The 288,358-nt window shown below is 40.0% G+C and overlaps 4 protein-coding genes, 2 non-coding genes and 1 pseudogene across 21 annotated transcripts in view; 5 read left to right on the top strand and 2 right to left on the bottom strand.

The window, feature by feature from the left end:
- The first annotated feature begins 98,324 nt into the window (after positions 1-98,324).
- LOC110289358 (synaptojanin-2-binding protein pseudogene) lies at positions 98,325-98,610 on the top strand (annotated as a pseudogene).
- A 788-nt stretch (positions 98,611-99,398) lies between these two features.
- LOC115032515 (small nucleolar RNA SNORA40) lies at positions 99,399-99,520 on the bottom strand. Its single transcript, XR_003838170.1, has one exon. It is a non-coding gene; the product is annotated as a small nucleolar RNA SNORA40 (small nucleolar RNA).
- A 36,327-nt stretch (positions 99,521-135,847) lies between these two features.
- On the top strand, positions 135,848-187,730 carry Mroh9 (maestro heat like repeat family member 9). The gene is made up of 21 exons (XM_021172577.3): positions 135,848-135,898; positions 137,033-137,079; positions 140,830-140,909; positions 141,519-141,654; positions 142,396-142,482; positions 145,088-145,192; positions 149,799-149,934; positions 153,560-153,681; positions 155,812-155,961; positions 158,415-158,569; positions 159,676-159,841; positions 160,905-161,050; positions 164,580-164,717; positions 166,209-166,329; positions 166,513-166,650; positions 167,953-168,129; positions 172,935-173,087; positions 173,181-173,297; positions 174,090-174,192; positions 185,789-185,851; positions 187,417-187,730. The coding sequence occupies exons 1-21, from the start codon at positions 135,874-135,876 to the stop codon at positions 187,728-187,730; spliced, it is 2,679 nt and encodes an 892-aa protein (XP_021028236.1). The 5' UTR covers positions 135,848-135,873.
- On the top strand, positions 161,662-161,795 carry LOC115032479 (small nucleolar RNA SNORA17). Its single transcript, XR_003838151.1, has one exon. It is a non-coding gene; the product is annotated as a small nucleolar RNA SNORA17 (small nucleolar RNA).
- LOC110301903 (uncharacterized) lies at positions 177,414-235,218 on the bottom strand. 15 transcript variants are annotated; one of them, XR_015048082.1, is made up of 8 exons: positions 235,056-235,154; positions 230,739-232,080; positions 224,719-224,883; positions 222,160-222,244; positions 217,848-217,935; positions 215,728-217,276; positions 179,732-179,838; positions 177,414-177,962 (listed from the first exon to the last, which is right to left on the bottom strand). XR_015048082.1 is itself a non-coding variant. In XM_085842535.1 (8 exons), exons 4-7 carry the CDS (start codon positions 223,071-223,073, stop codon positions 179,810-179,812), a joined length of 309 nt encoding a protein of 102 aa, XP_085698661.1. In that variant the 5' UTR covers positions 223,074-223,232; positions 224,719-224,883; positions 230,739-232,080; positions 235,056-235,154; the 3' UTR covers positions 177,414-177,962; positions 179,732-179,809. The 15 variants fall into 15 exon arrangements, 1 of the variants encoding a protein (XP_085698661.1); XR_015048079.1 differs by lacking the exon at positions 215,728-217,276 and adding an exon at positions 187,365-187,604; XR_015048080.1 differs by lacking the exon at positions 215,728-217,276 and adding an exon at positions 187,532-187,604.
- Positions 235,099-257,805, top strand: Fmo3 (flavin containing dimethylaniline monoxygenase 3). Its single transcript, XM_021172606.3, has 8 exons — positions 235,099-235,230; positions 242,520-242,708; positions 243,446-243,608; positions 244,349-244,491; positions 247,352-247,551; positions 253,017-253,372; positions 256,338-256,410; positions 257,077-257,805. The coding sequence occupies exons 1-8, from the start codon at positions 235,099-235,101 to the stop codon at positions 257,423-257,425; spliced, it is 1,605 nt and encodes a 534-aa protein (XP_021028265.1). The 3' UTR covers positions 257,426-257,805.
- Positions 257,806-271,964: 14,159 nt separating this feature from the next.
- The window catches only part of LOC110299846 (putative dimethylaniline monooxygenase [N-oxide-forming] 6), a 23,890-nt gene continuing 7,496 nt past the window's right edge, over positions 271,965-288,358 (top strand). The window contains exons 1-5 of one of the 2 annotated variants that reach the window (XM_021169747.2): positions 271,965-272,214; positions 272,487-272,717; positions 279,623-279,811; positions 285,556-285,718; positions 287,286-287,428. In XM_021169747.2, coding sequence (XP_021025406.1) covers positions 272,586-272,717; positions 279,623-279,811; positions 285,556-285,718; positions 287,286-287,428 — 627 coding nt within the window. In that variant the 5' untranslated portion in view covers positions 271,965-272,214; positions 272,487-272,585. Of the gene's footprint in view, positions 272,215-272,235; positions 272,404-272,486; positions 272,718-279,622; positions 279,812-285,555; positions 285,719-287,285; positions 287,429-288,358 lie in introns of those variants that run through there. The other variant, XM_085842531.1, reaches the window with a different exon arrangement.

The raw sequence follows: 288,358 nt of genomic DNA, 5'->3' as shown, positions 1-288,358 counted from the left end.
GTCTCCTGTTGGGTCTCATCTTTGTGGTGTCTTACTCCATCTGAAACTGGTTTCCATTCCTACAGGTTTTATTATTGTCTATATTTTCCCTATATTTCTGGTGAGCAGGCTTTTCTTGCCCTTTGTTAATAATTTTAGGATGTGCCCCTTCAGTTGGTAGAGGTTTTCTTTTTAAAAGTCATCTATTTTTCATCTTTTGTGTATGTGGTCATTTCTTTAATTATTATAGTCTACCCTGTTGGGAGCTAGACATTTTTACTTTCTATAAACAGTCTTGGAGTTTATTCTGAAATACAGTTGATTTGTAGACAATAATTTAAGCCTGTGGAGTGTAGTTTCTCAGATGACTTAGATGGGATGGGAGAAGCGCCATGTCCTAGGGCTGAGGAGAGACAAATCTTTTCTGTGTACTTTATTCAGTGACCAACAAATTAGAATGCTTCCCAGTCTGCTTAGTGAGAATAGGCTCTATTCACGACCTTTTATGTGTATCACAGACTGTCAGTTCTTTGGATAGGTCTTTCCTAGCACTGGGTAATTTACATATATGGCTCCAAATATGAGGGGGAAAGGTATGCTTACTCCTGTGCAGCTTAAGCAATTGACCTGAACACTCTGCCTTTCTCCCTCTCTCTGCAGTTTCATCTTCTCTCTTACTTGAAGGAAGGACTGGAATGGTGCCCAGGCTGCTACTTCTGAAACAGGGTCTGGAAAGATCTCTTAAGAGAACAAATTTTGTGCATGCAAAATTCAGCCTGTTTGTTTCCCGTGTTGTGAGAAATACTATCCCTTGTTGTCTTATATCCAAAGCCTTGAAAACTGTTCCATGTAGATTGTCCAATGTGTTTTTGATTGTTTCCAGCAAGATGGTAAATCTGGTCCCTGTTAGTTGACTTTGGCAAAAAACTGAAGCTCATCCCTTTAGAGAACACTTCCTAGTTCCGCTCCTTCTGCTGACTTGAGGAACGCCCCCAAAAGAAAAGCAAAGGACTTCTTACCCAGGCTTTGGTTGCAGCTAGAATTCCTCACTAACACAGAAACAATAGTTTGCAAAAGTGGGGTCTTCGTTTGGAAAAAACGTTTTGTTATCTTGGGTTACATTTTTTGTTGTTTTTGCTTTTGTTTGTTTGTTTGTTTGTTTTTATGGCAGGAAGCAAGAATTCAAAGTTTAAGAGAGGTATGCCAGAATGAAGGGATTTTGTGGGCCAAATCACCATTAGAAATGATTGCTCTATGAAAGTGTATTGTGAAACAGGTAAACAAATGTAAAGGGTGAATACATACTCATTATAGAAGAGGAATAATGGTTTCTTTCTCATTGACTAAATAGTATTTTCTTCACACACTAATAAACACAACAATTATAACTGAAAATATGTACCATTTTCCAATTGGTGATAAAAAATTGAGTATGTTAAAGATTACCAAATCTACAAAAAATGAAATAATAATTAAAATTTGTATACTCATATGGATCCACAGTTTACTTTCTAATAAATGTCTTTAAAAAAAAGAGAACGCATTACAATGGAAATATCTGATTTTTACCATCTTAATAAGTGCTCAGACTGCATTATCTAAAGCAGGACAGTCTGGGTTTTTTGTTTTGTTTTGTTTTTTTGTTTTGTTTTGTTTTGTTTGCCACACAATGAGACATAAACCGAAATGCATTTCATCCTCTATAAAGTCTCCATATTCAACATATTTAACCTGAAGCTAATTATTTCTTTATACCAAACTCCCAGTTTATAGGAATAGAAAATAAAAGAAACGGGGAGAATGGTACCCAGATGGAAGCAATAAGTCGAGTGAATTCAGGTTGCAGGAGCACTGCAAGTCTGGCCTGGGCGCTCCACAATGTCGGTGTTATTAAAAAGTAAAGAGATACTGAAACTGTTCTCAATTATGAGGGACTAAGAAGATTTAACAACCAACACAGTAGAGGCACTTTAATTGGAGTTTTGTTTGGGAAAATAATAAACGAAGAGATAGTTGTTGGACAAGTGGGAGGTCTTTAAATATGGGTTGATCATAGCATGAGGGTATAGATTTCATTTCTCTACAGCAATGATAATACTGTGGCTATATATTGTTAAAATCAGGTGAAATGCAGGGCTATTTTTATTTTCAGTGGTGGTTATACAGTCTGCCCCCTCCCTTGAGAACAAGGGACAGTTGTTCCAACTAAAGCTTCATTCAGCACCTGAGATGCATCCTGTTAATCTTTCTAATTTTTGTGCCAGAGTTAGGTTTTTCTCATGATACAATGTTTGGTAGAGGAGAGAACATGTTAATAAAATAGTTTAATATGTAGAACATTACCTAAGTAGTTAATCATGAATGGTGGCAGAATTTTAATCATCAGATTGCTCCCAACGAAATAGCTTAGACCTTCAATTTTGTAATAATTATATATACTAAATGCACAGCTTTATATGTAAATAATGTACTTGATATGTTTAAATTTTATACATACAAACTATATGTATAGATAAACTACACTGATATTATCAAGAGCCAAAGATTGACATGCTTTTTTGAAAATTGATTAAAAATGCATGTAGACCATTCGAAAGTAAAGGTAAAAGAACAATCAGTTCATGTCTGGAAAGCTGGAAGGTAAAAGAAAGGTTTACGTTCAAGACATGAAGGTTATAAAGCTATTCCAGAGTTAGCAAGTGTGGTGTAGGGATGAACTGTTGACATAACACAATAGAACACTTAGGTCACCATGGCATTGCGATGCACACTATAGGAAGCACTGGAGAAACTAGTGCAGAAACACATTAATACTGCAACATGAGCAACTGTAATGGGGAAAATAAAATTGGAACTCGATCTCAAGCCAGCTAGAAGAAACAATTCCAGGCACAACAATAGCTGGAGGACAGCAGCAGGTTGGGAGATGTCTCCCTTGTTTTGAACAATGGGAGAAAAACAAGCTTCAAGAAAGGATCTCCCAGAGATGGAGATTGAGCAGAGTTGAAGGGGTACCCCGGGCAAGCAATGGCAGTGGGCTAAGAGCATGAGCTAGGCACCGTTCAAGTGTAGGGAGTAAGCAGCTTAGGGAGAAGGCACAGAAAATGCTTCTGAGAAGAGAGGTTCTTTTTTAAAAAATATTTTGTATTCTTTGAATTTTTGTCCTGTTTACAATGTATTTTTGTTGGATTACCCCCACCCCCACCCCATTCCCCACTGTCCCTTCCTAAGCTTCACCTAGGCTCCTTCTCTCACTTCCTCTTAAATTCATGTCCTCCGTTTAAAACCATTTATGTACGTATGTATGTATGCATGCATGCATGTCTGTGTGTGTATATATTTGAACTTCCTGAGTCTACTTAGTACTACCCACATACACATGATGATGGGACACCCACTGGTGCATGAATAATCTACCAGTGCCCACAGCCCCCAAATAAAATTGACTCTCCCTTCCCCAGTAGCTAACATTCGTCAATAGCTTCTCATCTAGGAATGAATCCTAGGGGTCCTTTTTCTAACCATGCTGGAATTTTGAGTGGCTTGAACTGGTGTAAGTCCAGGTATACAACCACCACACCATGTCCAGAGGATAGCATTTCATAGCCTCCCTTCCCATCCCCTGACTCATGCATCCCTTCTGCCTCCTCTACCCAGATATTCCTTAACTTTGGTAGAGGAGGGCTGATAGAGATGTGCCATGTATAACCGAACACTCACATGTTCTTATTCATGGTACTTTGAGTGGTTTTGAGGCCCTGCATTAACCACTGTGTGCTGCAATATGAAGCTCCTCTTACCAAGGCTGGGGCCGGCACAAAACCATGTATATAAACATATTTAGAAGGCAGATTAAAAGAAGTAGCCACTTAACTCATTTGGTGAGAACATGGTGCTAATAAAAGGCAGTTTGATAACAGGACCATTTAAAAATAATTAATACATCCTCCCCCACAAGGACCCAGGACTTCTGTAGCCATGGACTTTGATAGACAGGTGTGAAACTGAAGGCGACCTTTCCTTACTTGTCTCTGTGACCTTTACTTTCAGGCTTCAGAAACATGCCTTGAATTAGAAGAAAACTTGGTATGTCGATAAGTCAAACGCAAACTCCTCAAACCTAAAGGGTATAGAAATCATACGTGGATAAAAGATAACATGGCCTGCATGCAGACAGGAAGGTTATTTCAGAGAGAATGCATTAATGAATACCATTTGCTTCCCATGAACTGCTGACATCATTGTTTCTCTCCACCAAAACCTTGACACCAATACTTTACTTTGAAAGATGGGTACCTCACATGGCAAAAGGCAGCATGTACCAGATATGGAAGGATGCTAGTCCTCAAACCACATCATCTGGGTTCACATTCTGCTCACACTGCTTTAAAGCCTAGCTCAAGTTACTTAATGTCTGGAACCTTAGCTGCTTCATTCAGGTACGGGTTCTATCCGTTTACATTCTTCTGGTTGCACGTCCTGAAGAATGACTGCAGCAAATGAGAACAGACCCTCACAGAGAGAACATCGTGCAGCCCACGAATTAGGGAAAAGCTGAAGGACTGGGCTTAGGTGAGCAGAAATCGATGCAGCTCTAGACATGCAAGGTGGGAAAGATAGGTAGTTTCCCAGGATTTTGACCTCTAAGTGGTTAATATTCAGAAGTTTGTGTCTCTTGTTGACATGCTCAAGATTCAAGTTCTATAAAGTTTATTTCCAAGCAGCCTTTGGTTTCCTTGCTTAGTTTCCATCCAGAGGAGTGCAGGTCATCATGATTCATCACGTCATTAGACAGGAAGAGGAAGTGAGGTAATTACTCACAAAATACTAACATGTGTACGCTCCGTGCTCTTAATGATCCAAGTGTGCATGCACTTATTCCTATACTTCAATCTTTAGCAAATGTTTTCTCCTTTCCAGGTCTCCCCTTCCGAAACCCCCTATCTCCTCTCCCCTCCCCTGCCTCTATGAGGGTGCTCCCTCACCCACCTACTCTTGCCTTCCTGCCCTGACATCCTACACAGAGCCTGACAAACAGAGGTGGATGCTCACAGCCAACCATTGGACTGAGTGTGGTGTCCCCGGTTGGAGGAGATGGAGAAGGGACTGAAGAAGCTGAGGGGGTTTGCAGCCCCATGGTGAGGGGGCAATAGTGTCAACTGGCCAGAGCCCCTGGAGCTGCCAGGAACTGGACCACCAACCAGAGTACAGATGGAAGGACCTATGGCTCCATCTGCATATGTGGCAGAGGGCTTTCCTATCTTTAAGGACATTTCCCTGCAAGATAACAATTACCGATGACTTTTCATTCCACTATCTTTATACCAATATAGTTGCTTAGTTTCATTAGGAAAGGTATCGATTGACATAGTTAGCAGATCACACTGATGTCCCAGGATCTCACTACTGCTTTTCTTTACCTTTATATGCATATAAACAAAGTATCATTCACTAGAGATAGGACTATGGTTAAATTTAGTATTTCGGGAAAACATTTAGATTCTTGTCTAATGACGAAAGTCAAAATCAAACTGGAGAGAAAGCTCAGCAGGTAAGAGTGTGTGCTGCTCTTGCACAGGACATGAGTTCAGATCCCAGCACCTACACTGGGCAGTTTACAATTGCCTGTCCCTGCAGTGCCAGAGAATCTGTCCCCAACAGCCTCTGAGGGTACCTGCATTCATGTGTACATAAACACACATAGACACACACACACGCACATGCACACACACCACCAATAATAATAATTTTAAAAAAGTAAATCTTTTTTCAAAGAGGAAAATTCTAAATATGTTAAAAATTGTTTTAAGAAAGTAGGAATCATAAGTTAAAAATGTAGGAGAAGACATTGAAAATTAGAGACTAGAAAAGACTTTAGGAGGTTAAAGACGATGAAATGTCCCTACTGTCCGAAGCACAGGCATGCTTGGGTGTTGCACATGCTTTTGTGACCCAGGATGAATGGTAATAAGACATGTTCAGAAGGCAGTGCCATAGCTTGTGTGCAAAAAGGCTGCGTTCTCTTTAAAACTTTCAAAGTCTCCTGCCCCCGTTTCTTTATACCCGGCAAAGCACAGTGCCAGATTTTTTTTTTATCCTGCTAAGATTTATTCCCAATTTAAATCTTGGAAACCGCACACAGGCATAATTATTTTGGTCAATCAAGGAGAAAGCTTATTCTGTTTCAAAACAAGTCATGCAAGGGAAGATTTAAGGAATTTCATTTTAGCCTGAAGAAGTGAAATTCAAACTTCCTCTAAAGGACACTTGGGGAAAATGTTTAGAGAAAGTCATGGTGTTGGCTACACTCTTTCTGAGTGACTTATTCTGATGTCAGGTATGTGGTGAGGCCTAGTAAGAGCCCTGTCTTTGGTCCAGTCTAGGTTCTCACAGTGTCAAATAACAAGCTGGCCATACTTGAATTTTATTTTCTTTGAAGTGTTTACATTGTATCGCACTGTTGGCTTGGTTACCATTATTCAATGTACACTTTAAAGATTTATCTGTGGGTAGGCACAGAAGTCAACAGAGAATATTTTTTCTTTGTTTTTCAGTTTTTTGGTCAGAAGATTTAGTACATGTTAGGTTCCAAGAGAAACAAAAGGAGATCTAAGCTCATGGCTAGAGTCACTGCTACAGAATTCAATCCCCGTGTGTCATCTCTGACTGTAATTTTTAAATTAGCGCTCATGTGATGTCACACAACGTGAGTGCTTCTGCCAAGCAAAGCAAAAGAGAGATAATGTCACAGTGGGCCAGTCTGCCAATCATCCAAATGAGCCTTGAGCAGGAAAAAAAAAAAAAAAAAAAAAAAAAAAGCTCTGGGTGGGAAAAGCCACTATTAGATCCCAAGATATTGATCAATTCTGTCACATCAGTCTCATTTCTTGTATCTTCATCTTATTTGAAGATGACAACTTGGCTATGTTTGTCAACACAATCTGAAATTAGGTTATAGAATAAAACCAGAGCCTACAGCAATGCCTCAGTAGACAAAGAATTTGCCTTGGAAGCATGAAGACTGGATCCCCCTGACCCCACAGGCATGGTGGTTCTCCGTACAGGGGAAGTAGAGACAGGATCCTTGGGCAAGCTGTACTACTCAGAACTGGTAACTCCTGGGTTTAGTGTGAGATCCCAATTCAGTAAATAAAGTGGATAGCAATTCAGATTTTTAACAGTAACTTTGAACTTTTTCATATGTCCTACCTTCATTCTCATGGGCAGGGTGGGAGAACCAAACCAAACCACACCAAGTTACATTGGCCAAGAAAAAGCCTTAGCAATATCTCAGAATTACATAGAGAAGCAGACACAAATATCACAGGAGGGTGAATATGGCAGAGGTGTCAAGGAAAGTAAATGGGTAAATTACAAATTTGATTTGGAGAGCCAAATAGTTTAACAGGTCTCCATTCCATGACATTATCAGCCAGAGAATCTGGGTAATAGAAACCACTCCAAAATTACATTAGATGGAAAATTATAGCAACATCTGATACAGCATAGGAGTTTCAGTGAAAACCGTGGGGGCCTTAATTAGGTGCTGTTATCAGTGGTTCAAACATTGGTGTTGGGAGCTCCTCGATACAACAGAGATGGGAGTCGGTGATAGAGAATATGTACAAACCCAGGAACAATTTAATAATGAGAAAGGCAAGTTCCTGCCCCCTTCCACCACAATTCGGGAAAGATGTGGGTAAGGACATACAGGCTTTGAAAATGTCCATTGTCTCTGAAGAAGAAAGATGAAGTGCTTCAGAGCAATAAATTCCAGCTAAGTTTTAGGATAAAGCTTCTGACAGTTCTGCTTTATGTGAGAGAAACTGTTCCTGGTGTGTAGACATGGAGAACTTTAAAGCAAACTCCTGCTGACTGAAGCATGAGCTATAACAGGGCAGGCAGATGCTGTCTAACAAACTATCTCATGTTGGACTTGTGACTATCAAACTGAGTTTTCAGTTTCTATTCTGGTAGCCACTTGCATTCAGTATTCATATTTCTGAATTTCATGGGGTTAGTAGGTATCATGTCTTACCCCCTTCACTTCTATTTGTCACGTAGCACTCCCGAGTAGTGACAGACCTCTTTTCTGGTCATTCCCTGGACTTATTTGTTCTCAGTAACAGTCATAGAGGATAGATGGACTGAACTCAGACTTCTACAGCAACTCTTACTTTGCCTCCTTCGTAATTTTAGCGTGTGACTTTTGAATGTTCAACTATTTCTGGATTAATGATGTGACAAATCTTACGTTTCCTGGATAAATGAGATAGATGACTTATTTTTTATAGGGTCTTTAGGAGAATGTATCTGCCCACCATCTATAATCCATATAACACCATATTCCTTTTTAATGTTTTTAATGAAACATCTTTGGCCATGTAATTAGATTAAATGCAGTCTATGTCTGCAACAATACTCAACTACCTACACACAGAGTGACTGGAGCTATAGGTACATAGGGAAATTGGAGACACAATCTTGTACTTTACTGGGGAAAAGAGATACAATGACAATGTAAAGATGAGGAGATGATTTATAGATCATTTGTGTCTCTTAAATCAACAAATATTTATCACTTGCACATATAATAGTGGCTATGTGGCTAGAAAATTTAGAGCATACAAAATGAAACACCAATCTAGACATTAGAGAATTAACGTTTCATGAAATAGAATGTGCACACACGACAACATTGCTGTAAAGTGACATGTAATATGACGACATGGTAAAGACTATTTATAGTAAAGGAAAGTCAAGACAACAAATGACATCATATTTCCAAGGTCACCCTGATATCCCCGGCTTATATGCCTGTGGTCTCCACCTGCTGAAGAAATGAGGTTTGTATTTAAATGAAAATTATCTATGGAGTGGTCTGAATGTATTTAAGGCGATCTTCCCATTCCTTTTGCTCCCTTATGCACTTTTAAAACTTTTTAAAAAATATTTATTTATTTTATGTCTATGAGTACACTGTAGCTGTCTTCAGATACACCAGAAGAGTGCATCAGATCCTTAGAGATGGTTGTGAGCCACCAAGTAGTTGCTGGGAATTGAACTCAGGACCTCTGGAAGAGCAATCAGTTTTCTTAACTGCTGAGCTATCTCTCTACCACCCCCACCACCCTATTCATTTTATTCTTCTGATTTGCCATCTATTTATTGGAATGATCAATTTCCATTTTTCTTAGATTTTAGGATTCTAGGTTTGTCTCTTCCACTGACTCCCACCCAGTATTATGTACATTTTGTGGCTTCTGTCTTAGTGGGTCTAGAGTAGTGTCTATCTCCATCCATTTCAGATGTCATGACCCTAACCTTTGAAGTCTCTCTCAAGTGCCTGCCACCAGGTTTCTTCCATTCCTTTTGAATATGTTCTCCTTTGTTTTTACTGATCTAACAATCAGTAAGTGTTAATTCTTCCTCCAACCCAATAGACTATTATACTTGTTCCAGTTGCCAACAACTCTCCTTACTCTTACACTATGTTCCGTCTTGCACATTTATAATTCATTCTCCATAGATAGAATCCTTAAAGCATTAAGAATGTCAGACCTCTATCCGATGCCAGCCCTGGGCATTCCCATCATGTTTAAAATAATTTGCTTCATTTTCAAGGAGGCTTGAGGTGTAATCACTGGGTTATTGTTTCAATACTTGTCTTCTCCAAACTCAACAATCGTTTTAATGATATGAAGATGGTCCTGTAAGATTCACTAAGCCAATGAGGATGAAGCCCTCATCACCCCACTTTGGCCTCCGTTATTGTAGAGGTTAGTAGTTATAAATGGATGGATTTGGCCTTTGGTTCTTTCCTCACTTGCATTTACCTTCTGTTTTCACCACTCTCATGGGCGAAACTTCAAGACGGCCTTTTCGAGTGATGGTCCATTCATCTTGGACTTCTTCACCTCCAAAAGTACGAATAGTCTATTTCTTCTTATTATAAACTATCCAGTCTGTGGTATTCAGTTACAGGAACACAAAATGGAGTAAAATGCTATGGTGTGCCTTTAAAAATAATTTCTAGCTAACATGTTTAGGTTAGCATACAATTCAAAGTGTTTCGGTATTAGGCTTCACACATGCATGCCATCACGCCCTGGTATGATCTCAATTCCAGCTCACACTGCTCCTGCTCACTGGACTCAGTCCACGTGACTCTGTTTTGCTCCTACTGCCATAGAAAAATGTTATCTGTTTGCGTCTTTGCATTTGCTTTTCATTCTGGTTGAAGTGTTTGTCTAGTTATTTTCTTAGACGGCTTTCTTTTGTCGTTCAGGTGTCAGATAAACTGTCCTTCAGCCACTCAGAGTAGAAAGGGGAAAGAAACCATACCTTGGTAAAAGCCTTCAATTGTAGCTTCGTGCAAAACACAATAACTAATCATGAGGAGAAGAGCTTGTGGTATCCTTTTTACTTCTTATCGTATGGAGAGCAAGGGTGCTAATTCCAGAATTTGAAAGAAATCTTCTGAAAACTGTGCCTCCAATTATCTTTTGGTTGTATGCTTGGAAGAGAGTAATGTAACCCTCTACCATTTTCGGTATTCTCTAAAGAGCACACATCCTACTGAGATTCTAATGCATATTTGAGAAAGCATACCTGTGCCTTATTTCCAGAACCCTGCTGCCCTGCAGCCCAGTGTGGTACCACATATGTGCTTTTCTAAAAGCCATCTAGCTGCAAACACAGGTGACCTCTTGAACTAGGGAAGCGTGACATATGTTTGTGTCGGTGAAAAAGAAGATAGATCGAAGGTGATTTGCCTAATATGCTGAAATAACCACCATGCATTATTAACATTCTCCTAACATAGGAGATCAGTAGTCAATCAGTGAAAAGGGGGCTGCTTAAGAGGAAGCATGTTACATTTTAGGAAAAATTATGTTCTGTTACATTGTAGAAATGCGTTTGCTGTTGTGTCACATGTGACCTGGCCTCTTCTTCACACTCTCATCTTCCCATGCCTGTCCCTTTTCTGACTTACCCATCTATAGCCACACTCCTAACTATATACACACACTCATAGCTAGCCTATAGCTAAGATCTACATATAAAAGAAAAATAAAACCTGAAAATCTAAACTGCCAACCAACAAATAGGCTAATGCAGTAAAGAGACAATTCTCAAAAGAAAAAAAAAACCTAAATGGCCAGTATTTTCAAAAGCTTTGGACACCCTTGGCCACCAAGAAAATGCAAATAAAGCTGTTTTGAGATTCCATTTTACTCTAGTCTACTCTAGTGGCTATTATCAAGAGAAACCACAGCAAATGCCTGTAAGCAGGTGGGGAAAGAGGAGCCCTTATTCACTGCTAGTCAAAGTGTGAACAGTAACAACTATTGTGGAAATCAGTCTGGAGATTTCTCAAAAAAATAAAAATGCAACTACCATAGATCCCAGCTAAACCACTAAAAGGATTGTGCATCTAGGGAAATACTTGTACATAGGTGTTTCTTTCTATATTATCCACAGGGCAAGAAAATAGAACAATCCTAAAGGCCTATCAACACAACACAAGGCATTAAATAATGGATATTTGTGTGTGTGTGTGTACTTTAATTGTTAAGAAAAATAGAATGTGAAGGAAAACATAAACATCTGGAACGTGTTATATTAAACCAGGTGATCCAGCCTCAGGGGCTTGGGGAATCTAAGAGACATATTTTAGTGGCAAAGGTGGGTTTCCAACAGGGTTTTCTGTGAGGACTATGTCTTTGGGGCTGAGTTTTTCCAGTGTTGAGTTTCACTGACAATGTAACACTTTACTCAGCGCCTGCTTTGTCTTTATCAAAGCCAGCACACAGTGCGAGAGGTTGCTAGCACAGGGGGCGGGCAGCTGGGAGACCAGGAGACTGCATACTGCAGCACTGATCATCAGACAGGCATCAGATGATCACTTGGGGGTGATGGCCAAGCCTTTGTTAATAGTTTGGTAAAAAGGAGAAATAGTATTTGGAATTACAAGCTTTCCATTTAAATTGTGGGACCAGGGATTCCTTGGGTAAATGGCTTTGAGTTTAGTCTTCTTGCTGAAGATTTGATGGAGCTGATGTTGTCTTCTCTAAGATGCATAGAGAAACTATTGGGGTAGGAGGTTAAGGAGGGGCCCAAATGATTGAGAAACTGATACAAGAGTTCTGCAAGAAATTTATTTGTGTGGGTGCCTTAGAATCTTCTGTTCTGAAGTAAAATGATAAGATGACACACATACAATCTTTGTGTATAGAAATGAAGAGCCAAGCCTTCTGGAAGAAAATCCATATTTTATAAGCATGATGAAATGACACAAATTTAGTGATTGAAAGGTAAAAAAATTACATAGAGTTGTGCATTAACTGAAATTATTTTCCAAGAGATGTTTACTAAGCTGTTTGTAGAGTTTTGTAAGGCAGGAGTGTGATGTGTTAATTTTCATCCCCTCAAAAGTTACATATTGAAGTTATAACCCAATGCCTCCTAACATAACTATCTGCAATGATAAGGTTTTTAAAAAACTATTAAGATGAGATTTTCATCCAAAGTCTTAACTCAATATTAATGGTGTCCCTATTATTTAAAAAAAACAACATACAGAAAGACCAGGACAGTGCAAATAGAAGAGAAACCATGTCAAGATGTAGCAAGATAGCAGCCATCCACATGTCAAGGTGACAAGCTTCAGGAGAAACCGACCCTGCTGAGACTTTGCTATTGAACTCCACCTCTTTGAACTAACTATGAAAGTAAATTTCCATCATTTAAGAAACCCATTGTGAGATATGCTATTGCAGTATTACAGTAGCCTTAGCAATGTAATGTATAATTTTAGATAAATAAACAATATGACTTTTCACCCTATCAAACATTCTTGGTGTTGTTTGCCCCTCCTCCCTCTCTCCCTCTTCTGTATTCATCTCTCTTTCCACTTCCCGTTACAGACACCTCCTTATCCCAATTTCCCCTTCATATCATCTGTTTATACAGTTATGCTTTTATACATACATGTAAAAATAATCAAAGAAAATAGCATCAATTTGAAAGGAAGGCGCATGGGAAGGGTTGGAGGGAGTACAGAGAAGAGGAAAGTGATGTAATTATATTTTAATTTCAAAAAATTTAACAAAAATATCATCTGTTGACATTAACAAATGCTATTTAACTCTCCCACTTGATCAAGAATTTAATGCAACTTCAATCAAATTTCTAGCATGTTGTTGAATAAAAACCAATAATCTAATTCTAAAATTTATGTGTAAATAAAAAAGGCTTTAGAAGAGCCAGTGCAATTGTGCAAACAAGAAAAGTTAGGGGAATTGCACCACACTAAATTGAAGACTTAATGTGTGACAACCATCATCTTTTCAGAGTGATCACCATGTAGGATACTGGAAGAACATGGGGAGTGTGGAAAAGGACCAGCCTCATTCCTGACAATTAGGGCAAATAGAGCCATGAAAAGTGCTCATCATCCCCAGTCACTCCACAGAAAGATGCTTGTATGCAGCTGACAAGGATGCAGGGCAACTGAAACCATGTGTGTATGTTTGTACACATATAAGTACATGTACATACACACACACACACACACACACACACACACACACACACACAAAACTAAGGCCCATAAAGGAATGAACTTAAGAGTCAACATTGAATGAGAACCTCTATGAAGAGAACTCATTTGGCAAAATGCTTGCCATGGAAGTGTGAGACCTGAATTTGATGCCAGTCATGGCAGTACATGCTTCTAACCCTGTAGCTGGGATGGAGGAAATAGGCAGGTCCTTGAGGCTTGCTAGCCAGCTAGCCTCACCCACTTGCTAAGCTCTCTCTACTGAAGGACCCTGTCTCACAAAGCAAAGAAGATACATAGAGCCTTAGAGGTGATACCCGAGGGTGTCCTCTGGCCTTCATATGCGCCTGCACACATTGCAACATTCACGTACACATGCACAAATCATTAAAGGAATCTCAAAGGCATTATGATAATTGAAAAGAATCAGCCAGAGTAAAACTTTTACACGCTGTATTATTATACTGTGATGTTCTTGAAAACAGAACCACAAGGATATCACATTAGTGGTGGCCAGTGAGGGAGTGAGTGTCACAGGAAGGATTTGGGAGCATGGGACAATCCTATGTCCCGATCAAGACAGTGTTCACACAGCTCTGTGTATGTATTGATTCACAGAACTGCACACGAAAAAGACCAATTATACCATGTGTTAATGAAGATAAACCATGAGGTGGGCACCCTGTTAGAGACACTGGGTCACAAAAAAATACAAACCCTATCCTTACATCCTATTGGCTCATCACCATCCTTTTCAAAGGCTAGCCTCATCCCCTTCTCCCTCCTCCACAGCCTCTCTGATTGCTCTTTGTTTCCCTGAAAAGCAGTCATGATTTCTATTCTCCTACCCAAGGCCTTGCCTCACTCAACCCAGCCTCACTCTGCCATGTCTCGACTCCTATAATTCTTCCTATATCCTTCTTGGCACATATCCTAACACTTAGATTATTCAAACAATTTTTCAGGTGCATATATTGGTCTGTCATGACCACAATGTCTTTTCCTCCAAAAGCGTGCAGATAGAGAACAAACCCAGACTCGCTGGAGCCAGTGTAATCAAAATGTTATGTCGAAAAAAGCCAATCTTATTTCTGTGAGTGTGAGACTGTAGAGAGGAAGTCACAAGATGAACCAGCAGTGCACATGGAATTCCAAGAGTCTACGGGCACAAAACTTCATTAAGGGATATACTTAAACATAACCTCACAGGCACACATACATACAAGCACGCCCACGGAAGCCCCTTGCTCTGCTCGACTTATAATTATTGTTCAAAGCAGTTAGCTATGGTAATATCAAAGTGGTTTTCATTTCATATTATAAATGCTCACAAAAACTCATTTTTATGTTGTTCATGTGACCGTCTTCTAATTGAATTGTCATGATAACCTTTGATCACTTATGTGTTTTGTTGTTTTGTTTTGGTTTGGTTTGGTTTTAATGAAGAACTGCAAAGGGCAAGAATATTTTGACACTGGTCAAGTTTTGAAACTGGCAAATGTTCTCCTCCAAACATTCCATGTTCATCCTGAGTTGCCTGTGGTTTTCTCTTTTTTCTTTCTTTTTTTTTGGTGGGGGGGGGGTCAGGGGAGGGTCCTCATTCCACATTCCTCCAGAAACACTGACTGGACTTGAGCACTTAACATGTGCCAAGCATCCTGAGCAAATACAGCAGTCATTGCCTTTGTGTTTAGAATCTACACATTAGTAATTTCATGCAACAAAGGAGCCAACGTTTGCAGGACCTGATACGATGTGTAGGTTTGGGGTACAAAGGAGGGTTTCTCTGACTCACACAAGGAAAGGCAGAGATGCCTCCTGAGAAGTAATGATGCTTGGCCTAGCTTTCAGAGTAAATAAGACTTGGCTAGGCTGGGGAAGGGGGAAAGGAATTGACAGAAGGCAAATCTGGGACTCTGTTATGTTAAACAGGATTTCTGGGACAGTTCTAACCAGGCAGCACCTCCTTCTCCTCCAGAGCTTCCCCCTTGCTTCTCAGAGACAGTGCTCCAATCCTGTAATCTCAGCCAATGCTGGTACCCAATCCTCCATACTTTGTTCAAAGCATGGCTTTTCATATGGGTGAGTTGGTCATGATCAGAGACTGTGGAGAAACATCCTAGGTATGGGATCTACTGTGCAATTTTTTCACTATTGATCACTCTGGACCAATAGTTAGCCAATTCCAGTATAGACTATGAAGAGCAACATCTGGTTCTGGGGGGGGGGGGGGCGCTGCAGAGGTCACATGAGCTGATCAGCACACAGTTGCTGGGTTTAAATGCTCTTAAGCACAGGGAGGGGCTTCTGCTAAGGAGCAGCCACACACCTCCTAGTCAGCTTGTCAGAACTGCTTTATTGGATTTCTTTCCTTTCTCTTTCACTTTTCTTGTGAGTCAAGTCAATGAATACACTGTTTTAAGTGGAAGAAAATGGAGATGTTAGCTTCCCCTCTTCTACCTGGCTAATTTGAAGAAAGGAGGGGAAAGAAAATCAGGTTTCAAGTTTGGGATGCTTCTATACAGATTGGCAGCTAACTGAGATGTAAGGAAATAAGCACAGAGAGGAGGGGGTCCCGGTACTCCAGCCACCAGAGAAGGACCAAGGAGAAGTCCAAGGGTGAGTAAAGAGGGGGAGGGAAGAAAACAGATCTGAATGCTAAAATAGGAATTGGTCCTGAGGAGGGCTGAGAAAACATGATCAGCTTCACAAAATACTTGGAGATAAAAAAAGAATCAAGACCTAACAATGCTGTAGACACTAATCCAAGGTCACAATAGAAATAATTAGACTAATCACAGGAACAGTCTAGAGGGAGCCAAAGGAGGACACTTCTGGTATCCTGTCAAAAAGAGTTATTCCAGAGGAAATTAAGAGTTCCAGTCCCTTTACCCCTCCCCCAAATTAAAAGGCCTGTTCAGGCTTCACATTTTCAAGCCAAACCACAAATTCCTGAATGGGTCATATGAGCACTGAGGCCCTTTCATATTTCCTTTGATGTATGAGCATGTGTAATGGAGTGACTATCCTCCTGTGGACTTGTGTCTTCAGGGCACACACACACACACACACACACACACACACAAATAACGGAGAGAATAGAACAACCATCTAGCTGTCCAGAGTAGCCAGACTTAGTATTAGGGACCAGTAATGTTTTTAATTCAAATTATTCAGAGAAAGCCATGTCTTCACTAAAGGGGATGGATTAGGGTTTTTTCAGCACAAAGATCAAAGAAATGTTTAAAATTCATTTAAATTACCATCTTTTGTAGACTTACTATCAAACATTATTCAATGTGAATTTATTCAGCCCTCACCTAATGTGAGAGGTAAACCAAATGATAGTCTCCACAGTTCAAGGAAGGAAACTGAGTCTTGTGGGTTCAACTTGTCTTACCTGAAACACACACATACACACACTTTGTCTTTGTGAATGCTTGTTCAGTACCTCTTTCCATCGCCAACCCTTTCACGCACATACACACACTTACACACCAACACATAAACAAAAAAATAATATAAATATCTAAAACAGCATCTCCCACATATTCCCTGGTACCCTAGCCAATTTCTCTTCATATGTTTATGGTTAGTTTTAAGCCAGATTTTTTTTTTTTTGCCTAAATGGAAATCACTTTTTCATTGTTTTAGAATTTCTATGATTAGCTTGGATCAAGAACGACCTACTTTCCAAGGCTGTTGAAATGGATAGCTTTCTTAGAGAAAGGTAAGAGAGGGGTCCCATGGGAGAGGGACAGCAGTGATGACTCCTGGGAAGGCAGGAAGCTTCACCATCCACAGATGCTTTGAGCAGCTTCTTGTTAGCCACATTAGCCACCAGCTTAGTGTGGGGCCAAAGCAGACAGAAGGAATATTATAAGGTTGCTGATGATGGAAGTGATGGAGATGGAGGTTAGGAGAGAAGCAGAGATGAGAGGGAGGGGGAGAAGGAGTGTCCTGAGCATTTAAAATACAAATGATGCCACCCACTGCTACTATAATGTCTTCACAGGACACTTGCTTTTATCATACCCATTTTCTAGACACCCGTAAGAACTTTAAAACAAAATACTCAAGCAGGATAGCGATTGTTTCAATGCACATTAATGACTCAGAAAGTATTTGCTCTCTAGCTCCTTGGAGAATGGTAGGTGCTTATCAATGGAAGGAAGGTTGCTGTTGCCTTTGGGAATGCTTGTTCAGTGCCTCTTTGCATCTCCTACCCTTTCAGCATCCCCAATTAAGCAAAGCCTCTTGTGCATCAGTAGTGTGCACAGGTTGTTCACATACATCTATTTCTATTTCTCAGCGTCGTGTGATGAGGCAGAAGGAAACATTTTGTGATTCTTCTATTTCCTTACTCCCATATATCTGAGGCTGTGGAGATCGTAGGTATGACGGTGGAAACCAGGAAGAGGGAAAAAGACTGAAAGACATGGAGGTCGGGGTTGGAGGCTGGGAGAAAGAAGAGAGGAGGAATGAGAGGAGGAAAGGAGAAACCACAGGCAGAAATGGAACAAGAAACTCCAAGAGAGGATTCTAATATTACATTGTTATTGAAAATTACACTTCATAAAAAGTCTTGTTCATTTAAAGCTCAAAGACTGACAGAAAAATGGCTTTCATACTTAGGTCTGCTAAATATATGATAAATCACAAAAGATGGAACAAGGAGAAACTTCAAGAAAAACAAAGCGTAAAATCAGCGTGTAGTTTAAATAACACTTCATTAGGGCTGCAGTGCCTCACAAAACGCTCTAGAAAATTCCACAGAGTAATCGCAGACTACAGCACAGAAGAGAATAATTTACTATCACTGGGCAGTTGTAATCCCTACCATAGAAAGGGGAATGTATCCACACAGCTTTTTAATGATACTAGACCTTGCAGGCATAAATCCCTATATGATGAGATGTGAATATATTTTATAAATCTGAGTTTCTGTAGGGTAAGAAAAAAATGAGGCTGTCTGGTTCGATTGGAGCTCTGACCTAGGTCTATCACCACCAACCCACAGAGACTTGCAGCCTTCAGGGTGCACCGAGTCCATTCTGTCTCAGAGGGGCCTAGCTATGGGGAGGGGAAGGCAGAACACTGCAGTTTAGTTTCTTGCTCATCAGATACACATCGACCCTGTAAACATACAGCTCTTAGCCAGTGAGCGACGCCAAACCCAAGGCACCAGGCCACACTGCCTCCCAAACACTCAGCAACACTGCAAGTGTTTTCTGTCAGAAAAGCTGCTGCAGTGCTACACGTTAGACACCAGCTTAGTGTGGGGCCAAAGCAGAAGGAAGGAACAGGAAGAGCGAATAATTTTACTCTCTACCCTGCAAAGTGTCCTTTCCTCCCTTAGCAAAGAATGCCTCCTCAGTCTACACAGTTCTCAGTTTCCTCAGTGTCTTCTCCAAAGCAAGATCTGAATCTAACACGGACATGTAAATGAAATGCGGGAATGGAAGTGTGGTCTCTCACACTGACCATTCATTTTTAAATGAAGCTCAGTAAAATTTAGGAAAGGTCTTGAAGGGCTGTTCTTGTTCTATTAACAAGGAAGCATAGACACTGCATGGGAAGCAGATGAAATCCAGAGGTGGGACTGGAGATGGAGGAGGAACCAGAATGCAGGGATTATCATCAAAGGGGGAAAATAGCAACAGATCGACAGCATAAAGATGAAGACATGATTTCTGGCCAGACACTAGTGAGAAGGGCCCCTACTGGGGAGTAGTAGATTTAGGAGAGCACAGCCAGGGCCTTAGGAGGAGCCCGTGCACTGTATAGCGAGGCCAGGCATCCATCATGGGTAAATAGTGCCATCTGGGTGGGACGGGGTGGGTTAAGCCAGAGAGTTCTTTAACTGTTGGGACAAATGGCATGGGAGGGAAAACAGGGGTGTATAAGCAGCCTTCAGGGGATCTGGAAACTCTCTGAACACATATTAAAATGTTGTCTGAGGAGAAGAATCAAAGCTTTGATTAAATTCTTCGAGCAGAATGTCATCCTAAAATCACCAAGTTCAGTAGTAACCCAAGGATATGAGCTTCTGTAGATTCCCGATGTCCCCCTTAAATGGTTTCCACCCTCTGATTCTTTCACCACATACAACAGGACCATAGCCCATCTTCCTTCTCTTCTTCCATCATGCGCCAAATGGTTACATTTGTACATTACTGTTACAAAATGACCCCCCCACACACACACACACACCATCCAGTGGCCAATGGGAGCCAGGCACCCTCATTCATGCTGGACACTTACACCAATCATTCCCACATCTCTGTGGCTCTGCTGTGGATCTGCCAGCTGGCTCCAGTATCTTGTCATCTAACTCTCTTATGTGTAAGTTAGGTTCTGAACCACCAGAGGTCCTGAACTGAAAGGGTAACAGCAAACTTTCCAAAGATGTCAGTTGGGAAAGGCTCAGAGTCAGATGCAGAGTAAACAAGCAACTCTTACTCAAAGGGTGTTATTTTACATTCTCATAGTCCTTCAACCCAGCTAATTTATGCTCTCACCTGGGTGCAAGCCTGAAGTCTCAAGGCCTATGATTCACTATCTTGTTTTGAAAGTCCTGCATACAAAACTGTTTTTCAGGATGCGGGATGTGCTGAAGTCCATTTTCTTGAGGCTGTGAGGAAAATCAAGACTGACTATTTTGATTCTAACCAGCTGTCATTTTTGGGTAGATGAAGAAATGGGAAGATATTCCATATAGGAATTCCACCAGAAACAAGCACCAGCCTACTCCAATATAGTGTTTTTGGAGAACATCAGTCTTGGAAGAACAGTGGTCTGTCTCTTCAAGGTCTTTGAAAAGTAATTGGACATTTACCTGACCCTTGAACAGGAGGCTGGTCTGATCTGGGTTTTTCTATTTTGAGTTGGTAAAGCTGTTTTGTATGCATATGTTGCTTTCTTTATTGGGTGCCTAAAATGACACATCCCTGTTGATGGGGTGTACAAGGCAAGAAGAAAAGAGAGGGAAGGAGAGAGGGGCTTCCAAGTGGCTTAATACAGAAAACAGGAAGCAAAGTACCATTTGGAAAGATTACAGGTTCAACAGCAGCAGCAATAGCAATGAACTGTCATGCAAGGCAGACCAGAGACTTTATCGTTAAGAAGCCTTTAGTACCCTGTCTGCAGATCAAGAACCTGTGAATAGGCTCAGCATCACCAGAGAAACCTGGAGGGTTTTCTCAAGAGCCTTGAATAATTTTCTATGAAAAACAGACTCAAATGCAGTGATATCCCACATATCCAGTTCGATGAACAATATGTTCCTGCTGTGGAAATGCATTTTTCAGATGATGTTTAGGGCTGTGTTGTGAGATAGTCTGCGAAGGGTTTCTTTAGCATTTTCTTTTAAATACCTCCTGTTTCATTCTGATTCTTACAGTGACCCATAGACTACGCATGGAGGCTGTACTAACTCCACTTGGAAGGTAACCCAACCGGTAGTAGCCCTGCCCTCTTGTCTTCAGCCTTTCTTACCTCTGTCTAATCCAGAATCTTTTGAAATACACCAGAGAGAGGACATTGTTGATTCTGTTTTTATTTGTTGTTACAAAAGAGCCTGCTCACAATTGAATTAAAATTATTTAGGGTTTTTAGCACCCTTAAAGTACCAACCATTGTTTAGTCCCGTGAAAGGCCAGAGACAGAGAGAGACAGAGAGAGAGAGAGAGAGAGAGAGAGAGAGAGAGAGAGACAGAGACAGAGACAGAGACAGAGACAGAGACAGAGACAGAGGCAGAGACAGAGAGACAGAGAGACAGAGATAGAGAAACAGAGAGATATTTTGTTGTTTATTCTGGATTCAATGAAACTCTAGGATGGGATCAGTCCTGAGCAGTCGGTGGCTAGGGTGTTGCTGAGCTGTGACTAGAAGGTAGAAGGCAGATCATAAATACGAAGGCCATGTAGGAAGTAAAGCGAGAAGGCTGTGTACACAGACTGTGAACCTGAGAGCCCTGGAGAGTAGAATGTGGCCTCGAGAGTTGGGCAGGCTAGCTGTGTGCACTGTCATTTGCCACCAACGCCTGGGCAGTCTCTTTGTGTATAGGGTCACCCTACTTTTCCCAGCTGTGTAAAATAATTTTGAGGTGTCAAGAGGGCCCTCACCTCAATGTTTCCAAATCTCCTACATTAGTTTTGTATAACTATATTATTAAGCTTCATCAGTCTGGTCAAAAATAAAATTTTTATTCTAATTATGATTTTTCAGTGTTTCCCACTTTAAAATATTTGTATCCCCCTTTTAGGGAATGGGCAAATGCTATTCTATTAAGCTTTTAAAGTGGAAGCTTGGAGCATCCGTTGTCCTTGCAGAAGCTGGAAACCAGGAACCTTTGCTGTAAGGAGGAAAGAAAGCCTGTGCTGACCTTCTAAGTGAGGAGCACCCTTTGAGCTGAGTGTCTTCTGGATAGATGGCCTCTAGCTAGCAGGCACAGCCACCCTTGGTAAGCATCTACCACCATTACAGAGATTAATTTCTACCAGCATCTCTCTTCTCCACTGCCTCTGCCTCCCCTTCAGCCTTCTCCTGGCTGCAGCTTCTATTCTAGAGCTAATTCAGGACTTAACTGGTTTTCTTCCAGATTCTGATGGAAAACAAGCTTTCTGGGTTTTCTTTAAAACTTTTTACAAGTAACTTTTTTTTAACCAGGAGTAAGAGCTCAGTGTGGTAAGTCTTACAAATGATCTCATCCCATAGGATGTGAAGACAGGAAGAGTGAGCACTCAAGGTCAACTGGGGTGAGAGAGAAAGACCATGTCCCATCAAAACAAAACAAACAAACAAGGACAGAAAGATGATCCAGTGAGACAGCTCAGTGGGAAAAGACACTTGTGGTCAAGACATGGCCTGATGTGAGTTTTAGAACCCACAAGGTAGATGGAAAAAAAACAAGATGTTACCCTCTGACCTCCACATGAATCAGGCATCATGCACACATGTGTGAGCACAAAAAGTGCGCGCACACACACACACACACACACACACACGAACACACTGTTTTAAAAAAAGACAAGAACTCCAGATGATCTAAAAGAATGTCATTGTAGTGTCAATGTCATATCAGATCTGCCCTCTCCTGTGTAGACAAACATACAAGAAGGGCAGTAAGAAAGTTAGGTCTGTGGACTTGGGTTGCTTGGGTATAAAAGGAGACTGTCAATAAAACACAACCTCTTCAAATTTGATCATTGTTATATGACATATTTAGTACAAGGTTCATATATATGTGTGTGTGTATAATATATATGTGTATATATACATTCTAATATGCATTTACTGTAATTTCTTGGGAATTCTGGAGAACAAGGCAGTTTCCATGGTGATGGCAAGTCATCTTCTGGTGTATTTTACCCTATTATTTGGTTCTCCTTTCACCTCTCCAGAATTGATCACCTAGTTCCTTTTGAAGTCCTCTTACAGCAAGCTGATATATGATTTGAGTAGGGCAGGTGCTGAACAGTGTTTGTTAAATTGAATTGAAGTCAACATCTCCACATAAGAGCTCATTTTACCCACAATCCTAGGGCAAGATCAACTCTGTTTTTCTGTCATGTGATGAAAGGCCATTGGCAGAAGCCAGCTGCTTCTCATTCCATGGGCTTGCTTTATTATTTATTTACTATTTGTAGTGTGGACATGTTTCCAAGAACCTAAGAAATCAGAATGTAGTTCCCTATGTTAAACCAATGAATTGTACTGTTTAAAAACCACCTAGCAAGGATAAGCCAGAAAAGGGGGGATTATTGGACCTATTTTGAGGGTAGAAGGGGCCAGGTAGGGGAAATACCGACTGATGCTCTTGATGCCTACCAGATTCACAACAGCCTCCACAACCAACTCTGTCTCTGTGTCTTATATTGTTGTGTTTTAGGCTTAATGAAGTCCCATACCACAGAAAAGGGAACTGGTTTGGCAAGAACATCTCAAACTATTCTTTTTTTTTTTTTTTTTTTAAGTGGCTTGGGTCTTGGCAAAACCAAAAAGTGTTTTTCTCTACTGCTCTTTTACTTTTTTATTTTTGTCTTTAATTTTAACTAAGTGTGCATGCATTTCAAAGGAAATGTAACCCATCTGTTTCTTATTCTTTTGCACTCAACAAAAATGGTACTTTGTAAAAGTCATTTGGTGTCCAAGAAGCCTTGAGCACGCCTCCCAACCCCCCAACCCCTCCAAAAAAAAGGAAAGAAATAGGGGAAAGAAACCCTCTCTTTTCTTTGAACGGAGAATAAGCTTTGCCAAAAGGGAAGATTTGGAACCAAGAAAGCCTGGGATTTGGTTTAATTTAAACTTAGATTTATAAATGAGAGAATGATTGCAGCCTTGGCAGAGTTCAGGTATTTCCAGGTAACTGCAGTTTAACTCTTATTTATGAGCCTTGGCCACATGTACTAGAGGCCATTGTATAGTCTCTTCCTTAAGAAGTTGATTGAAGGGGAAAACAATGTCTATGCATTGAGAAAACCAAGGCACTGGACGGGAAGACACAGCAGGAGAAACAAATCTTACACAAACAGCTCCAATGAACTATGATCCAGTGAATGTAATAGAAGAGGTATCAGATACAAGAAAGAGGCTAGAAGAAGTTAATGTTAAATTTACTCTCATGTTGCTTATGGACAGTTCACTAAATGCTTCTAACTTTCCAATAAAACATAAAGATGTTTATTTAGAAGACATTTCCAAAATTCAGGAAGACCTATTCACAATGTAGTGATTCACACTTTGACTGTAAAATTTTAAATATTCAGCAAGACAGTTTACCAATATTCCTTCTCGTGATGAAACTTTGTTGTCCTCATTAGAAGTTGATGAAAAACAGGAAGTAAGAAAATGTTATTTCTCTATGGGTCTTTTATAATTTATAATTGTCACTAATAAAGAACAAACTTTTTCCATGTCTCAATTGCTCCTAATTGAACTTTATTGACAATTATAGAGATGTCAAAACAAATATTTTCCTATAAAGAATAAGTTGCTCACATGATAAAAGAGACTTTAGTGGAAATTATGTTAATGTTCTAGCACATTTTGCCAGCACTCATCATTCCTTATTGACATAACGTAAGGGCACTTGGAAGTTACCCACTTCCTGTGGGAAAGCTATTTGTCTTTGGTTATGTCTGATGATATTTTGATATTTATCCGGGGGTATTGTATACCTGTTTCTTATTTAGAGAGATTTTATTCTGAGTGTGCCCACTATGTAACAGATGCTGGTAAGGGTAAAGAATCAATTAAACAGGTAACATCCGTGCTATAGTGGTAAGTGAAGCTTTCTCCCCTCACTGGGATGACACTGTATCTAGGCATAGTGACTCAGGAGCTGGACACTGTGAGAGGCAAAGGTAGCTTTGGAAGAAATGCAGAGGGAAATGAGCTGGTAAGATGGTTCAGATGTAAGGATCCTGCCCTTCTAGAGGACCCAAGTTCAATTCCCAGATTGGGTAGTTCACAACTGACTGTTACAATTCCAGGTTTAGGAGAGATACCTCTGACTTTCATGGGCACCTGCACTCACACTCACACTCACACTCACACTCACACACACACATACATACACACACACACACACACACCCCATACAATTTAAATATAAATAAATCTTTAATAATAATAAAAAGAAAAGAAAACAAAGAACCAGAAAGAAAAGGTCAGCATATCCCTGTGAGTTTAAGGCCAGCCTGGTTTACTTTGTGATTTCCAGGCTAACCAGGAACAGAGTGAGACTTTGTTGAATGAATGAAGTAGAACCTATTGCTAACTCCCGAGAGCTATTTTGAGAAATGGGAAGAAAACCTTCCTAGGCGAGAAATGCCTTCTAGAGCACTTGCTTTGCAAGGTGCACAGTGCCGAGGGACAGGGAAGGGGTGTGTTCCCAAGAAGCTTAAGTCTACACAGAGGCTTAGAGTTCGAGACGGTGGCAAGCACTGGACTCCTGGCTCCATTGATACCATGTGTTGTACTGTTATCACTGTCCAGAACTACACCAGTAGTGCTGGCACACAAAGGAACTTGGAGAAAATCCTTGTCTGATAGGGAACCTTTTAAGGCTTGGTGTGGAGTTTATGATTTACACACCCAGTTTAGGCATCTATGAAATCACCAAGAGGGCTGGGAGACAGCACAGCCAGTGAAGGGCTGACATCACAACATGATGAGCAAGCTGAATCCCGAGATGCTAGTCCAAACAAAAAACAAAACAAACAAACAAACAAACAAAAATCTAGGCTTGGTGGCATGGGCTTGAAATTCCTGAAGTAAAGATGTGAAGACAGATAGATCACTGGGGCTTCCTAGACAGCTACCCTTGGTGAAGTCTAGGCCAGTGAGAGACCCTGTCTCAAATGAAAAGGTGGATGGTATCCTGAGTAATGACCCCTGAGGTTGTCTCGTAGCCTACATGTGAATAGACACACTCTACAGGCACACAAATACTGTGCAAACACACACACCATATACACAGACACATATCACACCTACACACAAACTCTATACACACATATGCAAACACTGCACATACATACACACATATACACATACCACATAACATACAAACATACTCTGCACACACACATTGTTATACACACACATACACAACATACTCTAAACAAATACACAAACACTGTACATATACACACACCCCACAATCCCACACACCCCACACACACACCAAACACACACACATTCACAGATACACACATCTCACACACACACACCACACTCTGTATACACATACACAAATACTGTTTATATGCACATATCATACACTTCCACATACACACACCACATACCTCACACACACCCCCAAACACACGCCCACACCCACACCCACACATACACACACATCAGGAAATTCTTCATTCTTTGTTGATTAACAATGCTTTGGGTGCTGGGAATTGAGATCTTTGAACTTGCTGACTTGAAGTGCCAAGAGAAGACTGTGAATATGTGAAGTCCAGGGATAAAGTCATATTCCTGCCTTGAAATTGCTCAGTGTCTAATGAACAGAGATGGAGACCTACCCTCCCCCTACCCCAACATCTTGGATGTGTGCTAAGAAACCAGTTACAGAATGAACTAAAGAAACATTGCAAAAAAAAAAAAAAAAAAAGCAAAAAACAAAAAAAAAAACAAAAAAACCCAAAAAACAAACAAAAAAAAAAAAAGAAAGAAACATTGTAACTCTGGGTCTACTTAGTAATTAATTTCTCTCACCTTCAAAATTTTGCTTAAAGTAAGTCAAATCTAATCTGATTTCCTTTCCCTCAGATCCAAAGGATATGAAATATTTTGGAAAATAAAATGCTCGATCAACTTTAAGGCATTTTTCAAAAACTGTGGTTTTCACTTTCTATTTCCTTATGGCTTTGAAAACAAATACTTGAGTGGAAAATTAAGGCCAGAAACTTGTACAGATCTCTGTGAACTATAACTAGAAACTAATGAGAATTTTGAAGCATTGCATTCTGGGTAACTAGAGCCTAATGGGTGTGTGGCAGAAGAGAAGGAAAAAGAAGTTCTGACAATAAGACTCACTGCCCTGCCTGCCCAGGGCACAAGCTCCTTAGAATCTATGAAGAAGGAATAGGCTGTTGTGGTCACAGGAGAGAAGATCATGTTGGCGAGAACTGGCTTGGGACAAAAAACAAACAAAAAAAAACCTGAAAGAAAGGAAAATTCTGGAGAGCAGTTTAGCCTGTAGGGTATCTGGCCACATTTTATGTGGGAAGCAATGAGAGCTAAGGAAGCTCTTTCTAAAATTGCATCATAGAACTATAGTACCCGAGAGTCCTTAAGGCTATTTTTGCCCTCTTCTACCAAAATTCTAGTGCTCTTGGCTTTCCTAACCTTATTGATGTTTATGGTCAAATATTAAGCAGTTTCTTTCTTGTGGTAACAACTTATTAGACAGAGCTACGTAGAGGTAGGTAGTAGATGCTCATGGCTGGAAGAAGGGATTCTAAGCGCTAAAGGAGCCTTGGACCTGTGAAACAAACACCACCCTCACAACATAACACCTTACTAATTAAGAGTTCAGTTCATCTACCCTTAACCAAGAAGCTATTTGCAATCGATACCCATCGGCAATGGGAAAATCAGCTTTCATCAATAGAGCAATACTGGGCGTATCCAACCATGCTTGGAACAGACATTGTGTCCAAGAGGAGTTAGCCAACACAAAAAGAACTCTGTGCTGTTTTCTATTTTTGTTTTGTTTGTGGCCTTTATGTTTCGTGTTTTAGTGTTACTGGTTTTTGCTTATTTTGACTTTTCTTTTTTATTTCATTTTTTATTTATTTTTAATTAAAAAAAATTTAGAGGGAGGGAAGGAAGAAATTGGGCGGATAGGGAAGTGGGAGGGTTCAGGAGGAGCTGGGAAAGGAGAAAACAGGATCAGAATATATTATTTAAAAATTTTAAATAGAGAGATTTTTCTCAAGTATTTCATCTTTTTATCTGCTTACTGTCAAGAAGGAAAAATATGCATATGTATTTCTTTGTGCCAGTAATAAATACTCGATAAATGATGTCTCACTACAATATTAATACAGCACGTCTACCATTGTTGCTATAGTCAGCTCTCTCTCTCTCTCTCTCTCTCTCTCTCTCTCTCTCTCTCTCTCTCTCTCTCTCTCTCTCTCCACACACACACATACACACACACACACACACACACTATCTTTTACTCTTTTAACTATACATTATTAGTATTTTGGATATTCTTTGAGTCAAATTTTCACAGAATAAACCCGTAAGAGGCATGTTAATCGCCACATTTTCAGATGAGACATGAAGGCACAAACGGATCAGGGAATAGGCCAGGGTTCTGAATCAAGATAATAGCAGAGCCAGGATGCTGATTCAGGCAAGCCTGCTCCATAGCTCATTCTCTGTGAGACTCCAGGGGACTGGGCTGCCTCTGTATCTCCCTTACTGCTGACTGTAACTGCTCTGGAGCCACTGCTCCCTGACTTGTTGTGGGTCTCAGAACAAGCCTAAAAACACATTCTGTAACCGTGGTGTTGGAGGCCGCTAGAAGTCAGTCACTGGGAAAAGCTTGGCCATTGTGCTGCCCTCTCAATGAGACCAGGTCAGTGTTGGGAACACTGTACATCATGTCTGGTGCTGAGTTCCTGGGACTGTTTTCATCTTTGACTGTCACAAACTGATGTGGAGTCTATAGCTGACTAATAAGAACAAGAGTGATTGGAAACATTCTTGCTGGTTCAGACTTCTGATTCTTTGTAGTGAACAGACAGACATTCAAGAAGATGTACCTGAACACAGACTTTGCCAGCCCTCGTTCCAGTGGCCGTGGCGTACCTTAGCAGAGTGTCTCAGAACTCTGCCCCTCCCTGGGTGTAAATCATTCTCCAATCTCCGATCTAGCACAAATCATTCTTCAAGCTCGGTGCTGGCTAAATGTTACTGTGTTATTGAGACATAAATCGAGTGTCAGCTCCGTGAAGTGTCTGTGGCCTTGGCATTAAGCAAGCCAAAGCAGCTACTTAATGACTTCCAAACATTTGATTATTAAAGTTCAAACGAGAGGCCTGAGAACAGAGCCTTGTTCAAATAGACTTTGAAAAGTCAGGCCTCACATTCATCCAGCTAGCAGTAGCCATAATGACTGTACCAGCTCCATCTCCAGGGAAGATACTGGAATAAGTGGCCTCGCTCAACCAGAAAAAGCCTTCCAGAACTTTGGGAGCCCCTCCCCCTACACAGTCTTTCATTCTAAGAGGCACAGACTAGTACCCAGTCTGTCATCTCTATGCTAACCGGTCTCGAGAGCTACCTCTACCACAGGGAGGATTCAGTCTAACTCAAGAAAAGCAGCTCCAGTCAGCAGTTTCCAGCTCAACACCTGTAAATTGAGCAAGCATCTGATAGCAAGATGCTGCCTTAGTTTTTTTTTTTTTTTTTTTTTTTTGAGAAAAATCTACTAGACATTTGATTGTTCTTGTCTCGTCTCTCTTAGCATTGTCGTAGGAAAACAGGAACAATGGAAGAACTGTCCTAATGTCTTGCCTTTATTTCCAGAACTGTTCACATCTTCTCTGTCCTTCTGTGAGGACAATGTGAGCTACTTCTCTTTCTGTTCAAGATGAATCATACCATCCTTCGTGGAACTCAACCTTTTATCTCTCCTTTCCTCTTCTGGAACTTTAGTCTATAGAAAATGCCCCTCTTGTTGTATTTTCTTTCATAGCGTTCCCTCCACACTAGCATTTAAACAACTTTTCCTACTTAATTTGGTTTGTGGTTTTGTATCCGAGTCTGACTCTGTGGCCCAAACTGCTCTAGAACTCAATAGGTATCCCAAGTTAGCTTTGAACTTTCAGCAATCCTCCTGCTTCAGCTTCTCAAAGGCTGACAACATTCTCAGCTTCACTAATTTGAATTCTAATCATTTCTCTAGCTTATTGATTTCATGTTTTTAATGTTTTTTTTGTTTTTTTAATGTATTTTATTTTAATTTTCATCTATACCACAGTAACTTAAACTCCATATGTTAAGGATGACCTTTAACTTCTGACCCCTTGCCTCCACTTCCTGAGTGCTGGTGTTACAAGTGTTCACTGAAATACCAAGCTTACAGGGCTGGGGATTAAACCCAGGACTTCATGAACACCAGGCAAATGTTCTATCACCTGAGCTATTTCTCCGTACCTTCTCTACCACCTTTAAAAGGACAAATAAGCCTTTGTCAAAACTCCACCCTCACCAGCTTCTGTACTTACGTTCTTGGACTGCTGGACTTTTTGAGTCTTCCTCACTCCGTGCCATCTTCTTCATCCCTGGGCTGTTTTTCAAGCTGCAGCTGCCTTGGTTCGGTTTCCAACCTGTCCTCTAGAATAGTCTTGCCCGACACTGAGTGGGTCAAAAGTTTCTGGCTCTACAGAACAGACACACAATTCAAACCAGGTTAATTGGTAAGACATGGGGCTTACTGAATTGGAAAAGCAAGCCGACAACAGCAGCCTGTCAGTTCAGCTTCATGGCTCCTGGTCTATGCTTTCCCCATAGTCCTTTGGGTGCAGCATGCTGCCCTCCGTCCAAGTTTCGTCTTGACAACTGTGTTCATAAAACGAAGCATCATTCTTTTGGAAACATATTTTTTTTTCTACAACACGTTGACATTCTTGGTGTCGACTGTACCCCACCTGTGCCCTTCCGAAGCAATCCTAACGCTTCCATTACCCTTGGTTGTTTTCCCTCTCCGTGGGCTCTGCAGCTAACCTGGCAGCTTCCTCCTTCTCACGGCCCCTTACCCAGGGTAGCCCTCCTTCCTTTGCTTCCATTTATCTTCGTTAACGTGAATCATTTTTCTGACTGGGGTGTCTAATGTTGTCACCATCTGATCCATTTAGCACCATGCATCTTGTATTTGTTAAAATCAGATTACGTGAGAGAAGAGACCAAAATAAACAACTTAGGAAATCCTCTTTCCCGTGAAAGAAGCCCACAGTTAAGAGGTCCAGAGAAGCAGAGTGCCTTGGCAAGGGCCAGGTTTCTTCTATTTCGTTGCTTTACTGTCCTTAGCATCAGACTTTTTCTGCATGGTCCCAAACATTTGTTTTGAGTCTTGGCAATCTCAACCGTCTTCACTTCGAGGGATGGGGAAAAGGACAAAGAAATGAAGCCAGTTTCCACAAGCTAAGGATGTTCTTCCTGAATCCAGCTTGGTGGGCTGTATTCGCTTCGCTGTCACCCATCTGAGAAGCTGGTAAGTGTAGACATTCTGTGAAGCAGCTGTGACTGGAGCTATAAATGAGACCTTTGACTGAGGTAGCCAGTGAAAGGATGCTATGGAACTAACTGGTGGTTCTTGCCTCGAAGCCAGGTTCCTAAAGGGAAAGAATGATTGATGTTCTGCTCGAACCCTCCAATGGCTGAGTATGATATTCAGGGGTTGTTTTGAACTCTGTAATGTAGATTTAAAAACGGAACAAAACAAAATAAAACAACACCCTCTTTTCACTGTTTAACTCCTGTGTCTTGTCTCTGCAGATTCCCTCACACCATACACACAATGCTACGTTCTAGGATGTAGTTATCCTGGATGGATGGATGGATGGATGGATGGATGGATGGATGGATGTGTGTGTGGGGGTGGGTCTATCTATCTATCTATCTATCTATCTATCTATCTATCTATCCATCTATCTGTCCTGTCTCTCATCTGTCTCTCTCTGTCTCCTGTTTCTTCTCTCTCTCACTCTCTGTCTCTTGTCTCTTTCTCTCTCTCTGTCTTTCCTCTGTGTCTCTTTATGTCCATCCCTCTTTCTCTGTCTCTCTCCCTATTCCATCTCCTCTTTTTTTCTCTTCTCTCTCTTCCCTTTCTTCCTTTCTGTATCTAAATTGCTCTCTTCTCCTATCATCTATCCTGTAATCCCTTCTGCAAATCTAACCATTGCTTGGTGGTGGCTGTTGTTGTTGTTGTTGTTGTTGTTGTTTCAGTGCTGGGGCTTGAACCCAGGGCTTCACACACTATCACTGAGTTACATGCCCAGTTCCGGGTGCTGTTTTCTCTGAGACCACTGTCTGAACTCACCAGACTGAATAAGAAGGTCCTCCCCTGTCCATCCACAGCTCCAAATCCTCAGATATATATTTAATACTATGCTGTCAATGTTGTTTTCTTTCCTACATCCTGCTTCTGGGCTGTTGTTCTTATGCAATAAATGTGAATAGATGCATTATCCTATTTGACTCTTAGAATCCAACCAGGAAGCAATATTGTTTAGCTCTACAGACAAAGGTTAAGGAAACTTGTGTATGACAAGGCCATGGTACTAGTGAGGACCTGAGGTAGGACTGGGATTTCCAGTGCTATAGTCTCTTCCTCCTCCTGTGCTCTGTGCTGTGCTCTGGACTTAGGCTTCTGCAACACTTTTCAACAAACTACAAATAATTGCTCCTAAAACTTTCAACTCTCTCCTTGTTGATGTGGGTTTTTAAACAGTTACTCTCCAGTTTCTTAGAGATACAGCAAATTCTCAGGCATGCCTCAGGGCTGTGACAGAAACCACATGAGACCATGGATTTCCTAGCTAACAGCCAGTCTTTCTTTTTCAGGTATTTGCTGACCTTGTATTTTCAAGGAGGCTGAGTCCCCTGTGCCCAGAAAGAATGTCATTAGGGTCAGCAGACACTGCGGGCCACTTTCTGTTTCTGAGGGCTCATTTTAAAATGCCCATGTCAAGCAATTTGAGCAAAAAAAAATGTGAGAAATATTCCCTAGGGCATCTTTTCTTTTATAAAGGGATACAATAGAAGTTGCACTATTTCTGTCTCAAAATGTTCACATCAGCATATGTTCTTGAATTTGCTGTGCCCATCTGGGGTCCAAAAGGAGTCACCGTGCTGAGGCCAGATGAGCTTGGTTCTCAGTGACATCCCAGAGTGCTGAGTCACTACCTCAGAATTACCTGAGGGTCACCAGTAATACACTCATTGCTAATGTTCACACCATCCATAGCATCACTGTACTTGCCTCTGTGCTGGAAAGCATCCTGAATGAATACCAACTAAAATGTAGGAGGACCAAGATCTCTGAGTAAGATAATACCATGGCTCAATGGTTTCCTTTAAGTTTGTTCTTACATGACATATTCAATACATACCAGTGTATTAAATAGATTACATGAATCTGCATCTGGATCTAGGGGTAGCTGGCCCAAGTACTAACTTCTCCCCATGTATTCCTTTTTCTTGAAAATATTTAAGACCTTGCAAGATGGTCCTCAGGTCTCTGTCTCTTCTAAAACACATACACAGCTTTAAAATAAAAAGCTGCTGTGTGACAACCTTTCATACCCCATTTCCCATCAGAACTCTAACTCATGTGGAGTCTGTCTCACATCTTCGTCTGGAGAATAGGAAATATGTCATCTTCAAAGGCAGCCTTGGCTTGTGGAAGGGAAACCCAATGGTCGTGTTTTCAGGTGTAAGCCCTAAATTACACATTTAAAATGAAAAATAGTCTCTTGTCTTGGGGAGTATGTGCAGCTTGACATGTGACCTTTGGATGGACTGTAGGTTTTACTTATTTTGCATCTCTCTGCCTATAACAACAAGAAATTGCTTGCATGGATGAAAATATCTCCGGTTTGGAGCCTAAATGCATCCCGAGTCTGTTCAGTCTAACACCTCCATCTGGAGCAATAGTTAATGAAGTCTATGGAGAAAGAACCATGAAGCACCCTTTAGAGTTACTGATGTATGGGATGGATCACTTTGTGCAGGAAGAGAAGAGAAAAGAGGAAAGGGGAGGGAATGGAGGGGAGAGGAGGAGAGAGGGAGAGGAAGGAAGAGAGGAGCAGTCTGAATTTGTGGTCTGTTTAACTCAGTACAAATGGGTTTCAGTGGGAGACATAAGAAGTGGGAAAGATGAGGAGAGACTTAGAAAATGGGTTCTTCATAGTTAAATGGCATTCCTTTAACTCAAGGCTTTAGTTTTCTTGATTGTAGAATGAAAATGTCAGTATTACTGAAGTATATCATAAAGGGCATTGCCACAGAGAATCTGAAAGCCAGAGTTCTCAGCTTTAATTCTACTGACATTTCGAACAAGATAATTCTTTGTTGTGGGGCTGCCCTTTGCACTGTAGTACGATTAGGGATAGTTCTGGCTTCTACCTAGGCAAAACTATCTCAGAATGTTCAGTATTCCTTATAGGGACATAGTCCCTGGTTGAGAGGACTGCTGTACAAGAAGAGCTTTCCTTAGTGAGATTTTGTATTGTTGTTCTTCCATTTACATAACAAACAGCTTAAGAAAGGGATCCAGGACAGTGTGGTCACGCAAGGACGACTTTATGGAAGCAAGACGTCATGTTCTTTGTCTACCATTCCAGACCTATGGTTTTGTGTCGATGAAATTGTTACTTACTGAGATTATGAGCTCATCTGATTGCCTATGCAAGAGAATCTGCTCAACTGCTCATGAGGGCAGAAATACTATCACCTCTGTACTCTATGACGTGGTTCAGTACCTGGCGTTAATATATGCTTATGACGATGTACAAACCAATGATGACCCACAAGAGACATTAATTCAGGGAATTAGCAGAGAAGTACAAAACTTCTCTAATTAGTAAAGGATTTTGCTAACATAGAAGAGGAAACAAACCACTGTCATGGTACCAGAGCCAACCTGAGCAAGATACAAAAATAACCTTAAAATCTAATACACTGTTAACAACCTGAGAATAAACGCTGGCTAAAACAACAGTGTCTCGTGTAGTTAACAAGTTCTTTAGGGAACATGACAAGCTAGGAAGGGGATCTGCACCATCAGCTCATTCGAGAGAGCATTTGCCTTGCATGCACAAGGATCTGTGTTCCATGACAAGAATGTATTATTTGGTTGTCGCGGTGCTGTGACAAATTACCTGGAAAAAAATTAACCACAAAAAAAGAAGGAAGAACTTGGCTCTCAGTTTTCCAGTCGTCCATCACGGGTAGGAAAGGCACCTGGTAGGAGCATGGAGACACTGATTGTATTGCATCCTCAGTCACAGCAAAGAGAGACAAGTAGCACTCAGTTTAGTCTCTCTTTAAGTGCCTCCTTAACCAGTGAAATGGTGCCACCAACCATTATAGTGGGTCTCACCACCACCTCAACTAATCTAATCTACATAACCCCTCACAGGCGTGCCCAGAAGCTAAGCTAATCTAGTCTCCCATAGTCCTGCAAGCTTGTCTCAAAGGTGAGTCTAGATTCTGGTTCCTGTGGAGTTAACCATCAATCTTTTTGTTTTTGGTTTTTGGTTTTGTTTTGTTTTTTCAAGTAAATCTTGCCTCTTCTGTTCTTTTTCATTACTTTGTCATAGTGGTAGAAAAACCTTAGTATAATGCAGAAGGAAAGAATCTCATTAGTTTTAACTATGCTGTTACTTCTACTTTGTTGCTAATCATCCTTTAGTTTAGCCAATCCTTTTCCCACAGAAAGTTTTTCCTCAATGAACAAATCATTGTGCTAGTTACATTTCAGAGCAAACTCTTCATCATCACATGTAAAACCAGGTGACAAGCACATTTTGGGCATAGTGATTCCTGATAGGTTTCTGTAGTTGTGAGTTGGCTGCGACTGTCAGAAATGAGCCCCAAAGCAAAATCTTTCCTCCAGAGAAGCCAGCTCCCTTTGTATTTGATCTCCAAACAGAAGTGTCCAGACGTCTGCCACAGTCTGTATTTGCTAGTGTGTGTGTGTGTGTGTGTGTGTTAGTAGTCAGTTTATAAACATACTGACCTACGAAATAATTGGAAAGGTATTGTTACTTCCCTTCTTAGTTATAGAGTCATCTCAAATTTTCAAACTCCATCTTTAATATTTTCACACACTACCTTAGTGGTTATGCTAACTGCCAACAGTGTATCTCAACCTGTGGGTCGTGACCCCTTTTGGGGGTCATATGTCAGATATCCTATATATCATATATTTACATTATGATTCATAGCAGCAGCAAAATTACAGTTATGAAGTAGCAGCGAAATAATGTTATGGCTGGGGGTCACCAGCACATGAGGAACTGTGTTAAAGGTCCGCAGCATTAGGAAGGTTGGGGACCTCTGTTAATGCGTTAAGAAGATTGAAGTGTGTGAATGCAGAGGTGAGTTGGGTGGTTAGTATTCAGACCATTAAGTCTGTACATGTGTTTGGTTTTGTTTCTCTTGCCAACATGAAGTGTCGCTTTATAAGAAACAAAGGCACAGTACTTAGACATTTGTGTTTATAAGTAATATTTAAGCATATGCCTAGTTAGTGATATATACATATGAACATAATGCACTTTCTTCAAAATGTTTTTTTTAATTTAATAAATATCTTTAACTTAGTTTCTAAAGTTTAGTGGTACTTATGCTGTAAACGCTTATCATTTTACAAGCCAATGGATCTCCATAATGACATATCTTAGCCCCAGCTATGGCCACAAGATGGGATCTGATCTACTTCTAAGTGGAGCTAACATGAATTTACCCTGGCCTTCAACTGTTAAAGCATCTGCCATTGTCCCCATTCATTTTACAGCCACTGCTACATCCAGAAGAGAAGCTACTTCATGAAGCACACGGTGAAACCTGACCAGTCTGCACTGCACCCTCTTAACTACTGCTGCTAAACCTGAACTGAAACTAAGGCTTCGCTGAAGTTTGAACTGGAGATAAAAACAAAAACTTATAAAAGGAAACCCCATGGTTACTTTAAAAAGATCATTATATATTATGTAGATCATGAACTATTAAATTCAAAATACCGTGTGCTATTACATAGTCCTGGGTTGCAGGCAGGCCCAGTTTCATAAGTGTCTGGCCTGTGCACATAAGCCATGTCCATATGAAAGGTCTTTAGAAGAATGTCCTTTTTTTGGTGCATGGGTATAATATTTTTCTGCTACCATCTTAAAATTCTAAATAATTGTGAGCAAGGGACCCACAGTCTCATTTTGTATTGCACCTCCCAAATCATATGCCTATTCTTCCCAGCATGAGAAACACAATTCAGGCCACAGGAAGTCACCTTATAAGTTTAATTGTACCCAAAGTAGTCTGTCTCTTCTCCATGATGTTGATCTATTTATATGAGGATGTATAGCATGCCAATGTCAAACTCCCATCCAAGTTATTAGGTCTCTATTATTAGGTCTGATCACAAACTCTTAGCAACTAGTCACAGCATGGCCAGCAGACTCTTAAACAGTAAGTCAGTGATCAAATAAATGAAGAAATGAATAAACCCATTTGGATGTTGGAGCAGAAGCTCTCTGAACTGATGGACAGAGGGTCTTTCATTCATGGATTCTCCTACTTTGATTGTCACCAACTATGCAAGAAGCAGAGAAAAATCCCAACAATAATTATTTGGTCAAGGAGAAGGAATTGTAATGCTCTCAGTGGGAAATGGGATGAGCCACAGATGGGATACCTTGGACACCACCTTGCCCTGTGTATCAGGGCTCAGACACTCTCTATTCTCCACAGAAGCGGAGCTAATGACAAATAAAAAGCAGTCTCCACTTGTGCTCTGGAGCTCTGGCGAAAGATTTGCTATTTAACCAAATGACCACGATGTGGAGGAAATTGTCACAGTCTCTAGACATGAATGGCTTTACTTAAATTTAGACGAGTAATAGTAGCCGCTTCAGAGCCATGACAGAGCACTTCCCATTGATGACATCTCACAGGAGGGAAAACAGAACCTTTCCTCTTAAACTTCAGCTAATGAGGAGACACAGAGAGCACTTTTGTTCCTCAATGATGTGGTATTTACATGGCCCAGAGGAGCCCTGGAGAGGTTAAGTGGCTTGTCTGAGGTCATCAACTAATGAGATGCAGATCTAGGGCAGATCTGAGGTTAAGTTGAGCCTCCAGCCCTAGCTCCAGGCCCATCCTTTTTCCAAGCATTTAAGAGGAGAGAGAGAGAGAGAGAGAGAGAGAGAGAGAGAGAGAGAGAGAGAGAGAGAGAGAGTGAGTTCATCTTTCTCAAAGAACTGTCACCCTAAAGTCCCAACGTAAATCTCAAAATCTGTAGTATTTGGACTAAAAACACATCAGAAACCTGGAAAATGAGATAAATCTTGGGTCTAGTTTTGGAAGAAAGATTCATACAAAATGATGATTTTATACTCTAGGATTTCAACATTACCAGAAGTCCCCATGAGGCTCAGGCTGCAGGCTTCCACTAGAGTTTCTCCTGCAGCAGTTGTTTGCCCATTGCTGCTTCGAACAAGTTTACAGGCACTGCTGCTATCACTTGTTAGGGACATTTGGGCAAACTAAAACCCTATATGGCCTCTAATTAGTGCATGGAGCTCTGGTGGGGAGGAGGGGGAAGGCGTGGTTAGTCCTGGCCTTGGAAAGTGAAAACTGACATTTCAAATGGAAAAACCAAACCAAACCAAATCAACCAAACAAACAAATAACAACAACAACAAACTGTGGGCTCCTGTTTATAACCCAGACTCCTGCCCACCCCCTCTCTCCCATTCCCTCTCCTTCTCTCTCTCCCTCTTCCTCTTGTGTCTCTCTCCCCACTCTCCTCTCTCCTCTCCTCTTCTTTCTTGCTCTCTCTTCCTCTCCCTTCTTTCTTTCTTTTCTTTCTTTCTTTCTTTCTTTCTTTCTTTCTTTCTTTCTTTCTCTCTCTCTCTCTCTCTCTCTTTCTTCCTTCCTTCCTTTCTTTCTCTTTCTTTCCTCCCCTCTCTTCCCTTCCCTTCCCCTCCCCTCCCCTCCCCTCCCCCTCCCCTCCCCTCCCCTCCCTCCCCTCCCCTCCCCTCCCCTCCCTCCTCTCCTCTCCTGCCTCCTCTCCCTCTCCTCTCCTCTTCTCTTCTCTTCTCTTCCTCTTCTCTATTTAGAGGAAGAAGAAACCCTGTTCCTCACACCACAAATTATACAGTTGAGTTTCCCATATTTGGAGAAATTGCAAAGGTCAGTATACCTGGGGTACCATGCTACCTCCCCAGCCAGGTAAGTATCAGTTAATTTTTTAAGTGAATGTCAGGTGGAGAATTAGAAAATATAGGTGCACCACATATAGCAATTCGCTAAACATTGTTGGGGGTTCATATATATGGCCCATCTGAATATTGAAAATCTGTACTAAGATGCCCTTCCAAAGAAAGACATACTGTGAAATCTAAAACAGACTGGATTCTTCATTTTCTCCAACTTCCTCCATGTTTGGTATTGCTGAAGAACATTCAGCATCAAGCCGTTGCTAGGGTAACATGAAGGAAAAGCAACACAAAACAAAATGGCAGAAACATAAGGCAGGTGGGGAACACACTCTATACCATTCTCAAAAATGAAAAATTTGGGGGATGGAGAGATGGCTCAGTAGTTAAGAGCACTGGCAGCTCTTCCAGAGATCCAGAGTTCAATTGCCAGCAACCACATGGTAGCTCACAACCTTCTGCAATGGGATCTGATTCCCTCTTCTGATGTGCATGAAAACAGAGCACTCATATACAAGAAAGAAAGAAAGGAAGAAGAAAGAAAGAAAGAAAGAAAGAAAGAAAGAAAGAAAGAAAGAAAGAAAGAAAGAAAGAAAGAAAGGAGAAAGGAGAAAGAAAGAGAGAGGGAGGGAGGGAGGGAGGTGGAGGTGGGAGGAAGGGGGAGAGAGAGAGAGGAAGGAAGGAAAGAAAGAAAGAAAGAAAGAAAGAAAGAAAGAAAGAAAGAAAGAGAAAGAAAGAAAGAAAGAGGAAGGAAGGAAGGAAGGAAGGGAGGGAGAGAAGGAAAGAAAGAAAGAAAGAAAGAAAGAAAGAAAGAAAGAAAGAAAGAAAGAAAGAAAGAAAGAAAGAAAGAGAGAGAGAGAGAGAGAGAGAGAGAGAGAAAGAAAGAAAGAAAGAAAGAAAGAAAGAAAGAAAGAAAGAAAGAAAGAAAGAAAGAAAGATCTTTTCTTTAAAAAAAATTAAGGAATTAAGAGAAACAGGGTATCAAAGTAAAAATCATCTATGAAAAATTACAGGATGGCACAGCTCCAGAATCCAAAGAAGAGAAAAGGAAACCATGAAATCATCAAGGCGACATCAATCCTGTTGCACTGACAACATCTCCTTGAAAACCTAGGAATGGGCATAGCAAATCTTCAGTGAATAAAATGGGCGGAAGGTGTAAATAAGATTTTTTATTTGCAGATGAGAAAATGGCAGGAGGCTGAGACAGGGAATAAAGCTGAAGAATTATGACATTCTTCAGAGGAAATTTGCCTTTAGGAGGCAGAAAGTGAGACAAAGTGCTATGTTCAAGTTATTTATTGACCTCAGGCAATTGGGAAGGGAACAACAATATGGAGGCTTCCCAAGCCATAAACACTGCAGTGAGGACCCTCTGGCCACAGAATGGTGAGAGAGAAAACGAGAGGGGGAGAGGGAGAGGAAGAAAAGGGAGACAGAGAGAACGAGAGAGAGAGAGAGAGAGAGAGAAAGAGAGAGAGAGGAAGACAGAGTCAGGGAGAGAGGAGAGAGAGACAGAGAGGCAGACAGAGACAGAGACAGACAGAGGCAGAGAGACAGACAGAGGCAGAGAGGCAGACAAAGGTAGAGAGACAGAGAGAATGAGTTTAAGGAGGGAGTGAGAAGCATTTCTACACTGCCTCTTCCTATGTCTCTGATCACATGAACTCCCCTGCAGAAGGTTCACCCCCATTCATTTCTGTGTTGCCAGATCTCATAGGATATGATGGTTCTTGCAGAAAGGCCAGCATGAGAGACTATGAGGTAAGGAGTAAGATAGGCTAGATTTAAAGACAGACCAATTCCTAAGAGAAACAGGGCGGGATGAGAAAATGGAAGAATATCTCAGGAAAACTAGTGAGTGTGAAGGAGAAAGAAGGCATGTCAAACCATTCAGCCCAAAACAAAGTGACATGCTGGTCATGTGCAAAGGAACAAGGTTGTGCCAGAATCTGATTTGACCATTGCTGCTGGGCAGTGGTAGAAAAGAGTGGAGCAGTATCTACAAAACCCTCAGGTAGCAAAGAAGAAGCAAAAACAGTTCACTGGTACACGGTGTTGTTCAGGTTAGATATCTGCTTTCAGCTTTACAAGAATTCCGAAAACAGAGCCTTCACTGACACTCCCTGGAATCAACCCATGGGGTGTCAGGGTGAGAAAACCCACCACACATAGACTGTCATGACTGAGTAACTTGATTTACAAACAGACCTGGAATTTAACAACTATGAAATTGACACCAAGGAATAGGATGCAGATGACATATTTTGACATTGTGAAAATAATATAATTGGCAAAAACAAACCTGGGTGAATTATATCTTGCACAAATTATAATTGAAAACCATGGTCTACTATTAAGTATCACCATTTTACAATGTTCAGACTTAACAAAATACTGAATATTGATTTTAGAGATCTGTTGACTCTTTTCACAAGACGGAGAATCCAAAGTTCATAATTCTTTGTTTTACTTTGTTTATTTCTCTTCTGTTATATGTACACACAGGCTCTAAAGTACCAATATCTTGGCAGCTCAACTCTATAGGCAGAATGGGCTGCTGATCCCCACCCCCACAGATTGTCCCTCTTGTGTGGCTTCCACTCCTTCAGTGTCCTTTACTGCCACTGTCTGTGGTAGAGGTAGCTAATATAGCAGCTCTCTGACTATTGTAAAGCTTGCTCTGACCCACGTATTCTAGCTGCTTTGAAGCAATGGGTTGGGGTGGAGGTGGACTTTGAGGAATAGTTTTCCGCAGTTTTCAGTGGCTGAGGTGTTCTGGCTATAGACAGACCTTAGGGTGTTTCCTCAGTCAAGGGAGCCATGGGAACATGGTTTTGGAGCAGAGATAGTTGAGTCACAAATTTAGTATGCTTGTGTGAAAATTTTCATCCTTAGCTTTACATCCCTATATTTAACTTCATCTTACATTCGATAAGCTGAGATGAAGACTAAAATGTGCACATGTAAAACATCACCATTTGGGGCTGAAGTAATATCTACAGATGGAGACAAGCAAATCCTGAGTGTAAATCTTCTGTCTGATTTTGTTGAACATATATTTTTGTTCAGTTTGAACAAGGGTGAAGGTTTGCTTAGTTCCTGGCATAGTTTAGATCTTGATTGTCCTCCAAAGGACGTGGGTTAAAGGCAGGGACTAATGGGAAGCAGTGAACCAAGAGTAAGCGTGGCCTAGGAGAAGGAAGTAAGATCTTTATGGGATTCTCCATGAGGGTATCTGGGCTCTGATCTCTTTTCTGTCTTTATTGTATGGCCTTTGTGAGAGAAGTTCACTCCTGAAGATCCTGGACTATTATTCTCTGGTTCCAAGAAGTATGGAAGTAACAAAAATAATAAAAATGTGTAAAAAGTAAATAGGACCCGACTCAAAGGAACTTCCAATACCTAATTTGGGACAATTTGAACAGGATGGAAGTAAGGGAAGGAGGAAGGGAAGAAGGAAGAGAGAGAGGGAGGGAGGGACAGAGGAAGGAGAGGATGAAAGGGGAAAGAAGGAAAGGAGGAAGAATAAATAGAGGAAGGAAGAAAAGGGAGAAAAGATGATAATGGGAGGGGGGAGAAAAAGGCAGGAGAGGGAAAGAGAGAGAATTCTATAAGAATCAAGGATACAGAAAGTCATCATCGGTCAAACACCACAGTGGTCATTGTCGCAGGAAAGAATCATAGGTATAAACTGTGGATTAAAATACAAGAAATAGGATATTTTCATTTTCTTTGAAGTATCTTCCCATAAAATGCTTATTCACTACAAAGAGAAAAATAGTAATTTTGGAGTTTATGAACTTGGAGTACCAGGGTAATAACAGATATCGTCTCCTGCTCTGAGCTGAGAAGGGATCCAGTCATTCCTGAGGCATCCTTGCATAAACCCAGTGCCTCCAATTAAGTAAGAGAAAGCATTAGTTGCACAAAGCAAGGAACACTCTGGCTAGGAAGACCATACTGAGATCTAGTCCCAGATTAGATGACCTTAAGGAAATATGGCAAAACAGTATGTCCCGGAGCAACAATAATTCAGCATTTAGGAGAAAAATAGTGAGCCTTTATATTGAGTGAGTCTGAGATTAGTTCATGGTGCTGTATCCATGTTCTTCTTGTGGTTACATAAATGTTCAATGGTTTTATAATATGTAGCATTTGGAAACACTAAATAAAAGGAGTACTGAAATATTTTGTTATTTTTTACAGACTTCTATGAAACAAAAAATTATTTCAAAATGAAATAAATATTTAAAAACTCCACCAATCTTAAAAATTAAATAAGTACAAACAGGATCTTAGAATACAAAGCAATGAACAAGGGGCCCTAGGTACAAAACTGGACTCCCTCCCATTGTCTGAACTCTAGCCAAACCCTCTTTGGAGAGTGACTTGTCCAAATGAGGAGACAGAAATGTCCAAGAAACACCTGAAGGCAGAGCTTTAAAGTGCAGTGTTTATTTTCTCCAGAGATCAGTCATGGCTTCTTCGATGTATAGCATTGCCTTGCATTCTTCTCACAATTCATTTCATTTTGGTTCATTTACTCTGTCTATTCTCCTTGGCCACAGTCTGACATTCTGACATTGCTTAGTTGTTGCCTACAATTGGAGCTTCATTTCTTTGGCTTAGACAATTTAGTCCTTTTTAAAAAATGTAAATGCATGGTTAGATTTTATTCCTTGATGGCAATTTGTATCTCAATCCAAAGAAATGTGTTTGAGGAAGTGTTGATGATCAGAAGATGGCAGATGACAGAAAGGTACATCAAGAATTCCCAGGGAACAAAATAGGAACTGTTGGGGAGTTTTCAGAAGAGGTGGGGTGACTGTCCCAAATCTATTTCCAATAGTAAAAAAAAAAAGGAAACTTTAGAAAGTAGAATAAAAGCTCAGAGTCCATCTCAGAAAGATTGGTGGGTCTGAGGAAAAGCTCTTCCCTCTCAGGAGAGGAAGAGACTCTCATCACAACTTAAGATAGCCTCAGAATAGCTGTTCTGTACTTTCAATGGCAGATATTTTAAGGAACAAAAGATGATAGAGTATTGAGACAAAAGTTGCATGGGGCAGAATCATCGAAGGGGGCATGTAAAGGGAAAACTGGCTTTATCTGTGGACAGTCACCCTAGGCTCTTCATGAATCACATACTGGGGAAACCTTGAAAAAAGTATCATAGATTATATGATGAACCCAGGCCAGCAGAATATCCAGTATTGCACAATATTTAGCAATATGGAAACCTGGCTGGACCCTGAGTCTGCAGGGAAACACAGACACAGGTTCCAAACACAAACTGGATATGGGGAAAGACCACCCAGAGCATTGGCAGACAGACTCTGGAGGGACTACCCAGAGTTGTGACCAACACTGGCAACCTGACCCATCCATGAGACCAGCATCTGTGATATAACCTTGCAAAGAAACACCCAAGGATCTTTGCCACACTCACTCCAGTGAAGTCTGCATGGCAAGCCCAAAAACTTGGATGCAGTCCTGAGGCAAAAAGTTTCATGGAAACTTAATCTCCTGGAGCCTTGGCATCCGTATCACGAATGCTCCAAACTTGTCCCTACATCAGTTGGTGAACAGATCTGTGTGCTTTCTTTCAATATTGTTTTATTACAAGTGTCTCCAAGGAATGATTTGACATATAGCTGAGTTAGATTAGGCTCCACCAGTGTTCCAATATCCTAGGAAATTGTTGATCCAACCTTGGGCTTTGAATTTTGTAAGAATGCTACTCATTCAGACAAAAAAAAAACCCTCCAGTGTTGACAGAGATAGTGAGAGAAATGAGGCATTACAATTTACTGAAAAAGAGCTAGAAATCTCAGGGCTAGTTCTACAAAGTAAAGGTAGAATAACAGCTGAGTTACTCCCATATACAAGAAGTTACAATGGCCTAGGAAGAAGGAAAGTTTTGTCTAAGGAACTAGAGTAAATCCTTAGAATAACAGCTGAGTCACTCCCATACACAGGACTTTATAATGGCCTAGGGAGAAGGTGGATAAGACAATAGACTAGAATTGGAACTATGGCACTGGCATAAAGCCCTTGACGATGGCTTCTAAGAATAAGCTGACCTTAGGTGGGGCTGCTTTTTATCCCAGTTGTAAACACTGCCTGGTTCTTGTTAGCTTTTGAGTATGCATTTCTCTGTCTTGTGTAAAGAGTCATTTGGCATCAGGTAACCACAGTGTATCATAGATGACCTTAATGTATCACTTAAATTCCTTGTTTTCTTCTGTAATATAAATCTGATGCTCACTTTGAGACATTACACTCAGATTCAACACTCTCTGGTGTTCATGTCTGTTTGTCACCCTGCCAACTCCTTACCCACCTGAGTACCAGAACCCTGATTCTCCGAGGGTTGAGGGACTGACTGAGTCCAGTCCATGAGTCCAGTCCATGGCAGATCTTGTTTCTAGGAGCCTAGGGGTGGGGAACACTAAGAGTCAAACACTGAGAACCAGCAAGCAAACAAGAGACCTCATCAGACTCTCCCAACTTTACATTCATTACTCCTTCATTAATTAACCAGTGTAAATCTATCAGGACAGTTCTGTACTGTTGTGTTCTCATCCTCTCTGTTTGCTTTATTTTTTTCTTCTCCCTTCTTTTTTTCTATACTCTTTATTTTTAACATTTTTCTTTTAATAGTCTTTCCCAAAAAAATATAGGCTGGCTTGGTTTGGGGGTTATATGGCATATACTTTTCAAAACTTACTTCAACCTCCCTTCTAGCCCACCACCGGCCAGAGGTAGCAGAAAGGAAAGGTCAATAGGACAAAGAAGTGTGTGGACCTGTTTAGAAACAGTTCTTTGGAACTAATCCAATCTGTATTGTCAGGATATCAGCAGTTCAGTTCACATGAGTCAGCAGTGGCAGCTCAATCACTTGCAAACACTATTCACAAATCAGCAATGGCAGTTGATCCAGAAGAAATCGAGAGGCTCTGCCAATCATCCAAAGTCCAAAGAAGTGGCAAGAAGCTGCTGGAACACTGCCTGAAGTTCTTTGGCGTGTTTCTCTCTATGAATTCTTGACAATGACCAGTAAAGAATGGCAAGGTGAACCAATACCATATAGCATCATCGGGAAAGACCAGCATCAGTAAAGCCCAATGATGACCAGCAAAGAATGGTAAGGCATACCAATGCCACACAGCATTTTCCACTGTCTGTTGGGTTGTATTTATACCCTTTCCAAATATCACATCTTCTCTCAAACATCTGTTCTTAGCAAAACATCACATGCCCTTTTTTCAGGCTACTTCCAGAAAAACACCACATCCCTATTCTCAACAGAACATCCTATCACATATCTGCTTCAACAAAAACATCCTCTCATAGGACAGTTTCCAGAAAAACATCACATGACACAACTGAGTCTCCAAAGAAACCAGGAATTTCCACTTCAAATGTCTTTGTGTTTCAGCTTCTGAGAGCTGGCATTATTGTGAGTTGTCTAAAACACTCCTTTACCTCTCCTTTCCCATTCTGTCTTTATCGAGATCTTCCTCCTCACCCCTTTGACTATATTTTACCCTCTCTATTTGCTTTTGCCACCTCCATTTTTCTCTCTCTGATCCAGTTTCTAATGACCACTCTTACGTTGTATCTGTCCTTTCAACTTATTCACTTGTAACAAATACCTTAGTGCACACAGTACAATCAATGATCCTTTACTTCCAAAAATGATTCCAGCTAATTTTTACTTGGAAGTCAATGCAGTGTATGAAAGTAGAATTCAGTAAAGGGAAATACTGTAAAACTTCAATGTGAAATACTGAAAAGTTTCTTGAAGGAATTCTTTAAACTCAAGAGAAACATGAGCACATTTGTGAGGCCCATGGAAAAGAATAATCCATACTAAAGCAATAATTAGGCAAATGAGAAAAAGGAGACTACCAAACACTTAAAAAGCCAGCAAAACAATGGTAATTTATGCACTTTTCAACAGTGGCTCAGAATACTCATCCAAAGAAGAGACTAGCAGATTGGATTTAAAAACAAGACCTAGGAGTTAGAGAAATAGCTCAGTGAGCAACCCCAGCAGTGAGAAATTATCTTGCTGTTCTGGCTGGAAGGATGAAAATGTGAGATCTCTGCTTCAAGCAAAGGATTGGTGGAAAGTCCAATTCTTTTTGCAATTATTGAAAGTCCTATGATGGTCTCAAAGGCTGGTCTACAGTTTGTTTTGACATTTACGGTGCCTGGAGGTTGCAGTCCATCTGACTATTTTTCTGGTTTGTTTGTTGAATTCTTTTGATTTTATGATGAAGGAATATAGGACTTGGAATGACATCCTCAGAAGGCTCAGAGAAACTCTGCCAATCCACTCAACTACAGCTCCGAGTCAGTGTGTTTCCAACATGTAGGCACTGGGATTCCAAAATTAATATTTTGAATATTCAACATGTCCCTGAGGGATAGTAAAGGCCCTTCCCACTTTTGTTTCTCCTGAAAAACAAGTCAGGATGAGGTCTTTGCTGATGAGACTCTTGGCTTCCTCCTGTCCAGCTGTGCTCCATCCCTGTGGCTTTTCTCTTAGAAATCCCAAAATAGTCAAGAAGGCTTGTTTCCAAGCTAGACTTGACCTGGCCTGGCTGGCTGGCTTCCAAAGGGGATTTTTATGAAAATATTAGTTTTTCTCTACAGAGATTTTTTTATTAGAACCCTCAGAAAGCTGTGCCTCTCTTCTTTGTCAGTCTTTCTAGCATCTTCCTTTGCTTACTTCATCAAGGATATGAGCTTTCTCCTTTGGGTCTAATATTAGTTTCTGAGATGGACAGAGGGAAATAGACAGGCTTGGTGTCTTTGCCACAAAAATGGAAAAGACATTTGAGGAAACTATGGGAAAATGCTTAAAACCTTGAACTGTCCATACAGTAGTCATTCTTTTTTGGCTTCAGAAAGAACTTGATTGTACATACATATTTTTAATGTTTATTTATATCATGTTTCTGTCTCTCTGTACACATACATGTGTTTAGGGGTCTGTGGAGGGCAGACATATTGGACCCCCTTATAGTTAAAGTTACAGATAGTTGTAAGCCACATGATATGAGTTCTGGGACTCTGATCCTCTGCAATAGCATCACATGCTCTTAAATGCTGAGCCATCATCTCTCCAGCCCTGGTTATATTTACTTTTCATAGACACCACACACACACACACACACACACACACACACACACACACACACACTTACTATTGATAAAAGCTGGGGTTAGTAAAGAGTCAAGCTTACTATTACTGTCTTAATTATTTTATTAAGCAGGACATCTTTTATAAGTTCTCTATTGGAGCAGCAGTTGGGTGCATTTACAATGGGCTAGAGGCCCCTTGAAGCTAGCATTGTTCCTGCTGTGTGCTCTCAATCTCTATCACAATGCTTAACATATAAGAGATAAAATCTGGAGAGATGGGTGGGCTAGAGATATATTTCAAATATCAAAACTATGCCCTTCTTTGAAACTTAGTTATTGTTGTAGAGGGACTGAATTAGCTTTTCTGAGTCTCCTTTTCACAAAAAAAAAAAAATGGAAATAGCATTACTAGGTATCTTTGGAAGTTACTTGAGACTTAAATGAGATAACTATGTCCAAAAAATTATTCAGTAACTACAAAGAACTATAGGAATGCTTGTGCTGTTGTACAGTCAGGAGGATAGCTATGGGTAACTAATGCTCATTCTGCTTGGCTACACTCTCTACAATAAAAGCAGGTGTTCTAGGAACAATTCTAGAGGCTACAGGTTTGGAAAGTGGGCATGTCATCTTGTTGAACCCATAATCCCTTCTCTGTGAACTACAGGATAAACTAATTGCTGTATTTTCCATTGTAAGCACAAGGCAGTCAAAGGAAGAAGTCGGAACAGTGTTGTGAAAGAGATAAACTTTGAAACTTGACAGGCATGAGTTGAAAGCTCTGATCTGTCATGAAATAGCAGGACAATTTTGGGCAATTTATGTTTATTTTTAAACCCTGTTTTCTCAAAAATAGGGCTAACTTAATAACACTAATCAGAGATGATTGGAATGACAATATGAAATAATGCACACACCACACTGAGCACATGTGGAGCACATGGTACAAAAGGTTTTGTTTTCCAGTCTCTGACTGGTTGTAATCCTAGACTGGGAGACCAGTATTCCCACCAAAATACTCCAGATAATTAAAAAGAAAAACGGATTCTGCCTACTTTAAAATGGGAATTCTCAAGCCTAAGCTTAGATATTCAGCAGCAGCTTATGTACCAATCCATAGACCTTATCTACAATTTATTTATTATCAACCATGCTGCTCTCTTTTGGACTAAATTGAAGAATATGGCTTTAGCACCATCCATCCAAGTAAATTTCCCCCTGTAGAGACCAAGTCTCTCACAACCATGAAAGATCCTGGTCAGACATTTCAGGTTGATGGTCATGTACATGACAAGAATAATCAGCACTGCTAGTAACAATTGGCCAGGATGACTCTGTAAGATATATGAGATGATGTTATTCTTCTGTGCAAAAACTTCCATTCTTTTCCACATCACTCAATATAAGACTCCACTTATTCATCCCAGCTACATGCCCAGTCCTTTCTGCCTCCACACTATCTTTGCATTAATTTTCCATGTTCAACTTTACTTAGAAGATTTTATCTGTTTGAGTCATTCTTGCATCCTTGAGACACATAGTTGGTATTTGATGAATACAATGAATAATACCAAATCCTAGCAGGCTGGTGAAGCATGCCTTTTTGCGGGCATAGCCAGGGAGATGAGAACATGGCAATGAGTAAACAAAAGGGAGTGTGTTTTCTCCCTCCCTTCATTTATATTTTCCCATGTTCAAACAAGAAACTTAAGAAATCTGTGTGTATGTGCTTTTAATTTTCCTTTTTTGTTTGTTGGTTGGTGGTTGGTTTGGTTTGGTTTGGTTTGGTTTGGTTTGGTTTGGTTTGGTTTGGTTTGGTTTGGTTTTTTTAAACAGAATTTCTTTGGTTTCCTTCTCAGTGATTCTGGCCATTTCACTGACACTGGAAAGAGTCGCAGATACTGTGACTATTGCTGGAGTACAAAGAACTACCACAGCTTGGGTTGATTTCTTATTGTCTAATACCATCCTAAAGGCTTCATTAGCAAATATTTGAGGTCTTAGTTAGAAACAAAGAAGAAAATGTAAGGATTTAGTGACAATTCCTCCCCAGAGACTATAAAATCACCTAAGACCAACTTACCTTGGAAGCCAAGAGCAAGAGCCCTAGGTTTGGCAGTGCTACTAAATGACATGCACATCTATTTCCATTGGGCAATAATGTACTTGTCCAGCAAATAGAACACATATTTTTTTCTAGTATGCCTACTGCTAGAACAATTGTAATATAAAAGCTGCATTTTCCTCAAGGTTATTTGCCCTCCCCATTGAGGAGCATACTATCTCTTTCCAACTCATTGGGTGGAGATAAAGAGAGGTGCTTTGCTTTGACTGGCCAGTAGCAATGCCTGCAAAGAATAGTCACAGGGAGTGAGTGAAGGGATCCACTTAACCCTTCTGCCTGTCTCTCTGTATCCTAGTCCTCATTAGCCCTTATGTAAAGAGGCTGATGGAAAGATTACTGTATCCCCTTTATCCACATTTTATGTTTTATGAGTCTGTTGTATTTCCATACATACATTTTAGAGGCTTTAGGTCAACCTCCATGTTAGCTGTCCAGTAGCCAGGGATGAACTGGGTCTACCTGAAAGGGAGGCTGGAAATGAAAAAGGAAGGGTGGGCCAGAAAAGGATGAAGGCAAGACAAAGGTTTCTGATCAAGGCTCAAAGTTTAATTTTCAGCTCTGCATTTATATAGGCAAACCCCACAGACTCATCCTTTTGTTTCCGCTGGATTGAGTTGCAAAGCAAACTCAGCATGTGGTCAACTCCTCAGAGCTCTGGTAGGGAATTGCAAATGCAGCAAGGCCAGGCACAGATTCCAGCCAGGTTGGAAACCATGGGGTTGGGGGGTTGGGTTGTTTAACTTACTCTAAGCTGGGAAAAGGGCACAATTCCTCCTTTTTTTGTTTTTTAAAGATGAGCTGAACAGGGGAACAAGATTTACTTGTTTTCCATGATCCTGTCTAGGGAATAGAGTGGCCAGGCAGCCATGTCTGTCTTAGACCCATGTCTATATTGCTCCTTCTTACCCATTCTGAAGAACAAACACAACTTTTTGGTGTTTGTCTGGAGGACAAACACACCTTCACTGTAGTTCCCCATGAAAGCAATCCATGTTGTTGTTGTTGTTAAACAAAGACTGCTGCTAGAACCTGAAGCTCAATGTGTGTTAAGCAATGTGTCCAGGAGTTCCAAGGACTTACCTGTTTCTCTGTCCTTAGTGCTAAGATCAGAAGCATACACCATCACACCTGCCTTTTCCCACAGGTCCAGGGAACTGAATTCAAGTCCCCATGCTAGCAGCTTTTGATTGAGCAACTTCCTTAGCTCCCTTAGCCCAATGTAATGCATATGTATTGATTGTAAATTGTAAGTAACTGAAGCTTTGTCTATAAATCCAAGATCTGTAGGCAAGAAATATGGCAAGAAGTTATTTCCCCCACTGTAGTCATGCTGTTACCCTTGGCTTGCTCTGCTTCCTATCTTTATTCTGTCTGGAACCTCAGTTGTCTGTTGGGTGAGGAAACCATGATATGATAATAATTGCTAGTACTAAACACCAACTGTATGACATGTACTTCCTTTAGCACCATATTATCCAATTTAATCATCACAAACCCACTATTATGCTTATTTAGTCCAGGAGAAACGGGGATTTTTGAGAAATCAAGTAAAGTATCCAGCTCATAAATAAGTCATTAAGACAGTGACCAGAGCCACAGCTATTAAGGCCTCTTCAAAACCATGTCATAATGCTACAAGTGAATAATGAGCCTGGGAGGCAAGGCAGATGGAAGGCCAGGAGTGGTGTTGGAAGCACAGTCTTGCTTTGAATGACTACAAAGTCATAGCTCAGATTTTATGATATATAGCATCATTCATGACAGCAACATCTTACACCAAATAGAAGAGCACAACCATTCAAACCGATGCCATTTTGCATGCTGCAGGAATGAGTTCAGTTAAGCAACCTAGATTCCTCTGACAATAATGTCATGATCACTTCAGCACCAAAGAGGGGGAAAGCCTGAATATATGAGGCCATAAAATGAATCCCAGTGTGGGAGTTGGGATCAGGAATCAATCACAAGCCACCAGAGACATCCTGACCAGGAATCCTCCAAGTCTCTTCTGAAAGAGAGCTACCACTCTCCCTGAATTAGTTATGGCTCTGGTGATAAGTGTGTTTGCTAAGTTGTGACAGGTTACAGTGTTTACACTAGATGATATGAAGGTGATAAAAGAAAGAATCAGCAATTCTGCCTCAGGTATCCCTAGGAGATAGGGTAGTTATACAACAGAATACACAGGACTCCTAAAATATGCCAAAAAAAAAAAAAAAAAAGAATGAGGAGAAGCCTGGGAGCTGTAAGGAAGAATACTAATTTTTCTTGACCTCTCTTACATTAGCCTACAGAAATCAGAATTTGATAGGCTAGAGTCAGCTTAGTAAAGTGTGAAGGGAGGAGCAGCTACCATACGATGCACTAAATTGTGAATTCCTCCAAGGGGAAGCTGTTGGTTATATAATTCGAACAGCCTAGTTGCATTGGCTATGATGTGGCATTAATACTATTTCATGAGGTAGTTACAGGACAATGTAAACACATAAGTTACATATTTCAGAGCCTGGCACATGTGAGTAATGGTTTAATTGTGATTTAAAATAAGTTAAATTATATTTTATTTGTCCTCTTCCTCCACTATGTGTGTGTGTGTGCGGGGGGGGGGGGGTGAGGGGTGCCCATTAGCCTGCCACTGCACAGGTATGGAGGGCAGAAGACAGTTATTCCTCTCATTAAGGGGAGAACGAGAGAATATGTGCTGTGGCTACCACCTTATACAGACTCTTTCCCAGGATAGCAAGCTCTGTATGGGGGAGAAAGAGGACTGGTTCCCCTCTCAGTTATTTTAATTAGCTAAGTTCCCTTAACCAATGACTTGCATTCTGACATCTTGCGAACCCAAGATCAATGCTATCTCTGTATTTGTCCAATATTTTCTCCCACCTTATCCTAAAACAGCTGGACTCTACTACAGACGGCCTGCTGTCCTATGAAACTGTTTATGAATTTAAGTTAAAAGAGCACTCAATAAGAGAATATAGCCCAATGCTGATTTCCCGATATGATTTAAATTCAGAAGCGGTATTCTGAGGCAAGCCCGCCTTGGGACAGACAGCTTCCCAACTGGGTGAAGGAGTTTACAGAAGCCACTGGGGGTACATACACCCTTGTTCACCAATATCACCATATTGGTGCTATTTCTAAAGCTGATCTTTATCTGGCCACCAAGCATTATCTCTGTGCTCTACAACCCATACATTAAAAGAACCCTTTGCTGGTGTTTGAGAACATGACTCGTATAAAGAGAACTGTAGCAGAAGGGGAAATTAGGAGCTCAGCAATAGCACACATGAAAAACATTAACCATGCAGTAATAGAAGTGCTAAAGAATGACCTAGGTCTAAATATCTGTATTTCTATTTAACTTACATTTCTCTCCCATGTGGCTTTCATTAGTTAAGTAAACAAATGTTCATTTAGTTTCAGCTCTGTTCAAGGCTCTCCATGAGGCACTATGAGGGACTGACACAAAGATAAATCAAATAGAGACTGCCTTCTCCGTAAGGAGCAAGCAGCTGATGAGGGGGCAGAGGGTAAATGCAGGAGTAATTAAAACAGAAGAGAAACACTCTGTTCCCTCAGGGAGCATCAAGAAAAGCTCTGGGTATGTCTGTAGATGGAGAGAATCATTCCGTTTGGAAAGTTAGGGAGCAAATTGTGAGCGGTTTCAGTAGGGTTGAAATGGATGAGAAGAAGAAAAAAAAGGCAGCTGGTTTCATTTGTTTGGAATGTAGGATTAAGAGATAGCAAAGTACTAGGAAATAGGGTTAAAATGTCAAGTGGACGCCACATCGTGACCTTGAAGGGCTAGTTCAGGAGCTTGAACTCATTCACTATGCAAGAAGAGCCTTCTGAAAACATTTGGACCTGAGGATTGCCAACTTTGTAGTTAGGCATTAGAAAGATGGCAACAGAAAAGCAGGAGAGACAAGAAGCCAGTGGCTGGTCAGAGGCATTTGAACAATCTGCAGAACGCTAGCAAGCAGCTGAGTTACAGCAAAGCCAAGGTATCCAGTGATGAAATCAGTACTTAGAGACATAGGAGCTCTACCTGGAATTATAATTACTCTATTTTTATCATTGATGGTCTGAATTAATCACTTACTATGCCTAATCTAACTGTTAAACTTCATCACAGGTGAATATTAGGACAGATTGCCAGTCTATATTGTCATTGGAATCTTCTGGAGAGTTATCTGCTACCCGTGGATGGAGAAGTGTATAGACCTGTGTTTAAGGAGAAGAAGTCAAAAGAACATCCTAAGAGAGAAAGAGGAATGATGTGGAGACGTTACAATGAGATTTGGGGTGCAAAGAACCCTAGGAAGAGCAGGACTAATGTGCAAAGAAAGGCCAGGAATAAAAAAACAGTAGCACGGATGCTTCAAAATTGATTCTGATCAAACCAGATTCCAACACGACTTCAGGGAGGACTGTGATAAATGTAATTATTGAAAGTCATTATTAAAATAACACTGCAAGCAGCTCCTCTGGTCTGTCCATTTTTCTGTTTTTAACACTTTTGTGATACATATGTATATGTATGTATATACACATAGAGAGAGAACAAGAGAAAGAGAGTATATATATATATATATATATATATATATATATATATATATACATATATGTGTGTGTGTATGCATATATTTATCTTATGCATTTCTCTGGGGTCAGTATGTTGTAATGGAATTCTGGGGTCACACTGCCATGCAAATTTAGCCATTAGAAGAACCTAATGAAAGACGTGCATCAGATTGTTCTCATTTGTCTTCAGTGTGTTTTTTTTTTTTACCTCCTGGGAGCACTAGCAGAAAATGCTCAGACCTTTCTCACCTCGTGGTACTTCATCAAAACTGTTTCCCAATCTCTCTCCAGCTGTCATGCTGCCGAGTGACAAGAGAATCAGATAAAGAGTTCTGTGCAAATGTCAGCCAGTGGGCATTGCCAAGCACGATGTGTGCTCAGCACTGGGAATAAAGTATAGGACAAATGCAGTTTTTACTTTTAACTACCTGTCTCCACGTGTATTGTGTGATGCAGCAGTTAACACAGTACTCTGCTAAGGTCATTTATTTAGCAAATGACAGTTAACGAGTCTCATATGCCAAGTACTGGGGCTGCAAGAACAAACAAAACAAGCATATTTATGATTCTCAGTGTAGACACGGGGAGATGGTAACCAAAGAACCACACTAACAAATGTGAACTAAGTGCTGCAGAGTGACGAAATGCTGTCTTAGGAAAGCATGGGATAAATCCAACCAAACTGTGGGATCAAGATGGGCTTTGCCAATGTATAATGATGAGCTACAATATGAAGGTCATGCAGAGAATACATAGGCAAGTTTGCAGAGAGGTTTTATTGAAGAGATGGAACAATGAAGGTCTGTGCCTGGAGGGCAGCCACGGCAAAGGAAAGCTGACAAACCCAGACCGTGGAGTTGAAAGGATGGGATTAAAGTCCAAAAGCAGACATGAAACTATGTAGGTAACATCTATGATTTCCTCTCTATGGGAACACGCCTGGGAAATCACTGTAGGGCTTTTAAGTATTGGTGAAGCATAACAGGGCTGGTGTTTTGAAGCATTTGCTCTAGACAAAAATTAAAATATAACCACTCTTCAAAAAGATTAAAAATAACCATTTTTTTCCCAACCAGACTCCCTACCTCAGAGCTCCCAGGGACTAAATTACCAATCAAAGAGTACACACAGAGGGACCCATGGCTCCAGCCCCATATCAATGGAAGGAGATGCCCTTGGTCCTGTGAAGGCTCGATTCTCCAGTGTAGGGGAATGCCAGGGTGGGGAAGCGGGAGTGGGTAGGTGGGTGGGAGAACACCCTCATAGAAGCAGGGAAACAGGGACGGGATGAGGGTTCCATAGGAGAAACCGGGAAAGGGGATAACATTTGAAATGTAAATAAAGAAAATATCCAATAAAAAAATAACCATTTTTCTAAGGTTACCATGAGGTAACTCCCTAAGATGCAATTTCATTCTTCAGCTGATGGCACTCAACTAACACCAAGGTGAGAAAGAAATTGGCTTAAGAGCTATTAAAGAGCAAACCAAAAAGACTATGAAGACAGATCATGCAGTTCCTGGTTTCTATTTTATGCAACGCCTGTGATACAACTGATCTCAACAACCCATTAGCAACAGTAGCTGTCACCAAGCTGGCTGTACTATGGTTGACCTCACTATTAATAATGACCACTGGCTAGTCCGAGTGAGTAGGCTGTGAGGTAGCCTAGTATTAAAAACAGAGAAAGGGTTTTACAATTAGAAACCTCAGATTTGAGTCCTGGTTTTGCTGGCTGTAAGCGAGAAGTTAAGGAAATAATTGGAATCAGTTACCCTGAATAGCCCTAGTTCCCAGAACAGCGACATGAAATTTCAGTGTCCAAAGAGCATTTAGACATTTAGAGCACAGCTCTGTATTCAGTAACTCGGCTGTAACAGCTGTGGTACTTGGAGAGTTTCACTGTAGGTGGGAGCCAGGGACTCCCATAAAGCAGGTCTTCCCTTTTCCCCCTGAGGACTCAGCTTCTCAGCTTCTCGTTTTCTACTGGGTCCAGTATTCATCCTAATTTCTCCAAGATGCTTCATCTCAGTCTCCTTGAAAGCTTTTAAATTGGTCTTATTCCTTTCCGTTAGCCCAAACCTCTTTGGCTTTGGGCATTAGGGACAGTGAACACTGATGAGTTAATTTGTGTGGAAGTCTAAGTTGCTCACAGTGTTGCAACATTCAGTTTGGAGTTCTTTCTGGGACTCAAAATAAATATATAGATATGTATGTGTGTGTATACATATATGGTGTGTGTGAAAAATCTTTAATGTACTCATTATAATGAAATGATTGGATGTGACACACCCTGACATGATCATCAACTAATACATATATGAATCAAAACATCACATAGTGCATTCTGAGCAGAGTGTGACTATCAAGTGCTGTATATGGTCAATTGCAGAGAGTTCTGGAAAGGGTTAGTGTCCTTGTTCCAAGAGTAGAGGGCACCCGCTGCAATGGCATTCTCGGGAGGTGGACAGCTACATGATACACTATGTGGCCCAAGTCCTTGTGGAAGAATGGAAACAAGTCTCATTTTAGATGAGGCCTGCAGAGAAAGACGTGCTAATGTTCAGCCTTTCAAGTCATTTCAGATGCAAATGGAAAATCAAGGCAGAAAATATTGAAATTAGATTTTATTTAAAAACACAAAGAAGCAACACCCTGGAGAGTGAACACAGAATATTCTCGCATTAGAAAAAAACCTGAGTGGGCTTTATCCAGTGTAAGGTGCATATAGGATCTGAGCATGAAGTTCAGTTTTGATTTTGCCTTTTGGTACAATGGATCAAGCCAGTGCTCTTGATGACTGAGCTGCATCCCAACCCTCAATGGGTTTTGACAAATATGTACAAAAATTGTCCTCACCATCATTGAGATGCTGGGGAAACCTTTCCCTGCCTCTTTGTAGCATGGGTTGGCTTTGAATGAATCATAGTTCAGATGTTGTTAAAGAAAAAAAAAATCAGGCTTGATGATGGATTGGATTTTAAAAAAAAAATGTAGGAGAGAAAGATAAACATTCACTCCAAGATTTTGTCCTGAGAAACTTGGTTTGTACAACAGTTAGGTAGAGATGGCCAGAGTACTGTGATCAATATTGATGGTGTATTTCTGGATACTAAGGAGGCATTTATTTTGCAAGATAAAGTTTAACGCATAGATAATCACTTAGAATACCGATCATAAAAGGACAAATATATGCTTACTGAAATAAACACAAGACCAATTTTATGGCTGAGGTCTTCAATCATGGAAGCACGTGACTCTACCCAATAGAGTGTTGGAAGGATCTGCATATGCCCAGCTGCGGATGCTCATTCAGCTCTGAGTTGCCATGTAAGAAACAATCTTCGTAGGCATGAATTCTCTCATTGCTTTAACTCTCAAATCCCGATTTTGAGAATTTATACTTAGTGGATTACATGTAAAAGTTAAACCCAGCAATCTAAACCACAAAACTTTTCATTTGTACCAAATGTTTGTGACCAATTTCTCTATAGTAATAAAGGAAGGCATAATTTATGTCTAGAAAAGGTGACTATATAAGAACAGGAAGGTAATCTGGATAGAATATAACAACTGAAATGCTATTGGATGTCTGCTATATGCTTGTGACTATCCTAAGGTTTATCTTTCATTACCTCTGTCATATTTCTGTAGTTTTAGTTAGCACAAAGAATAATAGGGTAGTTATGAAATTCTAAGTACATATATATCATTGTATTCTCCCCAACTTCACCCCAGTACTGTCCTCCAGCCATTTTGTCTCATTGTGCTGGTGCCTCTCCTTCCCCAAGAATCCTTCAGCTTTTTTATCATATATATGTAACTTGTTAAATTTAGTCTCCACAGATAAGAGAAAATTGGCAATATTTTGTCTTCTCCCTATTATTTCTTATTTCCCCACATAGTCACTCTTCTGTTTTCAACATGTTCACATCAAATATGCAGTGTTTGAAATTCAATATATACATAAGTAAAGCCTGACTTACTTTACTTACAATATGAATTTTCATATAGTTCTGTCTACTTCATTCAGGTGAAATATTTCATTCTTATTTATGGCTGAGTCAGGCTCCGTTGTATGCTTGCTCATGTCTGTGTGCATACCACAACTCTTAGCCATTTGTCTGCATATGGGTTTTTAGGCTTTAATGTATATTTGGAAAGAGACAAGAAGAAATAATATAAAAACATAAGCTTCCGTACTTTTTAGTTACCAGTTCATTAGCCATTTTGTTTGTTTGTTTTTTCCCCAGAAAAATTAAAAAAAAAATCTGTGATTGTGAGGAACAAAAGCATATTGGGTAAAATGCTCCTACACACATTGATGATGCATGGAAATGTGTGTGCTTTTGTTTTTAAGGAGGAAGAGCAACCTGAAGTAAGCTAGGAGACCTTAGTAGAAAACCAAGAAAAGGGTGAGTTAGAAAGGAGCTACATGGGAGGAGAAAAAGAAGGATGAGATGAAGTGCAGAAGATGGGAAGAGAAGAGTAGAGTAGATAGGGAGAGTAAAAATGCCAAAACAAAAAGCAAATCAAACAGCACAGAGTACTGTAGCTCCCGTGACTCAGTCATTACAAACATTAAAACTAGAAGCTAAATGGATTGTTGGAAAGCTTGGGTGACCAGAGTATAGTTGTTATTTAAGGGGCTCTTTCTATTTTCTTTCTTTTTGTATGTGTAAAATAAAGCCTGATTTTCTAAGTGTGTATGTGTGTGTGTGTGTGCGCACATGTATGTATGTATATACATATATATATGCTCAAAACGTTTAATAATCAATAATGAATAAATTAAAGTAATCTGTAGCATGCTCTGTGAAACTATGGTTAACTTCAAGTTAGGCAGAGCAGCCCTCATATCTAGTCCTGTATGTATGCATACCTAAATTCACATTTCTTTCTACAAGGCATCAACATTTGCAATTCTCTTCCTGTCACTTAACAATACGTCATGGTCATTCTCTAAGTTAATAAATATCTTCTTTTGAATGATTGCATAGTATCCTGTTGTCCAGACGGATAACCATTTATTTAATCAATCCTTGATTGATGGGCACTGGGTTATTTTGAATTCTGTTTCATTACTATAAACAACAAGGTGATGGATATCCATATATCCTTGTAAAAATATCCATTGGTTTCCTTCATATAAACGCAGGGCTGAAATTGTAGAGTCAAAAAGAATACATACTTTAAAAATGTTTTTGCTTTCTTTTGCCTCATACAAGTTACTCAGTGCCTTCTAGAAAATGTGCAAACCATGTCTCCTCCCACTAAGAGTGTTCAAGTCTCAAACTGAGCTAACTTGGGGTCCTGGCATTCTTTCTAATACTTCAGATGACCATGTTTAAAATATACACTCTAAATACAATCTGTTTTAGAAAGTATCTAGAAACTTTTGTAGGATATCTGCAATGGTCCCAATTAAGCTAGATTTGTTCTTAGGGTATCTCCAGAGAGCGGAGGAAGGTGAACACCATCAAGACAAACTTCTGCTTGTACACCCTGAAGTCTGTGTTTTACTCCCTCGTATGAGAAAACTAGTAAGCAAACCCGATTAATAATACATAACAAATGCATGAAAAACTACTTTAAACACTCTAAAGAGCCACATATTTTCCCTTTTGTAAGTCAAAAATTATTTTAAAAGATTTATTTTTTTTTCAATTTTACTTTAAAAAAATAAATGAGGAATTGCCTCTCAGCCCTTTGAAAATAAGCATGGGAGCACAAGAATATTTTCCATAATTTGAATGCTGCTTTGAGAATTGAATAAACACTTAGCTATTAGTTCAATCCCAGATAAATAAACTTCAGAACTCTAGCAACTTATCATTGGTTCAATTTGTGGAAAAAAAAAGGAGAAATAATATTTTTCCAGCATTTTAGCAGAAATTTAAATACATATTTACAACCTTTAGTCACTTCCTTTTTTAAAAAAAAATCCTTCAGCCTTCATGTGAAGGTCCAGATGCCTAATTAGGGACGCTGGGGCTCAGCTGGGTGGAGTTTACAAGCACCCATGGAAAGTATCAGCTGCAACATCCCAGTCCTCAACAATGAAGGAAATACTCGGGTGTTTATGGAATGAGCTGTCAAGGGGGAGGGGGGTCAAATTTCTAAAGTAGATCACTCAATTTTCTTGCCCTTGCTAGCTTACCCCATGGTTAAAAAAATCAACAATCCATATTCCAATCTTTTTTTAAAATTAATTTATTTATTTTGGTCAATCTCATCTCTCTACAGATTTTTTTTTCTTCATTAAAATTGTCTACAGTTTTTTTATAGCCATGGAAAACTATAGATGGCTGGAGTTTATGATTTTTCTGTTTCATTTTATTACAGATATACAAAGACTGCCTTTTAAAAGTTTGTGATGGAAGGTGTATGTGTGTGTTTCCCTCTTTTTACTAAGTGTGTTTCCCCACTTAAATAAAGTCTTGGTATATTAACAAATCAAGATGAACAAAAATTCATAAATTCTAGTTAGTCACTAGACCCCTCATTCTATGCTGAAGTATTTTTCTGAAGAGAAAGTAATAAAGATTTTGAAAACACATGTTTCTGACATTTCCAACAATGCTGGATGAAATGTAACTGGAAAAGTCACCCTATACTTTCATGAAAGCAAATTATCAGCGCTCTAGAACTTACTTGGCATTAAATTAATAAATTTGTGTTTGCACAAATCTGCATGCTTATATTCAAGGAGTGGAGAGGTGAATGGATTTATATTTTTCCAAGAAAGGCAGTTAAGCTCCTATGGGAAACACAAGTAAGGTAAAGAGAATAGTTAATGCCTTGTCCAAAGTGTCGGCAGGAAAATTAATTGCTACAGTGTATACAAAGGGCATAAACACGTACTTTGTGAGTTCCCCGTCAGTTTCAGCTGTTACTGTACGCACAGATGCACTGCCACGACTCAGATCCCCAGGGAGCTACGACATGGCTGCTTGAAGTGCCCCATTTCCTCAATGATAAAATGGACAGAGTAAGTGTGCTTACTCTGTAGGACTGCTACAAGAATCCAGTCTGATCCGAAGAGAGTCTAGCACATGCTAAATTCTCACAGACATAACATAATTAACGGTATTTTAGGAAGCCTTCGTCATTATGCAGTTGTTAACGTTTATGAGTTTGGGCATGATACATAATTCATTTATACATTATATAATAATCATAGTCCAATTAGTTTGTAGAATCTATCGAGAATTTCTTTGTAGAGAGAAGATCCTAAGTCTCCTTTGCTATTTTGAAGTTCATCATACCTCACTGCTAATTTACAGTTACCAAGTCTTGTGGTAAAACACCAGAATTTAAGCTGTCTCACTAACTTTGTACTCATTGACTGAGCTGGTCCCTCTTCGCTCCCGTTCCCATCCTTCTCAGCCTCTGCCAACCAACTTTCAGTCTCTTACTTTAATAAAATCACCTTTAATTTATATTCCAAATGTGAGATCACGTCCTGTTTGTCCTTCTGCTTCTGGTCTATCTCATTTAACAATACTGAGTAAGTTTATCCATGTTTTACCAACAAAAGAATTCTACTCCTTTGTGGCTGGATAGTGTTCCATTGTGTATGTATACCATGTTTTAAAATTTATTCATCTATTGATAGACACTTAAGTTGAGTTCACATCTTGCCCATTGAATGTACCTTTGGTTACACAGTTCAGTAATGAAATTGCTGAATTGTAGACTTCCTTTTTAACTATTGTGAAAATAGCAGCACAGATTTAGATTATTAATACCGGGACACATACATACATACACATATATGATTAGATATTTTAAGTAAGGGAAAAGATAGGATCTCATTTTTTCTATCTCTGCCTCCCTTCTTCTCTCCCTCTCTCCCCCTCTCTCTAGCTTCATATAAAAAGCATGAAATGCAGATTCAAGAACTGCCACCGCCTCAATGCATGTAAATTAATTAATTGGTTCATGAATTCAGGTGATATGGATTACAGTTCAATGCTAACTAACAAAAATGAGGCTGAAATAAAGAACTTTTCCCTAGACTGACTGAGACAAAGTTTATTATTTTTTATCAGTTACCTACTATGGAATTGCTCAACCACTGTATACCCTTCTCAGAAACAATGTTCCCTGAAAAGAGATGTCTAAACTGCTAGAGCATGTCCCATTATGGGAAAAATAGGTGTGGACTAAAGGTGAAGGCACCTGAAACTAAATTCAGACCAAGAGCTGTGTAGCTAAGGTAGCGCAGCTGTGCAACTTCCAAAAGGATTTGTGGGATAACACTGCCACCCCTTGGACAGAAAAAAACCTAGGGAGTCTGTAGCTTCACTTATTATGGTACTCGTATGCCCCCTCTGGTAGATGCAGTGTTTGAGAGCATATAAAGAATAAAAACCGGAAAATATCTCTGCTATTTAGCGAGCAGATAAAATGCCACCCTACTTCCCAGCTCTTTGAAAGTCTGTGTTTGAAAACCCTTTTCTTCCCTGACCTTAAAGGATCTTTGTTCTATTGCGCCCTCTGCGCCTTCAAGCTCCCGTGGAAGAATGAATAGTCGCCATCATTTTACTATGTTTGATTTAATTCTCAACTGGATTGTTATCACAGCATGACAGTAATTATTTACAATACAATTTTATAAATGTATATACATCGTTATGAGGTCTAATATGATTCTTTGACTCATATATACATCATTTTAATGATTAAACCAGGATAATTTGCACACATAGCTAACATTATCATCTCTTTGTGATGAGAATGTTAAAATCCTCTATCTATCTACTTTGGAACATGCAGTACCTTGCTATTAGCTATGATCACTATATTGTACAGGAGAACCGGATTGAGGGGAATTAGTATTGTAATGTTGTCTTTTATGAGATCAACTTTTTCTACCCCACATGTGTGGTGCCTCCGGAGAATGGTACTTAATAGGGAAGATGCCTTAAGAACTGGAAATAGTTCACTGTTTCACGAGATGGCACTTGGCTGCTAACTGATGAATTACACTAAAGGTGAGGGACCTGGTGCTATCACCCATTGCTAGCAAACAAGTGACAGTTAATTTTGGCTGGGCTTCAGGCTGGAGAGACAGTCTAGAATTGCCTGCCAGCATTATTGAAACCCCAGACATGCCTACTGTGAGGTTGTGAGTCAGACAATCAAAAAACCAGTAAAGGGTTGAAAGAAATAGGTATACAAACTGTTTTCTAAACATGCACGTCTCTACCCAGAGATAGAAGAAGAGATTAAAAAAATGGCCCAAGTGCTGAGCTTGTGTGCATTCAGTCCTAGAGGAGACACATCTATATCACTGCCCCCTAACACACACACACACACACACACACACACACACACACACACACACACACACACACATGGCTCAGGGATGAGATACATCTATATCAACATCCCCCCTCCCATACACCCACATATCCAAGGCACAGGGATCGTTGTAGAAAACAAAGTAGCAAGAGTCAGAGGATGGAGAGGAGAGCTATGCAATGCTGTCTGCCAGACTCTGCATGGCTGGCTCACTCATAAACTCACAACAGCTAATGCACGAGACCTGCACAAGATCAAGCCAGTCACAACTCCAGCAAAGAAGAGGGAGGGGCACACATGGGTAAGAGTTTCTTGCGAATGCACTCCTACCTTTGGAGTGATTGGCTGACAGCTGCTGAAGCAGGAAGCTTTAAATTTCTTTGGGAGAAAGGCTGCTGCTAGGTTGTCCCTGCCTCTGTGGACAGTCTCACACCCATGCCCATATGGGCAGCAATAACTGGGTTATAATAATAAGTGGGTTGCTAAAGAACAAAGACATGAGGTTGGGAGGGAGATGTGTTGTGGGGTACTGAGGGAGGTAGTAGGGGTGGACATGGTCAACTTGCATTGTATACATGTATGGAATCTTCAAAGAATATTTATCTAATAAGAGAAGAATACTTATTGTAAAAGAGGCTGGTTAAAACACAATGGGAGGGAAAGTGGATGGGGGAGGGGAAGAGAGGGAAAGAGGGGAACCCAATCTGGTATTGGGTGAGGGAAAAGGACTGAAGCCCCGAGGGCCAGCAGAAAGAGTGGAAACAGGCAGCCTCAGAAAATAAGAGGTTGGGGGGGGGGGGCACGGACGTCTCCAGAATCCACCAGAGACCTGGGAGGTGAGAGACTCCCAGGATTCACAGGGAGAGATCTGAGATCTTAGATGAAATGCTTGGCAGTAGGAAAAGGGAACTTTTAGAGCCCACCTCCAGCAGGAAGACAGGGCATCAAGTGAGGGATGGGGTTGTCACCCCACAGCCACATCTCTGACCCATAATTGTTCCTGTCTGAAAGAATTGCAGGGATAGAAATGGAGAGGAGCCTGAGGAAAAGGCCCAGCAAAAGGCTCAAAGTGGGATCCAGTTCAAGGGGAGGTCCCAAGGCCTGACACTATTACTGAGACTATGGGGAGCTCACAAAAAAAGGATCTATCAAGACTACCCTCTGAAAGACCCAACAAGCAGCTGAATGGACAGATATTTTCACCCAACCAATGGACAGAAACAGCCGACCCCTGTTATTGAATTAGGGAAGACTGATAGAAGCTGAGGAGAAGGGTGATCCTATAGGAGACCAGCAGTCTCAATTAATCTGGACTCCCGAGATCTTTCAAACACTGGATCACCAAACAGACAGCATACACCAGCTGATATGAGGCCCCCACCACACATACAGCAGAGGACTTCTGGGTCTGTGTTCATTCAGAGATGATGCACCTAGCCCTCAAGAAACTGGAGGCACCAGGGAGTTTAGAGGTCAGGTGGGATGGGGGGTAGGGAGGAGGTGTGGTATGTGGAGCAGTCAGAGGGTGGATGGGGGGTGGGGAATGGAATATGGAGTATAAAAATAAGTTAAAAATAAAATAAAATTTAAAAAACACAATGAAAACAAAATTACAACACTAACAAAAAGGACAAATAAAGAAAGATATGTCAAAACAGAATAGGCCTCCAGGAATTTTTACCTTTTTATGTTTTGTTATTAATTAATTATTTTATTTATTCAAAGAAAGAGGTAACTGTGTATTCAGCAAATGCCAAGGCAATATTTAATATTATATGAGTGCCTTGAGTTATTCAGAAATTTAATTTATAAAACAATCCCTTACTTGAGATAAGCAGGGGAAACCAAGTTAAACAAGCTAACATTAGAAAAGATTAAAGCAAGGAAAAACACCAAAGCCAGACAATAGGAGCTATTAGAAGTACTTAATTTTTTCCCAACTGTTATTCTTCAGGTAGATAACACGATTGTATGAGTCTACCTTATTTGAGGTTAGGTATGGCCATATGACCTACACCAATGAAGTGTGAAGACAAAAGGAGAATATTGCAATGCTTGCTTTTCTGGCCTCAGCCATTTTGGATCCAAATGTTATGATCGAGTGAACATCTCTCAACCGGTATCCAAGATGACCAAAGTTTCTCTGCTGATTCACACTGCATCTGTGCATGACCTGCACTAAACCATAAAGACTGAGAGTTATGTTTATTATAAAAGCATAACTTAGCACATAATAATATAACATTTCCATGGGTTATATAAAGCAATCTTAACAGCAAATTTATAAAGGAAAGTTTTAAGGGAACATAAAATATAAAACATTGGTTTGGAGAGAACTAGGGGGTGAGGGTTTAAGTAACGAGTAAAAATCAAGAGTATTTCATGCGTGTAATAAAAATGTGTATATTTTGGAAAGATATTTCCAAGTTTATCCATTTTCCCATTGGATCATGTTACTTGTTTTCTTGTATCCTAAACCTCCCAAAAATGACAAGGAGTGTATTTCCAGGCATCTCCTTTCTTATACTGCAATTATTCTTTATCATCTGTCCAACTGGAATTATAGTAAGAACTCCATTGTTTCTCCTTAACCCACAGAGTCAGTCTGTAAAGGAGCCAGAAGAATCCTATACAAACCTCAGCCAGATGCTCTGCTCCTCTGGACAATGTCCTGTCATGGTTTACCATCCACTAGGGAAAGTCAGCCATACATGGAGCTCATAAGACTCCGTGTGAGCCTACCAACTATCTCTGATGTTCTCGTGCTCTGGGTGTCACTCTTGCTATATACAGCTGTTCCCCAACTGTATCCATTACACCCTGGCATCTGAAGTTACTCTCTGTGCCAACAATGTTCTTTGCCTCATATGCCAATATCATGTCTTTCTCCTATTCCTTCTGCACTCTGCTCAGAAAGACACCACCCCACCCCCACACCCCAGCCACTTTCCATAGTTGAATAACTCCCTCTATCATAGGCACTGTGTTTTATATTTGTCTACAACATCTGCACCAATGTGACATGTCATATATTTGCTCGTGTATCTATTAATAATCCAGGTCCCTTTGCTAGAACATAAGTCTTGTATCTGTTGTGTTCTCCATAGGATTTCATCACTCAGGAAAGGATGGGGCATATTAGAGCTGCTCACTCCTGGATGTGCAGCCTTCTGTCAATGCTGAATTTCTTTGCTCTGATGTGGATTATAGTTGCCCGTCTGCACCCTTACTTTGTCATGCACATCAATGCCCAGCAAGCTAAAGTCAATCTGAGGCCCGCAGTACACTTGCAGGGTGGGACAGGAGAGTAATGTAAGCAAGCCGACTTCTTGAGTGTCCAAATGAAGTTCATGTCAAAATTTACACTTGCCCATACAGGAAAGAGACAAAGGTAATGATTTTGAGCTACGGATAAATTTTATATTTATGAGATAATCACAGGATCTTTGTAGTGTTAAAATGTCCTTTATTCTGTTTATGATTGACAATGGGTTTGATGAGAGTTTTGTGTTTCTGTTGACCTGTTTTTCTTTGTTTGTTTGTTTGCTTGCTTGCTTGCTTTTTTTCTGTTTTATTCTCTTTCCTCCTCAAGGTAAAGTGTTGAGAATCCTTAATAAGCCTCAGTTTTTACATAATCCAGAATGATTTTCATGAGGAAGGAAATTGAACTCAGAGGAGGTTCTGTACCTCTGCAGGTCCATAGATCTACACCTAGCAGAATGGGAGCTAACACTCCCAGCCCACTGTGCCCTCTCCACACAGAGTGCCCTTTTTCTGAGGATTCCTTGGCTTTCAGGCCATTGCCCTGCATGGAGGTGGTTGGGTATTTTTTTGTTTGTTTTTTTGTTTTCAATTTTTAATTAGATATTTTCTTCATTTACATTTAAAATGCTATCCCAAAAGTCCCCTATACTGTCCCCCACCCCCACCCTGCTCCACTACCCACCCACTCCCACTTCTTGGCCCTGGCGTTCCCCTGTACTGGGGCATATAAAGTTTGCAAGACCAAGGGGCCTTTCTTCCCAATGATGGCTGGCTAGGCCATCTTCTGCTACATTTGCACCTAGAGACACGAGCTCTGGGGTTAATGGTTCGTTCATATTGTTGTTCTACCTATAGGGTTGCAGATCCCTTCAGCTCCTTGGGTACTTTCTCTATCCCTGTGTTCCATCCAATAGATGACTGTGAGCATCCAATTCTGTATTTGCCAGGCACTGGCATAGCCTCACACGAGACAGCTATATCAGGGTCCTTTCAGCAAAACCTTGCTGGCATGGGCCTGCGTTTAGTGGCTGTTTATGGGATGGATCCCTGGGTGGAGTAGCCTCTGGATGGTCCATCCTTTCGTCTTAGCTCCAAACTTTGTCTCTGTAACTCCTTCCATGGGTATTTTGTTCCGTATTCTAAGGAGGAATGAAGAATCCACACTTTGGTCTTCCTTCTACTTGATTTTCTTGTGTTTTGTAAATTGTATCTTGGGTATTCTAAGTTTCTGGGCTAATATCCACTTATCAGTGAGTGCATATCAAGTGACTTCTTTTGTGATTGGGTTACCTCACTCAGGATGATGCCCTCCAGGTCCATCCATTTGCCTAGGAATTTCATAAATTCTTTCTTTTTAATAGCTGAATAGTACTCCATTGTGTAAATGTACCACATTTTCTAAATCCATTCCGCTGTTGAAGGACATCTGTGTTCTTTCCAGCTTCTGGCTATTATAAATAAGGCTGCTATGAACATAGTGGAGCATATGTCCTTATTACCAGTTGGAGCATCTTCTGGGTAGATGCCCAGGAAAGGAATTGGTGGATCTTCCAGTAGTACTATGGAGGTGGTTGTTAAACCCCAACATCAAATATTTTCATATGTGCCATGCCTCTAAGGGTGGGGTGAATGTCTTGAGTCAGACTCAGAAAGTATTATAGTTTGTATCTTAAATGTCCTCCAAAGACCATATGCTGAAGACTTCATCACCGGCCTATACAGTCAAAAGGAGTGGTGGGCTAAACATTGACAGAATAGGAAGTAAGGCATTGTTTCTCAACCTTTGGATCACCACCCCTTTGGGGATCAAATGACCCTTTCACAGAGGTCACCCTAAGACTCCGGAAAATACACATGTTTACATTATGATTCATAGCAGTAACACGATTATATTTATGAAACAGAAACAAAAATAATTTTATGTATGGAGATCACCACAACATGAAGAACTGTATAAAAGGATTGCCACAGCATTAGGAAGGTTGAGAACTACTGAAGTAGGACTTCAAAGAAGGGAAGCTGTATGATTGGGAGTGTACCAGTGAAATGGATCCTGGAATATGGACCCTTGTCTGTTTGCTTTCCAGCTGCCCTGAGGTGAGCATATTCTTTCCATGTCTCACTAGATACCCAAACTGCACAGCCTACTGATCACAAACTAAAGCCAGGAAGGCAGAAAGGAACTATTTGAGAGAAGGAAAACCATCTTAAATGAAGGATATGGTATAATACACTTGATAGGGAGAGGGAGAGAATAATGGGGAGGGGTTCAAATGGGAAAGAGGGAGAGTTAGCTATTAGCTAACACTAAGAATACCTTTGAAGGCCATGTTGAAACCTACTATTTGATAAACTTCCTAACAGATAAATCAACAGGTACATTAAAATATTTTAAAGTTATTTCTATATGACGGATAGTGCTTTTCCCAGAAGCTACACATTGCCGAATAGAAAGCTCCCTACCAGATACTAAATGTAAGACTCTGACGAGCCTTAGCTACCAGGAAACACCCCCGCCCCTCCACCCCGCAAGTGAAGCCAGGGATTGATGCAAAATCAAAAGGAATTTATTGTTCCAGTGCACTGGGGTTGTCCTGCACCCAAAGGAGAGGCAGTGACTTAGGGCAGCTTTTATACAGTTTTCAGGGGGTAGAATAGAGCAACAGTCACTAGGCTCAATGTGATTGGCAGAATAGTGTGACTTTTAAACTGATTGGTCCTTAGGGGATAAGGTGGCAAGGACTTCCCTTCTCTGCCCTGCGGTTTTCCTGAGGAATGTAATCCAGGAAGGGAGGGGTGTCTACGTGCTCCATTGACCTCTCCCTTCCAGGAAGGGAGGGATCATTATGCTCTGGGGTCTGGTAGACTTTTCCAAATGTTCTGAGTTCTTCATTAAATGTCCCCCTTTGAGTTGTTGATCAGATAGGGTTCTAGAGATTATCAAAACAGTGCAGGCTATTGTCATTGCTCTTGAATGGTAAGACACATGTGGTTCATATATATGAATGCTTAGTCATCAAGAAGTGACTCTATTTGAAAGGATTAGAATGATTAAGAGGTGTGTCACTGGGCGGGGGGGGGGGGGTGGGCTTTGAGGTTTCAAAGGATGGTGCCACGCCCAGAGTCTCTCTCTGCCTACAAATCAAGGTGTAGATCTCAGCTACTGCTCCAGCACCAGGGGTGCTGCCATGCTCCCCATCATAATAACAACAGACTAAACCTCTGAAACTGTAAGCAAGCCACCAATTAAAAGCTTTCTTTCATAATAGTTGCCTTGGTCATGATGTCTCTTCATGAAAACAGGATAGTGACCAAGGCAGATGCTATTGCTGAAAACTTTATACTTGGTCACAGGACTTGGAGAAATCAAACTATTATAGAACTAGAAGCCTTCTCCCTGCTGGCCAGCTTTCATAGTAATAAAAGGTATTGTGCAGGCTGCTGAGAGAGAAGTTACCAGCACTCTCACCCAACCAAGAACACAAGAGCATCAACCTCGCTGGATATTCCATGAGTAATGTAGTAGATATATGGAGCAGGTAACATGGAAGAGGGAATCTCAATGGCTTCATCCTAGACAAAGAACTACAGGTAACTAATGATTTCTTAGAGAAGGACGATTAGTTTTCCCAGAGATGAGATCCCTAATTGGCTACCCAATGCAAAGTGGTTGGCCTGAAATCATAAATATTCAAGCAACACTGAACAGATTCAGCGTGTTATATTTACATATTAATGTGTGTGTCTGTGTGCAGGTGTGCATGTGTGTTGTCTGTGAATAATAATCAAAGAAAAAGTGATCGTGAATTTGAGAGGAAGTAAGGAGTACAGCATCAATATCAGGAGCTCGAGGGGAGGAACATAATGGGATTAAAGAGAAGAAAAAGAAGAAAGTGATGCAACTGTATTTTAATCAAAAATAGTTATTTCTATACTCATAGATTAGTACATCTGTGTCTTAGCCAGAATTTCTATTGTTGCAATGAAATTCTATGACCAAAACAAGCTGTGGAGAAAAGGGCTTATGTTCAAAATTCTATATCACTGCTAATCATCAAAGGAAGTCAGGACAAGAACTTGAACAAAGCAGAAGCCTGGTGGCTAGATATATGAAAATATCTAACTTAGGTCCCAACCAATAGTAACACTTTGTGAATATATGTTATAATATATTAATATATAGTATATGTGAATTTTTTAATATAATCCCTTCAAGGTTCAGTAAATGGGCAGAAAAATGTTAAGAGCCAGAGGTCAGAGACATCTAGGGCAAATATGATCAGTGTCTTCTGAACATAATTCATGGACTCATAGTAGCCATGGTTGCCTGCAGAAGACCTGATCAAGATCAAGCCAGTCAAGATTCCAGCATGGATGGGGGAACATGGTCTGTTGGTAGGCTGGGGGCCACCTATTGCTGTGCATTTGACCAACACTAATTAGATTCAGTGAGTCATAAAAAGATATAAAGATTATATGAAACTGGAAGAAAGTATAAGGGAGGGTGATCCAGAAAGAGTGTACATGTGATAAGGGGGAAGGGCTATGATCCAAATGCATTGTATACATGCACAAAATTCTCAAAGAAAAATAAAGGACCTTTTTTAAACAAACCTTGGAAACTGTGACCCAAAATAAAATTTTCTTCCTTTCAAGTTGTTTGTCTTAGACATTTTTCATAGCAACAGAAATTTGGCTGTCACAAAAGCCTTTCATTAGTAATTGCAGAGTGTTACTGTTGCCTGGGATCTAAGCCAGGTGTTTCCACATTCTTGGCTTTCTTATCCAAAGAACTGAAAAAGAAGTGTTCGCACACATTTGGGAAGGGGAAGCTTTATTTAGAGAGAAGCAGTAGTACAGATTAGAAAGGAATACACCGTTAGGACTGACATCAAGCTTCTTGAGTAAGCACTCAAGGACTATGACCAGACAATTGTTTGAGGATTCTTTCTATGGGTTCAAGAGAAGGAATTTGATTCCTAGAAGAAGTAATGAGAGTGGTTCTCTGTTTGTTTATTTTTAAATTATTACTTATTTAGTGTCTGGGAGATGTGTGCATGCAGTGGCTTGGATTTGGAGATGGGGAGAACTCCTTGGGAGACTCAGATCTATGGAGATTAGGCTCAAGTCATCATGTTTGGTGTCAGGCACTCTTACCTGGTGAACCACCGTTCTGGCCCTGATTCTTTTGTTGGGTCTTATTTTTGTTTCTACTGTACATTCTTCCCATAATGTATCATACTTCAATTATATACATGTCTAATCATGAACATGTGTAAGATAGTAAAAGGGGAATTCTCCACACAAATATACTTGAGGACAACAGCTTTGTATTACTGTGCATTTACCTCAGTGCGATTCAGGCTGGAGCTTTTTGTCTATTTTTCATACTTGGAGACATTGGGGCTATATTTGAATAGAAACAGTCAAGTTTGCTTGTCACTAGAGGAAGAGAAACTTGTCTTCCTCTTCAGGTGTCTGTGCACCCTGATACATGGTCTACAATTGATAGAGCTTTGCTCAGAGAGGGATGTGTGTAGAATAGAGCATGCAGAGAAAGGGGTTAGGCTGCCAAGCATGTATCAGAATCCAAACAGAGTTCCAGGCACCTGAGCCTGTGTTCTTTGTGTCTGTCTCAAAAGAGAACATATTACTTTCTCTTTTTAGAGATTATACAAATTTACCTAAGTATATTTTTGTTGTTTAAAACAATAGTACGGAAAAGTATGGAATGAAATATAAAGGTCTTAATATCTTACCTTCCAGAATGAATGTGTTTGCATCTGATTCTAGATCTTTTCTATATATTTACATATATGCCTCAGTAATCTTCTAGAAATATATGGAAAACCTTGGCAGTTAGTGGAAAAGATAAAAGAAAAAAGCATATATATCATGTTCCAGTGGTGCTCATGCCTGTGTGGTCAGAGAAGGAGCAATGCATGAAAGAATGAGATGAAAGCAGCTTGCAAAATATTAGAGACAGGAAGGTTCAAAACAGGATGGGTGGCAAGGGATAGAGAAAGCTACAAGTCATGGGAAAGGTCAACCAAGATTGAGGATGTATAGAAGAACCATATTGAAACCTACTACTATAGAAACTAAATAAAATACATAATTTCTTCTAAAGGTTTATGAATAGAGGTTCCTTGCATGGGTTGGCAGTTCTGTTCCAAGAATTCAACAGTATTAACAGAAAACCCCAATGCCAAGAGTAGAATGCTTTTTCATGAATTGTCGGCCAGCAAGCTCCCCAAAGGCTCCTAGAATGATGCAGGTATTGATAGTGCTCTTGGTTGGCCACCAGAACTATATGGAAAGGCCTTATTGCTGAACACACCATATACTTTAGATACAAGACACAGAGGAAATCAAGCAGGTACTAAATTGGAAGCATCTTTCCCGCCTGCAAGCTTGCATAGTGACAGAAGATACTAGGAAAGCCACTGAGGCAGAAACTATCAACGGTCATTCTCAACTGTTGACCATATGTTCTACAACACAGAGTGCTGGTGTGCTTCCTGTGTGCTTGTGACCTGGAGAGAGTTTTCCACTGCTGTAATAATGGCAAAACTGTTTGGGGGTCAACCAAATGCTCTCTGACTGGAATGGAGGCATACTCCATGGGAAAGAATATATATCTGGTCCTGAGCCTATTCCTGGACAGATCACAGGCACTAGAGGAGAGTGTACTATTGATATTTTACTAAATGGGAATGTGGTTAAAATGCCTCTAAATATTCACATGTTTTATTAAAAACAGATTTTCTTCATACAATATATTCTGATTGTGGATTCCTCTCCCCCTACTCCTCCCAGTTCCTCCTCACCTCAACTCCCATCTGATCCACGCCCTTACTCTTTCTTGTTAGAAAAATAAACAACAACAGGCATCTAAGGAATACTTATAAAATAGAATAAGGGAAAATAAAACAAAAAATGAACAAATTGGAACAGAAATATGCCCATGGAAGAGTGGTGCTTGTCTGCCTGGTCCCAGGAAGCTTCCTTCAGCAGAGAACAGTTAGTAGACTCACAAGTCATCAGAATGTTAAGAGGCTGTTGACTCTTAAGTCTATATCAACCCCTTCGAGGTCCAGGAAACATCAAAGGGAGGAAGTAAAGATTGTTAAGAGCCTGAAGTTGGAGAGAAGCCCCATGAATCAACCTTATGGGTATAGCATAGTCCTCCCAACTACCAATCACAGCATTGATGGATAACTTCAAATAAAAAGAAGACAAGATGTGGGGGTTGGAAGGGAATTAGCTGAGAAGAAGAGAGTAAACAGTAAAGAGGAAAGGATGTGAGAGAGAAAAAGATAATTAGGCATGGATATGATCACAATATGCTCTATGTAAGTACACAACTATCAAAAATAAATTTAAAAACTAAAGCCTATTATATAATGTACAGAAACAAATGCAAATGACCACAAAAAGAGAGGTGTATGACGCTTATAGCTATGAATTTGATGTTAAAACATGACTCTGAGAGTCAGCACTGAGGTTGCATGGGATAATTAGGGAGGCCACAGACTCAAGAATAGAATGAATGGAGCATCATTACCAGAAGCAGAGCAGATTGAACAAGTTATCATGGGTTAGGCAGATGAGCGGAAGGGAGTCCTGCATATGGTGTATTCTGGATATTTGGTTTTCTAATTCCTCTCTTACTTTTTGGAATACTGCTTTGTGGTGTCTCTCTGTGTGTATATGAATGCATATGTGTTCAACAAATACATAACCTAACTCTAAACTTTAATGTAGGCAGGAACCTTACATTATACAAGTATACATTACCCCTTAGCCAGAGGGCCTGCCCGGTGCTCAACAGTAGGTAAACATTGAGCAGCCTCCATACTGACTTCTCCTTTTATTTATTCTCCTTGAAGATTGCTAAAGCTGATAAGAAGTCTCCCTCACCTTCATGTTTACAATATTGGCTCATGAAACTTCTTTCTGTTTCTTGTTGTCTAGGCATCTACCCCATAAGCAGACAGAAAATGCCGAGTTCATGCCAGATCACAATCAGCAAGAACCAGTCATCATGGCTGGCGAGAGGAACAGACTATGCTTCCTTTGCAGAGCCCAAGCTTCTGCAAAAGGAGGCTCAAATTCTCATGAACCAAACAAGGGCCTTCTTGGACCCCAGCATGTCTTAACTGGTACAGGAGAGACATCTGGGCCACATCATAGAGTATACAACAGAATCAGCAATAGTAAACCCAGAAAAATCACTGGATACCAGGATGAGGAAGAATCTTAACTAGACTTTAATCCAGTGTGCATTTTTTTTTTTTTTTGGTTATGTGATGAACACTGCGAGCCAGTTTCACATACACTTAGGAAGTTTCTCTTTCACAAATTAAGATCTAAAATCTTCCATCTTAAAGCCTACTCCACAGTTTGTTCACTAACTAAATATTTTGAAAGTTGAACTCTAAGCTTATAATAATGCCCAGTTCTGGGCCATGTTTGGGGAGGGTGGTAGATGAATGAGTAACAACATCTCCTGATTTCAAAAGCTTTATAAGTTGATGGGAAAATGGTCACATGAATTGTGTAATTCATGTGCTGATGTATGTGAAATGACATGTATCTGTGCAGAAAAGTAGTATGTAGCTTCACCTAAGCTAATTCAGGACGATGGAATAGAAGAGATTAAGATTACTGAATTATACTTACATACATACATAAATAGATACATACATACATACATACATAAATAGATACATACATACATACATACATACATACATACATACATAAATAGATACATACATACATATATTGTGAATATATATTCCTCTAATTTGCTAGTCATTAAACTATTTTTATCAACTATTTTTATTTGATCCAACTGTAACATAAGGTCAAAAATATCTACATTGCAAGGGACATGTGGCTTTGTCCTGTCACACTCTCTCCACTATACTCTGTCACCACTATGTGGAAAGAATGAAATGTGAAGAATTGGTCCCCAGATGTAGACATAGTACCTGTCCCTTGCCAGGACCCCTTGTCTTGTCCTAACCATGCATAGCATCTCACTGATAACAAACCCTGGGGAAGGAATGGGCACATTATGTTGGCAAAAATTACGCTCAGTACATGGAATGACAGGTTCTCTTACATATTCTTTTTCTAGATAGGACTGAAAACCACAGAGCCCGCTTTTCACCAGAGTAACTGATGTGCAAGATAAAGCTGACACTGTTGTCAGATCACAAAACAGAACCAGGATTTTGGTCACATGATTAAACTGCTGGGTAAATCATTCCTGACATATGCTTCAAAATATGTAGGTCCAAGAGCAAACCTACTCATGGAGCCAGTTTGATTTGGTTTGAGCTTTTCATAACTTGCCTTAAACCCAGGCCACATGGTTCAATTTGCTGACAGCCTTATTAAAATGAAGAGACATGGATATAATTCTTTCTTTTTTTTCTTTTCTTCTTTCCTTCCTTTCTCCCTCCTTCCTTCCTTTCTTCCTTCCCTTCTTCCTCTTTCTTCCTCTTTCTTTCTCTTCCTTCCTTTCTTCCTTCCTTCCTTCCTTCCTTCCTTCCTTCCTTTCTTTCTTTGTTTCTTTCTTTCTTCCTTTCTTTCCTTCTTTCCAATTGCTCAAATTCTAAGTGGGGGCATTTCTTTGGCTTGCCTTATTTTTATTAATTAATTGTAGTTCCTAGTACCTAAAGTCACATTTTCCTGGAGAAGTATTCTTGATTCACTCAGCACATGAATAACAGTTGGAAGCAATTCAGTGACACACGTATTGATTACACAGTTCCACTTTGACCTGCCTTATGCTAGGTACCACGTTATATGCAAAGTAGTTCTGAATAAGATATGCCTCCTTTCTTCAATGAGCTTAAAATCCTTTTTGAAATGTGATATCAGCAGTTTGAGCTCTGGCTCCATGCACTCAGTTTCAAAATCTGCCTTGCCTGCTCCACATCGAGCACTAGACAAATGCTGTCTTGTCTAATCTTCACATTGATGATGCAGGTGCTTATTTATGGGTGAGGAAATTAAGTTCAAAGACATAACTAACTTTCTCAATGTGACTTGTCAGACTAAACAGTGCTGGGAAATGAGGGGATTTCTGAGTTCCAAACCAAAAGTATGTCCCATGTTTAAGTGTCATCAAAATATGTCATTAACAGCTATGCACCCATGACAGCCAATTTATGTCTATTGTGGATTTTGTGTCTTGGAGATATGCTCTGAAGTCAAAGGTGGTACTCAGTTGGTCCTTTAGAGGAAAAAAATCTCTTAAATCAAACAAAAGCTCATATGATGGCAATTAGAGCCAAAGGCAAGAACATTAAACACAACGTTTTAGCTATTCATCTATTGAATGAAGATTTATTATATCTAATATAGGACATGCATTGTGCTAAACACAATGAAGATGACAAAGATTCACGAGGTTTGTTTCTACTCTAAAAGAGCTGTGACCTTTTAAGTAACAATAGCTGTCGTGTGTTATATGACTATAAACCACTGAGCATTTTCCATAAGTCATCTGTTGTCCATAAAAAGGATTTCAGGATGTTTTTTTATTCCCATTCTAAGGACGGAGATCTGAGTTTGAAAGAGTATCAGCCCATAGGAATCACTGTCAGTTATAGCTCAAAGGGCTGTGAGATGGCTCAGATAAGCCCAAGAACCTGAGTTCAGTCCTTGAAACTCATCCAGTAGGAGGAAAGAGCTGACTCCTACAAGCTGTTCTCAGAACTCTACCCCTATGCCCTAACATGTATGTTCACACACGATAAATAAATGTAATGAAAATACTGTAAAAGATTTTAAATCTTCCCAATAACTATACTTGTAGCCTAAACTTGATTGGGATATAAAAGTAATTCCCTAAAGGTGTTTCTCTTTTTTAATATTTTGAGAGACAGACAGATAGATACACACACAGAGAGAGAGAGAGAGGGAGAGGGAGAGAGAGAGAGAGAGAGAGAGAGAGAGAGAGAGAGAGAGAGAGAGAGAGAGAGAGAGAAGCTGTAACCAGAGGAGAGGAAGAAAAAGAGGAGGAGGGATAGGAGAGGAAGGGGAGGAGAAGGAGAAGAAGAAGGTGGGGGAAGTGTGTGTGTGTGTGTGTGTGTGCGCACATGCAAAAGCCAGTTCAAGTCAGTGTTTTCCTCTTCCACTCTCCACCTTATTTTATGAAATAGAGTCTCTCTCTCACTGAACCTGGAGCTCATGAATTCAGCACAATCAGCTGGTTATCCAGCCCATGGAATCTTCCTGTCTTTATATTCCCAGTACTGGAATTACATGTACATGTGCAAGAGCATGTATATATGCATGCATGCATGTACACACACATTTATTTATGTGATGCTAGGAATTCCAAACTCAGGTTCTCATGCCTGCCATCTAGTGCTTTACCCACTAAGCCATCTCCCAAGTTCAATCAAGGCCTGCCTCTCTTATTACCCACCTCTCCTGTGGAGTTGCTATTCTCCTCAGTACCACACTCACGCCAAAATGTTGTGCTCTCTATGGGTACACCATGATTGCACAAGATGCATTTTTAAATCTGTGATAGAAATTATCATCAACCTCTTCGTGATGCTATTCCAGTGACTGAGTTCTTGAAATCTGTGGCATGAACACTACATTTAAAGTTCTATTGGTCGTAATCGGCTTCTTGCCCCCACCATACATGCTATGCTTTCCTCTAGCAGATTCATGCCTTCCACTTGGAAAATAATGAGTCATGTGTAGAAAGTGGTTCCAAGGTCACTCACATCACAAGCAAAGGGCCAAGACTCAAAAGCCAGCACTCTCTAGTTTTATATGGCTTTTAGTAATATGTCCAAATTTTCAATATATTTTCAAGGATAGCTAAGATTGGGACGTTTTCTGCTAAACCAGATGTGAACGCATTCTATAGCTTTTTATGGTGAGAACTACTCTCTTCAAAGCATTTGTTCTGGGGTCCTCTCATTCCACTTCCATTATTGCTTTCAGAATAGTTCGCATGTATGCAATGTCTGCTCCCTCTGCACTGGCATCTCATAATTACTGGTCCTGGTCCCACACTCTCCCTCATAACTACTCCCAGAGGCCATCCGTCGCCAGGCCATAGTCCTCTCTTAACTGAGTTAAGTTTAATAAGAATGAGAATATCTCTGCTGTGGCATTTGCCAAGAGGGAATGTTTCCCAAATGCCTGTGAATAGACTAGAGCAACACTTTTCTCAATCTCATTTTAAATAGCCTAAAAAGCAAAACAAAGGAGAGAGAGAGAGAGAGAGAGAGAGAGAGAGAGAGAGAGAGAGAGAGAGAGAGAACAATTTGTGACTCATCAGAACTATAAGACCCAGGCAGTTTGACATGTGAAAGCTATTGAGGCAGACTCTTTATAACTCTTGACCTGACCAAGACAATGATTTACAATTCTCAGGATCAGGTAGTCTCTGAAGAATGCCTTCTTATTTTCAGAAAGAAGAAATCATTGAAATTCAACATGTGAGATTTAATTTTTTTTAATCAGAATTTAGGATAAAACCTAGTAGAGTGAAGTGCTCATTTGGGTGAAGGCACACAATAGCTTTTGTGCCTCTTTCTAAGTACCTTTCCATCTACTTCTAGTGTGAACTCCAATCAGTAGGGTGTTTCAAGGGTTGACCCTTGAGAGAGATGCCCAATAGAGAGGGTAAATGAGAAAAGAGAGGGGATGGCCCTTAGTACATTTAAACCATTGAAAGAGGTTTTGGAGTTCCATCAAAAGAAGCATGGAGTGAAGTAAGATTAAAACTACTCTCTACTTGTAGTTTTTAGTCACAAGAGCAGAGAAAGGATATTCCCAGGCTTTGAGAGAATATCCAAAAATCATGCCTTCAACTAACACCCCTAGCAAAGTAATAAAATGCAAAGACCAAAGGGCAGTGTTCTGATGTCCAAATCCCACTGGAGTGACTTTTAACTGACCTGGTGCACTCCTCTAGATTCCTCAGAGTTAGCACCCCAGAGGATGGTGGTGAGGCTGATATGTAAGCAGTACAGCAGTACAGAGGCCATGTGGACCAATAGCAGGTGCTGAGATAATGTTCTAGTTGTTGTTGTTTTCATCAGTTCCCCAGTGTAAGTCTTCAGTGCAGTCCAAGTGACATGACAGGACATTGCCATTTGGCTGTCTAGCAGCCACCCTGAGTTTATAACTCTGCTTAACACAAATGTATTATTTTGAGATCCAGGTCAGAGGACAGATCAACGATCTAAGAAACAAATAAATCACTTACTCTCCATCAATCCCAACCCACTACATGCACATTTGCTGACACAATTAACCTCCAGATCCAGTAAATGGCTACATTTCCCAAGGCATTGATGCAGAGGGAGGAGATATGTCATTCAAAGTCTTAGCATCAATAATCTCACCAAATAGCTCTAGAACATGTGTGATCTAAATCCAGTATTTTGAGGGAATGAACTCTTGGCAAGAAAGACTTGGAAGGCTAACAGGACATATGAGGGAATTTGAGAAAAGAACCACAAATGTGTCAATCATTTGATTGTTCTGATTGTTAAAATCCCTTTATTAGAATTCCTAGTCAAAAAAGACAAGTGGAATTAAGCTTTACAATCGAGGAGTCAGCATGTCCCATAGACCATTTTAATGTTACTTTAAAAATCAAATTTAGGATGTCCATAGTATTTGTGAATCAAAAACAATGGTCTGTTGCCTCCAACAGTGTGTGTTAGTTCTGATATTTGAAAACCACCAAGCTCAGGTCAAACAAGCAGTAATTAAATTTCTTAAAGCCATGGTATTCCATCACTGGGGTATCAAGCCTTTTGCCCACATAGCTGTCTCTGTTTAAAGATTGTCAAAAGCAACCAGAAAGAGGCCCGACTCTAGCTCTACCTTCTTCTTCCCCTTGTCTATCCATATTTCTTTACCAAATAATTATTAACTATTGCTACAATATGTCTGAATGAAAAAAAGCACCAAAATTCAATAGCTTAGAGGAGTTATCCTTCATTTTCACAGGGGTATGAGTTGGCTGGGTTGGATTGAGACTGAGCCCAGCTATTGGTCTGCTACAAACTCCAAACTGCATTACTTCACATTGCAGGTTGGTGAGCCAGCTGGGGTCACTTAGTGCTACATTTCCCATAGTCTTGGGGCTCAGGAGCTCACCACCTACCTTAGATCACACCTTATGGAGGAGAAAGGGACACTATAAACTGCATGTGTAACCAGACTGTCAGCCCTATGGGACCAAAGCAAGTTACATGATCCAATGCAAAGTTGTAGAAGACATTATGAAGAAGAGGAGCTGCACATCTGCCACCCTGAACTAATGTCTAGCCTAAGACAAAAATGGTCCCCTCTGAATAACTTTTTTATTTCCTTTGAAAAGGTTTTTTTTCTTCTGTCACTCTTTCACCATTATGTGAAGCTTTACACTATTATTCCCTGACCTAGAGAATAAAATGCCTTCTTTCCATTTCCTGCCTCTCAACAGAAGCGTTCCCTACTGGTTATTTATCAAACATGATGACTATTTGTGTTATATTTTCCTTTCAAGTCTTTGGGAACAAATCTCTCTTTGAATGGATGGTTTAAGCATTTGTGGCATCATCCCAGTGAGAGCCATAAATTTGAAAATGATATAAGGTTTACACATACATCCTAACTCTAAACTAAATGGATTACTAAAATGAGGAGAAGCTAACTAATGGATGAGAGTAAGCTGAACATATATATATCATGGGGGTGTTTGAACATAAGGCATAAACTTGAAGAAATGACTACACTGTTCCTTGGGATAAATAATCTAAATAAAAGTACAACTGTGGTACTCGATGGTTATATGATAAGGGATGGAGGTGTGAGCCGGCAGGTGTTCTGAGCCTTTGATTATTAATTATTGACCACCACTCTACCTTTTGTCCTCGAGGTATGGTAACTGTCAGTGGAAGGGGGAAATGCAAGATCACACTGAACAGACATCACTATGACTAAAGCAGAAGGCCCTCTGCAGTGCTGACTTGTGGTTCAGAAGTAGTATGGCTGATATGTTGTCTTAGTTTCTGTTGCTCTGCCTGCGTGTATGTGTGTGTGTGTGTGTGTGCGCATGTGTGTGTGTTGATAAAGAAGAGCATATAATCAAAAGTAAATTTATTTTTTTAATTAATTCGTGTTCACAAGTAATTAGTAAGTAATATATCAAATCTGTGTTGGAAGCCGTTGGTCCATCATGAAGTATATATGTTTTACTTTTTTTTCTTTTTCTTTTTTTTATTCTTTTTTTTATTAGACATTTTCTTGATTTACATTTCAAATGCTATCCTGAAAGTTCCCTATACCCTCCCCCCAGCCCTGCTTCCCTACCCACCCACACCCACTTCTTGGCCCTGGCATTTCCCTGTACTGGGGCATGTAAAGTTTGCAATACCAAGGGGCCTCTCTTTCCAGTGATGGTCGACTAGGCCATCTTCTGCTACATATGCAGCTAGAGACACGAGCTCCGGGGGTACTGGTTAGTTCATATTGTTGTTCCTCCTATAGGGTTGCAGATCCCTTTAGCTCCTTGATGCTTTACTTACTAAGGCAATATTCTATTCTGATGCTTTAATCTCTAATTTCTATAACTAAATCATTGGAGGAAAGCTACCTCTTGAGTCTGGTCCCTCTCCTTGGTGCTCTAGTGCCCCCTGAGTGCTTTTCCCCCATCATACTCAGAATCTGGTCCTGTAACTCTCTATTCTCTTGTTTGTCTCCTTCATTCAACCACAAACTCCGGGAAGGAAGTGAACACTTGTCTAGCTCATTGTTTCATGCTTCCACGAAGTGCCTGGCAGGAGTTAGGTGCATTAATTGAGAGAGGTAAATACCATTCTAAATATTACACAACACAAGAAAGCTGAAGCATTTTGCAACTTGTGAATGTGATGTGGATATAATTAGTATTATCTTAATCGATCAGATCTAATGAGAAAAATTACAGTAAAAAAAAAAGAAATTTAAACAAAATGTTATCATCTCAGGAAGTCTGCAAGCTTTACACATTGCCACGTACATCCAGGTGTCTGCTTATTCACTGCATTCTTAACATGACGGACTGCAGGGCACATGATCATGCTTGATGGTGGGGAATAGGCTTGTATGTACTGGCTATACACAGACTCTCACATTAGTGACAGACAAAAAACCTCTACTAAGAACCGAAATGGTTTCACTAAAGTCGTTCTTCAAGGTTGTGAAATATAACCAAAATTCAAGTGCAAATTAAAATATGAGTCTTACCAGAAGGAAAATGAATTTTTCTTCTGCATTAAAAAAAAACCCTTCCCCTGAATGATATGACCATAATGATTCAATTTCTCCTTCGCCAATCAGCATCAGCCCATGAGATTCAGACCTGGCCCATGGAAATTTCAGCCTTAAGTCAAATATTATTTCAAAGTTAATGACAAAATCTATTTTTGCAGTGGTCTTGTTTAAAATATTTCCCCTTAATACTCTTGAAATGCTGTAATTGAAAGCAGTTATTTGAGATGCCAGGGCATGCTTCTTTAATTATGTCCCATGCCATCTGTTTCCAATGGAAGAAGAGTATCTGTTTGCAGTTACCAATCTTATGAAAAACAGGCTTGTCCCGAAATAGATTGGAACTAAAACCAGAACGCATTTCTTTCAGAGGCATCCTTTCAAGCCAATTAACTTTAATCATTATAGAAATGTTTATTTCCCATCTTAGTCTCTCTTCACATGTAAATTCCTTCAGGGGAAAAGATCTCTTTTTGTGACTGTTTGAATAGTTCCAATTTGGATTAATCAGAACCTGCTGGCCTGTTTATGTCCCAATTGTGAATGCTGGCAGCTTTCTTGATGAGGGAGGCACACACTTTCCGCAGAGACAGACCCTGAGGTGCAGTAGATACACACCTACTAGTCAGAGTGAGTTGGCAAACCTCCTAGCCCCCATACAAGTCTCAGCACTGTCTTCCAGGGTGAAGGCCCATGAAGCCATTTGTTGGACAGGAGATCAACAATCCTAAACCTCATCACTGAAAAACCCATTTCCCCAAAGAATTTGCTATCTTCTCAGACCAAACATTACATGCTACTCTCAGGAAATATGCAAGAAACCTTGGTAGACCTGCAAGACACAGTACCATGGTGTGGGTTATAGGTAACATCAGTCTACTGAAGAGGGTATTATTTAAGGGAAATTTCTACCTGTAGGTAAAATGTTTTATAGCAGTATTTTGAATGACTGTAAATTCATCCATTCCTTCATTCAGTGGAGCAGAATGTAAGATCCTGGCTATTTTCTTTTTACTGTTTTAGATATTCATGTATCTAAAACTCCAAGAACAATGTCTTAGACATTGTCTCAACCAATATTTGCTGAAATTTTCACTCCTCTATACCCTGGAGAAACATGAATATAAGATATATAAACTCTCTACTCCTACAGACTTTTATTTAACATTATCAATCTTAAAATGGTTTTTAAAATGCTATCTAAAAAGCCACGAGGAATCACACTACTATTTACCTAAAAACACAAAAACCCTACAATACTACAATACACATAATGATGGTTCTGCCACCAAGAGCCAAAACTTACCTAGCAAAGAAACTCCAATACTAGGCATTAGAAACCATCTTTTGAGATGTTGGTCAGATCTGTCCAAGGGACTCACAAAACATGCAGCCTATTGCTGTTGTCCTTGGTTACCCCCAGAGGTAGAAGATAAGTCCCTATTGTTGAAAAATGTATTGAACTTCCAAAACAGGACCTAGAGACCCCTAAGCTGAACTGACCTCAATGCTTCATCCTTGGAGTCTAGCTTTCATGGTACCAGAAGGCACCATACAAGCTTCCAAAGGAGGAAGGCAACCAACAGCCCTATCCAGCAATGACAGCTTTTATACCACACCAATGACCAGGATGGTGTGATAACCCCAAGGGTGCAGTAGTGACACACATGCCCTTTCAGTAATCAACAGCTCTCTAATTGGATTTAAGACTCGCTCAATAAGAGAGAATACGCCTGGTTCTGGAAACCTAGCTAACTGCTCGATGAAGTTGTGGCTATGGAGGAGAATCTACAACCACTAATTTACTAAACCAACATAACTCCTAATACCAATCTATAAACATTTATTTTTATATCCACGGATAAGTGTAATTTTCACCCCTCACCAATAAAATGTCTCTTTGTAAAAGATAGAGACTAGGGGTTGGAGAGATGGCTCAGCAGTTAAGAGCATTGACTGCTCTTCCAGAGATCCTGAGTTCAATTCCCAGTAACCACATGGTTATCTGTAATGGGATCTGATGCCTTCTTCTGGTGTGTCTGAAGACAGCTGCAGATTACTCTCTCTCTCTCTCTCTCTCTCTCTCTCTATATATATATATATATATATATATATATATATATATATATATGTATATAACACATATATATGTGTGTGTATGTATATATATATTTTTTATTATATATATATATAATAAAAAAGATAGAGACTACTACAGAAAACCAAAACCAATCAAAATGCTAAGTTGTGGTGCCCAGTTCCAGTGGATGCTTTGACAAAACAACTCCAGAATCTAAAGCTCAGGGAACACTGTGGAAGATGGCCAGAAAGACTATAAGAGCCAGAGGATTGGGGAGTTTGCTCTGAGATAGTGACTTCTTGTAATGTCAGAACCTATACCCATAAAGTCTCACCAACATCACTGGCCAAATATGATCAGATAAAGAACGATAAAGACATGCTAAGTGAATGGAGGAAAGCCCATATAGCCTCAACCCTACAGGAAGAACGACAGGCAACCAAGGAAAGCTGGGGGCAGAAGAGGCGGTCTTCCCCCGTGAAGAGCACATGCCAATTGTTTGTCCAGTCCCAAATGGTCAGCCCATAAAACATTCATACAAGTAATTTTATATGGACTGAGCAAATTATAAACATCTTTCTATATGTGTGTGCATATGCATGGAATAAAAATTAGTGAAAAAAGAGGTCATGAATTTGAAAAAGAGAGGGCAGGGCATATGGGAGAATTTAGAAGGAAGAAAGGTAAAGGAGAAATGTAATTATATTGTAATCTCAAAAATTAAAAAAAAAATCTTCAGGCTCCACATAGCATGGAAAAAATTCTCAAAGCTTTATGCGAACAAAAGTCAGATTCCAAAAGACTAATAATAAAAAGAAGAAGGAAAGGTACCCTGGCTGTAAACAACGGAAAGGTAGACCAGGTGCTTAGACTGTTATTGTCCTCTCTGGGCCTACATGCAGAGTCTGCTGCAGACTTGCTGTTTAATAAATACTTGATTAATTTAACTCAGCAAGCATATGTGTGTTGGCCACCATCTAAGGAGCCTGCCATTTGCTGGGCTTCTATTAAATCCCACTGGCTCTGATGAATGTTTTACACATTAGTTCTCTAATCTTCAAAACAAACAAATAAGCAAAACCCAGGGAAGGAGATATTTAATGTCACCAGTGTTCGGAGGAGGAGGAGCGGGAACTTGTGCATGGGAAAATCCCTTGCTAGGGCTCATCAGCTAGTAAATCCCCCCGGATGGGATTAAGAACCCAGGTCTGACTTAAAGTCAGTATTCACATCTGCTTCCTGTTATCGTCCATGACTGCTCCAAGTGTCATTTAGAAAGGCTTGCCTCTGACAGGCCAAACTCATGGTCACATATTTAAAAACCTGAAACCACCTCATCATGTAGGGAATGACTGCGCTCATCTCCACCTCTGCCTTGAAGTTCCTGAAGTTTTATACTGACTGACTGGGATGCTCATAGCAACCATATCTTTTCAGTCGAGTTTCCCGAGGTTTTGCATATCTGTGGTTTTCAGATCTCATGGGCTCCATCCAAGAAGCATATATTCTAATCATTTCCCAGGAATCATGAGAGTCAGTACTGCAGTTTTGTTTTGTTGTTTTCTTTTGGAGTTGAAAGTTATCCTATCAAGGTACTGCAGTTTTGTTTTGTTTTGTTTTTTCTTTTTGGAGTTGAAAGTTATCCTATCAGGTTGGATGAACTTGGCAGTAGAGAGAAACCACACATCTATCCCAGGCTTTCCTCATCTGATGATTCAAATAGAAGTGTAATAAAATCCCCCCAAGCTTGCCTAATTTATTCCCATTTCAAAATTTCCAGAAATCAGTTGAAAATTCCTGTGGGAAAATCATAGGCGATATGGTACAGGGTGACACAACAAAAGCCGGAGTGGAGGGAGGTAATGTAAGGTTGGGAAGGAGTGCCAACACATGCTTAGTTGCACAGTGAGCAGTGACTGAGCATCTAAGCACACTAGCACCGAGTCCCTGCTAAAAGGATGTGCTCCAAGATGGAGCTGAATGCTATGCTCTGGAGGCTGGCAGCAGTGGCTATGACACAGCTCAGTCTTGGCAGACTAATGATTCATGAGCAAACTACAAATATTAACTCTGCCTTCAAATAGCTCTAATTGATCAGCCTCTCATTTACTGCTTGATAATATCAATACTTTCTCCATCCATAGCCACAGTACACTATCATGAGAAGTCAGACATATCTCTGCCCAGACAACATTACATATTTGAATTTAGTACACACACACACACACTATGTGGGAATGGAGAGGAGGCGGGAAAGGGAAGGGGGATTGGGAGGGAGGGAGAGATGTGCATGCATGGAACAAGTGTTCTTGCAATGAACGTGAATAGAAGGGTAAGTGGAGAAGACATGAATGTGAATTTATGAGTTGAAAGGACAAATAACAACAGCAAAAGTCTTAGCCTGTAGTGGTTAGTGTCTACTATATTCCAAGAATTATACTAAGGAGCTTTAGACTTACCTCATAAAGACCCTTTGAAAGGAATATATTTCATTTATTTTACAAATGAAAAATGTGAGTCTCAGAGAATTCATGTTCTTGGGTTACAGAGCTGAAAAATGATAGAAAGAATTCCTTCTGACTCCAAAATGTCTGCTTTCTGTCTTAATGCAGTTTGTCTTAAAAATCACATTAGAGAATTTGGACCTGAAAAAGTGCATTCTTTTTTTTTTTTTTTTTTTTTTTTTTTGAGTCAGGGTTTCTCTGTATAGCCCTGGCTGTCCTGGAACTCACTTTGTAGACCAGGCTGGCCTCGAACTCAGAAATCCGCCTGCTCGTGCGCCACCACACCCGGCTGAAAAAGTGCATTCTTTAAAGGCAACAGATCAAGGTGTACACACAAGAAGCTGGAAACTTAACAGGACCTGGGCATATACCTGGATGAGATATGCTAGCTATTCCATTTCCTGGCATTTCACTAAATAAGTTTATATCCAGTGGCATGTCACCTGGCCCCAAAAGACCTTAGTTACAACATCTATACTATTTTCAGAGGGTGAATTTAAAACTGTTAAGGATCACAGGATATTTGCATGTCTAAATTTTACCTAATCCCCATCTCAGGGATCTCTGAATAAAGAAATAACTGAGCAAGCCTAAGCAAGAACCATATACTAGCTCTTCAGTCCTTCTTGGCTAAGTCATATGAGAACATTTTGATCTTGACCACTGCTTTGGGAAACGGTTTTCACACTTTGTCTTCCATGATTGGCTCTTCAGAGCATAGTGCAAGGTAACATAAATACGCAGCTGTATGGAGAATAATCAATCTATTCAACCACACAGGGGCAAGACACTACATAGTCCAGCATGTGGGCTACATTTCTTTCTAAATGGAACAACACAGGAGTGAGGGGAAGGGAGGAGAAAGGATGCAAAAGAGAACAGTAACAAATCATCTCTACAAATGAATAAAGGCACTCATTGTATTAAGAGTCTATAGAACCACAAATCTGGCTGTGCACAAACAACCAGCTCCAGCATATGCCTAAAAAGCATTTCTATCTGAAACTGGGAATCCAACTATTGCAAAAATAACGGTAAGATTAAAAGCAGCTTTTAGGCAAGAGCAATAGCTATCAAAGAAGACAAGGGCAAAGATATTGAAAGTGTTGGAAACTATTGTTGAACTAGGCTATTTTTGTTCTTGTTCTATTTAAGAAGAAGGAGAAAAAATGTTTACCATGCAGAATTTCTCACTGAATTCATTAGAAAATTATAGACTTAATGACTTCATCGTTTTTCAGCCAGGCAGCTGAAACTGAAAAGATTTTGCAAGGCTAAGTACACTATCAATAGGATAAAACATCAGCCTAAAGAATGGGAAAAGATGACAAGCCTCTTCCGGTCAGAAAAGCACCTGGGAAGCTAGGGCGCAGGGTCGGCAGACACTCGCCAGCTACCCACGACCCCCGCCACAGGATTTTGAGACTGCTGGTGAGTGGAACACAGCTTCTGCTCCAGTCCAATCACGCGGGACCCGAGACTGCTCTGGTTGGGGAGGCAGAAATCCGGCCTACATAGGGCCACAAGCCTCTTCCGGTCAGAAAAGCACCTGGGAAGCTAGGGCGCAGGGTCGGCAGACACTCGCCAGCTACCCACAACACCCGCCACAGGATCTTAAGACTTCTGGTGAGTGGAACACAGCTTCTGCTCCAATCCAATTTCGCGGGACCTGAGACTGCATTAGTTAGGGAAGCAGAAACCGGCCTGAGTAGGGCCACAGGCCTCATCCGGCCGGATCAGCACCAGGGGAGCTAGAGCGCAAGGTCGGCTGACACCCGCCAGCTACCCACGACCCCCGCCACAGGATTTTGAGACTGCTGGTGAGTGGAACACAGCTTCTGCTCCAGTCCAATCACGCGGGACCTGAGACTGCTCTGGTTGGGGAGAGAGAAATCCGGCCTACATAGGGCCACAAGCCTCTTCCGGTCAGAAAAGCACCTGGGTAGCTAGGGCGCAGGGTCGGCTGACACTCGCCAGCTACCCACAACACCCGCCACAGGATCTTAAGACTTCTGGTGAGTGGAACACAGCTTCTGCTCCAATCCAATTGCACGCGGGACCTGAGACTGCATTAGTTAGGGAAGCAGAAAACCGGCCTGAGTAGGACCACAGGCCTCTTCCGGCTGGACCAGCACCGGGGTACCGCCAGCTACCCACGACCCCAGCCACAGGATTTTGAGACTGCTGGTGAGTGGAACACAGCTTCTGCTCCAATCTTTAAACAGTGACAACGACAACAACTAACCCCAGAGATTACCAGATGGCGAAAGGTAAACGTAATAATCTTACTAACAGAAACCAAGACCACTCACCATCATCAGAACCCAGCACTCCCACTTCGCCCAGTCCAGGGCACCCCAACACACCGGAAAAGCTAGACACGGATCTAAAAGCATATCTCCTGATGATGATAGAGGACTTCAAGAAGGACTTTAATAACACACTTAAAGAAATACAAAGGAACGCTGGTAAACAGGTAGAAGACAATAAAGAGGAAGCACAAAAATCCCTTAAAGAATTGCAGGAGAACACTGCTAAAGAGTTACAAATCCTTAAAGAAAAACAGGATAACCTAATCAAACAGGTAGAAGTCCTTAATGAAAAACAGGAAAACACATCCAAACAGATGATGGAAATGAACAAAACCATACTAGACCTAAAAAGGGAAGTAGACACAATAAAGAAAACCCAAAATGAGGCAACACTGGAGATAGAAACCCTAGGAAAGAAATCTGGAACCATAGATACCAGCATCAGCAACAGAATACAAGAGATGGAAGAGAGAATCTCAGGTGCAGAAGATTCCATAGAGAACATCGGCACAACAATCAAGGAAAATGTAAAATGCAAAAAGATCCTGACTCAAAACATCCAAGAAATACAGGACACAATGAGAAGACCAAACCTACGGATAATAGGAGTGGATGAGAATGAAGATTTTCAACTCAAAGGACCAGCAAACATCTTCAACAAAATTATAGAAGAAAACTTCCCAAATCTAAAGAAAGAGATGCTCATGAACATACAAGAAGCCTACAGAACTCCAAATAGACTGGACCAGAAAAGAAATACCTCCCGACACATAATAATCAGAACAACAAATGCTCTAAATAAAGATAGAATACTAAAAGCAGTAAGAGAAAAAGGCCAAGTAACATATAAAGGCAAGCCTATCAGAATTACACCAGATTTTTCACCAGAGACTATGAGAGCCAGAAGATCCTGGACAGATGTTATACAGACACTAAAAGAACACAAATTCCAGCCCAGGCTACTATACCCAGCCAAACTCTCAATTAACATAGATGGAGAAACCAAAGTATTCCATGACAAAACCAAATTCACGAATTATCTCTCCACGAATCCAGCCCTTCAAAGGATAATAACAGAAAAAAACCAATACAAGGACAGGAACCACGCCCTAGAAACAACAAGAAGGTAATCCCTCAACAAACCTAAAAGAAGACAGCCACAAGAACAGAATGCCAACTTTAACAACAAAAATAACAGGAAACAACAATTACTTTTCCTTAATATCTCTTAATATCAATGGACTCAACTCCCCGATAAAAAGACATAGACTAACAAACTGGCTACACAAACAAGACCCAACATTTTGCTGCTTACAGGAAACACATCTCAGAGAAAAAGATAGACACTACCTCAGAATGAAAGGCTGGAAAACAATTTTCCAAGCAAATGGTATGAAGAAACAAGCTGGAGTAGCCATTCTAATATCTGATAAGATTGACTTCCAACCCAAAGTCATTAAAAAAGACAGGGAGGGACACTTCATACTCATCAAAGGTAAAATCCTCCAAGAGGAACTATCAATCCTGAATATCTATGCTCCAAATACAAAGGCAGCCTCATTCATTAAAGAAACTTTAGTAAATCTCAAAGCACACATTGCACCTCATACAATAATAGTGGGAGACTTCAACACACCACTTTCACCAATGGACAGATCATGGAAACAGAAACTAAACAGGGACACAGAGAAACTAAGAGAAATTATGAATCAAATGGATCTGGCAGATATCTACAGAACATTCTATCCTAAAACAAAAGGATATACCTTCTTCTCAGCACCTCATGGTACCTTCTCCAAAATTGACCACATAATTGGTCACAAAACAGGCCTCAACAGATACAAAAATATTGAAATTGTCCCATGCATCCTATCAGATCACCATGGACTAAGGCTGATCTTCAATAACAAAATAAATAATAGGAAGCCAACCTTCACGTGGAAACTGAACAACACTCTTCTCAATGATACCTTGGTCAAGGAAGGAATAAAGAAAGAAATTAAGGACTTTTTAGAGTTCAATGAAAATAAAGCCACAACATACCCAAACTTATGGGACGCAATGAAAGCATTTCTAAGAGGAAAACTCATAGCTCTGAGTGCCTCCAAAAGGAAACTAGAGAGAGCACACATTAGCAGCTTGACAACATACCTAAAAGCACTAGAACAAAAGGAAGCAAATTCGCCCAAGAGGAGTAGACGGCAGGAAATAATCAAACTCAGGGGCGAAATCAACCAAGTGGAAACAAGAAAAACTATTCAAAGTATCAACCAATCAAGGAGCTGGTTCTTTGAGAAAATCAACAAGATAGATAAACCCTTAGCCAGACTCACTAGAGGGCACAGGGAAAGCATCCTAATTAACAAAATCAGAAATGAAAAAGGAGACATAACAACAGATCCTGAAGACATCCAAAACACCATCAGATCCTTCTACCAAAGGCTATACTCAACAAAACTGGAGAACCTGGATGAAATGGAGAAGTTCCTAGACAGATACCAGGTACCAAAGTTGAATCAAGATCAGGTTAATGATCTAAACAGCCCTATATCCCCCAAAGAAATAGAAGCAGTCATTAATAGTCTCCCAACTAAAAAAAGCCCAGGACCAGATGGGTTTAGTGCAGAGTTCTATCAGACCTTCAAAGAAGATCTAATCCCAGTTCTTCACAAACTATTCCACAAAATAGAAACAGAAGGTACTTTACCCAACTCATTCTATGAAGCCACAATTACTCTGATACCTAAACCTCAAAAAGACCCAACAAAGATAGAAAACTTCAGACCAATATCCCTTATGAATATTGATGCAAAAATCCTCAATAAAGTTCTTGCTAACCGAATCCAAGAACACATCAAAACAATCATCCATCCTGACCAAGTAGGTTTCATCCCAGGGATGCAGGGATGGTTCAATATATGGAAATCCATCAACGTAATCCAGTATATAAACAAACTCAAAGACAAAAACCACATGGTCATCTCCTTAGATGCGGAAAAAGCATTTGACAAGATCCAACACCCATTCATGATAAAAGTCTTGGAAAGATCAGGAATTCAAGGCCCATACCTAAACATGATAAAAGCAATCTACAGCAAACCAGTAGCCAACATCAAAGTAAATGGTGAGAAGCTTGGAGCAATCCCTCTAAAATCAGGGACTAGACAAGGCTGTCCACTTTCTCCATACCTATTCAACATTGTACTTGAAGTCCTAGCCAGAGCAATTCGACAACAAAAGGAGATCAAAGGGATACAAATTGGAAAAGATGAAGTCAAAATATCACTCTTTGCAGATGATATGATAGTATATATAAGTGACCCTAAAAATTCCACCAGAGAACTCCTAAGCCTGATAAACAGCTTCGGTGAAGTAGCTGGATATAAAATTAACTCAAACAGATCAATGGCCTTTCTCTACACAAAGAATAAACAGGCTGAGAAAGAAATTAGGGAAACAACACCCTTCTCAATAGTCACAAATAATATAAAATATCTTGGCGTGACTCTAACTAAGGAAGTGAAAGATCTGTATAATAAAAACTTCAAGTCTCTGAAGAAAGAAATTATAGAAGATCTCAGAAGATGGAAAGATCTCCCATGCTCATGGATTGGCAGGATCAACATTGTAAAAATGGCTATCTTGCCAAAAGCAATCTACAGATTCAATGCAATCCCCATCAAAATTCCAACTCAATTCTTCAACGAATTAGAAAGTGCAATCTGCAAATTCATCTGGAATAACAAAAAACCTAGGATAGCAAAAACTCTTCTCAAGGATAAAAGAACCTCTGGTGGAATCACCATGCCAGACCTAAAGCTCTACTACAGAGCAATTGTGATAAAAACTGCATGGTACTGGTATAGTGACAGACAAATAGACCAATGGAATAGAATTGAAGACCCAGAAATGAACCCACACACCTACGGTCACTTGATCTTCGACAAGGGAGCTAAAAATATCCAGTGGAAGAAAGACAGCATTTTCAACAAATGGTGCTGGCACAACTGGTTGTTAACATGTAGAAGAATGCGAATCGATCCATTCCTATCTCCTTGTACTAAGGTCAAGTCTAAGTGGATCAAGGAACTTCACATAAAACCAGAGACACTGAAACTTATAGAGGAGAAAGTGGGGAAAAGCCTTGAAGATATGGGCACAGGGGAAAAATTCCTGAATAGAACAGTAATGGCTTGTGCTGTAAGATCGAGAATTGACAAGTGGGACCTCATGAAACTACAAAGCTTCTGCAAGGCTAAAGACACCATCAATAAGACAAAAAAACCACCAACAGATTGGGAAAGGATCTTCACCTATCCTAAATCAGACAAGGGACTAATATCCAATATATATAAAGAACTCAAGAAGGTGGACTCCAGAAAGTCAAATAACCCCATTTAAAATGGGGCTCAGAACTGAACAAAGAATTCTCACCTGAGGAATACCGAATGGCAGAGAAGCACCTGAAAAAATGTTCAACATCCTTAATCATCAGGGAAATGCAAATCAAAACAACCCTGAGATTCCACCTCACACCAGTCAGAATGGCTAAGATCAAAAATTCAGGTGACAGCAGATGCTGGCGAGGATGTGGAGAAAGAGGAACACTTCTCCATTGTTGGTGGGATTGCAAGCTTGTACAACCACTCTGGAAATCAGTCTGGAGGTTCCTCAGAAAATTGGACATAGTACTACCGGAGGATCCAGCAATACCTCTCCTGGGCATATATCCAGAAGATGTCCCAACCGGTAAGGACGACACATGCTCCACTATGTTCATAGCAGCCCTATTTATAATAGCCAGAAGCTGGAAAGAACCCAGATGTCCCTCAACAGAGGAATGGATACAGAAATTATGGTACATTTACACAATGGAGTACTACTCAGCTATTAAAAAGAATGAATTTATGAAATTCCTAGCCAAATGGATGGACCTGGAGGGCATCATCTTGAGTGAAGTAACACAATCACAAAAGAACTCACACAATATGTATTCACTGATAAGTGGATATTAGCCCAAAACTTAGGATACCCAAGATATAAGATACAATTTGCTAAACGCATGAAACTCAAGAAGAATGAAGACCAAAGTGTGGACACTGTGCACCTTCTTAGAATTGGGAACAAAATACCCAGGGAAGGAGTTACAGAGACAAAGTTCGTAGCTGTGATGAAAGGATGGACCATTTAGAGACTGCTGTATCCAGGGATCCATCCCATAATCAGCTTCTAAACGCTGACACCATTGCATACACTAGCAAGATTTTGCTGAAAGGACCCAAATTTAGCTGTCTCTTGTGAGACGATGCCGGGGCCTAGCAAACACAGGAGTGGATGTTCACAGTCAGCTATTGGATGTATCACAGGGCTCCCAATGGAGAAGCTAGAGAAAGTAACCAAGGAGCTAAAGGGATCTGCAACCCTATTGTTGGAACAACATGATGTACTAACCAGAACCCTGGAGCTCTTGTCTCTAGCTGCATATGTATCGAAAGATGGCCTAGTCGGCCATCAATGGAAAGAGAGGCCCATTGGACTTGCAAACTTTATATGCCCCAATATAGGGGAATGCCAGGGCCAAAAGAATGGGAATGGGTGGGTAGGGATGTGGGGGGCGCTACGGGGGACTTTTGGGATAGCATTGGAAATGTAATTGAGGAAAATATGTTATAAAAATATCAAAAATTTAAAAAAAAAAAGAATGGGAAAAGATCTTCACCTACCCTACATGTGACAGAGGACAAATATCCAAAATATATAAACTACTCAAAAAAAATTAGACAACAACAAATCAAATAATGCATTCGAAAATGAGGTACAGAGGTTAACAGAGAATTCTCAACAGAGGAATCTCGATTGGTGGAGAAGTACTTAAAGAAGTGTTCAACTTCTTTAGTCATCAGGAAAATGCAAATCAAAACAATTCTGAGATTCCATCTTATACCCACCAGAAATCACTAAGATCCAAAACTCAAGTGATAGCACATGCTGGCAAGGATGTGGAGCAAGGAGAACACTGTTGGTGGGAGAACAAATGTTACAACATTGGAAATCAATCTGGCTATTTCTCAGAAGATTGGGAATAGTTCTACCTCAAGACCCAGCTATACCACCCCTGGGAATACACCCAAAAGATGACACATTATACCACAAAACACTTGCTTAACTATGTTCATAGCCGCTTTATTCGTAATAGCCAGAAATTGGAAACAACCTAAATGTCCCTCAATTGATAGATAAGAAAATGTGGTACATCTACACAAATGAATACTATTCAACTATTAAAAACAAAGATGCCATGAAATTTGCAGGCAAATGGATGGAACTTGAGAATATGATTCTGAGTGAGGTAACAAAGCCAGAAAGACACATATGATATGTACTCACTTATAAGTGGACATTATCCATAAAGTACAGGATAACCATGCTACAATTCACAGACCCAAAGAAACTGGGTGATAAGGAGAACCCAAGTGAGGGTATGTGAATCTCACTCAGAAGGGGAAACTAAATTGTCATCAGAGGTAGATGGAGAGAGAACTGGGTGGAAGAGGGTAAAGAGGGATACAGAGACAGTAATCAGATGTGGGGGGGAAAGGGGATGGGAAAGGGCTGGGAATGAGAATGGAAATCAGTGGGGTGTGCCATCTTTGGGACTAGCTGGAGACCTGGGATAGGGAAGGCTATGAGGAGTCTATGGGATGAACCTAGCTGAGATTCCTATCAGTGGAGATACAGACTTAAGTGGCCACCTCCTGTAGCCAGGCAGGACTTCTAGTGAAAGGAGGGGGAAATCAACACACCCACAAAATCACCAACCCAAAATTTGTCCTTCCTACAGGATGTGCAGGGATAAAGGTAGAAGAGAGACTGAGGAACATCCAACCAATGACTGGCCCAATTTAAGACCCACACCATAGGATATAGGCAACCCTGACACTATTAATGATATTCTTCTATGCTTGCAGACAGGAACCTAGCATAACTCTCTCTTGAGAGCCTTCAGCAGCAAAGACCCATAGCCAAACATAAGGTACAGTTCAGAGTTTCTTGTGGAAGAGTGGGGGATAGAATTGAGTAAGCCAGAGGAGGGGATCAAGGACACCACAAGGAGACCACAGAGTCAACTAACCTGAGCCCATGGTGGGTGTTCACAGAGGCCAAACTACCAATCAGAGAACATTCAAGGGCTTGATCTAGGCCCCTCACACATTTGTAGCAGATATGCTACATGCCATCTTCATGTGGGTTCCCTAAAAATTGGAACAAGGGCTATCTCTGACTCTGTTTCCTGCCATTGAATCCCCTTATGCTACCTGACTGTCTTGTTGGGTCTCAGTGGGAGAGGAGGTTCTTAGCCCTGCTGGGATTAAATGTCCCAGGGTACTGTGATACTCAAGGGGGAGTTCCTGTCTCTGAAGAGAAGGGGAGGGGTAATAAAGAAAGACTAAGGGAGAGACTGAGAGGAGAGGAGAAAGGGGGGTTGTGGTTGAGAAGTATGTGAATTTAAAAGGTAAATTATAAAGAAAAAAACTACACTTAGAAAAGACGAAAAGAGCTTTTCCAATCTGGCACCCGCTGGGGAGATGCTGGGGAGATGGTGCACCTTCACCTGCTCTGGGCACCCGCTGACTCCTGGTTTCTGCCTGGAGAGCAGTCATATATGAACGGACGGGTGGATTTTTTAGTGACAAAGGAAGAGATCAACCTGACGAGAGGACCCTCGGGTAAATGGCCAAGACCTGAAGAACCTGCTGCACCAAGATGCTGTAGACCTCTTTGGTAATGCGGGGTGTGCCGTGTCCCTGAGAGTACAGCACAGGTGCAGAACGGACTTACCGAGGCGAAGGAGAACCAAGTGGAGTTACTGTAGCTATGGTGCTGCTACCAGTGTTGCCCTCATCATGGTAGCAGTTTGGGCCTTCGTGAGATCCTGAAAGCAGCTTTGAAATGCTTGCTGTCTTCCAGTGTGTCCAAGAACTCTCGCTCTTTCACTCACCGTCTCTGACATCCTCCCATGTTCTTTCTTCTCCACTTAGCCAACACATGATTTAAAGTGACTACTTATCACTCCAAACCCTGCTATTCAAAATCTCCAAGACTTCAAATTCTAATGGAAGAGTAAAGGGATGATTTGGGGGGTGGGGAGGAAGCTGTGGGAGGGGGTTAAAGCCTTGCTTAGAAATGAATGGGAAGTTACATATTTTACTAGAACTGCCAATGAGAACTCAGCTATTGCCCGACTCGCCGGACGAGGAAAAGGTCAGTCTTCCTATGTCTGTGGACGACACCTTTCTCTTAGCTGGAGTGCTGTGATGGCGTGCTGTGCTATCTGAAAGGAGGAGCTGAGGTTTTTAATGCCTTTTCTTGGGAAGTATTTGTGGTCGTTAATTTGTAACTATATACCTAGATGCCTATGTTGGACATAGGCGAATGCAGTTTTTTCTTTCTTTCTTTTCTTTTTCTTTCTTTCTTTCTTTCTTTCTTTCTTTCTTTCTTTCTTTCTTTCTTTCTTTCTTTCTTTTTTCCTTCCTTCCTTCCTTCCTTCCTTCCTTCCTCTCTCTCTCTCTCTCTCTCTCTCTCTCTCTCTCTCTCTCTCTCTTTCTTTTTACTTAGAAAATGCATATATACAGTAACACACACAGTAGCATAAAATTGATGCCTTATGGAGAGTTAAAGAGGTAAGAAAATACTGGTTCCTGGGTTCCTAGTGGACAAGTTTTTGAGACTAAGGGATCATATTCTTTCTTATATAATTAAGACTCATGTTGAAGAATGAGTTCTGGATTGTAAAGAGAACTTACCTTTTTCCACGTGTCTGTAAGTCTTTGTCCACAAGTTAAAAATATACACAGTGCTAAGGGATGGTCTTAACTAAAACACTGCAAGGACTATTAGCAGAGCATGTATAATGGGGATGGGGAAGTTAGCTTTAAAAGAGAATGCCCAGTCAGTGGCATTAGGAAAATAACGACTGAAGCAATTAGTTAAAAACTGTAGAGCAACTAGTGTTACTCAGTAGCTACAGTGATGTGGGAAATTGTAGTAAAGGCAGCTCTACTCAAGTCAATTTGTTCAAAAGACTGGGGTGCGAAGATGAGTCCTACCAGTCTCTGAACTATTGCTACTTAGTTGCTACTTAATCTCTGAACCTTGGTTGCTACTTTACAGTACTGTTAATGGATCCATCGGCATTGGATGGGAAGCAGGAGGGCCAAATAAACCATCAAGACAATGGAAAAAAGATTGTGTCTCAGGGTGGCACATGGACCCTCAAAGCTGCTCAACAATTTTCAGTTTCTCGTGTCAGGCAAAGCCTAAGGGAAGGATCTGCATTCCTGGCAGGATGGACCTAAAATCAGCCTGCAGTTATGTATTTTCCACCAAGCTATAAACACCAGTTTTGGTTTTAATAAGGTTAATGGACCTTTTTTTTTTTTTCGGGAAAAAGGGAAAGAATACGTTTTGTTCATTTGTAGAGGGTGCAAGGAAATTTGGTGAGCGTTTCTGAGGAAAGCCTGAGTCCACAGTGTAGATGAAGAGAAGCTAGAAGTGCAGGGATATTGGCGAGGCGGGAGCTGTGCTGTTCACGTAGCATCTAAGTTGGTTTTAGAATACTGAGGATAGTTGAGCCAAGCCTAAGATTTTTCACTTTAACAAAATAATGTTCATCTTTTCAATACACTGGCCAGACTATTATTTTGGCATAAGATTATGAAGAGTTCTCCTGACCGTCTAGCAGTCACTTAACAGATGTTGATTGCACATTAGTGTTGTCAGCACACCTTTATAAAAAAGGGAAATGCACATACGTCATCCAAAAGGACATTGTGGTTACAGTTAGGAAGGAAACCTAAAAATGGAATTACTTATCTAGGTTCAAGTTGTTTATATTACAGACAGTAAAAAAAATAGCTCCTTAGATCTGGGATTTTATAGGGGAGGGAATCTTTAGGTGTTAATTATCTAGTAAGAGCATGCATAAATAGAGGAAAAGTTAAGAGTTTTATCAGGTTGAGTAACAAATGCAACCAGTAAGAAAAATACTATCACGCAAAACGAAGCACAATGCAGCAACATAGAAGATAGGCAGATAACCAGCAAGTATTGTAAGGAACTCAGAAAAGGAAAGCCATCCTGTAGTGGCAGCAGGGAAAATGGAAAGGAAAGTCTAGAACAGTCCGGTAAGACTTTGCCTATGAGTAAAGTCTTGATACAGGGAGACAACCTTCACATAACTAAGCCATTCAGTACGTTCTGAAACTGACTTAGTAACAGGAGCCATTGTAAGCTCCATAGAAGGCAAGGTGTATTCCAGAGCTTGTCTTGACCAGCAGCACTCTGGAGGCCCAGTGTCTGCTACCCTCCTTGTATCTGATGCTATGGGTAACAGCTCCCCCGTGGGCCTGCTTACCTGCATTCACCTCAGGGCTGGGAAATTGATTTTGAAAGACCTTCAGACATAGAAAGTAAAACTAATGGCAAGGAGGATAAAACACTGTGTGCTGTATTGTGGATGTAAATAAAACATACCATTGGTAGAAATTTTACTTTGGTTGAAAAGGATTCTGGTAATAGTTGGGTGTCCTTAGGAAAGAAACAACAGTTGACCAAAACATTTAAGTTGAAAATAAATACTTTAATATTTCATTCTTAGTTAGTTGTCTGAAAACTAAAATTATCATAGATGAGATGTTGAGAATCTATATAGATTATTCAAGTTTTATGTTCCTTATAGATTGACTCAAATATTCCTACCACCTTAAGGATTATATATGATGCTCCTACCACATAAATTATAATGTCTAATGTTTTGAAAACTGATTATATGTATTTTAAGTCCCCATAAAGTATTTCTGTGTTTGTCATTGTGAATTATATGTAATTCTAATAGAAAAAATGGAAAGAAAAGGAAAAACAAGTATAGATTGGGAGAAAATAATATATATATAAATATACAATATATACATATTTATTATGTATGTTATATGTATTGTATATTTATAATATTTTACATATTATATATGCAGGTAGTATATTTTATATTAACAAATACAGAAACAAATTGAAAAATTTTTATAACGAAGGCAATACTAATGGCCATTTTGCATATGAGAAAGTATATTATATCATTGTTGCTAAATAAAAGCACATTCGAAGCACTGTGAGAAACTAATTTACATACAATAGAATGGTTGAAACCTAGAAACTGACAACATCAGTCGTCCACGAGAATACACAACAGTATAATTTCTCATAAATTTCCAGCAGGAATATTGTATGGTAAAATCACTTTGGAAACTGTCTTTCTCAAAGTCAAACATTCAGCCATTTTTGGTCTAGCAATTCAGTACTTAGGTGATTACTGGAGATATAAAGAAAGATCAAGACAGCTTTGCTTGTAACAGTTAAAAACCTAAATATTGGCCCCAAATGCACATCAACAGAGGAGTGAGCACCCTGGGGAACATCTATCTATACAATGAAACACTGTAAGCAACAGCATCTGAAACATTCAAGGCATTCAAGAAGTGAGATAGAAAAAGTTCACAGCATGTAATTCCATTTCCTGGGGTTCGGTTTTCATCCCAATACTGTAACAGTTAAAACTAATCATATGCCAGCAAGATTTTGCTGAAAGAACCCTGGTATAGCTGTCTCTTGGGAGGCTATGCCAGTGCCTGGCAAATGCAGAAGTGGATGCTCACAGTCAGTTATTGGATGGATCACAGGGCCCCCAGTGGAGGAGCTAGAGAAAGTACCCAAGGAGCTGAAGGGGTCTGCAACCTTATAGGTGGAACAACATTATGAACTAACCAGTACCCCCAGAGCTCCTGTCTCTAGCTGCATATGTAGCAGAAGATGGTCTAGCCGGCCATCATTGGGAAGAAAGGCTCTTGGTCTTGCAAACTTTATATGCCCCAGTACAGGGCAACTCCAGGGCCAAGAAGTAGGAGTGGGTGGGTAGGAGAGCAGGGTGTGGGGAGGGTATAGGGGACTTTCAGGATAGCATTTTAAATGTAAATGAAGAAAATATCTAATAAAAATTGAAAAACATTCTAATCTATGTGGAAACTAATTGGAACAATGTTTCCCCAGGTGCACCAATGAGTAAGCAATGTTGACTGGCTGTGATGGGGGAGATATCCTTGGGGTGAGTAACATGTTCTATGTATGAATCAGAAAGAACATGTTCTACATAGGCATAGTGTAGGTAATTGAATGTGAAATTAAACATCATTTACTTAAACTTTTGTGACCATATTTACTTAGTTAGAAGTACACATTCAATACCGATGTCAGGCATTGTTTTTACACCCTAGAAATGTAACAATGGGTTTCCCACAAAGAACAGTCAAAAATCATCTTAAAATAAGAGAATCTGCCAAGGGCTAAAAACTAGATGGGGAGAGGAGAGAGATGTCTGGCCAGCCAGAGGAAAGCGTGGCCACATTAAGGGAACTGCTGGAGGCAAGCATTTGACTTCTACTTATTATTTCTTAGATTGTAGCATCTTGATTTTCTTTTAAAATCCTTATGTATTATCCTCAGTAATGCAATATAAATATGTTGACACACACTCCCAACCATATGGGTTCTATCTAAAAGCTAAGAATGTTGCCGAACTATATGGACTCAGCAAATTCATGGTTAAATAGCTAAGAAAGTTTTAATATTCTTTATTTCTATACCTTACATTGTCAACTTTGGCTTCTCACCTAGCACAGAAGGCTAGGAAGAGAGCAGGGCAGCCACTGAGACTGTGGCAAATGAACTTTCCACTGTCTCCGTAAGCGCGTCAATGACGGCCCCGTACCATTTTGCTAACCACAACCTGCTCTGATGATGAATAGTTATCGTAGAGTAGAAAAAGCAGCCATTCTCTAGCTAGTTCTAGCAAGGCGGCTGCACTTTTGCTAACTGCTTACTCTTTGTGTTTCATGAGCAACTAATGTTTTAGTGCGGGCTGCCTGAGGATCAGGACACAGATTTTTCTGAAGAAACAAAAGCCCATGACAAACGTCTCAGAAATTTCTGTTATGTGCTTTCCCCGAGAACCATGATGCATGAATGACGTATGGATTAAGTAAACATGACTAATGATACACAGATGATAATGCATAACAGACCCACAGTGTTTGTGTAAGTGTGTGCTTACCCTCTCTCCACCACACTAAGCTCAGGGATGGCAGGCTGTTCCACTTTACTGGGGACCCACATAGCTGCTGATCAGCAGAACACCTTGCGCACAGCGAGGTCTCAGTACACATTCTTGAATATATGAATAAACAATTGCATCTAAGTCAGAGCAGATGCATAAAGGCTTAATATGGGAACCGAGCTAACCGCATTTCATGTGTTAGGGTAGCTAATGAGTTGCTGAAAGAGTGACATGTAAATTCCAGTGTTTCAGCATGCTCTCCACTCTCTTGTCACTCTCCAAATTAAATACATGCATCTACTGTTGCTAATTTAGACTGTGCCTTACTTCAGAAAGCAAAGGTAAGACACATTTGTCAGCCTCATAATTAACACAGGCAGAAAGATGTGTCAGCTTTACCTGGAGCTAAATAGTTGGTAGAGGGCAATTATTGAATCAGAATTGTAGCTAGGTGGATGGGAAAGCAAAAATAGAGATAGAAATCACCACCTTACAAACTCTAATAAGCTAATGCAGGTAATCAACAGCCATCAACATGCATTAAAGCATGAGATGCAAAACTGATGAAGAACCTTGTAGTAGGTGGCTCAGAATGGCAGTACTTTGTGGTGTGTGTGTGTGTGTGTGTGTGTGTGTGTGTGTGTGTGTGTGTGTGTGTGTGTGTTTTGAGACAGGGTTTCTCCATGTTTCCCTAGCTGTCCTGGAACTTGCTCTGTAGATCAGGCTGGCCTCAAACACACAGAGATCTCAAACACATAGAGATCTACCTGCCTCTCTGAGTGCTGAGGTTAAAAGCATAGCACCTGGCAGAATAGCACTCCTTAAGTGAATGTTTTATCATACAGTGATATTACTAGGCATTTAGTGACTGTGATTTAATCATGACATAATCTGAAACCAAACATCTTAAATCCTAATATATAAACACACGTGAGGTCCAGTGCAGCTTTGGAGATAGTCGCTCACAATGTCACCGGAAAGGGTAGAGGTCCCCACATGTGACCTCACTCTCGAGAACAACCAAAGAGAGACAGTCAGGGTAGGGGTTGCTGGGGTCCAAAAATGTGAAGTTTCTTTGTTCTCAGGATTTGTCAATTTCTTGGTCCCTCAGTATGCTCACCCTAGCATCACTATTCAGAATTTTCATTCCAGAGGTATGGCTTATGGAGTCATTCCTCTTGTGGTCAGATATTATCCTTATCCTTCCTTCCCTTCCCACAAAGCTAGCTGATACCAGCTGGCTCCTCATAGTTTCCATCTCTGACCACATGCTCAGTCTTTCTGGGATGCCCAGGACTCATTTGGAAACTGACACTAGGAATTTATCACCAGGTGCCTTACTTGGATTTCAGCTGCCCACCACGAAGAAGAGCGAATTTATTTTTATAAGTTGGGAATTTCCAAGAGTTTCAGATGTGCCTTTTCAGAAAACAAAGCAGAAGTCTACCCATTTAAAATGATTATTATATTACCATCAAATGATATAATCACAGGTTAGCTGAATTTTGTAGGGTTATGACAATTCACGAAAGAAACAGAGCTTACAGAACTGGAGACTGGGTGATCATGTTTGTAATGGTACTAATCACACAGCAAGGCTGTGCAATCAAATATGATCAAGGGAAAAGAAGATAAAAAAATAGAATATATAGAAACTGTGTAGTACAATTCATCCATAAAGAAGAATGGAATTATGTCATTTGAAGGGAATAGATGGGACTGGAGATTGTCATGTTATGGGAAACAAGCCAGATTTTAGAAAGGTATCTTATTTTTTCCTCATGTGTAGAGTTTGGAGCAAAAATAACAAGAAAATAGAGATAACGTCTTAGAAGATGGAGGTACTCAGCCATGAGAGTAAGGATGGGCAATGTAGAGACAGCAGTCATCTAAGTATGTGTGTATATGAATTTGTCACCATAAAAACCAATATTCTTTATAATTCATCTTCACTAAGTAAGCATTCCCCATAAATGGTAAGTGTGTTAATGTCTAAACTATGCTCACCATTTGATCTGCCCATTTATTTCATGAAGACTGGTGGATTTCATTTAAAATCTCATTGTCTGCTACATTGCACTGGAGGTAACTTTTTTTTATATATCACTGTGATTGATACTACAGTTGCTATCCAATGCCATAGATTTTTACCTGTCTTTAATAAGGAATAAAATAAAGAATTATCATTTATTCACCATAATAACTTGGAACATTTTCCTAAATTTAATCAGAGAAATGTTCAATTAAGATTTTTTTCATTGTAGTGGGGAGAATTTGTACTTTAGATGAAAATTCCTTTTATAAATCTTTTTTTTTTTTACACTTTTTATTTTATTGGGTATTTATTTCTTTACATTTCCTTTTTTTTAACTTACTAGTCTGTATTAGATTTCCATTTATTCTATTTCTTTATTTTATTAATGAAATATATACTGGTTAGTTTTATCTGTCAATTTACCACAAATTTACAATGGAATAAAACTGGGAAGAAAGTCTTAATGAGCAAATACCTAGATCAGTTTGACCTGTGGGCATGTCTGTGGAATACTGACTTTAATGTCAATTCAATGGGAAGGTCCAACCCACTGCGGGCAGTATCATTTGCTAGGCAGGGAGTTCTGCACTGTGTAAGAGAGGATAAAACTAGCTGCAAATGAGTAAGCATAATATTTGTTCTCTTTGACTGTGGATGTGGCTTGACTTGCTTAAGTTTCTGCTTTAACATTCCATTAATGATGGAATTTTAATTTAATTTTAATTTGTAATTGTAAGCCAAGTAAATCCTTGCCTACATTGTGTTGAAACTAGAAGAAAAAAACTGTCATTATAACATACCCCTTTAAAAAAAAAAAAAACCCTTTAATCCCAGCACTTGGGAGGCAGAGGCAGGCAGGTTTCTGAGTTCGAGGCCAGCCTGGTCTACAGAGTGAGTTCAGGACAGTCAGGGCTATACAGAGAAACCCTGTCTTGAAAAACAAAACAAACAAACAATAAAAGGGCTGGAGAGATGGCTCAGCAGTTAAGAGCACTGCTCTTCCAAAGGTTCTAAGTTCAAATCCCAGCAACCACATGGTGGCATACAACCATCCATAATGAGATCTGATGCCCTCTTCTGGTGTGTCTGAAGACAGCTGCAGTGTACTTACATATAATAATAAATAAATCTAAAAAAAAAAACTTTTAAGTATCTTCCACTGAAAGTTGTTTTTGGCATTCAAGTAGATTAAGATTCTCTTCTTTTTGAATCCAAGATAATAATCTTCTTCTCAGTGCTATTATATTCTTCATTATTTTGTCTTTACTTAAAACCATATGTGGCTGGAAGTTAATATAGAAGCATTATTATCCTATAGGGAAGAGTTTTCAAAGTATTTTCAGTAGAAAACCAGGGACACCCAAGACTTTACCAAAAGGTCCATGAGACTGAAACTTTTCATAATAAATACTGATGGGTCAAACCAGGGTAGCCATACCAGGATACACTAGCTGCAGTCTTCATTACCACACATGAAAACCACCAATAGGTAAATGTAAGCAACCCGAAGTCAATAGTGTCCTTAGGTAGGACATCAATGTGATGCATGTCTGCTGCCTGGGGAAACCACATTTTCAAGGGAAAACCCTAATGAGATTGCTTAAGTTGTGAGCTGAGCTCTCTGCTCTGGCGATGAAACATCTTTTATTACTTGGAAAGAGTGACAGACTGTAGTTATCCAAACCAGACTATTTGGCAGATGTTTTCTCAAAAGTGAACAGAGTCTGTCGCTGCAGGGAAAACAATTACCTGTTACCAATGATGGAAGCAAAGGTTTCAAGACAAGAGTAGGATCTTGGAAATTTTTACACACCATTATGAGTTTAAAGTTTTCCAATAGTTAAAGACCTTTCTGATGACACTGGTAGTCATATTAATAAAACTGTGTGTCAATGTCTAAAAGATCCATTGAATTGGGTAATCTAATATGTTCCAAATTACTAAGATGTAATGTTATAAAATCGGGCAAGTTAGAAAATTAAATTTTAATGTAATAGAGTATGAAAGGCTTACTGGTGTAGCCTAATGTTGTACATAGCCACTAACTATTAATAAATTATGGCTTATTATACTTTATTTAGTGCAGTAGCTATCAGTAGCCACAAATATAGGTAAGGATGTGGTATTGAGGAGACAGGGATGGATCAATTATTACTACTAAAATGTTTTTGGTTGCTATAAGTGCTTAGTTTATAAAAACACATTTTTAGAGAGATAACTAACTGCTGCTCAGTTGTTTCCTATCAATAGTTTCCATGATGAGGAAAAAATCAAAAGATGTTCATAAACTTGTTGAGGCCCATTTGACCAACAATATCTACTTTTCGAAGACTATGTCTTGAATAATGGCTTCAATTTTTAATTCCCTGAACAAGTCTTCAATTTAGCTGCTGAAGTAGTCCAAGGAAAACAGGCCAATTGAAATATGAGTTTTAATGTGACTTTGAAATGCCCTTTGCTCCCCCCAGCTCCTCCCAGGTAAAAACTTGGTTCATGGCAGTAAAAGAAATGGACAGCCATTGAAGACGGGTGCCCAGAAAGAAAATGCTTACTTTGGATGCTCCTCTGGGCAGTAGAGACACTTAAATAACATAATATTTCCTCAGCTTTAAGGCAAATTAATGGCATTTTCAGATATCTCCAAAAAGACCTCAAAAACTAGCCAATGCTACTACTATCATTCATTATGGACTCATTGGCGTGACCATTCACAGGGATCACATTGGGTGTGAGAAACATTGAAAGGAGACCCAGGGAACTAGATGGGTGATTATAGGGCTTACTGATGAAATAATTACTCACAAAATACTCTGGGAAACCGAGTCTGATGAAAAGTCTTCCTCTGGAGAGTGAAGGAGAATGACTCTGCTTACCACTAGCCCAGGAGCCAGGTCCAGTTCTTGCGCCAGCTATCCTCTACCAACTATATCAACATCTTTCTGTTTCTCAATTTTTTAAATCTCAAAAAGATGTACTTCATATTTTTAATCAATTGCTTTTGTGGGTGAACAGAAAGAAACTCGAAGGGTGACTTCTGGGGACCATTGAACTGCCTTCTGCATAATTATTTTAGCTAGGGACTTGGCCTCTCTGGGCTCTGGTTTTCTCCTTAGTAAATGAAAGGGAGGAAAATAAATGATTGTAGCTATAAACTCCCATGATTTTGTGTGTACTGCTGAGTGATTGATTTAGAGGTTCTGTAGAGGTTATCCCTATCAATGTCTCCACACATCCACTCTCCTAGTCCTAGCATGCCAATATGCAAGCTGTGTTCTTCTGCACCTGCTTTTAACTCTGATTTTGTTCAAGCATATTTTATGGGTGATGTTATGAATAATCTGCGAATAATCAACAATAGGTTTTCCCTATATTGATCATTCATATGAACTCCTGCAAGTCTTTGTATATGCAATAGATTGTTAACGATTTTGTACTACAGAGGCTCTGGATAAGCAAAGACTACATTGACCTGACTTGTATCATTCAGTCTCATGGCATGTCACAGCTATCTAGCAGCTGAGGGTTTGCTTCTATGCCTGGAAATGCACGCTATCCTATCTTCCTGGTTTAACAATCCAAGTCTTGCTATATCGGAGGAGCTATGCACAACATAGAGGATATAGTGCCTCAGAAAAAACCTTGGCATGGTTCAGATTTGTATGAGTCCTGAAGGAGATCTTCCCAGAGTGGCTCTCAGTGATAGATCGCATGACAGGATATGCTTATTGGTAAAGAGATAGATGGCTTGGAGTTCTTTTCCAGGTAATTTGTGGTCTTTGCTAGAAATCCCTGATTAGATTCAGCACACCAAGAGCCCTGCTCTTGAAGAGGTGAGTGAGTGACCATGAACACCGTGTCTGCACTACCACAGCCATCCAGAGAATCTGCCTTCCAAAGCCTCTCTCTTTTTTCCTGCTCCCACATCTTATCACATGGGTATCTGCAGGAACCCTTACCCAAGTCTGACCACAGTTAGATGTACGAGAATAGTTATCTTCATACTCTCTTCTTTCGTGGTGACTATTTTATTTATAAAGTGTTCAGATATAATATCCTCTGTTGGTGCAACACACATAGTTCTTGGGTTTCCTTGAGTCACAGCTCTTGCTGGCTTCAAAGTACTCATCCTATAGGCTGCAGCTTAAATATGACACACAGCAGAGTCCTCCCCACCCTCCACACAACAATAGGAAGTTCTCTTTTCAGCCTCTGAACTTCCAGAGAGCTGTGTGTGCCTGGTGTTATCGTTTTTACTAAAGTGACACCATTATATTGAAACATCAATATAAAAGCACGTGCTGTGTCTAGAAGCCATGCTTTCTCCTCACAAAGGTGTTAACACCACTGCTCTCAGTGAGGTGTTTGTCAAAGCAGGAAGGGATGTTCAGATATGGTTTTATTTAACCCTTTGATAAGTTTTATTTGTTCAGAGTCTTTGAAGCAGAATGGTCATGCAAAAAATATTTCTGGAAAAAATATTTCTAAAAAAATATTTCTGGCACTGGCTTGTTTTATAGATAAAATGAAATCTCTTAATAACTATGTAAACATATATTTCAGCTAGAATTGTCTGGTCTGTAGACTGGGACATGAAAACTGTAATCCTTACAGGAACTTAAAACCCTTTTTCTGAAATATATTTTATTGAAAATAAAATTTTTCTGTACTTTTTTTGGGGGCTAATACCTACTTATTAGTGAGTACACACCATGCATGTCCTTTTGGATCTGAGTTACCTCACTCAGGATGATATTTTCTAGTTCCATCTATTTGTCTGCAAAACTCTGGATGCCCTCATTCGTAAGAGCTGAGTAGTATTCCATTGTGTAAATGAACCACATTTTCTGTATCCATTCTTCTGTTGTGGGACATCTAGGTTGTTTTCAGCTTCTGGCTATCACAAATAAGGCCACTATGAACATAGTGGAGCATGTGCCCCTGTGGCATGGTGGGGCATCTTTTGGGTATATTTTTAAGACTGATATAGCTGAGTTTTCAGGTAGATCTCTTTCCAATTTTCTGAGGAACCTCCAGATTGTTTTCCAGAGTGGTTGTATCAGTTTGCAATCCCACCAGCAATGGAGGAGTGTTCCTCTTTCTCTACATCCTCTCCAACATGTGTTGTCACCTGAGGTTTTGATCTTAGCCATTCTGATTGGTATAAGGTGGAATCTCAGGGTCGTTTTGATTTGCAATTCTCTGATCACTAAGAACATTCTTATTTGAGATTCCTCAGTTGTGAATTCTCAGTTTAGTTCTATACCCCATTTTTTGATTGGGTTGTTTGGTTTTTTGGAGATTAAACTTCTTGAATTCTTTATATATTTTAGATACTAGCCCTCTATCAGATGTGGGGTTAGTGAAGATTTTTTTTCCCCAATCTGTAGGTTGCTGATTTGTCTTATCGACTATGCCCTTTACCTTACAGAAGCTTTCCAGTTTCATGAAGTCCAATTTTTCAACTGTTGATCTTAGAGCATGAGTCATTAGAGTTCTGTTTAGGAAATTTCCCCTGTGCTAATGAGTTCAAGGCTCTTTGCCACCTTCTCTTCTATGATATTCAGTGTATCTGGCTTTATGTTGAGGTCCTTGATCCACTTGGACTTGAGCTTTGTACAAGGTGACAAATATGGATCTATTTTCATTCTTCTACATATAGACAGCCAATTAGACCAGCACCATTTATTGGATATGCTTTCTTTTTTCCATTGTATATTTTTGGCATCTTTGTCAAAGAGCAGGTGACCATAAATGTGAGGTTTTATTTTGGGGTCTTCAATTCTATTCCATTGAACGTGCAGAATATCCAAGATACAATCGACAGAACTCAAAAAGCTCAACAAGCTGAAGTGCCCAAGTGAGGACGCCTCAGTCCTACTTGGGAGAGAGAAGAAAGCAATCACAAGTGGGGAGGGAGAAAAGGACCTGGGAGAGAAAGTGGACAAGGTGGGGGTAAATAGGGGTAGAAGGAAACCTGTTCTGGTATTGGATGAGGGAAAAGGACTGAAGCCCTGAGGGCCAGCAGAAAGAATGGAAACAGGAAACCTCAGGAAATAAGAAGTTGGAGGAGGAGGAGGAAGAGGAGGAGGAAATGGTAGTAGTAGTAGTAGTAGTATGATTTTTTAACACATTGTATTAATATATGAAATTCCCATGGAATAAATAAAATTTAAAGATCAACATGAGACAAAGAGATGTTCATATTTCATCCTAAAATGAGCTAGCAAATGCCACAGTTGAAAACCAAGGTTTTCTGACAGAGAATCCAAACACATCCACATTTTGTCAGTATGATGGCAGTCTCCCTCCTTGCCAGAATGATATAGATAAAGGAGAGTAGATACTGTTGTTCTGGTGTGACATGATGGGGACCTGATGTTCTGTGACAGCTTCTCATCTCCAAGGCATTGAAGAGCTAGCAAAGAGATAATGAATAATCAAAGGAGACAGGAAATGAGAATTGTATCCCATGAAGCTGCTGAAAGGTGATGAACTCCTTAGGGAAGATGTATCCTTGGTACCCAGTGCAATAGAGGTGAACCAGGCTGATGAGCAGTGTAATTTGCCCTGCCTCTTCTGGGCATATAGATTATGGAATTCCATGGGAAGTCTTAGCAGAAAAAAGCTTTAAATTGCTAGGAAATGTGAAATGTGGTTATTCAGAGTGTGCAGCAATTGATTGGTAAAACCTCACAATCTCAGTTGAAAGTGAGGAGATACGGTGACAGGGGAAACAGAGAGCTAAAGATGGGGCTTTTGTGGACACTTCCATGTTGATAGAAAGCAAGAGTGAGGACTGAGTGTAAATGAGGGAGCAATGTTAATCAATTAATCAAAGTTAATCAGCCTTTCACAAGAGGACAATGGGACAATGCAGGGGTGGGTAGATAGATTCAATCAAAAAAGAAGAGAATATATCTTAGATACCACTGAGTCTTTTTCTCTACATTGAGTTTGTTACATTGAGTCTATTCACTGTAATTAAATAATGTACTGAATCCCACCCATAAAGCTATGCTTAGCCCCAGGGCTTGTTCCTGACATGAGAGCAGCTCCTGACAACCCACTCACTAAAGTGAGGTGACTTAGACATCCTCCTAGGCCTAGAGTCTGACTTCATTTCCAAGATGCACTTGTCATCCCTTTCTGCTTGGAGTCGCCAGATACCCAGTTGGCCTTCATTTAGTTCTGTGAAGAATGGAAATCATCAAAACAAATTATTTTATTGAGTCTTCCTTGATAGAAAGGCTATTCTGGGTTTTTCCCAAGACACTTAGGAAAGGCAGCATGTGACCATACTACAAGCACTTGGGAGGTAGAAGCAGGATGTTCACGAGTTGAAAGCCAACTTTGACAGCATATATAATAGATAATTCAAGGTCAATCTGGGCTGTCTGATACCCTGTTTTAAAACGGAGAAATTTCTCAGGGGTTACAGTCACCTTCTTTTAGTGAGTATGCTGTTTTGGAAAGACAGGATCCAGAACGTAACCTCTTAGGAAATAGAATTATGTGTCTAAGGCCCAGGTGAAACAATTCTTAAGAATATTGCAATGCATGAAGTGTAAATGAATCAGAAACAAAGCTGGCTTCCCTGGAAACATAAACAGACTGAAAATATCTGGAAGAAAAGTACCCTCCCCAGGTACTTAAGGAGTGATGTGAGTGTCATGTCAGGAAACAGAGGCTGGCGCTCCCAACACTGGGATGCACCTGGAAAGAAGTCTAATATTCAATTACTTTTATCCACTGTGAAGGGGAGATTCATTAATTCAATTAATGAAAGACCAGTATTTTCTCACTCCGTACACTACGGGGTCTCTAAGAGGCCTGCATGAACAGATGATACAGACAGAAGCGATGGTGTGCACAAGTGCTTGAGTTCTGAGTGACTTCGCTCAATGACTTCTCTCAGGGTACAAGTAGGATTGCATTACCTTCCAAAGGTAAGAGGAAATTTCCATGATGAAGCTCACTTTTCTTGGATATGAAAGCACAATGATGAGATAATGGGGTAAAAGAATTCACCCTTGATCTTTAGGCTCAATAGCACTATGCCCCCCCACCCCCCCCACCCCTGTTGAAAATCAAACCATTGCTTCCCAGATATCAGAGCACAAGAAAACAACAGTTTGGCCACCTGTATCAGACACATTTTGTTGTATAAAAAAAAATCACATGAAAATTTGATGCCTTGAAACAGCAAGGATTTAGTCTCTCTCAGTATGGGTTGCCTGGGAGATTTTTCAGGTCTGGGTTGGAACAGCCAGTGTCAAAGTCTACAATGATCTACAGAAGAAAAGAAAACTTTGCCCCTGTATCTCAAACATTTGCTGAAATGAAGTGAAAGGAGGCAGATTAACAGGGGTTGGGTGGGGTGGGGTGTATAGTATTATTGTACACTGACATGTCACAACACAACTCATACACAAAATATGCACCCTCTTTAAGTGCTTTAAATTATAGGGAAGAGGGCTTAGGCTAGCCTAGTGGAGGTGAGGATAGACCATATGATCGTGGCATGGAAAAGGGGCAGGAGGAAGTTTGTCTTACGGACAGAGTCTAAGAGCTAGCTGCCCTCAGAAGCAGACACATCTGGACAGAGGTTGTAGGCATGCAGACTTTGAGTTCCTCTCTTCTCCACCGGTTAACCACTCCTTGTGGTTCTTGAGAATCCTAGGTGAGGGCTTAAGACAATGGCCCTGCTCCCCTTCAGGTATGGGGGTTCTAGAGAGCCTGTTCCTGAATTTGGGGGTGGTGTTAGGAGAATAAGAGAAGGCCAAGAGAGTCCAGAGTGCAGGGCAGCATGATTTCCAGAACCTCTCAACACTTTCCTCCTTTCTGTTTCCCAATGTAGGGTCTTCTGATGAGAATTTTTGTGAAACAAATTTTGAATGTACCTCCCTCTTTTAGAATCCCTGAAGTGTAATAATAAGTCAACAGGATGTGAGCTCTTACTTGGCTCTTCACCTCTATTTTCAGATCCTATGACAGGAAGGACTTGTGTCTGTCACCACCAGCGCTGATAGGAGCAGGTGTGCCCCCAGAGTACTATCCTCTGCTGCCTACACATGGTGGTAAGTCAAAAGAGAAGTGGAAGGGGCTAAGTTTTAACCAACATCACTTATTGCCTAAATAATAAAATACTTTGTTTATTATCTTCTTGGGGAAAATCCTATAGATTTTTATCTTAGTGGCATTTGGGAATTTTTACTGAATATAATCTTTTCCATTATGATTTCTTGATCTTTTATTGAAGACCTATGACACAGCATCTTTGTCATTCATACCTATGGTATAGGTATAGGCAATTTATGTTTTCTTTGTTTTGGTATATTTGAGATAAGCTTGTACTGTGCAACTCTGGTTGGCCTGGAAGTCATAGAGATTCTCCTGTCTCTGTCTCTGAAGTGCACCGATTACAGGCTTTTACCACAGCACTTTGATATGTTTGGGATGGTGTTTTTAATTGAATGTGCACAAGCCTACTGGCATTTCTGATGCTTTGAACTTTTCCTGTCATGTTCATGCTCAGAAAGAATGCTTTCCAACTACAGTTCAAAATTTTTCTTGTTTTTTTTTTCTGCATGCAATATAGAAAGATGTTAGATGTTTATCTTTTCTTTAAAAGAAAAGTTTATCTCTTTAATCAAACTGAACTTCCTTGCCACACAGCGTTGTATACTAGTGCTGAACTTATTTTCCCCACAAGTAACTGGCTTGCCCTGCATTCTTTATAGCCAGGTCTTTACATTTTCTAGTTTCCTGAGATATATCTTATATGATAAACTGATTTTATATATCCAAATATCAACCCAAAACTTTACCAAGATGTCTGCATCACCACCCCCACTGCCACAGACTTATGGGATAGATCAGCTACCCTTCTATTGCCTGTGTCCATAGATGTTTCTTCAAGTGTGTCCACCCACTAATACAGAAGCCCCATGTTCACAATCAGAATCAGATGGCTTTTACTGGCCACCATCACCTCTATTCTGTTGTATTACAATCTTGTAGCTGGTCTTTGGCTACTTTATGGGTTCTTCTTTCTTATGCCCTTCTCCATCCTCTTTTTCCATTCTTTTAACCCCTAACACTAGATATGGGAGAAAATAGGATAGAGGGGAAAGGTCATTAGATTAATTCCTGCTGATTAGAGGCATTAAGTTTGGGGCAAGTTTGATCTTCACTATGGAAATATCTAATTTCCTCTTATTGTTTCTGCTTTGTGCATGACTATTTAACAAACCTTGACCAACAACATCCAACAGCAACCAACCAAACAACAAACAATAACCCACACTGCCTCTCAGAGCCCAAGCATTTATATATCCTCTGAAAAGTCCCCAGAATTCCAAATGTCACACAATCGCATAAAGTGACTGCTGCTGGCAAAATCATGCCCCTCCTAGAGCACAGGGCAAATCATAATCAGCTGCTGCAGACAGTCTGGAGCAGTGCCACATCCCACACATGGGATTAAAACAAAAACACATTCTTTTTTTCCTTCTGTTTTTATTGGATATTTTCTTTATTTACATTTCAAATGTTAACCCCTCTTCAAGTCTCCCCTTTAGAAATTCCCTATCCCATCTCCCTCCCCCTGACTCTGTGGGGGTACTCCCCCACCCACCCACTCACCCCACTCCTGCCTTCCCACCCTGGCATTCCCCTACACTGGGGCATCAAATCCCACAGGACCAAGGGCCCCTCTTCGCCCGGATGTCCAACAAGGCCATCCTCTACCACATACACAACCAGAGACTTGGGTCTCACCATGTGTACTCTTTGGTTGGTGGTCCAGTCCTGGGAGCCATAGGGGTTCTGGCCAGTTGACACTGTTGCTCTCACCATGGGGATATAAACCCCCTCACTTCCTTCAGTCCTTCCCCCAACTTCTCCACTAGGACCCTCAGTCCAAAGGTTGGCTGTGAGCATCTACCTCTGTATTTGTCAGAGCCTCTTAGGAGACAACCATATCAGGCCCCTGCCAGGAATCACTTCCTGGCATCCACAATAGCATCTAGGTTTGGTGACTGTATATGGGATGGATCCCCAGGTGGGGGCAGTCTCTGGATGGCCTTTCCTTCAGTCTCTGCTCCATACTTGGTCTCCATATTTCCTCCTGTGAGTATTTTGTTCCCCCTTCTAGAAACACTGAAACATCCACACTTTGGTTTTACTTCTTCTTGAGCTTCATATGGTCTGTGAATTGTATCTTGGGTATTCCAAACTTTCGTGCTAATATCCACCGATCAGTGAATGCATACTATGTGTGGTGTGTGTTCTTTTGTGACTGGGTTACCTCACTCTAGATGATATTTTGAAGTTCCATCCATTTGCCTGAGAATTTCATGAATTCATTGTTTTTAATAGCTGAGTAGTATTCCATTGTGTAAATGTACCACATTTTCTGTATCCATTAATCTGTTGAGGGACATCTGGGTTGTTTCTAGTTTCTGGCTTTTATAAATATGGCTGCTATGAACACAGTGGATCATGTGTCCTTTTTACATGTTGGTGCATCTTCTGGGTATATACTGGGTCCTCAGGTAGTATTATGTCCAATTTTCTGAGGAACCCTCAGACTGATTTCCAGAGTGGTTGTACAAGCTTGGAATTGCACCAGCAATGGAGGAGTGTTCCTCTTTCTCCACATCCTTGCAACCATCTGCTGTCATCTGAGTTTTTGACCTTAGCCATTCTGACTGGTGTGAGGTAAAAATCTCAGGTTTGTTTTGATTTGCATTTCTCTGAAAACTAAGGATATTGAACATTTCTTTAGGTGTTTCTTAGCCATTTGAGTTTAAATAACACCCTTCACAACAGTCACAAATAATATAAAATATCTTGGTGTGACTCTAACCAAACAAGTGAAAGATCTGTATGACAAGAACTTCAAGTCTCTGAAGAAAGAAATCGAAGAAGACCTCAGAAGATGGAAAGATCTCCCATGCTCATGGATTGGCAGGGATAATATAGTGAAAATGGCCATATTGCTGAAAGCAATCTACAGATTCAATTCAATCCCCATCAAAATTCCAACTCAATTCTTCATAGAGTTAGAAAGAGCAATTCTCAAATTCATTTGGAATAACAACAATCCAGGATAGAAAAACTATTCTCAACAATAAAAGAACATCTGGGGGAATCACCACTCCTGACTTCAAGCTGTACTAAAGAGAAATGGTGATTAAAAACTGCATGGTAATGGCACAGTGACAGACAGGTAGATCAATGGAATAGAACTGAAGACCCAGAAATGAACCCACATACTTAGGGTCAGTTTATCTTTGACAAAGAAGCTAAAACCATCCAGTAGAAAAAAGACAGCATTTTCAACAAATGGTGCTGGTTCAACTGGCAGTCCGCATGTAGAATAATACAAATTGATCCATTCTTATCTCCCTGTACAAAGCTCAAGTCCAAGTGGATCAAGGACCTCCACATAAAACCAGATACACTGAATTTATTAGAAGAAAGAGTGGGGAAAAGCTTTGAACACATGGGCACAGGGCAAAATTTCCTGAACAGAACACCAATGGCTTATGCTCTAAGATCAAGAATCAACAAATGGTACCTCATTAAATTGCTAAGCTTCTGTAAGGCAAAGGACACTGTCAATAGGACAAAACGGCTATCAACAGATTGGGAAAAGACCTTTAGTAATCCTGAAAGAACCTAGTGGGGAAACCCCCACCCAACTCCTGATTCAGCGTGCACCCAAGAATCACGAATAGAACACAACGCCTTGATGTAACAACACGAGGTATTTTAATGGCGGAGCTCCGGGTCGAAACGTATCTCACACAGGAGACAGTGGATTTGACCACGAGGCTTGGAAGCTAGGGGTTTTTATAGAAAAGGAGTGGGGCTGGGGGAGGAATTGGCGCGGTTTCACATGATTGGTCCATTTAAACATCAGCAGCCTGAGGTCAGAGGGGTGGGAGATAGGGAGGCGATGGGCCTGCCCAGGCATGTCCTGGTCTGTTCTGCTATGTTCTCAGCCCCAGGTTTCAAAGCTCACAAACAACTCTTTGGGCTATTTGACATACATTACATGAATCACAGGTCTCAAGTTTTATTTCCTTTCAATCCTATATCCAATAGAGGGCTAATACAAAGAACTCAAGAAGTTAGACTCCAGAGAACCAAATAACTCTCTTTAAAATGGGGAACAGAGCTAAACAGAGGATTCTCTAAAACAGGTTCTTATAATATTCTGTGCTGTTTAAAGAAATCAAAATTCTTACTACACAAACACCTTATAAGTTGTTCATGTATTTGTATATTAGAACAACTTCAGATTATTTTCCATACATTAGACAGCTTACATAACATCCTTTCTCTGTGCAGTCTTCAGTGACCTCCTCTTTCATTTGTAACAATAGAGAGGCGTCCTTTCCCACTTCCTTTCCTAATGCTCCACTCTTCTTCCAACTGCAGTAGTCTCAGCAGCATGGACAGAGAGAGGGAAGAAACTGGGTGGGAGAGAGGAGGGAGGAGGTGGAAAGGAGAGGTATGTAGAGAGTCAGGGGGAATGCCCAGAGGACCAGGAGAATGATTGGAAATATGCAGCAATGGGGTTAGGGGTCAGGACGAACCTCTGGAAAGTCCGAGAGACCTGGGATGTGAGAGGCTACCAGGACTCAATGGGGATGACATTAACTGAAATGCCTAACAGTGGGGGATATGGAACTAGAAGAGACCACCTCCAGTAGATAGACATGGTCCCAGGTGAGGCAGGGGGCCACCAACCCATCTTCAAAATTCTTAACCCAGAATTGTTCCTGTCTAAAGAAAATGCAGGGACAAAAATGGAACAGAGACTGAAAGAAAGGCTACCCAGTGATTGCCCCAACTTGGGATCCATCCCATGCACACACACCAAATCCTGACACTACTACTGAGGCCACACTGATAGTTCAGACAGGAGCCTTTCAGAGGCTTGGAGAGGCTCTACCAGCAACTAAGACAAATGCAGAGAGCTACAGACAGCCTTTGGATCGAGGACCAGGACCAAAATGGAAGAGTTAGAGGAAGGACTAAGGAACTGGAGGGAATTGCAACCTCATAGGAAGAACAACAGTGTCAACTAACCTGGACCCCTCAGAACTCTCAGAGACTAGGTCAGAAACCAAGGCACATACATGGACTAGCCTATGGCACATGTGTACCAGAGGACTGCCTTATATGGCCTCAGAGGAAGAGGATGCACTTAATCCTGTAGAAACTTGATGCCCCAATAGAAAGGGATGTTGGTGGGGGGGGGGGTTGGTGGGGGAGGGAGGATGGGTGGGGGAGTACTTGCTCAGAGGTGGGAGGTGAGGAGACCATAAAGAACTTGGGAAGGGGGGAGCAGGAAGGGAAACAACTTTTAGAGTGTAGATAAATAAAATAATTTAATGAAGATTAAAATAGAAGAAGCACCACAGTATCTTTGCACCTGCCCTTTTTTCTATTTCGGATGCCCTTCCCTCAGTAATGTACATGGCTCACATTCTCCCTTCCTGGAGGTTTTGCTTAAGTGCTGTTTCCTCACTAAAGCATCTACTTGTTGTGCACATGGCTTAAGATTGCAGATGCCACCTACCCCTCCATTCTACCCCAAATCTCTCCCACCAACTCCAAATCGTGTTTTGCTTTTTAGCATATAAAGTTCTCATACATCCTATACTGTCTCTGCCAGTCTGTTTCATGTCAAAGCTTCATGAGGGCAGGAAGGCTGTGCCTTCTTACTGACTCCTTTGTCCCCAGATTTTGTTGCTCAGTTGCATCAGAGCATTCCCTGAGGTCTTCCATTTCATCCAATGCCATAACCATAAACATACAAGTGTAAGCATTAGCCGATGTTATATATCCCAAGCTCCATAGTTGGTTATATGTTTGAAGGGTTGTTTTGTTGCTTGCTTTTATTGCATAGGATTTTGGTCTACTTTTGAAATTTGGTAATGGGAAAGTCCAGAAAAGTTATTATACATGGTCTTCCTGTCCTACATACTATATGAGTCTTTAAAAATAACTTGATGACAGAGTCCTGGGACCATTACAGATGTTTTCTATTTGAAGACTGCCTGAGAAGAATCTTGAATTTCTTTGCATAACTTCTCAAATTTTACTACAAAATATAATGTAATAGAGTGTATTGCATCATTATTTATGGATAGCCCTTTCTATTTCTATTTTCCATTATATGATTTTTATTTTAGATTCAATAAGTTATCCTAAAACTCACCATGTCTAAATATAAATTCAATACTTCTAGTCTCTTCCCTGCCAAAGTTCTACACTTTCAGAAGTGTGGATACTTGGAAAACCTCCTCTACTGTGAGGGTGACAAATCCAAGGCACAATTTCTTAGCTGTAGTTTTAAATAAAATTGAATGAAAAGATGCAAATATATTACTTTATATATTATTAAATAATAATCATAATTATTAACATAGTTAAAGATATAAAATAATTATATATAATTATTTAATGATATAGAATTGTAATATATATGATTTAATACAGTGGGATTATACTCTAACAGCCACATAGGAAGGGACCCAGTGTCCTGATTACCCCCTCCCAAGGCTTTGCATAAGATATGGCTCTCCATTAGGAATTTACTCTTACTATTAATTTTGTTAAATATTAAGAAATAAAAGAATAATCATGGTCCCTACTCATCCCAAACACACACTTGAATTTTAATACATGATGAAATAAGAAAAGAGAAAAAAGAAGCCCTGATTAAATTGTTTAATAGCATGCACACGGTTCTAGGTTCTATTCCTAGCCAAAAAGAAATAAATGAAGAGGAGGAGGAGGAGGAGAAGGAGGAGAAAGAAGAGGAGGAGGAGGAGAAGGAAGAGGAGGAGGAAGAGGAGGAGGAGAAGGAAGAGGAGGAGGAGGAGGAGGAGGAGGAGAAGGAAGAGGAGGAGGAGGAGAAGGAAGAGGAGGAGGAGGAGGAGGAGGAGGAGGAGGAGGAGGAGGAGGAGAAGGAGGAGGAGGAGCCAGATCAGGAAGAAGGAAAAGGAGAAAGAGGAAGAGAAGGACAAGAAAAAGAAACTGCTTCTTGACTCTCACATGGACGTATAATTTTAGGGGAAAAAAGAAAACAATAAGCTTTCTTTGGAACAGTTCATCAATTTAGGAAACACAGAAAGGTCAGTCCTTTTTCTTCTTGATTAATATGATGCTGGAGACTAAGTAAGTTATGAAAGGAAGATATCCATTTTGGCCTATAGTTCTGATTCAGGGGTATGAGGCCATATACAGTTCTAAGTCTTTAGGCCTTCTTGAGATTCACAATAAAGTGAGTCAAAACATATGTTAGCAACAGGTCCAAGAATAATTTTCTAACAACTCTGTGATACCATATATGTTAATACAAAGGCAGATCCAAAGAAATTCTTATTTTGGAAAAATATTCCATAAAAGCATGTGTGATTTTCTGTTTTCAATTTTCTTTTCAGTAATAATTCTTACTTTTGCTTACTTACTTTGTCACATAATCATTGGCACTGATTTGCAAGGAAATCTTATGAGTGACTAGTTTTAAAGTAAGGAAATTCCATTCATATAGCTGTTATCTGCGAGCTTGGAAAAGACCACCATTACTCAGTGATACCATGGTCAAGCACGGAGATCCTGGCCATAGGAAGCTGGGGGAATTTCTACTACCCAGGATGCACAGGGTGCTCTGCCAATACCCATAGTAAGTGTGGTAGCACAGAGTCACTCAATAATCAAATGGAATTAGAAAAAGTTACATAAATTATAAAACCCTGTACTAATCAATATGATGTCCATTTCTTTTCTTCAGGATAGTCAGCCACTTTTTTGTTTTGTTTTGTTTTTGTTTTTCGAGACAGGGTTTCTCTGTGTAGCCCTGGCTGTCCTGGCACTCACTTTGTAGACCAGGCTGGCCTCGAACTCAGAAATCTGCCTGCCTCTGCCTCCCGAGTGCTGGGATTAAAGGCGTGCGCCACCACACCCGGCTTAGTCAGCCACTTTTATATATTAACGTATGATATACATTTGAGGAAGCAAACAGTGGTGATGTAATTCTTCAAAATATGCTGTCAAACTGGAAATCACACACCTGAGAACGGGACTTTAAGAGAAAACACACCCCATTATGTTTTTTTTCATAATATGGTATATGTAAATAAATTCACTTAAGCAAAACTGGAATCTAGGAATTTAAGCCTGCTGACATTGTTTATTAATTTTTTTCCTTGTGTGTATTTTCCCCTTGGATTTCAATAAGCAAGTAACAATGTTTGTCTGCTCAGGAGCCCAATGAACAACTGAAGTTCAGAGAAGAAACCAGGCAGCGATAGGCACATCCTATTTACAGGTAGCATGTGGTATGTAAAAACCTGGGTGATTATAGACATATATGTAGAGTAATACATGGCACACATGTATAAGAGCATAAATGTAAATTATATATCAGTGTGAGACAGTGAGGCAGTAGTTCACTTCTCATTGTAGCATTGAGCAAAGGTTAAGCAATGTTAAAAAAAATCTGTTAAAATCAGTCTCCCTGTTCCTCTGGCTCTCACAATCTTCCCATCCTCTCTTCTAAAATGATCCCGAGCGTTAGGAACAGGAGTTTCATGTAGAGGTTGTCAGTTAGAACTGGGCTCTACAACTCTGCAATCCGATTGGTTGAGGTTTTCTGTAATGGCCACTGTTTGTTGCAAGGAGAAGTTTCCTTAACAGGTAGGGAGAACTACACTTGTCTATGGGTATAAAGACAGCTACTTAGACTGTAGTTACAGATTGTGCTGGTTTGGTGTAGTGGCAGTTGTCCTGCTTCTTAGGAATGTCAGAAGCTACACCCATAAAGTCTCAGCAACACAACTGCCTGAACACAACCTGAAGAGAGACGATACAATAGACATGCTAACATGCGCCAACGTTGGTAAACAGGGTATGAAAATGTACAGTTTCCTATACCCTCCTTTGCCTTGAAATAATGACATGGAGACCTGGTATATTTATTAAAAGCCTCTTGCACTATAGCTAGACAGGATTCACATCTATTCTAACCCAACTATGCAACCTAAGACCCAGCCATGTGCCCCATTACCTGCATCTTGGTCTCGCCCTAGATGCTCCTGCTCCATCCGTGTCTTTCGCCTTCTCCTCTTCTTTCCAGCCTGGTTTCCCTCACTTGGATTGGAAGTTCTGCCTTAACTCTCCTTCCCAGCTATAGGCTGATCAGCTTTTATTAACTAATCAGAGTTGATTGAGTATAATTTTTACACAACATTGAGACAAGAAATGCTTCAAAAATCATGACAGTGCTAATGTCTAGACTTAAACCAGATCTCTGGGCACAGTAACCAACAGCTAAATACACAGTGCACAAAACCATCTCACAACAAGGGGAAAGAAAATTCCAGGAGGCCTCAACCTTACACAATGATCTACAAATAACTAAGAAAATAATCTTCCCTGGGGAAGAGCACACTAGTCGGTTATCCAATACTAGATGCTCAGCTCTGGAAACATATTTAAAAATAACATTAAATAGACATCGCAAGTTGTATTTATGTATTTAGGAACACATACACACACCACCAACAACAGTTAATTTAAAAGGCTGTAAAATCAAGGAGGGTAATATGGAAAGGCTTGGAAAGAAGAAACAGAGGGGGCAGAGGGGGAAATTACTCCCCCCCAAATTTAAAAATCACTTAAAATCACTGTATTAATGATAAAATATTTATATTCTTATTACAAGCAGTTCTGGGGTTAACTTTCCTATAGAAAAACAAAGACATTAGAGGCCAGAACAACCCAACACACTGGGAATGGTCTAAAACGAAAACCTCTGTTTCTTATATCAGTTGTCAAACACTCCTACTCACTTAATGGCTCCGCTGGGAGACATTCATATTCTGCTTCCCTGGAAGATGCAATACTAAGTCCAAGAAAAGTCTTTTGCTAGTGTTCTTTGTACTGTGTCCTGAGCTGGCGCCATGAAGACACAAACAGCAGAGAGAACTGTGGGACGGCAAAGGCTGTGGGCAGCAGTGGCAGAGACACCCAAGCAGTCGAGGCAAGCTATGAGGGCTGCCCGAGAACTGAAGAAGAAGCTGCTGAACAGTTTGAGCATATCCCGGGCAGGAAGAAAGCTGTGGTGGAGAGACGGAGAGGGAGGAGAGATGGGTGCTGTGGATGAAGGAAGAGAAAGGCTGTGAAGAACCAGGGAGGAGAACCCACAGACTCTGGCCTCCAGAGGCCTGGGGAGCTCTCAGATGGACACACAGGTTGAGAGAGAGCTGTAACACTGGCTGCTGTCAAGGAATAAAGAATCCTAGTCAGCCCAACTGGAAGCTGCAATCCAGGCTCAGTCAACAGCTCAGAAATTCTGTTTCCTGGGTCCACAAAGGAGTTATTAGCACTTGTAAAGCTAACACATGCCTGGGGGTGGGGGTGGCTGCAGTATACTTCCTGCTTCCACCACTCACTGCTGCCAAATGCTAAGAGATAAGACAACTACAAAAGATACTATGAAGGGTCTCCCTCTTCTTCCTTACCCATGTTTCCAGCTGAGAGGGAACAAACTTCAGCCAGTTCGTTGGTGACCAGTCTACATGTACATAAGTGTATTAAGGAAACAGATGAAAATATTTGGTAAGTGTTATATATGCATACAAATGTCTGAAAATGTTAGATAACAGTAAGCTATTGAAAATGTTCAGACTGCATTTTGAGACACACAGCCAAGCTTTTCGAGAAGAGCGACCTCCCCTGGGAAAGGCCTCCCCGTGTTGTCTTTCTCTTCCTCTTCCAGAACTTCACTGGGGAGTCTTTGGTGGGGATGTAATGTATGAAAAACAAACAAACAAACAAACAAACAAACAAACAAACAAAGTCAAAACACAACCCATGCTTCACGGTGAAAATTATGTTAAAAATCAAAAGAAATGTTTGAAACAAAGCAACATGATGCACAGTATAGAAAGTCCAAGTCACTATTAATTCTCTCCCTTAACCCACCCTACTAATTCCACAAATACACATTGAATGAGTGAGTGAGTGAATGAATGAATGAATGAATGAATGAATGAATACTACTTAAATAGTTTTCAGACAAGCAGTAAAAGTGGATCTGATCACCATATCACATCTCAGTTCTCCCTGTCTATGGAGATGCCAACTTTATGAGTCACTGCCACCAAGGGACACTAGTTGACATTACACACAGAGTTCCTGGGAGAAGTTCTGGGAGAAGTTCTGTCAGACTTGAGGCTTGGAACTGTTGCCTCCATTATGACAATAGAGTTTTCCCTGCAGTCTAGTCCTTGAGTTTTGTGAGCTTCTCACGGTATTTGTATGTTACAATCTGCTTCCGACCACCACACAAATACGGCACAGAAGGTGTGAAGCTCTTTCCTGTGGGTTCTGGCCTGGACGGAAGTCACTATCCTGTGTGTCATTAGTTTGGCCATTAACATGATTCCCTTTCCCATGTCCCTTCTTGCCATTTACTAGGACGCCCCCCCACGTTTTATCTCGAGTGACACCTAGTGGTGCCATGTTATAAGAGAAATCTCTAGAAGATAATCTCTAAATTCTTTCAGCCCTTGAATTACACTGCAGCTCCCTGCTCCTCTCACAAACTCTAAAGGGTTATAACGCAAGCCTGGGCAGGGTGGGCTGGGGTAGGAGGGAGCGGGAAGTTCCTTCAGCTGGCTGGAGCACAGAGACACACATTGCCGAGGTTTTGGAGGAAGATGCCAACAATTCACATTTTTCTCTTCTGTTTTAATTTATGAGATATATATATCAGAATGAAACCCAGAATGTGGCATTCCGTATTGCAAAGCCGTTTCAAAACCATCACTCAGCAGACCCAATGTGGTTCAGCAGTCATGTGTCTTATTCCTGTCTCTTCTTTTCTTTCCACTGATAGATCATAAAAAAGTTGGACAAAGTCAAAAGAATTCCCAGAGAAAAGAGGGCTTCCATCCAATAAAACTTTCTTCCTAAATTTTACATACAGAAAAGAATATAGCAAACATTCATGTGTCAAGATTTTCTTCACTAAAAGGATGAAAATATTATGTTCAAAGTTGATCGCGTTTTGTTTTTGTTTTTGTCTCTCAATCCAGCCACACTAGCATCCCTGATATTTATATTGTTTATTTTCTACTTCATTTTTGACAAAATAATTTATTCCATACAAAATGTATGATTTTGCACCCATATTATTTAGGACATATTTTCATTATATGCTATATATTATTATACAGTACAATTCATCTTTTGGCTTAATAGCTATTTGTACTTAGATATATAATGTGAGTCCATTTCTTTTGCCTGCTGAGTTCTGCTGCAGAAAGAGATCGGTTAGTCTCTTGTAGAACATTTTCCCAGTAATGTTTTCCAATCAAAAACAATGTTATCCCCACCTCCCAGTGGCTAATTATTCCAGTTCTGTCCTTGTTTGGAACTATGGCTCCCTGGCTTCACGCCCACTCTCATAGTTACAGGGACATTCTGCACTTATTCAGAACAAATATTTAATCCCTCTACACTCTAGTCCCTGGGGTACCAATAGGATCCATAGATGCTACTTTCCTTTGTCACTGTCTTTCTTTCCTTCTTTGTCATTTCTGGTGGTGGTGGTGGTGGTGACATTGGTCAGTCTCCAAGGTGTTTGTGCAAATCTCGTGTTGGAAAATAACAAGGAAGCTAGAGCCTTTGAGGGGGATGATTAGAAGCCAAGGAGGCCTGGAGAAGCTAAAGATAGAGCAGGACCATGGTGTGCAACACTCCCTACATGGGCAGGATTGGAAGATTTGAGCCACGTTAATAATGGAATGAACACGCAACACTTTCACCCTTTTATAACATAGAGACTTGGAATCATCCTACAAGGTAGAAATAAATAACAAGTGCAAAGAAATACCCAAGAAAACCCAGAAATGCAAGCAAACAAAAAATTTACAGTGTTAAGGAAAAGGTAGAATTTTGAAAAGAGACTCTAAAAAATAATAAGTTCCTTTATTTAAAAAAAAAAAACAGTGAGAAAAAAAACAGGACTCAATGTAGCAATCAAGGGCTGAAATAAGTGTTGTTCTTTCCACTTAACAGCTCAAGAAAAACCATTGGGATTCAGTGAAAACACTGGTTCCTTGCTAACTTATTTGGCCTGTTACCATCTTGTTCTTTCTAGCCCAACAAAAGACTTAACAACTAACAACTTCACAACCAAAGCAACTGTGAAAATGGTGCCCTAGCCAGCACAAGGGGAGGACAAAAGGGTTGTATCTTCCCACCAGTTCTCCCAGGAAGCCAAGTTATTTGGCCTGTCTACCTTTCCCCTGAGGAAGCAACATTCACATCATTTGTCTTTATTTTGCTTTGACTCAGAGCTCCTTCCGTGCAATAGCTCTGTTGTCACAGCATTTGTTAAAGCAGGCCTTGAGAACTCCTTGGTTCAGCAATGGCCTTGGGAGACATGACCAAGTGCATCTAGTGAGCAACTGACCAAACACAAAAGTCAAAGGATGGACTGTCCAGAGGGGATTGTGAAACTGACAGACTCTTGGGTATCCCCAAGCTATGCACAGGTGCAGGGCTATGCACATGTTAAAAACATGCCTGAGAAGCCCCAGGCTCTCACTACATTCTGATCTTGTGACTCTGCAACCAATAAGGAAAAGTCAAAGCAGAGTTACGAACTGCGGGAAATCTTAAAGACATTTGAACATCATAGACAGACAGACAGACAGACGCACACACACACATACACACATGCATACCCACACTCACACATTTACACACACAAACACAGACACACACATACACACATACAAACATGCACACTGAGCATCTTAATGAAAGTTGGAAGACTAGTTATTTCAAATCCTCTTAGTAAATCTGTCTAATAGTAATAGAGGTCTAGTAAAGTGAAGAGAGAACTCTGTAGTCACATATGACGAATATTTTTGAATCAGCAGAATAAAGTGAGGCAATTTGCTACACTGATAAAAGAAAAATCCATCTACAATAACATCAAGAATAACAACAAACACAGACCCTGCATTATAGTCTTTAAAACATCCAGGTTTTAGTGAAAATGTCCTGTGTCTGACAAGGAAAAAGACATTCATACACAGAGAACTGATTGTGTGTGTGTGTGTGTGTGTGTGTGTGTGTGTGTGTGGTATGCTTGTATACATGTTTGTGTATGTGTGAAAGTCAAAGTCTTCCTCTATTGCTTTCCTTGCGTTTTTGATACTGGGTCTCTTACTGGATCTAGAGGTCACAGACTGGCCAGGCTAGCTCCCACCAGGCTTCAAGGACCTTTTCATCTTTGCCTCTCCAGCACTAAGAAAATAGGCATGTGTCATTTCACCCAGCATTTTATGTGGGTGCTAGAAATTCAAACCTGTGTCTCTATTCCTAAATCCCCCGAAAGAAGACTTTTAATAAATTATTACAAGAATAGTCAAATAAAAAGGATGTACAAAGAACTGAAAGTACAGATACAATGCCCCACTTCTATAAAATAATCAAATGCTAGACATGAGATCCTGTCTATGGTAATCAAATAGAAATCATAAAACAGGAAGGCAAGATAGCATAAATGAAATGTGCTGAGGTCCCAACAGCAGATTTGAGGAAGAGAAGGGGGAAAAATTCTGTAAGCTTGATGGCATGTTTATTGCTAGCCAACCTAAAGAACAGATAGAGAGAAAAATAAATAGAAGCTTATTACTCTGGGACACCATGAAGCACACTGACTTATGCGTAACACAAAACTCAGAGGGAGAAGAGAGTGAAGGATAGGGAACATATCTGTAAAGATAATGGCCCAATACTCCCCAAATCTAATGAAAACCATCAATTCTAAGAAGCGCAGCAAACTTCAAAGGGGGTCTCTGATGAGTTCTAAAGGATCTCTGAAAGAAACAAGTAAAAGTTACTATATTAAAACAGGACGTCATCAATCAAGGTAACCTGATCTATGATCAGAAACCATGGGTGACCGAAGCCAGTGGGATGCCATTTTCAAAGCATCAGAAAAAAAAAAAAAAACCAGCATTTCTAAATATAGCAAAATCACTTCCTGAAATTGGAGTATTGAAGACATTTGGACTAAATCCTTGCTTGCTTGATTTGGTAGGAGAACTTCTTATAATAAAATAATTACAATAGATAATATATGAAGGGATACTATCCAGTAACTCAGTAATATGACAAATACATAGAATGCAAAGCTAAAATTTATAACAGCCAATGTAGTTATCAGCAAAGAAGATAGCTGGTTTGTTGGTGCCAACCTGTAAGCCAAGCTACTCAGGATGTTAAGGCAGGAACATCACGGGTTCAAGACAAGCCTGAACAATTTAGGAAAACCTCTGTCCACAGAAGGTAGATATATATGTAGGGATGTAGATAGATGGATAATATAGCTAGATAGCTATGTATCATAGCTAGATAGATTAGATAGATTAGATAGATAGATAGATAGATAGATAGATTAGATAGATTAGATAGATTAGATAGATAAGATAAGATAAGATAAGATAAGATAAGATAAGATAAGATAAGATAAGATAAGATAGGTGATAGACACAATAGACAGACTGATTGATTAATAGGTTAAATTTTAAAAAATATAACTTTCATTGTTGAAATTTAGAAAGAGAAGGAGACTGGGCAAGGTGACGGTTTGTAGATGCTTGGCCCAGGCACTATTAAGAGGTGTGGCCTTGTTGGAGTAGGTGTGTCACTGTGGGTATGGGCTTTAAAACCATCAGCCTAGCTGCCTGGAAGCCAGTGTGCTCCTGTTTGCCTTTAGAACAAGATGTAGAGACAGTTCGAATCAGCAACCCTGTGCATATGTTAGGACAATGTCGCCAGGTGCCACATCCATTCTAGAATGGAATCTTTGAAACATGCAGTTGCCATGACAGGTAGCAGCATTTCCAAGGAATTCCATGGCTGAAAACTATCCAAACGGACCTATGTGTGGCAGAGTTTCTCTTCGCTACTTCATGTCATCAGAAACTACAGAGAAATTATAGACAGGCAAGCGGTTGTTTTATTATTTCTGTATCCCACTAATGGCCTGCTTTTTTCCTATATCTCCTCTTAGTTTCTACTTAATTCTGTTGCTTTATTAAAAGAAAAACAGCAGCTATGTGTAAATTAGGAACCTACTTTGCCACTGATTCATGACAGAAAAGCATCTGCAGTCTGGATGCTCGGAATCTAGGGAAAAAAATCAGCAGCCCAGCCAATGACTGGTATTTGAGATCCTGAGAGCCACAGAACTGATACCTTGCATTCCAGCCAAATTCTAAAGGTATGAGACCAAAAATGTTAAGCATAGGAGAATACCAGTGTCCTAGCTAAACAGCCAGGCAGCAAACAAATTGAAAACTCTGGCTTTGCTGTGCTCTTTGCGGTCCTGGACAGACTGGGTGATGCCCTCCCACACTAGGGACAGTGCTTCCCAATACAGTTTACCAACTGATATGGTAGTCTCTCCCAGAGACGTTCTCACAGGCACACCTAGCTCAGACTCCAATAACTCAGTAAAGTCAGGACACACAATCCACCACCAGAATATCTATCCGCTTTTCAGCTTCAATCTCTTACTTTTGCCTTGCAAACCTGTCGGGCCATTTGTGCTAACTTCTAACTAAACTACTAATCAGCAGGTACCTGCTAGAAAAATATCTTCTCTAAACAGCTTAAGTTCAAAAACTGTATTTCTCTTCAGAAAACATTTTTCCTTAATATATCTAGATTTTAATAAGTCAAGAAACAGACAAGTTTCATCAAGTAGAGAATGTCTTATAAGTCTGAATAACACAAAAAGTAATAAAGCTAGGCATGGCGGTACAGGCCTGTGATCCCAGCCCTTGGGTGGCTGGGATGGAAAGGTTGTAAGTTTAGTGCCAGTGGAAGATGACAGAGACCCATTCTCAAGAAAATCAGTGATCATATAGGGCATTAATTATTAAAAATAAATCATAAGCAGGATAGCAAAAATTATATTACGGAGAAAATTCTAGACCTATCCTAACATTTCTTCATGTGAGAATTTGGGGGAACAAAGTGTTACGGAAGCAAAGCCTTGATTTAGTTCTTTTATTGGAACATGGAACATTTAGAAATAAGAGATGCATATGTTCATGTTAGATGGATTTGAAAATCAATATGACATGTTTAAAATGAGACCTTATCCACACAGAGGTCCATGGCTACTGCCTGAAAATGATGACTTTATCTTTGGTGATGGGAACAGTGAGGAAAAGATGAGCAGCTTAGACAAAGAAATGAAAAGGAATGTAGTCTTTAGAAGGCCATCTATGGCTCGATACTGAACTAAAGGGAAGCTAATGAGACTGGACTAAACAGGAAACAACAGAGAAGTAATTGACACAAAGAATGGGCAGGGGGAGGTTAGTTCTATAATATTGTAGGGCTACCTGTAAACTAGCAGGGAAACAGCAAAACTTAGAGTTATGGAATAAGACTAGTTGCCCATTCATGGATAAATAGAAAAAGAAAAAGAAAGACAAATACAGTATAAAGTATTAAAGTATTGTTCTGTAATAAGGAATTAATTAGAAAAAGAAAAACAAAAGTCTGTAGGACTAGAGATGATCCTGTTAAGCAAATTAGGGCAGACTCAAAAAACAAATGTCCCATGAGCCCTCTCATGAGCAGAATCTGGACTTTAAAGATATGAAATTAAGAGGAACATTGCAAAGAGAAGGATCAGCAGGAAAACAGATGAGCATGGGCAGCGTTGGGGTGACAGCAATGATAACATGGTATGTATGCATGGAACCACAGTGAAACCCCTTATTTTATACAACTAGCATATGTGAACCAAAGGTTAGGTTAACTATCAAATTCCCACATTTACTTCTGGCACAAGGGAATCCTCCACAACACAAAACATTTGATGTGAGAGCACCACATCTTCGTTATGAACATGTAATCATTTCAAAGGAAGCAACATAAACAGGGATTCCATTAAAAAATGGAGCAGAGGAACTCACATGATATGTACTCACTGATAAGTGGATATTAGCCCAGAAACTTAGAATACCTAAGATATAAGATACAATTTGCAAAACACATGAAACCCAAGAACAAAGACCAAAGTGTGGACACTTTGCCCCTTCTTAGAATTGGGAACAAAACACCCATGGAAGGAGTTACAGAGACAAAGTTTGGAGCTGAGACGAAAGGATGGACCATCTAGAGACTGCCATATCCGGGGATCCATCCCATAATCAGCCTCCAAACACTGACATCATTGCATACACTAGCAAGATTTTGCTGAAAGGACCCTGATATAGCTGTCTCTTGTGAGACTATGCTGGGGCCTAGCAAACACAGAAGTGGATGCTCACAGTCAGCTATTGGATGGATCACAGAGCCCCCAATGGAGGAGCTAGAGAAAGCACCCAAGGAGCTAAAGGGATCTGCAACGCTATAGGTCAAACAACAATATGAAGTAACCAGTACCCCCTGGAGCTTGTGTCTCTAGCTGTATATGTATCAGAAGATGGCCTAGTCGGCCATCAATGGAAGGAGAGGCCCATTGGTCGTGCAAACTTTATATGCCTCAGTACAGGGGAACTCCAGGGCCAAGAAGTGGGAGTGGGTGGGTAGGGGAGTGGGGGGGGGAGGGTATGGGGGACTTTTGGGATCACATTGGAAATGCGATCTAATTAAAATAATTTTTAAAAATGGAGCAGAAACAAATGCCAATTAAATAACTGGGAAAATATTGTTAAAGAGGAAGTAACCTAGATCTCTACATTTAATAAACAAATTTTATCTATATAAAGTGAGCTTCAACATAGAGATGGAAGAATTTAGAGAACAAATGTTGCAACTTGGGAGAGCAGAGGAGAAAATAGAACAAGGGCCATGATAGAAACAGACAAAACACAACCAACACTCCCAGAAAGGTGCTAAGCATGCAGAAAAGACTGGGGAAAGTTAAAGAGACATAGGAAATTTGCATCACTAACAAAAAAATTATACAAATCAAGATACTTAACTAAAAGCTGTCATAAACAATAGGCTGAAAAACCTTCTCTAGAGAGGTTAAAATAATGAGTGATGCCTTAACCTCCCTTAAAACTACACACTTAAAAGATAAAAAAGAATTCTTTGAAAATCCAGGGCAAGGTTCTGCACAGACGGAAGGAAAACGTGAGCCAATCTTCACGTCTTCCACAGCAGAGCTAAACGACAATGGAGCAACATCCAAGAAACCCTCCTCGAAAACATGGTAGCTCCTGAGTGCCATAAACAACCAATGTTTTTATTCAGTGAAGTAAAGCAAACAGTTCTGAACATGAGAAGAGTTGGAGAATTGTAATTGCCAGGAGCTCTTCAATAAGCTAATAGAAAAGGAACTTTATTAGTCCAGCAAGAAATGACCAGAGAAAACCTGGTCCTCTGTGCAGACTTCATTCAAATATGGAACTAAAGCATAAAGGAAGGTGAAGGTGCCATTAGCAAACTGTATGGAAATATATAAGTGACATGCTAATAAAGTAATAAAGTATAAAATATGGAGAAGGTCATATGAATACAGTGATGGCTTTCTGTTAAGACTTAGAGATTATTAATTAATCAAGTACTAGAAACACAAGGCATGAAGACTTTATTAAGTAACTTAGTCAAATATAATTTTATATGAGGAGTGAAAAAAGAGGAGAAAATACATGTGAGAAAGTTTTGTAATTGCTCCAATTTGGGAAGCAACAAGTTCTGTCTCAGTTTATTTGACTTTTTAAGTAAGTCAACTACTCATTGTATCAAAAAGATAAACCCTGCTAAGGACAACCCCCAGCTTTGGGGAGAGAGTTCATGACACTCTTTGTCTCTGTCTCTGTCTCTCTGTCTCTCTCTCTGTCTCTCTCTCTGTCTCTGTCTCTGTCTCTCTCTCTCTTTCACACACACACACACAGAATGAAAAAAATCATAATAGAAGATTTAAACGTAACAAGAAGATATAACCTAAGCTGTGGGGACAGTAATAAATGGGTATTGGGTATGGAGTGGATATAATAAATGGGTGTGAACTGTATAGCTATTAAAAGACATGAATCTGGCTAAATTATAGCCAAATGCCAGGGATACAGATAGTGGTAGCATTTACAAATGAAATCTTTCAAAAGTTTGAAATTAAACAGCTTGAAAATAAAAGGACAGGGAAAACCATACTGGAAACAGAGCAGTAAGGACAATACAGAACAGAAAAGCTGAGTTGAGCTTTGAAGTATTGTATATGAATTTGTTATTGTTTTTACAAAGAATTGCACACTGAGGATGTACAATTCATAATGACTACAATTAAGAAAAGCCTGCCTGTATAAAACAAAAGAGAAACCTCAATATTCTTGACCCCAGTGTTCCTGCCTTTAAAAGTTAAAATAAGAACACGCTGGCTTTCATTTGTATTTCATATCGAGTTAAAGGGATTTCAGATATAACTAAGGGCAATGATAAGTTGTCTTTGAATTAATCTAAAAAGAGATTATCTGAACCTCAGGAGTCCTGTAATTCCATCTCTAATCCGTTGGAAGCAAGACAGTATAATTTGCCCATGGACAGGGTCTTTATGATGGGAAACTGTGTGTGGATTCTAGAACATAAGGGGTGGCTTTGGCCCAAACCAACAGAGAACAAGGCAGAAGTCTGATGGACTCAAGATGTGTTATACCACACATAACCTAAGTGACCCTGAAAGAGGATTTCTAGCTTCAGATGATAGAACAGTCCTGGTTCACATGACAGTGGCTGGAGAAAAGGGACCCTGAGCAGAGGGTATAAATAAAAACCTATGCTTAGCTTTGGACCTACAAAAACTAAAATAACAAAGCAAAAAAAAATGACAATTAGGAAATTGAATGTGCAGTACTTGGGGACCTAAGATGGGAAATTAATTTTGTATTAATGCCCTGTATTGCCTTGTAGCATCATTGGAAGACTAGTTCACGTGGCAATATGATCCAAGAAACTACAAACACAAGTAAGATTTTATGATGTGTGTGTGTGTGTGTGTGTGTGAGAGAGAGAGAGAGAGAGAGAGAGAGACAGAGACAGAGACAGAGACAGAGACAAAGAGACAAAGACAGGGGAATCTGTTTTTTGTTTCCCAGTAAGACATTCACAGCTCTTACACTATATATTATGATAAATATTTTTGCATAAATTCCATAAGAATAGAAATAACACAAATTTTCTCTTGTCATATGCAAAAAGTAAAAGTGGAAAACTTTTTAATACATATACATATTAAATTTTCTGATTGTGTGGACGGATGATATTGTCACAGAAAACTTTTTCCATTCACAGTATTATCAGTTATATTCAGGAGAGTCAACAAGCATTGACTCCTTATCAGGAAATTTTTCGACAAAAATTAATATGCACATTTTCTTTATATTAAAAATTAATGCTGAGATTTGAACCATAGATTGGATCATAGGTTCCAAAACACACTCTGCTTAGAATAAATGCCACTCAATGTTGGCACATTGCTCTTTCATGAGAAGGCCTAGTGTTTGCTACTTTCTGTTAAGTGTTGTTCTTGGATATACATAATGGATGTGTGTGTGTGTGTGTGTGTGTGTGTGTGTGTGTGTGCGTTGTTTTACCATCTGTCATAGTCAGGGTTTCTATTCCTGCACAAACATCATGACCAAGAAGCAAGTTGGGGATGAAAGGATTTATTCAGCTTACACTTCCATACTGCTCTTCATCACCAAACGATGTCAGGACTGGAACTCAAGCAGGTCAGGAAGCAGGAGCTGATGCAGAGGCCATGGAGGGATGTTCCTTACTGGCTTGCTTCCCCTGGCTTGCTCAGTCTGTTCTCTTATAGAACCCAAGACTACCAGCCCAGAGATTATCCCACCTACAAGGGGCCTTTCACCCTTGATCACTAATTGAGAAAATGCCTTACAGTTGGATCTCATGGAGGCATCTCCCCAACTGAAGCTTCTTTCTCTGTGATAACTCCAGCTGTGTCAAGTTGACACAAAACTAGCCAGTACACCATCTAAGTCATTACAGCTTGAATTTTAGAGGTAAGGTCTAACTACAGTAACACGAGAATTATTTTCATTGTTCTTTACATATTCTTTTTCCTCTTCCTCCCTAGTGACCCGCCTCCAGACTCTGCAGTCCTCTGTGACTTGGTACCATGTGGTATGTGATATTCTAAAAGGGCATTCATTAATGCATCTGGAATCTCCTCAAGGGGAATCATTACACTCACAGTCTTCTTGCAGATTAAAATTAAAACTTAACTTGTGTGGATAACAAAGAGCAGGGGGCAACCTAGTGGGAACCCAGTTTTTACCTCATTCTCTCCTATAGCATTATGATCTCATTCATTCGGAAATGGCCTTCAGCACCAAGTTAAAAGGATCCACACCAATCCTACTGATTCTCCATCCACTCCACCCCCTGCCACGCCCTGATGGTTCCTCAGCACTCTGATACCATTACCATGGCAACCACAAAATTGCAGCCCCTCTCCCTCAGCTCCGCACCAGACAACATCATTTCTCTGTAGAGAAGCCATTCTGCTTTGCATCTCTTTTTCTACTTATCTTCCATGACCCCACCCCACCCCCTGGCTTTTCTTGGCCTACACTACTAGAGGTCAGAGAAGTAATTTTCTTTTTTACTTCTCTGCTCTTTTAAGTGTGTAAAATACCCATTGTTTTCAGTAGTTATTCATCTATCAGTTAAAAAGGACATGGATTGAAATATTGAACTTTTAACAAATTCTATCTCCATTTTACTATCAATATTTAATTTAAGTAAACATTGGTACAAAAAATAGCACCACAATAAACTGTGTAAGCTTTCAGGAGTAGGTCAGTGTTGTGTCCAGCCAGCAGATCACAGCCTGGGTTCTAGCCTGGAAAGGCATTTTGGAAACCTGGAAGAGAAGAGGGGCTAGGCAGCGAGAGAAAGAAATGTAGCTAAGATAACATTCTGATCAAAGCTCAATTTTACTATTTTCAGACACTCAGTTATAAAGGAAGGGGGAGGGAACCCGATTTCCCGCCAAGTAACTCGGGGTCCAGTAGCAGGACGAACACGTGTGTGCCTCCAAGCAGCAAAGCGGCAGGGTTCAGCAGTAGGCGTGGCAGGAAGAATGAGCAGGAAACTCCACCCTTGAGCAAGCAGGTTCAAGCAAGTGGGGGAAGGGAAACCACAGGTCAGAATAGTTATTGAAACATTTCTACATCATTTTACTATGGTACAATGGGGGAGAGATAAGACGTAAGACATCTTGCTGTGAATGGAAAAAGAAAGATAGAAAGAGGGCTCCCAATGGAGGAGCTAGAGAAAGTACCCAAGGAGCTAAAGGGATCTGCAACCCTATAGGTGGAACAACATTATGAACTAACCAGTACCCCGGAGCTCTTGACTCTAGCTGCATATGTATCAAAAGATGACCTAGTCGGCCATCACTGGAAAGAGAGGCCCATTGGACACGCAAACTTTATATGCCCCAGTACAGGGGAACGCCAGGGCCAGGGGAATGGGAATGGGTGGGTAGGGAAGTGGGGGGGAGGGTATGGGGGACTTTAGGGATAGCATTGGAAATGTAAACGAGGAAAATACGTAATAAAAAAAAGAAGGCAAAAAAATTTCACAATTAAAAAAAAAGAAAGATAGAAAGAAGAGAGCAGGAAAGGAAGGGCTGGAGGAAGGAAGAAAAAAATCATTTCTAGAGCTACAATCAGAGAGAGAGAGAGAAGGGGAGGGGGGACAGGGAGAAGGAGACAGAGAGAAACAGAGCAAACCTCCCTGTTCAAATAACAACTCCAGCTATTATTTAACACGCATGGCATTATTACTGAGCATCTCTGAGTGCTTAAAAGGAATCATATAATCATTCCAGTCATCATAACTATCCTCTAGGGGAAGTGCTACCACTATTCCCATTTTGAAAAGAAGCAAATGTTGGCAGGAGGTGACTTGCCTGTGGTGACATGATTATTTAAGTGACAGAGCCAGTATGCAAACTCCAAGTCTAGTAGTAGAGTTGGTAGCCTAGCTGTTGGCACTAAAAACAAAACGCTTGCCTGCCCTGGGTTCTGAGGAAAGTTATTGAATGAATAAATTGTGATGTTAAAGATTTTAAATAAAAAGGACTCAGAATTAACAATGATGATGTTTTTTTTTTTACTTAAAGTTTTTCATGCAATATATTGTTGGTTTCCCCTCCCCTAACTCTCCCTACCTGTCCAAATTTATGTTCTCTCTCTCTCTCTCTCTCCCTCCCCCCCCCCCCCCCCCTCTCTCTCTCTCATAAAGAAAACCTACAAAAATGAATATCAAAGCAAAGAACCAAAAAATAAAAATACACCAAAATGAAAGGAAAACACACTAGAAAGATGGTGGCGCTTGTTTATGTTAGCCAACTACTCCTGAGCATGGGGTCTGCTCTAGAGTGTGATTGACACACTTAATGATGCTCCATTGAGGAAAACTGATTTTTCGTTTGCCAATAGTTATCAACTACAAATGACTCATGCTGGGACCCCATCTAGCTTGAACCTGTGCAGGTCTTGTGCTTGCTATTATAGTCTCTGTGAGTTCATATGTACATCCATCCTGTTTTGTCTGGAAGACATTGTTTTCTGGGAGTCATCCATGATACTGTTAATAACCAAACGTGGTAGGTAAATTTTTGAAATTGAAAGACTCAGTAAGGAGACAGCTATCGTGTAGGGAAGGCTGAAGTTTGTGGCATGTTAACAATACACATCACCAAGAATCATTCCTTAAAGGTTAAATAGAAACCATACTTGGTACTGTAAGAAAAAGAAAAACTATTTTAGAGAACGAACAATGACTTCTCTGTATCATTCAGTCTGAGTGATCTCTCGAGAAGGGGGCTAGAGAGTATCCCATGTGCTGTGCCTGAGATGGACTGCTAGGTCTGGAGAGTAATATCCCTTTCTGAGTTCCTGCCTTAAATAGGGAGGTTCTCTAAGTCTAATAAAGATGCTTTTTGTTCTAATTAAAATTTGACTTGTTTTCAGGTTTGCTTTTTTAAATCTTAATGCCACAACCAAAAATTCAATGTCAGGGCCAATTTGGGGGAATCCTTTTCCTTACTTACCCCCCCCTCAAGAGTTTTGAACTTTTCATATTACATTTAAGTCTTTAGTGGATTATGATTTTGATTTTTGTATACGGCACAAGACAAGGGTTCAACATCATATGCCACTTATTGAGGACTCCATTCTTCAGCCATTTTATGTTCTTGGTACCATACCAGGGTACCATCTCTGGGTAAAATTATTCCTGACACCTCCCTTGCACTTCATTAATATTTGAGTTTGTTTTCAGACCTCCCTCTCATCACATTCCAACATGTGATACCCCCACTATTCTTTTTCTGATTTGGCTACTTGGGGACAAGTTTACCATTTTTGGAGGGGAAGCATTACCTATTCCTATTGAGAGCTCTTTAATTGTCACATACAGTGGCTACATGGCTATGTCCGATAGCTGTGCATTAAGTGGCACTTGACCCTTATTCTTTAGTGTGAATTTAGGTGTTCTGTGAGAAGACTTGACTTCAATTGCTCTGCTGGCATTTCCCTAGGTTGAAATTGCCCTAGTCCACACTTATAGATTGCACTCAGCTTTCTAGTGGTATATAGACACACACCCGGTAAGGATATCCAGACAGCTTTAGTCTGAAATGCTCCAAAAAGCACAATGGTTGGTTGGAAAAAGCCATAAACACTGTGGTTGAACCACAGAACTTCTAGTTTTAATCTTATGAGCTCTGCCACTACAATCCACTTTTTAAAATTCTTCCTTTAGTCTCTGTTTTGGGGGATCATCACATGGTGTTGTGAATATCACTGAGCTGTAATTGTTGATTCCTTTGAGTTTTGTTTTTTTTTCTGTGGTCCTTAGGAGTTTAAAGCCGAAATCCTATTGGATACATACTCAGGTCTGTTAAGTGAACAATCCATAATCTTGGCCATGAACTCCAGGTATGTAAGCTATAATGTTCCCTGATTTCGCTGACTAAATAATCTTGCAAATGGTATAGATTTAAAACATAATCACAAGGAGTTAATTATTCATAACTCATTCAGTCTATTTCAGCAAGCATAGTTTCTCTCTTAGGGTCTCTCTTAGAGTTTCTGGATTGCATGGATAATCAGATAATTTTTGTCCAATGGTGGTCAGGTTTCTTTGGTAATCAAGTTGAAGATGCTTACTAAAACCAGAAATATTGACATGTGTAAAACATAGTACCATTGGCTAGAGAAATGTGGTAGGAATACTGCCCAATTACCTGAGACACACTGTGGATCTGTAGATTTGCCTGGGCATGTACTCAGACTATAACTGCATTTCTAGGGAAACATATTCTGATTTCTAAACAACTGCATACCACATTTTGAAAGAACTTCATTCTTTTATTTTGTACTTTAGCATCGTTTTGTACTCAAAGCATCGTTATTAAGAGACTATTGAAACTTAGGTGCCATATAAAATCCCAAACTGCATCTCATGCTTAGCATTTTCATTCTAAGAAAACTCCAATCAGGTTGGGTTGTCACTGACTGGGCTTTTCTATTCTTTTCTTTTGTCAGTTTTGTAGATCCTCTGGTGCAGTTTGAATCACAATTGCAGATAATAGAGCTATCTTTCAGAAAAGTATTTTCCATGCCAAGTCTTAGCACAGTGAAAGCAATGGGACGGACCTCTGAGGACACTGAGGACCTGGAGGTAGGCTCTTTCTTCCTTTACTAGTGACAAGGTCTTGGCATGCACTGCAGTAATCAGCATAGTGCACCTCTGTGCTTAGAATTTGTCTATATCTTCATTGTTCTAACATGTAATAGTTTCTCTCACTTATCCATACCCCTGAAATCTTCATGACTATAGTCACTGGATTTAACGATAGCACAAGGCCTATAGAAACAAATGAGTGAAGACAGAGTTAATTGGTTTAGGAAGAGAAAGGTGTTTGTTGGGAACTACTGAAAGCAGGGAAAGGGCAGACAGAAAAATGCAGGTAAGAAGCATCCTAAGATCAGTAACATATGTGGTTTCTGTGTTGTCTTGTCTACATTACTACATCATGCATGAGAGCCATAATCTGGAGCTGCAACTGATGCAAGATGCTAATGAGTGATGGAAGCTGCTAGTGAATGATAGAAGATGCTAGCCAGGTGTGGTGGTGCATGCCTTTAATCCCAGCACTCGGAAGGCAGAGGCAGGTGGATTTCTGAGTTCGAGGCCAGCCTGGTCTACAAAGTGAGTTCCAGGACAGCCAGGGCTACACAGAGAAACCCTGTCTCAACGCCGCCCCCCCTAAAATGATAGAAGATGCTAGTGAGTGAGGTCTTAGCAGCAGAGCCACCTGCCCCTCACCTTTAACACACTCAGTTTACAGTAAGAAACTTAGGACACTTAAATGCAAATATATAAATCTGGCTGATTACACATTTCTGTTTTATTTTTCAGAATTTATACCAAAATATTTTCAACATATTTGAAGACACTCTTCTTATTTTAGTGTCTAAAGACTTCTACAAGATACAAATCTTAAAGGTAAAAGCAAAGCAAATGGTTTTATTCCAAATATAAACAGTTTGGAACATTCTGCTTTTTTCTGGTTGGGCATATTTGCCTCTTCATCTAGTACTGGAATGTTGGAATTCTTTTCTAGATTTCCAATGATGTGAAATTACAGAGTTAACCACTTCCTTTAAGTTGTTTAAAAAATAAGTTTTCTGAGGTAGTACTGATGGCCAATAGACTTCAACTGAGAAGTTAAGTCTTCTGCAGAAATTAGGGGGGGGGGGAGTAAAGAACAGTATTGGTGTAAGCTCCCTTCTAGTCTATACAACAATGGTAACTCTGTGATGATGCCTGTTTGTGTTATGTTGATCACTGCTGAAGCTAAGGACTCTGTCATATCTTGATTTCTGTTGCTGTGTTAAACACCTGAACCAAAAGCATCTTAGGAGAGGAAGGGGTTTACTTGGCTTACAATCGAAGGTTATAATTTATAATTGCAAGGTAGTCATGCTGGCAGGAACTCAGACAGATGCTCACACCATATCTGCAGACAAGAGAAAAGAGAAATAAATATACCCTGGTGTCCTGTTTGCTAAGGATGCTTGTGTTCAGCTAGCTCTCTTCATTTACATAGCTCAGGACAAATTGCCCAGGAAATGATGTAATCACAATGGATTAGATCTTCCCGTATCACTCATCACAGATCAGCTCCCCATAAACACAACTAGAGGCTTAGGAAATTTCTCAACTGGGTCCCTTTCTCAGGTGATTTGAGGTTATGCAAGTTAGCATTTAACAGGAACCAGCACACATATCCATGTACAGCTTATCTTCATGTATACCACTTCCTATGCTTTACTATACCCATCAACATTCATAGATTAGACTCACAGTTCTCCAACACAACAGTGTTGAGAGCTTTAAGAGTTGGATGGATGTTGAGAAGTATTCCCTCAGCAATTAATACCATAATCATGAGACTAAGTTCTGGATAAAAGCAGGGTCTTGCCTGCTTCCTTCTCTTTCTCCTTTATTCTCTTCCCTCTTCTGCTTTCCACAATGGGATGTGTGACAAGGACTCTTTGACCCTGAACTACCTCATACCCTCAAGAATTAGAAGAATATCTAAGAACACTTTATTTTTAAATCACCTTGTCTCAGATATTCTGCAATAACTTGAAATGAACTTAGATAGAAAATTGGTACCAAAAATAGGACTGTTCTTATAACAGTACATAGTAATATGAAGTCAGTTGGGAAAGTAGGTAACGAAGATGAAAGAATCTGCAGACACGGGCTATGAATAGAAGTTTAGTAGCCATTGTGGGAGCCAGAAAATGAGCTACAGCAGAAGCCTAAATCTAAATCTTCTTATGAACTGCTACTCTGTCCTCAGACAGGACATGGGTAGAAAAATGTAAACAAAGGCCACATGGATAAAGTCTCAGAAAAGAGGAACCAGGTGCTGGAGTCTAACATAAAGGGTAATCTCCTTAGACATCTACTGAGACTTGGAGGAAATGTGCCCGTGTTTTAGAACTTCAGGAAAGGCAGAACTTGAATGTGAGATCCTCTTTTGGAAGAAGTTAAGATGTCAGTAACTCTATCTTGTTTGTTTCCATCTTGGAACTAGGTTATCCAGAAGAAGCTTCTAAGTTGCAAAGTGTCCATTTCCCTACACTGCTTCTTTTGGTCAGTTATAGTAAAATGAGAGAAGGGAAACAAAATGTAAATGTTAAACTTTGAATTACAAGTGTTGTACAGTGCAAATATATGGATAACTCTCACCCTGGACATGGAAAGGACAGCAGCGTGTGCTTGAGATGGAATGCTAATGAACTGGAGATCGATCTGAGCTTACTCAGCAGATCAGTCTGCACAGAAGACAACCAGGTCCTGCCCATCAAGTGGACACTGGGAGAAGCGTCCTGAAGTCATTTCAGAGATTTTTGAGGCAAGATAGGTTCTCAGAGGCATGGTTTCTGGAGAGGTACTCAAAGGACCACAGTGTTAGCTAATCTGCAGCATGTGGACACTCTGCTGAGAACCCCAGCAATCCACACCTCTACTGTCCTGGCTGTGACTCAAGCAGGTCCAGGTGTAGCTCCCCCCACGACTTGGAAGGTGTAAGCTAGAAATCTTAGCAGTTTCCTCTATCATGGTGGCAGTTCTATGGGTATGCAGGCCTCATGGTGCTGTCTCCAGAATATGTAAAACAAGAGGCAGAATAATTCTTGAGTAAGTTGACATTTCTGAATCAGATACAATTTTAGTTCTCTCTTAAAGATGAAATACAAATTCCATGCTTTTCAAAGGGAAAATATGAACTTAAACAAGAGGTAACATAACATCCTCGTCTTATACAAAACATTTAATGACACCCAGAAGTTTGTATTATAGTGAATATCAGTAACTATTGAATGAATTTAATAAAACATAAATGTGAAAGTATAACAGTGGAAGTTGTACAGTCATTGAAAGGTTGGGGTTTGTTGCAATTTTAGATAAAATGAGATCAAGTATGGATTAATCAGTAGACAATGTTTCCTGCCTTGGTAAAGTTGGAAACTACATAGAGGAGCCTTTCAGAAGTGAAAGTACTGTGGTTCTAAAACAGCTGTTGTGTTTCTAACAGGAAATGGCCAGTTGGATGAGTGAGGACAGTCAGTACCAGCAAGAGCGAGCAATGATGGTTATCACCAGGGTATTAATCTTTGCATCCAAGAGGGTCAAGAAATACGTAAGTCACTGACTTCAGTAATGCTCCTGACTCAAGACTGCCTATCTAGAGAGCTGCCTGCCAGGTCTTAGGTCTTGAGATTACTGATGCTGGCTTAGTACTAAGGAACTGGGAGGGAGGGTTATATAAAAAGAGTCCACAGCCTCCATGAACATGAATCAATGAGAGCAGTACTTTTTCCAGTGATTGACTGAACTGTATTCTATTTTACACACATCCAATGGGCATGTCAAAACACAGAATTTTACTGACTAAATAGACTCTCCTCTGCCAACCCAGTGTTATTTGTAGTATCACAGATATTTCAGTCTTACCGTATCTCCTGTCTTTTAAAATATTTTATATTTTGTTTTGAATGCATACAATTGTGAGGGCTCTCAGCAAATGCTATGGCTTACAGAATAACAATCCTCATGGGGCTAAAAGGAAATCTGGTTCAACACGATTCAGTACGCAAGGTTGGTTCAAATTTCTGGAGTCTGACCCTGGGCAGTTTATTGTAAGTATATTTAATCACAGCATAATTTGGGAATTTTCCTGTGCAACACATAGGGTTATCTGGATAATCTGTATCGGGTTGCCTCTGTGCATGGGAGGCATGATTACACTGAAACTCTTCTCAAAGTGTGTATCACTTCCTCCAGCAAGGTGGGTTCTAGAGATGAGCTACATGTATTATTGTAAAGGCCTAGGGGAAAATCTGTGTGTCTGATAGTACAGAGTGTGATCTGGACATGCTTAGGGAAGTACCTATTAGGAGAAAGGTATGAATAGCTAAGGTTCATAAACACGTGGTCTGTATTCTTAGTGTTCATTTTTCTACAGCCTTGCAAATACTGGGATATAACTACACTCAACTGTTAAATTTCTTATGGAAAGTGAAGAGATGTCTTGATTGTCAAGCTTTGCTAAAATTTTCTGCTTTGAATACATCATTGCTCTCCTTCTCAGAAACCTTACACTGTAAACATTTCCCTCCCATGGATGCTTACATCAAGAGTTCCTTTTCCAGTTAATCCTCCAAGTAACTTTCAAATGTGCCCCACTAATCGTTCATTTAATTACTTAAATGAGGCTTAACATTAAGAATAGTTCATCTCTAATATATTTTCTCTGCAACTCCTAATATCTGCCAATCACCCAGCATTTATTTGATGCCAACCACTTATCTGTTTTCTGTCTAGTCATGCACTTCTCTCTGAATATGTTGGTATAGTTCACTAAGTCACACCCAGGGAGCAGGTCAGACATTTGGAGTTTTGTCTTACATGACCAGTCCCTTCTCTCCTTCTCTTACTGTAGCCTGGGACATGTTCCTTTGTCCACAGGACACTTCGGGTGTGAAAAACATAATCTCATACATTCAGGGGTGAATCCAAAGTCACACATTGTTAATTTCAACACGTTGAGAAAATCCACATAGTTCTATTTACCAATTAATAGTACCTAGCTAGCACTGCAGTGGTTTGCAGTGGTTACTCAGGCCACAAGGTGGCAGACCATTAGCACTTTTCAGAGCTTTGCTAGCTCTGGAGCTGCTTATCTTGATCATGAGGGCATCAACTTCATTAAGTCAGCCTTGTTTTAAAAATAATATCATAGAAAAATGATTAAGTCAATGAAAAAAACAAAAATCATATCATATGTATATAACTACATGATCCAAACTACTGATAATAAATTAAATCCCAGGCTTCCTACAGGTCTGCTATGTCTATCTCAGTATCTAGCACAAAGAATATTAGTTCTGTCCTCTGATTACATTTTAAGAAAATTACATATTCTGTGTTACAGTGATGTCCGGACACTAGGCAGATACTTGTCTTGGTCATTCCAAGTTTCAGAAGCTCTTGGACTGTTAAGGAACCTTGTCTCTTACTAAAATACTTTTTAAAATGGCGATTCCCCTCACATGATGATATAGAGACTATCCTACACTCCACAAATACCTATTCATTCAATTAAATGGCACATATATCTGCATGCAGAAACCTGGCTTCCTAGATCAGCTAGGATTGTTATATTGTGCCATTGATAGAAACATTGCTCCTGTCTTTGCTCCTTTGGCACATTGAAAGGTGAATGCATTGCTACCAGCCTCCTAAAAGAACAAAAGAGAGAGAGCAGAAGATAAGACTCCAGTGTGCAAAATGGCCAATGAGAAGAACAGGTCCCCTTGGAGTTCGAATGGAGCAGAGACTGCTCAGGCAATGATCAGTCAGAAGAAAGTCAAAGAAAGAGATTGGGCTAGGTCTTGTGGATTTTTTTATTTATTGATGTCTAACACATTATCCCATTCTTTTTTTTTTAAATATATTTTATTACGTATTTTCCTCAATTACATTTCCAATGCTATCCCAAAAGTCCCCCATACCCTCCCCCCTCTCCCCCATTTCCCTACCCAACCATTCCCATTTTTTTTGTTTTGTTTTGTTTTTGGACCTGGCGTTCCCCTGTACTGGGGCATATAAAGTTTGTGTGTCCAATGGGCCTCTCTTTCCAGTGATGGCCGACTAGGTCATCTTTTGATACATATGCAGCTAGAGTCAAGAGCTCCGGGGTACTGGTTAGTTCATAATGTTGTACCAACAATAGGGTTGCAGATCCCTTTAGCTCCTTGGGTACTTTCTCCAGCTCCTCCATTGGGAGCCCTGTGATCCATCCACTAGCTGACTGTGAGCATCCATTTCTGTGTTTGCTAGGCCCCGGCATAGTCTCACAAGAGACAGCTATATCTGGGTCCTTTCAGCAAAATCTTGCTAGTGTATGCAATGGTGTCAGCGTTTGGAAGCTGATTATTGGATGGATCCCTGGTAATGGCAGTCTCTAGATGGTCCATCCTTTCGTCACAGCTCCAATCTTTGTTTCTGTAACTCCTTCCATGGATGTTTTGTTCCCAATTCTAAGAAGGGGTACAGTTATCGTCCATGAACTACATAACAAATTTAATATTAGCAGTTTGAGACAACAGATATATTTATCCAGCAGTTTCTGTTACCAAGGGTCTGAGTATAAAAACTAGACACCCGTGGTTGGTAATGTTCTTGTGGGATTGAAGTTCAGCTCTCAGCTTAAAGGCTGATTGAAGTTAAAGGGAACCCAAAGTTCAGCTCATTGAGTTTGTCCTTTGTGGACCTCTGTCTCTCCTGATTCAGTTCTCTCTATAAGGCTACAATCATGGATTTTTATCTCTCTGGAGCCATAAGCTGACATAAACTTCTCTTTCTTAAAATGGGATGAGGGTTTTGAGTTCCCATTGGCACACTGCCCTTGTTTACCTTCCTTCTTTCCAGCGCCCTCACAAGATGTCAGTATGCTCTTTAGTCAATTGTGTGTATACACAGAAATACAGCGAATTGGTGAAGGGTTTTCCCTGCTGAACTTCTCAACAGCAGACTAAATAGAAAGTGATGAATGACCAATACACCAAAACCACCTGTCTAGGCTAATAACCACTCATCTTAGTAGCAAGGAATATCTTACCAGCTCTGCAAGACAAAGGCTGATGAAACAGTTTATCCTTAAAAAACTATACCCACAGGGTAATAAAGGATATTCATGTCTTCACCAAAAAAAAAAAAAAAAAATCTCCGTTTATCTCTCTACCTACTTCTGTAGTTGCATTGAGTCGAGACAGATATGTTCTTCAAGACAAAAGTTTAAATATTCAATTAGCCGATGTGTTAAAGAAAGTATGGGGAGAGATGCATAAACTGTGACAGTTGCTTGGATATTGGAAGCACATCCTTTGAGGGTTTTGTTCCTTTTTAAAAAAGATTTTTTCATTTACTATGTGTATGTGAGTACATTGTCACTCTTCAGACACACCAGAAGAGGGCATCAGGTCTCATTACAGATGGCTGTGAGCCACCATGTGGTCGCTGGGAATTGAATTCAGGACTTCCGGAAGAGAGGGTTTTGTTCTTGTGGGGTTTAAACAATTAATTTCTCTGGTAAGAGCCAACCAACTCTAGGAAGAAAATAGTTTCACAGTTCACACATAGAGTCATTTACAGTGTTTTGCACAGGAAAACCGAAGTTTTACAGTAGTTTGAAAAATCTTCAAAGCTTCAGTCCTGAGCTGCACACCAGCAGGAGATCTCTGCAGGTCTCTAGTTTATTGGTGTCTTGTTCCTCCACAGACGGCTTTGCTACCCACTGTTGCTACCTGCGTTAGGAAATAAAAAGTAAGGTTGAATTACTATAACTTCAAGTAATTTTCTAGGAACTTCTGCCTACGTTCTCTCTTGTTTGCTTACTTTCATTCCACAAGACAGGAAGGAGGCTCATCAGCAGAGCCAGGGTCTGTATACAGGCTTGAAGTCAGTGGTTTCTAACACTGCAACCCATAATTAACACAGTAACTCATGTTGTGGGGACCTCCAACCACAAAATTGTTTTCATTGCTACTTCCTAACTGTGATTTTTACCACTGTTATGAACTGTAATGTAAATATTTTTGAAGCTAGAGGTTAGTCAAAGTGGCAGCGACTCACAGATTGAGAAAGGCTGGTGAGTGTTCTTCTCCTACTTAAGAGGATCCAGTGCAAACTTTTAACGTTGATTACAAAAAGCTAATTCACTTTGCCCTTTGTTCTCCAATTAGCCGAGTATCGATGCTCCGTGTTTAGGTCTCCTGGCTGCAGAGCTCTCCCTCTTCTGTTCCCATAATGACCCAGAGATCATACAACAAGCAATGGCAGGGATGAATTATGTCCTCTACATCGCCTTGTGTCAGAATTGTAAGAACAGATCTCCATCTTTTTCTCATTTCATTAGAACTTGTTCTAATTATTTGGATTTTTAATGAAATCTCTATGTCTATGATTTATTTGTAAATTCTACTCCAAGATCTGTGACTTTATTTTCTAAAATATGGATTTAAAGATTACCTAACTATTGTCAAGGAAATTTTGTAATTAAATAGTTGGTACTTCAAGATATAGCTACACTTCTTTGGTTACTGTTGAATAACAGTGATAAGAAGGACAGGTAGTGTCAGGAAAAAGGGGGAAGGAGAAATTTTGCAAATGAAGCTCTTGGAAGAGGCATGTTTCTGTCCTCATTGTTACAATAGACAAAGACTCAAGGAGCTGTCAGAGGCCATATTGAGTGCCCACACAACTATAAGCAGTATCTGAAATCTAATGACTCACAAGTAATGTGGGAAGGTTTTGTCTTATTAGGAAGGAAAAACTATCCTTAGATAATGTTATTTATTATTTAAGATTTTAAAACAAGCTAATTGGGGGGAACTAGTTCCAAATACTTTAATTGTTCACCAAAGTAAACCTAAAGATGGCCTCTAAGAATAAAAACACCCCCAGCATTCAACAAGGAAAATTTGAAAATGTCTGACAACCAATAAAAGTACAGTCCATCCAGGTGCAATAGTGTACATCTGTAATCTTAGCCCCCAGGAAGCATATGGAAGAGGATTTTGAATTCAAGACCAGACTGGACTATGCAGTCAAATCCTGTCTTTAAGGAAAAACAAATAAGAACACATACACATATACATATATACATATATACATATATATATATAATAAGTATATATATATTGAAAAGAAAGAGTAAACTACAACCCACTATGAGAATAAAAAGCAGCCAAAACTTATTTTAAAAAATCCAAGAGATAATGTAACTCATAGACAGGGATATTAAAAACAATTATTACAAACATTTTGAAAAGACATATAATGTCCCACTACTCAGAAGGCTGAGGCAGGAGGATCATGAGTTTGATGCATTCTGGGTTGCATAAACCAAATAAGAAGAAAAGAGAGAAAGAAGAATATGGGGGAAAAAAAGAGAGGAATAGAGGAATCCATGAATGCATACTGAACTTTTAGAGGACAACACACTATCTGAAATAAAAAAACATTTGGGCAAGATTTAACAGCAATTAGAGACTGCAGAAAATAAATGGTCTGACTTACTGCAACAGTACTTATCAATGGTTACGTGCTGAAAAAAGACTAAACAACGCATAAAGATTAAAATTTTTAATTCTATAATAATTACAACTTATATAACCCCTAAATTAATAAAGTACAAAAATATAAAGAAGCACAATAAAGAGACATTTTTTTTTTTTTTGGTTTTTTTTTTTTTTTTTTTTTTTGGTTTTTTGAGACAGGGTTTCTCTGTGTAGCCCTGGCTGTCCTGGAACTCACTCTGTAGATCTTGGTTAAATTATTTATCACTAGAGATATGGATTTGAAAGTCTTAAATTAGAAACTAGAATTATTTACCTGTAATAGATTTCTCACTAGAAACAATGAAAGTCTGAGCCAATGAAATAGAGAAAGAAAAATTATCATCTTACAGTTCTTTAACCAAAAAATGCCTTTCAAAAACTAATTCAGTAATGATATCTTTCAGATATGCAAATATTCTTTATCAGCAGATCTGCATTGCAAAAACTGTTATAGGAAATTCCTCAAGAAACCCAACCCATAGTATGGAAATTTAGATTTTTCTCTAACTAAAGGAATGAACTACTAGAAATTGAATCTATATAAATAGATAGCATAATACAAAATTAATTTTTTCTCTTATTTTAAATCTCTTTGAGTGATACCCAATTATTTATGACAAAGATAAAAATAATATAAAAGCAAAGTGAATATGATAAAATAAATTAAAGTTTGAAGGGGATAAGCATAGTAATACTTTTAAAGATTTTTCTACTAGGCACAAAATCAGGAAAAATACCATGGAAGTAAACTATGTTATGCTAAAATGTACCAATAAAACTTAACACAGCAATTAAGATAATGTATGGAGTTATATACAACTAACTAACATGGAGATAAAGTCAATTCACAAGATATTCTTAATCCAGATAAAGTCCATAAAAAGGAAAGTAAGAAGAAACTAGGTAAGAAAGACAGAAAACTCCAATTAACTCCAATATAATAAATAAAAATGTTCAAACTATTCCTGAATAAAAGACAGAGATTGTTGGATTAGACAAAATGCAAGACCCAACTGTATACTGTCTACAAGAAACTTTTTTAAATAGGAAAACACAAATAATTATTTAAAAGAAAAACAAAAACATACTAATAATAATCAAAAGAAAATCAATTATGTGTTATGTTAATATTAAAAGACAGATTTCAGGGCTGGTGAGATGGCTCAGTAGGTAAGAGCACCCGACTGCTCTTCCGAAGGTCCAAAGTTCAAATCCCAGCAACCACATGGTGGCTCACAACCACCTGTAATGAGATCTGATGCCCTCTTCTGGTACATCTGAAGACAGCTACAGTGTACTTACATATAATAAATAAAATAAATCTTTTTTTTTTTTTTTAAAAGAGACAGATTTCAGAGCAAAAAAACCTGTTTCTGGAGGAGAAAGCTATTTTGTAATGATGAAGTAATGAAATAGTTTGCAGATATAATAGTTCTGAACACTTGGGTGCGTGAAAACAAAAAAATAAATCTTCTATCATAAAAATAGAAATAAGTTTACCACAAATAGAAGTGTAGAATAAACAGTTTCACCATTATATTCAGAGACTTCAACAGCCTTCATTCAGCAGTTTGTAAGCACACAGAAAACCATTAAGGATATAGACCTGAACCATCATAACTTAGCTGACATTTACCAAAACCTGCACCAGCAACAGAAAACTGAAACATGAAATAGACCCTATTTTAAGCTAAAAAGGAAGAGAAGGAGAGGCAGGAGGAGGTGAATATTTTCTGACAAAATGGTCCTAAATTAGAAATCAAAATAACAAGTACATGGAAGCCCAAAACATTTGAAAGCAGAATAATGTGCTACCAAATAACCTGCAGACCAAATACGAAAGACACAGGAAATGCATTTTGAATGGAATGAAAATAAAAATCTAATGTGCCAAAATGTGTGGCATGCTGATAAAGGAGTACTGAGGAAAAATTCATAGGCTGACATACCTGTCTTGGAATGGAGAAAAAGTCTCAGTCCTGAGTAGCCTTCATCTAGAAAAAGAATAAATAAAGCCAAGGACAAATAAAGCCAAGGCAAACAGAAAAAGGGAATCAAAAAAGATAAGAATGAAATAAAAGGTACCAGAAATCAGAGTATATATATATGGAGGAAGGAATGGCAGATTCCTTGGGGGTGATCATGAAGACAAGAAGAGAGAAAACTTGACTTGCCAGTGTTAAATATGGCGTAAGAGCTTTATAAGCTCTGGATTCATGCCCCCTTAAGCTTTTATGAGAATTGACTGTGAGCACAGTGTTGAGTAGACAGAGGACAGTAGGCATCCGGAACTGGGTGGGAAAGTGGAAGTACCAGCATCTTCTGTGACATCAGTAGTCAAATGAAAAGTTTATATTCTTTTTCCCCCCCTTTTTAAAACACAGCCGATGTTGTAAAATTCAGATCTTCTAAGCCAAGTGAGGAAGGAAGCAACATCAAGATTATGACATCTGGTGTTGAATCCCTAGCCAAGATGACTCAAGGAGAGAAAACCAAAATTGCCCAGGTACCCTCGCTCCAGCTCTGCTTCATTCTATGTAGTTTGTTAAAATGTAGCATTGCTTTTAGTAATTTATTTCCTCAAAGTTGATGTTTTCAATAAGGAAGTTTCCTTTTCTTAATTCAGAAAGACAAATGACTAGATAACTCACACATGTGGTTCCTTACATTTTATGCCAATGTTTCCCTATCCTCAAATATAGCAATTTAAACTATACTACTTGTTATAAAGTGTAAATTAATAGATGTTTCTTAGTTATACTTCTATATGTGAGTAACTTTCAAACTTTTGACAAAATTAATGGAGTCAACAATCAAGTCTTTTCTAAAATGTGACAATTCCACACACCTGCCACGAATAACAAAATGGCATTGTAAGTTAAATTTTATTTTTCTAAAAGACCTATGAAGTTTTACATAAAGGCCTTCAGATACTTACACATGCCTATATTTCCAGCAGTCAGTTCAAGGCTAGCAAGTTCAAGGCCAGCTTGAGTTGCATACAGATATCCTGTTCTCAAGGGGAAAGGGGGAAAAAAACCCCTGTTTACAGGATGTGCTGTCAAGCCTTAGCATTAATCAGATAATTTTTACCCTATTCTAATCTAGAGAAACCATTAAGCTCTAGAATTCTACATACTCTTTCATTCTTCACAGTTCACACCTCTTACCTAGAAGCTTGTGAGGCTCCCCAGCACTGGGGCCCAGTGAATGCCTTTTCAGACATACATACTGAGTACATCTCAGCATATGTTCTCGAGAGAACCCTCAGACTAGCTTCTCTCTGAGGGTGAGAAGACTGAAGGCATTGCTCCTTCCAAACCCCATATAGAGAGCAGTGCTTCTCTTCCCGTGACTGACAGGGTTAGAATTGTGCAAGGCTAGGGACATGACAAAGCAATGCACTTAAATGATAAATGTGCTCAAAGGACACAGAGGTGTTTGCTATATCCATGCACCCGATGGTGTCCTTTACAAAGACAAGGGGGTTTCCTCTGAACATAACCTCATGAGACCGATTATGAACATGTCTATTTCCATAAGGAAACTACGAATCTATATAAGTTTGCAAGCAAACCATTCTTCATCCACCCACTCTCCCTTCCAGCGCAATGTCAGGCAATAGAACCGACTATCCAACTATTCTCCTAGCAGCTATCACATGTCAATAGCGCATCAGCTAGGGGCGGGACTTCCTACTAACCACCCCAGTCCATGGTGGGATTCTGTAGAGGTATTTCTCTCTCTGTCTCTCTTTGTGTCTCTCTGTCTCTCTGTCTGTCTCTCTCTCTGTGTCTGTCTCCCTCTCTGTCTCCCTCTCTGTCTCTCTCTGTCTGTCTGTCTCTCTGTCTGTCTCTCTCTCTCTGTCTCTCTTTCTCTCTCTCACTGAAAAGAAAATGTATCCTTTCATCCTAGCTCCTCCAGCATCTCCTCTGAACCACCTTTGTTTCTCACCAAGTTGAATATGTTCATGGTAATAGTTGGACACCAAAATTGTCTTAAAAGCAGAGGATAAGTTTTGCATAACAGTACCTGGGACTTCCATCATCATTGCACTAACACTACCACAAACACACTTTTTAAAAATATAGCTGTCTCTTGTGAGACGATGCCGGGGCCTAGCAAACACAGGAGTGGATGTTCACAGTCAGCTATTGGATGTATCACAGGGCTCCCAATGGAGAAGCTAGAGAAAGTAACCAAGGAGCTAAAGGGATCTGCAACCCTATTGTTGGAACAACATGATGCACTAACCAGAACCCCGGAGCTCTTGTCTCTAGCGGCATATGTATCGAAAGATGGCCTAGTTGGCCATCAATGGAAAGAGAGGCCCATTGGACTTGCAAATTTTATATGCCCCAATATAGGGGAATGCCAGGGCCAAAAGAATGGGAATGGGTGGGTAGGGAAGTGGGGGGCGCTATGGGGGACTTTTGGGATAGCATTGGAAATGTAATTGAGGAAAATATGTAATAAAAATATTAAAAATTAAAAAAAAATAAAATAATTTTTTTAGTAGAGAAAGCAGCTTCCATAGTTCATTTTGTGCTCCTGCCTTGTCCAGAGCATCCCCTACAGTGTCTAAGATTTGTTGTTTTGCTTACACTGGTAGTCACAAACATTCTTTTGGTTTCAGAGTGTGGGGCAAATATTACTGCCCCAATTGCTGACTGACTTTGTGTGGACTCTCCTGAAAAAACTCTCTTCTCCTAACAACAAAATGGCAATTGAGGCGGCATCCTTACTGAAGCTGACTTTGGAGTTTCATGCCCAGAAGATCACCAGGGTAACGTGCCTGGCAGAGAGCTAAGAAGAACAGAGCGTGCTCTCAAAAGTCTGCTTGTCTGTTTCTTTACCTCCCTGCCCCTTGCTCTTATTCCCTGAGTCACTTTAATCAGAAGAGGCAGTTGTGAAACATTTCAAATGGGGAAAATTGTAGAGACTGTTCTTATGAATATTCACTTACCAATTACGTTAAATTAGAACATTCTGCCATGTTTACTTTGTTGGCTTTTTAAAAAAGAAATACATTAGTAAAAATACCTCTAATCGAAATCTCCCATGTAGCATTTAAGAAACATTTTCAAGGACTCTCAGCTTGAAGTTGCACTGGCTATGGAATTTGTACAGCCCAACAGAACACGAAGTACAGAACTATGTCTCATTCAAAGTTCAAAAATAGTAGGTTTCGTTAGCTATTCCATTTACTTTATGGCTTCCCTCTCTCAATTCCTTATGTTATTTTCATTTGCTATTAGATGTCTAAGTGAAAAGAAAACTTATTTTTATTATCAGCATATTTTGACCATATATACACTGTATAGTGGCAGAATTGTAAATATAAGAATAAAGTTAAATGCAGAATAAACAAAATAATGAAATGTGTATTGTGTAGTTCATACATGAATATTATGTATGTCAGTTTTACCAGGAGTTACACAAAACTAACACAACAGCTTTTAATTAACATCTTATCATTCACATATCTTACTAATATTTACTGCCTTCAATGCACTGACAAATAAGGAAAGACTGAAAAGAATTAATAGGTTGCCATGGTATCACTTTAACAGAATGCCTTTAGAATGGATAGTTTACAGTAAATGTTCATTTCCTACAGTGCTTAATTATGGGAAGCCCAAGGCTTGTATCTAGCAAGGGCCTCCTTGCTGTATCGTCTTGTGGCAGAATACTTGCAAGAGAACACTGAAAAACAAAGAAGGGGCTAAACTCATTCTCTTATCACAAACTTACCCCCACAATAATAAGCCTACTCATTGGGACAACTAATATACTAACTACTCATGAGCAGTGACCCCCACCATCAGGACCTAATCATCTCTTAAAGGCTTCATATCTGAGGCTGGCGAAAGACTCTATGGGTAAAATTTTTGCTGAGAGATCATGGAGACATGAGTTTGATATCTAGAACCCATGTAAAAGCAAGGCCCAGTGGAGTGTGTCTGTAACTCTAGCACTGGTGGACTGAGGCAGATGGATTCTTGGGGCTCCTTTGCTTAGCCCAAAGAGCAAACTTTAGGCTCAAACACATCCTAAATCAGACACATAAGGTAAAGAAATGGTGTTTATGACATCAATCTCCAGCTTCCACATTCATCTACACAGGCAAACACACACACACACACACACACACACACACACACACACACACACACAGAGTTGCATTTGAGAGCTGAGTTTCTAACATGACATTTGGGAGACATACTTAGACCATAACACCTCATTTTTTTCTTCCCTTCTGTTTCATTTTTCCAGCTTAGTGGTTGAAGTTTAGTTTGATCTCTCTCATATTTAGCTTCTTTTCCCATTGAGCCTCTCAAACATCATCCTAGACGCCCGAAGCACTGTAAACATTACATTTAACTGGGGCTGCAAGAACCATGCAAGCCTCACCTATTACAAGGATTTTCTGTGCTCCGTGCTACTGTTGGGGCTCGAATTACAAAATTCAGCCTGAAAGACTAACAACTTTTCAAGCTGACAAATCCAAGCTAAATTTAGACAAGCGTGAAAGGACCTTCTGGATAAGAGTCCCCACGCAGATCCTTGGGTCATAGACCCATATCACAGTCTTGATGGTGATAGACATACAGGACTCACAGTTCCCTCTCCTGACACAACTGTGCACCACAAGAGAAGGGAGGCAAAGGGAAGCCATTCAAACACAGAAAGCAGGCAGGGCAAAGTTTACCTCGTAGAGAGTTCTCATTGCTACTATGGGCAAGAGCATTCATGCCACAGGCCAAACATAACTTGAGGGGAAATGGGAGGTTCGTGGTCATCTCCTTAACCAAACAGAGTTCCCAACACAATAGGAAAGAGCCCTCAGAGAGCCTCCTAGGAGACGCCATAGCACATCACTGGAGGCAGGAACAGGGGTCAAACAGAAAACTGGAGATGGGAAACTACCTTCTACTACAACAAATCAGTAACCAAAGAGAAACTAATCCAAAATGGAACTCAGCAACTTATCACCTCAAGTTACTCTTGTAGAGCTTTCTGTCCAGGTATCCTGCTCTTACATGACTTGATTCCTGACCATTAATAAGTATTTCATTGCATTCATGGAAGTATACTTTCTGTTACTGCTTTTTGGTATGCTAATTGCTAGATTGGTCATTCCAGTAAAGGCTGAATTCCTGGAACAGAGAAATGGCCCCTTTTAAAAGTGCACAAGGAACTTGACATCTCTGTTGATGGAGGAAATTCTTCTTCCAGGTGTCTAAAATTGTGGAAGACATCTATGAGCAGCTCTGTGGGAATCCTTCCCCCATGATAAAGAGTGTCATGCTGCACGTTATCAGTGTGTTAACACGTGCTTCCCCGAAGAAGGTCATCTTTCAGCTCATGGAGTTCCCAGTCCCTGCAGACAAGTAAGGCCTCCCCCAGGCTGTCCCGCTGCACATACTGGTCCACAAACGGCCCACAAGCTCCTCAGTCACGTGGCCCAGGCTTTATCCTCTATTCTAGTCAGGCCCAATTTCTTTTTCTGAAAAGAAATTTATTTTTGCATCATCTAGGTTGTCTGTACATGTTTTAAATAGGATCATAAGTTACATGTTACTTTGTGCAATGCTTAGCACACAGTAGGACCTCAAGACTGTATTAATGCCACTATTGGGAGAAGGGGTTAAATTGTGATTGTTACAAATCTTACCCAAACTTTTTTTTCAAAAAGAGAATGTATTTTTTTTTGTCCATTGTCAACTTTTTTTTTCTTGAGAAAACCCTCAAACATACAAGGTTTTCTTATTTATTTATGAATTTTGTTTTAATGTACAAGTGCTCTGTCTGAGTGTACACCTGCATGCCAGAAGAGGGCAACAGATCCCTTTATAGATGCTGGTGAGCCACCATGTTGCTGCAAATTGAATTCAGGCCCTCTGGAAGAGCAGCCACTGTTCTTAAGTACTGAGCCATCTCACCAGCCCGGGTTTTTCTTATTTATAAAGGGCAGACATAAGCTCTTCCCTTTATAATAAGGGCCAGAGAAACCGCTCATTGGTAGGTAAGTACTGCTCTTACAGAGAGCCAGAGTTAACTTCCCAGTACTCATATGTTGGGTGACTTACAACCAACTCTGAATCCAGGGAATTCAAGGCCCTCTTCTGCCTTTCCTAGGCACCCACTTGCATGCATGCACACAAAAATAAAATTAATCTTTTTTTAAAATTACTGAAACCAATTGAGAATTTTCTGCCCATTGATGCTTATCTGAAACTCATGCCCATTAATGGTCATCTGAAATTCATGACCTAGGACCACAAGAAATATTAAACAACAAAACCTTGTTACTCTGAGTCTATGAGTCACTTCAACTCTAATAGGTGCATTAGGAGAGATTAGAAAAATCATATGGTTCTATTTCTACAGTTCATACGCTGGGGGAGGAGATGAAGGTTTCACCTCCCTTCTGCTGGCTGTAACAAACTTAGAATTGCAAATGGTAAACATGATTCTAGACACCTTGTGTTTGCAGAACTCTGCTACTGCTGTGGCAAGCAGCAAGTATGGAGGCAAGTGTTGCGTCTGAAGTGCTGAAGACAATCTTGTTAATACTAAAAGGAAAGCCTGGGGAAATAGAGGAAACACTGGGAGAAAAAAGACGTTTCTCCCTCGATGCCACCAACATGATGCCTGTGGCGGTAAGTGATGCCATGAGCGTTTCTATTCTATGTTGTCTTCCTGATCATGACACTCCTCCTATCAGCACAGATTAAGCCCCTCCTCCTTGACCCAGCCCCTTCTGATCATGGATGCATGCATCCAATACATATTCATTGATCAGAGCATGCATTCTGTTAAGATATGGAGACAAAGAACAAATATGTACATTTGATATCAAAGGAAATATATAGCTGTACATGTTGGGGAAAGAAGGTGACAGTGATAATTTAAGGTAAGTTGGACATGGCACTCCTCCATATTGAAAGGACTTAAAATCAGAATCCTGAGCTGATGCAGGACAATACTTATATGCATCTTGGAAAGGCAGAGAGCAGAGCAAAATCTTGTCCTACTGGAAGTGTGGCTTGTATAGCAAGAAGTCCAAGAATCAGAAGGAGCTACCCAATGGCAAAATTGTATGTGACTATAAAGAGATAGCCACTAGCTAAGTCTTCACTAGTCACATATGGAGCTGATATCACCTATGTCCATCATGTTTCTCCCATGGACCAACATCATCAAGCCTGAGAGACAACTGAGAGAAATGTTGTGAAAAGGGATGCTGTTTTTTATTAATATGAGGTGTGTATGGATGTGTGTATGGATGATAGTGGGGATTATGGGGGTCACTATACAGGGGTCAAGAGATTCAGGGATGACTTGCTGCATCTCTTGTTGACTGTATCACTTCCCTTGCTTTTTAACAAGCCTAAGAAAGACTTTTCTTACTAGTAAGACTATTTATTCCCCATGGCCACATAGGAAGTGAACCTTGGGCTATATGCCCTCATTGAGAACTGGGTTTCTTTCCACAAATCTGACAGCTGGAAGGGAACCATTCCCAGTGCCTTGGAATCCTGTTACCAAGAAAGCTTGGCTCAGTTCCTGCTTCACAACAAATTTAGTGAGTGTGGTTGAATGAATATACATGCAGGCTGAAGGAGACTGGGAAGGCTTGCAGCCATTCTAGCCCTCTATATGACTGACAATCATTGGAGGGAGACAGTTGCCTATTTTAACTCCACTTTCCTTTCCTTCTAGGCATCTCAAGCCCTGTGCACATTTCTACCTGTGACTTCTTATGGGAAAGTGGTGGTCAAGTTATTCCCTGAGTTCCTGATGGCCCTCTTGCTTCAACTCTCCTACTGTAGTCATCATTTAAAAAATACGGCACAGGACAGACCTCTGTAAGAGAATGCGAGTTCTGATTCAGTGGGCGATAGGCATGCAGACACTCCCTTGGGTTTATATGGGACTAGCTATAAGCCAGTGGGAGATTCTGTTCTGATTTATTTCAGTCTTCTCTCCTTGAAGGGTAGAGTGTCTTCAGAAGAGTAATCCTCCTGAGGCTATGAGTGTTCACTAGCCTCTCCCCTTCATATGTGAACCACATAGAAAGAGTGAATCACACAGAACACTGTTTATTCCCATTGCCCCTGTGGTCAGATCAGTGAGAAGCAGCAGCAGCTACATACAGTTAAGCTCTGCCATTCAGAGAATCCCTGATAGGAACCTCTCAGAGTTAGCGCAACTGCAAACAACAAGCGGAACAGTGTGTGCAAATAGTCACTGTAAACTGGAAGCTATCTCACAATTTGATATGGATATGAGGTGGGGTGGGGGCCGTATGACATCAGTCCTCTATTTCATGTCAAGGTTCACAATTTCCTTTTGGACAAGAGAGTTAGTTTTCCTGCCTTGAGAGGAAAGTCTCAGTATAATTGTCAGCAATTCACCATGTCTGATATGAACATCTACATTAAACAGAGCACAATCAGTCTCATTTAAAATATGTAATCCTGCCTCTAGAGGTGTCACGGGTGAGACTGATGTGTCTTCTGTGTGTCAGTAGGTGTTACAGAAGAGAGAGGCTGTGTCTATGCTCAGTGTGTTCTGACCTGTGAATATCTGATAGCTTAGTTGCCTAACATTCCCTGAAAATAGGAGGCCCAAGACAACTAACAACATGTCCTTCATGGTGTGGGCCCAGTTCTCAGGTCAGGGAGCTAGTTGGAGGCTAGAAGAACTTTGTCTAAGACTGCAAGTACCAGGTGTGAGTGAGCCCAAGAGTGAGCCCTTGCCACCAGGGTAGGCCCAGGTGAGGAATGAGCCTGAAATGTCATAGGCCCCAGACAGCTAGCCTAAGACAGTCTGTCACTGCACAGACCTGTTGGGTTTGGGAGCTTGTAAAGACATGGGGAAGGAGGGAGGTAAAGATGAGGGGTTAGGTGCATGATGTGAGGATTATAAAGGGAAAACACCAACACAAAGATCGAAACTACACCCTAGAAAAAGCAAGAAAGTAATCCTTTAACAAAACTAAAAGAAGACAACCACAAGAACAGATTCCCAACTTTAACAACAAAAATGACAGGAAGCAACAATTACTTTGATTTCTCTTAACATCAATGGACTCAATTCCCCCAAAAAAGACATAGACTAACAGACTGGCTACACAAACAGGCCCCAATATTTTGTTGCTTTTAGGAAACCCACCTTAGGGAAAAAGACAGACACTACCTCAGAGTGAAAGGCTGGAAAACAATTTTCCAAGCAAATGGTCTGAAGAAACAAGCTGGAGTAGCCATTCTAATATCGAATAAAATTGACTTCCAACCCAAAGTTATCAAAAAAGACAAGGAGGGGCACTTCATACTCATCAAAGGTAAAATCTACCAAGATGCTCTCTCAATTCTAAATATCTATGCTCCAAATGCACCACAGATACAAAAATATTGAAATTGTCCCATGCATCCTATCACATCACCACAGACTAAGGCTGGTCTTCAATAACAACATAAATAATAGAAAGCTAACATTCACGTGGAAACTGAACAACACTCTACTCAATGATACCTTGGTCAAGGAAGGAATAAAGAAAGAAATTAAAGACTTTTTTAGAGTTTAATGAAAATGAAGCCACAACATACCAAACTTATGGGACACAATGAAGGCAGTCCTAAGAGGAAAACTCACAGCCCTGAGTGCCTCCAAAAAGAAACTAGAGAGAGCATACACTAACAGTCTGACAGCACACCTAGAAGCTCTAGAAGGAAAGGAAGTAAATTCACCCAAGAGGAGTAGATGGGAGGAAATAATCAAACTTAGGGCAGAAATCAACCAAGTGGAAACAAAAAGAACTATACAAAGAATCAACCAAACCAGGAGCTGGTTCTTTGAGAAAATCAACAAGATAGATAAACCCTTAGCTAGACTGACTAGAGGGCACAGGGACAGTATCCTAATTAACAAAATCAGAAATGAAAAAGGAGACATCACAACAGATCCTGAGGAAATCCAAAACATCATTAGCTCCTACTACAACAGGCTATACTCAACGAAACTGGAAAACCTGGATGAAATGGAAAACTTCCTAGATAGATACCAGGTACCAAAGTTTAATCAGGATCAGATTAACGATCTTAACAGTCCCATTTCCCCTCAAGAAATAGAAGTAGTCATCAATAGTCTCCCAATGAAAAAAAGCTCAGGACCAAATGGGTTTAGTACTCAGCTATTAAAAACAATGAATTTATGAAATCCTTAGGCAAATGGATGGAACTAGAAAATATCACCCTGAGTGAGGTAACCCAATAAAAAAAGATCATACATGGCACGCATTCATGGTATGATAGGTGGATATTAGCCCAGAAGCTCAGAATATCCAAGATACAATTCACAGACCATATGAAGCTCAAGAAGAAGGAAAACCAAAGATTGGATATATAGATCCTTCTTAGAAGGGGGAACAAAATAACCATGGAAGGAGTTCCAGTGACAAAGTGTGGAACAGAGACTAAAGGAATGGCCATCCAGAGATTGCCTCACCTGGGGATCCATCCCATACACAGTCACCAAATCCAGACACTGTTATGGATGCCAACAAGTGCTTACTGACAGAAGCCTCTTATAGCTGTCTCCAGAGAGGCACCACCACTGCCTGACAAATACACAGGTGGATCCTTGCAGCCTACCATTGGACTGAGCACAGAGTCCCCAGTGAAGGAGCTAGAGAAAGAATCCAAGGAGCTGAAGGGGTTAGCAGTCCCATAGGAGGAACAATATGAACTAGTCAGTACCCCCAGAGCTCCCAGAGACTAAATCACCAACCAAAGAGTACGCATAGTGGGAGTCATGGTTCCAGCTGCATATGTAGCAGAGGATGGCCTAATTCATCAATGGGAAGAGAGGCCCTTGGTCATGTGAAGGCTCTATACCCCAATAAAGAGGAATACCAGGGCCAGGAAGCTGGTGACGGTTCATTGGTGATCAGGAAGAGGGGGCAGGGGACAGGGGCTTTTCATAGGGGAAATCAGGAATGGTGACAACATTTGAAATGTAAATAAAGTAAATATCTAATTTTAAAGCATTGAAAAAATATTTGTTGTCCTTTAAAAATACACATACCAAACCACTCCCAAGAAGATAGAAACCTATTCTATTTAGAATGTCCCTCAAAGGAAACGGATAGTTCTGCCAAGTTATATTTCTGGGTAAGGTAATACGCTATTAATATGTTTCGACCTACATTTTATGTTGCTAACATTTTATTTTAACTTGTGCAGTCCATGCACTGTTCATCATGAAAGAGGAAAATCATTTAACAATTACCTTTCTCTAAATTATTCCTCTCTCTAAAACTGTATGCTTCTCCAGACAGTAGGTTGTGTGTAGTTAGTCACTGACCGGTAATATCTGCTCTCTTCTGGGCCTCAGCTATGTAAGAGATGCCCTAAAGGCTCTGCTAAATTGTTCGGGACTAGAGGAAGTGGAAAAAGCTCTGGAGAAAAAGAATTTTTGGGACCAGTTTTCTCAAGTCATGGATCACCAGTATGGGATCCACCTCATTGCAAAGTAAGAACAGGGGACTCTGGGTAGAGCTCTTGTTCTCTGTCTTGTCATCTCCATCTGCCTTTGGGGCTCTTGTGTGGGAACACATTTTCTACAATGTGTAGAAATTGCTTTCCTAAAAGTCTACAATGCAACTTGATTTCTGATTTTTGTTTTGATATTTTGAAGATTTGTCTTGAGATATCCTCCCTTTCATTTCCTCTTATTCAGTGATACAGAGACACGCGACATCATCCCACTCAACAACACACCCAAACCCACCCACAAATAGAATAGTGCTCTTTTCACATACAAAGAACTGAAAGGGATGTGATGTTTTCCTCTAGGATGTTAGTTGCTCCCTGCTCTGAAGATATTAAAAAGTGCCAGATGCCCTCTAGCTTTAGAGAGGTCTAGCAAAAGTATGTACTCAATAAGCTAAACATGTTTCGGAAAATATAATGGAAGAGATTTAAAAAAAAAATCCTGCATGAGAAATGCTTTGAGATTGTTTAGTTTGTTTTTATTCATTTTTTCTGGTTATAGAGGTCAGATTTTCTAAACAACAACAAAATCCAGAATACAGGGCCTTGGTGACATGAAAGACAATTTATAATTGTGAAAAATTCAGAGAATACTTTTTATGTGATCCATGGGCTTTGGATACTTAAAAATGAGTGTCATGTTGGCATATGAACTTTGGGAACATATCCTTTTAAATGAAAACTATACTTATTTAGATATTTTTAAATTGGCAAAACCCAGAAGATAAAAGAAGCCATGTCATTTGAGTTAGATCATCTCCAAACACATAGCATTAATTAATGGATATAACCAGTAAATCTTATAATTTTATTTTGCTTTTCATCAATTTTGACAATATGGATGTCTGGGGCGGGGGTTGGGGGGAAGGATGCTAAGAGAATTCCCACAGCTACATGAGAACCTAGGACATGACAGTGTGTGGAAGTAAATTTCTATCCTTATAGATTCTGGAAAACTTGGCCTTTGTGACTTCAAAAGCAGTCATTTTCATAGGTGAGGAACACAAGAAAAATAAGAGTCCACTAAAACATGATCCAATACAAGTGCAGATGTTTTTCAGGTTTTCCAGTTTTCCCGTAAGACTAAAATATGTAGCCCATCACCTTTCTGGCAGTCTATAGCCTATACCTTGAATTGCTGTTTAGATATATGTTTCTTCTCTCTTTGATCAACTACTGATGGAAGTCTATGCAAAAATGGGGCTACTCTTAACATGGGGAAAAAAGAGAGAAAAGAAAGAGGGTGATGATAAGGAAAGAAATATGGTAGAGACCCAGGCTTGCATAATTCCTCAAAGTCAACGTAGACACTGCACTGATGCTGCAGCTTATCTTACACGAGGGAATATTTTAGAACAACTTTCCTTCTAGTATGGGCAGTCAATAGTAGGCAGATAATGACTCACTCCTTACTTGGTAATGTGGAATATTTTTCTGCTTGTCTAAGTTGGTGTCTTGTACCTCTTTACAGAACTCTCAGTGAATGTAACTTTCCACAGTTTCCAGAGACCCTACATTATGTCTACAAGATCGCAGTAGAAGGTCCTAGAAGGTCAGAAGACAGTATCGTCACCATAATATTCTTTGCTGAAGTGAGTTTTAATAGTAGATTGTAACCAATTGAGTTTTCCTTCTCATTCCTAGAATAAACTTGAAACTCCAGCATCCTAAGTACTTTTCTTATAAAATTTAAGAAAGTAAAAGATATACAAAGTCAAAGGGGAAGGAGTCCTGACTCTACTTGTTAATTTATTAACTGTGTTGTTTGTTTTAAGCTTCTCAACAACTTCTTCAAGGAATCATTACCGGAAGAATTTTTGGTCCTCTTCAGAAACTGGATTAATGATTCCAATCCTTCAGTTGGCAAAATGAGTCTTCAGAAGATTGCCAGCATGGCACCAGTTTTCAGTGAAGTATGTGTGTGTGAAGTGTGACATTGTGTGCCATTCGATGCTTTGATGCTGCTCAGCATCTGCTAGTAAAACCTTGGTGTTTTTCCAGTTTCTGTACAGCTAAAACCATCGAAGTCTGAAACTCAGTAGAATAGAGAGACTATGAATCAACTTAGTAATTTTATCACCTTATTCATAATTTTCCACAAAACCATGCCATGCTCAGAATTTATTCATCTTCATTGCTCAGACTGGTTACTTCTCTTACAGTTTAAATCATTAACATAATCCTGTCCATCCCATCTTCATATCTCTGCACTCCTTGACTTCTTTCTTGGGCTACCCCTGGACCACTTCTTTCCACTTATAACCCTTTCCCCATAACTCACCGGTGTTTGCATTTTTTGCCCTTTCTGATAATCACCTCAAGCTAGACTTCATTGAAGATTCTAATCTCTAGCAGCCTCTTTCTTCTGAAAGCCACCCCCATACAGGAGTACTTATGCAACAGTTTATAATATTGATGCTCAAAGTATGATCCTCAAGCCACCAGCATCAAAGTCACCAGGAAATTTGTTATGAATGAAAATTATTATGCCCACTTAAAACCTGTAGAACCAGAAATTCTGAATTGGGGTCCACTGGTTTATCTTGTTATGTCCTTAAGTAACAATGAGAATCACTAAGTCATTCCACATGAGCTCATGTGAGTATTTCCAGGTCAAGTAAATTTAATCAGGTCCCAATATCTTAAAATTCCAAATTTCAAAGTATTTTGCACATTCTGGAAACAGTTTATGCACCACTCTGACCTGCCTCTCATGTTCTGTTTCTAATTAAACAGTTCATACTCATGTTTTGAGACCATGCTACCAGATTTGTTAGTAAATATTTAGTCTCAACTCTCTAAAACACAAGATAAAAATTTTCTGGTATAAATATTTTTACCATGGCTAATTTCAATATATCAAATGCATGTTATTAAAAACAGAATTGGGCAGAATTACATAATGTAACTTTATTTAATATTTGAACTATTCTTACACAGTACATAAATAGCCTTAACAATACAGAAATCAAAATGTGTATCAGCAAAAGATCTTAGAATTTATCACTTTTAATACTACTTTTGATCCTGCTTAATTATAAATTTATGTAACTAACTTTTAACAATGACTTTTTGGAACATTTAGTGTACAAAACCTTTAAGAGGTTTAAAGAAGACTTGTAAGTTGACATGCTAAATTCAGAAATGTACATACCAATTATCAGCCCAAGTCTCTTAGTCTCAATGTTCTACCATTTTCTTTCTTTTACACACAGATAGAGAGTGTCTGCAACCTCTTACTCCCAGTCCTAGACGCTTTTCTTTCAAAAGAGCACACTGTCATCATCCGGGCCATGCTTACCCTTCGAAATATTTTGAGTAAACTGGACAAGAAAATCTACTCCACAGTGTGTATCAGAATTGCTTCCAGCTACTCTCCTCTAATGGATCATGTGAGTGACAGATGAGATTAAATGCGTAAAGCCATTAGTTTTTGTAAGCCCCAGATGACAGGATGATCTTGTATCATAGAATAAGCCAGCATAAAACATATCTCTGCCCCTGGATAAATTTCAGCTTAGTAGATACATTGATTAATGCTGGATCTGGGCTGGGTGGGTGTAAATCCTTCTACCTATGATATCATGGTGACAGAGATTTCTTCAGAGTCTTGGCAAATCAGTTTCCCTTTCTGTAAAACAGACACAGGAGTATGTTTATTATAATGTTAACAGCATATATGCTCACCACTCCAAGTCTTAGAGAATATTACATAGGAGAGTATCTTAGTTAGGGTTTTACTATTCTGAACAGACACAATAACCAAGGCAACTCCTATAAGGACAACATTTAATTGGGGGCTGGATAACAGGTTCGGAGGTTCAGGACCATGGCAGAGTCCAGGCAGGCATGGTGCAGGAGGAGCTGAGAGTTCTTCCTCTTCGTCTGAAGGCCACTAGGAAAAGACAGATTACTACATGGCTAGGAGGAGAGTCATAAAGCCCACTCCCACGGTGACACACCTACTCCAACAAGGCTTTCAGGTGTGCTGTTAAGTTGCTATGAATTTTCCTCTTAGCACTGCTTTCATTTTGTCACAAAAGTTTGAATATGCTGTGTCTTCATTTTCATTGAATTTTGGAAAGTCTTTAATTTCTTTACTTCTTCCTTGTGACCACTTTATCACTGAGTAGAGAGTTGTTCTGTTCCCATGGGTATGTGGGCTTTCTATTGTTTTTGTTATTGAAGTATAACCTTAGTCCATGGTGATCTGATAGAATACATGGAATTATAGAATTATATTAATCTTCTTGTATCTGTTGAAGCTTGTTTTGTGACCAATTATATGATCAATTTTGGAGAAGGTACCATGAAGTGCTGAGAAGAAGGTATATTCTTTTTTAGGGTGAAAGGTTTTATAGATATCTGTTAAGTGAATTTGGTTCATAACTTCTATTAGCTTCACTGTGTCTCCATTTAGTTTCTGTTTCAATGATCTGTCCACTGATGAGAGTGGAATGTTGAAGCCTCCTACTATTATTGTGTGAGAGGTTCAATGTTTGTTTTGAGCTTCAGTAAAGATCCTTTTATGAATATGGGTGCCCTTGCATTTGAGGTATAGATGTTCAGAATTGAGACTTTGTCTTGTTGAATTTTTCCTTTGATGACTATAAAGTGTCCTTGCCTGTCTCCTTTGATAATATTTGGTTTTAAGTCTATCTTATTGGATATTAGAATGGCAACTCCAGCTTGTTTCTTGGGATCATTTGCTTGGAAAACTTTTTTCCAGACTTTTACCCTGAGGTAGTGTCTGTCTTTGTTACTAAGGTGTGTTTCTTGTATGTAGCAAAATGCTGGATCCTGCTTGAGTCTCCAGTCTGGTAGCGTATGTCTTTTTATTGGGGAATTGAATCTGTTGCTGTTGAGAGATATTAAAGACAGGTGATTGTTACTTCCTGTTATGTTTGTTGTTGGAGGTGGTGTTATGTGTGTGTGATTCACTTCTTTGGGGTTTGTTGTGAGATGATTATTTTCTTGTTTTTTCTTTAGTGTATAAACCCTCCTTGTACTGGTGTTTTCCTTCTAGAATCCTTTATAGGGTTGGATTAGTAGAAAGATATTGTTTAAATTTTATTTTTTTCTGGAACAGTTTGGTTTCTCCATCTATGATGACTGAGAATTTAGCGGGGTGTAATAGCCTGGGCTGGCAATTGTGTTCTCTTTAGGTAAGCATGACATCTGTCCAGGATTTTTTGGCTTTTATAGTCTCTGTTGGTATAATTCTGTAAGTCTGCCTTTATACATTACTTGACCCCTTTCCCTTACAGATTTTAATATTCTTTCTTTGTTCTGTGCATTTAGTGTTTTGATTATTATATAATGGGAGGATTTTCTCTTCTGTTCCAATCTATTTTATGTTCTGTAGGCTTCTTGTACATTTGTGACCATCTATTTAGATTGGGAAAGTTTTCTTCTATGATTTTTTGAAGACATTTTCTGGCCCTTTGAGTTAGGAATCTTTGCTCTCTTCTATTCCTATCATTCTAGGCATCTTCGCTCTCTTCAATTCCTATTATTCTTAGATTTGCCCTTTTCATTGTGTCTTGGATTTCCTGGATGTTTTGGGTTAGGAGCTTTTTATTCTTTGTATTTTCTTTGACCACTGGGTCAATATCTTCTATGGTATCTTCTATGCCTGAGATTCTCTCTTCTATCTCTTGTATTCTGTTGCTAATGCTTGCATCTGTAGATTCTGATCTCTTTCCTAGGTTTTCCTCCATTTGTGACTTCTTTAGTGTTTCTACTTCCATTTTTAGGTCTTGGACCACTTTGTTCAATTTCTTTAACTGTTTGATTGTGTTTTTCTGTATTTCTTTAAAGGTTTATTTGTTTCCTATTTAAGGGCTTCTACATGTTTTGCTCTGTTTTCCTGTATTTCTTTCAGTGAGTTATTTATATTCTCCTTAAAGGTCTCTATTATTTTTATGAGATGGCATTTTAGTTCAGCACCATGCTTTTCAGGTATGTTGGGGTATCCGGGGCTTGCTGTGGTGGGAGAACTGGGTTATGATGGTGCCAAGGCATATTGGCTTCTGTTGCTTATGTTCTCACACTTGCCTTTTGCCATCTTCTTATCTCTGGTGTTAACTTACATGGGTGTCTCTGTAGCCTGCCTCTTATGTCCCTGGGTGCAGCAGATCTCCTGGGAGACCTACAGACTGTAGGGTGTTGAGAGGGGCATACAGACAGATCTGCCCTGGAGGAGGTACAGACCAGAAGGGAGACGGGGTTTGTGTGGAGGAGAGGGGTCTCCCATCTTCTGGTCTCCTTTAGAGTCCCAGCTGCTGTGGTTATTTGGATAGGTGTCTTACCTGTTGCCCTGGCTGCTATAGTTCTCCTGGGAGTCCTGCAGACTGTGGCATGTTGAGAGGGGCAGATACACCGATCTGCCCCAGTGGATATGCAGATCAGAAGAGCATGCCTATATATTTGATAGAGAGCTAGTATCTAGAATATATAATAAAGAGCTCAAAAATATTAAGAAAATAATCACAATCTTTTTAAATTGAGGTATGGGACTAAATAGAGTTCTCGAAAAATGAAATACAAATAGTTGAGAAACATTTTTTTAAAAAAATATTCAACCTAGCCATTCAGAAAATGCAAACAAAAACAGGTAAGACTTTAAACAAAACCTTACCAGAAAGTTGTGTGTCTTGAGACTTCTCATTTTATTCATGTCCATATAGAAAATTGAAGCATAGAGAGTTTAATATTCACAAAAGGTCATATGGCTGATAAAGTAGTTAGCATATTTTAAAAATATATTCAAGATGAAATCATAAATGCTTCCTTAAATGAGTTGATGTAATTTTTAAATTAATTTAAAATTAGCTTTGCTCTCTGAGTTGCAGTGGTACAACCCTATCCTATTTCCCAACTTGGCACAAATGCTCCTTGGAAACCAAATTGTGTGTCAGGGTGCAGAACTCCCATTGAGACACAGGACTGTAGCACTGAACACAGCATGCCCACATGATGCTGAGTGCTCTTATAGAACAACACCCACTTTACACATATTATCCTAGTTTATACTTTAAGTGTTGTTAACTACTATTTTCCTAAATTTAAGAAACTTACTTTGGTATTTTTTTTGTCCTATTGGCTTTCTATTTCTGAATAGAATACTCAATCTCAATCATATCTTTTTTAGTTAAAGTATTTTCATACAACATATATTTTGTTCATATTTTACTTTCTCCCAACTTCTTCTAGATCTTCCCCATTCCCCTACTTGCGCAGCTTATTCTATCTACCATATACCTATCCAGCTATCTAGGTGTCTATTTCTTTCTCTCTCTCTCTCTCTCTCTCTCTCTCTCTCTCTCTCTCTCTCTCTCTCTCTCTTTCTCTCTCTCTCTCTCCTTTCCCATCAAAATCAAAGCAAAGTAACAGAAAACCAATAGGAGAAAAAATAACAAAACAAAACAAAATGAAACAAAAAGACCAGAAAATATAGAGTTTATTTTATAATTCCTTTTAAAGTTCAGCTTCAATATTTTATTTAGGTAACACTTTATGGTATATTAAACAAATAAAACTTTGTATGTTAACAATGCACATTGTGGTGATATTAAATCAAGATAGATAATACATTTGCCACATAACATATGTTTAAATGGTGAACACTTTTATATGACCTCAGCAATTTTCATAGAAAAATAAATTAAGTATAGTCACTATGCTATACATGAAATTTACAAGCCTTTTACTCTGTATCACCACAAGCAATGCCCAGCCTCTATTTCTATGAGTTCAAAAGATGAAGCATACAAGTGAGATCAAGAAGCATTCTTTGTATACATGGCTAAGTCTACTCAGTGTAATGTTCTCCTGGCTTAGCTATATTGTTGCAGTGATAATCTTTATATTTTTATTATATCTTAAATTATGCCTGTGTTCATTCATTTATTAATAGGCACTTATATCTTGGCTATAGTGAATAATGGTTAGTCAAATCTTGCCATTAAATTAAAAGAAGCACTAACAAGCCAAATCTTGACATACACACACACACACACACACACACACACACACACACACATATGGTGTGTGTATATGTATATATGTGAGCGTGTATCATATAAACACATGGTATATATTATTTATATATACCATGAATATATACCAGCATTAGAGAAAATAGCACTGATATGCTCAGCTGAGGCCTTGACCTTTTCTTGCGTACTTGTTGCAGGTTAATAGTGGCATTCAGTGCATGGCCATTAGGCATTTTGGTGAGTTACTTATGGATATGAATCACTACAATTGGATGCTGAAGCACATAGTCCTAGGAAGCCTCGTGCCCCTGATCCTGTTTTTGGAGTCTAAAGAAACAAGAATTGTGAATGTAAAAATCTTGATATTATTTTTCTTAATTAAAAATACCACAGTGCTTTATGTAACAGCAACTCAAGCCTCACTGACATTTTCTGTCTCTCAGGCTTGTAGATATACATTGACTATCTGTGTTACACAACTGAAGTGGTCAACAGCATCTCTGCTCAAAGAGGAAACTTACAATTTTGAGTCAGTAGTTCTCGATATCTGCAACAACCTTGTAAGTGGCCCATCAGGGGTGTTAGCACAATGTTAAAGTTACACAAATGATGGGAGATGCAGTCATGAAAAGGAGGATCTTGTAGAAAGAATTTGAATAAAAGATAATAATACTTGTAATTACAGTACAAGCTTTATATTAGTGTTTCTCAACCTTCCTAATGCTTCAACTCTTTAATACAGTTTGTTCCTCATGTTGTAGTGGCACCCACCCATAAAATTATTTTCATTGCTACTTCATAACTGTAATTTTGCTACTGTTATGAATCATAATGTAAGTATCTGTGTTTTGTGATAGTCTTTTGGGGGTTTCAAGCCACAGGGTAGAAACTGCTATTTTAAACGAAAGAAAAAATTTTCATACCTTCAACATTGATCATTCATTCTATTTTCTTCCTATTTTGAGCTGTGAATGTATATAAACTAGAATAGAACCCTTCACATCACCAAAAGGAAAACTGGAATTATTTTGTCATGACTTCATGAGCTGGTCCTTTGAAACACAGTATGAACAAGGGTAAAAATGTGGGGATGAGAGCAGGATGCTAACACAGGTTAGAAACACAAATATGGATTAGAAACACAACAATGGTTTCAGAATAATATCACAAATAGACTAATCTTAATTAGCAACCAGAACAGTACAAATCATACAAAAAAACTTCAAGTTATAAATTGGTCTTACTTTCATACTAGCAATTAAGTAATTAAGGTTCCCTGCCTTGACACTTCTCTAGAGGAAGCAAATATGTTTTATCAAATTAAGAATTTATTTTCCTTTTTTTATTCTCAGCTTTCTTCTTATGAAAGTTACATTACAGACTTAATATCTGATACCTTAGGGTTCCTGGGGAGCTCTCGATACTTTCTGAAGAAAGGAGCCATTATATTAGTAGGTAAATAAATTTAATTATGTCTTAATTTGTCTTTGAATGTACAAAAGAGTGTTCGAGTCAGAAATATTCATTAAAACATTTACAAATTTTTATTATTGAAATATCTGTCATGATAAATAGGATGAATAGAGGTTAATATGTATGATTAACTTAGAGTTCTGTTTTACAACTCAACATAAGTATATATGCATTACTAATAATTACATAAAATGTGTTCATCAAGATGACTAATAAACATTTATAATGTAAAATTGCTTCTCTCTACTGCCTAAAATCACTATCTAAAGAAGAAGTGCAACTTAAAACTTTATATAAACATCATGTTCAACACAATCTGAATACTTTTAAGTGCAAACTAGAACAAATAAGGAACAGCTATCAGATCCAGTGAAGTTTAATATATATACATTTTATAAGTTTAATATATATATACTTATATATATTATATACTTATAATATATATATATATATTGCATATATATATATATGTGTATATATATATATATGCAAGCCCAAGAAAACATGAAAAGAGGAGAAGTCAACTGAAACTTGCGACCTTGGACAAATCTGACCAACTATAGTTGTGGTTTTGCTCTCATTGTGAAGACAAAATTAATAATCCTGTAGTTCAGGATTCTCAATTTTGGTGATAGGAGAGCTATGATTAGCATTAGGGATTCTGATCTGTGCTGCTCCCAGAGGAGAAAGGGAGAAGAGTGGGGAGGAAGAGAATTAGGGAGGGAGAGAGAAGAAAGAAAAAGGAGGAAGAGAAAGAGAGACAGAGACAGACACCAGAACAGACAGATAGAGCCAGATTCTATACATTTGTTCTAATCCAATGCAATTTCCTGAATAACCTGGTGCCTTCCGTCTCTGTGTGTTACAACTGGGGAGCCCCCACTAAATAACTTCTTCATAAAAGAGCAGCATTAATTTTTCTGTAAAGGTAATTCAAGGTGGGAAAAAGTTTTTTTTAAAAAAAGGTATTTTTACCAAATGTATGGGACTTGCAGTAAATAATTTTGCAAATCTAAAACCTTAAAATAAAGATTGGGTGTATCTACAAATATACAGGTTACATCTGATGAAAGAAGACAACTCCCATGGAAGTAAGACTTTGTAGCACAGGGGACAAGCGTGAGGAAAGACACACAAGCATCACAGAAAAGGAAAATAACTATAACCAGCAAATGAGGGAGTCTACAGTCAGTAGTGATAATCCATTCATCAACAAGAATGAAATTCATACGGAGAGGTTAGGCAATCATCAAAAACAAAGGCCATATAGGAGATATCAGTGTCCAGACTACCATGATATCTTAGAATGTACATTCTGTGTGTGTATTATAGATATAGATATATGTGTGTGTAATTTAAATCATAAAAATCTTATACAACAGCTGCTGTTCTATATATTAAAAGACAAATGTGTAACCCAAAACGAACTATACACGAAGAAATTATTGCATTTATAATGGGCAAAAAAGGAAAGAAGGAAAGAAAATGATGGAGGAAGAAATGGAAGAGAAGGAGAGAGCAAAGAAAGGAGGCAAAATTAGAAGGAGGAGCTGGAAAAGAGAAAAAGGAAGGGGAAGAAAAGAAGGGATAGTGGGCTGATAGAGGGAATAAGAACAAACTTTGAAATACATGCACAGCACATGTGAAGACTATACATGAACATTGCCAAAGAAAGTGAAAATTGAACAATGAGTAGAGTATAAATTCTGTTTTGAAAACAAAGGGATAAAATTGAAAGTCACAATTTTTTAAACTTTATACATATATCAACAGTTTATTTTCTAAGTTTATACATTGACTCCATAGTTAATATAAAGAAGATATGTGCAGGAACAGTGAAGATTCTAACCCAAAGCATTCCAAGAGACAAGCAGCAATGTGAGATGTCAGCTTAGCTACAATAATTAAAATTTGCATGCAATGAACAGACAAAAAATTGAACAAAACAATATTCAAAAATATCCTCCAAATTATAAATATTTTAAAGGATGAGCCACAAACTTTAACTAATGAAAATATGGAATATGGGGAATATTCTTTAAATGTATGGTAAATCATATGAAATATATTATTTGCTCTGGCATTAAGCAAATTCCAGATGGTCAAATATGCAGAGTCAACACTAACGCTGAAACCATAATTTAGAAATACTTGACTAACATAGAAAATGTACTTGATAATCACAGAGTAAATAAGCTTTCCATGTGAAATTCACAATCCAAGCCATAAGAACGGACCGCCAACTCTGTAAAGACAAAACATTTTACAATGACAAAACTCTATAAAAGAGGGTGAAGATTCTCAGTTCAAAGAGCCGGAAAACATTTTCAATAAAATCATAAAAGAAATCTTCCCTAACTTAAAGAAAGAGATGGCCATAAATATATCAGAAGACTACAGATCACCAAATAGATTGGAGCAGAAAAGAAAATCCTCCCACCATATAATAATCAAAACACTAAATGCACAGAAAAATGAAAGAATTATTAAAAGATGTAAGGGGAAAAGGCCAGGTAACATATAAAGGCAGACTTACCAGAATTACACCATACTACTCAAGAAAGATGCTAAAAATCAGAAGATCCTGGATAGATGTCATGCAGACCCCAAAAGACCACAGATGCCAGTCCATGTTACTATATCCAGCAAAACTATCAATCACCATAGATGAAGAAATCAAGGTATTCCATGACAAAAGCAAATTTAAACAATATCTTCATACTAATTCAGCCACATAGAGGACACTAGGAGGAAAACTCCAATACAAGGAGCGTAACTACACCCAAGAAAACACAAGAAATTAATCATCTCACAACAAACCCAAAAGAATAGAATTATGTACACACACACACACACACCACCTCCAGCAATAAAAATAACAGGAACTAACAATCTTTAATATCCCTCAACATCAATGGACTCAATTCCACAATAAAAATACACAGGCTAAAAGACTGTATACACAAGCAAAATCCATTTTATAATCATTTTGTGTATAATCATTTTGCTGCAAATAAGAAACACTTCTCAGTGATGAAGGCAGACACTACCTCAGAGGTAAAGGCTAGAAAAAAAGTTTTCCAAGCAAATGGTCCCAAGACACAAGATAGAGCTTCGAGTCTAACATCCAAAAAAAAAAAAAAAAAAAAAAAAAGACGTTGCTTTTTCTTTCTTTTTTTATTACATATTTTCTTTATTTACATTTCAAATGTTATCCCCTTTCCTGGTTTCCCCTCTGCAAATCTCCTCCCCTATCCTCTCCCCCATACCCCTGCTTACCAACCCACCTACTCCTTGTTCTTGGTCCTGGCATTCCCCTACACTGGGGCATAGGAGCCTCACAGGACCAAAGATCTCTCCTCCCATTGATGACCATCCTCTACTACACATACAGCTGGAGCCATGAGTCCCACTATGAGTATTCTTTGGTTGGTGATTTAGTCACTCGGAGCTCTGGGGTTCCTGCTTAGTTCATATTCGTTGTTCCTCCTATGGGGCTCCAAAGCTCCTTGGGTCCTTTCTGTAGCTCCTTCATTGGGACCCTGTGCTCAGTCCAATGGTAGGCTGTGAGCATCCACCTCTGTATTTGTCAGGCACTGGTGGAGCCTATTCCAGAGACAGCTATAGCAGGCTTCTGTCAGTAAGCACTTGTTGCTGTCCACAAAAAGTATCTAGATTTGGTGACTGTATATGGGATGGATCCTCAGGTGGGGCAGTCTCTGGACTGAAGTTGATGGGCATCCAGGAAGCACCTGTCATAGGAAATTGGAAATGAATTTTCATCATAGTGATGCTATGAATTACCTTCCCTAAGAGCGATGATTTGATAACACCCATTGAAATGCAGAGTAAGTGTTTTCATTATTGTTGCTGTTACTTGTAGTTCTGGAGATGACACACTTGCTCTGTGAGCTACATGTCCAACTCTGGTTTATTTTTAATTTGATTTAGCTCCACACTTTGTCTCTGTAACTCCTTCCATAGGTATTTTGAAGGATCAAAGTATCCACTTTGGTCTTCCTTCTTCTTGAGTTTAATGTGGTTTGTGAATTGTATCTTGGGTATTCCGAACATTTAGGCTAATATCCACATATCAGTGAGTACATACCATGTGTGTTCTTTTGCGATTGGGTTACTACACTCAGGATGATATACGCCAGATCCATCCATTTGCCTAAGAATTTCATAAGGAGCTAAAACCATCCAGTAGAAAAAAAAAACAGCATTTTTAACAAATGGTGATGGCTCAATTGGAGGTTAGCATATAGAAGAATGCAAATCTATCCATTCTTATCTCCTTGTACAAACCTCAAGTCCAAGTGGTTCAAAGACCTCCACATAAAAACAGATACACTGAAAATTATAGGGGAGAAAGTGGGGAAGAGTGTCGAACACATGGGCACAGGGGGAAAATTCCTGAACCAATGGCTTGTGCTGTAAGATCAAGAATACACAAATGGGACCTCATAAAATTACAAAGCTTCTGTAAGGCAAAGGACACTGTCAATAAGACAAAAAGGCAACCAACAGATTGGGAAAAGACCTTTATCAATCCTGCATCCAATAGAGGGCTAATATCCAATATATACAAAAAACTCTATAAGTTAACTCCAGAGAACCAAATAACCCTGTTGAAAAATGGAGTACAGAGCTAAACAAAGAATTCTCAACTGAGGAATACCAAATGGCTGAGAAACACCTAAAAAAATGTTCAACATTCTTAGTCATCAGGGAAATGCAAATTAAAACAACCCTGAGATTCTACCTCATACCACTCAGAATGGCTAAGATCAAAAACTCAGGTGACAGCAGATGCTGGTAGGATTGCAAGCTGGTACAACCACTCTGGAAATCAGTTTGGTGGCTCTTCAGAAAATTGGACAAAGTACTACCTGAGGACTCAGCAATACCACTCCTGGGCATATAGCCAGAAGATGCTCCAACATGTAATAAGGACACATACTCCACTATGTTCATAGCAGCCTTATTTATAATAGTCGGGAGCTGGAAAGAACCCAGATGTCCCTTCACAGAGGAATGGATAAGGAAAATGTGGTACATTTACACAATGGAGTACTAATCAGCTATTAAAATAGACTTCTCAACCAAAAGTAATCAGAAGAAATGGGGAAAGATACTTCATACTCATCAAAGGAAAAATTCACCAAGATGAAGTCTCAATTCTAAAATCTAAATTAAAAGCCATAGAAAACAATCTGGTAGCAAAAAATAATAATAACATGTAAACATCATTAAAAATTGACAATTAAATGTGATCTTTTTACAACTTCATTTTTTAAAAAGGAATGTAGGACTGTGTTTTATTTTCACTTCCCTGGAGGGTCCCTGCCACACCTGTGTGCTCTTACTACTTTCTATCCTCCGAGGACACTATAAATGAAACCCACTTATCTAAAGCATATGGGCTAACATCCACATCTAGGAGAAAACATGCAATGTTTATCTTTCTGAGTCTGAGTTACCTCACTCAAGATGGTTGCCACTGTCTCTATCCACTTACCTGAAATTTTCACAAGTTTATTTTTCTTAGCAGCCAAATAAAATCCCTGTGTATACATGTGCCACAGTTGTTGTCTGTTCATAAGTTGATGGGCATCCAGGAAGCACCTGTCATAGGAAATTGGAAATGAATTTTCATCATAGTGATGCTATGAATTACCTTCCCTAAGAGGGACGATTTGATAACACCCATTGAAATGCAGAGTAAGTGTTTTCATTATTGTTGCTGTTACTTGTAGTTCTGGAGATGCCACACTTGCTCTGGGAGCTACATGCCCGACTCTGGTTTATTTTTAATTTGATTTAGCTCTGTACCCCATTTTTAAAGGGTTATTTGATTTTCTGGAGTCCGGCTTCTTGAGTTCTTTGTATATATTGGATATTAGTCCCCTATCAGATTTAGGATTGGTAAAGATCCTTTCCCAATCTGTTGGTTGCCTTTTTGTCTTATTGACAGTGTCCTTTGCCTTAAAGAAGCTTTGCAATTTTATGAGGTCTCATTTGTCGATTCTCAATCTTACAGCATGAACCATTGGTGTTCTCTTCAGGAATTTTCCCCCTCTGCCCATATCTTCGAGGTTTTCCCCCACTTTCTCCTCTATGAGTTTCAGTGTCTCTGGTTTTAAGTGGAGTTCCTTGATCCACTTAGACTTGAACTTTGTACAAGGAGATAAGAATGGATCAATGCGCATTCTTCTACATTATAACTGCCAGTTGAGCCAGCACCATTTGTTGAAAATGCTGTCTTTTTCCCACTGAATGGTTTCAGCTCCTTTGTCAAAGATCAAGTGACCATAGGTGTGTGGGTTTATTTCTGTGTCTTCAATTCTATTCCATTGATCTATCTATCTGTCGCTGTACCAGTACCATCCAGTTTTTATCACAATTGCTCTGTAGCACAGCTTGAGGTCAGGCATAGTGATTCCACCAGAGGTTCTTTTATTGTTGAGAATATTTTTTGCTATCCTAGTTTTTTTTTTGTTATTCCAGATGAATTTGCAGATTGCCCTTCCTAACTCTGTGAAGAATTGAGTTGTAATTTTGATAGGGATTGCATTAAATCTGTAGATTGCTTTCAGCAAGATAGCCATTTTTAATAATTTGATAGTTTTATGCATGTGCATAATGAGATTTATCCCCTCATTCTCTGTTACCCTGTCCTATCTATCTCTCCTTGAAAGACATTTCCCAACATGCTTGCCTCCTACTTTAAGACCTTTGATGTTTAAATGGGGCTTCTTGCATGAGCATGGGTGGGACATGCTGGAACATGGACAGCTTGTTTGTTATATTAAGTGAAGAATGCAGTCCTTTGGGGAGGTTTCTGTGTGATTCTTAAAAACAAAAACAAACAAACAAACAGTAACAAAAACTCCAAGAAGCCAAGATGAGTCTTATGAACTCCATTGTTTCAAAAAACCATAAAATTGTTGTTGGCTTATGCTTTTGTGTCCCTCCTAGCTATGGATAGAAGTTTACTTCAAATTATTCATTACAACTGGCCATTGTTATTTGTCTACTTGCCTCTAAGGAAAAACATGTTTTTGCCATATGTGACTTGCCTTTGTGATTGTACACTTTACTCATGTGACTGGTTTTTTTCCTTTATTACTCTTTGAGTTTATTTTGATTTACTATGGAACAGAAGTAGAAGGCTATGGTGCCTTGAGTTTAAATCAAGACTGCACTTCATGAATTGTAATGCTGAAAATAATCCCCTATACTATGGATTCCTGGGCCACACAAAACAACTTTTTATTCTCCTTAATTTTTATTTATTATTCTCTTATATATTTGCCATGCCTCCTCTTCTTCCAGTATCCTCCATCACTTACCCTCTCCATCAGATCCACCCCTCCTCCTTTCCCTTAAGCTAAGGGCATGTCTCCCAGGGATATCAACCAAATATGGCATATTAAGTTATAATAAGACTAGGCACATGTCCTCATATCAAGGCTGGATGAGGTATCCCAGTAGGAATAAAAGGGTCCTAAAAGCAAACAAAAGAGTCAGAGACAACACCTCTCACTCCCACTATTAGCAGTCCTACAAGAATACCAAGCCACACAAATATAACATATATGCAAAGGACCTAGGTCAGACCCTTACAGACTCCCTGATTGTTGCTTCGGTCTCTGTGAGCCCTTATGTCCTCTGGTTAATTGGTTCTATGGGCCATTTTCTTTTGGTGTTCTTGAGCCCTCTGGCTCTGACAATCCTCCTTCATCCTCATCTATGGGATTGTCTGAGCTCCACCTAATGTTTGGCTGTGGCTCTCTGCATCTGCTCACATCAGTTGCTGAGTGAAGCCTCTCTGATGATTATGCTAGTCTCTGGCCTACCTCAGAATCATTTCATTGACTTTTTTCAGGTCATATCTGGTTCTATCTTCGGTCTCTGGGCTATCCAGACACTGGTTCCTGTCCTACCAGCCAGTGACAGCCATGGACTTCCTCTCATGGCATGAGCCTCAAGTTGGACTAGTCATTGGTTAACCACAAATTCTATACCATCTTTACTTTACCCCTGCACATCTTTCAGGCAGGACAAAGGTTTTGTGATTGGGTTGGTGTCCTTTCAGGCAGGACAAAGGTTTCATGATTGGGTTGGTGTCCCAGTCCCTCCATTGGAAGCCTTGCCTATTTCCAAAAGATGGCCAGTTCAGGTTCTGTATCCCCCCCCCCCCATTACTAGGAGTCTTCTCTGGGTAACCCTCATGGATTCCTAGGAGTTTACATTGCACTGGTTTCTAGCTTGCCCTGAAATGTACACATACACATCCCAGTGCCAGTAATCTGTCCCAGTACTCTCTCTTTTCCACCTTCAACCTGATTCCACCTGTTCTAATCCACATCATTCCCCAGACAACCAACAAAAGCTATTCTCTTTCATTCATCCCAGTGAGATCCATGCATACACAGTCCCACCCCCTGAGACTTCCTTGGCACTTAGCCTCTCTGGCTCTGTGGATTGTAGCATGATTACTTTACAGCTAATGTCCACTTATAAGTAAGTACATAACATGTTTGTCTTCCTGAGACTGGGTTACGTCACTCAGGATTATTTTTTCAAGTTCCATCCAAATATTATGGTGTTAGCTATTTTGACAGCAGAATAATACTCCATTGCATTTGATTCTTTTTAACTCTCAGAGTGTAACTTGTCTGTTGCTCTGAATAAAGTTGGCTATTACATGAGAGTTTGGTCCTTGGCTCCATACTCCCAGTTCCCACCACCAACTAGAGCAGTTGATTATAGATGATATGTAAACAAAACAAGCCAATAGACCTGCTGTTTTAAGAAATCTTTACTCCAGATAAATTTGCAGATTGCCCTTTCTAATTCATTGAAGAATTGAGCTGGAATTTTGATGGGGATTGCATTGAATCTGTAGATTGCTTTTGGCAAGATAGCTATTTTTACTATATTGATCCTGCCAATCCATGAGCATAGGAGATCTTTCCATCTTCTGAGATCTTCTTTAATTTCTTTCTTCAGAAAAGAAATTAAAGGTATTTTATGTTGTTTGTGACTATTGAGAAGGGTGTTGTTTCCCTAATTTCTTTCTCAGCCTGTTTATCCTTTGTGTAGAGAAAGGCCATTGACTTGTTTGAGTTAATTTTATATCCAGCTACTTCATTGAAGCTGTTTATCAGGTTTAGGAGTTCTCTGGTAGAATTTTTAGGGTCACTTATATATACTCTCATATGATCTGCAAAAAGTGATATTTTGACTTCTTTTCCAATTTGTATCCCCTTGATCTCCTTTTGTTGTTGAATTGCTCTAGCTAGGACTTCAAGTACAATGTTGAATAGGTAGGGAGAAAGTGGGCAGCCTTGTCTAGTCCCTGATTTTAGTGGGATTGCTTCCAGCTTCTCACCATTTACTTTGATGTTGGCTACTAGTTTGCTGTAGATTGCTTTTATTATGTTTAGGTATGGGCCTTGAATTCCTGATTTTTCCAAGACTTTTATCAGAATGGGTGTTGGATTTTGTCAAATGCTTTCTCAACATTTATGATATAGTGGTTTTGGTCTTTGAGTTTGTTTATATAGTGGATTACATTGATGGATTTCTGTATATTAAACCATCCCTGCATCCCTGGAATGAAACCTATTTGGTCAGGATGGATGATAGGTTTGATGTGTTTCTGGATTCAGTTAGTGAGAATTTTATTGAGTATTTTTGCATCGATATTCATAAGGGAAATTGGTCTGAAGTTCTCTATCTTTGTTGGGTCTTTCTGTGGTTTAGGTATCAGAGTAATTGTGGCTTCATAGAATGAATTGGGTAGAGTACCTTCTGCTTCTATTTCCACTTCACACCAGTCAGAATGGCTAAGATCAAAAATTCAGGTGACAGCAAATGCTGGCGAGGATGTGGAGAAAGAGGAACACTCCTCCATTGTTGGTGGGATTGCAAGCTTGTACAACCACTCTGGAAATCATTCTGGCAGTTCCTCAGAAAATTGGACATAGTACTACCAGAAGATACAGTAATACCTCTCCTGGGCATATATCCAGAAGATATATGCCAACTGGTAAGGAAGACACATGCTCCACTATGTTCATAGCAGCCTTATTTATAATAGCCAGAAGCTGGAAAGAACCCAGATGCCCCTCAACAGAGGAATGGATACAGAAAATGTTTTACATTTACACAATGGAGTACTACTCAGCTATTAAAAAGTATGAATTTATGAAATTCTTAGGCAAATGGATGGACCTGGAGGGCATCATCCTGAGTGAGGTAATCCAATCACAAAGGAACTCACATCATATATACTCACTGATAAGTGGATACTAGCCCAGAAACTTTGAATACCCAAGATATAAGATACAATTTGCAAAACACATGAAACTCAAGAAGAACAAAGACCAAAGTGTGGACATTTTGCCCCTTCTTAGAATTGGGAACAAAACACCCATGGAAGGAGTTACAGAGACAAAGTTTGGAGCTGAGACAAAAGGATGGACCATCTAGAAACTGCCATACTCAGGGATCCATCCCATAATCAGCTTCCAAACGCTGACACCATTGCATACACTAGCAAGATTTTGCTGAAAGGATCCAGATATAGCTGTCTCTTGTGAGACTATGCCGGGACCTAGCAAACACAGAAGTGGATGCTCACAGTCAGCTATTGGATGGATCACAGGGCCCCCAATGGAGGAGCTAGAGAAAGTAACCAAGGAGCTTAAGGGACCTGCAACCTTATAGGTGGAACAACAATATGAACTAACCAGTACCCCCCAGAGTTCATGTCTCTAGCTGCATATGTATCAGAAGATGGCCTAGTCAGCCATCAGTGGAAAGAGAGGCCCATTGGTCGTGCAAACTTTATATGCCTCATTACAGGGGAATGCCAAGACCAAGAAGTGGGAGTAGGGTGGGGGGATGGGGGTGTGGTTAAGGGGACTTCTAGGATAGCATTGGAAATGTAAATGAAGATACCTAATAATAAAAAAAGAAAACTAGAAAAAAAATTAAGCAGGCTGAACAAGTCATGGTGACCAAGGTAGTAAGCAGCAACCCTCCATGGCCTTTGCATGAGCCTTCAGGTTCCTTTGGTGAACAGCAATGTAGAAGTGTAAGCATAATAAACCCTTTAGTCTCCAAAAAAAAAAAAAAAAGAAAAGAAAAGAAATCTCTACGCTGCATGTAACACTGGATACACATGTGCTACTGTAACAGGAAAGAACATGAATACATTTCACAAAAATATGCTGAATGAAGATAATAGAGCTTCAAAATACATTCTGTGTGAAGGAACATACACATTTCTGTACAAATGTGAAGGAACTTTCAAAAGGCTTGTTGAATGCTTGTGGGACATGAACCTACATGATAGCTGCAGTGTGCTCACTTTGTGGACATTCTTCATACATAAACTTTGATTTCTCATTAAATAATAATTGTGTGAAATCACTAAAATATAGTTTAATGAGACTCTAAGATATGTAGCAAGATAACAAGAGAAATGTTGTCTTGATAGTTTTTGTCTTGATAGTACTTGATAGTTTAATTTGGTTTAACTTTGCTTATATCTTACCAATAGGGTACTTGGGGAAATCAGGAGAACATTTACTACTCAGAGATGAAATTGACATCATGATTGAGGGTAAGATTGAAGTTTTCATGTATCAATCCAAAAAAATTCATCACTATTTTGATTCTAATTAAATAATAGCTCTATATAAGGGTTACAGTATGGAAATTGGTTGGCAGTAGGTTTATGATTAGGAACAAATCAGTAGAGGGACTAGGTTAATGGGACATTATATATTTTCTCTCTCTCTCTCTCCCTATTCAATCTCTCTGTCTCTATTTCAGTCGCCAAATTTATGCCATTTATTATCTGAAATCTAATGATCATGCTAGAGCCTTGAGAAGTTATTGAAAGTTCAGGAGTCATTCACTCATACATCCTGAAAACTTTGTTTCAACATATCCTATGTAATAGCACCATGCACTTGTTGGGTTCCTCTAGTAAATCAAGTAGGCTCTTTCCTTGTGGATTTTAGATTCTAGTGGATCCTAACAAAAATTGCATTAAGAGGGGGGATGGGAAGAAGAAGGGTAGTGTTATTCTTTCAACTGGCTTGGATCCTGGCCATGGTTCTCTCTTAGCATCTCTCTACTGCCCTATTAGAAAATAGTTGCTGGCAGGGAGACTGGAGAGATGATCCATCAGCAGTAAGAAGCAGGTGTTATTGCAGAGCACCAAAGTTCAACTACCAACACCAACATAATGGCTCACAACCATCTACACTTGGGCACATCATTCATAGACATAAAATAAAATAAATCTAAGACAAAAATAAAGGAAATTGCTGGGTAGCTTTCTGCTTCTCACCTCTCTCTCTCCTCTCTCTCTCTCTCTCTCTCTCTCTCTCTCTCTCTCTCTCTCTCTCTCTCTCTCTGTGTGTGTGTGTGTCTGTCTGTCTGTCTATCCCTTTCTGCATCACCTATTATTCAGAGAAATTTCAACAGCACTACTAGAAGTTCATGAGTTTGAATTTCCCATGAACTTGGTCACTCTACTCATACAGTTTCCTCCCTTGTTAGTGTTTCCTACCCAGGATTCAGTTGATGCATTGTTTCCACTTGACACATTATTATCATCCGTTCAGTCACTTTCATTCATTCAACACTTCTGACTACCTGCTAAATGCTGAGCACTACACTTCTCCCTTAATTCTTCAGATCTTTTTCTGATAAAATAATAATGTTCACCCTGTAGTCCCAGCACTTGGAAGGTTGAAGCAGAAGGATAGTTATAAGTTCAAGGGTGCTTATCATAAGCGTATTTTCATTCCAATGACTATGCCATTACCTCCTTATAGTAAAATGCATGTGTTACTTTATTATATAATAACCTTAATTTTAATCAGTTTTCTATTAATAATCACTTGGACTTATTCCAATGTTTTCCATGACTATCATCAATACAATATATGTGAGTCTTTCCTTATGAAACTGAGCAGAATGCTTGGCACATATGTTTGCCATAAATTTGGTAACTATTTTGTTTTTCTTTAATATTGCTCAAGTAAAGAGCATGGTAGGAAAGAGTTACAGAGGGGAGAATACAGGGGAAAATGACTGCTAAAAATGTGATTGCTTAGACTTACTGTTGCTTGAAATTAGCTAGACCTTGAACTAAGGACCCCTCTGCTGTTGCAGTTATTGAACGATTGACCCGGGTGGAAGACCCTCTGATCAAGGAGTTGGCAGCGAAAACCCGTAAACTTTTTAAAGAAATAGCCAATCGAATGTCCTCTTCAACCATCAAACAAACCTTCCGAAAATGGGTTAAGATGTTCCGAACCAAAAAATTGAAGCTCATTTATGATGTGGCCAATATTATAACCCTGGAAGGGAACGAAACAGAAATCATTAAAGAAGATAGTCTGATAGTGTCCAATTTAGAGAAATCTGAAAAGCCATACAGAGTCACTAAGGAAAATTATTTCAATGAAGCCGTATATACAGTTTGAACATTTTCTTTAAAAAGAAGCACATGTCCCTTGCCTCTTAATAACCTCAGTCTGTATTTAAATCCTTTTTCTGAAGAATATTAAAAGTTATCACTAATCCTTTTAATTTTCTATTAAAATATATAAATCTGAACATTCTACCACCTGTCTGGCAATGAGCAAAACTATATCATACAACACTGGTAAACCTAAGGTGCACTTTTATGTTTTCTTAATCAAAGTGGGTGGGCACTGCTGCTGTCTTGTCCTAACATCCTGATTGAAAATATCTCTCAGTACCATCCTCAGTGCTTCATTTTCCAAGTCACAACTCCACCTGCTTTCTACCAGAGACAACCAGGCAAGACCCTACCCCAAGCCCTTGCCAAACAAGTCCCCTTTAAGCACACCCAGTAGTCTTAAACTGCACCCCACATCTGGACCCCACCTGAAGCACAAGAAAATGACCTTAAATATAATCTCTTCTTCCCTCATTAATTCATTCACTTTACAACTCAATTTCAGCACCCCCTCACCTACCAGTGCCCTCCTTACATGGCCTCTCACCCTACCCCCTTCCCTTCACCTCTGAGAAGGGGGAGGTTCCTCCTGGGAGCCAACCCACCCTGGTACCTCAAGTCACTGCAGAACTAGGTACACCCTTTCCCACTGAGGATAGACAAGAGAGTCGAATTAGGGGAACAAGATCCACAGGCAGGCAACACAGTCAGGGTAAGTCCTGACTATAGTTGTTGGCAGAACACATGCATGAAGACCAAACTTCATCTCTGCTAAATATGTGTGGATAACCTAAGCCCAGCCCTTGTATGCTCTTGGGTTGGTGGATCAGTCTAAGAAAGCCCCCATTGGCCCAGGTTAGTTGACTCTGTTGGTTTTCTGGAGTTTTGGGTTCCTCAATTCTTTCCCCCAACTCTTCCACAAGATTTCCCAAGCTCTGTCTAATGTTTGGCTGTGGGTCTCTGTGCCTGTTTTGGTCAGCTGCTGAGTGAAGCCTTCCAGAGAAGTTATTCTCCTGCCTCTGAGTCCAGGCTGACAAATATAAACATAGCCTGAGACTCCAAGATAGTTGAAAGAGGAAGGCAGGCTACCATATAGATCTTCTGAGGACAGCACAGTACATTCTTTCCCACCCACCCCCAATTGGCAGAGATTGCATTTATCTATAGTCATGTCACCCACAGAATCTGTGTATCCAGGCTAGGAGTAACATATGTACCTGTCAACAGTGTCTTCAAATCATTGTGACAAGGCTTTGACCAACAATGAGGCATCAGAGACTCACAGTGTGACCCTGTGAATCTACTACCTATGCAGACACAGTGAGAATTGTTTCCTCCATAAACACATAGCCCTCCATGGGAATATGGCTGACGGGCACATTCATCAAATTTGAATTCACAATGGTCTCTAAGGAATTCAGGTGCATAGTCACGGATGTGAGCCCCCAAGAGCATCTGACATGGCTGGGATCCACATTCATCAGTTTCTAACTGATAGTTCACACCAGAATACACTTGAGGACAAACACACATGCATCTTCCTGTCTCGTGGGCATATAGCCTTATTTATGCAGGGATAAGAAACACATTCATCCTCTTCCAAGTCACAATGTCTGCCTTGGAATCCAAGCACACAGAAGCAGGACTAGCCTTCGATTACATCGTGGTACGCAGCCCCATTTTGGCAAGGGCTTAGAAGCACACTCTTTGTAATCTGTCTCACAGAACCTTCCAGTATATCCAGCAGAGAAGATACAAATAGTGTGCTCAGGGTCTTCATGGCAGGTGCCTCCATCTTGGCAATTGTTCCCTCCACAGGAATTAGTGGTGATATAGGGAGATATAAAAACAGAAATGGAGGAAATGCAAAAAAAAAATCAGATCCTACTACAAAAGCCTATACTCAACAAAACTGGAAAACCTGGATGAAATGGATAATTTTCTTAGCAGATACCAAATGCCAAAATGAAATCAGGATCAGATAAACCATCTGAATGGTCCCACAACCCCTAGAGAAATAGAAGCAGTCAATAAAAGTCTCCTAACCAAAAAAGCCCAGAACCAGATGTGTTTAGTGCATAATTCTATCAGACCTTCAAAGAAGACCTAATATCAATACTCTTCAAACTATTCCACAAAACAGAAACAGAAGGAAGACTACCCAGTTCAGTCTATGAAGCCACAGTTATGCTGAGTATTCTCCCTTGGAGATGGAGCAGTTGCTATCTAATCAGGAACTTGTCACAATTTCCTTTCATAGAGGACTTTATAAAATATTTTTTTTTAATATTCCAAATAGATTTTAAAAACTGGTTGAGTGTGTATTACGTTTGGCTTCAGAAGTTATCATGTATATTTAAGAGGCATTTAACTATTATAAATTAATTTGATGACTTAAAATAAATATCAATACTGGGTTGTATATTTTAGAATAAATTTTATTAGCTTAAAAAATATGGGGAACAGAGCTAAACAGAGAATTTTCAACTGAGGAAACTTGAATGGCCAAGAAGCACCTAAAGAAATGTTCAACATCCTTAGTCATCAGGGAAATGTAAATCAAAATAACCCTGAGATTCCACCTCATACCATTCAGAATGGCTAAGATCAAAAACTAAGATGACAACAGATGCTGCCAAGGATGTGGGCAAAGAGGAACACTCCTCCATTGCTGGTAGGATTGCAAGCTTGTACAACCACTCTGGAAATCAGTTTGGTGGCTCTTCAGAAAACTGAACAAAGTACTACCTGAGAACCTACTAATACCACTGCTGGGCATGTACCCAGAAGATGCTCCAACATGTAATAAGGACACATGCTCCACTATGTTCATCAAAGCCTTATTTATAATAGCCAGGTTCTGGAAAGAACCCAGATGTCCCTCAAGAGAGGAATAGATACAGAAAACGTTAATAAGGGAAATATCTAATTTTTTAATACTTTTTATTAGGTATTTTCCTCATTTACATTTCCAATGCTATCCCAAAAGTCCCCCATACCCTTCCCCCGCACTCCCCTACCCACCCACTCCCACTTTTTGGCCCTGGCGTTCCCCTGTACTGGTGCACATAAAGTTTACAAGTCCAATGGGCCTCTCTTTCCAGTGATGGCCGATTAAGCCATCTTTTGATACATATGCAGCTAGAGTCAAGAGCTCCAGGGTACTGGTTAGTTCATAATGTTGTTCTACCTATAGGGTTGCAGATCTCTTTAGCTCCTTGGGTACTTTCTCTAGCTCCTCCATTGGGGGCCCTGTGATCCATCCAATAGCTGACTGTGAGCATCCACTTCTGTGTTTGCTAGGCGTTGGCATAGTCTCACAAGAAACAGCTATATCTGGGTCCATTCAGCAAAATCTTGCTAGTGTATGGAATGGTGTCCATATTTAGAAGCTGATTATGGGATGGAACCCTGGATATGGCAGGCTCTAGATGGTCCATCCTTTCAACACAGCTCCAAACTTTGTCTCTGTAACTCCTTCCATGGGTGTTTAGTTCCCAATTCTAAGAAGGGGCAAAGTGTCCACACTTTGGTCTTCATTCTTCTTGAGTTTCATGCGTTTAGCAAATTGTATCTTATATCTTGGGTATCCTAAGTTTCTGGGCTAATATCCATTTATCAGTGAGTACATATTGTGTGAGTTGCTTTGTGATTGGGTTACCTCACTCAGGATGATGCCCTCCAGGTCCATCCATTTGCCTAGGAATTTCATAAATTCATTCTTTTTAATAGCTGAGTAGTACTCCATTGTGTAAATGTACCACATTGTCTGTATCCATTCCTCTGTTGAGGGGCATCTGGGTTCTTTCCAGCTTCTGGCTATTATAAATAACGTTGCTATGAACATAGTGGAGCATGTGTCCTCTTACCGGTTGGAACATCTTCTGGATATATGCTCAGGAGAGGTATTGCTGGATCCTCCGGTAGTACTATGTCCAGTTTTATGAGGAACCGCCAGACTGATTTCCAGAGTGGTTGTACAAGCTTGCAATCCCACCAACAATGGAGGAGTGTTCCTCTTTCTCCACATCCTCGCCAGCATCTGCTGTCACCTGAATTTTTGATCTTAGCCATTCTGACTGGTGTGAGGTGGAATCTCAGGGTTGTTTTGATTTGCATTTCCCTGATGATTAAGGATTTTGAACATTTTTTCAGGTGTTTCTCTGCCATTCGGTATTCCTCAGGTGAGAATTCTTTGTTCAGCTCTGAGCTCCATTTTTTAATGGGGTTATTTGATTTTCTGGAGTCCACCTTCTTGAGTTCCTTATATATATTGGATATTAGTACCCTATCTGATTTAGGATAGGTAAAGATCCTTTCCCAATCTGTTGGTGGCCTTTTTGTCTTATTTACCGTGTCTTTTGCCTTACAGAAGCTTTGCAGTTTCATGAGGTCCCATTTGTCAATTCTCGATCTTACAGCACAAGCCATTACTGTTCTATTCAGGAATTTTTCCCCTGTACCCATATCTTCAAGGGTTTTCCCTACTTTCTCCTCAATAAGTTTCAGTGTCTCTGGTTTTATGTGGAGTTCCTTAATCCACTTAGATTTGACCTTAGTACAAGGAGATAGGAATGGATCAATTCTCATTCTTCTACATGATAACCGCCAGTTTTGCCGGCACCATTTGTTGAAGATGCTGTCTTTTTTCCACTGGGTGGTTTTTGCACCTTTGTCAAAGATCAAGTGACCATAGGTGTGTGGGTTCATTTCTGGATCTTCATTGGTCATGCAAATTTTATATGCCTCAGTACATGGGAACGCCAGTGCCAAGAAGTGGGAGTGGGTGGGTGGGGGAGTGAGTGGGGAACGTGTGGGGGACTTTTGGGATAGCATTGGAAATGTAAATGAAATAAATAGCTAATTAAAAAAAATACTCAACTTCATATGGAAAAAATAGGATCTCTAAAACAATCCTGTACAATAAGGAACTTCTAAAGGTATTAACATCCCTGATCTCAAGCTTTAGTACAGAAAAATATTAATAAAAACTGAATGGTACTGGCATAAAAACAAGACTGTCTGATCAATGGAATCACATTGAAGATCCAGAAGTAAATCTACACAACAATGGACACTTAATTTTTGACCAAGAACCTAAATTATACAATGGAAAAAAGAATCCACAACAAATGGTGCTGGTCTAACTGGACATCTGCATGTGGAAGAATGGAAATAGATCCCCATTTATCACCCTGCATAAAACTAAATCTGAGTAGATCAAAGATTTTAACATAAAATTATATACATTAAGTCTGATAGAAGAGAAAGTGGGGAATAGTCCTGAACTCATTGATACAGGAGACAAATTCCTAAAAGAACAACAGCTCAGACACTAAGATCAACAATTAATAAATGGGTCCTCATGAAATGGAAAAGCTTCTTTAAGGCAAAGGATACTGTCAAAAGGGCAAAACTGCAACCTACAGAATGGGAAAAGGTTTTCACCAACCCCACATTTGACAGAAGACTGATATCAAAAAGAATGGAATAAATGAAATGTCACCAAACCAAATAACCCAATTTTTAACACAGGGCAAAGATCTAAACAGAAAATTCTCAACACAGGAATCTCTAATGGCCCAGAAGCACTTTTTCTTTCTTTCTTTCTTTCTTTTTTTTTTTTTTTTTTTTTTTTTTTTGGTTTTTCGAGACAGGGTTTCTCTGTATAACTCTGGCTGTCCTGGAACTCACTTTGTAGAACAGGCTAGCCTCGAACTCAGAAATCCACCTGCTTCTGCCTCCCAAGTGCTGGGATTAAAGGTGTGCGCCACCACCACCCGTTCCAGAAGCACTTTTTAAAATGTTCAACATCCTTAGTTATCAGGGAAATGTAAATCAAATTTAGACTCTGAAATAAGTTTTTTTATACACCTCAGAGTGGCTAATATAAAAAACTCAAGTGACAGCACATGCCAGCAAGAATGTGTAACAAGGAGTAGGGCCACAAGCCTCTTCCGGTCAGAACAGCACCTGGGTAGCTAGGGCGCAGGGTCGGCTGACACTCGCCAGCTACCCACAACACCCGCCACAGGATCTTAAGACTTCTGGTGAGTGGAACACAGCTTCTGCTCCAATCCAATTGCGCGAGGGACCTGAGACTGCATTACTTAGGGAAGCAGAAAACCGGCCTGAGTAGGGCCACAGGCCTCTTCCAGCCTGACCAGCACCGGGGTAGCTAGAGCACAGGGTCGGCTGACACCCGCCAGCTACCCACGACACCCGCCACAGGATTTTGAGACTTCGGGTGAGTGGAACACAGCTTCTGCTCCAATCTTTAAACAGTGACAACAATAACAACTAACCCCAGAGATTACCAGATGGCGAAAGGTAAACGTAATAATCTTACTAACAGAAACCAAGACCACTCACCTTCATCAGAACCCAGCACTCCCACTTCGCCCAGTCCAGGGCACCCCAACACACCGAAAAAGCTAGACCCGGTTCTAAAAGGATATCTCACGATGATGGTAGAGGACATCAAGAAGGACTTTAATAACACACTTAAAGAAATACAAAAGAACACTGGTAAACAGGTAGAAGACATTAAAGAGGAAGCACAAAAATCCCTTAAAGAATTGCAGGAGACAGATCAGCGCCGGGGTAGCGGGAGCGCAGGGTTGCCTGACACCCGCCAGCTACCCACGACCCCCGCCGCAGGATTTTGGGACTGCTGGTGAGTGGAACACAGCTTCCATTCCAGTCCAATCGCGCGGGACCTGAGACTGCATTAGTTAGGGAAGCAGAAACCGGCCTGAGTAGGGCCACAGGCCTCATCCGGCCGGATCAGCGCCAGGGTAGCGGGAGCACAGGGTTGCCTGACACCCGCCAGCTACCCACGACCCCCGCCGCAGGATTTTGGGACTGCTGGTGAGTGGAACACAGCTTCTGCTCCAATCCAATTGCGCGGGACCTGAGACTGCATTAGTTAGGGAAGCAGAAACCGGCCTGAGTAGGGCCACAGGCCTCATCCGGCCGGATCAGTGCCGGGGTAGCGGGAGCACAGGGTTGCCTGACACCCACCAGCTACCCACGACCCCCGCCGCAGGATTTTGGGACTGCTGGTGAGTGGAACACAGCTTCTGTTCCAGTCCAATCACGCGGGACCTGAGACTGCTCTGGTTGGGGAGAGAGAAATCCGGCCTACATAGGGCCACAACCCTCTTCCGGTCAGAAAAGCACCGGGGCAGCTGGGGCGCAGGGTCGGCTGACACTCACCAGCTACCCACAACACCCACCACAGGATCTTAAGACTTCTGGAGAGTGGAACACAGCTTCTGCTCCAATCCAATTGCACGCGGGACCAGAGACTGCATTAGTTAGGGAAGCAGAAAAACGGCCTGTGTAGGACCACAGGCCTCTTCCAGCTGGACCAGCACCGGGGTACCGTCAGCTACCCACGACCCCCGCCGCAGGATTTAGAGACTGCTGGTGAGTGGAACACAGCTTCTGCTCCAATCTTTAAACAGTGACAACGATAACAACTAACCCCAGAGATTACCAGATGGCGAAAGGTAAACGTAATAATCTTACTAACAGAAACCAAGACCACTCACCATCATCAGAACCCAGCACCCCCACTTCGCCCAGTCCAGGGCACCCCAACACACCGGAAAAGCTAGACACGGATTTAAAAGCATATCTCCTGATGATGATAGAGAACTTCAAGAAGGACTTTAATAACACACTTAAAGAAATGCAGGAGAACACTGCTAAACAGGCAGAAGACAATAAAGAGAAAGCACAAAAATCCCTTAAAGAATTGCAGGAGAACACTGCTAAAGAGTTACAAATCCTTAAAGAAAAACACGATAACATAATCAAACAGGTAGAAGTCCTTACAGAAAAACAGGAAAACACATCCAAACAGATGATGGAAATGAACAAAACCATACTAGACCTAAAAAGGGAAGTAGACACAATAAAGAAAACCCAAAATGAGGCAACACTGGAGATAGAAACCCTAGGAAAGAAATCTGGAACCATAGATACGAGCATCAGCAACAGAATACAAGAGATGGAAGAGAGAATCTCAGGTGCAGAAGATTCCATAGAGAACATCGGCACAACAATCAAGGAAAATGTAAAATGCAAAAAGATCCTAACTCAAAACATCCAAGAAATACAGGACGCAATGAGAAGACCAAACCTACGGATAATAGGAGTGGATGAGAATGAAGATTTTCAACTCAAAGGACCAGCAAACATCTTCAACAAAATTATAGAAGAAAACTTCCCAAATCTAAAGAAAGAGATGCCCATGAACATACAAGAAGCCTACAGAACTCCAAATAGACTGGACCAGAAAAGAAATACCTCCCGACACATAATAATCAGAGCAACAAATGCCCTAAATAAAGATAGAATACTAAAAGCAGTAAGAGAAAAAGGCCAAGTAACATATAAAGGCAAGCCTATCAGAATTACACCAGATTTTTCACCAGAGACTATGAAAGCCAGAAGATCCTGGACAGATGTTATACAGACACTAAAAGAACACAAATTCCAGCCCAGGCTACTATACCCAGCCAAACTCTCAATTAACATAGATGGAGAAACCAAAGTATTCCACGACAAAACCAAATTCACACATTATCTCTCCACGAATCCAGCCCTTCAAAGGATAATAACAGAAAAAAACCAATACAAGGACAGGAACCACGCCCTAGAAACAACAAGAAGGTAATCCCTCAACAAACCTAAAAGAAGACAGCCACAAGAACAAAATGCCAACTTTAACAACAAAAATAACAGGAAACAACAATTACTTTTCCTTAATATCTCTTAATATCAATGGACTCAACTCCCCGATAAAAAGACATAGACTAACAAACTGGCTACACAAACAAGACCCAACATTTTGCTGCTTACAGGAAACTCATCTCAGAGAAAAGGATAGACACTACCTCAGAATGAAAGGCTGGAAAACAATTTTCCAAGCAAATGACATGAAGAAACAAGCTGGAGTAGCCATTCTAATATCTGATAAGATTGACTTCCAACCCAAAGTCATTAAAAAAGACAGGGAGGGACACTTCATACTCATCAAAGGTAAAATCCTCCAAGAGGAACTATCAATCCTGAATATCTATGCTCCAAATACAAAGGCAGCCACATTCATTAAAGAAACTTTAGTAAAGCTCAAAGCACACATTGCACCTCATACAATAATAGTGGGAGACTTCAACACACCACTTTCACCAATGGACAGATCATGGAAACAGAAACTAAACAGGGACACAGTGAAACTAAGAGAAATTATGAATCAAATGGATCTGGCAGATATCTACAGAACATTCTATCCTAAAACAAAAGGATATACCTTCTTCTCAGCACCTCATGGTACCTTCTCCAAAATTGACCACATAATTGGTCACAAAACAGGCCTCAACAGATATAAAAATATTGAAATTGTCCCATGCATCCTATCAGATCACCATGGACTAAGGCTGATCTTCAATAACAAAATAAATAATAGAAAGCCAACCTTCACGTGGAAACTGAACAACACTCTTCTCAATGATACCTTGGTCAAGGAAGGAATAAAGAAAGAAATTAAGGACTTTTTAGAGTTCAATGAAAATGAAGCCACAACATACCCAAACTTATGGGACGCAATGAAAGCATTTCTAAGAGGAAAACTCATAGCTATGAGTGCCTCCAAAAGGAAACTAGAGAGAGCACACATTAGCAGCTTGACAACACACCTAAAAGCACTAGAACAAAAGGAAGCAAATTCACCCAAGAGGAGTAGACGGCAGGAAATAATCAAACTCAGGGGTGAAATCAACCAAGTGGAAACAAGAAAAACTATTCAAAGAATCAACCAATCAAGGAGCTGGTTCTTTGAGAAAATCAACAGGATAGATAAACCCTTAGCCAGACTCACTAGAGGGCACAGGGAAAGCATCCTAATTAACAAAATCAGAAATGAAAAAGGAGACATAACAACAGATCCTGAAGACATCCAAAACACCATCAGATCCTTCTACCAAAGGCTATACTCAACAAAACTGGAGAACCTGGATGAAATGGAGAAGTTCCTAGACAGATACCAGGTACCAAAGTTGAATCAAGATCAGGTTAATGATCTAAACAGGCCTATATCCCCCAAAGAAATAGAAGCAGTCATTAATAGTCTCCCAACTAAAAAAAGCCCAGGACCAGATGGGTTTAGTGCAGAGTTCTATCAGACCTTCAAAGAAGATCTAATCCCAGTTCTTCACAAACTATTCCACAAAATAGAAACAGAAGGTACTCTACCCAACTCATTCTATGAAGCCACAATTACTCTGATACCTAAACCATAAAAAGACCCAACAAAGATAGAAAACTTCAGACCAATATCCCTTATGAATATTGATGCAAAAATCCTCAATAAAGTTCTTGCTAACCGAATCCAAGAACACATCAAAACAATCATCCATCCTGACCAAGTAGGTTTCATCCCAGGGATGCAGGGATGGTTCAATATACGGAAATCCATCAACGTAATCCAGTATATAAACAAACTCAAAGACAAAAACCACATGGTCATCTCCTTAGATGCGGAAAAAGCATTTGACAAGATCCAACACCCATTCATGATAAAAGTCTTGGAAAGATCAGGAATTCAAGGCCCATACCTAAACATGATAAAAGCAATCTACAGCAAACCAGTAGCCAACATCAAAGTAAATGGTCAGAAGCTTGAAGCAATCCCTCTAAAATCAGGGACTAGACAAGGCTGTCCACTTTCTCCATACCTATTCAACATTGTACTTGAAGTCCTAGCCAGAGCAATTCGACAACAAAAGGAGATCAAAGGGATACAAATTGGAAAAGATGAAGTCAAAATATCACTCTTTGCAGATGATATGATAGTATATATAAGTGACCCTAAAAATTCCACCAGAGAACTCCTAAGCCTGATAAACAGCTTCGGTGAAGTAGCTGGATATAAAATTAACTCAAACAAATCAATGGCCTTTCTCTACACAAAGAATAAACAGGCTGAGAAAGAAATTAGGGAAACAACACCCTTCTCAATAGTCACAAATAATATAAAATATCTTGGCGTGACTCTAACTAAGGAAGTGAAAGATCTGTATAATAAAAACTTCAAGTCTCTGAAGAAAGAAATTATAGAAGATCTCAGAAGATGGAAAGATCTCCCATGCTCATGGATTGGCAGGATCAACATTGTAAAAATGGCTATCTTGCCAAAAGCAATCTACAGATTCAATGCAATCCCCATCAAAATTCCAAATCAATTCTTCAACGAATTAGAAAGTGCAATCTGCAAATTCATCTGGAATAACAAAAAACCTAGGATAGCAAAAACTCTTCTCAAGGATAAAAGAACCTCTGGTGGAATCACCATGCCGGACCTAAAGCTCTACTACAGAGCAATTGTGATAAAAACTGCATGGTACTGGTATAGTGACAGACAAATAGACCAATGGAATAGAATTGAAGACCCAGAAATGAACCCACACACCTATGGTCACTTGATCTTCGACAAGGGAGCTAAAAACATCCAGTGGAAGAAAGACAGCATTTTCAACAAATGGTGCTGGCACAACTGGTTGTTAACATGTAGAAGAATGCGAATCGATCCATTCCTATCTCCTTGTACTAAGGTCAAGTCTAAGTGGATCAAGGAACTTCACATAAAACCAGAGACACTGAAACTTATAGAGGAGAAAGTGGGGAAAAGCCTTGAAGATATGGGCACAGGGGAAAAATTCCTGAATAGAACAGTAATGGCTTGTGCTGTAAGATCGAGAATTGACAAGTGGGACCTCATAAAACTACAAAGCTTCTGCAAGGCTAAAGACACCATCAATAAGACAAAAAAACCACCAACAGATTGGGAAAGGATCTTCACCTATCCTAAATCAGATAAGGGACTAATATCCAATATATATATAGAACTCAAGAAGGTGGACTCCAGAAAGTCAAATAACCCCATTAAAAAATGGGGCTCAGAACTGAACAAAGAATTCTCACCTGAGGAATACCGAATGGCAGAGGAACACCTGAAAAAATGTTCAACATCCTTAATCATCAGGGAAATGCAAATCAAAACAACCCTGAGATTCCACCTCACACCAGTCAGAATGGCTAAGATCAAAAATTCAGGTGACAGCAGATGCTGGCGAGGATGTGGAGAAAGAGGAACACTCCTCCATTGTTGGTGGGATTGCAAGCTTGTACAACCACTCTGGAAATCAGTTTGGCGGTTCCTCAGAAAATTGGACATAGTACTACCGGAGGATCCAGCAATACCTCTCCTGGGCATATATCCAGAAGATGTCCCAACCGGTAAAAAGGACACATGCTCCACTATGTTCATAGCAGCCCTATTTATAATAGCCAGAAGCTGGAAAGAACCCAGATGTCCCTCAACAGAGGAATGGATACAGAAATTATGGTACATTTACACAATGGAGTACTACTCAGCTATTAAAAAGAATGAATTTATGAAATTCCTAGCCAAATGGATGGACCTGGAGGGCATCATCTTGAGTGAAGTAACACAATCACAAAAGAACTCACACAATATGTATTCATTGATAAGTGGATATTAGCCCAAAACTTAGGATACCCAAGATATAAGATACAATTTGATAAACGCATGAAACTCAAGAAGAATGAAGACCAAAATGTGGACACTGTGCACCTTCTTAGAATTGGGAACAAAACACCCAGGGAAGGAGTTACAGAGACAAAGTTCGTAGCTGGGATGAAAGGATGGACCATTTAGAGACTGCTGTATCCAGGGATCCGTCCCATAATCAGCTTCTAAACGCTGACACCATTGCATACACTAGCAAGATTTTGCTGAAAGGACCCAAATATAGCTGTCTCTTGTGAGATGATGCCGGGGCCTAGCAAACACAGGAGTGGATGTTCACAGTCAGCTATTGGATGTATCACAGGGCTCCCAATGGAGAAGCTAGAGAAAGTACCCAAGGAGCTAAAGGGATCTGCAACCCTATTGTTGGAACAACATGATGTACTAACCAGAACCCTGGAGCTCTTGTCTCTAGCTGCATATGTATCGAAAGATGGCCTAGTCGGCCATCAATGGAAAGAGAGGCCCATTGGACTTACAAACTTTATATGCCCCAATATAGGGGAATGCCAGGGCCAAAAGAATGGGAATGGGTGGGTAGGGAAGTGGGGGGCGCTATGGGGGACTTTTGGGATAGTATTGGAAATGTAATTGAGGAAAATATGTAATAAAAATAAAAAAAAAAGAAATGTAAAAATAAAGCCTAAGATAATAAAAAAAAAAAAAAAGAATTGCAGGAGAACACTGCTAAACAGGTAGAAGACATTAAAGAGGAAGTACAAAAATCCCTTAAAGAATTGCAGGAGAACACTGCTAAACAGGTAGAAGACATTAAAGAGGAAGCACAAAAATCCATTAAAGAATTGCAGGAGAACACTGCTAAACAGAAGACATTAAAGAGGAAGCACAAAAATCCATTAAAGAATTGCAGGAAAACCAGACCAAACAGGTGATGGAATTGAATAAAACCATCCAAGACCTAAAAAGGGAAGTAGAAACAATGAAGAAAACCCAAATTGAGGCAACACTGGAGATAGAAACACTAGGAAAGAAATCTGGAACCATAGATACAAGCATCAGCAACAGAATACAAGAGATGGAAGAGAGAATCTTAGGTGCAGAAGACTCTATAGAGAACATCGGCACGACAATCAAAGAAAATACAAAATCCAAAAAGATCCTAACTCAAAATATCCAGGAAATCCAGGACAAAATGAGAAGACCAAACCTACGGATAATAGGAGTAGATGAGAATGAAGATTTTCAACTCAAAGGACCAGCAAATATATTCAACAAAATTATAGAAGAAAACTTCCCAAACCTAAAGAAAGAGATGCCCATGAACATACAAGAAGCTTACAGAACTCCAAATAGACTGGACCAGAAAAGAAATACCTCCCGACACATAATAATCAGAAAACAAATGCACTAAATAAAGATAGAATACTAAAAGCAGTAAGGGAAAAAGGTCAAGTAACATATAAAGGCAAGCCTATCAGAATTACACCGGATTTTTCACCAGAGACTATGAAAGCCAGAAGGGCCTGGACAGATGTTATACAGAAACTAAGAGAACACAATTTCCAGCCCAGGCTACTATACCCAGCCAAACTCTCAATTACCATAGATGGAGAAACCAAAGTATTCCACGACAAAACCAAATTCACACATTATCTTTCCACGAATCCAGCCCTTCAAAGGATAATAACAGAAAAAAAACAATACAAGGACGGAAACCACGTCCTAGAAAAAGCAAGAAGGTAATCCCTTAACAAACCTAAAAGAAGACAGCCACAAAAACAGAACACCAACTCTAACAACAAAAATAAAAGGAAGCAACAATTACTTCTCCCTAATATCTCTTAATATCAATGGACTCAACTCCCCAATAAAAAGACATAGACTAACAGGCTGGCTACAGAAACAGGACCCAACATTTTGCTGCTTACAGGAAACTCATCTCAGGGAAAAGAGAGACACTATCTCAGAATGTAAGGCTGGAAAACAATTTTCCAAGCAAATGGTAGGAAGAAACAAGCTGGAGTAGCCATTATAATATCTGATAAGATTGACTTCCAACCCAAAGTCATCAAAAAAGACAAGGGCACTTCATTCTCATCAAAGGTAAAATCCTCCAAGAGGAACTATCAATTCTGAATATCTATGCTCCAAATACAAGGGCAGCCTCATTCATTAAAGATACTTTAGTAAAGCTCAAAGCACACATTGCACCTCACACAATAATATTGGGAGACTTCAACACACCACTTTCACCAATGGACAGATCATGGAAACAGAAACTAAACAGGGACACAGTGAAACTAACAGAGGTTATAAACAAATGGATCTGACAGATATCTACAGAACATTTTATCCCAAAACGAAAGGATATACCTTCTTCTCAGCACCTCACGGTACGTTCTCCAAAATTGACCACATAATTGTTCACAAAACAAGCCTCAATATATACAAAAATATTGAAATTGTCCCATGCACCCTATCAGATCACCATGGACTAAGACTGATCTTCAATAACAAAATAAATAATAGAAAGCCAACACACACGTGGAAAGTAAACAACACTCTTCTCAATGATACCTTGGTCAAGGAAGGAATAAAGAAAGAAATTAAGGACTTTTTGGAGTTTAATGAAAATGAAGCCACAACATACCCAAACTTATGGGACACATTGAAAGCATTTCTAAGAGGAAAACTCATAGCTCTGAGTGCCTCCAAAAAGAAACTAGAGAGAGCACACATTAGCAGCTTGACAACACACCTAAAAGCTGTAGAACAAAAGGAAGCAAATTCACCCAAGAGGAGTAGACAGCAAGAAATAATCAAACTCAGGGGTGAAATCAACCAAGTGGAAACAAGAAGAACAATTCAAAGAATCAACCAATCAAGGAGCTGGTTCTTTGAGAAAATCAACAAGATAGATAAACCCTTAGCCAGACTCACTACAGGGCATAGGGAAAGTACTCTAATTAACAAAATCAGAAATGAAAAGGGAGACATAACAACAGACCCTGAAGAAATCCAAAACACCATCAGATCCTTCTACAAAAGGCTATACTCAACAAAACTGGAGAACCTGGATGAAATGGACAAGTTTCTAGACAGATACCAGGTACCAAAGTTAAATCAAGATCAGGTTAATGATCTAAACAGTCCCATATCCCCTAAAGAAATAGAAGCAGTCATTAATAGTCTCCCAACCAAGAAAAGCCCAGGACCAGATGGGTTTAGTGCAGAGTTCTATCAAACCTTCAAAGAAGAACTAATCCCAGTTCTTCACAAACTATTCCACAAAATAGAATCAAAAGGTACTCTACCCAACTTATTCTATGAAGCCACAATTACTCTGTTACCTAAACCACATAAAGACCCAACAAAAATAGAGAACTTCAGACCAATTTCCCTTATGAATATTGATGTAAAAATCCTCAATAAAGTTCTCGCTAACCGAATTCAAGAACACATCAAAACAATCATCCATCCTGACCAAGTAGGTTTCATCCCAGGGATGCAAGGATGGTTCAATATATGAAAATCCATCAATGTAATCCATTATATAAACAAACTCAAAGACAAAAACCACATGATCATCTCGTTAGATGCTGAAAAAGCATTTGACAAAATCCAACACCCATTCATGATAAAAGCCTTGGAAAGATCAGGAATTCAAGGCCCATAGCTAACCATGATAAAAGCAATATACAGCAAACCAGTAGCCAACATCAAAGTAAATGGTGAGAAGCTGGAAGCAATCCCACTAAAATCAGGGACTAGACAAGGCCGCCCACTCTCTCCCTACCTATTCAACATTGTACTTGAAGTCCTAGCCACAGCAATTAGACAACAAAAGGAAATCAAGGGGATACAAATCGGAAAAGAAGAAGTCAAAATATCGCTTTTTGCAGATGATATGATAGTATACATAAGTGACCCTAAAAATTCCACCAGAGAACTCCTAAGCCTGATAAATAGCTTCGGTGACGTAGCTGGATATAAAATTAACTCAAGCAAGTCAATGGCCTTTCTGTACACAAAGGATAAACAAGCAGAGAAGGAAATTAGGGAAACAACACCCTTCTCAATAGTCACAAACAATATAAAATACCTTGGTGTGACTCTAACTAAGGAAGTGAAAGATCTGTATGACGAGAACTTCAAGTCCCTGAAGAAAGAAATTAAAGAAGATCTCAGAAGATGGAAAGACCTCCCATGCTCATGGATTGGCAGGATCAACATTGTAAAAATGGCTATCTTACCAAAAGCAATCTACAGATTCAATGCAATCCCCATCAAAATTCCAACTCAATTCTTCAACGAATTAGAAAGGGCAATCTGCAAATTCATCTGGAACAACAAAAAACCTAGGATAGCAAAAACTCTTCTCAAGGATAAAAGAGCCTCTGGTGGAATCACCATGCCTGACTTAAAGCTGTACTACAGAGCAATTGTGATAAAAACTGCATGGTACTGGTATAATGACAGACAAGTAGACCAATGGAACAGAATTGAAGACCCTGAGATCAACCCACATACCTATGGTTACTTGATCTTTGACAAGGGAGCAAAAACCATCCAGTGGAAAAAAGACAGCATCTTCAACAAATGGTGCTGGCACAACTGGCAGTTATCATGTAGAAGAATGAGAATTGATCCAATTCTATCTCCTTGTACCAAGGTCAAATCTAAGTGGATTAAGGAACTCCACATAAAACCAGAGACACTGAAACTTATAGAGGAGAAAGTAGGGAAAAGCCTCAAAGATATGGGTACAGGGGAAAAATTCCTGAATAGAACAGCAAAGGCTTGCACTGTAAGATCGAGAATCGATAAATGGGACCTCATAAAGTTGCAAAGCTTCTGCAAGGCAAAAGACACGGTCAATAAGACAAAAAGACCACCAACAGATTTGGAAAAGATCTTTACCTATCCTAAATCAGATAGGGGACTAATATCCAATATATATAAGGAACTCAAGAAGGTGGACTCCAGAAAATCAAATAACCCCGTTAAAAAATGGGGCTCAGAACTGAACAAAGAATTCTCACCTGAGGAATACCGAATGGCAGAGAAGCACCTGAAAAAAATGTTCAACATCCTTAATCATCAGGGAAATGCAACTCAAAACAACCCTGAGATTCCACCTCACACCAGTCAGAATGGCTAAGATCAAAAATTCAGGTGACAGCAGATGCTGGTGAGGATGTGGAGAAAGAGGAACACTCCTCCATTGTTGGTGGGATTGCAAGCTGGTACAACCACTCTGGAAATCAGTTTGGCGGTTCCTCAGAAAATTGGACATAATACTACCAGAGGATCCAGCAATACCTCTCCTGGGCATATATCCAGAAAGTGTTCCAACCGGTAAGAAGGACACATGCTCCACTATGTTCATAGCAGCCTTATTTATAATAGCCAGAAGCTGGAAAGAACCCAGATGCCCCTCAACAGAGGAATGGATACAGAAAATGTGGTACATTTACACAATGGAGTACTACTCAGCTATTAAAAGGAATGAATTTATGAAATTCCTAGGCAAATGGATAGCTCTGGAGGGCATCATCCTGAGTGAGGTAACATATTCACAAAGGAACTCACACAATATGTACTCACTGATAAGTGGATATTAGCCCAAAACTTAGGATACCCAAGATATAAGATACAATTTGTTAAACGCATGAAATTCAAGAAGAACGAAGAACAAAGTGTGGACACTGTGCCCCTTCTTAGAATTGGGAACAAAACACCCATGGAAAGAGTTAAAGAGATAAAGTTTGGAGCTGTGAAGAAAGGATGGACCATCTAAAGACTGCCATATCCAGGGATCCATCCCATAATCAGCTTCCAAACGCTGACACCATTGCATACACTAGCAAGATTTTGCTGAAAGGACCCAGATATAGCTGTCTCTTGTGAGACAATGCCAGGGCCTAGCAAACACAGAAGTGGATGCTCACAGTCAGCTATTGGATGGATCACGGGGCCCCCAATGGAGGAGCTGGAGAAAGTACCCAAGGAGCTAAAGGGAACTGCAACCCCATGGGTGGATCCTTATTATGAACTAACCAGTACCCCAGAGCTCTTGACTCTAGCTGCATTTGTATCAAAAGATGGCCTAGTCGGCCATCACTGGAAAGAGAGGCCCATTGGCCTTGCCAACTTTATATGCCCCAGTACAGGGGAATGCCAGGGCCAAGGGGAGGGGGTGGGTGGGTGGGGGAGTGGGGGGGGAGTGTATTGGGGACTTTTTGGATAGCATTGGAAATGTAATTGAGGAAAATACCTAAGTAAAAAAAATAAAAAATAAAAAAAAAACAATGACATCATGAAATTCGCAGGCAAATGGGTGGAACTAGAAAAGATCATCCTGAGTGAGGTAACTCAGACCCAAAAAGACAGCCATCGTTTGTACTCACTTGTAAGTAGATATTATTAATAAAGTACAGGACAACCATGCTACAAAACACAAATTCAAAGAAGCTAAATAACAAGGAGGGCCCAAGACAGGATACTCGAATCTTGTAGAGAAGGGGGAAAAGATGGGACATCAGAGGTAGATGGAGATAATACTGGTTTGGGACAGGGTAGGGAAAACAACAGTAGGGAAAAGTTGGGAGATGACAGAGGGAGAGAGTACTGGGAGAGACAACTGGATTGGGGGGGGGGGTGTGCATCACTGGGACAAGCTAGAAATCTAGGACAATGGAAATTCCCAAGAATCAATGAGGGCAATTCTAGCGAAGACTTAGCAATGGATGATATGGAGCCTGAACCAGCTATCTTCTATAATCAAGCAAGACTTCATGAGGCACTGGGACACCAAACCAAACACAAACCTTAGACCCACAATTTGTCCTGCCTACAAGATAGGCATGGGGAAAGGTAGAGAGAATTTGAGGGAAGAGCTAACTAATAACAGGCGAAGCTTAGGACCCATCTCATGAGAAGGAACCCACTCCTGACACTCTTAATGATATTCTGCTAGACTTACAGACTAAGAGCCTAGCATAACTGTCATCAGAGAGGCTTCATCTATCAACTGGAATGGAAATAGATGCAGGGCCTCACAGCCAAACATTAAGCAGAGCTTGGGGACTCCTTGGAAGAGGAGGAGGAAGGGTGGAAGGAGCCAGAGGGGTCAAAGACACCACAAGAAAACCTACAGAATCAACTAACATGGACTTAAGAGAGACTGAACTTCCAACCAAAGAGCTCGACTGCCTATAAGATACTGAGGGTCCTTTGTGATTGTGTTACCTCACTCAGGACCCAGATATAGCTGTCTCTTGTGAGACTATGCCAACGCCTAGCAAACACAGAAGTGGATGCTCACAGTCAGCTATTGGATGGATCACAGGGCTCCCAATGGAGGAGCTAGAGAAAGTACCCAAGGAGCTCAAGGGATCTGCAACCCTATAGGTGAAACAACATTATGAACTAACCAGTACCCCGGAGCTCTTTACTCTAGCTGCATATGTATCAAAAGATGGCCTAGTCAGCCATCACTGGAAAGAGAGGCTCATTGGACACGCAAACTTTATATGCCCCAGTACAGGGGAACGCCAGGGCCAAAAAAATGGGAATGGGTGGGTAGGGAAGTGGGGGGGGAGGGTATGGGGGACTTTTGGGATAGCATTGGAAATTTAATTGAGGAAAATATGTAATAAAAAATATTAAAAATAAAAAAATAAAATAAAATAAAAATTAAAGATACTGAGGGTCTCTGTTGTCAGTTGACTTTGATTGGTTAAGTAAAGTTGCCTGCAGCCAATGGTTGGGTAAGGAGACAGAGGTGTGACTTTAGATTTCCAAGTCAAGGGAACAGGAAAGGTTTGGAGAATCACCACAACAAGATGAGGAAACAAAGAAATCAGAGCAGCCCAAGGGGCCACTTCCCTGGTTGAGTCTTAGGTAGCAAAAGTGGCCCAGCATTTGAACTGCTTAAGGCATATTAAAAAGAAGGCTCTGTGTGTGTGTGTGTGTGTGTGTGTGTGTTTCATTAGTGAATCCAAAACAGGCGAGAATCAAGTATACACCACTGGGGAGTTTAGAGCAGATTAATTTACTACCACTTCAGGATCCCTTTCCCCTAACTGAGCTGTTTTATCTATCCTCAATAGAAAAGATATTTCTAAGCCGGGCGTGGTAGCACACGCCTTTAATCCCAGCACTCAGGAGGCAGAGGCAGGCGGATTTCTGAGTTTGAGACCAGCCTGGTCTACAAAGTGAGTTCCAGGACAGCCAAGGCTATACAGAGAAACCCTGTCTGGAAAACCAAAAAAAAAAAAAAAAATATTTCTACTCTTACTACAACTTGATATGCTAAGGTTGGTCTATATCAATGGGAGGCCTTCCCTCTTCTGAGGAAAAGGGGAGGAGGGGTGGATGCGGGGCAGGATAGGGAATCAAAAGGGACTAGGAGGAAAGGAGGGAGACACTATGATTTAGATGTAAAGTACATAAATAACTATTTTTTGGAAAAATGTCCCCCAAAAAGAAAAGAAAATATTTCTCATCACACTTATCAGATTGTATTAAAAATCATTGTCTTCTTCTGTCTTACAAAACTAAAGTTTATTGAACACTAACATCTGATCTTACATTTTGATACTTTGATATGTGCTCTAGGACTTATAGTGCCTGGCACCTGATGCACAAACACTCGGAAAACACTTGCCAGATGAGGTCAATGCCAATCGAAAGTATTTACCTTCTTTCTTTGGTGAATTCTCCCCATACTTGTTCTACTTAGCAGAATAAGAAACAACTGGTTATGTGAAAGAGAACTGACAGACACAGTGTGTGGTGATCACATCTGAGGTGTTACATGCCTCTGGCCCTCTAGAATGCTCATGGTGATATTTTACAACAAACCATATTATCCCAGGATTACAGAGAAGAAAATCTCTGTAAGATTTGACAAAGAGCAAGAGCTTGAGCCAGGCAATGTGTACTGACAAGCAGTCCTGCTGAATTCCACAGAGCTGTCTCTTCCCAACCATAGCTGGAATCTGCCAGACTTCTTCCTATCTTGTATCTGTGGCATATCTCATCCAAAAGTCTGAACTGCAGAAATGATTAATATGTTTGACAACCAGGTCTATGTTATCTAAACTCTGTCTAAAAGATACTTACATAACAAAATGCTCCTTGAGAGATTTTTTTTAATTATTATAAAATTGAATTTAAGTGGGTATCAACAGATGAATGATAAACTAAACATGAAATTATCTATAGTGGGATACTGTAAAATACTTTAAAAAATAAATGAGTAACTGACACATCAGCCTGAAAATAGTATATCAGTAAGTGATGAGATCACACAGTGATCTTGTACATGAAATATCCTTAACATTTAAACTTGTAATATACCCCTGTAAAATACCAGCAGAAGGTATGTTAGTGGGGGCCAGGAATTATGGAAAGAACTCTGCAAGGAGGAAAATAGAAATGAGAGCTTGATGGGAGATTTCCTTTGGAGGCGATGAAAACATCCTGTAACTAGACAGAGATGATCATTGTACTGGCTGGGTTTGTGTCAACTTGACACGGGCTGGAGTTATCACAGAGAAAGGAGCTTCAGGTGAGGAAATGACTCCATGAGATTCAGCTATAAGGCATTTTCTCAATCAGTGATTAAGCGAAGAGGGCTCATTGTGGGTGGTACCATCCCTGGGCTGGTAGTCTTGGGTTCTATAAGAGAGCAAGCTGAGCAAGCCAGGGGAAGCAAGCCAGTAAAGAACATCCCTCCATGGCTTCTGCATCAGCTCCTGCACCCTGACCTGCTTGAGTTCCAGTCCTGACCTCCTTTGGTGATGAACAGAAAATTGGAATTGTAAGCTAAATAAACCCTTTTCTTCCCAACTTCCTTCTTGGTCATAATATTTTGTCCAGGAATAAAAACCCTGGCTAAGACAGTCATCATACAATATTCTAAATGCACTAAATCCTACCAGATAGAGATTTCAAAATGATTGACTTTGTGTTGTGTGACTCTCAGCATCAACGTTTTAAAAAGTAATAGAACATAGGCCCACTCTGCCTGAGTCATATGAATCCTGACCCTAAGTGACTTCCTGACTAAGCTCGAACTGGGTGAGAGTCGTTTCAGCCTCTTCTGGGATGTGCTCCATTCTCTTCCTCCCAGGGGTAGTCATGGTCCAGGAGGACTCCCCCCAAAGCTCCTGGTATGTGACCTTATGTGACCTTAAACAAAAGGGAAAGCATTTGTAGTCAGGTCTTCTCTGCTCATAGTGTCCTTATGATGTTCCAGTAAGATCAGTCTGTAGATATAGATTTTAAATGGCATCAGTATGAAGGTTAATGTGAATGGGAGAGCCCAAATCCACAAACAATTCCTTCCCCAGGCTTTGGGCACACTTCAGTGAACAGTTCACCACTTAAGCTCAATTTTAACATAGTGAGAATATATGTACCTATATATAACACATACATATATAATACATATATATAATATAAATGTTGTGTGTATATATATATATATATATATATATAAGCAAAACAAACTATGCTTCTCTATTCACTGTTAAGGAAGTACCTGTGAAGAGTTCAAAGCAAACAATTCACCATGGAGAGGTCATCAGTTGCCCACACCCCTCAAGGCCACAAATGTTTGTGATCCATAGGACTAGATATGACCAAAATTTCAACAGTGGATGCAGGAGAGAATAGTCCAACTTCATCAGCTCTTAACTGAAAGGAAATCTAGTGACTTACCCCACAGGTTTGATTCCTTCTGGTGAACTCAGCCTACCAAGGCAGACAGAGGCCCTTGGTGCATGGCAGAGCTGTCCTACCCCATTGCCAGCAAGGACATCTGGATGGCTTCTCACAACTGTCCATAGCTATCAAGGTCTGGTACATAAAAGAGTCATTTGTCTTGTTTGAGAATAAAGACCTCATTAAAGCAAATAGTCTCCATATATGAATCTTGTTCCTCCTTCAAAAACATATACCTCCTTAAAGCATGACAATACACTATTAAAGCTTGACTTTTAGCTATGAAGCATCTCCATCAAAATGCAAAAAACTTTACCTCAGGGAGCATGCCACAGTTAATCTTACTTGTTACCTTGGCTGAATCTAGAACCAACTGAAAGGAAATCAGTAGGGCATCCCTAGGAGAGATTTTCTTCATCAGTTTAACTAAAGTTGGAATACCAATCCTAAAGGTGGATCGCACCTTCCAGTGGTAGTTCAGATAAAGGTAAGTCCAAGAGAGAAAAACTTTGATTTTTGCCTTGTAGCCTTCATGTTGTGATGGAAAGCTCTTCTGCCCTATGGCTATTTTGCTGATGATGCTACTACCATACTTTGCTGACATTAAAACCCAATGTCCTTGGCCTTCCAACATGAACTGAAGACCAGAGATTCTTCAGGAAGCCCCTATGTTTTTAGGACTACTGAAGAATCTGCCCTCATGACTTGAACAGTTACTGTGTTTATAGCCTCTCCAGTATGACTGATCAGCCCTAGGGTCCCCTAGTATGGAACCTCTCTGGAAGAAAAATGAAGAACATAACAGTTTGTCCACATTGATAGAACATCTCTCTTCACTGTCATCCTGTTACTGCTTCAGTTCTGTGGGCTCTCATGACATGCATACTCCTTAGTCATGGGTGGCTTCCTACAACCCACAGTTCAATACCACTAACACCACGTTAGAGCTGCATTACAAACTCCTCAACTCCATTTTATGCTATTGGTTTTCATTTTTATTATTCCAAATCTAATGGGGTTGCTAGTACTGTCTTTGTTTTTGTTCTCCTAGCCCAGTCCTCTGTGATTATGATGCTGTATTCTTTGGCTTGTTCTTAAGATCCACCCCATTTTTCATGTACTGAAAAGTAAGAGACTGCCAACTAAAACTATGAAATGGCATTGTTACAAGATACGGCTTTAAGATAAGTTGAAGTATGATCCAGTTAACTACACTAACAGTTTAATGCATCTATTTTTAAAATGGCATGTGCATGTCCAGTGTTATTAAACATATACATTTGGAAATATACACCAAAAAATCATTAATAAGTTTCAAAATCTGAGCAGAATAAATGAAATTTATAGGCAAATGCCTTTTTATTTTCACTTTTTTCTTTTAAACTTTATATGTATGTAGTGCTTGTCTGTGAATTATTTTACATCAGAATATAAATACTATAAGAGTGGACACTGAATTTCTTGACCACTGAAATCCCACATCCTACAGCAGAGACTATCATTTGAGCAGCACTCAGATACACATTGATCAAAAGAATCAATTTGAAACAAGTCATGGTCCTTGAAGAAATATAAAGCCATCTGCAGAGGGTTAAATTGGGAGGGTTTGGGGAGAAGAAAAGGAGAAGCGTTACAATTATATTATAATCTTAAAAATAAAAATCAGTTTTAAGAAGCCATCAGCATTCCTAATATTCATCTACGAGCTCCTTGGTGACATGCTGTGCCATATTTGACCCCGAGTTCCTGGAACTTTGCAGAACTGATAGACCATAATAGGAGCTAGGTAAGTACTTTTGGAAAATTTGAGACCATGATATACAGAGAATTTTAGGTTCTGTAGACTGAGCCTAAAATAGTGACTTTTTAGTGGAGCTGTGAGTAATCAGACTATAGGGGAAACTTGGTTTGGCAATGTGCTAGAGATGGCAGACAAGAAAATACAGTCAGAAAAGCCACCCAGGATACACTTGTTCTTGGTGGGGGGAGGGGTTCTCTCAAGACTGTGATGGTGGGAATGAGAGGGTCGGTCTAGGGTTACACTTATAAAGAACCATGAATATTTCCCAATACAATATTAGACCCATCATAAAAATCAACATCCACATTAGACTCCAGCTCAGCAAACGTAGAACAAGATCTAAAAAGTGAATCCCTGCAAGTTAGACCACTTTAAAGCATAGAACAAGATCTAAAAAGTGAATCCCTGCGAGTTAGATCACTTTAAAGCACCTTAGACAGCCAGGTGTTCATACAGCTGAAAGAGAATCTAATAGTTTTGTCCCGATGTTCTCTTTTCAGCAAACTCCCAGGTTCTTCCCCTGGGATCTCCCCCTCTGCTCGCTTCCTTCCTCAACTTACCATAACATAGAGAAAACTGAATCCAGCTGAACTTTTAGTCTATACCGTGGAAGGGTAATGTAAACAGAAATCCTTCTGAAAGTTTTTAGTCGAAGGATATGAGAAGTGTGAGAAAAGTGTAATTCTATAATGGAAACGCACGGCTAGAGTCAAGGAGCCTCTTAGACAGATATCCATGCGACCACAAGACCTCAGCTATTCTGCAGTCAGAAAATCTCATTCCTAATATTTTCATCTGCCTTTTTTTGCAGTGTGATTTCCCCCTCACATTTGCTTTCTTCTTACACATACACATGTAAAAAAAAATGCCTCAGAATAAATATCGCCTTCACATCAGGAACTACCCGACACAGAGGGACCACTGAAAAGTCACTCTTGAAAAGAGGAGGCTGGAGACTATGTAATGGAGTCCATGTTGTCTGTGCTGACAGGAGCTAAATGGAACATGACGTCCACTGCAGGAACTAGCAAGTTAATTTTAAAGAGCACACTACAGAGAATCAGGGGACATAAACCAAGATCTATGTACAATATTACAATGTATACACACAACATTAATCGTATAAGTAACTCAATAACATTTTAGAATTCATGGATCTTTAACTCAGTTTCCATTCATAGCACATCCATCATTCCACAGATGCACTGACTGATAAAAATCTATAAATTTATTCTGGCAAGGAAACATTATCTACTTAGAAAAGTTTAAAATAAATGAACCCATGCACTCAGGAAAACTCACGGAATTCCAATCATTGATTATGCCCTTATTAAATGAAATTCTTCTTCAAAAAGATATCTCTGACCCCTCACCAGCTTAATGCTACACCTAAAGACCTTGGAAAAACAAGAACAAACAACTTCCTCAAAAAGTAAATGAATAAAGAGGAGACAGAGAGAGATCATCAGAATACCAGAATCCAATTGAAATTATATCAATATAGAAACAAACAAAAATACAATCCATTAAATAAAGAGTTGGTCCTTTGAAAAAAATAGCAAGATTGACAATCCTTTAGCCAATTTAACAGAAAAAGAGAATATACAAGTTAATAAAATGAGAAAAAGGAAAACATTACAACAGACACCAAGGAAATTAGGAAATCAAAGAGGACATACTTTAAAAGTCTGTATTCTGATAAATTGGAAAATTTAAAAGAAATGGCCATACATACACACACACACACACACACACACACTATATATATATATATATATATATATATATATATATATATATCCAAAGCTAAATCAAGATGAAATAAAGAACTTAAATAGACTCACAACTATTCTGTCAAATAATTAAGATTAACTTTGGATAGTTCCTCACAGCTTTTAATCTAGTAAAACTATAACAGCAAAGTACTGACCTAGCCTGCCTGATTTCACAGCTGCTACAAGTTTCCTACTCATGCCAACTAAATGTTGGAGCTGAGTGTACAGTTTAACTTTTATTAAGCTCTTCCTAAGAGCTATTATTTAATCTACATAAAAATATTCTGAAGGCAAACGTTTTTAATCCCTCTCACTTAGATAAATAAAACAGAGAGAGAGAGAGAGAGAGAGAGAGAGAGAGAGAGAGTAATTTTCCAGGGCATTCAACTTAGTGGAAAAAGTTGAAGATCAAGGATTCAAACCTACACTCTCTCACCCCTCCTCAATCTCGATTGGTAATGTCTTCCACTTCCACATCTTCCCAGGCTAATAGTGTGAAGTCATTCTATTTGTTACTCCAGTGTCTTACATTCACCCAAAGAAAGGTCCAAGTCATCAAACTCTTTGCATCAGATATCCTCATGATGATTTTCTTATAGGAAACATATAGTACAATTTGATTGTGTTTGTGCATGTATGTGATAAGTGTGCATGTGTGTAGTACATGCTCCTGTGTGCATATGTGTATGCAGTTGCACACATCCACATATGCACTTATGGGGGTAGTACATAGCCTGCTCTATCATGATCCACTCTATACCCTTGAGACAGGGCTTCCAACTAAACTTGAAGCTCAGTTTCTTGGGTAGAATAGTTGGCCAGCCAGTTGTCTCCAAGGAGTCTCATGTCTCTCTCCCCTAGCACAGGGATTACAGGCATGCAAAGTCATGCTCAGATGTTGTTTGTTTGTTTGTTTGTTTTGTATGGACGTTGGGGATTCAAATTCGAGTTTCCATGGTTGCACAGCAGGCACCCTTACCCATCAAGTCATTTCCTTGGCTTCATATTTCTCAAGAAAGTTTTAGATTTTAGTTTTTAGATTTTGATTTTATTTTTCAAGAATTGATCACAAACTCAGCTAGACTTAAATATGTGAGGAAGTACTTACTATTCCTGGGCATCCCAGGGCATGCAGGTTCTTCATCTAAACCAGCCTCCAGGTATATTCTGTGAAAGACTTTCATTTGTCTTTGAGTCAGGATTTATCAAGCACTTCCTAGCTAACTGTGCCAGGAATACAGTATCAAGTAAGATGATCACACGTCTCCTTATACATAGACTTCACTATCTACCAGAGATGCAATATCAAACAAATAAGCATACAAGTGTATAATTCTGTTATCATCTATGCAACGAAAGCAAATACAGTATGCTCATATTGCCCTAAAGAAAACTAATGCAAAATGGGGATTTGAATGTGTTCACTAACACAAAAGGAAGCATTACCTAGAGATTTACTATCAGAAGAGTTGAAGAAAACCATGGAGAGCTGAGAAGGATCATATGTGAGGGAGATTGAGGAACAATAACTGGTATGTTCATGACACAAAGAGAGCCAGGGTGGGTAGGCATAGTGTATGGGGGCCAGAAATGTAGGATGACTTTTGAATTGTAGATAGTGGCATAGGATGTTCTGAGAATGAGGGGTTATCCCATGTCCCCTGGGAAGGCACTGAGCAATGTTGGGTGGGAAAATAACATCCAAATTGAGATTTGAAGAAATATTGATTTGATTTTTTTGGGCCAGAAAGAGCCAGAAGTAAGAAAGTATGTAAACAGGGATAGTAGACAGGCTGTGTACAGGACCAAAAGTGAAGAAGTGTTATGGAACTATACTCTGGTTTGCAAGACAGACAAAGCACACCAACCATAATGGACAGCTCAAACTAAGCTCACTGAGACCTAATGGTAGAAGGTCCATCTGCTCCACAAACCCATGAATAACTGATGTGTCAGTCAACACACAGATGCTTATGTTTGCCAGGAAAAGCTAACAATTCCTTCCACATTTAAAAAAGTCTGTCTAATACCATGCTCTCTTTGCTTTGGCTTAACCATCCTGTGAACACCCAGCCCAACCTTGTACACATTCCTTTCCTTTACTTCAGACTGAGAAACCAGAATCTCTGCCAGGCGCTCGCCCAGCTCCATATGGTCTACAACTTCTCTTAATGCCCTTTTATAATAACTTAAACTGTGCTGAAGCTAGCCAAAAATGAAAAGCTAACATCTTGTATTTTGGACACAGATTCCCTATGACTTAAACATTGAATATTGGATAAAGGAAACTGAGACTGGTTCCAATTTTAGTGTTTTATTACACTGCCAAGAGATAAAACCTGACAAACTGGTGAAATGTTTAGGAGAAGGAATTTTGGCCTGAGTGAGAAGGAAATTAATCCTTATGTAACCCAGCTGTTATATAAATTATTCATTTAACTCTAGGGTGGGGACTAGAAACCCTGTCTAAATGCCTAAGATTAAATAAATTAGCATAGTCTTTAGAGTCTATTAAGTAATAAATGTTACCTGCCAGGCTGGAGTTTTTTCATAGGTAACATGAAAGATATTTCACTTTGTTTGCCATATCCTTTTTATAACATGAAAGATATTTCACTTTGTTTGCCATGTCCTTTTTGTCATAGTTCATTTTCTGCCTGGTGACAGAAGTTTCTCAGTCATTTCAGGTTGGTGCTCTAGCTCCATCCTATAAACAGTATCCTAAGAGGCTCAAGTGATACCAGTCTTCCAAATGAGAGGTAGAGAGGTATAAGTCTAATGGAGTTGATCCTCAGTCATCATCAAGGATCCACAGTGACATTTGTTGAGCCCAACTCAAGCCTGTCATCATCAACCCATAAGTCCACAGGGGATTCACTTACCACACTTACTTCATGTCACAGGGGAACCCATTTACCCCAAGTCACAGGGAACCCATTTACCACATGGGACCCCATTTACTGCATATTACAGGAAACCCTGCTTACCTCCAGCACACAGGGGACTCCATTTACCCCGTATATCAGTAGACCTTATTTACTCCATGTTGCAGGAGACCTTATTTAACCCCAGGTCACAGGGGATCCCATTTACCCCATGTCACCCCATTTACATCCATCTCAAGATCTTATCACACTTACCTCTCAGCCAACCAACTTCTCTGACCCATGATAAACCTTTATTTTTTTTGCTAAGCATGAAACTTGGGAAACTAAGTAGTATTATTACCTATGATGCTGTATCCTCCATATTTTTTTTTCATGATGCTACTGAGGAAACTTCCAGCAGCGTACAAGCTTCTATGTGCTTTCCTGTTCTGGGGAAAAAAAAAAAACCTCTACTAAACCTTCAAAGAAGAGCTAATACCAATACTCCTCAAACTATCCCATGAAATAGAAACAGGAGGAACACTACCTAATTCAGTCTATGAAGCCACAGGTACTCAGATACGTAAACCACACAAAGGCACAACACAGAAAGAGAACTTCGGACCAATCTCACTTATGAATACTGATGCAGAAAATACTCAATAAAATGTTTTCAAACTGAATCCAAGAACGCATCAAAAGCATCATTCACTCTGATCAAGTAGGTTTCATCCCAGGGATGCAGGGATGGTTCAATATGTGAAAATTCATCAACATAATACACTCTAGAAACAAACTCACAAAGCCACATGATCATTTCAATAGATGCTGAAAGATCCTTTTACAAAATATAACACCTCTTTATGTTAAAAGTCTTGAATCACAAAAGAACTCACACAATATGTACTCACTGATAAGTGGATATTAGTCCAGAAACTTAGAATACCCAAGATATAAGATACAATTTGCAAAACACAGGAAACTCAAGAAGAATGAAGACCAAAGTGTGGACATTTTGGCCCTTCTTAGAATTGGGAACAAAACACCCATGGAAGGAGTTACAGAGACAAAGTTTGGAGCTGAGACGAAAGAATGGACCATCTAGAAACTGTCATATCCGGGGATCCATCCCATAATCAGCTTCCAAATGCTAACACCATTGCATACACTAGCAAGATTTTGCTGAAAGGACCCAGATATAGCTGTCTCTTGTGAGACTATGCCAGGGCCTAGCAAACACAGAAGTAGATGCTCACAGTCAGCTATTGGATGGATCAGAGGGCCTCCAATGGAGGAGCTAGAGGAAATACCCAAGGAGCTAAAGGGATCTGCTACCCTATAGGTGGAACAACAATATGAACTAACCAGTACCCCCTGGAGCTTGTGTCTCTAGCTACATATGTATCAGCAGATGGCCTAGTCGGCCATCAGTGGAAAGAGAGGCCCATTGGTCATGCAAGCTTTATCTGCCTCAGTACAGGGGAACACCAGGGCCAAGAAGTGGGAATGGGTGGGTGGGGGAGCATGTGGGTGACTTTTGGGGTAGCATTGGAAATGTAAATGAAATAAATACCTAATTAAAAAAAAGTCTTGAAGAGATCAGGAATTCATGGCACATACCTGAGCATAATAAAATCAGTATATAGCAAACCAACAGCCAACATCAAATTAAATGGAAAGAAACTAAAAGCAATCCCACTGAAATCTGAGACAAGACAAGGTTTCCCACTCTCTCCTTATCTATTCAATATAGTACTTGAAGTTCTAGCCCAAGCAATTAGACAACAAAAGTAGATCAAGGGGATAGAAAGGAAGAAATCAAAGGGTCACTATTTGAAGATGGTATGGTAATAAACATAACCCCCAAAACTCCAACAAAGAACTCCTACAGCTGATAAACAACTTCAGCAAAGTGGTTGGATATTAAATTAACTCAAACAAATCGGTAGCCTTCCTTTACACAAATGATAAACAGGATGAGAATAAAATTATGGAAACAACACCCTTCACAACAGCCAAAAATAGTACAAAATATCTTACTGTAATTCTTACCAAGCAAGTGAAATATCTATCCAACAAGAACTTCAAATTCCTGAAAAAATAAATCAAAGATCTCAGAAGATGGAAATATCTACCATGTTCATGATTGGTAGAATTAATATAGTGAAAATGGCCATCTTACTAAAAGCAATCTACAGATCCAATTCAATCCTCATCAAGATTCCAACACAATTCTTCACAGACGTGGAAAGAGCAATTCCCAACTTCATATGAAAACAAACCAAAAACTCAGGATAGCCAAAACAATTCTCAACAATAAAAGAACTTCTGGAGGAATCACTGTCCCTGACCTCAACATGTACTACAAGGCAATAGCAATAAAAACCAAATGGTATTGGTAAAGAAATAGGCATGTCAATTAATGGAATAGAATCAAAGACCCAGAAGTAAACCCACACACCTATGAACACTTGATCTTTGATGAGGAAGCCAAAAACATACAGTGGAAAAAAGAAAGCAGCCTCAATAAATGGTGCTGGTCTAACTGGCAGTCTGTATGTAGGAGAATGAAAATAGATCCATAATTATCACCCTGCACAAAGCTCAAGTCCAAGATATACTGAATCTAATAGAAGAGAAAATGGGAAAGAGCCACAAACTTATTGGCATGGGGGGAAATTCCCTGAACAGAACACCAAAGGCTTAGGCTCTAAGCTCAACAATCAATAAATGGGACCTCATGAAACTGAAAAGCTTCTGTAAGGCAAAAGGCACCATCAATAGGATATATCAGCAACCTACAGATTGTAAAAAAAAAAAAAATCATTAACCCCAATTCTGATAGAGGGCTAGTATTCAAAATATATAAAGAATTCAAGAAGTTAACTTCTAAAAACCCAAATAATCGAGTTTTTAAAAATGGGGTATAGAAATAAGCAGCCTTGAGAGATGGGAGGTAGGGAGACCCTTTAGAAAGTACCAGAGACCTGGGAGGTGAGAGACTCTCAGTACTCAAAGGGAGGGATCTTAGCCAAAATACCCAACACTGGGGAAAGGGAACTTGAAGAGTCAACCTCCAGTAGATAGACAGGGCCTCAAATGGAGAACAGAGTTACTAAACCACAGTCAAAATTTCTGATTCAGAACTGTTCCTGTCTAAAAGAATTGCAGGGGCAAAAATGGAGAAGAGACTGAAGGAAAGGTGGTCTAATGATGGGCTCAACTTGGGATCCATCTCATGGGAGGGGCACCAAGGCCTGGCACTATTACTGATACTATGATGTGCTTACAGAGGAGAACCTGGCATGACTGTCCTCTGAGAGACCCTACCAGCAGCTAACTGAGACACACACAGATACTTAGACTGAACTGAAGCCAGGGATTTCTATGTTGAATTAGGAGAAAGATCAAAGATGCTGAAGGGGAGAGTGACCCCATAGAAAGACCAGCAATCTCAACTTACCCAGATCCCAGGGAGCACCCAGAGACTGAGTCACCAACTAGGAACATACATGGGCCAGTATGAGGCTCCTGGCACAAATATAGCAGAGATCTGTCTGGTCAGGCCTTAGTTGGAGAAGATGAGCTTAATCCTGGAGAGACTTGAGGCCCCAGGGGAGAGGGAGGTCTGTTGGGGAGGACCATCCTCTTGGAGGCAAGTAGGAGGAGGGATGGAATGAGGAATTGTGGCAGAGGAGACTGAAGCGGGAGATGAGGGGGTAACAACTGGAATGTAAATTTAAAATGATCAGAGGAAGAAAAATGGAAGCAGGACTAAGCTCTCTCTGCAACAAAATCTGCAGAGCCTTCGGGCGCAGCTGTCCTTCAAGCAAACATTGCAGTGCAGCAGCCTGAACCCAAATCTTGTTTCTCTCTCCTCTATGGGTGCTAAGCCTGATTGTCACGAGTTACAAAATACAAGGCTACTCTTTTGTACCTATTGTTTGTGCCTGCAGCCCAAATTTTAACCAGTTTTTTATGCTTATCCTGGTGTTCCTTCCCTATGGTTGCTAAGCCATAGCAGTTTGATAAGAAATACTGATGTTACAGGAAACACTAAATACAAAAAAAAAATCACATAATGTATCAAATTTTTGTCCCAGTATATATTTGTCCTTATAGGCTACCTTAGCTTGATGGGTTTGTTAATACAAAGAAGTCTTATGAAGTAGTGATCAAGCATTGAGGTTATAAAGACAGTTAAGTTGGGTTCAAATGCAAGCTTCATCATGTCACACCTATAATCTGGGGAGAGTGGTTTTATCTTCAGTGCCTCAGTTTCCCCATCAGCATCATCAGGCTGACAGTACAGTTCCTTCTTCCCAGTGTCTCTTTTGTGTTCAATAAGATGGAAAAATGTGAACTATCCAGAACACACATAGTAAATGCATTGTGAGTGTTAGCTGCTATGGCTGCGATGTAGCTATGCACTTCTCCTAGGGTATTGCTGGGTTCGGTTGCTAAACCTGGAAGTTGGTCTATAAGGATTGGGCAAGGCAAACCACTTTGTCCATCCCAAAGGAAAATGAGTTTTGACCCATGCAATGATATTCACATGTCTATTCTTAATGAGCAGAGTCAAATGAGTTGATAAAACATAGTGAGTTGATAAAACATAGCCCCTCATACATTCAAGCTTTACTAAGTATATCTTATCCTCAGTGTCTACTTACATGAGATCCTTCACTGGATGTTGGGGTACAGTTCCGGATTCATGGTCCTCACCATCTCGTAGGGGAGGGCAGACACATAAGCAAACTGAAAAATGAACAAATGGCCCTGATAGATTTCCAGGGTTCATAGTGTGTAATTGCAGACACTAGCTTGATCATGGGCTATGCATGGTAGGGGAAGAGATACAGGGTTACACTTGATCAGGGGTTTATGCTAAAAAATAATAAGACTCTGTAAATTGCAAAAAAAAATATTTTAAAAATTTTTTATTTTACTGGAAAAAAATTCCAATGTAGATATGATTTAGTGGGAAGGATAAAGGAACACTATTCTTAGAAAGAGTAGATTGTACAGGTGACAGTAGAATCTAAACATTCACTAATGAATACTTGGTAAAGCTTGTGATCCAGTGTCAGTTATTAGCATTAAGTACTATCTAATTTGCTAATGAATGGCAGTTCAGTTAGTGTAAATTATCTGTGCTGAATGTGTTTTCAATATTGAGTTGCTTTGAAATCAGCCTCCTATGAGCTACAGTTGGCTTTAGTAAACCAGAAAAGATATCAATCTTGTAGGAATGATATCTACAATGATGTGGTATGAGAATCAATGTTATTATTTTGAATAAAAAAAAAACTTAGATTCTGAGTGAACGGTCCCACCCACTATTGCAGATCCACAAAATCACAGACCAGTTCTTTATGCTTTTGCTGTCTATGGTCTATGATTTCCTCAACCAACCAAATACTTGCTACATAAATAAAAAAAGACTCCAGAGAAGTTCTCTAGATTACCACTCAGTACAAGCTAGTATCTGCCAGTCCAATTAAATCTCCAGAGAATCCTCACCTGGTATAATCCTCCCTCGGGTCCTTGGGAGACCCAAGACCCAGTTTCCAACCCAGCTTTTCATGGATGGATCAAAACTGGATCTCAGATTCAGGAGCAAAGAGGCACATTTTATGAAGGGTTTCAACTCACAATACTATCGAGCATCTATCAACTGTCAAGCATTATCAACTGAAGACACTGAAGTGAATACAATTCTTAAACATTCATTGCCCATTTGATCCTGGAAGAAGATAGAGAAATAACAGAAAACAAGAATTAAGTAAGCAGGTGGTCATGGTGACTGATGGTAAGCAGGAACCATGGAGAACAAAGCAAGAAAAGAGGAAAGGATATACAAACAGGATTGAGTTATGTCAATGCAGTCGCTTCCCTATGTGTATCTAATCTGTAAGAGCAGAAAGAATCAATTCAGTGTTGGATGCACAGCAGGAAGCCTGGTTTTCTTCTCAGTCCAGGAATCCCTTTATTTCCCCCAGGAGGCCACGATGAAAAAAGAACTTGTATTTTTGGAACGTGGGTCTCTGGCTTCTACCAGAAAATGTTGCTTGGCTAAAGATCTTTACCATCTACCTTAAGAAAAGCAGTGGTGTCCGGGAACAACAGAAAGCTTGAAGGTTATAAGATTTTCGTGAACGGGTGTGACGATTGCTCAGATTCCTTGCTTCAGGCCGTGGATCTCAAACCTGCCTATGGCTGCCACCCTTTAATATAGTTCCTCACATTTCCATGACCCCAAGCATGAAATTATTTTGTTGCTACTTCATAACTATAATTTTGCTACCGTACTGAATCTTAATGTAGATATCTGGTATGCAGGATATCTGAAATGCTAGCTCCAAAGAGGGCCATGACCCACAGATTGGGACCCTCTAGCTTAGGGCGTCCAGTTACTATGCCAACCATCCTCCTGTGAGGAAGATTTGAATGGTCGCCCTGGCCTGAGTTGCTTTCCTGTGTAGCAAATGCCATATGCCGGGCTCTGTACTGTGCTTGGGAACTTCCTACCCATGTAATTTTATGGCTATATCAAACCCAGGGAAAGTCACGAGAAGACAGCATTTTGTGAGCAAATATTCCTGTCATGCTTCAGGGTCCACTTAGTTCTTATTAGGCCTATATTCATGCACCCCAAGATCAGGAAGTTTGTTTTATGGTTTTAAATTTCTCATTTACTATCTCACGTGACAGGTTTTGTTACTCAGTTATCGACTCAGTAAGCTGTAAACTGACCTTTAGTTGCTACTGGCACTGTGAAACCTCAGTTCTTTCAGAATGCTACAAGAATGTTGTGAGTTCCTTAGCTTTATACTGTGGGCTTTGCTGTTCCTGTTAATGACGTTCATCCCCTTCCTTAGCACTTTAGCCTCAGTCTCACCCCACACCGCAGGCATAGTCAACAACAAAACTTATACAAATCTTCAGGCATAGTCAGCAACGAAACTTATACAGATCTTCACACAATCCTGGGTAAACATCAGACATTGGCTTTGTCACACTTCTGGAAACTAAGAGTCTAAGATAAATCTGATAATATCTAGTTTCTCCCTGGGGTTTCTGTCCTTGGCTTCTAGGTGGATCCCATCCTCTGAAAGGGTCTGTGTCTTAATCTCTCTTCTCATATGGACCTCCACAGAATTGGCTGCATCCAAATAACATCATTTTACCTTAATTAACTCTTGAAAGAGCCTACCTGTAAACATACTTACAGTTTGTGTTCCTGGGGGTTGGTAAGAATTGAGGTGGAAGAGGACTCAGCTCATAAGTACTTCGTTTCCATCACACCTCATCTTCCACAGGACTGGGACTCACTCCCTTTTCTTCATATGTTCATTTATTTTTTCCAGATCTTTTATCTTTCACCACGGCCACCCCTACAATAAAGACCACAGTCACAGAATTCACTTAAGGAAACAGAAAGGTTGCTTGGTATAATTCACATTATTTTGATAAGCTGTCACATGCTCTTTAAACTCCCTGAGAAGCTGGCTCTAGCAAGGAAGTGGCCTTCTGACTTCAGTCTCAAAAATGTTTATTATGTCAGGTGTCTTTCAAGAGCCTTTGTCCAGCGACAAGCTGGCTGCTCTAATGTTATGATGGAGCAGGAAGAGAACAGAGAACAGCTCAAGAGTGAAACCTTGTGTACTTGAGTACAGTTACAGAGTGCACTATTACCACCAGAGGTTACTACTGTTATATTGTGGGATCATGATTTTAAAATCCCTATGGTAGAAACAAAAGGCCAGAAGTTCAGCCAAGGCCAGCTCCATCCATGGAGGGTATCTTAGTTAAGGTTTCATTGCTATGAAGAGACACTATGACCAAGCCAACTCTTTGTTTGTTTGTTTGTTTGTTTGTTTGTTTGTTTGTTTGTTTTTCGAGACAGGGTTTCTCTGTGTAGCCTTGGCTGTCCTGGAACTCACTTTGTAGACCAGGCTGGCTTCGAACTCAGAAATCCGCCTGCCTCTGCCTTCCAAGTGCTGGGATTAAAGGCGCCAAGCCAACTCTTATAAAGGATAATGTTTAATTGGAGCTGGCTTACAGTTTAAGAGGTTCAGTCCATTATCATCATGGAGGGAAGCATGGCAGTGTGCATTATCATCATGGAGGGAAGCATGGCAGACCATGGTGCTGGAGAAGCCCAAAGTTATATATCTTGATCTACAGGCATCAGAAGAGGACTCAGTCTTGACCAGGCAGCCTGGAGGAGGCTCTCTTCCACACTGGGTGGAGCTTAAGCATCAACTTTAAAGCCCACCCCCCACAGTGATGAACTTGCTCCAATAAGGCCACACCTACAAGTAGTGCCACTTCCCATGGGCTAGGCATATTCAAACCACCACAGAGAGAAAGCTGTATTAAAAACAGCTGACAGTGGGGAGGGAGGGAGAGACCTGGAAAGGAAAGTGGACGGGTAGGGGGAGTGCGGAGGAAAGGGAAACCTGATCTGGTATTGAGTGAGGGAAAAGGACTGAAGCCCTGAGGGCCAGCAGAAAGAATGGAAACAGGCAACCTTGGAAGATAGGAGGTTGGGGGCACCCTCCCTAATGCACCAGAGACCTGGGAGGTGAGAGACTCTCAGGACTCAAAGGGAGAGACCTTGGGTGAAATGCCTGACAGTAAGGAGCGGGAACTTATATAGAGTCCACCTCCAGCAGGAATATAGGACATCAGTGAGGGATGGGGTTTCTATCCCACAGTCACAACTCTGACTATAATTGTTCCTGTCTGAAAGAATTACAGGGATGAAAATGGAAAGGAGTGTGAAGAAAAGAAGGTCCAGCGACATGCCCAAAGTGGGACCCAGCTCAAAGGGAGGTCCCAAAGGCCTGACACTATTACTGAGCCTATGGAGTGCTCACAAAAAGGGGTCTATCATGACTGCCCTTCAAGGGACCCAACAAGCAGCTGAAAGAGTCAGATGCAGATATTTGCACCCAACCAATGGACAGAAGCAGCTGATCCCTGTTGTTGAATTAGGGAAGGCTGAAAGAAGCTGAGGAGAAGGGCAGCCCTGTAGGAGGACCAGCCGTCTCAATTAATCTGTCCCCCTCCCCAGAGATCTCTCAAACACTGGACCACCAAACAGGCAGCATACACAGCTGATATGAGGCCCCCAACACACATACAGTGGAGGACTACCAGGTCTGTGTTCATTCAGAAATAATGCACCTAACCCTCAAGAGACTGGAGGCCCCAGGGAGTTTAGAGGTCAGGTGGGGTGGAGGTGAGGACATCCATGTCGAGACAGGGGGTGGGGAGGAGGTATGGGATATGGAACAGTTGGAGGGTGGAGGGTGGAATAAAATATGGAGTGTAAAAAATTAATAAAAAAAAGAAAACAGCTGACTTCCTTAGTCCCCCTCCCCACATAAACCCCCCACACACCCGGTTCCTCTCTGCTGGTAGTATTAAGCTTCTGGCTGAACGAGGGCCATCTCTTCAGGCAGCTGTTAACATCTGATTGATGATGGTTGCTCTCTATCTGCTACTTGGTATTTATTCTTGTATTTGTACTCCCTATATACTTACCAAACCGGTTGAGAGCACTGTTTTTAAAAGTCTACGTGTCCCATTGTGTTCTGCCTTGCTAGCAGATGAGCCTGACACCTATCCAACTGAAGTGGCTTGCAGGAGATTTGTAGCTAGCTAACAGAGTTAAATCTTTGGCTGCAATCTAGTAAGCCATTGCTCATCCCATTTAGCATTTAGCAGTTGTTGATTTTGTCTGGCCTAGTATCTTCCCCAGTCTGATTGCTGAGTGATAAAGAACAGCAGAGTATTACTACATTCTAGATTTCTAATGGATGATCAATATTGGAACTATGATTTATGTAAGCCAGAAAGTTAGAAACCATAAGAGTTTTTGCTTTGATACTCTGTAACAGTATCACCAGGGAATGAGCATAAATATTAAGCATCTACAAGTCTACTCTCTGAATATATAATATAGCCAGATATAAGTTAAAAAAACAAGCATCTGGGACCAAGGTAGAAACAACTACATCTAAGCATTTCCTGTACCCTGGTGCATTTCCCAACCTCCACTTAATGTTTTGCTCTGAGTCTCTGCATTTGTGTCTATCAGTTGCTGAGTGAAGCCTCTCTATTGACAGTTATGCTAGGCTGTAAGTATAGCAGAATAGCATTAATAATGTCAGGGGTGGGCTCCCTCTCATGGCATGGGTCTGAAATTGAGCCAGTCATTGGTTGGCCCTTCCCTCAAATTCTGCCCCATCTGTTACCCTCCACATCTTGTAAGGAGGACAAATTGTGGGTGAGTTGGTGTCAAGCTCCTTCCATTGGAAGTCTTGTCTGGTTACAGGAGATGGCCGGTTCAGGGTCCATATCCCCCATTGCTAGGAGTCTTACCAAGGGTCACTCTCATAGATTTCTGAGAGTTTCCACTATGCTAGGTTTCTAGCTCCTCCCAGAGAAGATGTTTCCACTCACCCTCAAGTCGGGTCAAGGACACCACAAGAAAACATACAGAATCAACTAACTTGGGCCCTTAGGGGCCCATAGAGGCTTAACTGCCAACCATAGAATAGACCTGGGCCCTCTACAAATATGTAACAGTTGTGCAGCTGGGACTTCATGTGGGACTCCTATAGTGGGAGCAGAGGCTGTCTTTTGACTGCGTTGCCTGCCTTTGGATCCCTTCCCCCCAAGTGGGCTGCCTTGTCTAGCCTCAAAAGGAGAAGATGCTCCTAGCATCTTATTGCCACTTAATATGATAAGGCTGATTAATGTCCATTGGAGGTCATCCCTCTTCTGAGGAGAAGGGAGGAGGGTTGGATGAAGGAGAAGGTAAAGTGAAAGGGAGGGACTGGCTATTTAATTTAAAAAACATACCATTAATAAAATGATAACATGTTGTAATTTAATGTAATTAGGGACTTTTAATGGTGTAATTTTACTAGAGTGTACTAACCAATAACCCCATCCCCCAGAGCTCGTGACTCTAGCTGCATATGAATCAGAAGATGGCCTAGTCGGCCATCAGTGGAAAGAGAGGCCCATTGGTCATGCAAACTTTATATGCCTCAGTACAGGGGAATGCCAGGGCCAAGAAGTGGGAGTGGGTGGGTGGGGGAGCCTGTGGGGACTTTTGGGATAGCATTGGAAATGTAAATGAAATAAATACCCAATAAAAAAAAATCTAAAAAAAAAAAATCAATGTAGATTGGGCTTTTAAACTACTGTGCAGAGGAGCACAAGGGGTGGGCTTCCTTCTGGAATGGTAACTGCAAGAAAGCAGGGACAGTCCTGAGCCCAGCAAGAAGAATCCCTTAATCCAAATGCAAGTGGGTCTTGATCCTCTGTCACGAGGAAGCTGTCAATTTTAGGACTAAGCAGGTTACTGAAAGTTCTGTGTATAGATTGAGTTTATGGGAAATACATCACTATTGTGTCTGCAGATAAAACCAACAAGATGGTTTTCTGGTAACTTCCAGTTTCCTGCATAAATTTCATATCCATCTGCCTATTCATCTCATTCTTTTAGTCCATGCCTGTCACTTATTAGCAAGCTGGGATATAAAGGTTCCTATTAGAAACAAAATGTTCTGGGCTCTGTTTAGAGTCACTTCCCAAGCTTGGTTATCTCCTAAGTTAAGATGCTGTGATCATTTATTTATCTCAACAAAAGAATGCAAGAGAATGGGAAACAGAACAATGGTATTTAATGAAGTTTCTTAAAATTAAGTGAGCTTGACTGAGGACAAACAGCTAAAACTGTGTTCAGCACAGGGTTGCTGAATACTGACCATAAAACAAGTCACTCAGCAAGAACCTACTGATAAACAGGACGGCATGCCAGGTGTTGAAAATCTAAGTGAAGATATAAGACGTGACTCCTCCACTCTTCAAAAACCTATTGCCTATTTTTAGGGTTGTTTATGCAGGCTTAACAATAACTAAAGTGTTGATAATGAGTAGACTGAAAACTCAGATGTCAAAAGTTATGTCTACTCATAAGCCTGATTCTTAGGCATGAAAACCTGGAGATAATATCACAGCTTCCATCATCAGAAGCTGAGTTGCACGCTGAAACATGGTGCTTTTTGTCCTCAAATAAACAGATCAAAGAACAGCTGAATTTCTTCCAGTTCCTTCAGAAGCCAAGCCAAAAAATCAAGTTTACAAATATACAATGTAACAGGACTTACATAAACCATGGCCCTCTGTTCCTCAAGTCAACGTGATTAATCAATAGTGAAGCACGCAATAACAGCTAGCATAGCAAGAACAGCTAGCATAGCAAGAACAGCTAGCATAGCATTTTTATTCCAACACACAGCATTTTCACGAATTCTCAACTTTTTAAGGTAGTTTCAAACTACTTCATCTTTTAGGTGATAGCCTGTCTACATGGTTTTGAAACTCCTTCTGAGTCAAAAAGATGATAAATCTCCTCCCTCTGATGGCAGCCTAGGGTTGGGAGAAATAGTAAAATGGACCAACAACTCAGCTTTATGTTTGAAACATGAAATACCGTTGTCAGACAATTAGGAGTAAAACTGGAAAATAATTTGGAGAGTAGACAATTATTCACTAAACTAATATATAGAAATACACTGGTGTGTGCATGCGCATACCTCCTTCAGTGCTTTGACACATAACATGTGTTCATGAAATATCTATTGAACTAGTAGGCCACAAATTGAATAAATCAGTTAAGGTCCATTTTCTTTCTAAACATAAAAATATAGTTAATCTATAAAGAGTTCTCAGAGACAGCAAAACTTCTTCACTAGAATACTTGGAAATCAGTAGCCATAGGTGGATTGTTTATTATTTTTCTTAATAACGGGCAAGCAAAATCGTCATTAATCAACAACTATATTCCAGGATGGATAAATATCCAGAAATTCCAAGAACAGGCCAGTAAGACAAACAACTTTCAAGTCCAACTTGTCTAGTAGTATTAATAAGAAATTTAATGTTAACTTTGAATTCTACAATTATATGTATCAAGATGAAAAGTGACTTTTTAATTGTCAGTTTGACTCTCAAGCTAACATTAGCTAAAAGGGTCCAGCTTTGCTTTCTGTTAGCCTTAAGGAATGTCCCTGGCTTCACTGTTGGGTTCTATGTATAGATTTTAGGAACAGAGCAGCCAAGTGCTCTAATACCAGTTTCAGCTCAGATGATCTGGGAAAAGGAATGGAACCCAGGAGTTTATCTTGGCCCCTACTTCCACCTTCCAATGAAGACAAGAAATCACCTTCATCACAATGAAAGCCTTCTCAATGTAGGCCGTTGCTCAGAACTGCTCTGGTGATGGCCGCCGTTCTGGTGCCAGCTCAGGAACAGTTGTGGAAGCTTTAGGTGAGAACTCAAAGAGTTATAGATTCCCATTTGGTTCTTGTTTGAGAGGTAACGTTTGCAGTGTGAGAACTAATGGTCATTCCCCTTGGCAACAGATGTTGAGTGAAGGAAGCTCACAGTCCGTGTGGTTGGATCCCAGGAAAATGCAGTATTGCTCAACAGAGTACTCTATGGTCAAAACTCAGTGATTCACAGCCAGATCTTTTCTAAACCTCGTGTTCAAATTTTCACTGGTATGTCAGCTCTGGAATGAAATGCTTCCATTCCATTAGTCTTATCATCTAAGTTCTAGAACATTCTGTTTTATTTTTTCCCAGTGAGAATAGTTTTGTGCCTGTTTTATGCTCTGTTTATTTAACTGTCATTCCTTCTTGGCTCTTTCATTCATTCGCATACAGGTCCCCTACTCAACAGGACAAAGCATATTGACAACTTGGTGAATACATGCATCCAAATTGTTCTCCTTCACAAAAAAAAAAAATTATCAAACACTGAATAAATGTACCAATATGTGCTTGGGTACACATTTAAAAGAATTTTTAATCATTATTTATTTTTTGAGTTAAATTGTAATAGCAATTTGTTCACAGTTTCAACCTCCAGTTGAAGTTAAAAGCTCAGACAGAGTACAGAATTCTAAAATTTACTGTTAAATATGAGTAAGCAGAAAAACAGGGCACCCTAATAATGGAACAGTAGACAGGTGTCTTCTAATTCTAGTATAAAATTTAAAACACGGCTTGGGAGACAACTCAGTTGGTAAAGTGTTTGCTGGGGAGCCAGAGAAGTTTTGAGTCCCTAGAATCTATGTGAAAATAAACCAAGCATAGTGCTACACCTTTCTAATTCCAGCACTGGGGTAATAGAGTCAGGAAGCTGCTCGGGACTCACTGGCTATAGCATAGCTTATTCAGTGAGCTCCAGGCCACTGAAAGACTCTTCCTCAAAAAGAGATGGGTAGTGTTTCTAAGGACAGTACCCAAGGTTGTCCCCTTGGTACTCACACATGTATACAGACAGACACACACACATACACATGCATGCACAAATAAATTTTAAAGATGGGCAACATTAACTTGGTAGTTCTCAATAAAGTTTGAAGCCTGTGCTTCTCTCTTAGGAGGTATAAAGAGATTGACAGGACTGGATACAGCACCATCTTGACCTGTTGACAGAGGCCAACTTGACGATGTTTCTAGTCCAATAGTGTGGACACTGGTCTCAGTATCACTGGTGGCCTGCAGGAGAATACAAGTGATGAGTCAAGCATCTCATCTGTAATTTTTTTCCAGTGTCCACCTTCATGTGCTATTGCATGAACATGAACCAATTTGTCTTCGAGCAAGGCACTGTGTCACCATGAGCCACACAGCAGCACACCATTTGCCATTGCTTGGATGGAAGAGGAAGAATGATGCACAGCTAGCCTTCCAGTCATAGGCACGGTGCACATTTTAAAACACATTTTAACAAACTATTTTAACTGAAATGAGATGTGGACATCTCATCTCTACCTTTCCATGCAATTAATCTCCCTTTGGAAGCATGTGCTTTCTCTAAAAGTCTAGCATGTTCAGAAATGGTCATTATTCTGCATTCAGCTAATTTTTTTTAACATGACCCAACACTGCCCATATGTCCATTTTTTTTCTATCCATGCCAACCTTTGTATAAATTCTCTGCTCACCGTCCCGGTGCTACCTCCTATCCTGGACTGTGAGCACAGTCTATGACTGTGCTCACACTGGTGGCTCTTTTGGAAAGTACATATTCAACACACTAAGTCTCAATTTTTCAGACATCTAAATATTTGAGTAAAACAGACAATGATATGTGCATTAGATTACTGACAGAAAACAAAGCTTGTAAAGTTACTTTTTAAAAAGGCTTTGGTTAAACACTTTCAAGTGCTTGTTTGTTTTCCACTGCTTTCTGAAGGGCTGGGCTTGGCTCTGCTGGCTTCTTGGTTCCTTATGTAGAATACTCTCCTGTGGCTATAACCACATGTCCCTATCCTGCTTTATACAAGTGTTAGGCAGCTTTGGATGCTGACACCTATGTCTGTCAGTAGACAGAGAGGTTGACCAGTGGAAATAAAAGCTCAGTGATCGTCCTGAACACTGGGTACAGTCTCCTGCCAGGTCTCTTGCCTTCTGAGCAGAGGGAGACTTCCCCTGGAGGGCTACGAGGAGGGTGAATTGTGTTGGCAAGAGGCAACAAACTCTTTCCGTTGGAATTCCTTTAAAATGCAGTTGCAAGCTATAACTTTAAAGCTGCTGAAGGACGTCTCACAGAAGACCCACAACACCCTCAGTGTGATGCATCTGAATAAGACAGCTTTTCTAAATTAGCAGTAAGCCCATGACCAGATCCAACCTACTTGTTATATCTGTGACTAGCAATCCTGGGATTTTTGTTTGTTTGTTTGTTTTGGTTGGTTGGTTATTGGTTTGGGGTTTCTTTTTCATAGAACAGAAATGCCATCTTTGCTACTGACCTATCTCAAATTGTGATTAATTTTCAATAGGATTTGGAAGGACACCACAGGCTACCACAAAAGACCTACAAAAAATAAACTTTAGGATTGCACATAAAGAAATAGAAACTAGAACCTTAGCAATCTGGAGAGTCTGCCACCACTAAAGCAAGGGCCAAAGAGTGAAACTGGAGGTTACTAACTACTGCTAACAGGAAAGCAGGCAGGTCTGAGTGGCCAGAGAGGTGGCCCAAAGACCAGCACATCACAGGAGCTGGGGCATGTGCTGGCTTGCTACAGGATGAAGGATTATCTCTTTAAGATAAGCTCCTCCCTGTTCCAATGACTCTCCTGCACACACAAACATATAAGGTGCACAACATTTTCTTTTTCAGACTCCCCAGAAGACTAGGGGTTTAAACACAGAGAAGAAAGGAAGACAAAGAAAAGGTAAAATAAAAAATCTACTGCAAAGGGCTGAGGGAGGGAAAGTCTTGTGGGTGATTAGGAAAGCAACATAGAGGAGGGCCAGGTGGATGGATGGACTTGGGTGGATCTACATTTAGTGTGGCTGGAATGAACATATCATGTCATTCAGCAAATTGTCAGGTTTTTCTTTTTCCTGGGAATTATACAACATGATTCGCATCCTCTAAGTCTTTTCTTTGCAGAGCTAAGGAATTTTACCTAAAAAGAAGTGTAGAAAGGTAGTGGTAAAACATAAGGATAGGAAAAGATTAGGAACATAATTCTCTCTGAAGAGAATGAGGTTGAGAATGGGTAAGAGTGGAAAGGAGTTGTTTGAAGACAATGATTTGACTTCTGTTAAAGAAGGAAAAAGAGTGGCCTTCAGAAATAGTGAGATATAGATGTTACCAGTCTTGTGTTAAATAAAATAAATATAGGTATACAGATATTCTATATATGTGTGTTACATATATGTATGTGCATGTATATACACGTGTATACATGTGTGTGTTTTACCAATGAAGATTCAAGTACCCAAGAACCAATAGTGTAGTTAGGCCTATGAGGGCTGCATCTATATTGACTACACACAGGCTTCTTTTCTTCCCCCTCTTGATACTATTCTTTAAGTGATACAGCTAACAAAGTATTTCTACAGAATTGATAATATTATCAATTATAAGTAATGAGTTATAAATAATGCAGAGATGAATTGAAAGATACAGGGAAATTTCATGCATTTGACAAAAATACTAGACTGTTTATAGAAGGGATTTGAATGTCTGCAGATGACCATGAAACCTACCCTCTCACACAGAGAGACCATCACACATCTATACCTATAGTTGGGTCTGCTTTATTCACATATAAACAATTGTGTGGAGGTGTGTGTGTGTATCTTAACTGTGAATGTGTGTCATGGATAAGTATTTGCATACCTTAGTTGTGAATCTCTTAATTTTGGGAGCTGACTGAAAATAGAATACTTAATACACTTTGCTTTCACCTGCCCCTGCACATGCGTGGACATGCCTCCCCCCTACACAGAGACACACACCAAAAAACCAAACTTTTTAAACATGAGTTTGCGAAAGGTAGTGTTTGCAATTCAGATCACAAATCTCAAAGTTGCAGGTGATTTTGTTTAACTGCTCTTTTGCCAAGATTCAGAAAAGTGCAAACTGTGCTTTCATGGCTAACTGGTATTCCAAACTACTCTGTAAATGTTTTCTTAGTAAACCAAAAGTAAATACCAAAATAAGTTCTTACAAATGATGCTGGAAGTGATCTCTGCACCTCTCCGCAGGCACCCATGAAGAAGAAAGTGGCCATCATTGGAGCTGGTGTCAGTGGCCTGGCTGCCATCAGGAGCTGTCTGGAGGAGGGGCTGGAGCCCACATGCTTTGAGAGGAGTGATGATGTTGGGGGCCTGTGGAAATTTTCAGTGAGTGAGGCAACAGTCAGAGAATGGGCAGGACATCTGTGCAACAGGCAGGAAAGGGCTGAACAGGGTGGAGCAGGGGTGGGGTGCTCAGACTTGCCTAGGCAACAGTTGTGATTCCTAGCTGGTTTGGATCCCACAAAATGCAACCGTGGAAGCAAGTCAAAAATAATGTCCTTGGAGTTAGCAGAAAATCTGATAAATCATGAATAGGAGTCACTTGGAGATAAAAAAATTCATAGTCAAATACTAGGTAAGTTTATATAATACAGATACATGCCGTCCATATTTAAAAGCTGCCAGGTAGGGCTGAGAGGTGGCTCAGTGAGTGAAGTGCTTGGTCTCATAAGCAAGAGGATCTGAGTTTGGATGCCACCCCTCCCCCCCCAAAAAAAAACCACATAAAAATCAGGTGCACACCTAGGATACTATGTGGTGGGACAAGTATGATTACTCTCTGGCCAAACAGTCGAGCCACTGAGCTCCCGTTCCATGGGAAATTCAACCCCACAAAATAAGGTGGGAAGTGAGAAAGACATCAAGTATCAACCTCTGACCTCAACATGTCCGTGAACATGTGTTCGTTTGTCACAGAAAAATAATCAGGGTTTTAAATGTGAAGTTGCAAAGGGCAATGTTAGCGATTTAGACCACAAACTTCAGTCTCTCAAGTGATCATGGAAAACAGCTTTGGCGAGAACCAATTGGCTACAAATGGATTGAGTGATTTCTTGGTTCTTAATTCTAATCCACTGGTCCGTGTGTTTGTTTTTGTGCCAGTACTGTGCTGTTTTGAATTCTATAACTTTGTGCTATAATTTGAAGTCAGGTAATGTGATCACTTCCAGCTTTGGTTTTTTTTTTTTTTTTTTTTTTTTTTTTTTGGTTTGCTTCTTTAGGGCTGCTTTGGTTTGGTTTGGTTTGGTTCAAGCCTCTCATGTATATTTTTAGTCTTCTGTACTTCTGGAAGAGTTTCAGGACTTTCCACACTCATGGGCTGCTTTGGTTTGGTTTAGTTTGATTCAAGCCTCTCATGTATATTTTTAGTCTTCTGTACTTCTGGAAGAGTTTCAGGACTTTCCCAATCATTTTTTGAAGAATATGATTTGGCATGTTGATCAATGTGCATTAAATATGTAAATACTGAGGGTAGTATGGCCAAAGCAACATTAATTCTCCCTATCTGTAAATATCAGAGGCTTCTCCCTTTGTTGAAGTCTTCCTTATTACCTTTCAACAGAATTTACAATTTTCATTGAGAAGTCTTTTACTTCTTTAGTTAAATTTATTCCTTTCTAGTTCTTTGGGGGTGTTTTTTTTTTAATTTGTTTGTTGGTTGGTTGGCCGGTTTGTTTGAAACTAGGACTCTCTACATAGGCTGAACTCACACTCATAGAGAACTGCCTGCCTCTGCCTCCCAGGTGCTGGGATTAGAAGCATACAACATGCCAAGCTCCTTTGTAGTTTTGTACTAACTGTGAATCAGGTTCCTTTTATGATATCTTTCGCTTTAATTTCATTAGTTATAGAGGGGAAAAAAGATAACCTCTTTGGTAAATGGCACTGAAAAAAAATGGATATTTACAAAGAGAAGATTAAAACTTGACCTGTCTCCTCTCTCTCACACACACACACACACACAGAGAGAGAGAGAGAGAGAGAGAGAGAGAGAGAGAGAGAGAGAGAGAGAGAGAGAAAGCAAATATGGATGAAAGACCTAACTTTAATAATCTAGAACTACAAAACTAGAAGAAAATAGGGAAGGCACTTCAAGACATTAATACAGGTAAAAAAGAAGATGGATGTGACCCCAGCAATACAGAAGATGGTAGGTGAACATCCGTATGTGTGGTTCTCCACCTTCAAAAAACTAATATCCCATTATTTTCAGTGAAACGGATGGAAATGAAAGTCATTGTGTTAAACGAAAAATTATTCTAAAGTAATTAAATGTGTAGTAGTGATTACTAAAGGCTAGGAAAGATGAGAGATGGGGAAGACACTGGAAATTTAAATAGCAGGCACCCAAGTACACGTGGATTGAAGTAATATGATCTACACTATAGTTTATTGTAACCAATTACATATGTTTGAGTAACTACAAGAGACTCACCCAAGCACTGCAAACACAATGTGATAACAAAGGACATGAAAACCCAGTTTCTTAATCTGATCAATATGTATTGTACCTATGCACTAAAGCATCACAAATGTGCCTCAAAATATGCACACTTATTGTGAGTCAACATATAATTTCTAAGTACTCTGGTTTAAGCATTGTACAATACATATATGTATTTAATTTCTACATGATAGCCTACAATTCAGTACAATTAAAGTAGCAATGTTGAGAGTGTGGGAGGGCACTGTGCTCAACAGAGATATGCACTCCTGAGAAAGTGCCTTCATGCAACACAATGTCATCCACTTACAAAGACTATATACAATGAAAAATGGTAACATTTAAAACACAAAACACATTTGATATATTAACATATGTAGAAAGTAGTTACATCTATTTTAAATTGATAACAACTTAAATCACACATAAAATCTCTCCATTCTTGTTCCTCCAACACATTTTGCATTACTAATACAATATTTAATTTTTCTATATTGTGTATACATCCACAGGTCTTGGTAGCTATTGGTTTTGTGTGCTTGTTTTAATTTATTTTTGAGATTACAATATAATTACATATTTTTCCCTCCCTTTCACCCCTCCCATATTCTCCTCCTTGGTCTCTTTCTTTTATCCATTAGTTGTATATATATATATACAACTAAATATAACCAGTCAGTATAATGCTTTTGATCTTTAAAATTTTTTATTTTCAAATACTTCTTTGGTATTTATACAAGTTTACCATTTATTAACGACAAAAATGTGTACTAAATAATAGTAATAATACTAAGAATGTCAAAAATGAGAATCTGGGAATGTGGGTCAGTTGGTAGAGTTTACAAATTGGTACAATTCAAAGTATATTCAGAAGCCTTAGATTCAATTCCTAGCACCATAAAACTGGTCACAGTGGCTCACGCATCTAATCTCAACATTCAGGGGGTTGAAGGAAGAGGATGTGGAAGTTCAAGACAGTTCTGTTACACAGTCTCAGGCCAGCCTGGGATACATGAGGTCCTGTCAAGAGGAGGAGAGAAGAGGGGAGAGGAGAGATGATGACAAAGAAGGAATGTGGAAGGAAAGGAATTTTTTTTTTTTTTGTTTTTTTGTTTTTTCGAGACAGGGTTTCTCTGTATAGCCCTGGCTGTCCTGGAACTCACTTTGTAGACCAGGCTGGCCTCGAACTCAGAAATCCGCCTGCCTCTGCCTCCCAAGTGCTGGGATTAAAGGCGTGCGCCACCACCGCCCAGCCGGAAAGGAATTTTTTTAAAAGCAATTTGAGATTTGGATATGGAATTATTTCTTACAATACCCCAAACTAATGAGACAGCTACAAAGGGCAGTGGAGGACACACTTTAAAGTCCCTTGGTGGCATTTGTCACTGTCTTCTTATCCTAAGGAGTCAATCAGCAAATGTGCATGTATATGCTCATTACATCATTTCCTAATTCCTGGGATCTATAGAACTTACTATCTAAGGGAAAACATTTGGGGCTAAGGCTATTTAAAAAATCTTGAAATGCAGAGATTATCCTGGATTATGTGGGCTGTCTGGAAATGCTGTGTTGAGTCCCCTCCTATGAGTAAAGGGAGACATACGAGAGACAGAAGAGAAAAAGTGCTACATTTTGTTTATGATCTTGAAAATGGTTGTGGAGTCCACCAGTCAGTGAAGGCAGCTACGTTTGACATTGAAAAGCTGGCATTCACTCAAAAAGGCAAGGAGTGGGCTCTCTCCACAGCCTCTGAGGGAGAGCGTACTCTGCTAACAGCTTGTCGGGGTTTCCATTGTTGGCCTACAGAACTGGAAGAGAACAAGGTCATATTTCTTTAGTTGATCACATTTGTAGCAATCCGTTATAGGAGTCACAAGAAAAATATAACTGGCTCTTCAACATTTCCAGCTCTTTTACCAACATGAGATGGGTTAAGATAGCAACCAAACAGACCCCCCCCCCGCACCCCCTCCCCGCCCCCGAGCTCCCAGGGACTAAACCACCAACCAAAGAGTACACATAGAGGGATCCATGACTCCAGCTGCATATGTAGCAGAGGATGGCCTTGTCGGGCATCAATGGGAGGAGAGGCCCTTGGTCCTGTGAAGGCTCAATGCCCCAGTGTAGGGGAATGCCAGGGCAGGAAGGTGGAAGTGGGTAGGTGAGTGGGTTAACAGCCTCATAGAAGCAGCAGAAGAGGGGATAGAATAGGGGAGTTTCTGGAGGGGGTGGAAACCAAGTAAGGAGAAAACATTTGAAATATAAATAAAGAAAATACCCAATGAAGAAAAAAAAAGAAAGAAAAAAGGAAAAAAGAAAATGTAAGGCCAAAAAGAAAAGAAAAGAAAAGAAATATGACTTGGCATCTTACCACCACTAGTGACCAGTTTTGAAAAAAAAAAAAAAAAAGAAAAAGATTTCAAATGAGGCCAGGAATAGGTGTCACTCAAGCCACTAGGAGTTGGCAGCTACAGACAAATAGTCACTTGAGGAGCTAATAACAAGAGTATAGTAATTTTGCACTGTTGTTGCTTTTGGCTTTTAAAGTCAGAATTTTACATTCTCAACACTTGTTCACCTTTCATAGGAATCTAAGCATTACTCAAGTGTAAGAAACTATATGTTCAGAAAGCTTGCTGCTTTGTAACTGTTTCGATCTACTGCCTCCTACTGCTTACCCACAGACCAAATAAGCTACTAACCAGGCCACAGGTTTAGCTAAAACTTGTTTCCCAAAAGTGCTCCACAAAACAATTAATCAGTAAATTGCATTGGTTTATGAGAAGTTTAATAACTTCTGCACACTATTTTTATTAATTTTTATGATTTGAAAAAATGTATACATGTATTCAGTGTATCTTGATGTCTCATATCCACCACCAATTTCTCACTCTAATTCTCCTCTCCCCACTCCCAGACACTTTGCCTTCTCAACTTCATGCCATATGTATATGTATATGTATATGTATATGTATATGTATATGTATATGTATATGTATATGAAGTTCCAATTAGTGCTGCCTATATGCTTATGGGTGTGGGTCATCCACTGGGGCTTGGGCAATATACCAGTAGCCACATCCCATAGCAAAAGTAATTCTAGCCTGCATGGGTCTGCGCTAAGTCCTCTGCGTGTGTGTTATGGTGTTACCTTGGTATTTTGTGGGGCTCCTAACAGTGGGAGTGGGTGTATCTCTGACTCTTTCACCTGCTCCTGCGACCCTTTTCCTCTTACTGAGTTGATTTTCCAAAGCTTGATGAGAGGGTTTGCATCTAGTCTTATTATATCTTCTTATGTGGTGTTCAGTTGATATCCCTAGGGAGACCTTGTCTTTTCTGAAGGGAAATGTAGGATGAGTGGATCTGGGAAAGAAGGGCAGTACAAAAGTGGAGGGGTTTTTGGCAGAATGGAGGGAAGGGAAACTGAGGTTGTGGTATATTGAAAAAGAAAGGAAGGAAGGAAGGAAGGAAGGAAGGAAGGAAGGGAGGGAGGAAGGGAAGAAAGGAAAGAAAGAAAGAGAGAGAGAGAGAGAGAGAAAGAAAGAAAGAAAGAAAGAAAGAAAGAAAGAAAGAAAGAAAGAAAGAAAGAAAGAAAAAAAGAAAGAAAGAAAGAAAAGAAAGGCAGTAATTCTTCATCCCCCAGCAGTTATTAACTGCCAATATTTTTTCAGCTTGGAGTGAGACCACAGGAGCCCCTTCCTTAGCCCAGTTTTTAACTGGTTGATCTTGAGCACGCCCTGAGCAGGACACCACACCTACTCTGAGTCAGTGTGTGCAGCAGCCATGTCCAGAGGACATCTTTCCACAGCGCCCTTCTCCATACTCTGGCCCTTACATTCTTTCTGCCCTTTTCTTTTACAATGTTCCCTGAGTCTTGTTCCACCTACAGCTGAATTTTTCTACTTACATTTCAATGCTGGTGTTCAAAATGTTTCAGATTTGGGGTTTTCAAGTTGGGAGACTCTATGTGAATTAACTTTTCCTTAATCCCTTCCTCTTTCCTTGCGATATCATTTATATCAAGCTTCCTAAACTTGTTAGAGGCTACAAATCCCTTCACCTGCTCAAATTTTCATGTGGACTAGTCAGGTGCGTGAGTCACATGAGCAACAGAAAGCTTGGGTCACCTTTCAAGGTCACATTCTTTTTGGAAGTAAACACAATACCTAAGCTGTCACTTGACAATAAGGAAATTTCAGTCTGGCTAGTGATACTGACTGATATGATGTAATGTTCCAGCGTTTACTAAAAGGTCATAATCCAGGTGCCCATCAGCTTTGAGTTACATGAAATCTAGTGAGAACTTTCTAATGGTCTACGTGCTTCTCTACACACTTGCAACCATCCATAAAGATCTATAATTTAATCTTTCATCATAGTTTGGGGATGTTTTGTTGATGTTGTTGTTGTTGTTGTTCATGGTAGTTGTGGTGGTGGTGGTGTGTGTGAGAAAGATGGGAGGTCAACTATGGCTACAGATGAGAACCCCATGTCCTGATCTGCTCTCTGCTGAGCCTTTTTCCTTCCATGGCTTCCATGTCCCGTCTTCTCTCACCATCATCTAATTCCTCCTCTACTGTTCTAAGCATGTTGCTGTAACTTCTCTCTTAATTTACCTGTGCAAACGTTTCTATATTTCTAAAAGTTAAAACTCTATTACCTGCATAAATGTGGGCAGGCAATGCCCATCAATTCAATATGCTTTGTTCAAAAAAAAAGGTAGTAGAAATTTTACAATTAATTTTAAAAGACTAGTTTGAAAATGCTCACATTTACAAATCTTGTAAATACTGTCAACCACCTATCACGGTCTTTACCATTCAAATCGGCTAGTAGTTACTGAAGCAGGTGAGTTGGTGACACAATGAAATCCTGTAGAGTTGAACTATGAAAACCTCTATCAGCATAGATGATAGAAATAAGAGTGCTGATTGCATATGTCTAAAAGGAAACAAAGAAGAGGTTTCCCTTAGAAAACAAACCATGTCGAGTATGTGCTTCCATACCCTTAATGACCTTGATAAAGTTCTGTGGTCAGCATCAATTGTTTAGGGTACGTGAATATCTATTTATCAGCTTATCAGAGGCAATCTGTGGACAAAGGTCAACTCATCTTACTACAGTGACTTGGGACTGAGTATTTTTACCCATCTGAAACTGTCGTTCACAGGACCATATAGAAGAGGGCAGGGCCAGCATTTACCAATCAGTCTTCACCAACTCTTCCAAAGAAATGATGTGTTTTCCAGACTTCCCCTATCCCGACGACTTTCCCAACTTCATGCATCACAGCAAGCTCCAAGAATACATTACTTCATTTGCCAAGGAAAAGAACCTCCTGAAATACATACAGTTTGAGGTAAGACATTATCAGAAAAATAGCTTCAGATATGGTGATGAGGAGGTCCGAGACTGCTGCTCTATTTACTTATCTATCTGTCTATCTATCTATCTATCTGTCTGTCTGTCTGTCTGTCTATCCTGGAACTCACTTCGTAGAACATGCTGGCCTTGAACTCACAGTGATCCACTTGTGTCTGCCTCTTGAGTGCTGGGACTAAAGGTTTGCACCACCATGCCCAGCCCCTTTTAACTTTCTCTAACTGTAGATTTCAGAACACTATTTCTCAGGAAACGTCAGAAATAGGCAATACATGGTCACTTGCTGTTCTTATATCAAAACAGCACCAAATCAGTAACAAAGAAATAGATACAAGGTATCCATGGGTTTATAAATGTATTAACTCCAATTTCTAAATAGTCATGTGTCTAAAAGAAATTTAATGTAAAAATACAAACCATCTAGAACTGGATATTAGTGAGACTTCTTGTGCAAGGTGTATAAAGCCATGCTTTTGTGAGACTATAAACTTAACCATTTGCAGTAAACAATAAAAAATATTTTAAAACAAGATGAAAAAATATACACACTATATATTAATGTATACATACATACATACATATGTAATCTAATGTTCTCATTTCTTCCAAGGGATTTTTGAATTTCATTAAGAGGTACCTTTCTAATTAAGTAATTTTATCAAGACCAATCTACTATTAGAATATTAAAGAAGGCTTTCTCTCTGCATTCCTTAGACACTTGTAACCAGTATAAATAAATGTCCTGATTTCTCAACTACTGGCAAATGGGAAGTCACCACTGAAAAGGACGGTAAAAAAGAAACAGCTGTCTTTGATGCTACAATGATTTGTTCTGGGCATCATGTATTTCCCCATGTACCAAAAGACTCCTTTCCAGGTAAGGCTAAAATATAGGAAGCCACCTACACATCTGTCAAGAATTAACAGGCTCGTGGTGTCTATTTCAGTGTGTTCTCTGATGCTAGTAACAGAATACCTGGCAATCAAGACATTGTTGAAGAACTAAGCTTATTTTGCAAATATTTATAGACACTAGAAAGTCTACGCAGCATGGTAGCTAGGACTGTCTTCCATTGCAGCACACACACACACACACACACACACACACACCAGTTGTATCACAGCATAGTAAAGAAAGGGAAAAAGAATAGGTCAAGTCCAGCCGGTAAGGATTACTACATGAGACAGGCAGCTAGAGAGATTCAACAGCAAAGCTTGTTCTTTTTTAGAACAATAGAGCTTACTTCTCTCTCGTGTAAATAAACTCACCCTTTCCACGGGTGATGTCCTAAATGACAAAATCACTTCCCAGCTGTCTCCACCTCTTATATCCACACCTCAGTACCACTATGCTGGGGACCAAGCTGGCAGCATCTGTACCTCTGGGCAATAAACTTAAGCCATCCCCAAACTGTGGTAATGTCTTTTTAATTAGACTACAAGCAGTCAACTTAAAACATGTTTCTGATATATATAGACCTGTGTGTGTGTGTGTGTGTGTGTGTGTGTGTGTGTGTGTGTGTTAGGATTACTAAGTTGTCTTATTTCATGACCACTAAAGTTGCTTTATTTTCCTAGAAATGAAATTGATTCACATGCTTCTCACTTCTCACTCAGGACTGAACCGTTTTAAAGGCAAATGCTTCCACAGCAGGGACTATAAGGAACCAGGAATATGGAAGGGAAAACGAGTCCTGGTGATTGGCCTGGGGAACTCAGGCTGTGACATTGCTGCAGAACTCAGCCATGTAGCTCAGCAGGTACAGTAGCCCATGTGCTCCACGGACAATCTTAAAGGGACAAAAGCCATTACTTGAAAGCTGCGCTATGGAATGGGGTGGCATGTGAATGCCAGGTGATATTTCATATGCCTCAGCATTCTAGGTGACAAGTGAGATTTGAAGTGGCTTTATAGGTATCACTGGCAATGCTTCCCACCCAGCTAGCTTCTTGAGACATTTGTATACCTCATGTGTGTCTGATCGATTTCTCTAAAGTTAACATGAACTTGAGGTGAAAGTTATGACTGAGACTCTTAGACAAGTGGTTCTAGACTTGTGGGTTTCTGGTCTCCTAGTCAATAAGACAGATAAAAACAGAACCAATTTAGAAATAAGATTGTTATGGAGTTAAAACAGGATTCAGTCAATAAAAACAGAGAGCCCCATGTTCACTGCATGCGTGCATTCGTTCAATAGTTACTTGTTGTTCCAGGCACTGGCGTGCTGGTTTGGGGAAAGAATGTTGAGCAAAGCAAACATAACCCTCACTCTTGAACTCCAAGCTATGAGGTCAATGCTCTCAGGTGTAAATTACCACTGTGAAAAGGGCTAGCAAAGAAAATACAGCACACAATCCCTGTGATTGAAGGGGGCGATCTATCCACATGTGGAGGAAAAGACCCCTGGAGATGACAGCACACACACAGAGAACCAGCATTGAGAAAGGCACGGTTTGGGAAGAGGTGTCCAGGCAGAAGGTCTCACAGTAAGATGCTTTGGTCTCTCAAAAATGGACACTGGGCCTCTGGGCTGCATGTCAGTGGGTCTGGGTAAGAAGGATATGACGGGAAGCTGAAAGGAAGATGGAGAGGGGGTGATGAAGGTCCTTTCGGGGTGTGACTTTAAACAAATGTCAATCCTCACTCTAAAAGATTCAGTAAGGATTTATAAGCACAAAGACAGGAATCCAATTCCCAGATGTTATGCCTACTGGTGTAACATAAGCCCAGTACAGGTCCCTAATAAAGTTTCTGAGCATCCCCAGCAGATGTCTAGTTTTACTCCAGGATATTGCAGTCAAGATGTACAGATACCATGTCAAGACAAATGGTATAAAAATCTAATCCTAGGCCTCTATCCATGCTGCACTTGATAACTAGGAGGCATACAAAGGAATTTACCACATGGCCTTCCTTCTCAGGAGGTAGTAAAATCTAGCCAACTCTCTCTCTCTCTCTCTCTCTCTCTCTCTCTCTCACACACACACACACACACACACACACATACACACACACACATACACATACACACACACACACACACTCATTCATTCACACTCACTCTCACAGACACTGGAACACACAAACAAGCTCAAGAACTAAGCAGAATGCATGATAACAGTATAAGAGCTACCACTGGAATGAAGAATAAAAGGATAATTCTGTCACTAAATGACTAAAAGATTGTAGAGTCTGAGGCCATACCAAGGGGATGGACCTGAACCCATTCTTGAAAACCATCCTGCTGAAGTGGTGTCAGTAGCTATTCTTAGAAGGGGGAAAGACAGCAAAGAAAGAAAACAGGACCCAGCACTGTGTATTAGAGGGCTTCTGATTTATCTTGATGAAATGAAAGTTCTTAATAGTAACAGCAGATATACTGCATCAGGGTGCTTTGGTACTCCCCATAAGTGAGTGCTTTTAACTCTTAGTACAAAGTCCTTGAATCCTGTTTTTCCCATTGGAGGAAAAAAAATGAAGAAGAAGATAGCTGAAGACAGAACATCAGCAAGTTCTTAGGTGACTCAGGGGAACGTAAGCTCTGAGTGGCAGAAGACCTAAGAAAAGTAAATTCAGAGTTTCAGATTCCAAGGGCAGAGGAGCTCGGGAACTATGAGAGGAAAAAAAACGCTGGAGTCCTAGTAGGTGATCTTTCCAAAGGCTTCAATGGACATTGAAGAATATGGGTTCTTCATAAGTAAAAGTTTATCGCTTAAGGCTTTGAACTAAGAGAAATGAGATGAACCATGGTTCTGAGATAGTTACGTCTGCCTGTGTGATGAAACTGTGGAAAGAGCACAAACTTCTGACGCTCTCAAGCTTCTCAGCCTCTAGCCAGCTTCTCTTTTAATAGCATTGCATAATTTAAAAACAAAACAAAAAACAACAACAACAACAACAAAAAAAAAACAAAATCAGAGAAGAAACCTAAAACCTACTGTGTTAGGAAGTAACAAAAGAGGAAGGAAAGGAAATTGACATTTACTAACCACATATTAGATGTGATGTCAGCCATATTGCCCAGGTTAGCATCCTCAACTGACCCTCATGCAAATCTGAGTTTGTAGATGCCAATTCCTTCTGTTTTGGGAGAAGAGAGACAAGATTATTGTTAAAGCAGTCTTCCCCCATGTCCTATCATCTAGCGATCAGAGGGCCAAGATTTTTGGCTGTAGTGTCCTAGTCATAACTTGCTTGCCTTATTTTACACCAATGCCTATTTTGAGATAATAATTGGGAGAGCACTGAGATAAATATAATGGGAATTCATATTGGTGGTCAGCTGTGCTGAAGATTGAAATAAGTCGGTTCCAGTCTGCAGAAGCAAATTGAGATGAGGAGGTTTGTGTGAAATGCTCTTGGAGTCAGTGTCTCCCAGGAAGGAAAACTAGCTTCCTTTTGCCTTATGCAACAATTTAGAAGGATTGAGAGCCAAGGGATTTCTACTTCCTCCTTGCAAAAACAGAACAAAACAAAAACAAAAACAAAAACACCCAACAGAACCAAACCCTCAAGAGCAACAGTAACAAGTTTATCCCTAGAGATGCAGAAGGCATCCTACAATGAGCACTACACTCATTACATTTAGCATTTGTGGATTTGTTTGTTTGTTTATTCAGGTCACCATCAGCTCCAGAAGTGGTTCTTGGGTGATGAGTCGGGTCTGGGACGATGGCTACCCTTGGGACATGGTGGTGCTCACACGGTTTCAAACTTTCCTCAAAAACAACTTACCCACCGCCATCTCTGACTGGTGGTACCTAAGGCAGATGAATGCCAGATTCAAGCACGAAAACTATGGTTTGGTGCCTTTAAACAGGTAACAGGGACTAAAACGTGATGGGCCTGCCAAATTTGATCTCTAGGTCAACAGCCCTTGATGTGTGTTGTAATCACAAAACAAATCAAAAATATTCATGAAATAATCACATCTCATGTATCCAAGGATAAAGAACTGCAAATATTGGGACTGATTTCCACACATGTTCCTTACCAGATTTGTACATCTAGAAAGTTAGGTAACACTGAAGCAAGCAGTTCCCACAGTAACAGTAATAAAAATAAATATGTTTTATAACTTCATATATTACCAGAGTCTTACCTAGTCGACCTTTAAGCTCTGGCATATATTATGACACGTACCCTGGTAAGCATGAAGAGGGCTCTGTTTGTTCTCCTGCATTTCAAAAAAGAAAACTGAAGTACAACAGAATTAATAATCTTACCAAGGTCCCACATCCAGGGAGTAAAAACAACCTTCAGTACAAACTCAGATCTGCATTGTTCTTTATCCATTGACCTCATGCTTAATGTCAAAGCTGATGCTAACAAAATAACTTTGTTGTGTTGCACTCTCTTCTCAGCCCCCCAAAGAGTGCTCTCACTGAGCAAAACCCACCACAAATGAGTCCAGCATCCCCAGTTCCCACCTTAATTTTTTTCTACAACTCTGTTAAGCCTGCTACATAAGAAATGGCTCCAACACTGAATACAAATCTCAAAGTCCCTACAAATTAATTGACTTAGCTAATACAAATGAAATATTTACTATGTCAGATCCTAAGTTAAGTCTTTGTGGATACATCGGTATCTAGAACAAACAGAATCCCACCCTACTGGAATACACTTCTCTTAGCTGTAAACAGACAATATGCTTAGCAGAAGGCTGTTTGTTGATGGAAGCAAGGGTGAAGGAAGATGCCATTAGCATAGTTTACAATGGGGTCCTTGAATTAGGTCTCAGAGGAAAGAGGACTTTTTAAAGCAAAACCCTAAAGGAAATATGCGGAAGAACTGCAAGGCTATCTAGGGAAGAGGGTTACAGAGGATACAGTTGGGGTCTCTCTTCAGGGTAGGGCTGGCATAATCAACAAGCAGGGTGAGCCCCTTTTACAGGAGAGAAGAGGTGAGCATGGAAAAGAAACCAGAGATATGGAAATATCCAATTGGCATTGCATCTTATGGACCTGAGAGCCTGGCTTTTACTCTAAACGCAACAGGAAGCCGAACATCCAAAAAATATTAGGGACAATATCTAAGTTAGTGCTGGGGATACTTTACTACACTAGTCACTGTCATTCAGTGAGAGGCGGAGCACGGACAGACGTTCAGTGTGACCGGTTCACACGCTTTTGTCAGAACTGGGGTAGAGTGTATACCCAGCGTGTAGGAGGCCATCAATTCAATCCTAACTACCAAAACAATGTGTTCCAAAAATAGCTGTCAAAAAACAGTATGACAGAGATTGGTGTCCAGGAATAGGACCCATTATCAGTGTTCATTGAAAGGAAAATACCTAGGATTTTCTTTTTTTTTTTCCTTTTTTTTATTGGATTTTTTAAATTTACATTTCAAATGGTATCCCCTTTCCCAGTTCTCCCCACCCCAGAAACCGCCTATCCCATCCCGTCCCCTGCTTCTATGAAGGTGTTCCTCCACCCGCCCAACCACTCCCACCTCCCCGCCCTCGATTCCCCTACACTGGAGCATCTATCCAGTCTTCACTGGACCAAGGACCTCTCCTCCCATTGATGCCTGACAAGGTCATCATCTGCTACATATGCAGCTGGAACCATGTATATTCCTTGGTTTCTGGCTTACTCCCTGAGAGCTCTGGGTGGTCTGATTGGTTGATATTGTTGTTCTTCCTATGGGGTTGCAAACCCCTTCAGCTCCTTCAGTCCTTTCTCTAACTCCTCTATTGGGGACCCCACACTCAGTCTAATGGTTGGCTGAGAGCATCTGCCTCTGTATTTGTCAGGCTCTGGCAGGGCCTCTCAGGAGACAGCCATATCAGGCTCCTGTCAGCATGTACTTCTTGACATCCACAATAGTGTTTGGGTTTAGTAACTGTATATGGGATGAATCCCCAGGCAGAACAGTCTCTGGGTGGCCTTTCCTTTGGTCTCTGCTCTACACTTTATCTCCATATTTGCTCCTCTATTTTGTATTCCTTCTGAGAAGAATCTAAGCACCCACACTTTGGTCTTCCTTCTTCTTGAGCTTCATGTGGTCTGTGAATTGTATCTTGAGTATTTGGAGCTTTTAGGCTAATATTCACTTATCAGTGAATACATACCATGTATGTTCTTTTGTGATTGGGTTACCTCACTCAGGGTGATATTTTCTAGTTCTATCCATTTGCCTAAGAATTTCATGAATTCGTTGTTATTAATAGCTGAGTAGTACTCCATTGTGTAAATTTACCACATTTTCTGTATCCATTCCTCTGTTGAGGGACATCTGGGTTCTTTCCAGCTTCTGGCTACTATAAATAAGACTGCTATAAACATAGTGGAGCATGTGTCCTTATTATATGTTGGAGCATCTTCTGGGTTTATACCCAGGAGTGGTACTGCTGGGTCTTCAGGTAGCACTATGTCCAGTTTTCTGAGGAACCGCCAGACAGATTTCCAGAGTAGTTGTACCAGCTTGCAATTCCACCAGCAATGAAGGAGTGTTCCTCTTTCTCCACATCCTCACCAGCATCTGCTGTCACCTGAGTTTTTTATTTTAGCCATTCTAATTTGTGTGAGGTGGAATCTCAGGGTTGTTTTGATTTGCATTTCTCTGAAAAGAAAGGATGTTGAATATTTCATTATGTGCTTCTCGGCCATTCAATATTCCTCAGTTGAGAATTCTTGTTTAGTTCTGTAACTCATTTTTTTTAAAATAGGGTTGTTTCTCTGAAGTCTAACTTCTTGAGTTCTTTGTATATATTGGATATTAGCTCTCTATTGGATGTAGGATTGGTAAAGATCTTTTCCCAATCTGTTGGTTGCCATTTTGTCCTATTGACAGTGTCCTTTGCCTTATAGAAGCTTTGCAATTTTATGAGGTCCCATTTGTCGATTCTTGATCTTAGAGCATAAGCCATTGGTGTTCTGCTCAGGAAATTTTCCCCTGTGCCCATGTGTTTGAGGCTCTTCCCCGACTTTCTCCTCTATAAGTTTCAGTATCTCTGGTTTTATGTACAGGTCCTTGATCCACTTGGACTTATGCTTTGTACAAGGAAATAAGAATGGGTCAATTTTCCCTTTTTTGACAAGCTGACCCCAGTTGAACCAGCAGCATTTGTTAAAAATGCTGTCTTTTTTTTTCCACTGAATGGTTTTTAGCTCCTTTGTCAAATGTCAAGTGACCATATGTGTGTGGGTTCATTTCTGGGTCTTCAGTTCTAATCCATTGATCTTCCTGTCTGTCTCTGCACCAATACCATGCAGTTTTTATCACTATTGCTTTGTAATACAGCTTGAGGTCAAGGATGGTGATTCCCCCAAAAGTTCTTTTATTGTTGAGAATAGTTTCACTATCCTGGGTTTTTTGTTGTTTCAAATGAATTTGAAAATTGCTCTTTCTAACTCTGTAAAGAATTGATTTGGAAATTTGATGGGGATTACATTTAATCTGAAGATTGCTTTTGGCAAGATGGCCATTTTCTGTTATACATGATAAAGAATGTGATAGCGAGAAGAGCTTGAAAAATATCTTTAAAACTTTTGATCTGAGAGAGAACATAGCTGGTGTTTACTGAGATATAGAAGCCTCTGGAAAGAACAGAGCTTGATCTTTAGCTGCACCAAAACTAAGATGCCAGAATGCAGAAAAATATGTTGAATGGCTATGGAATACACAAAAGAGAGGTTCAAATTCTTACACCCTCTCTTGAAGGATGAATGGTGGTGTAGGGGGCAAAAAGACTGAGGGTGGAGTTCTGGGGTATAAACTATTTGCTCAGTAGTCTGGTGGGAAATGGAATATCAGCAACAGAGAGAGAGGAGGAGGAGAGACAGACAGACAGACAGATAGACAGACAGAAGCAGAGACACCAAGTAGTCATATTAGGAAAGGAACTAGGAAAACATGATGATCTTTGATGATCTTTTGAAATGTATTTCGGGAGGGAAGATAAGATTAATTAAGTCAATAGTTATTAATATAATAATAAGTTCAGCAAGATAAGTGAAATGGACCATTGGACCTATCAGCTCTATTCTGATGGCCTTGACAAAGTCAGTCTCAGTGAGGTTGGAATGATTGATGACTGGTGTTTAATGAGTTTAATACAAGTGTCAGGAAAGAAATACAGTTGAGTCCTTTCCACCCAGAGTTCCAACCGATCTTCCTGTCTCTGTTTCTTCTCCAGAGAAATCCTCCTCAAGTTTCTTCTCGTAACTGTCTTAGCTATATCATAACAAAGCCCTTTCCTTCCATGCCATTCAAGTCCAGAATGATCTGCACGCATGAGGATTTTACTGTTGAAAAATAAGGATCTCTTTTCAGATCCCCAGTGCTTCAAACACTTCCCCCTTCTTCTAGCCTTATCTGAGTTCCCAGGGGTGCCTGACTTGGCTCAAGGTGTACAATTACTTCATGTGGCTCCTATTTCACCAGCCTATGGAAACCCTGGTATAGCTTCCTTGCTTGCTTGCTTTCTTTGTTTCTTTCTTTGTTTCTTTCTTTCTTTCTTTCTTTCTTTCTTTCTTTCTTTCTTTCTTTCTTTCTTTGTTTCTTTCTTTGTTTCTTTCTTTCTTTCTTTCTTTCTTTTTCTTTCACTCACCCAAGTTTATCTTACCATGGCCAGTTTGAAAAAGTAAGAATAAAGGTTAAGGGCTGGTGAGATGGCTCAGTGGGTAAGAGCACCCGACTGTTCTTCCGAAGGTCAGGAGTTCAAATCCCAGCAACCACATGGTGGCTCACAACCATCCGCAATGAGATCTGGCTCCCTCTTCTGGAGTGTCTGAAGACAGCTACAGTGTACTTACATATAATAAATAAATCTTTAAAAAAAAAAAAAGTTTTAAGAATAAAGGTTAATGCTTTTAGCACTTTATCTGTGCTACAGACAACATTCTTCATATTATTTAGAGATCCCTGTGACCTAAGATACCTGATATTGACATTCCAGAAGAGGGGATAAAAATGAGGCACGGGGAATTTCAGAGGACTTAATCCTCACAATGTCATGGGGAATAAGAAGTAATGGGAAGACTTTAGGAACCAGGTACCTTACGTTCGAACTTTCCTTAACAAACGCTTTGATAGTTGCTGGGGATGGTTGTTCATTCTGAGAACAAGCCATATGGATGAGAAGGAGCATGCCAAAAGCAACTTCTCTTACTTCCTACATGCCACATGTCCATTTTATTCCTCTAATGCATTAATGATATTCCATACCTTGGGGAAAACTCTTTGTTTTGTTCCTTTTTTTAACAACTTGTATAGAGACTAAGGCAGTGTGCAAACATTACTGTTACAATGACCTCATCTCTGCTGTCCTTACAGAACACTCAGGAAAGAGCCCGTGTTCAATGATGAGCTCCCAGCCCGAATCCTGTGTGGCATGGTGTCCATCAAGCCTAATGTAAAGGAGTTCACAGAGACCTCTGCTGTGTTTGAGGATGGGACCGTGTTTGAGGCCATTGACTGTGTCATCTTCGCCACAGGCTATGGTTATGCCTACCCCTTCCTGGATGACTCCATTATCAAAAGCAGAAATAATGAGATCACCTTGTACAAAGGCATCTTCCCTCCTCAACTAGAGAAACCAACCATGGCAGTGATTGGCCTGGTCCAGTCCCTGGGTGCCGCCATCCCCACAACTGATCTGCAGGCACGCTGGGCAGCACAAGTAATAAAAGGTAAGTGGCTCAAAAAATATTCACTAATGGAGTCTAATGAGAGTATTTTTCAGAGTCTACGCAATAATCCCAATTACAGGGACCTATCAAGCTTTGAGAATCTGTAACTCTATTTCCATTGGTGCTTTATTCTATAAACAATTTAAAATATGTGTCACTAGGTTATTATATGCAATAGTAAGAGATTATTAAGAGATTTTTGCTACTTGCAATTCCTGGAAACTGACTATTACCTGAGTCCCTTCATTAGACAAGAACTCCAAGAGTTCTTGGTCCTAACTGCATGACAACTTTATTTAATTGTGATTTCAAACTAAATAGAATTACATGGCTTGAAATGGGGATAGGAAAAGATAATTCCAGGCCAGTATCCAGCCAACCTCAGATATCTACAGCAGTGGAAGCACGCTTTCTGGGAAGGTGGTGGCTTTCCTGTCCTCTTTTCTTCTCTGCAGTGTGTTCTGTTAGTTAAGGACAAGCAGGGGTTGATTATAGACAGGAAGTACTGGGTGTGAGAAATGTACAATCCCTAAGATTCGAGGGAACATGTTATTCACATTTTCAAGAAAAAAACCAAACAACATACTTGTTTGAGGTCAGACAAGGAAGGCAGCCAGCATCCTCTCATAACAGAGCTGGGATCAGAGCCACGGTAAAGTATGAAGGACATAGCTGTGGGCAACCACAGATCATAAGGCTGTGAGGAGAGCCATGATAAAAAAGAAAAAAGACAGAGATGTCAAAATATATTGAGCAAAGTTTAATTGAACCTTAAATTATGAAACTTCGTGATGAGGGAGTTTCCTTTTGAGGCCATAGCTAAGGTTTCTAGTACTGTGACTTGCAGGATTTAGACACTCCCTCTGATGTCAAAGCCTAGAATATGCCACTGTACACCCAGCTGGGCTATCAGGCTGCCTCCCCATATTAGTATGTTCCTACTCAGTAGTGACCCCACTGAATCTCCTCTGCCTGCTCAGACAGAGATTGGAGGTGGTCTCAGGGTTAAAAGTTGTTCCAGCAAAGCAGGATCAGCCACTCAGACATCAGATACCACCCCCAGGAGACTGGAGCTAAAGGAAGGTCACTAATCCTCTGTAAGCACAGTAGTTGTAACTTGAGCTCTGAGAAAAGAAAATAAGGAAACAAGCAGAAGTTGAAGGTGGTAAAATGGCTCAGTTGACATGGGTGTTTGATGCCAAGACTGATATACCTGGGACCCACGGGGTAGAAGGAAAACACTGATTCCCACAAGTTGTCCTCTGGCTGCTACACACTCACACACACACACACACACACACACACACACACACACACACACCATGATAGATGCATGCATACACAGATAGAAAGCAAATAATAAATAAGTAAATTTGTAAGAATAACCTTGAAGGAGAAAGCTCAAAGTGGGCATTCGACAGGAAACTGATCGACTTACAAGAGATAGGTTATTGAGAAAGCAACTTATTTGGGGAGAATCTGAGCAATGGTTATGAACTGGGGATTTAGTTCACTGGTGAGCACCTACCTGAGGAGCCCAGTGCCCTGGATTTGACTCCCAGCCCCTAGGAAAAAAATCAGAACCCCAAGACAAAGGAACCAGTTACAAGCAACCTGATGGTAGAAGTGACACGGTTCCCAGTTCCCAGTCTCTTCACCTGCATCTGGACAAGACAGAGTCCAAGGGCTATAATGAATTCATATTGACAAGGGATGTTAACTGCAAGGGGAGAGCAATCCCCCCTTTTAGAGATAAATTTTAATCTCATTTAAAAGTAATTCAAATTGCATCTCATCACCCGGCATCCCCCTTATCCTCAGTGCATTTGTATAGTCCATAATCTCAGTCGCATTCAACAACTCTCTTTTTCTCCACCAAGAGATTTGGGGGCTCATTAAATTCAGAGAGAAAAATTTTCTCTTGAATCTTGAAAAACAATCAGACCTGAGAGATGGCTCAGTCAGTAAGCACTTATCACAAAGGCAGGACAGCCTGAGTTCAGAGCCCTAGCAGCCGTGTAAAAATCCCAGGTATGTCAGATGATGCCTTTAACTGTAGTTCTAGGGACAGTGGGTAGACACAGGAGGGCTCCTAGCACTTGCCCACCTGATTGTCTAGCCAGTTGGTGAGTTCCCTGTTCAAAAACAGACACTATCTCAAAAACTGAGTCAGAGAACTATAGAGAAGGACACTTGAGGTTAACCTCTGACCTCTCCTCATTGTCTGTTTCCTTCTTTCTCTATCTCTATGTTTCTTATCTCTTGCCTATCTCTGTCTCTGTACCTATCTATCTATCCATCTATCTACCTCTATCTATCTATCTATCCATCTATCTATCTGTCATCTATCTCTTCTCTCTTACACAACACACACACGTACAAACAGGTACACACACATACTTCACACACACACAAAGAATCCTGAAAATTATTGCAATTCACTTGCAGTAGACTACAATTTATAGAAAATATTCTTTAAAATATGATTGAAAGTTTAGAGTATAACTCTTTAATTGTCATTAAACATCTGGTATTTTTAAGAACCAAGGTACAAAGATGATTACATAATAGACTTTCATTATGCTGACAAGGATGGCTTCTGAGAAGAGTAGGACATCCACATCAGTCTAAAAATAGTCACCTATTCATTTGCTTAAGATTTTGTTTTGCTGAACAGTAAAAGGCCAAAATGAAAACAGCCTCAGTAAGATGTCTCAGTGACTAAGAGCGCTCGCTGCAAAAGCCTGAGTTAAGTTCCCAGGACTCAGTGGATAGAGAAGAGTAACTCCTGAAAGTTGGCCTATGACCTCCCTCACTCCTATGGCATGGCTTGCATACATCACACACACATGCACACACACACACACGTACACAAATAATAAATACTTTTTAAGATGAAAATGTGTTGTGATTCCGTAATCCACTGAGAAGAAAAAAAATGCCAGGCCCTTCCTTGTTTTTTCAGGAACTTGCACTTTGCCTTCAGTAAACAACATGATGGATGATATTGAAGAGAAAATGGGGGAAAAGCTCACATGGTAAGATTACTCAGGGTAATGTAGATATCAGAAGCCACATCAAGAAATCAGAATCTGTCAATATTCAAAACTGATTTGGTCTTAGATGACCCTTAACGATATCAACAGAGCCAAAGCTGTGAGGCACATTCTGACATCCAGAATCATTAGCTGAGGTTTTCTCACCTGCCACTGCATTGTGTCCTACTAACTGCAAAGTGCACTCATTACATCCTCATTAATATCCCTGTCTTCTGCAGTACGTCTCAGAAAAGACTGCAAATGGGATGAACCCAAAGTAATTAGGGAAACGTAGAAAAGCAGAATTCTGTTCTCTAGCCCAGAAATCTTTAACGGCATAGATGCTTTAAATGAAAATGACTACTCAGCAGCAGGAGAAGGAAACTAGAACCCTGGGCCCCATCCTTTCTTCTATCACTAATCAGCTCAAGGACTGTGAATGAATAACTTTGCTTGAGCCATAGACAATTTTCCATTTGCTAATAGGGGCAAAAGTGTTCTCCGCTGCTCTGTAGTATTGGGGAATTTCCAAATAAGATATGAAATATTCTCCAATAACACAAGAGAATATCAACTGGCCCAGATGGGAAGACCTGGGTTGCTTTCCCTGTTCTTGTTCCTGCAAAGCCTGGTTGTCACAGACTGTCTCTCCTCTCCCATCTCTAGGTTTGGCAATAGCGCCACCATCCAGACAGATTACATTGTTTATATGGATGAACTGGCCTCCTTCATTGGCGCAAAGCCCAATCTCCTATGGCTGTTTCTCAAGGATCCCAGATTGGCCGTAGAAGTGTTCTTTGGCCCTTGCAGTCCCTACCAGTTCCGGCTGGTAGGCCCAGGAAAGTGGTCAGGAGCCCGGAACGCCATCTTAACGCAGTGGGACCGATCACTGAAGCCTATGAAGACGCGTGTCGTCAGTAAAGTTCAGAAGTCTTGGTTTTACTTTTATTCCCGTTTGCTCAGGTTCCTGGCTGTTGCCGTTCTGCTCATTGCTTTATTCCTTGTGTTGATCTGATTGTGGGTCCCTCTAGAATTTCTGAGAGTCACTGACAACAACCAGACAAGAACTTTGCTATTTAAAAATTAAGATTTTCACACCTCTCCCTTTCCTGTTCAAGATCTTTTGCCAGAACTCTAGATGTAAATTAGTAAACAAGACAATGTTTTGCTCTGGCTTTGTAACTCAGCCCCTTTCAGAATCATGCTGATCTGCAGTGGGCTAAGTCCCTTTCTCTTTAAGTTCCACCAACAATTTGTAACAAGAATGGTGTTTTTATGGACAACTTGTATCATCTCTTGAAACAGTTGGACATGATTCCTTTTCTCTTTTAAACAATGCTTGAAAGATATACTTCATATCAAGACAGTGAATAAAATAGAGCATTTAGAATATGATCTTCTTGGGCTGCATCTATAAACTATTTGTGAAGTTGAGCAGAGAGTTCGACTATTACATTCTATTTTTATTTTATTTATAATGCTCCAGCCATTGTCCCTTGCTCCCTAGCAACACAGTATAGAAATCTGACTCACATTGAAAGTTAGCACAAATTGGCTCATTTCACTGACAAGAAAATCAGTAAAACAAGAAAAGAAACTCTCCGACACAGAGCAAGTAAATAATCGCAGTGATGAGTAACATTTGTGCCTTTGAGTTGCTATAGAAGGCATTTTAGAAAGTGGAATTTCCTAGTGCTGGGACTTGAATCTGATAACTGTTCTCTAGGGGGGCCCAGGGTATACTATTGGAGGTGATGATACCTTCCAGAGGTGGGGTCCAGCTGGAAATCCACAGATCATTCGATGGAGCAAGCCCTTGGTTTCTTCTCTCTGGTCCTGGCTTGGTATGCAATGACATTTGCTAGTTCACCCCTGTGCTCCCACTGCTCTGTCTACCACACAAAGGTACACAAGGAGATCAGCCAGTGCCAGTGACTCACACTCTCCAACTGTGAAGTGCCTCAGCCATTTCACCACAGCAACAAAAATCTAAGACAATTATTTTTCAGGAATCATGAGGCCAACAGATCAGGAAATGACTGTCATTCAAAGGTCAAAGGAAATGACTGCCATTCAAAAGCCAGCTTGTTGTACATGTAGATCACCCTGGGAAAGTCTTAGAAACTCAGAAAGATGAGATATTCAACAGCGTGCTGCAAAAATAAATCACTGATAGATATATCACAGAAAAAAGAAAAGAAATAAAAGTTATCTTGACACAAACAAAGTGTATGCAATGTAACACAAGCAGTCTTGGGGTAGAAATTTATCATGCTAAATGTCTGTGTAGGATCAAGAGAGGATGATCAAAAGAATTGAAGCTCAGAACAGCAGCTCATGTCTATAATCCTAGCATGGGGGGTGGGGAGGATATGGCGGGAGTTGAAACTAAAGGTTTTCAATTTTGACCCTGAATCGGAAACAGCAAAAATCTATGTCATACCTAAAGGAAGTAGGGAAAGGACTAAGCTGAAGGCTGTCCTGGAGGAACTAAAGGTCAGAGAATATGCATGATAATTAGAACAGAAAAATCAACAAACCAAGACTTGGTGTTTTAAAGGGATAACTCAAGCTGGGTCTGACCATTCAGCTAGACAAACTGGGATGAAAAGGAGAGTAAGGAAACAATACGTTTAAATAAGATCAGAACCAAGAGACAATATTAAAGGTAATAACATGCTTTTAAGAACGCTAAGAGACTACTGTGAATAATTACAGATCAACAGATGGGAGACTCTAAAAGAAATGGATAAATTCCACAGAAACATTTTTTCTCCCATGAATAAGTAGAAAGAAAATAAAAAGCACAGCAAATAACAAATAAAGAAATTAAACCAGTAATGAAAGAAAAGTCCTGAACCAAAGGAGCTCATTTCTGAATTCTCCCAAATATTTGAGGAATTAATACCAATTTTTCTCGGGCTTTTCTAGAAACATCAAAATAAAAGAAATGTTTCCAAACTGGTTTTACTGGAATAGGAGTGTACTGGCAGCAATGTTGGACAAGACATACAAGAAAAGAAAGAAAGAAAGAAAGAAAGAAAGAAAGAAAGAAAGAAAGAAAGAAAGAAAGAAAGAAAGAAAGAAAGAGAGAGAGAAAACTAAAACAACAATAACAACCACAAACGATGTCACTGGCAAACACAGGTGCAAAATTTCTCTACAAAATATTAACAAACTCTGAATTCAAGAACACATTCAATAACTAAGGAGAGTGGTGAAGGTCTTTAATCCCAGTTTTTTGAAGGCTGAAACAAGAGTACTGAGAGTCCGAGGCTTGCCTGGACCTCATAGCCAGACCCTGGTTTTGCTGTTGCTGTTGCTGGTTGTTGCTGTTGCTGTTGCTGTTGCTGTTGCTGTTGCTGTTGCTGTTGCTGTTGCTGTTGCTGTTGCTGTTGCTGTTGCTGTTGCTGTTGCTGTTGCTGTTGCTGTTGCTGCTTCTGTTCCTGTTCCTGTTCCTGTTGCTGTTGTTGTTTGAAGAATAGAATTATGGGGATAAAGAGATGACTCAGCAATTAAAAGCACTTCCTACTCTTGAAGAGGACCTAAGTTCAGTTCCTAGAACATACATGGTAGCTCACAACAGAATGCCAGGGTATCTTCTTGCCTCTGCACATATGTGGTGCACATACAAACATACAGGCAAAACAATCATACACACAAAATATAAACAAACAAAAAATAAATATTTTAAAAAGAAGAATAAGAGTTTATGGGCCAGTGAGATGTCTCTATGGATAAGGGTGCCAAGTCTGATGGCCTAAGTTCAATCACTGGAATCCATATGATAGAAGGAAAGAAGCCATTCTCTGGCCTTCACATGCATTCCACAGCACTATGAATGTGCACATACATACACACAAAACAAATGCATGCAAAAATAATAAATTTAAAGTAAAAGCATAAGATTTATCCCTGTAATGCAGGGAATGTTCAGCATATGCAAATCAATAAATATGATACATCACATTGGCAGGTTGTCATATAAAAACCATGCAACCATGTCAGATAGAAAAATACATTTGACAACATTCAATGTCCTTTCTCAATAAAAGCCTCAATATATTATGAAGGGGAAATGTACCTCAGTACAATGAAAACCACAGGTGACAAGCCCACAACTACCACACACAGTGATGGGGCATAAGCCTTCCTCACATGTCAGGGGCAAGGATGTCTGCATTCAGTGCTTTTCAACATGCTAGTGTGTGTCAAAGCTGCAGCCACTAGGCAAGGAAGTGAACAGGCATGCTAACAAGGTAGGAAGACATGCAATTGTCTCTGTTTTTGCACCACGTGATCTTACACATATAAAACCCTGAAGGCTCTAGCAAAATAAACAGTAAGAAGTAATAAATTCAGTAAAATTGCAAAAAGAGCATATGAAAATCAGTATTATGTCTCTATTCTAACAAAGTGTTCATAAAAGAAATTAAGTGCTTTGGGGTATCAAACCGAGAAACTTTTGCAAAACAAAAGAAACTATTACAGTTATGAGTCGACCTCAAGAACAGGAATAAAACCTGCAATCCACGTATCCAATAAAAAAAAATAGCATCCAAACTCCATAAAGAACACAACTCAACAGCAAGAAAGCAAATGGCCCATTTAAAGATGGAGAGAGTCTTGCACAGACATTTCTCAAGATAAGTAAGATATTTAAATGCCCAATGATGGTGACACATAAGTGGAAGGTAATAAGGATCCCAGCATCACTGGTCATAAAGGAAAAAATGTAAATATTGTGTCACCTCACACCTGTTTCAAAAAAAAAAGGTACAATAATGTTTTGGAGAAGATGCAGTGAAATGGGAGCTGTTATCCACTCATGGGTAAAATAAGAAATTAAATTTGAAATGGCTCACAACAAAATGTGTATAAATGCAGTGATGTGCCAATAAGTTTGATCATGTTACATTACATATGTGTGGCCAGCCATTACCACTTGGACCTACAAATGTAGACAGACAATTATGATTGATAGGTAGGAAGGGAGAGAGGGAGCAAACAAAGGAGGGAAATAAAAAGATGTGATTAATGAAACAACCAGATATGCCACCTACGGAATGGGGCAGGGCTGGAGAAGCTGGAGTCAGACTGTGCAAGAGGAAAGAGAAGCTGAAAGGCAAGAATCAAAGTGAGGCAGCAGAGCTCCTTGGGACCCAACCTCGGGTGGAGGCTGCCAGGCAGCAACCACAGCTGCATGTGCAGACCCCAGGGAACATGCCAGTGCCAGATTCTTAGTTCAAATTGGCCCGACCTTAAATATAATTACTTATTCTGCCCTTTCACACACGTGTGATGCTTGAACTGAGTCCATGAAGACTTACTTGCTTTATTCATAAAAGTAATTATCATCTCTGTGAATACTGTATTTGTGTGTGTGTGTGTAATCCTTCTAAATATTTTCAAATGTATCATTTATTTCTCATAATTTTGTCTACTGTAAAGTGTCTTTAGCAACAAAATGTTGGGAATAGTCCAGATATCTAAAACAAGAAATTAAAAATATCCTCTGTATCCCACTCCCCACCCCACATCCTATATCAGCTCCAGAGTACCATCCTCTGCCTGATTCTAGTTTCGCAACTGTTGCTTCCTGGGCCAGAAGGAAGCCCCTGTGGGTCACTATGCACTTTAAATGTAATGAGAGTACTTTTAACGCATGTATGAGACACATTTGTGAAGCTTTTTCTGAACTGACCCTTGTACTAGATGAAGGACACTTTCTGCACTTCTCCAGCTGGCCACCAGGAAGGTGAGGCCAGGCATTCAGGAGTCTGCCTCTCCAATCACCTTTTTGGATGGCCCACACCTCCGGGTGACATATATTTATTTTTAATGATTATTTTATCCCTCCTCACAGATCTCTTCTGTTGGAGCCTCTGCTCCTGGACATTATGCAAGGCTGTGAGCTTATTTTATTACAGTGCTATACCCTGGAATCTTAATGAGATGTGACACTTTTAAGTCTGTGTGCTGTTGTTCTCAGCAATATAGAACAGATGGCCAGTGGCCTGAACATTCAGCTCCCCACGGACAGTCCCCTTAGGTTGCCCCAACAGTAAGAGAGGAAATGCTGACCACTCACTCTAATTCTGAGTTATCCCTTCAGTAGTCAAACTGTTTGTTGTAGACTGCTGTAGCAACCCTATTTACAGCTCCATTTAACAGGTTGAGTTACCAGGTTTTCCTATGAATGAGGACATGTGGGGAAAGGTAAGTTGATCAGGTATTTAATCATCTGCGACTTTGGAAAGAACTAAGCTGCAATACTACTTCCTCCATGGAAATGAATAGCCTCCTGTTTGTTATGTAATCACATGGGTATTTGGTAGAGAAAGGTTTCCGTTCTGTATGGCACAGGTATGTAGAGAGTCCAAAGTTCTCCCTGAGACTTGCAAGTTACTACGTGCCCTTCTGGCTGGTGAAATCTTTAGAATAGTTTGCTGTCAGTGAATATCCACTTACACTTATATCCTCTTTGCTTTCACACTAAACAAAGGATCTATAATTTATTGCCACTAATAATTACTTATAAGAGTGAAAGTGCTTCTTTCCCTAAAGAGAAGTGCTTTCAACATATCATGAAGGTGATTAGTGCTCTAACTTTTGAGGACATATAACATTTTTGCTGTTTCCAAGGCTGATACTCCATACAGATGGACAGTTGAACTCATAGCCATTATCAAAAAGGAAGACATGCTTGTGGAGGATAAGGCTGTAAAGTGTCTAGGTCACAGAATTCTAGACATAAACAGCCTGAAGAAAAGTTCTAGCACCTGAGCGCAGAGAAAGAAACACTAAGGACCAGACATGGTCCCAGAGAACTGGAGTCCCAGTAGAGTGGCTTAAGCATCAGGATGGGGCTCAAGCTCTGATAGGAAAGGCCAAGGAAGCACAAGTCAAGTCAGAGAGAATAAGCTTATTCTAAGGACAGAATCCTCCAGGAAACATGCTGAGATACACTACACTACCACTTTACTGGGAAGAAATCTGTCAATAAACGTGAGCTGGGGAAGCCAGGGAGAGCTGACAGTCAGGCAGAAGAAGCCAGTCTGATACCAAATGAAAAACAAAGTGGCGAGAAACATCCTAGACTGCCAAGCAATCTATGAAAGATTTGACAAAGCCGTAGAAGGAACCCTCAATCCAAAACTAGATACTAGAGAAGTCCTGGGGTACAAGGAATAGATTGGCTTACAGCCCCTAACAAACCCAGCCATTGTCCAGCTGCACCCAGGACAAATGTGGCCTCAGTTCAGAAGCTTCAGGAACCTTGGGAACTTGGCTGATTATATTTACTTTTATCAAATAGCTGTACATTCTTAAGGTCACCAGAAGGGGCCAATCTATTCTACCAGAACCTTAATAAGGGTCCAGCTGCAAGGTTTGCATCAAACACCAAATTACCAAAGGAGGAGGCCTTCTGGACCCTGCCTCTGCTGAGTACACACCTTCCACTTTTGAAGTATACTTGATTAGTACTTAAGAGTAGTAAAGGTAAAAAATAAACTAAAATTACTCTGAGTAAAGGTATGACTGGTGATAATAGCCATGTACTCTCAAGCTTGAGTAAACTATGGAGAGTCTCTGAACTAGAAGTAGCAGGCCCAGGTGTCCCTTCAACCTTTTCTTCATCAGCCTTTATCCTCTTCAACATTATATAGACAACTTGGTGACTTAATCTGCCTATTTCCCCGACTCTATTCTGCAGCTACACATACCTCTGTGATACCAGCTCCTAACTCCAAAATTATCATATTTCCAAGTCTAAAAACTCTTGTAAAAAATAATGTTGTAGAAGTCATAATTTGTACTAAGTCTTTGAGTTCATATTGTGGACCAGCACCTATTCTAGGACTAGGGAACATGGAGTGAATAAGGTGGAAATTATTCCAACTCTACAGTTATATATTCTGTTGGAGGAAAACATCATTAGGCAAACATAAATTAATAGAGAAGAAAATATCATGTCTATGTCACAGAATTTTAAAAGGAAGATGGTAGATCTAGCTATCACTATTTATTAAATGATCATCTAACTGGCCAGCTAGACTTCAGATCCCCAGCCACAGCCTAACCTGTATGGAGAGGGCACGTGTTCCTTATGCACAGATTAACACTGAAGAAATCAGAAATGCTAACCATGCAGGAGCAGCTCCTCGATGGAGGGAATAAATGCCCATTTTCCACCCAGAAAGCTGGGAATGGATATTGTTAATGACTTGGTGACCTTAGCTATCTGTAGAGCAAGACCTCACCCAAATCCCCCAGAGTGTTTATCCTAGACTCTCCCTCCCTAGACATTTATCATTAGCTCTCAGTCAATAGAACCCATCCTTAGGGAAGATGTTACATGTTCTTTATAGCCTGATGACCACTATGCTTTCCCAGTCAAACATCACACCAGATCCTAAACCCTTAAGCTATAGAACCCATCTTCATGGTCACATGTACTTTGAGTTGGGTTTTGATGTAATTACACCTCCTTTTGCACCAGGGATTGTATCACACTAGAGAAGTTTTTTTTTTTCTCTCTCTCTCTCCAAACTTGTGTTTAAATATGCTTACAATAAACCATTTGGTGTCAGATTCTAGAAGTTTAAGCCAGCACTGACTAAATCTGGCTGTGATAAGTTTTCCTTCTTGCCTCTGGAGGTTCACTTCTCTGGCTGTGATGCTTGCAGGGACCCTTACACATTTGTCTTTCTGAATTGAACCTTTAGACACATCACTCCTGCTCAGAATCATTCTCTGCTACTTCTTTCTGTATTTAAATCATATGTGAGGTGCCACCCAATATAGCTTAACCTGCTTTTCCAGTCTCTCTTGTAACCATGTTCCAGATCAACAATATGGTCTACAGATTGGCCCAAGAATAAACTCATCTCCATGTATGTGTTTATGCTTACTTGTTTGCCTTGAGTCCAGGCCTCTTTGAAACCTGCTTTATAGCTACATTTCCTCCTAGATCAGACTTTGAGCTTGTTCCTCGGGAGCAGGCTGAGCTCTCTTTTTCTGGTTGAGTCTCCCTTCCATCGAAGTGACTGAAGTCATCCTCAAAGAGAATCACTGTCCCTTTGTAACCAATGCCCCAGGGTGGTGGTGATGGGGGGGAGGGGAGGTGCTAGCACAGAGTTGTCAGACACTCACTAGCAAGAGAAGCTCAAATTGACTGACCCAGAGGCTCAAGAGTCAGGGCTACCAAAACACTTGAGGGAGCTGGGTATTTTCCTTGTCTTGTAATTCTGAAGACTGACAAAGATAAAAAGTATTCTGACCTTGAGCAAACTTTGTCATGAAGCTACAGGAAATAAATTCCCTAGGTGTGACATGTGAGTGCTGTACTCTAAATGCCTACAAAGTGAGCTAAGTGGTCAGCTTTGCTTAAGTGAGTACTTCACAATCAAGAACAGATGGTGACCCTAAATGAGTGTCTGTTCCTGAGTTCACAATGCTTGAGGAACTCAGTACTGAATACAAGACACAGGATATGACCAAGCACTTCCCCCATATGTCACGTACTAAATTTATTTGCTTGGACAACTCCTAGCACCAACCTCAGAATTATGATCCTGTCAGAAAAGAGAATTTCATTATAACAATGTCCTATGGAAAGTACTGACAGGGTATCAGAGAATCAGAGGAAACATGTCCAGAGTATCACAGAGCTGTGAACCACACTACCACTCCCAGGACAAAGAAGACAAAGTGAGCAGGTTCTGGGTTGAACAGATAATTGAGTTGGTAGAGCTTAACTCCCAGAAACTACACAAAAGAGCCAGGAGTGGCAGAACATGCTTGTAATCCCTGCTCTAGAAAAGCAAAAACAAGCAGACTCCTCAAACTCCTGAGAGATGTTATCCAGCCAGCCTTGGATGACGTAGTGAATTCTAAGATGAAGACATCTATCAAGCAGAGCACCTGAAGATGGGGGAGGGGAAAGAGACTCACACTTAACAAGGACACAGATTGGAAAGACTGAAAACTAAAGGGCTTAGAGGGAACTTGCAGAGCTTGTGCCCAGATTCTGAGGAGAGCGCCAGGTGTTTTTGGCTAGTGTCTCTGAGGCAACATGAAGAGACAGGTTCTATGGGTTGGTACAACTATGACTATAACTTAACTATAACTAAAGCATCAGCAAGATAGTAAAGATGACTACATTTATGGCAGAAATGTTAATAGAACCTGGAAGGAGTAGCTTCCTTCTCTTCCAGCCTTTGAGATGCCCCCAGACAAGGAACAAGCCCGCAAATAAAAATAAGTATCCACCATGTGGATACCAGGAACCCAACTTGGGTCATGAGGCTAGGTGATAAGAGCTGCTGATACACACAGGCACAAAAGCTCTCAGAAAGGTGCTAGAAAACTGCTCTATTCACAATAGCCTTGATATTAAACTAAACTACATGCCAATAGATGTAAAATAATTGCAAGAGAGGGAAAATAACAAGTTATATTATACATGGAAGCTGAAAAACTTGATAGCAAAGTGTCAAGTAATTCAAAACTGGGCATACATACCTGGATCATAAAACATGGAGAAACCCGCTGGTATTCAACCGGAAGCTTTATCTCTAACTAGCTAGTTTTCACTGTACTGACAGGTGCTAACAGTACCCTAATAAATAAATAAATAAATAAATAAATAAATAAATAACTGATCATCAATATCACTCTGTTAAATTGCCTTCTAAATGTTTATCTTTATACCTATAAACCTGGACTGCCCTCATCTTTGCTCAGAAAATGTTTGTTTGTTTGTTTGTTTGTTCTGGTTTTGTTGTTTGCAATGGACAGCAGTCCATGGAGAGATGCATAACAGATGATTCAAAGAACTGAAAATAAGAGACTGAATGATCAGCTCAAAACAGGATATCTATATTGATTCCCCACTACTGCTACCACTATCACCACCGTCACCAAGGTTCAAAAAGCATCACAGACAGAGTAAGAGGCATATAATATGGAGGGGTGAGTACTGTGAAATGCTGTCTTCTGGACATTACATAGTTATCAAAATTATAATCTCTTAGCAACTGTGGTTACCTATATAAGACCCACACAAGAGCAAGCCAGGAAAATTCCATCATAGATGGGAAGATGATTTCTAGGTCCCTCCAATTTATAGTGACATTACTGGAAGTGAATAGTTGCTAAGGAGAGACAGTCATTCTTTTATCCATTATTTAATGTATTTATTCACTTTACATTCTGATTACAGCCCCCCTTTTCTCCCAGTCCCCACTTCACACAACCCATCCTCTCTCCCCTTCTCCTCTGAGAAAGAGGAGGACTCCCCTGGGTACCAACCCACCCTGGCACATCAAGGCACTGCAGGACAAGGTACATCCTCTCCATCCTCTCCCATTGAGGCCAGACAAAACAGCCCAGTAAGGGGAACAGGATCCACAGGCAAGCAACAGAATCAGGGATAGCCCTTGCACCCATTCCAGTTGTTGAGGGACCAAGTTGCACATCTGCTACATATATGGAAGGGCCTAGGTCTAGCACATGTATTGCCTTTAGTTAGTGGTTCAGTCTCTGGGAGCCCCGCAAAGGATCTGGGTTAGTTGACTTCGTTGGTCTTCTTGTTGTTGTGGATAGCTCTGGGTCTATAATTATTATATTTGATGTTAATTCCATTCCCCTGTGAGTGGCTTCAAACAAGGGATGAGTCAGCACTCAGGTGATTCCCTGTAAACCTGCTTCCCACCTTAATTTGTAAATAAAGGAGAGCTGATGATTGGGCAGATAAAGGGAAGGTGGGGCAGAAGATGGGAGGGAGAAGGAGAAAATGGAAGAGGTAGAGGATGCAGAGGAGGAAGAAGAAGGAGAAAAGTGGAGCAGAAGCACATAGCCAGGAGAAACTGCACGTTCTCAGGGGTCTCAAAAGCTGTGGAAGATGGTAGTGTAACAGTAGATATGCCCAATCTAGGCACACAGCATGTATTCATATGAACTGTGTTGTGTTTTCATTGCCAAGGCATAGTTGGGAGGAAATTTATCCCATCCAGGTCCCTCAGTCCTTCTCCCAACTCTTCCACAAGACTCCGTAAGCTCCATCTGATGCTTGGCTGTGGGTCTCTTCATCTGTTTTGGTCGGCTGCCTGGTGGAGCCTCTCAGATGACAGTTATGCTAGGCTCCTGTCTGCAAGCATAGCAGAGTATCATTAATAGTGTCAGGGATTGGTTCTTCCCCATGGAATGGAGAGATGGCTCAGATGTTAAAGGCTAGGCTCACAACCAAAAATACAAGAGCATCTTTCATTTTTGAGTGTATGACAGTTGACAGATTTTCTGCGCTCCAGCAGGTGGCCCCACACTCATGCACATCTGTGTGTCCCCGACTGGACTTAGTGGGTTCTAAAGAAAAAGACATGAAGTTGGGAGGGAGCATGATGGGAGAGAGTGGGGAGTATTGCATGGAGAGTTGGAGGTTAGACATGATCATAATTCATTGTATACATGTATGAATTCTCAAAAATAAAGGAAAATTAAGTTTGATAATCATCCTAATCATCAGAAAACAAATCAAAACCAAATGTGATGTTACCTCATCTCTGTTACCATTGCTGTTTCCAAATGACAAAATAAATGACAAGACTTGAAAATGTTGTGGAAGGAAAAAGAGAAACCCTGATACATTGTCCAGTGAAATGCAAAGCCATTATAGAATGAATGAATATTCCTCAAAGAAATTAAGAATCTAACACATTGATCCCACTTATGGGTATATACCCAAGTGAACTGAAATAAAACACTGCAGAGATACCTGCATTGTTATAGCCATTACTGCTTCGTTCTCAACAGCCAGGATACACAATCAGCCAAAATATCCATCAAGAAAATGTGGGGTGTGTCTGCAACGGGATATTGTCAACCACATTGCACAGATGAATTGGAAGCACATTATTGTCTGTAAAATCAACCAAGAGCAGATGGACAAATACTCCTGGCCCTCATATTATGTGAAATCTGAATCCCTGCAGCAGCAAACAGCAGGAGGGTGGTTGCTAGGACCTTGGAAGAGGAAAAGCAGAGATGATGTTGATCACAGGGAAAGTCTCAGGTAGGAGCAGAAACGGGCTGTAACATGGAATGTACAGCATGCTAACTGTAATTAACTATGACACACTTAAATTTTCTAAGGCAAGAGATGTTAAACATTCTCAACTATAGGAAAACAAGGATTGTCACGTGAAGTGATAAATGTGTTGATTATTCATGTTTCATTTTATAGCAAAAGATCATGTTATATATCTTAAAATACACATTTTGTTTATCACTTACATCTCAGTAAGAAAATTGATAATATAATTGATTGATATATGTACACTGATATATTTAATTTATGTGTATAATTGATGTAATATATATTTGATATACATACTATAATATATAATGCCTCAAAAAAACAAAAGCCTTAATTCTTGCACCCATCTATTTAGTAACAAAAAAAAACCCTCTTTACAAAAATCTAAACAAAACATTTTAAAAGCACTGTCAAGTTAAATCAATATTTATCTATTGAGCCTCTACCGAATATTCAACTCTCAACTTGGTGCTAAGGAAGATTTTAAAAAGAGCAAACACGTTGGTGTCTGACCAGCAATAGAAAATCTACCCACCAGGATCATAACTACACCTATGAGCCAATTAACAAAACTTTCTGAAAATATACAGCCATTAGGTAGTATGAGACATAGCACTTGGTCTATGGAAATTTAGGAATGAAACAAGTAAATGCTAAGAAACTTTCTAATGAAGAGTGAACTTTGTAGATCTTAAATGAATATGAGAGAGTCCCCCCAAGAGCCACTTTAGAGGCCTGTGTCAGGAGGGAGCCTGATCTCTTGTGGGGAGATGAGAAGAATGTGGTTGATGACAGGTAGTACTGAATATCATGGTAGAAGGGTACATGCCAAGAAGTGGGGAGATGAGGAAGCAGGGAAGATTGTGTGTATGCCCTAATCTCTAAGGAGGACCACCATAAAATTTATCATTTAAGAAAATTAATTTCCTGGAGCCATTGGAGCTTCCAAATGATACATAGATCCTGAGAACAGAAAAATGGAAATTTACTGCCAGAGACAAAGCAGCTCCATAGAAATCTCAGAGTTGAGCCAAAGTTCATCTGCCGGGGTAGGGCGGTACCAAGACTACAGGGTGGAAGAAAGGAAAGAGGATTCTACTGTTCTGCCTTTCACTTCCTGATGGGGCTGTTTGGTCCAGGATCTCCTCTCCCCTAAGTGAAGGTGTCACTAAAAGGTAAGATGTTAGGTGTCTGCTAACTGAAGGGAACTTCCAGGAAAGATAAGGCTAGATTCTCTCCCCCGCCTCTCCTCTATGCCTGAGCTAAAACAGAAGCAGCCAAGCACAGCCCCATCAAGGGAGGAGGCCTAGGCAGTGGGAGCAGTCCAAGAGACATGAAGTCACAATAAATCAAGGCCTCTAGCTATGGTTCTCTTAGGCCCATCAAAATACAAAAATAAGAAAGAATTACATAATGTAAAACCATCCGGAGACTCTCCCCAACCTCTCACAAATTCTACAATAATCAGCTTGTCTGGCAAACACCAGCTCTTTCCACATTTTAATTCCATGGACTCCCTAAAATGTCCTAATCCACTGGCCAGAGAAGCCAGTCAACAGGCCAGAGAACAGATTGTTCACACAATCCAGCTCTATTTGACTGTCACACTGCAAGCCACCTCTGGAGCTTGAAAAGTAGAGATGGAAAATCTATTTAAAAACCCGAGACCCACCAGGTAGTTTCTGCGGTCTCACTTCCCATGTGAACTTCAACTCCTAATCACCTCCCCAGAGGAAGCTTGGGAGATTTTACAGTTCTCTAACATCCTAATAAAAGCTGGAGCTTAATAATTTCAAAGTACTATAAAAATCCCTAAATTCCTAAACAGCTACTTAAATTAAAATGTACTTTCTGAATCCCTGCCATTTGCTTAGCTAGTTCCAGGCAGAAGAAATTAGAGATTGAGTGTGAAGGGGGTCTCTGAGATGAAGAAACACTCACGCTGGGTGTCGAGATGTGGCAAATTAAACAGGGATGGAGAACACAGTGAAACACAGTAGTACAGTTAGCACTTGGGTAAGCGAAGGGCAGGCAGGCTAATTGCTTCCACTCTGGACTCACTCCTGCATCTTAAAGATGAGAACGGAGCAGGGGCTGGAGGTGGGGGAGGCAGGGAAGTAGGGGAGGGTCAGAGCGCAGACTCCTAGATCCACAGTCTGCTCTTTACACTGGTCAGTTTCACAAACTACAAAAATTAGATCAACAACCCAAATCTAGCTGTCTAAAGTCTTGAGAAGTTTGAGCTTTTTTTTTTTTCTTACCCACTGTTGGTCCAACAAACTCTTTTCTTATAGTCCAGGTGCTTAGGTTTTGTTTACATTTTCTGTAATTTCAAAGCAAGAACAAAGGAAAGAATTATTGGTCATTTAATCTCCCAGAGTTTCACTTTACAACCCAGTGACCATATCAGTCACTATTGAATTTTTTTTCAGAGCCAAGGGCCGGGGCCCCCATTCAGGTCCTTCCTCCAGCCCTCTTTTACTTGTTCCCTCATGCCCTCTTGTCCTTCTCTTATTCCCACCACAGGCAATCCTTCTCTTCCAGGTTTTAGTGGAGCTCAACACCATGAAAAGTACAAAGGAAAGGGAATTTTTGCTTTAAGAAAAATAGCCCTGCCCCTTTCTCCATTTTTACATCAAAAGACATTAAAAGCCATTCTCTTCTACATTTGGAGAACTGCTGGTTCTCTGGGAAGGGGAACAAAGGTGGGTAGTTACGAGGTAACGTCCCTGAGCATCAGGCACTCGGTGTTCACAGAAGAGATTTGATGCAAGGGGGTCCACGTAGGAGGGGCTTTTGAATTTTTGAGCATCGGTCCGGTGATCTTCAGGATGCTGCCTGAAGTGGTGGTCCCCAACTTGGTCATTTCTTAGAAAATGAAGTAATCAGAAAAGGTCAAGTTTAGTGTCTTATTATGCCAGAATTGTACATAATAAACACAAACTGTTAATGTGTACCTGTGTCTTCTTGTGTTTAGGTGAGGATCCTGACGCATAAAACTCGGTTAATAATTTCAACTGAAAAACCCTAAGCGTCAAAGGACATTCTTTTGAAGACTTTTTTCATACCAACTATCATGGGCAAGAAAGTGGCCATCGTGGGAGCTGGAGTAAGTGGCTTGGCCGCAATACGGTGCTGTCTGGAGGAAGGGCTGGACCCCATCTGCTTTGAAAGGAGCAACGATGTTGGAGGGCTATGGAATTTCTCGGTAAGTGGTACATCTCTAGGACACGAGAGGTAGAAAGACGGTTTCTGTTGCAAATCACACCAGATCGGTTCTCTTTCGCACCTAAAAGCCATATTGCAAAAGCCCCAGGTATGGAAAGGTAAGTCTTATTTCTCCTATCACACTATCATTTTATTAATATTACTAACACATAATATTGGTTCACTCAATACTACTTCATACCAACAGGGCTGAACTTAGTGAACCTTAATGGATGTCCTCAAAGAAAGCCAATAAGTTTGTGATGTGGTCCTAGTCTCTAACCCATCAACAATGTCATGACCTATCTGGTAGAGTCCTATTCTCCAAGCTGATGGAGAGCTAATGTTAGTAATTAGCTAAAAATAATACGCAGACACCTTCTTGCAAAGATGCTTGCAGAGACTCTGTCCTTTATTCCTCTTAAATACCAACAAAAACATTTTAAAATACCTGAACTAGAATTGAATTCTGAGTTCGGTTTCCAACTCAGATTTTCTAAGCAGATAGATCTCAGGCAGCTAACTGACTACCACACTTGAGCTCAAGAACTCATCTGTCAAATAGAGAGATTGGAAATTAGGTTGCCTCTAATGTGCCTTGCAATGCAAAAGGGAATAATTTAATGACTGACTTTGTCTCTCTAGGCAGTTATAAGTTATTATAAATCATCTAATAACAATGTGTGGTTTTTAGATTGTCAATTCTAAATCTGAAGAGAAAAATTATAATCTTTGCTATCAAGTTTTAAGAAACACTATAGTCATGAAATGTTTGTTATAAATATAACATTTAAGTTTCCAAAGCCAGTTCCAGCTTTCCTGTCTTGAATTTTCCGGTCAATATGATTCCACGTAAATGTATCTGTGACACTCTAACCATCATCCTCTATCTTGGTCTCAGTTTTTGCCCACCTGAAAAAAATTTCCCTGATAGGGAATTTAGTACTAATTTAAGATAGCTCTGTATTTATCTCACGAGATTTTTCTGTAGTTTTTGGTCCTGTTAAATGAAATATGTAGTCATAGATTTTTATCTTCAACTCTAGAAAAATAGTTTTTAAAGAATTCCATTTTCTTTATATTTCCCCAGACAAGTGTTACCAGCTTAAATTAAATCATAATATAACTGTCTACAATCTCATCAATAAGAGTTGAATGCTACATGAACATTGAATGTGTCTGGTTTTTGCTAGCAAGTAGGATGATATAATCATTACATTCTAGTGGCTTCTAGTCTACTGATGAAGGGTGTCATAACTTAAGTCCACAATCCCTTGATATCAAATAAGCAAGAACTCATTTGGTAGCAAAACCTTTCATGAGGCAATGATGAGAGTAGTCTAACCATGATAAAACCAGTCTGGAGGAACTGAGTATAGTGTAAAAGACACTTTATCTATCAGACTATTAAAACAGTGAACCTCAAGAAACTGAGATTTCTGCAGGATCTCAAGTTGAGAGAAGAAATTCCTGGGCCATTCAGGGAGAAATCTCTTCTCTAGAAGAAAGAGATTTACATAAAGACTTACAGAGATGATGTGTCAGTGATGGGTGGGACCATGCCTTGATCTGGACTCCTTAAATGTGTGTATCATTGGGCCTCTATTTAAACATCATTCTCATTTTAGGACCCTGGAGATGAACTGGAGTGGAAGGGAGACTGGATCTCTTTGTTCATTTTCCCAATGGTCACATTAAATAAATTCTCCTTTTATGGTTTTTGCTGTTAATTTGGCTATCCTAAATGACTTATTGAGGATGAATAAACAAACCTGGCTTCTTGGAACACAAACTGTGACCTGAAGTCTAGTAACAGTGAAATCAAAAACATAAGCCAAATTGTCCTATGGCTACCCCCCCCCACTTTTGTTCTATCCTGAAGAAATTTTTATCTTGTTTAATTATACGTAGCTACCCCATACCTCACTAGGAGACTATGGGTCATAACTCAATACTGTAGATATTTATAAACTATGCAGCCCTAAGTATCTCAGACTAAAAGTTTTTAATAAGATAGCCTTTGATCCATGTCAATTCAGTGGATAAAAGCTATTGAAACCTTCATAAGTCAGGAGAAAACCCTGCAGGATGTCCTCAAAGGATGTAGATCTTTATGTAATGCAATTCCAGAGTACTGACTGCTTCATGGTCTGTGAATGGTGCCCAGTATTATGTAGGCGCCCTGGCAGTGAGCCAATGCCAGAATCATAAGAACAATCAGAAATCCACAAAAGGTCCACAGGAGGTACTGGGCCTTCTTCATCCAAGAAAGAATCTGTGCATTAGCCATTATTGCCTCCTCAGGAAGTTTATGTCAGGAGCAAAACGTGACAGACTCTGGTTATCCATGAGAAAGAATGTCTCTTTTCCCTCAGGTTATGTATATAAGCAAAATTCTATCCAGAACACCCCAAGTGGGGAGGGGGTGGTAAACACATTCAAATACGTGAAACTTTAGCTTCCCCCACTCATCCCCAATCCTTCTATCTTTTCTAAGAAAAGTTGATTTTGCATGATGTATGCTCAGACAGGAATTTTGGAAAATTGTGTTATATGAGATTTCATCTTGTGAGTCCCTGCTGGGCAGAAGGTGTGGCGGAAGACAGAAACCTGATCACTCTGAACTTTTCACTGTGTGCATTTTCTAAGAAATGGAAACCAAATGGGATTTAAAGACTAGCAGACTAAATGTGAGTGAGTTTCAAGTTTCACACACTCATGCAGGACATCACGTCCTCAAACGATTTGGTTAATTTGACGATAAGAAATTTCTCTAATCTAAGTACTAATCAGGCTTGACCCTTGAACTTTGGTGCATTCAGGGTGGTACAGCTACATCTGGCCTGGTGAATATGAAGATGTTCTATAGAGAGACTTGTATCCTCAGTCTATTGGACTATAGACAATAGAAATCCAAAATGGAAGTTTCTCCCAGAAATCTCATGCTTTGAGAAGGAAAATACTGGAAGATTTTTGTCTCTCTGAAAAGAGAATTAATAGTACCGACTGCTTCTAACACGTGATAGTCCCCTTATATGATGAAACTGAGACCTAAACAATGATGGATCATTGGTGGGCAGCCCCACTTTATCCTCGACTGTTTAGATTTGCAAATCCCTGGTCCTTTATTTAAACTTTAATCTCACTTCAGGACTTGTAAGATGGACTAGAGGAGGTCACTGGCTCTCATTGTCCTTCTTCCCAATGCCCACGTTGACTAAATCTCCTTTTTCTGCCTTTTACTATGAATTTGACTGTTTCAGTTGACTTTTTGAGATCAAGTGTCTGAACTTGACTTTTGAGGGCACAAATTATAGCCCATGTTTGGTAACATGGTCATACACAGCAATACAATTTTTCTCAACAAACAAGCAGTAGATTAGCATCATTCTTGTCTGAAAAAAAAAAAGAAAACAAAAAATGTTAGAATAATCTAATCTTATTTTTTCACTCACTCATCTGCTCGACAGATACTTCCTGCGTGTATAGAGTACGGTGTTAGGCATAGTGCCAACTAATAAATACACTAGGAAACCAGTGTTAGTTTTTCTTTATTTTTAAGACTTCCATACTTGTATACAACAAAATATGATCATATCTACTTCCCATTTCCCTCCTCCAGCACCCCTGCATCCCCTTTCCAGTTCATGCCTCTTTAGAAAAGTAACCCATTAAGCCATTAGCACTGCCCATACTGTTGGTGGGGTATTCACCAGAGAAGACTGCTCAGACATGGGTTTAAGGCAATAGAATGTCAGCCAGCCAGTCTTCAACTACACTGGGAGTTTGAGATGCCAGTGTAGCCCTGAGCCTTTCTCAGGATGAGCTTTTAAGCATAAAAACCATGTTTTGGGTTGACACACTTCAGTTAACAACAACAACAACAACAAAAAAAAAAAAAAAAAAAAAAAAAAACAATTAGACAGAAGCAGAACTACAGAAGCCAAAATACAAGGTTAGGACATTTTGAGACATTTCCAGATCTATATGAATTTCAGTGGATTTGGTCTTTGTTTTAGTTTTGACAGATGGTGCTGTCTACTTGCTAAGTTTTACAATCTGAAAGATTCTTCCATCATGGAGTCAGTTTCGCTGAGGTCTTGGGACCTACTAAGGTCTGGGGCCCTGTTAGAACATGCACAATAGTATGAGGCCATTCTCTGAAACATGAGAAACCTACCAGTGGCCACAGAAATAAAATAACTCTGATGTAAGCAACTGTATACTGAGGGCAATAAGGACAATAGAAGTTGTGGATTCAAGGGTGACAGTTGGTGAGAGGAAGAAAAAGAAAGCAAGTTTAGGGAGCAACTTAGGAACTGGAGTTGAAGAATTGATTTACACCAACAGACATTCAAAGATAAGCAAAGATGAAATACGAGAGGCAATAAAGGCAGACTAACAGAAACACAGAGAACATTCTGGAATGTGCCTCTGGCCTTGTCCTTAAGACATTTATGATCTAAAGCAAAAGAGGGGAGAAGTTGAAGCTCCAGAGAGAACAGCAATGTGTTGATAACGCACCCACAGCCCTTGGACGCTACTTCTAGGAAATGATCCCTCATGCTGAGGCTGGGTTGGGTCCTAATTCCCTCCTGACGGCTTCAAACCACCTCCCATATTGAAATAATGAAAAGGCAAGCTTTTAGAAGCAGCTGTCTGTTGCTAAATATTTCCCCCTATTTGAAGAACAGAGTCTGAAGACAACTCCATGTTTTCATGTTTGAGTTAAGCGAGAATCAAGAGGTGGGCGCTGGAGAACACATGGACTTATTCAATCTGAAAATAATCCCAGGCCATATCACCTCTTTTTCCAGAGCAGAGTCTTATATTTTTAAGCAGGCCCTGGTCCACAACTAAGTCCTTCCTCCCCTCAATAGGCAGCTGAGAAATCTCCTTCCCTCCTCGCCTCACAGTTGGCAGCACTCTGGGTGAACAGCAGGGGCTTGGACCCCAGAGCCTGTCAGACAGGAACCTTCACCCTTTCTCTGACCTCCACAAATATTTACAAGCAAGTATTTTAAAAGATTTTAAAAATTTCAAACCTCTAAACTTATGAGAACTGTGGCAACCATGGGTAAAGAAAAGAAACGTTCTCAACTTGAAAGGAGACACTGAGGCCTCAGGCTGAATGTCCCTCCCAGAGATACAGAACTCAAGATTCTTTCTAGATCTTTCCATCTTTGTCTTCCAGAGGCTAGCCAGGGTGAGAGAGAGAGGGGTGGGTATCTTAAATCCAGCAACATGACACTGTGTCCCTCTCCTCTGTTACATAAGAATTCCTTTCCTCAGGCCTTGGGAACGTACAGGCTGCCAGCTTTGAAATCTGTTTTCAAGGCAGCATCCTGTGCACACTTTTATCCTGTCCACACAAGAGAGGAAATGTTTATTTTCAATTTAGCTTCCGACTGTTTCTCACCAAGAAACCACTTTTCAGTTACACCATGGCTTTAAAATTGAATGCCAAGGAGTGATACATGTTCTAAGTCCTGCGGTTTTCCTGTGTGTGGGGTTGTGGTTGGGGGAGTGAGTGGTGTGTGTGCTGTATGTATGTGGTATGTGTGTGGTATATGTGTGTGGTGTGTGTGGAAGTGTGTATGGTGAATGTGTGTGTGTGATGTGTGGTATGTGTGTGTGTGTGATATGTGTGTGGTATGTTTGTATGTGTGTGTGTATGTTGCTTGTGTGTGTGATATGTGTTTGTGTGTGTGGTGTGTGTGTGTGGTATTATATGTGTGTGTGTATGATGTGTGGATGTGTGGATGTGATATGTGTGTGGTATATTTGTGTATGTGTGTGTAGTGCTTGTATGTGTGATGTGTGTTTGTGTAGTGTGTGTGTAGAGTGAATCCCACAGTTGATGAGTTAAAGGACCCTCAAGCACATAGTTCATTTACAGCAGAGCAGAGTTTCCCAAACTGAAACCAGCCACACTATATCACTGTGCAAATTCTTAGAAATGCAAATTCTTAGACCATGCACCCAAGGCAGGAATCCATGATTTTAGAAATGAACTGGATTCTCCAGTTTGGGGGTGGGAGGTTCTGGTGATCCTGATTGTATCAAAGTGGATAAACTACTTTGGATAAGAGTGTGGGCTTTGTCCCCAGTGGAAAGAGTGCTGACATCCATGTAGGAGCCAGGTGAGAGAAAAGCCACAACACTGCTTGGACTTTCAAATCCTTGCTGGCTTTTTAAGGTGAGCATGATAGCCAAACCAGTGACAACACAAGATTGGAGAATGCTGAGAGACTACAGAAGAGCTAACGCTAGGTTACTGGGTGAGGATGGTTACTGTAGAAATGGATCAGTTCTATGCAGTCCTATGTAAAGGGCTTCCTATTCTATATCTGAAAAAAAAGACTATGCTCTTCATACATTTTTTATTGAAAAAAAATCAGGCAGTACATTCTGATTATGGTTTCCTTCCCCCCAACTCCTCTCAAATCCTTTGCAACCTCTTTCTTTCTTCCTTCCTTCCTTGCTTTCTTTCTTTCTTTTGTTCCTTTGTTCTTTCTTCCTCTTTTAAAAGAACACTGGCAAAAAAAAAAATATCAGGTTAAAAAAAAGAAGAAGCAAACACATAAACACAAACAAAATGCATAAAAACACAAAATTAGAAACCATAATAAAGGCAAAAGACAGGAAAGGTAGATAAACAGACAGACAGACGGATTGATTCATCTACCAAAAAAAAATCGAGTTTTTTGTGTTGGCTATCTACTAGTTGGCATGAGGAATGCTAGTATTACGGTTAGTATACCAATGAGATGCCATTGAAGAAAAGTAATAAATAAGAACCCTTAATTTTTAATACTAAAAGAGTTTTGATCAACCAAGATTTGAATATTCTCAGAAAAGAGCACCTCTCTCGGCGTGTTTTCACAGTTTTGTTATTATTCCTAGAGCCGCGCAGAGGAAGGAAGGGCCAGCATTTACCAGTCGGTCTTCACCAACTCTTCCAAAGAAATGATGTGTTTTCCAGACTTCCCCTATCCTGATGATTTCCCGAACTACATGCACCACAGCAAACTCCAGGAATACATCACGTCATTCGCTCAGAAGAAGGGTCTTCTGAGATACATACAGTTTGAGGTAAGACCTGCACCCAGAACCACTAGTATTATATGAGTGTCAGAGAAGATGGAAGGATAGAACACCAAGCATGGGTGTACCACCTGTTTTGAGCCTCACCAGTCAGTAGTTCTGTTGGCTATAAAGCATTTATGCACTCACAGCACCACCCCCTGCAATTCTCTGGAATGTCTGAAACACATTAGATCCTAAGGTTCTTAGCTCCATTGGTTCTCAACCTTCCTAATGCTGTGACCTTTAATATAGTTCTTCATGATGTGGTGATCCCCAGTCATAAAAGTATGTGTGTTGCTACTTCATAACTGTAATTTTGCAACTGGTATGAATCATAATGTAAATATCTGACTTGCAGGATATCTGATCTGTGATTCCCCCAAAGGGGGCTGAGAACCACTGCTTTAGAAGATGCTGGAGACAGATAACCTATCACAGACAAATTCCCACCCTCCTTGTCTCAAGCTTGGAAAATAATCCAAAGTTCTCTAGTCTATATTTAGACTCCTGTGAGTTCAATATCTATGAGTTAGACATTGTCCAAGTAAAGGTAACATTTGTTAGATCTTGGCATACGTTTTGGTCTACTGTATTGGGTTCTTATAGCTCTACATCCCTTATGCAGCCCAATCCCTCCCGCCCTACAACACTAGGTAGGTGAGACAAAGGTTAGAGGGGAAAGGGGAAGTAGATCTTTTTAGTCAACTTCCTGATGATTAGGAGCATTGAGTTCCTTGGGGCAAGTCCAATCTTCTTGGTCAGGATATCCAATTTATTCTCCCCCTCTCTTTGCTCATGACCTCTTGACAGACTGCAACAACAGCAACCAGGGGCAGCAAAGGGAGCAGCCAGGGAAATAGCAGCCTCCCCAGGCTCTCTCAGGGATCTCACATTCATACACCATCTGTCCTTGTAAACTATCTCCAGCTGGCAAAAAAAAATCACACCCCTCCTAGAGCACAAGACAATCGCAGTCAGCAGCTGTAGACCATCAGAAGCAGCGCCATCTCCCATCCCATACCTGGGATTAAAACAAAAACATATGCACATAACATAACTGGGTTTTTTTTTTAAAGAAACCAAAATTATCACTACAGTAAGAAATTATGACATTATGAAAAAAAAAAAGGAACATCTTACATGACCCCTATCCTTTACCCACTTAAGCCATTATATTGTTTCTTAATGAGTCTTAGAAGTTTTATGAAGATCTCAGAAGATGGAAAAACCTCCCATGCTCATGGATTGGCAGGATCAACATTGTAAAAATGGCTATTTTACCAAAAGCAATCTACAGATTCAATGCAATCCCCATCAAAATTCCAACTCAATTCTTCAACGAATTGGAAAGGGCAATCTGCAAATTCATCTGCAACAACAAAAAACCTAGGATAGCAAAAACTCTTCTCAAGGAGAAAAGAACCTCTGGAGGAATCACCATGCCTGACCTAAAGCTGTACTACAGAGCAATTGTGATAAAAACTGCATGGTACTGGTATAACGACAGACAAGTAGACCAATGGAACAGAATTGAAGACCCTGAGATCAACCCACATACCTATGGTCACTTGATCTTTGACAAGGGAGCAAAAACCATCCAGTGGAAAAAAGACAGCATTTTCAACAAATGGTGCTGGCACAACTGGCAGTTATCATGTAGAAGAATGCGAATTGATCCATTCCTATCTCCTTGTACCAAGGTCAAATCTAAGTGGATTAAGGAACTCCACATAAAACCAGAGACACTGAAACTTATAGAGGAGAAAGTAGGGAAAAGCCTCGAAGATATGGGTACAGGGGAAAAATTCCTGAATAGAACAGCAAAGGCTTGTGCTGTAAGATCGAGAATCGATAAATGGGACCTCATAAAGTTGCAAAGCTTCTGCAAGGCAAAAGACACCGTCAATAAGACAAAAAGACCACCAACAGATTGGGAAAGGATCTTTACCTATCCTAAGTCAGATAGGGGACTAATATCCAATATATATAAGGAACTCAAGAAGGTGGACTCCAGAAAATCAAATAACCCCGTTAAAAAATGGGGCTCAGAACTGAACAAAGAATTCTCACCTGAGGAATACCGAATGGCAGAGAAGCACCTGAAAAAATGTTCAACATCCTTAATCATCAGGGAAATGCAAATCAAAACAACCCTGAAATTCCACCTCACACCAGTCAGAATGGCTAAGATCAAAAATTCAGGTGACAGCAGATGCTGGCGAGGATGTGGAGAAAGAGGAACACTCCTTCATTGTTGGTGGGATTGCAAGCTGGTACAACCACTCTGGAAATCAGTTTGGCGGTTCCTCAGAAAATTGGACATAATACTACCAGAGGATCCAGCAATACCTCTCCTGGGCATATATCCTGAAGATGTTCCAACCGGTAAGAAGGACACATGCTCCACTATGTTCATAGCAGCCTTATTTATAATAGCCAGAAGCTGGAAAGAACCCAAATGCCCCTCAACAGAGGAATGGATACAGAAAATGTGGTACATTTACACAATGGAGTACTACTCAGCTATTAAAAGGAATGAATTTATGAAATTCCTAGGCAAATGGATGGATCTGGAGGGCATCATTCTGAGTGAGGTAACATATTCACAAAGGAACTCACACAATATGTACTCACTGATAAGTGGATATTAGCCCAAAAACTTAGGATACCCAAGATATAAGATACAATTTGTTAAACGCATGAAACTCAAGAAGAACAAAGACCAAAGTGTGGACACTGTGCCCCTTCTTGGAATTGGGAACAAAACACCCATGGAAAGAGTTACAGAGATAAAGTTTGGAGCTGTGAAGAAAGGTTGGACCATCTAAAGACTGCCATATCCAGGGATCCATCCCATAATCAGCTTCCAAACGCTGACACCATTGCATACACTAGCAAGATTTTGCTGAAAGGACCCAGATATAGCTGTCTCTTGTGAGACAATGCCGGGGCCTAGCAAACACAGAAGTGGATGCTCACAGTCAGCTATTGGATGGATCACAGGGCCCCCAATGGAGGAGCTAGAGAAAGTACCCAAGGAGCTAAAGGGAACTGCAACCCCATAGGTGGATCATTATTATGAACTAACCAGTACCCCAGAGCTCTTGTCTCTAGCTGCATTTGTATCAAAAGATGGCCTAGTAGGCCATCACTGGAAAGAGAGGCCCATTGGACTTGCCAACTTTATATGCCCCAGTACAGGGGAATGCCAGGGCCAAGGGGTGGGGGGTGGGTGGGTGGGGGACTGGGGGGGGAGTGTATTGGGGACTTTTTGGATAGCATTGGAAATGTAATTGAGGAAATTACCTAAAAAAAAAAAAAGAAGTTTTAGGAAGTACAGTCATTATTTCTGTAACTGGCAGTAATGTTCTATATTTGATAACCCTGTCTTAGTTAGTATTAAATAAAAGGTTCACACAGGCATATAATGAAGGAAACATTCAATAAAATTATGACTTAAGGCTGTATTTGCATAATTATTTTCCTTCGAGTAGTTCCAGATATATAGTTAAAATTACATTTTCCAGCTAACATTTTTGAAACTTTTTAATGGGAAAATGAGCAAGGTTTATTGGGAAGCACAGAAACAGCTTCCTGAAGCTGGAGAGGACTCACAACAGAGTTTCTCCAGATGTTCTTTCATTATTACATTTATCTACTCAGTCCATTTATTCAGTCAGTCATTCATTCATTCGTGGAACTACAAATGCCATAGACTGGCTTTGATTTATGGTGATACTTACCAACATTAATCAAGCTCCTGATACGTGCTTATATCATGCTATTGTATATGGAAAGGAAGGAAAGAAGGGGAGAGGGAGGGAAGGAGGGAAAGAGGAAGGAAGGAAGGAAGGAAGGAAGGAAGGAAGGAAGGAAGGAAGGAAGGAAGGAAGGAAGGGGAGGAAGGAAGGGGAGGAAGGGAAGGAAGAGAAGGAGGGAGGGAGGGAGGGAGGGAGGGAGGGAGGGAAGGAAAGAGAGAGGGAACTAGGAAGGGTCTGGAGGGATAGCCCAGTACTCTTATAGAAGACCTCAGTTCTATTTCCACCGCTGCATCAATCAGCTTAAAACCACCCTCATTCCAGTGCCTCTGAGCTCCACAGACACCCACACATACCCCAACCATACACAGGGCAAGGCAGAAGACTAGAGGGATGGAGAGAGGGAGGGAGAGTGGAAGAGAACTAGCTGTAAAATAAATCTTTTTACAGAGGAAAAAAATAATCTTAATATCTTCAAGAAGCCTATAATTTAAATGAAGATCAAAATTCATATTCAGAGAGTAACAAACATAACAGTCACACAGAATGTAAATAAAAAGGAAGACTTTTTAAAACTGTCAATCATGTTTTAATTTTTTTATATCATAAAAAAATAATACTATGAAAGTTGTAGGGCAAGTCAATATGTTGGGAAAGAAGGAGAGGAAAATGTATTTGAAAAATGTTTTAGGTAAGGGGATGGCATGAAGACAACTAAAAGAAAGCCGCTCTGCTTACCTGGAGATCACTTGACAGAGCTGACAGAGAAGGAAGTATGCCTGTTATGACTAGGGTGAACCACGGAGATCCATATTCTGTAGCTTTAAAAATTGAGGATTATTTACAGCCATATAAATAATGACTGAGGTATGTGCAAATGGAGCTGGTCTGATGGTGCTAAATGACAGTCATAAAAGACAGCTTCATGCTTCTTACACCATCAAGAAAGAAATAGAAGGACACCAGAAAAAAATTAGCAGTCGCTGTCCCAGGGGAGTCTGTAGAAACAGCAGAAGGTTAAAAACAAACAAGGGCATAATTACTCAAACTTTTGATCATAGGCTTAGATATAAGAAATTATATGGGCGTCCTCAGTGGTAGAGTGTGTACCTAGCACATGTGAGCCCTATGCTCAATCACCAAATGAGACTGTGATGTATCAGAAATAACTTTGAGGCAGAAACACAGAATCAATGCAGTCCTGTCAGAAGAGTACTCCTATAAGCAGAATGAAGCATTCCAAGTAGCAAGTGGGTATAAACTCTTGAAGCAGTCTTCATGGTTTTATAAGACTTTGAAGCAATGCAGCATTTGAGGTCATGGAATGAATAAAAGCAATACTGTGACTCTGAGATCAATTATTATGCAGACATGAAGCTTAGGTAACAGGGTGATTAGTTTCATTATTCTAAGAGCTGGGAAAATCAAATATAGGTAGGGAGAAAATGGAGGTAGGTCAGTTATTAATATGCTTCAATAGAGGCAGCACTATGGTTTTGCAGTTGGAAAGCTAGACTAGATAGCAGAGGAGGAACAGGCTCAAAATATGTATAGGCATATGTGCTGTGGAAGCTGCTCGTGTTTCTGAAGAGAATCTGAACAGAGAACAGAAGAGACCTAGGGTCAAACGTTGAGACACAGCTGTATTTACTGAGTGGGTAGAAGATGAGGTCAGCGGAGGAGAAAGTGGGGTCACTGTCAAGCAGCTGTAAGCAAATGACATAAGTTTGCTATACTCATAAAAATGCCCGAGCATTATTTATTCCACATCACCAGATGTTCAACACTAAGTAAACCCTCAGAAGTAGTTTTCTGTGCAAGATTTGAAGATTCACTAAGAATATGCTCTGACCCTCATATTGGTGCCTTTTTATATATTTTTCAATGACTGGGTCATCTTATATCATTATTTCCTCCATAGGAAAATACTGCAAGACAGAAAGGAAGAATTCCACAAATAGAAGGAATTCTTTTTTTCTCGTTTTCTTTCAGACCCTGGTTTCTAGTATAAAGAAATGTTCTAGCTTCTTGACCACTGGCCAGTGGGTCGTTGTTACTGAAAAGGAAGGCAAGCAAGAATCTGCGCTCTTTGATGCTGTGATGATCTGTTCAGGACATCACGTGTACCCCAACATGCCAACTGACTCTTTTCCCGGTAAGCTTGAGATACATAATTGGAGGATTTATGGGCAAATATCTAGTGTTGAAGCATATCTTTGCACAATAATTATGTTTGAATTACCAGAAAAGCCAAAAGAAAATATGTTTATATATGATCATATGAAAAATACAATAACTTATTCCCTAATTCCTGAAGTTCAAAGACTTTACACAGTTCTTATGTCACTGGGTCATGCAAATATATGTCCTAACACACATGGGGTCTCTGAACACTCATATCCAAAAATGTGGGATTCTGCCAGACAAATAAAGTATGATTCTTATTTCATTTTCATTTACAATTTACAAGTAAATTTTAAGAATCTCAGTGTTGTGTGTGAGTACATGAAAGAATGTATGTACATGAATGTGTATTGTGTGCATGAGTGTGAGTGTGTGTGTGAGTAGTAATTGTTGTAGTGCTTGTGATTTTGGTTGTAACAGCAGCAGCAGCACATTCAGTTGATGACTTAGTTCAATTTTCTATTGCTATGATACAACATTGACCAAAACCACCTCAAGAAGTAAATGGTTTACTTCAGTATGCAGTTTATAGTCCTCTGTGGAGTGAAATGAAGGCAGAAACTCGAGGAAGGAACCTGGAGGCAAGAACTAAAACAGAGGTCATGGAGGAATACTGTTTATTGGCTTGCTCCTCATAGCTCACTCAGCTTGTTTTTTCTATGCAGTCCAGAACCACTTGCCTTGAGGTGTCACTGCCCCCTGTGGGCTGGGCCCTTGCACATCAATCATTAATCAAGAAAATGTTCCATGAGTTTGCCTACAGTCCAATCTGGGGAAGGCATTTTTTTCAACTGAAACTTGCTCTTCCCATATGATCCTAGCTCAAATTCAGTTCACAAAAAAAGGAGGAGGAGGAGGAGGAGAAAGAGAGAAGAAACAAACCTAACCTAACCATAACAGTTGCCATCCAAGAATATGACAAAGATAAAAGAAAATAAATACACACAAAATCTTCCTGCCCTCTCTCCCATTTTTTCCTTTCTTTGCTCCATTATTCTTCCATTCCTCCCTGCCTCCCTCCCTCCTTTCTTCCTTCCTTCCTTTTTTGCCAAAGTAATAGTAGTTCATGAAGACTAGGTTAATATATTAATAGGCAGCATGTTTTATGGCTCTGTATGGCCAGACCAAACTCCTTATTGCCATTAAGTTCTTTGTCCAAATTTCTTTTTTCTTTTTTTTTAAAAACATGGATTCTTGGGATCAATGTAGGTCCCCATGCTTGCAAGGCAAGCACTTTTCTTACAAGGTGAACACATATAGCAATTTGTCATTCTGAGTAAATTGCTAAACAGACTAAGCATTAAGCAAATGCAATAGCCATTAGGTAGTATTTAATAAATTATTGTTTTTATTGTTGTTGTTATTATGTATTATTAAAATGGAAATCATAACATTTTAAAAATTTTAAGATCCTCAGAAATAATTATTTGGGGGTTTTATTGGCAACACTCACTAAGTAGATAAGTGCATTTCAATTATGGGAATATTTTTTTAATGTGTGAAAAACTGAGTCTTCAAATTTTTGAAAATTAACTTAGGTCTAGAGCACTTTCGAGGCAAGTGCCTACACAGCCGGGATTACAAGGGCCCAGGAGCCTTCCAGGGGAAGAAAGTCCTTGTGATTGGCCTGGGAAACTCAGCATCCGACATTGCTGTTGAGCTCAGTCGTCTGGCTACACAGGTATGTGACATATGGGGTTTAAGAGGTAAAACTAGGATAGAAGTATGCCATTAGGTCAGCACTGGAGGCTTGGGTTTCCAGGCAATTGCCTATTTCATGAGACCTTTCAATCATGAGAATTTGAGTGAACCATTCACCCAGAGAGGGAAGACAGCATCTTCCTTGCTATGAAGAAGTTTGCTCTGATAAAATGAAGGCAAATGTCTGAGTGAGTATAGAAGTGAGTACATGAACATTTAATTTTTATTCTAACTGTATAGTCTAATAACTTTCAAATCATTTCAGTTCTCAGTCAGCCTCCATCTTTAATTGTTTAACAACATTTCTTCCCACCTACCATGTGAAAGACTCCACCTACATACTAGTAAAAGATTTACTTACCACTACAGCTCTGGAGCACCACATGATCTGGCTTTTGCCATCATCCATTCACTCACTCATTCAAAAGCAAGGACTCAGCAAATGCCTGGCACTATTGTGTGTCAGATCTCTGTTAAGCTAAAATTACAGATATGGGTTAGACTAGATCGTGACCTTAATGAACATCAGTGGGTGGGGGTGAGGCATCAGGTGCAGAAGCCATCTACAAAGAAGTGCTGAGTCTTCCCGTGGAATTAGGTGTTGCAGCAACACCTCCAAGCACTGAGTTCTGACTTAACCTGAGCTGAGTCAAGGAAAATTTCCATAGGACTAGTAGTTGCTAAAACTAGTAGATCCTGAGGTAGCTCAGCATGTTTTTAAGCAAGCAGATACTAAGTGAGCTAACTCCTAAATACACATAAAGTTTTGGTTGTTGGGATATATGTGTGCATGTGTGTGTGTGTGTGTGTGTGTGTGTGTGTGTATGAATAGCTCTACATTATCAGAAAGATACTAACTATACCAACAATTGACCTGGCAGGTTGAGATGGCTTTCGTGTCTTGGGATGA

The sequence above is a fragment of the Mus caroli genome, unplaced genomic scaffold (genome assembly GCF_978045245.1).
Source record: "Mus caroli unplaced genomic scaffold, Mus_caroli_1 scaffold_1, whole genome shotgun sequence".
Taxonomy (NCBI): Eukaryota; Metazoa; Chordata; class Mammalia; order Rodentia; family Muridae; genus Mus; species Mus caroli.
Note: the sequence above shows the minus strand (reverse complement) of the source record. Positions and strands in the feature narration are given on the sequence as shown.

What these genes read in the sequence shown, in the direction of transcription:
- LOC110301903 (XM_085842535.1), bottom strand. Translation starts at nt 223,073, where the DNA reads ATGAAAAGCTGGGTTGGAAACTGGGTCTTGGGTCTCCCAAGGACCCGA. An exon ending in CCGAGGGAGGATTATACCAG is followed by an intron (nt 222,245 to 223,009) that starts GTGAGGATTCTC and finishes TTCATTTTTCAG; the next exon opens with TTTGCTTATGTGTCTGCCCT. An exon ending in CATCCAGTGAAGGATCTCAT is followed by an intron (nt 194,233 to 222,159) that starts GTAAGTAGACAC and finishes TATTTCTTTAAG; the next exon opens with TGTGTTATTAAAGTCCTTCT.
- Fmo3 (XM_021172606.3), top strand. Translation starts at nt 235,099, where the DNA reads ATGAAGAAGAAAGTGGCCATCATTGGAGCTGGTGTCAGTGGCCTGGCT. An exon ending in GGTTTGGTGCCTTTAAACAG is followed by an intron (nt 247,552 to 253,016) that starts GTAACAGGGACT and finishes CTGTCCTTACAG; the next exon opens with AACACTCAGGAAAGAGCCCG. An exon ending in GGCAGCACAAGTAATAAAAG is followed by an intron (nt 253,373 to 256,337) that starts GTAAGTGGCTCA and finishes TTGTTTTTTCAG; the next exon opens with GAACTTGCACTTTGCCTTCA.
- Mroh9 (XM_021172577.3), top strand. Translation starts at nt 135,874, where the DNA reads ATGATCCAAGAAACTACAAACACAA. An exon ending in AGAAAACCAAAATTGCCCAG is followed by an intron (nt 153,682 to 155,811) that starts GTACCCTCGCTC and finishes TTTTGGTTTCAG; the next exon opens with AGTGTGGGGCAAATATTACT. An exon ending in AAGAAACAAGAATTGTGAAT is followed by an intron (nt 173,088 to 173,180) that starts GTAAAAATCTTG and finishes TCTGTCTCTCAG; the next exon opens with GCTTGTAGATATACATTGAC.